Raw genomic sequence first — 257,627 nt, 5'->3', positions numbered from 1 at the left:
TACTGTATTCTGTTATAGTTTATTAAATAGTTTAGTAAACCATTTGATTCAGAATATTTTTTTCTTGTTTTCCTCCTCTAAAAACTAGGTGCGTCTTATGGTCTGGTGCGTCTTATAGAGCGAAAAATACGGTAGGTTCTGAATTTTGTATTTGATTGCACTAAAAATCAGAACATTTTGTTTTACGCTCTGTAATCTGTCTCCTTTTACATTCACATTAATTTTTATTCTTTCCTGATGAGTAATTATTTGGGTTAAAAAGAGCACCCTTCTTTATGCATTCTGCCAGAAATAGGGATGGATGAGAAATTTGCAAAACTGAGCATTTTTAATGGATTTTCCTAATTTGCACATCCTGAGCTTTTCAGCATGTTGAGAAAGTTAAATTCTGAAAATTGCATTTTTTTAATCTTTCCAGTGCAGCTTATCTTGGGGAAAATGTACAAACACACACACACTAGATATTAGAGAAAAGCAATTGCAAAATACATACATTTGAGAAAAGTGCACACAGTTTGCCAGCAGTGTAATATTCATAGGGTAATGTATACATTCTGAAAACTTGCACAAAACACAGGGATTTCCATGTGGGTTAAAGGACTATTGCACAGTTGTGCGGAAATGAGGTAGAATGAGCTTAATCTCAGAAAAGTGACAATCTGGTCCAGATTGAAATTTGCAGATCTTTCAGTCTCTACTCAAGTCTTAACATTTATTGTTAGAGCAAAGAATAGTGAAAGTGAGAAGTAGAAGGGCAGCAGTAGTGGTACAGCCTACCTTGTTGAAAATAGATATGCCATTTGTAATAGCACTTCTAGTAACTGAATCTCTCCATAGCTATCAAAAAGCTCATCTGTTGTAAATACAAAAATGGGTAGATTTATTCCATGGATCATACATCGTTGTTTTAGAAAAGGGTTTTTTCCTCGTATTCTCAGCAATACTATGATAAATGACTACATAATATGGAAATTAAGAGCTTTGTGTAACATGAAATGCATGCTTATCTGTCCTTTTGGTGCTGCTAATGTCAACATAAAGGACAATAATAGCTCTTGTACATGCTGGGTGTCTGTAATATACAGGTCTGTTCCCACTACATCTGAAATGTGTGAAGTGCTCCTAACTTGCCTGAAGCAGATACAGGGCCAATTTCCACTTTTCTTTGTGTGATACAAGTAGAGCTGTGTGCAAAATGCCCTCAACCCTATTTGTAGGAAAAGAGTGTATGTGGGGTGGGGCAGGTTGTCATTTCCCCCAACAGATTTCCCCCAACAGCTATGAGAAGTGGTAGTCCTCCTTCCTTTATTCTTAAACTGCCCCATTCTTTGTAAATGGCATGGACTTTTTCATCAGCCAGGTCACCTTTTTGTATCTTGTACAAAGTTGCAGACTTCGTGCTGTTCCAAGGCTTTGTGCATGTATGTCTGTTGGGGAGCAGGAAACAGAACAGCCAGACCAAAATTAGTGGAGAATATTCAGTCATTCTGCAGTGGACTTCTTTTTGTAGAGAAGGGAGAAAAAGCAAAGCATCAAAAGTTTTTTAGAAAAATGTTTTCCAATAAATTTTGGCTTGCTCCAGATTTAGCAACACTCAATTCAAACCTGAAATTAGGGATGTTGGTCTTTCAGTCATGATGCTTTTCTGCCTTGAATAAGGGAGTTTGGTCAGGTAGGCCTTTCTTGACATTTGAAAACTGTGATATCAAGTCCCATATGTCAACTTCCCATCATTTGTACAATGTGTGAAAGTTGACGCACTCCCTTTACATGCTAATGTCTTGTCTCATCTGGGTCTGGTGATTGGTAACTCACATCCAGGGTAGAGTTATTTTACTAAAGCCACTGCAGGTCTGGCAAAATAGGAACAAGGATGCTAAGAAGAAATCTGCTGTTCCGCTAGTAACTGTTGATGTCGGCTGCTTAACAAGGAGTACAATAATCAAAGAACTTCCAGTCTGAAGGAAGAATGCAGAAGAAACTACAGTGCAAATTTCAGAATTAGGAAGTTTTAACTCTTGACTAATATTACTGTGTAAACCACTTTGAGAACATTTTGAAGGATTCTAAATAAATAACAATATGCTACCTAATTAATGCTACCGAAAGCTTAATGATGACGCTTCGGTGATGAAACTGCATATGTGAGAATCACTGTTCTGCAATTACCTACTACTTTTAGTAAGTTCTGTCTATCAATTGCAGCAGTAATTCCAGAACCTTGATTTGGGGGTCCTGACCTCAGAGGCCTGAGATGTTTTGACAACTCATACAATAGAAATGTTTGCTGTAAGGTTGCTTAAGGATTCAACAGTCTTGGCTGGCATTGGTAGCCAAGCTCCAGAGTCCTCATCTTGGCTGTGGGAGGAGGTCCTGAAATGAACTGGGACCGTCCAACTACACATTAAAGTTTAAAAAGGAAAAAACAAACTTCAGCCTCATGCTATATAAATAGTGTGATATATAGTTTTAGCTCTAGGTTGAATGTGAGTGATCTTGCTTGAGTAAATGTAGCTATTACTTTACTTTTCAAAAATGATGAAGTATTACTTCACCCTAAAGTTCACAAAGTACAAGTATAGTATTAGGGACATGCAGTACAGGTATGGGATTTTAGAACAAATCATGCCTCGCAACCTGCCCAGTGTATTATTATTGAGCCCATTAAAATGAAGAATTATGAATAATCTCTAGAAAGTCTGATGATACTAATTAAGATTAGGCAAAACGTTAGGTAAATAAATCAGTTGCTTGGCACCTCAGCTATAAAATAGTATCCATAGACATCCCTTTTACAACATAAAAATTGAGAGTAGCATCTTCCATGGCAGATCAGCCTTTGCCTTTCTGTCTTATCCATTATACCTGGAAAGTCCTGGCTTCGTGGAATGAACAGTATTGATAGCTAAGCACCATCTTGTGATTAAACACATTACACAATTCAGTATAAATATTTACAAAATGAAAAGGAAAGGAAGCCCTTTCTTTCATTTTCAGTGAGAAAGTTAAGCAATAGGGTTCAGCAAAAATATACGCACTGTTTCCGTAAAGCTATGATATTTACAGTACTTGAGCTGCACTGGGTGAAGGCAGCTATTGAATAAGATGCTGCGCTTCAACAGTCACCTTGTAGGACAGCTTCATCTTGTTGGACTGCAAGTCCCATTATTCTCAGCCAGCATGGTCAGTGGCATTGTAGCCACTGGAGACATGGGAAATTTTCCTGTTTCTGTGTACCATACTGGGAAGAAACAATGATGAAGAAAAGTTGTTTAATTTACATCATCTCTGTTGATGAGTTATGTGTTTAAACAGTTTGGTTCTTGAGTAAACTTACATATATTTGCATATGGGTATAAAGACATACTTCTGATGAAAAGGAATATTCTCTAACTTTTAGAACATGCCTGCTGAGACAAGTGTACACTTAACCTTATGTGTGTGTGTGTGTGTGTGTGTGTGTGTGTGTGTGAGAGAGAGAGAGAGAGAGAGAGAGAGAGAGAGAGAGAGAGAGAGAGAGAGGAGCAGAGAAGTAGGAAAGCCTCTTCCAAGGTGAGGATTCAGCCTTCAGTTTTTATACACACTTGCATCAAGAACTTTGACTTTAAAAAAAACCTGCTGCCTGGTTGAGCGTACTTGTTTTAGTCAATTAAAAGACGTTCAGGTTCCAATCCTATTCCCAGGTTCTGGGGGTACTGTAATGTAATGGTACTTACAAATTTAGACCCTGGTTGACAAGGCTTAATCTATTCTCTTTAGTACAGACACTCCTGATCCAGACTTTGAGCTATGTAGAGCTTACATAGAATTACTTGATTTCCCTAAGTGGCTATACATTAACGTATCAAGGCCTAGTTCCACTTGTACTGTGCCAATTTTTTGGGAGGTTTAAGTTGTGCTTCAAAATTTGCCACTACCATGGTTTTAAAGAAGAACCTCCCAATCTTCCATTTACTTGATTGTGTTTTTTGCAACTGTTATTCACCTGATCCAGCAGTGGTGATTTCATGACACAGCTCTGTCCATCGCTTGGGCAACCGGACTAATATACCCATCACACAGGGATGAGCATCCAAAAGTACATCCTGTTGAAACTAAGACAACCAAAAGAAGGACATTGGATGTGCTTGGAAGGCCCTGTTACCGGAACTGCTGTTCTTTGGATTGATGTGCAAAGAATGGACCTTTGCATGTATGAGAGAGAATCAGTCTAGATACTGTAGCCCAGTAGTAGGGTTGCATTCATTTCCCCCTGAAACTTGCTTCATTGCAGCCTTCCACTGCCTTTTACACATTCCATAGGACAGACTAAGTCTCCTCATTCATTCCCATATTAAGACAGTGATCAAAGTTTCCTTGATCACTGGAACTTTCCTTAGTCGCCAGACTGATGAAGAGTTTGGAAAACTCTTACGCTTGCTTGCTATTTTGGTTTGTCCTAAGAAAAGTATTCCCCTACTCTAGACATTTTTCTTAAGGAGCGACATGACTGCATTTTGTTTTTGTCAGTCCTAAGAAGGCCTTCAAACTTGTTGCTTCCAGCAGCTGCCAGTAACGAAGTTCCCCCACCCTGGCTCCACAAGCCTTCTGATTGCTCCTATACTATTCATTTTCTCCTGAGTTGACAAAGGAGGCTGAAACAATGAAGCTGACAGTCACAATTGGTTTTAAAGTTACAAAAGCTGCCAAAATTTAAGATCTATCCAGGGATCTAAACATTTTGGTACATGCTTAGTAATATTAACTACTATAACATACTCTATGTGGCTGGTCTTGGAGGTAGTTCAGACACTTCAGAATGCATTTAAAAAAAATTCAGGAGTTGCGACCTTTCAAATGAGCTGTAAAGACCTTTTGTTTTCTGACAGACAAGAGGCCTATTATCTTTAGACAATACTCTATTTCTATCTCGTTTATAATATATTTGTTGCTACTGTTATGATTCTCTGGGCTTTTAATTTTTGACTCACTTCGAGAAGAATGGTTGAAAAGTACACTATAAAGTGCCAAACAAATTTGGGGTCAAGCAGCTCTTTAGGAACAGAGGAAAAAAACGCTCATTCGTTCTCAGCAGTACATCCTCAACACCAGGTTCATGGGAAACCTGAAAGCATTATTTTTTACACCAGTAACAAGTAACTATGTGCCTGTAAGGAAAACGTGACTAAGTTTGCATCCTTCCAAGCTGGCTTGCTGGATCATCCCAGTAAACAAGCTGGACAGAACCATACAAATCCAGTTATTTGGGAAGGCCCTGAAGGTTCCATGTTGCACAGAATGGTCTGAATATTTTTTCCTGCATCTACTTAACTTGGTCACATGGCAACTATGGTAACAATTAAGTAAGAGATTGCATCTTTCCAAGTATACGAATGCTACTTTAACTTTCATATTCTACCTCTATATGCATTTGACAATCTTAACCTTGGTTGGGTTTGGGTGGGATATAATTTGATAGTGTAAGAAGGCACAATCGCCCTGTAACTATGACAGTAGAATAGATTAACTTGGATCGGAGCTGCTGGTCCATTCCTAAAACTGATGTACAGTCAGCAGTTGCACATTCCAGCACCCCTTCTGTGCAGGACCACAAAAGGTCATTTGTTGACCCATAATCCTGATCTATAGTTTCTTAATCCTGATCCAAGAAATTGTAGTAAAGATGCTGAATCAGTTAAATGATCTAAATTTGCATAAATATTTTCATTTGACGTTGTAACCCTTAATAAACTTGCTAAGGAGTATGCCTGCTTGCATGCAGTGGAACTCACTTCTAAATAAACATGGACAATATTGAACTGTAAATATCATTTTGAAGAAAAACGTACTTTTAAATAGTTTAGAAAAGTGACTTGGAAATAATATTGAAAAGTTTTTAGTAAAAACAAAACCCCTCAATTAGATGCCTACTAGTTCCTATTGGATTTTAACCCAAGGGTTCTGTTTGTTATAACAGTTTGTTACCATAATAGTACAAACTGAAAGGTAGCAATGATGAGTTAGGGCAATATATTACATTAAATAAACTTGTCCTGCTAGCACCGCATGCAAGGCTTTATTTACATTACAGTAAGCTGTTTTCTGCTGAATTATAATTCTGCTGTACAAATGAATTAAAGGAACTTGTAACAGCTTGATTTACTTTCTTGTCAAAAATGGAAAGGCATGTACATATATTTGCATCTTTCCTTCTAGGTAGGTGGATTTTCTTTTCTTTTTTCTCTCTTCTCTTCTCTTCTCTTCTCTTCTCTTCTCTTCTCTTTTCTGTTGTGTGAGCATCATTAGTCATACTGCCTGAAAAGAAAACAGATAAAAGCCTGCCTTATCTGTTTTCTGCCATGCTGAAAAGAAGAACAAATATCAAGCATTATATTTAGAATTCAAAGGTATAGCAAACAGTACTGAATCACCTTTTGTAAAGAAAGATGTCATATTCATAGGAGATATGTTTCCGCTGCATGGGATCTTTCTTTTTTGAAATTTATGGAATCTTAGGGCAACCCATCATTGGGGTATGTGGGTAAGAAATTTGCCTCAATTGAAAGGGGGTGCTATTAGATAGATTAAAGCTCCTCCCAGACCTATATCTATTGAAGAAATTAGTCATTTGCATAAAATAACCTTTAAACTCTAGTCATTTTTTCACTTTGACAAATTTATTTTATTTATTTATTAAAACGTTTTTATGCCGCCCCATTCGCCGAAGCCTCGGGGCAGCTTACAACAATAAATAAAACCACATAAATTAAAATATACATATAGAATAGTAATAATAATTTAAAATACAATATACACACAAATGTCAGCTCCAAATGCCTTAGATTGTCATCATAAATAAAGTGCTCTGATGTCTGATAGTGCAATTCTGTGCATGTCTGAACAGAAGCTAGTTCCACAAATTTCCCTGGCAAGTGCAAAGGGGGATTGCAGTTTTACACTTTTTAAGCTGCGGGGATACAAGATTTGCCTGGAGTATGTTTCACTGAACTCAGTTGGACTAACAGGTATGTCAGTTGGACTGCCATGGATCTCATTTTGAAAATTGGGATTGCATTAACAACCTTTAAAGCAGCAGACCTGAAGGAGGATGATTACAGCAACAAATTATGTATATTTCTGGTGTAGGAGTTCAGCAATTTCTCACTTGGAGTTCTTGTTTGGGGAGATGCTCACAGTCCAGGCGAGTTGTCATTTTTTCAAAAAAACTGAAGAATCTGTAGAACTTAAACTAGTGTTGGTTCACTTTGACTCAGTTTTTCAGAAGTTCTCCCTTCCCCCATTTAGGTGAGCGTATGTGCCCACTATCTGATGGAAGGAATTTCTTGCATATACCAATTGCTGCGCTTCTGGGGCAGTTGGAGGTTTGCTTCGTCCTGCTTGAGGGATCCTGTAGGCATCTGGTTTGCCCTTGTGGGTACGGAGTGCTGGACTAGACTGACGTTTGGTCTAATCCAGCATGGTTTTTCTTACATTTTTATATATTCTCTTAGCTTGTATGCTTGTCTTCAGTAATCCCTTCATTTTGTTGTCTGAAGGTCTCCCTGGTTTGCTTCATGCTTCCAGTAAGTTTGCCTGGCTTGAGAGAGCCCTGGCAAAGAATGCTCTGGTTGGTGCCTTTTATATCAATGATTCTAGCGTGTTTACAAGGTGGTGTCAGCAGCACTCCATTTTAATTTTCCATGATGCCCTAGAGCAGTTTAGCTACAGTTATTCCTAAGCACTGAAGGTAATAAAATAGGACCCCTCGGGTCTAGTCACTAGGCTCAGGACAAGTGGTGGTGGAGGCGGCAGCTCCTGTTGAGACACCAGCTTCCCCATAGGGCCAGGTGCTCAGAAGCTGTCTGTTTCCGATGTACTCCAGGGATTTGCTCATATTGTTTAGTGCCTTAATGTTTTTAGAAATGCACCCCTCCCTCTCCTGGTGAGGAAGATGTGGAGTATAAAAACGTTTTAACCAGAACAAGTATCTTCTAAAAATAAGCTCTTCTTTAAGTAGAAATTGTAATTATGCAAATTAAAAGGGAGGTTCCTCATTTTTAAAAAAACCTCGGTGGGATGCACCATTTCTTGAGGTTGTACAACATTTCTACTGGCCACTGCTTGACTTCAGTGCTGATCTTAACCATATTCTAGGCGCCTCTTGGGATTAACTTAAGAGTTGCCTCCATTAATTTCCTTGAATAACTCTTCCAAGGCCAGTAATTTGTTATGTTCAGAAACTTTGCTGCTACCTAAAGGTACATTTACCTAGAGGCTCTTACATTTTCCTGCCAATTGGAATGCTGCCAATCCTAGTTTTGTGATTTGAAACGTAAACTTCATCTTTCTACAGCAAGGCCCACAAGGTGGCTTACAACTATTCTAAACACAGTGAAATCATTGCAGAGCAAAATATAGTTTTAAAATAGAGTTAGAAGAAACAGATTGATTTAATTTAGTTAACTGAAATAAAACTATTGAATTAGATAAATTTGTTAATGTAACCCTGTAGAAACTGTTCCCATGTCTTCATTGGATTGTAAAAGCATCAGAAATATTTCCTTCAGCCTAGCCAGCAGCAGCAGAAGCTCCTTGTTAACAAGGCATGTGTTCTGGGGTGTGCTGATTTAGCAGAGTTACACAATGTAAAACTTTACATTTATTTGCATCTAATATTTGAGCAATCCCTTCCCCTCCTCACCTGTCAGTATTTCAGTCCAGCAATGTCTATGGATTTGAGGGGAGGAGCTCTCCTTCAATATTTGTGTAGCACATATAATTTGCATGAGATACTTTTCTCTTGTTTGTTTTACTGCATGTAAGTCAAACATATTAAATCATGTTAACAAGTTCATTGATCTTCCCCCCAGAAAGCCAACATCGTATGTTCTAAGTCACATTGATGTGCCCTGCCAAATAGGCTGGGAATAGACATTGTGACCTCTCTAATACAGGAAGGCAGCAGAAGGTGAGGGCAGCAGGTAGACGATGCCATTCCTGCCTTGTAGTCAGCTTCCTTGTTACTCAGAACTGGCACATTTATGGAAACAGCGTATTTGAGGGGAAGCAGGTCTCCCCCCTCCCACAGCCCTATAGTGAACAGGGTGTCTTGCCTGTACCAAGGGAAGAAAAAGACAGTGACTTTCCCACACTACTTCTACATGTAGAGTATATGAACTTACATTAAGTGCTATGTAAACATCAAGGTAACATAAAAATTAGTAAGGGCATCAAAACTAAATACTTGGCATACTCTTGTTGCTTCTTAAGGGAAAAAATGATGTTAAGAATACAGTAAGCAAAGGGATGCCAAAAAATATAAAACAAACAAAATAGTTTGTGGTACAACTGAGAAACTAAACTGATAGAGAGCTCGTTTTTTCAAAACCAAACCCAAACCCATACTTAAACTTGTATCACAACAGCAGCAATACAAAAGAGTAGGTCTAAAAACAGAGTAAGAGCACATTACAATGCTGTCAAGTATTTAGGATGAGTGGTGCTGAGAACATTATGCATAACTTGCTTATTGATCAGTGGAATTGAGCTAGTGGTCTGTATAATGTGTACTGCATAATAAACTTTATTTTTGTAAACTTATAATATGCTTGATGAACACACAAGAAATCTTCCTGAATGAGAGGCTGAGTCATTTTAAAGAAAAAAGATGGTATAAGACCTAAAAAGCATACTTCCACTGTTTCCCAGAAATAGTGTAAAATTAAGGGTAGTGGTACTTTTATTTTCAAATGTGAAATAAGCAAATGGCAAAACAAATATCCCAAACACTTGCAGTTTTTCAAAGTCTCTGTGGCTGATGAATCCGGGTTGGAGCCAAATACGTTGACTGTCAGAAGACTGTGCTGCAGACAGTCATTTCTGCAGCAGTCCAACATTGTCACATCTCTTCAAAGCTCACTCTTTCCGAGTAAATTTCTTGAAACATGCTTAGCTTGTACTATGTTAAAAACAAAAAACAAAGTAGCCACAGGAAACTCTTCTTTGATCTTTTCTATGATTCTTGGAGACTTGAGGAAATTTGTCGCTCAAAAGCCAAGTCAGCAAGAAATGCCACTGCAGTGATTTTTCATCATTGTCTCATGCTCTTTTGAGAGATCTTCAGGAATATCATGGTCCAAAGCTTAGCTTTGCCTGTACCCACAGTTCTTCTTCATCTGTGCTCTGTCCCTGTGTTCTGTTTCTTCATGACCTGATTTAATTTTGTACTGGCTTGACTTGGATGTTGGATTAAAAAGTACAATCCAGTAGCTCCCTGGCCCATAAAGCAAACTTGTCCATACTACACATTTAAGAATGGGCAAAGAGAAAATAAATTCTCAAGAATGCATTTGCTAACCCCTTCCTTGGAGGTCCCTCTTTAAAGAGTTGTTCCTGACCTTTAATTTTCCCTTCCTGTTGGACAGTCAAGGGAACACTTCTTAACCGGTTGCTATATAAAGCACCAAGGGCTTGGAAACTAACATTGGAAAGTTTTTTTAACTGGTTGCTGGGTTGATTGTTCTGCCCAGAAACCCTAAACTTGCTGCTTACTGAGCTGTGGGCATTGGGAAACTCAGAAACTAGACCTAAGTTACACCAAATGCAACAGCAAGCTAAATGTAGCATGCAGATTAGTGTTTCTATTGCATTAGGGCTGTTTTAATTCTTGGCCATCAACTGCTTGAGATAGCCACTATGACTTAAAGTACAGCAAGTGTTTTAAGAGTAAAGGGTAACTTAGAGTCCGTGTTTTTTAGATCACTTTAATTTATTGCTTTATTTCACCCTTTTAGTGAAAAAAATACCCAATCCTGCTCTACTCATCATAACAACAGCTGAATAAACACACTTACTTCTTGCAGTAGACCCACAAACTTGCTTCTTTTCCTGGCTGGAGAAGGAACATAACTAAAACTGAAAAGCAGAGCAAAGGGGAGTCGAAGGGGTGTTTTAACCCTAGCAGTTAATACTGAATTTTAGCATTTAGACTCTTCAGGTTACTATACTGTATGTATTTTCAGTATCAAGTTATAGCATGATTGTGAGCATGAAAAATCTACCCTTTGTCAGGGAAAATCTTGAGTGCGCAGACTTTCTAGGGCTCTTCCAGAGGTTTTTGTGGTGCACGGGCCCTGCCTTAGTCACTGATTTTTTACATGGTTCTATTCTTAAATGTTCTCAAAAATAAGCTATCATTCTTTAAATGGAAGCTGTTGTCATCTGTCTCATCACAAATTAAATGGACAACTCCCTTGACATCCTGTGTGTGTGTGTCTATCTGTCTTTTCAAAGCACAGTTCTAGTGGGGGGGAGGGTGTTCCAAATTGCCCCACTCTGGTTGCAGGTCTGCTTGATTTTTCCTAGAACAAATTAGGAGAACCAACAGGTTTGCAGTGCAATCTCATGCAAGTCTGCTCATAAGTAAGTTCCAGTGAATTTTGCATTCCACCAAAGGCTGAAATCATATCAACACTTGTCTGGTATTAGAAATGCATGATATTAGATTTCAGCCTTTCCTTAACTAAGGCTGCAGTTCAGTCAGTCCCATTGTGTTCTGTGGGACATAAAACTAAGTAGACCTGTGTATGACTGCACTAAGACTCCAATCATAGGCACATTTATTGGGATTACTGTAAATTCCATAACGTAGAAGACTGGACTGGATCTAGTTATGTTGCATGGACACCATTTTAGTAGTTGGCTTCTTTGGAAATTGGCAGAGATGTCATCAACTGCAACCACTTAGCAAATCTTAAGGGAAACTAAATTCTTTCACTGTTCCCTTAGCAATTAAAGTCTCTGTGTGTCAGTGAAGGTGAGAATTTCAGCAGGGGTTCTTGCATTTTCTCAGGTGGACTTGATTTGTATCTATGCCTAAACCCATCCTTCCTGGCCTCCCCCGTCCCTCAAATGACTTTTGAGGAGTGGGAGCTGGCACAGGCAAAGATCAGTGTATGTGAGTTCTTCTCCCTGACATTTTTGGGCCCATGAAGCAGTAGGAACAGTGGGAGAAGCTTTAGCTGGAACTGAAATGCCTTGATGCCTTCAACAGGAGTGATCTCCCATGGCGATAATGAAGACTTCTGTGATGTTTCTCAACTTGCTGAAGCATGGATCATCCCACAAATGTCCTTGCTTTCTAAAGAGCCCCTTCTCTGCCTCTTTTTGTCAGGATCATGCAAACCACAATCTTTATCCATCAAGGCCAGAGCAGAAGCGCACAAATAATATAGCATGCAGCAGTTGGGAAGATAAAGTAATTTAGATTCAGGTGATTCAGATACTAAAGGACACTTTCCAAAGCAGCATCTGATCTTGTCTAAATTTCTCAAAACAATTGCATTACATTGCTGCTAATGTGGAATAATCCATCCTTTCATAGGTTGGTTTGGTGTATTTCGTAACAGTGTTATGAATTATGAAGGTGTTGTATTGTAAAGATTCCAAAATGCAGAGACAACAAATACTTGAAGAGTCTGTATTTCAGGCACTCACTAAACTGAAATTAAAACCAGTCAGTCACTCTGCAATCACCTTGGCACTGCCCTCTACTTTTTCTTTCTCCTGGCTCTGTTTTGTTGTTGTTAAGTACAAGTCCCAGCATGGAGTTCACCTACTAAAATGTCATGTATCTCATTGAAGCACAGTATCTTATCTCCATCCAGCCAGTAACTAATATATGTTGTTTACAGACATATATTTAGCATTTATATATCTTATTCGAGAATTAGCCATTTTTTTTAACCCCAGGTGATAATGAGACAGTTACAGAACATTGTCTTTAACCCACGAAGAGGTTGAAACTTCTGCTGAGAACACTGATCAGGTAGAGGTCATGGTAGCCAATTTTGTGTTACAGGTAACACAGTACTAACTGGGTGGCCAGAAGGATGGTTACTGGATCATGCAGAATTGTGGCTAGCATCCCATATCTGGCCAGGTGTAGCTGAGTCATAATGAGTGAAAAGCAAATGGTGGATATGCCATATCTTGCCATCTGACAGTTTATGAATGGGCTGCCCTACCCTCTCAAGTACTATGATAGTCTGTTTCAGCAAAAACAGCATAGGACATTCCTTGAAATGGAGAACAAGTTTTACTTTATCCATCAAAAACAACTGAGAATTTTGCAGCACCTTAAAGATGAACAAATTTATTCTGGCATAAGCTTTCATGAACACTGCATCAAAATGAGGCAGACGATACCCACAAAAGCTTATACCAAGATAAATCATATTGCATTTATGGTTGTATTGCTCCATAATGCTGATCTGTAAAACTTCTAAACTTTCACAACTGACTGTAAATAAGTATCTGGTATAAGTGGTTATTGTTCAGCAACAGTTAGGTTTGTGCACGTATCTTCTATGTATTAATTCACTTGGTGATTTTTGTGCCATGCTTTGTAATTCTATAAAGAAATTCTGTTTCTTGTCAGAAATATCTCTGATGCAGGCTCTCTGTCCCTTACCTTCCATACCAGCTATCTAATGATGTTCCTTTGCACTGCTATTGAAATCCACTTTCTGTCCATTCATGCATACATAGTAAACTGATGAGCATCTGTGTCTGATGTTGCTTTCTGATAGGAAAATTTCAAGGCCATAATCAGAGGCTGCCATGGTCAAAATGTAAATTCATAACAGTCCTAGTCTATGTACAATTGATGATTTCACTTTCTCAGAGCTAGTTTTTTTGTTGCTGTATATATCCAGGCTGTATATACAGAAAGGTACAGATATTGAAGTTTTACTACAGATACATGATCTGGCATTAACTCTGTGACCCATGGTGTAAGGCCTAAGAAAGAGACTAGTATTATTACATTAGATAATAGGGCTTTTGTAGCTACCTGGACATGGTCTTACTCAAGTTTAATTTATTTCTTGGTGAGGTTTGTGCTCGAGAGCGACTTCTCCCTCTGTAAGGGTGCAGACCCGATTGTGTGGGTCCGCCCCCGGAGCCGGATGGATCCGGAAGGATTCCTGAAGGCCCTGGGGGAGTTTCCGGCTGACAAGACGGGTGCTCCTGTCGAGGCTCTGGTCGAACTGTGGAATGGGGAGATGACCAGGGCTGTAGACACGATCGCTCCTAAGCGCCCTCTCCCACCGGGCAGAGCCCGCTCTTCCCCTTGGTATACCCCTGAATTGAGGGCGATGAAGCAGGTTGGGAGACGGCTAGAGCGTAGGTGGAGGAAATCACGTGATGAATCTGACCGAACACACTTGAGAGCCCACTATCGGGCCTATGCTGTGGCGGTGAGGGCGGCGAAAAAGAGATATTTTTCCGCTTCCATTGCCTCCTTACAATGCCGTCCGGCGGAGCTTTTTCGAGTGGTGCATGGCCTGGTTTGTCCAGGTCCGAAAGAAGACCTGATTCCACCCTCAAAGGCCCGCTGTGACGACTTTGCCAGGCATTTCAGGGAGAAAATCGCTCAGATTCGTCACGAGCTGGATTCCACTATTGATACAGAGACTTTAAGGGAGACGCCAATGCCGCCGTCTGGTCCAGAATTATTGGATGAATTTCAGTTATTGCGGCCCGATGATGTGGACAAGGTGCTTGGACGAGTACGTCCCACCACTTGCTTATTGGACCCTTGCCCGTCTTGGTTAATAAATAATTCCAAGCACGGGATTGGGACCTGGATTTTGGAAGTGATTAACGCCTCTCTGAGGGAGGGTCGGGTGCCTGCCCCTTTAAAGGAGGCAGTAGTCCGACCGGTCCTGAAGAAGGCGTCACTGGATCCAGAGATGGCCACTAATTATAGACCAGTGGCCAACATCCCGTTTCTGGGCAAGGTGTTAGAGCGAGTGGTGGCGGGACAACTCCAAGCACTCTTGGATGAAACTGATTATCTGGACCCATTTCAGTCCGGCTTCAGACCCGGGTACGGTACTGAATCTGCCTTGGTCGCCCTGTACGATGACCTGTGCAGGGAGAAAGACAGGGGGAGTGCGTCCCTGTTGGTTCTCCTGGACCTCTCAGCGGCTTTCGATACCATCGACCATGGTATCCTTCTGGACAGGCTTGCGGGATTGGGGGTTGGAGGCACTGCTTTGCAGTGGTTCCGCTCCTATCTCGATGGCCGGTGCCAGAAGGTGGTGCTGGGGGACTATGGCTCTGCGCCATGGCAGCTATGCCATGGAGTGCCGCAGGGGTCCATTCTGTCCCCATTGCTGTTCAACATTTACATGAAACCGCTGGGAGAGGTCATCAGGAGGTGTGGGCTGCGGAACCATCAGTACGCTGATGATACCCAGCTCTACCTCTCGTTTTCCACCAATCCAGGTGAGGCAGTGGCTGTACTGAACCGGTGCCTGGCCGAGGTAATGGGCTGGATGAGGGCCAATAAACTGAAGCTCAGTCCAGACAAGACGGAGGTCCTGTTGGTTGGTGGTCCTGGCTTTGGAGAGGGTGAACTGAACCTTGTTCTGAATGGGGTTGCACTCCCTCTTAGGGACAAGGTTCGCAGCTTGGGAGTGCTCCTCGACCCGGAGCTTTCACTAGAAGCTCAGGTGACCGCAGTGGCGAGGAGCGCTTTCCTCCAGCTTCGGCTGATCCACCAGCTGCGCCCCTATCTGGAGTATGACTGCCTCGCGACAGTGACACATGCATTGGTGACTTCCCGTCTCGACTTCTGTAACGCGCTCTACGTGGGGCTACCCCTGAAGACGGTCCGGATACTTCAACTGGTTCAAAACAGAGCTGCCAGGCTGCTGACGGGGACTGGGCGTTATGTTCACATGACTCCAGTTCTCCGTCAGCTTCACTGGCTTCCCATTGAAGTCTGGGCCCAATTCAAGGTGTTGGTGATGACCTATAAAGCCCTAAACGGCTTGGGTCCTGGTTACCTGAAGGAGCGCTTGCATCCATATATGCCCAGCCGCCCCTTGAGATCGGCGGGGGAGGCCCTTCTCCGGGAACCCTCCATGAAAGAAATTAGGAGGGTGGGTACTCGGAGGAGGGCTTTCTCCGCGGTGGCGCCTAAGTTATGGAACGCGCTCCCCAGAGAGGTCCGCCTGGTGCCGTCGTTATTTGTTTTTCGGCGCCAGGCGAAGACCTTTTTATTCAAGCGGCATTTTAACTGTTAACATTATTGGTTTTATCTGGCCAGGGCGGCTTATTTTATACTGTACCGTTGTATTTTAATTTTATATTTATATTTTAATTTATATTATAATTATTTTAATTTATTGATGTGAGTCGCCCCGAGGCTTCGGCGAATGGGGCGGCATAAAAATGTTTTAATAAAATAATAATAAATAAATAAATTTATTATTTATTTATTTATTTATTTATTAAAACATTTCTATGCCGCCCCTTGCCAAGGCCTCGGGGCGGCTTACAACATCGAATACAAAATACATTAAAACTCAAGTCTTACTCAAGTTTAATTCCATTGAGTGATATAATATCCCCAAGAAAAAGTAATGGTAGGAACTGGGCCCATTATACAGCACTTCTCCAAGGGACATACTTCATACTCTGAATCTGAACTGCAAGAAGAGGAGGGGTCTAAATTCTTAGCTGACATGCCAAGGTTAGCAAGTTTTGAGATAAGCCAAACAGCTGGCGAAAACCAGACCACCTCTGGAACAAGGAGGACTAGATGGGGAAGGCTATAACTTAATCAGTCCCATACTTCATCACAAGAGAAGATGCCAAATGAATAACATCCAGCATCCCCATTATCTGGCCTACAAGCAGCATGAACTTCCCTGAGGGTGCAGCTTCTTCCTTCTGGTAGTGAAGCAAGGAGGAGGGTTTTTTGTGGGGTGGGGCATGACAACAACCTTTACATTACCCTCTTTGTATCACAAAGCCAGGCCTGGCTGGCCAGCTTCAACATAATAAAAGCCTGTGGTTAAAATCTAGACTTGATCTGCTGGAAGGAGCCAGGCTGCCTGCGAGAGACCAGGTCATGACAGCAACTTCATTTGAAACCACATTTGAAAATGTTCAACTTTAGTTCTGCATCTGTTATACATTGGAAAACAGCCTGCAAGCTTTTGTCATGCCCTGCTGGGATCTGGCCAAACACAAAGATATCATCCAGATAGCACTGAAGTCTTGACTGATTCTTCAGGGTTAGAGACATTATCCTCTGAAAGACATTGGAGGCTGATGTGAAAGCAAAATAAGCCTTCATGGTTGATGATTGCTGTGAACTTCCTTCATGTAAGGGAACTTGATAAGAAGCACTTTGTAAGTCAAGGGCAGAGAACAATTTGTCCTCCTGCAGTTTAAGGAAAGTTGGAGTCTCTGAGAGGGTGGGTGGCTATTGACTCTACTTGGTTCATTCAAGTCCACACAAAAATGTATATTTTCTGTCCTCTGTATCATAACAGTTGGGGGAATGCCCTCAGAAGAATTGATAGTCACAATCATATCATTCTAAGCTACTTTTAAAAAATTCTGTGGTACAGCTTCTCTCAGCAATTGGGAACCAGTGTAATTTATGTCATACTGGCCTCACATTGTGTCTACCTTTAACTTTGTAAATGAATTGCTTTGCACAACATGTTGCCTACTGTTGTGAGGTGGCATTCAAGTGATAGTGCCATTAAATATTTGCATGCATTTGTAATGCAACAGTAACAACAAAAAATATGTGCCCAGCATGGGCATTCTCTCTGATGCAACATAATACGGTCACACATGGCTTTAAATACTATACTTACTATTAGACAAGCAAGAACTGGAATTGGATTCTTTGAATAGCTTATGAGGTACCATTTGGGCTTTGTATGCAGTAAGCTATTACAGTGTTGCATATATATAGACTCAGGCAGTATGGAGACTGCAGAGCCTCTACCTAACATTTTCTTACTTCCTTTCATCATGTACAGATACTGTAACAGAAATGTGTGCCATTCTGGCCACTATAGAAACCTTCTGAAGGACTTCCACCCTTAAGACAGCAACTTCTGGTTGAAACTTGCAAGGTGCCCTTTCTGCACTGAAACCACCTTTGGAGGACATTGAGCATAATTTGCTGTGTGGTGCATTGATCTGCAGATATCAATGTAGTGTCTGTTTGCAATGCGTTGGGTTTTGGCTACTCCCAGCAGTGCCATTCCCAGAATACTGTGGGGGCCCTTGGGCAAGATCCCCTCAGAGGGCCCCTCTGCCTTATTGCTATTGTTACAATGTGTGCTCGCTTCTCATCCTCTTTCTCGTTGTTCCTGCTGCTTGCTTGAAAACAGAAACTGGTGGGTATGGACAGCTGGCAAGTCTATGTCTGCTCCTTCTCCCCACACTGTTGTCTGATTCTTGGACCCTCGGCAGCTGCCTGGCCATGCCACCCTGACTCATGACATGAAGCTCACCTACTAAAAAGCCACTGAGTTCATATTCTCAGTTTTTAAAAAGAGCTGTTGAGTATCAAAATAATACATGAGCAGAGATTTACAATATTGCTTTTGCTATTCAGAAGAAAGACTTCATCCTACAAATCACTGATGTAGTGCAGTGTGCAGGATTAAAGGTCTTAACTTAAAAGTCTCTCAGCATATATTTTCAACCTTCCTATTTAATCTTGTAGCTTCTTATTGTTTCTCACATTTCTGTTGCAGCTCTCATTTGCTGTTCTGATGACAAGAGGGTCAGGCAGACACAGACTGCTATTCAGACGTTACAGCTTTGCTTAGGAGTGTGACAGAACTACACTTAGGCCATTAGGCCACTAGCAGAGAGGTAGCTGCTGAGTCCTTGAATCAAAACACAAAGCACAGTTTCTTCTTACGAATAGATAGCTGTTGTTTGTTCTCAAAGAGTTCCAGGGGAGCCTGTATCTGTCAAATCTCAGTGTTTTAGAACTCTTAGATACGACAAGGTACAAAGCCAGGATATATGATACAATCCAGTCTGCAGAGATTTAGAATGCAGCCATTTCTTGATGTATCGACTGGCTCCTTCAGTTCAGTTCAGTTCAGTTCAGTTCAGTTCAGTTCATCAGAGGCTCAGGATGATGGGTTAACAGAAATAAATAAGTGGAATTCTAAACACATTTTTTTAAAGTGAATAAGATTGAACTTGGGGGAGATTTGGATTTGTATGCTAAAATATATGTATGTATAGTTGCAAGCACAAAGTAAAGAGTCTTAAATATTGAGGGCAACAGCTGTCACTTGGATTAATACTTCTGGCCCGTTTAAAGTACACAAGATGGTTTTTGAAGACCCTTGAATTCTGCTCTAATTTATTCAGATTTAAATGACTTCAGTAGGAAGAAGTTGTTTTTCTCTAGCTTTGGGTTGATTTTATTTTATTTTAGTTTGGTCCCCTCTGCAAAATAGTCTAGCAAGGTATTTTGAAAAACATGAGTTCAAGTCATTTTTTAATATTTTCCTGAATTAAATATTTTCTAAACTGCAGGAAGCCAGTGTTAAGCACTCTTTTAATGTCTTGATGCTTTACAGGGCTTAATGTAGCAGTGCATTAATGTATAATGCTAAGTCATAGTTTAACTATGGTTTGTTGAACAAGCCAGGATTCAGTCCACAGATGAGCCAAGAAACCATTATTGAGGAAAGCTGCTAAGAAAATTTAATTGTTTTCAACTTGTGTTCTTGGATTGATGTTAATTTTGGCCCAAATTGTAATGGTTTAGCTGGATTGGCTTTGGATATATAAACTATCTTATTAAGATAAGACTAATAAGATTTAGTACTATATTGAAATGTAATTGTAAAAGCTGTTTTAATTGGTGCTTGCTATGTGAAAATTAGAAGAGATGTTAAAATGAGATTTTATGAATAAGTTTTTGTAGCATTGCTTCCTTTGTTAATTATTTTAATGAAATAGTTTGAAATAATTCTTTATCTTATTTGATGGACTAATCTATAGAATTTGGAAGTCTCTACCTAATGAAACATACATGCCCTACAAGAAATTCAAGTATGTTTCTTGAACTCTTCCAAGAAAGTTAGAAAAGATAAAAGTTTCATAAATATAAAAATATTATTTTGGTACATTGGTTGCCATTTTCATGGCCCTACTTGTGTTCAGTATTGATGTGTTAATATGCTGTTCAAAGAACTATAGCTGAATGAGTAGACTTTGTTGAAAGAATTGTTTCACTACATATGGAATTAAAATGTTTCTTTTATTTGTATTGTGCCTTTTGTACAAGTAACTTAAGAAAACACAGTGGAAATCCTGGGCAATTTAAAATGAAATTGGATGCTTCCAAATCTTCTTTTGGCTCTGCCAAGACAAGAGAGTAATGGAGAATGCATGAGACCAAGACATGTTCACAAAGTACTAAGCTATGGTTCAGGTTTGTGTATGTACATGGTCAGTGGTCAGATGTAGTACACTGGAACAGCCTGATGCTATGCATGTCTGCTCAGAAGAAAGTCACATTGAGTCTTAGGGCATTTACTTTCCAACTTTTCTTGCAACATATGGTAATTTAGTATTTTGTATCCAGACATCATCATTTTTTTTGTGGGTGGCTGCATTTTTTTAATTACTTGGTAATTTCAGGCTTCTTTGTCCCTTCCCTGAAACATTTCTCTTCTTGCCATCCTAGTTACGAAAAAGCCCAGGTAATATGGGAAACTCTGGATTGCTACAAAACAGCATGAGAGAAACATTATGACTTCTCAGTGCTAGTTCATGTCTTGATGGCCACAAGGTTCAGATTTTATTCTATGTTTTATAAATATTTTGAATACCTGTAAGGGCCCCACACTCTCCCATGACATCACACACAATAAAACCCAATAGTATAATAAAATAAAAAATAATAAATGCAAAAACTAGCTGCTCTAATAAACATCCAGTCCGGAGAGCACTAGAATCTAAAACACACATGTAATGAAAAAATATGTTAAAAACATTTTTTGACTCTATTACCAGTGCAATTTACCTGCTGGTAATCACAATTGATGCATTAGGCATGTCATGTGATCCTGTGTCTTCACATGCATCAGCACTCAGGTGACCAGATCCTTCTGCCCTGTTGGATGTCTGAGAGAGAGCTTTTGCAAAAGCCCAGCTAAAACAATCACAGAGTATTACTTCCTTATGCTTTAAGGCAATATCTCTTAAAATTGAAGGATTAGGTTTTGCCCAAACAGTGAACAGCAAACTATACTGAGTACTGTAGTTTTCTTCTTCATTTGTTCTTCAGTCAGACATTCTAGAAATGTTTAATTCTGGTTGTATGAAGCTCTATGCAGTATATCTTGTAGAGTTTCTTGACTCATTGATTATAAGAACCTCATTACACAAATTAATTTTGTCTCAGCTGATTAAGCCATAGAGTTTTAACAATCCCTATTTTTTTAAAGTACCAAGGAAACAAAACCATGTTGCATCTGGTGGAAATATGCACAGCTCTCCAAGAAAAAAGGGCCAGTTTTTATTTTATCCTCCAGTATGCATGGTTGGTTCTAAACCAGGCATTGGCGGTATAGCATCGGAGCTAGAGATAAGCCCTTATGCATCACAGAATTGCTGCTCAAGTTTATATCAAGAAGAGAGAAAAGCATGGGTAGGAGAGGAATCCTGGACTTTGGCCTTGCCCCACCTTCTAGAGCCTAGGCAGCAGGACAAGGTGTCTGGGCTGCCTGCCTTATGCATGCTTTTCTACTCTTCTACCTAGGGTACCAGGTAGAGCTGGTGCAGACTTGTGTTGACCAAAATGGATTGAGGCAAACCTACTTCAAGGATCCCAGCTAAAACTATTATGCATGTACACTCCTGTCTGCCAAAACAATCAACAATCACATTTACTTTTTGGAAAACACCCACATGATCCAAAGATTATTTACGCTGGTGCTTGGCATTTTTGACTGCCTGAAAACCCTCGTTACAGAGTTGGAAAATACAAAAGACAAAATTAAATAGATGAATGAAGTACAGCAGCCTTCTACAATCTGATGCTGTCCAGATGTTTTAGATTACAACTCCCAAGGCTGCCTACAAACCACATCTATCTGGGGCTGATAAAGCAGGATCTGAAACCACACTGATGGTAGCTCGTAAACCACAGGTCGTATTGGGTGCCATAGAAAAGAGAGTAAATTCGTAAAGCCTAGACCTAAGCAGATGGGAAAGAAAAATGAGTAAGTAGCTCAGAATCATAATTCTGTCTGCTGTACATGCAGAAGCTCATATAAGAATATGGCATAACTGTAGTTTTTACATGCCATGATTTCATCCTTCATTGGGCTCCAGTCATTGTGAATAAATGTGAAATCAGGCACATCTTCCTTTACTCTGCTGAATAAGTGTCTGTATGATTGCACATTAACTTCTTTGGTCTTAAAATATTATTCGTATTCTTATATAATTTGTACAATCAGCTAAGAGCGCAGTTGTTGACTTCCGGTGTGATTATATAATATGCTTTGATGTTACTTTTTCTTAACTTTAAGAAATAGATTAACATTTTTAGTGTTGCTACTGATTCTGTGGCTGTTAAAATTCGTGATTACTTTCCAGTACTCAGTCTGTCTCTCTCTTTGTGGGTTGGTGGTGGTGGTTACAGTTGTGCTTTGTTCTGCTTTTTATGAGGTCCAGCTGTATTATGTGGGGACGCTGTGTGCCCTCTCTAGTACTTTCGCTGTGGCCTCGCTGTTCTGTTGTTCTTACAGAACATAAGTCCTGCACAACAGGAACAAGCAGTTGCAGCAGTAACCCTGAAATGAACAGGGACATTCATTTCTGGAATGGCCAGGTAAGCAGAACTCCGTCCTGCAAGCCCCACTGACCTGCTGTGTGCCAGAAATGAGTTGTTGCTTGTTTCCAGTCACTACGGAAGCTGCTAGTTTCCTGTTGTGCTAGTGGCAGGTGCTGCTCATGTGGAGGCCATGCTTTTGCCCTGTGTAAAAATGTTTTCCTGTCCCAGATAATCTTATCTTAACTCATAAAACTGATTTCCTCCTCTGTCCCAATGTAAGTTAGCTCAGCTGGTGAGTTATCCTGCTCTTCTTCCAAGGCCTTTTCACCTCTTGTTGCTCACTGTAATTGAGACAAGCATATCTTGTGAAGAAATCAAGGAAGAGATTGTAGTAGCCCACCAGAAGCTCAATGAACCTGTTGCGCTTCTTGCCCACAGCTTTAAAAATAGTATTGTATGGATGAGTTACTGTGAACTCATTTGGCAGAAATTTCCCTATGCCCTCTAATATCTTACTTATTTTTTCAGAATGCATTTTAAACCGTGTAATTCTTTAAAAAATGCATTTTCACATTTTAACCTATGTAAAATTAATAGCAGAAGCCAGAGTGGACTAAATGTCCAGCAGATCTTTGGCTGGAGAGGTGATGTGAATCTTAATATGAGGAAACTGCTGAATTGGAAGCACATAGAGTGTCACCACTGGTCCACTGGAACTCCGTATGAAGACAGCTGTCCCTTTCAGTTGAAAATATGGAAACTATTGGGAGAGCTCTTGTAGATGTGTGAATAACATGTGCCTTATACAAATTTGGAGTGCTGTATTTGGGACGATGTCTGAGTTAGCTTGACTTCCTTCATACAGCTGCAAAACTGTTTGAACAAGGAAAATGTTTTGGATAGACATTGTCATATTGAATTACTGACCTAACATGTTTTTATTGTTTTGATATCTCTTAAGTGATTAATTAGAAATCTGTCAAAGGCCCATTGTTCTATATTACAAAAATGGTATTTGGGAAAAAGAACTCTCAAATCTGCCACTTTGGAATGTCTTGAAGAGGCTTTGGATTGTCTCTGTGGTTGTTATTATTATTAGTTATATTTCCATGCCACATCATAGCTGAAGCTGTCTGGGTGGTTCACAACAACAAAGAGCACTAAAAACACAGTACAAAAACACTTCATAAAAATACAGTAAAACCAAATTTAAAAAGCTACAATAGTTTATCTAAATTCAGTCCCAAGACCTGTTAAGTGGTAGCAATGTCCAAATACAATATAAAACTAATGAAATTCCCTTTCATAGAGGCCTGTCTTATCTTGGTGCCAAAAAGATAACAAGATATGTGCCATGCAGGCTTCAGTGGAGAGATGGTTCCATAACTGGGGGCTGCTACTGAAAAGGCCCCTTCTTCCTGGACTGGGCGTTCTGTCAGGTATTGCAGTCCCAAGCTACTTTGCAGGAGCATCTCCATATAGAGTACACCTCAGTAATCCAGTTTAGAAATTATTGGAGCATAGATTACATGAAGCCATGTGGCACTATCCAGACAAGACTGTAGCTGAATCACCAGCCAAAACTTGTAGAAGGCACTCTGTGCCACTGGGGCTGTCTGAGTCTCAAGTAACAAGGATGACTCAAGGAGTACCCCCAAGCTATGAATCTGCTCCTTCAATGAAACCATGACCCCATCCTGAAGAGGTTGAATTCCCTCCATATATACAGAAGAATTACCCCCTAACATTTCAGTCTTGTATGGTTTGAGCTTCAGTTTGTTAGTCCTCAGCCTGTCCACTGTGACAGCCAGACACTGTTTTAGTATATTCACAGCCTCACCTGGTGAAGATGAAAAGGTGTAGTAGAGCTGTGTGTAACAAACGTATGGATGACAGTGAATCCCAAAATTCCAGATTGCTCAACTCAGCAGCTTCATGGGGATATTATATAGCATGGGGACCAGACAGAGCTTGAGGAGAGGGATACTAAAGAAGCAAGGGCCCAAGAAGTATCATCCAGGCACTACCTTCAGGAGCCTGCTGTCCAAAAAGGAACAGAAGCACTGTGATGCACTACCTCCTACTCCCAATACGGACAGCTGCTCCAGAAGGTTACCTTTGATGATGGTACTGAAAGTAGCTGAGAGCTAGCAGTCCCCACAGGGTCACAAACCCCCTTCTCTCTCCCTGCATAGGTCCTTACAGAAGGCAACAAAAGGTGTTTCTTTGCCAGAACTGACCTAGACCCTGATTGAAATGGATCTGGCAGGCCTGGAGCTGGTTGGCCACTACCTACTGAAGGACCTTCCCCAAGAAGGGAATATTTGCTACCAAAATTATCAAGAACTTCTGGCTCCAGAGAGGATTTCTTCAGAAGTGCTCTTGCCATCCCCTTTGGCACTGTACCCTTTAGAAGCATCACTAACTCCTTTGCGCCAACAGATGCAGGGCTGCCAGTCCTCAGGCCCAGGTCAGGGCTTTCCTTCTTTTGGCAGTGGCTGAAGCTTCCAGAATGTCTCTGAAGTGTTACTCCAATCCAGGCAGCAACACTGTCGGCCAGAAAGAAAAAGCCAACAGAAGGCTGCTGGGAGAAGCTATGCAGGGTGGGGGGAGGGAAAGGGGCTGGCAAGGCACCCTCATATTCCCTGAGGGTCCAGACTTATCTTTGGTTGCAGCAGTCCTCAGGTCCTCCTGTAGGATTATTAACACTCTACCATGGTACAGGAACTATAGCAATTAGCATTCATGTCGTGCTTACCCTGACTCTTTAACGCATTTCACATTTGCTGTCTTGACAGTCCTCATAACAAAGTTGAAAGATGGATCATTGTTGTTCTCTTTATGCTATGGAAGGAGGAGAGGAGAGGCTTGAAAGTAAGAGTAAGCACAGGGTAAACTTTATGGCTGTAGCAAGATGTGAATTGAGGCATTTTCAGCATATGTGTGTGCGAGCACACACAAAATACTGGTATAACTGTTTAAGGTATAACAATTTCCAGAAAGCTAGCCTGTATTAGTGTTCTGCAGCAAAAACTGCAGAGCCTTGTGGCATCAAGACTAATGAACCAATTTGTTCTGGCATAGCTTTTGTGGACACTGCCAGGTTTATCAGATCTTTGCGCCATCTCGTGATTTGCATCAGACACTTCCTGCATCTGATGAAGTGGACAGAGTCCGTGGAAGCTGATGCCAAAATAAATCTGTTCGTATTTAAGGTACCACAGGACTCTATCTTGTGTTTAAGGTGTGTACAAAATGCTATTTGAAGAACAGAAGTTCTTCATTTTGTACCTGTCTGTTCACACACTGAAGAACTTAAGTCAACCAGTACCCCTCAGTTCTGTTGCTATGGAGAGATGCACCATCTCATCCTGATGCACCATATGTGTGATGCAAGGGAAAACATTTCTACTGAACAACAACTAGGAACATTGAGGACCTATGGAAGCAACTGAAAATTGCACAGATTATTAAAGAAGCCAGTGATGTTTGGGTGTTATAAACAGATTATTTTAGTTGTATTTGTCTGGATCCTTGAAGGTTTTTGCAACAAATATTTAAAAGATGTGTAACAGATTTCTCTTCTTGTGATTGAAAGTATTGCACATGGTGTTATTGGCAATGTCTGTGAGAATCCCTAAACATAAGACTTGAGAACTGTCTTGCTGAATCAGACCAATATCCATGTAGTAAAACTTGCTGTTTCCTAACAGCCAGATGGCTCTGGGTACGCAGATACAGAGTGTGGAGATGATGGCTTGACATTTAGAATCTATTGCCGCTATGCACAGAGCCTTCATTTCACTAATAACCATTATTGACCCATTCAACATGAATTTGTCCAAACCTCTTTTAAAACCATCTAAGTTAATGACCACCACAGTCTGTGGTTCAGGGATCTGCCTTGAGCAAAACTTTGCTGAAACCTGGCAGTTGAGAATTAGTTATTCCTGATGATCTAAAGCAGGAATGGGCAACCTGCACCTGTCCAGATGTGTTGCCCTACAGTTTCAATCATCCCTCACCTTTGCCTGTGGTGGATAAGACCGATTGGAGCTGTAGGCCAAAACAACCGACAAGTCACATGCTACCCTCACTTTTGCTAAGAAAACCGAAATAGATCAAACATTTATTTTGTTTTCTTGGCAAACTTTGCTTTTTTGAGTTAAAAAAGGTAGTGAAGGAATCAGGTCCAGATTAAAGATATGAAGAAGCAATAGAAGGAAAGAACCTAAGCAGTATGTTCTAAGTATCACTCCTGCTTCTCAAATATAAAGCCATCAAACAAATTACCAATATATCAGACCTCCAAAGTCTGGTTGACTCTGGCCTGTTTTGCCTTGCTTTCCCTGATGTGAAAGGGAACTCTGAATTTCCTGCCAAATCTGATCTGGACCGAGCGTTAAGTTCCTCTGCTGCAGCCTGTTTCCTTTGAACCACAAGTTTGGTCAAAAGCCAATGTGGCGTAGCAGTGAAGAGTGCAGGTCTGCAACTTGGGAGATTTGGGTTCTAGTATCCAGCCATGGAGCCAGTTGGGTGACTTTGGGTCAGTGACAGATTCTCAGCCTAATGTAGCTCATGAAGTTGTTGTGGGAATAAGATGGAGAGAAAGAGGAGAAAAATGATGTAAGCCACTTTGGGTTCATTATAAGAAAAAAGCGGGATATAAATCTAATAAATAAAAAATAAATAAAAAACAGACATGCATGTTTAATTTTTAAAAAGATATCAATTTTTCCACAAGGACAAGGAGAGAGAATGCAGTTGCTACACTTAGCTTTTTTTCCCCCAAGATCTTCAACTCATAGTTAGCTTATACTTAACAGACCTATGCAGAAGAAAGTCCTACAACTCCTAAATAATTTTTTAAAACTCTGAATCAGTTATTGAACATTTACTGGCCTAAAGCATAAAGAAGCTGAAATAACTTCATTTGTAGCTGAAACTGACCTAGAACTGAACCCCAAGTTTTAAGTGTTTGACTCTTGAACAGCAGCTAGCCTCTTCTTTACCAGTCTTCTGATTCTGTTGGCTGCTTGTAGTCTCCCTTGGCGTCTTTGATCTTCCGACACTCTTCCCTGTTTGTTTTAGTTCTTTATTTCTTGCAGTTCCTTCTATTCCTGTGTATGGATCTTTTTTTCTCCCCGGACTCTGTACTTGAGTACAGTCATCTGGTCTCATACTCACATAATATAAAACCAAGCACAACAAAGTATCCTTAAATGTCTGTCAGGAAAACATACATTAGACAAATATTTTTAATAAGGAATGAAAGAAATAACTCTAATGGGACTCTTACAGCAAGGATTAGAAACTTTTCTCCCTATGGCTTTATTCTATCCAGAAATTTTACAATTCAGTCTTTCCATAATCGTTTGATTATTACATAGTTTTAGAAATCACTTGTGGGGGATAATGGCTGGTTAATAGTATATATAAAAACATTGCCTTAAATGCAATTCTGAAAGTATTTCCCAACTGAAAGCCAATGAGGGTTGTTTTTCCAAAAAGAAAATAGCAAAAATGGTCCATAGAAAAATGAGGTTTTATTCTGTTTTTTTGTGGGGGATGGGTGGGTTGGGCAGAGGATCTTCACATCTTTAGCGAACAACATTTAAGCAAAGTATCAAATCCTTTGCTGCTTATCCTCTGCCCAATTCTACGTCTGTAGCAGCTTCACTGATACTGCCTTCTGAATCTCTGATATTGAAATATATCTTGTATACTTCACTTTTTCAGGCTAGTTATGGAGAGCAATAAATTAATTTGGATTTGGCATTTCAAACAGAACATGTGACACTTTGCTCTCTAGAACATGCTGATACTGTAGTTTACTAGCGTAAAGATATGTGATTGCACTGCAATCTTGAACTTCTCCCTTTTTCTGTCTTTACTGTGCACTTTTCATAATTTCTACTTCTCTATGCCTGCTCCCCCTTCATGGATCACTGCCTTGTTGTGGCAAAGGGGCTTGTGTAGCGCAATGAAGCTATGAGCTATGCCATGCAGGGTAAGCCAAGACGGTCAGGTCATAGCAGAGGACTCTGATGAAATGTGATCACTGGAGAAGGAAATGGCAACCCACTCCAGTACTCTTGCCATGAAAACCCCATGAATTGTTCTGAAGGGTAAAACGATATGACGCCAAAAGATGAGCCCCTCAGGTTGGAAGGTGTCCAATGTGCTACTGAGGAAGATCTGAGGGCTAGTACTAGTAGCACCAGAAAGAATGAAGCGACGGGGTCAAAGCCAAAAGGACAGTCTGCTGCGGGTGTATCTGGTGGTGAAAGAAAAGTCCAATGCTGTAAAGAACTGTACTCAATAAGAACCTGGAATGTTAAGTTCTATGAATCAAGGTAAGCGGGACGTGGTCAAACATGAGATGAAAAGACTGAACATCGACATCTTAGGAATCAGTGAACTAAAATGGACAGGAATGGGTGAATTTAATTCAGATTACCATCAGGTATACTACTGCGGGCAAGACTCCCTCAGAAGAAATGGAGTAGCCTTCATAGTCAATAAAAGAGTAGGAAAAGCAGTACTGGGACACAATCTCCAAAATGAAAGAATGATCTCAGTTTGAATCCAAGGCAAACCATTCAACATCACAGTAGTCCAAGTCTATGCCCCAACCCCTGATGCTGAAGAGGCTGAAGTTGACCAGTTCTATGAAGGCCTACAACACCTTCTAGAAATAACACCAAAAAATGATGTCCTTATCATCATGGGGGATTGGAATATTAAAGTATTAGAGGAGATCAACCCTGACTGCTCTTTAGAAGGCTAGATACTGAAGATGAGTCTCAAATACCTTGGCCACCTAATGAGAAGGAAGGACTCACTGGAGAAAAGCCTAATGCTGGGAACAATAGATGGCAAAAGAAGAAGCGGACGGCAGAGAATGAGGTGGCTAGATGGAGTCACTGAAGCAGTCGGTGTGAGCTTGAGTGGACTCCGGGGGATGGTGGAGGACAGGAAGGCCTGGAGGAATGTTGTCCATGGGGTTACCATGGGTCGGATGTGGCTTTGCAACTAGCAACAACAAATTCCTGCTCTACTATTTTTTTTTTTTTTTTTTGTATAGTGTACTCAAAAATCCCCCTTACAAGTCTTACTCTTGACATCTGTATCCGGGTTGGTCATTTGATTTTTATCTACTCTTTCCTTGTGTCCCGACTGTCTCCATCATTGTCCCCATCTTTACTAATTTCCCCTGTTCACTGTTGCAATTTCACACTTAAAATACTTTGCTAAGCCAGGTTTTCTGTTCTTGCCTAAAGGCAATCCTGGCTATGCTTTCTTTCCTTTATTCAGTTGAAGATTGTAAGCACTCTGTTCAAGGTATCTGAAATACTGTAAGTAGTATTTGTTAATGCTGGTAGTAATTCCTAGTTAGAGTTTTATGGTGGATAAAGGAAAACTTGAATTGCAATTGTTTCTTGCGTGTATAAGGCAGAGAATATGCACCCCATTCAGCTTTGTTCATTGTTTCCATATCACTTCTTGGCTTAAACGCTATTGGTTGGATCCTGTTCAACTGTTATTTTCCAAGGGGAAGAAACAGTGTTTGGCATCTGCATGCTGCCATGATATTTCTCCTCTCCACCCTAAGGAATGTAGCACTAGGCTCTTGTATCTCAAAGTAATCCTGGTTTCTAGTCATCAGAGGGATAGAGCGTTCCTCTGGGCAGACTAGTATGGCCAAGGGGATATCTAATATGTTCCTTCCTGCCTGGGGACATGAAATCAATCCTGCACATCTCTCTCTAGTAACTAGAGAGAATTTTTCAAGACAGACTGAATGCATTGGCAAGAAGCTAACCTGGTTATATAATTACTATGTTTACTAGAATAATTATATAATGTTTAGGTTGCATAAATGTAAGATGTGAATCATTTCATTGGTTGCAAGGCCTCTAGCATGTTTATAGCTAACAGTAGCTTATCACGTGTGTACATACGCTTGATTTGGGATGGATTCTTGACCAACTATTGGAGAGAGCACTTATTTACATCTATTTGACAAATCATGTTAGGTGTCCTGCAGAGCTTTCAAAATAAACTCACTGAGGACATATACTTCATGTGTTTAAGGAAAATGTCACAAAACAGAACATTTAGAGCATGACAGAGTGCTGTGCGGAAGCTTGCATATGAGCAGAATAAGATACCAGTGTAAGGGCCAAACAAGCATGCACCAGAATCTGCTTTCTTTGGAAAATAATAAAATGCAGTACTTTAACTGATATTATCTAAACTAAGCATGCGCACTGTTAGAACTCTGCATTTAACATCTTCATCTTCGCATTTTCAATTAATGTCTATAAAAGAACTGGCAACTTTTGTGTCAATTTAGAATAATTGTTTATATAAAAGGAATGCGTGTTGATCATTTATGTTTTAGTATTCTCCACTTTAATAAGTTTGACATTTTGCTATAGGCATACCACACTTGGTTTTTTTAAATGCTTGGTTTTAGAATTGCAAACATTAACTTACCATTGGACTTACTTTGTTCCTGAATTGTCTTTATTACAATATAATCAAAAGCTACTATACAGTCCAACAATACAAAGACAGAAATTAATTTAATGATAACCTATAGTCCCCATACAGAGGAAAGAGAAGAGAAAGATTTGAAAAATCACCTGGATCCAAAATTATATTTCAAGATAGTATTCATAAAGATACACAGAAAAAACCATCAATGCAGTATTAAAATAGCAGTAAAAAATAAACATCATTATTGCAACACAATTTGAGAGACACAAACAGAACTATTCATTCAGCTAAAATGCAATCAATTTAAAACGCCTGGGCAAATAGAAACTGTTTAATCCAGTGCCAAAATGAGCACAGTCTCAGTTCCAGTTTCTCTTCCTCTGGATGGGAACTGCAGAGCCAAGGCATAGCCACAGAAAATGGTTTCCTTTTTGCAGATTTTGTTCCTAAAGATGGAACTTGGAGAACTGCCTCATTTGATAATCACAGGTAGACTGTTGCAGGGTTGATACCCCGCGTATCAATGCCGCATATCCCAAAGGCATTTGGTCTTCAAAAGTATTTCAAAGCACCTTAAATTGTGCTCAGTAGCAAAAAAACAGGCAATATAATTACTTCAGTATTATTGTCACCTGGTTCTATCTAGGATTGGATAAGTTATGGTCTTTCAGATGTTGTTCTGCCTCCCTTGCCATCAGTTATACTCACTAGGCTTTATGGAAGTTGCAATCCAACATCATCTGGAAGGCCACAAGTTTCCCACTTCAGACCTAAATATAGAAGTGAAAATTCCAGTAGTGGAATTCTATATTGAAACTTTTAGTAGTATTCAAGGACAGCCACACATACAACCCCATACAATAATCAAACCTGGAGCAAGATTATCATAGCCAGACCACCCATGTACAGGAAAATATGGAATTGGCAAACCAGTGAAAGCTTGTAAAGGTGCTCTGAACTACCCAGTGCAGTAGGGTCACTGGTGACAATGGGTATCCCAAGATGCAAACCTGATCATCCAGGAGAGTGTGACTTGTATTCAGAACAAGTTGAACTCTTTTTGGGTCGAGAACCAGCAATCCACAGTGCCTTCTTTTTGTCAGGATTCAGGTTCAGTTTGCTTGTCCCAGTCCATACCAAAGTTCAGCATCTCAACAGACTCTGATGACAAGGAGGCATATGACTGGTTGTCTTGAGCATACTGCTAGTACTTTACTCCAAATTCCATGATGTCTTTACGCAGCAGTTACATAAAGATCTTAGAAAGCATTGCGGGAATGCACAAATGAAAGGCCAGTCTCCCAGTATTACTTTCTCAAACCAACTGTGTGGTATATCCATGTCCCATCAACAGAATTTGTGTAATAAGTCACCATAATTGGCCATGTCAAAAGCTGTCAAGAGATAAACAGGGTTGTGCTTCCTTGTCTCTCTCCCACTGTGGCAACCAGGGCTCCTTCAGTGCCAAAGTCTTGCTTGGATTAGGAGTGCAGAACCAACATTGGGAGGTGGTGTCACAAAACTTAAGAAATTGGCCTTAAGAAGTTTTGTAAGAAGTGAGCCTGCCTCCCTAATCTTGTAGACAGTCCTTGGTGTGCATCAAGGAGGACCCCAAGTTTAGAACAACACGTGTAGTGAATTCAAAATGATAGCTTGCATTCCATACTCCCAGCAGTGAAAATGGACTGGCTGGAATTGTCCTGTCCCACCGTCACAGCCTGTTTCCCAGAGAGGGCATAAAGATGCCTGCCATCGCTGCACACCTTCAACACCACTTTCAACTACCCATGAAAGGACAAAACATCCAAATACTCCAATCTGCATAACACCCAGTGTGCATAGGCCTAAATCGTGAGGTCAGCCTTCCAAGGGAAAACATCTGGTTCTTGACACATAACATTAGCCTGCATGTTTTGGATTCTACACACACAGCTCATATTCAGATGTGATGTGGAACTTACATTTCATGAAGATTTAGTCTGTGACCCAGCTCAGACTGGCTGTGTCAGAAGAATAGGAAGTGCTTGTGCTCCATTTTGTGTGACAGGGAAGTACATAGGAGGAAGAATTTTCCATTATGGCCTCACTATATCCAGTCATGTAATTATTCTGCTTCTGCCTGTGTACATTTTTTTAAAATGAAGCTTGAAGTTCTAACAAGCATACATTTAGAAAACCTTTTTGGGTGTGTTTTTAGAGCTTATTGGATACTTTTGCTTTTCTTTCTCACAACACATTAACAATTTGCTTAGGAGCCACAATTTTGAGTTGGAACATTGAATATGTTTGTCTTACTGTATAATATTAGTGTTTGCTGCTGAGTTTAACTGTTCCCTCAATTACCATAACTTTTGAAAATATGAGAAACTTATAATTACCCTGGTTTTCTAATCCAATTACTTTGAATAATAAAGGATCCTAAAGTTACTTTATAAAAAAACTGACAGGCAAAAGACTAAAAGGGGAAGTGTAATTACCTGTGCTACTTAGAAATTATCTCCTTAACTGGAAATAGTTATTTTTTGTTAAAATTGATGCCAAATTGTTAGGAAAAGTTGACAGTTCTTTTATAAAATTTAATAGAAAAATAAATGGTTTTTAAAGAAAGCTATATGTGAAGATCTAACAGTGTGACCATTTAGCTTAAATAAAACAAAAATAATATTGCTTCTTGGTACCAGTGCATAGGGGTGTAATCTAGCAAACTTGCTAAAATTAATACATAGATGGGAAAACACCTGGGTACCTCATGTTTCATCCATTTTGAAGTCCATGTGAAAAAGGCAGGATGCAGATGTAAGGACTAGCATGAAAACAAATGTTTATTGAGACACCTGTTTTCCGAGTGTTGGAACCCACCATGGTGTATTAATTGTGGGAACTAGGCCAGAGTCACAGAGTTGCTGGGTGGTTCACAATCTACTGGGATTAACAGATCATTCTGCATGTGCTGTTTGTGTGCCAGGTAAATTTGCATAATTATCCTGGCAATCACACTTTCACATGTCATCTGAAACTTGTGGAGTGGCTGCAAACCACCCAGAATCCATGGACTGTTGTAGAGTTTTTAAAATGTATCATTTTATTACCACCTCCCCAAATTTCCCATATTTGGAAAACAGCAGGGAGGGAGAGGATAAGAGTGTATCCAAACATGCCTTCCCAAGAATTTGCATAAAGGCAGTAGCAAAGTTATCTGGAGAATGGATCACATCCAGGAACATGTTGGGCTTTATCTTGCTGTTCTCAACACACTCCACTATTAACTATTACTATTTTTTTTTCTGGAGAGACAAGTGTGTAAGCGGGATGAGAGGTATCGACATAGTTCTGCAAAGAAACAGCAGCAGATAAGTACAGCTAAGAATGTTTACAGCTCAGTTCCATGTGTTTTAATGAGAAGCAAGTCTCCCCAAATTCAGTGAGATTTTCTCCTAGGTAAGTGGCTATTGGAGTGCTCTTTCAGCTTAGACATGGCATTATGTCCCAGACAATGGGGATTTTAAGTCAATTTTCCAATTTAGGTCTCAGCCATTTGTATTTTAAACCACTTTTTAAATTAAGTGTGCACAAGTATAAAAATGCTTAGTTTTTATTTAAGAGGTTTTTTTAAGTTCAGTATTCCAACAGCATGTTTACAACTACAGTATTCTCAAATATACTTATTTTTGTACTACTTTTTAATGTAATTAGGTATATCTGTTTGGTGTTCTCACAGCATGAGGTATGTTAGGCTATTTTAGCAAGAGAATGCTATCTCACAGTGATACATAGCTCCATGAAAAAATGCTTCAAGATTTACAGTGAATGATTAGTGTTAATTCAGCCTTTTCTTCCCCCTTCTGTATGACATTTCACAGATGGAAATAGATGCTTGTAAAACCTCTTTTGTCATTCTAAGTATGTCCTTGACTTTCAAAACTTCCACTCCAGATACTGGCCACTATATTCTCACTGCTTAAGGTTCTAATGCAGGGTTGTACTACATGTGACCCTCTGGGTGTTTTGGCTTACAACTCCCTTCATCATCAGCTTGTTAAGGCAGCTGCAGAGCACACACATTTCCCATTTTGCCGTGCCGAATTCATTTACTTCTAGGGAACAAAGGCACAAGACTGAAATGTAAAAGTAAGTGATGGAAGAGTCGCCTAATAGCAGTAGTGGACATTTGTGGAGTCCTCCAGTACAGGCTCTTAGAGCAGAGCAGAGCAGAGCAGAGCAGAGCAGAGCAGAGCAGAGCAGAGCAGAGCAGAGCAGAGTTTTCAGAATTTATTTAGGGAGATGCTGGATCACATGGAGCTTGTTGTTGTTGTTAGTCGCGAAGTTGTGTCCGACCCATCGCGACCCCATGGACAACATTCCTCCAGGCCTTCAGTCGTCCACCATCCCCCAGAGTCCACTTAAGCTCACACCAACTGCTTCAGTGACTCCATCTAGCCACCTCATCCTCTGCCGTCCCCTTCTTCTTTTGCCATCAATTGTTCCCAGCATTAGGCTCTTCTCCAGGGAGTCCTTCCTTCTCATTTGGTGGCCAAAGTATTTGAGTGTCATCTTCAGTATCTGACCTTCTAAAGAGCAGTCAGGGTTGATTCCTCTAGGACTGAACAGTTTGATCGCCTTGTGGTCCAAGGGACTCACAGGAGTCTCCTCCAGCACCACAATTCAAAGGCCTCAATCCTTTGGTGTTCAGCCTTCCTTATGGTCCAACTTTCACAGCCGTACATTGCAACTGGGAAAACTGTAGCCTTGACTATACGCACTTTTGTTGCCAGGGTGATGTCTCTGCTTTTTAGTATGCTGTCTAGATTTGTCATAGCTTTCCTCCCTAGGAGCAAGCATCTTAATTTCTTGGCTGCAGTCCCTGTCTGTGGTGATCTTGGAGCCCAGGAAAATAAAATCTATCACTACCTCTATTTCTTCCCCATCTATTTGCCAGGAAGTGAGAAGACTGAATGCCATGATCTTAGTTTTCTTAATGTTGAGTTTCAAGCCAACTTTTGTGCTCTTCTTCTTCACCCGCATCAAGAGGCTCTTTAGTTCCTCTTCACTTTCTGCCATTAGAGTGGTATCATCTGCATATCTGAGGTTGCTGATATTTCTCCCAGCAATCTTAATTCCAACTGGTGATTCATCCAGCCCCGCCTTTATCATGATGTGCTCTGCATATTTTAATTTTTTGTTGTAAGCCGCCCCGAGGCTTCGGCGAATGGGGCGGCATAAAAATGCTTTAATAAATAAAAATAAAATAAGTTTAATAGGCAGGGCAACAGTGTACAGCCTTGCCGAACTCTTTTCTCAATTTTGAACCAATCAGTGGTTCCATGTCCAGTTCTCACTGTTGCTTCTTGACCTACATATAGGTTTCTCAAGAGTCAAATAAGAACTTGCCACAAGTTGTTGTGATCCACCCAATCAAAGAATTTATGAATGAAGCAGAAGTAGATATTTTTCCTTCTGGAACTCCCTATCTTTCTCCATGATCCAGCATTTGTTGGCAATTTGATCTCTAGTTCCTGTCCCTCTTCAAAATTCTGCCTGTACTCCTGGTAGTTCTCGGTCCACATACTGCTGGAGCCTAGCTTGTAGGATTTTGAGCATAACTTTGCTAGCATGTGAAATGAATGCAATGGTGCAGTAGTTTGAACATTCTTTGGCATTGCCCTTCTTTGGGATCGGAATGTAAACTGACCTTTTCCAATCCTGTGGCCACTGTTGAGTTTTCCAAATTTGCTGGCATATTGAGTGTAGCACTTTTACCGCATCGTCTTTTAAGATTTTGAATAGCTCAGCTGGAATACTGTCACCTCCACTAGCTTTGTTGTTGCTCAAACTTCTTAAGGCCCATTTGACTTCACATTCCAGGATGTCTGGCTCGAGGTCAGTGACCACCCTATCTCTTATTTGACCACATCTAGCTTGCCTTGATTCATGGATTCATGGATCTTACATTCCAGGTTCCTATGGAGCATAGATCTTTGCAGCATCGGACTTTACTTTCACCACCAGAAACATCTGCAACTGAGTGTCTTTTCAGCCTTGACCCAGTCACTTGATTCTTTCTGGTGCTACTAGTAGTGGTTCTCTGCTCTTCCCCAGTAGCATATTGGACACCTTCCAACCTGAGGGGCTCATCTTCCGGCGTCATATCTTCTTGCCTTATGGTACAGTCCATGGGGTTTTCATGGCAAAGATACTGGAGTGGGTTGCCATTTCCTTCTCTAGTGAATCACGTTTTGTCAGAGCTCTCTGCTATGACCTGTCCGTCTTGGGTGGCCCTGCGCGGCAGAGCTCATAGCTTCATTGAGCTACGCAAGCCCCTTCGCCATGACAAGGCAGTGATCCATGACAAATGGAGCTAGGATCTTTTAAGTATCTAGTGACTCTGGGGGTGGAGGGAGCAAATTATTTTCCCTCCAAACCTTTAAGAACTCATTTGCACAAAACTCGTGTACTTACCCTTCTCAAATTTTGCAGAAATTTAGGTACAAATACTGGCAAAAAATAATGGAAAACATTATGGGTAGTTCATGTTATTGGATGCACAGAATGCAAAGGCTACTTGCACAAACATCTCTGGAGTCATTTGTCTGCAGTTTGGTAGGCTTTATATACCCAGAAAGAACTACTGTTTCTGCAAATATCCAGTTCTGTAGAAAAGTAAAAATGTTACAGCTACTTTTTTATTTCCTCGTGTAATACAATGAGAGACATATGAAGCCATGGATTTTCCAGCACAAGAGAAACAGTACATTTTCTTGCAGTCAACTGAATCGGGGTTCTTTGCTCATTCATCATGCCAATGGCATATATACTAAACAGCAAACTGAATGCTCATTCATTCAATTGTCTGAGCTCTCCCTCCTTGGTTCATGCAGGCAGCACTTTAAAGTGCACTGTATATACATTTATTAAATATGCATTTGCCCATTTAAAAAAATGCATTTATAAAGAGTTGGCCTTAGCCTTTTTAGCACCTCAGGTAACTAAAACGTAATGCTGCATATTTATTCTTCTCATCTTTCTGTGCTGATTTGTAACTTCTATGCATCTGCCATTCATACATCTTAAGATTGGTTGCACTAGGATGCGTGTGCAATATGAGCATGCATTTTATCTCAAAGGCCTCCATCCTGCCACCATAATGGAGGGGGATTTATTAATCTAATAATTTTTCACAGCTCTATTCATTCTTTTATCCTTTACACATAAATATTTCATCTATTTTCCTTTTTAAGAGTACAAATTATATATTTTAGATCCCATTAGGGTACCATTTGCTTAGGATTCTACCTAGGATGAGAATGGAAGCGGACTTTGGGTTACTTCATGTTCCCCAAGGAAAATCTAGTAAGGGCACAATCCTATGCATACTTAGACTGTAGGAAGACCTACAATCCCAAGGTCCATGAGTCATTCTGGTCCCTTGTAGTCCCTTTTTTCTCTAAATAAGCATATGATTGCACCAGTAATATGCCTGGAGAATCTATCTTAATTTGCATGAAGGTATAGCTATTTTTTGTGGTGTCTGAGTGATCTTGAATTCTATTAAATCATCAAGAATGGGTGGCAGAGAGGATATGCACAGTACAGCCCAGCTCCTGATGTGTCCGTGCAGGTTTTCAAAAGATGGATAATGTCCAAGAGTTTGGCCCTCACAGCAGAGGATTTATTGGGAGACTGTGGTATCCGACCGTCCTAGACATTATGGACAGGGTTGCTCTTGGTCCAAAGTAGTTGGTATTTTGGCATTGGAAAAGGTTTGAAAATAATTTTTAAACATTTCATAGAAGTTTAAAGGCCAGCGCCAAGTTATTAACTCTTGATCCTGTTCGAAAATCAGGAACAATAAAATGTGAATGAATTATATGCTCATTGTGAGATACAATCATGCAAGTTTCTATTCTAATTCCCCTTTTAGGGAGCATAAGGGAATTGTAAGTAGTCAAATGATCTTTCCACAGCCATCTGTGATCAGCAAACATAGTCATTTCATGAGAACAATAAACATGCTGAAATACTGCTGAAATCAAAAAAGGAAATAGGCTTTGTATGGTATTTAGACCACATTTGTCAGGCAGGCTTTTTAATGTGAATTAATAATACAAAATAGGTAATGGATGTTTATGATTTCCTGCTTTTTCAAATTCCCAAATGGCACAGTCAAGATTTCTCTCAAAGCAACCATACAAGTATGCAAGTATCATTTTAAAACATAGGGCTCTAATTAGAATAATTTCAATCCTGTAGAAGTTGCATTCCATAATAGTAGTATCTTCATAATACTCATACCTGAAGAAAGTTCACAGAAACTATAGTGGTTCTAGCTTTTGAATTAGAGATGGGAAATGTGGTTCTCCAGATACTATGGCCTGCCATTCCCATCAGTTCTAGCCAGCACAGTCATAGTGAAGGCTAATGGGAATTGTAGGCCAAAGCATCTGCAGTTCACCACTTCTTAGTTAAAAAAACTCTCTATATGTCTAGTTAATTTATAGCATTGTGGTAACTATTTTCTTTTCTGTATGAATAAAAGATTTTTTAAAATATTGTATTGATTGTTAACATCCATATATGGTGCTACAACATTTCTAGTTCCAGGATTCAGATATGCTGATGATAGCATTGCTACTTGTCTGGATTGCTAAACATTTCACAGATGAGGATAACATTTTCAACATCCTGATTGACACTTCCAGAGTTACCAATGTCACCTTCCACAGTTCATCAAAAGATCCCTTCTCTCCAACCTGGATTCATAGCTTTTGTGCAGTTACCCGCCATTCTAAACATGGAAATGCTTCTTAAGGTTTAGTTACTAGCAGTAAGGAAGCTGGCACTGGGCAGAGGATCTGCTCTGCCCCTTCAGCTCCATTGATTACTGGAAGGTAGCTACAGAGAGCTTTTGAAAAATTGAATTCAGCTCTGGGGCTGAAAGAGGTTCTACACTCCTCATCTAATTCCTGTACCTGGGCTCATGGCCACATTTTTCCATGTGTGTATGCTAGAGTCCCACAAGGCTGAAATCCCAAATCTGCATACTAGAGAATCATACATTTGATTCTCTCCCATACTAATCCAGAATCACTGCATCTCAGCATTCCTATCAGTTCTTGTCCACCCTTTCCTTCTGCATAAAATAGTTTTTGTTGACCTTTGTTGGATGTTTATGGTGCTGTACCTGGATATTTTTTGTTGAAAGTGTTGTGTTGATCCACAGGACAAAATCTTGCAAGGATGCAATTGTCTCAGAGGAGGAAATCCCGGTCCATACTACAGATGCTATAAGATATAGAGTGACAGATTCTGGCACTGTTGTGGTAGAAGCAAGGCACCGTGTCAAACTGTATAACTATGATTGATAACAGTTATATTCTACTGAGTCCAAGTTTTTCTTTGAGTGGTGCTTTGGACTCTTTTCTCAGGAAGCAGTTTGCATTATCTTCTAGCAGTGCAGTACCTAAGCTTGGATACATCTATTTGATGATTTAGATATTTCTGTGTTTTCCAGTGCTCATAAAATATGAAAGTTTAAAGATTCCACTTTCTTACATTTAATCTTACTGATGTTAGTGCTGAAAGACAAGTAGTGCCAAGATGACTAACATATTGTTAGTTTACCCATTAAGTAGGAACATTTGTCCTCTGGACTGGAGAACACTAGAAAGAGAATGTGGGAGGAGATTAAACAAATTGTGAATCTATCGCTTTTGCTCAGTGGTTTGGGCCATGTTAGGATATATTGATTAAGCTTAAACCTGTCAAACTATACTCAGCAGAGAGAAATAAGAATAAAATAACTAGCCAACAAAAATAGTATTTCTTAGAAAGGAATAAATAAGGCATGCATGGCTTTAGTCTTGATGATAACATTTGTTGTCATAGGGCTTTATTCAGCATTAGTTCTGTTCATATAACAGGACTTCCATTTCCTTCCCTTTGCACCATTTCATGAATCCAACAGATCTGCTCTAGCGGGTCCACCAAATGTGATCAGACCAGATTTGGGAGGGAGTTCCAAGGGGCAGGAGAATATGTTCTGCCAGTTATGTCTGGTCGACTGATAGAAAGACACCATAGGAATGCTCCTGGAAGAAGGTTTCAGGGGCCGAAGAATTGACATATCCATCTTCATAAGGGGAGATTTGACCTCCATATGGCATCCTGGCCTCTGTAGAGATGTTCGCATCACTAGTTCCTTAGTACCTAGTTTCAACATTGGGAGAGTGGATTAGGAATTGATGTAGGCAGACATGATGGCTTTGGATCCACAGATTCCAAAGCCCTCCCAGTCTTAAACGTGCCCCTAACATAGGACAAAAGCCACAGCAGCCGAAAAACTGACATAGAAACTTAGAACAGGAAGAAAGAAAATAAAATACTACTATTTCCTTAGTTTTCCCCTGCCAACATGAACTTGGCAGAAGTTGAATGCTGTGGACACTCTAGTGTCAGACTCCTTTATATAGGGTCTCACAAAGGAATAGGATGAACCCTGTCAGAAACCGTCCCTCCAAGCTACCAGTTGAGGAGGGGAGCTTTACTGGTGGGCACCCTTGGACTAAGTGCCCTGTGACCAGCCACTGCTGTTTGACCAGCTGCTCCTGGCGCATGAGGAACAACTGCTCAGGCATGGGGCTTATTTCCTACCTAGTGCCCCATAAATGCTGGTCACTCTTGCCAGGAACTCAGACTCTGGGCCTTTGAAAAGCAGACTGGAGTCTGGGGAACCAAGCCCAGAGAACTGTTGGATTCCCAACCCCAGGTGTATTCCTCACATATCCCAAGTATCACAATTAGTCAACCAAAAATAGCATGTGGTTTGCTAGAATGGTCTGACTTCAATTATATATGCTAGAGAGTAATATGGAGAGAGAAAAGATTATGAACTAGACTGTAAGGAGGTCAGTATTATACCTGCAGCCTTCAGCCTTGTTTTGTTTTGTGTCCTTGTTTTGTGTCCATATAAGCATCTTTGAGACTATGGAGGAGACATAAAGGATATCACATTTCAACCCAAAGGAACTTAAATACTGATGTAGACTTACAGAATAACAGAGTTGGAAAGGGCCAAGAAGGCCATCAAGGTTCCACAGATTGCTACTCTGAATGGTCAAAAAGATGCAAGTAATTCAATTTTTGAGGAGAAATTGTATACCAGAAGGTTGCTTCCAGATGTGCTATCAGATGGTTAATGAGAAACACAATGTAGTCTACAGATGAATATTAACTTGTTTAACTGAGATTCTCCAATAATCATGGCTGCTACTAAAGACAGTAAAACTGCCCAACATTGACATTTATTGCATCTCTTTCGAAATGAAAATCGTATAGCCTACCCAGTTCAAATTTCTCTGTTTCTTTTTTGTAGGTCTATGGAAGCAATGATTTATTACAGAAATAACAGAAAACAGCCTCTTCTGTGGCCCTGATGAATCCATTGTTTGTTTGTACATCAGCAGTTTTAAACATTTGGAGAGTCTCTTGCAAAATTGGTGTTGCTGACTTCCTTGGTGAACTTCCGCAGTTTAGATGGTTTCTTCTGCAAGAAATGGCTATTCCACATTCATTGGGCTTTTTTGTCTGTGATGGTAAGTTACTTTATTAAACTATTGGTAATGTGCAGTTCTTTATTGGTAATGTACAGTTCCTGGGAATATTTCCAGAGGAAACAAAAGAATTTGCTGTCATTCTGTTTGTACATATGAAACCAAGACATTGTTGACTACACTATCATTTAAGCATGTTTTCTCAACTTACCTAAACTACAAGCATAATAATATTTATTAAGACAAATTCCTCTGAGTTCCATATCTTAGGAGAAGTAAAACATGATAATGGGCTTGCTCATCTAAGTTGGCTTAAATAACCTTCAGATATCCTTTTCATAACCACATTTTGGACATATATGTCTGTGACATTTTTTTTATGTATGTATGCATGTATGTATGTATTTAAACAACTTATATGCCGCCCCATCGCATGAGCCTCGGGGTGGCTTACAATCATAAAATCCTGCGTAAAATACAAAAAAAATAATCAAATAATTAAAATACATAAAATAAAATAGTGGACACAGCCTGGTCAATTTAAAATAAGCCATTAACAGTTAAAATAGCATTTAAATAAAAAGGTCTTGGCCTGGCGCCAAAAAACAAATAAGGACGGCGCCAGGCATATTCTGCCCAGGAAGGTACGGGTAGGAATGAGAGAGGACTCTTTCAAAATCCCAGAGTATTGCAGTATCTTTATGGTGACAAATTTAATAGCGGCTGTGGTGCAAACACACATTGCATTTAGCTTATACTTACTAGACATCATTTTATTTTATTTTATTTTATTATTTTATTTTATCTTATCTATGAGAAGACTATTTCAGCAGTACTTTACTGGAAAGTGAACAGCCAGCTTTCATCTGTGACATACTCTGCTGCTAGAATAGTGTTAGTCTTTCAGAAGAAAAAACAGAGCAATCTCAGCTATATTAACTTGAAGCTGCAGAAATTGGAACAATAGCTGTCATATCTGACAATCTTACTGAATTAGAGCTTTGATACAAGAAGGCACTACATGTTTAGGTTGGTTCATTATCTGAATTGCTGACAGAATATACCACACTTCTGCTAGTTTGTCCCTTTTCCATTGCTTGCTAGTTTTCGAAAACTAGCAAATGCAAAAACAAGTGGTTGAAGTGCATAACTAAAAAGTGCACAATTATTGGTGTGTGTGTGTGAAGAAAGTAGTACAAGGATACTATTGAGATGTGAGTAATTTATACTTACAATTTTATTTCATTTCAACATTTTAGAAGATGCATTTTATTTTTTAATAGAGGTAAACATCTTTGGTGCAATGCGGCCGTGTTTGTTCTTATTAACTATTAATTAATCTTTATAGACTGTCCAGGTCCCAACTCTTCAATCACATGCTCTGGCATTCTAACAACTATTGGACAGTATAGAACTGAAAATAAACAACTAAATCAAGAATGCAGTTTTGATAATATTCACTGCTTCAAGATATGCATTAGACTTTGATACCACAGCACCATCTTTGTACCTTTTTTCTGACTACCACGTCAGCATATGTCTAGTTCTTCTATATTCAAGATCTTTCTGTGACCTTCCATAGGCATGTTTTATTTTCCAGTAGAGTGCCTATATATGGGGCAATGCTTTGGATCCAATGAGCAAGTTACCAGAATATAAAGTTTGCTTTTTGCTTGTGGAAGACAACCTTGATCTCTCTGGGCAAAGTAGATAATAAAATAGTGTAAATGATGGGAAAGAAGTCCTGGAAACATGGGCTGGGCAGCAGAGTAGAGTTGGGCTAGTGATCGGACAAGAAACAGTGTTGGAAATCAAGTGAATCCCAAATGATCTTAGAACTTTACTAAGGATATTCAGAGTGCCCCCCCTAGAAGAAAGCACAAGATTGAAATAACAATCCATAGTTTAGTGAACATGCTAGCATACAGAGACATTGATACTGAAACATATGTTAAAAGCCATTCTTGATTTAAGAGCTTCATCTCGACCAACTAGATGCAGCATGAAGCTGTTTTTGTCTTTCCTGCAAATTTTGCTTTCCTTAAAAAGGTGACTGCAAGTTTGAGTGGTGAAATTGTGGGATGGAAGGGAGGTTTCTTAAAATTTTCCCTCCAGCCAATTTATGCTCAGATTTTGTTTATGTACCCCTAAAACTTCATATCATATACTTGCCCTGTTGTAATAATCCACATGATTTTTTTCCATCAGTAAAACAAAAGGTGCTTTAAAGTAACGAGGTGTAGACATAGACTGGAAAAATAAATCTTGTTCTCTTTGTTCTGTTTAGTATGGAATGATGTGGCTCAGTTCCTGTCATTTGGAAGTTGTTTTTAGGATCATATTTATAGTTTATTTCTAGGTTTAAAAATAGTATAAACTAACATTTTACTATAAGATAGCATCTGTACAGCAAGATAAATATCTTGAATAATAAGCGCACAGAGGATAAAGTTCTGACTACACAAAGCATTATGTTTCAGCCAAGTCATCTTTCTTTGTTGTTGCAGGATTTATTCATTATTGTTGTTTTATAAGGGGATTCAAAAGTGGGTTCCCAACATATGGAGAAGGATGCGCAATGTGACGTTTACTGGAACAGAATTTGCAGATTGAGGTGTGTGCATCTCTCTGTACCAACTGTTGGGGAATGTGAGCAGGAGGTGCACTTGCCCTTGGGTCCCACAGGTGGGTTTTTCACAGGTAGCTGTTTGGCTCTTGTGAAAAGAATGCTCAACCTTGATTTGAAGCAGCAGGTCACTTTTTATTCGTTCCTAGGTAATAAATAACTAAATAAATCTATGATGGTGTTGCGTACTTCTAAGTGGTGACTAGAATACGCTATCCATAATCCTGTCTTAAACCATTTTTCCAGGTTATGGTGTCTCCAGAAAGTTATCACTGCATGGTGTTTTCTGAATAGGCAGTTCCTCTGCTACAACATTTCTGTAAATTTGAAAACTATGACATTGTACATGTTCCCACAAAATGACATTCATTTCATTTTGGAGAAGTGCTTTGTTCTAAGCCAAGTTTCTAATGTCTGGAAAGTTGAAAAGACACTGTGGCATTCCGTGGCCTCTGGGATTTAAAAGTTATTTGGTGTGAAAATGATAATACTTGAACGTGTTGGATTTTTTTTTTTTAACTTGAAATACCAAGAGTGTTCCAGAATAATTCAGCAAAGTTACTATTGCTAGAATATATTTTTCATGATGCCTTCTGTGCCAGCTAAAAAGTTTTCTAAGGCTTGTTTTCAAGTATCCATTTCCTCCTGGGCTAGTAATCATAACTGTACTCAAGATAAGCATCCATCAAGTCAAGTAGCCGTATTCTGCTAGGGCAATCTTACACTTAATTAATCTTGTTTGTATTGTGAGTTCCATGCCATATATAGTATATAATTTTTCATTGTTTGGAAGCTTCTGTCATTTAACTGTCCAGCATTGAGGTCAGAGCTTTTACATGTTCTAACCCCCGACATAATTGTGTGAGTGTAATGTAATTATTCTCATAATTATTACGGATTAAAATTGCATCTTGGCAGTGCATCCAACAGACTCAAATTTTATTTTTCTTTTCTTGGTGGGAAAAAGTGCTATGTCTAGCTGCTCTCTGAACTAGGGCATTTCTAGTACCTGGACATTATGAATGGGGTTCGGCTTGTTACAATTTACAATTTAACTTTGCCAGAATTCCATTTCACACAAGTAGTGCTGAGTCCCTACACACAGGGGAGGATAGGTAAATTTTTCAAAATGGCAGGACACAAATAAAAGGAAGGTGGGAGTGTGGATGTGTGAGGGATCTCTTAGAACATTTGCACAGTTCAGTCCTTTCCCCATATTCCTTAACCCTGCGCTGATACAACTTGCTGTAGTATGAAGTAGAGCCAGCTGGTAGAATTCTGTCTGGTTCCATGGTTCATGCATTTTTAACCACTAGTGAACTTTGCATAAATAAGCACCATGAAAAAATCACGTGGCTCTGGCAAAATTTGTGCAAAATTGGCTGAGCTTGCAGATTGTACTAGAACCACATTGAATTCAGAGAGCTTATTTGTGCAATTGTCATGAATAGTTAAAACTGTGCAAACCGCAGCCCATCTTAGAGAGAGAAGTCTGCCCCCCTCCCAAAATAAGGCTCAACCTACAGCCCAGTTCTTATCTGATTTGCAAATTAGAAGTGAGCAGGAAATCCATCAAGCTCAATTGAACCAGATTTCCCTGTTTTGGTACATCAGTAGCAGTATGAGGAAGAATCCTTTTAGGCTGACCTGAAACAATGGGGTATGAAAATGTAATGTATAAAATGATGCATTTGTTACTGTACATTTTCTGTGCAATATGCAACTCTAGAAAAACTCAGTCATACTAAGCATATTTCTATGAAAATATGTCTTTATTTTTTTGGAGTGCAACATTCTGTTTTCTCATCATTTTGCATCCTAATCCAGGATGCTGCTTCCAATACATATTCAGGCAGCCAAACAGAAATAAGTTGCTGAATTTCACAGCCAGGATTCCTTTCAATGTCCCAAAAATACTGGAAATAATGTACACAAGGGCCAGCTGGCTCCTTTTCTCTGGCAATTTCTCTCTTCTGTGTGCCATGACATGAATCCCTAATTTTTTCTCCCAGACTATTTTTTGTTTCCAAACTGTCAGCACTGTCAACCACTTAGGTTTCATGTGTGACATTGTTCAATATTTATTTATTGAAAACATTTATTTAGTACCTTTTATCAATTAAAGTAGTTAATCAAGTAGTTTACAGAAATTAAAACAACATGACAAACATATGTGACCATTTTAGCTTGCCCAGTTGTTAGGTTACCCAGTAAATGGGATAGAGTTGAGGTTTGATTAGACTTGAATAAAAGGTGGTAACAATAACTAGAAACTACTGTGGACATGGATATTATATAGAGAGAGTTCTTATTCAGAAATCATAATAGAATTTGTAATATGCTTAATTTACAGACTCCCAGAACATGGCCAGTGCAGTTCTGGCTGAGAAAGTTCATCAGTGCTATTCATTAATCAGCTGATTGACCAATGTAGTGAAGTGTGGCATTCTAGCGCCCACAGGAAGAGATCATTCTGTACCACCTTTTTTGCTGGTGAGCAGAGCAGGGTATAAAGTCCAGGAAACACATTTCATTCTTCTGTTGGAAAGCAAGAGAATGAACAGGATGGAAGCTCATTTCGTGCTGCTCTTAACTGTGTTATCAGATTTGTAGATATACATGCAACTGGTCTCTTGTTGTACAAGTTGCACAATATTTTTGTACTATTCTGAATGTGATAAATAAATGCACCAATTGACCTTGTCCCACACAAATCCTGCCACTTGCACAAAAACTGAACACTTTCAGTTGTGATAATTCTAATGAGACATTTTCCGTATTGGCTTCTCTACTACAGCTTGAAGTGCAGTTGTTTATATGTTTATGATGTTGCCTGTTTGCAGTAGTTTGAGGAAGTGTTAAAGATAATGAAAGGAAAGCTTAGCTAGTGGAAGTAGCCAAAATATCAAAACTGAAAGCATGATATTCATCTGAGTCTTTAGACAGATAAAGTGTAACTACAGTCTGATAGGCAGATCAAGCCACATAGAAGACATTGAATAATTTCAGTTCATTGAGGTGCAAAACAAAGTGCTTAGTTTACCTTTTATGGTGATAATTTAGCAAGTAACACAAACATTTTCTAAGCTGCTAGTTTTTCTTCATCTTCCTCCTTTTCAGAATCCCAGCCACTTTCCAGATTCCTAATTCCAACCAATGTCTACAGTGAACATTTCTGCACAAATTTAGATGTCCTGCATAGTCAGGAGGAGGTGATGTGGCCAGAGTTTGAAAGAGAATCTGAGTCATCTTTGCACTTTTCAGTCCAAATGCTCTTAGAGGAATCTGACATGAATTAACAAGAAGTTACCACGAAGAGCTTGATCATTTGAGTACTACTTATTCAAGAAAATACTCTGTCACAATATAATTTAATACCAAATTATTAACGCTATCCATTTACCAATCCCCCAACAACATTTTCTTCTCTATCTTATGTATTGTAGGTAACATTATTACATTGCATTTTTATCCCACATTTTCCTCTTGTAAGGAATTCAAGGGTGCTTACATAGCTCCATTTTATCTTCACAACAACTACCTGTGAGGTAGGTTAGTCTGAATCCATGACCGAACTAAAGTTACCAGTAAGCTTCATGGCAAAGTGGGGACTAGAACCCAGTTATTTCAGAACTCTAGAACTAGAACTCTAACCACCACATCACACTGGCACCCTAGTAGGAAGCACTGACAACTTCTTACTTTATATGCAGAGATACAGTGGTTAGAGTATTAGTAAGTACTGGAAAAACCTGGATTAAAATACTTAGTCAGCCATGAAACTCACTGGGTTACCTGTCAGTCTAACTTAATCCATACAGTTAGGTTGATTGGGAAAAGTACAAGAAAGTTGACACATGCATATAATCAGTAACATGGATTCTTACAGAAAGACTGATCATAGTATCATTTCATCTTCCTTGATTCTTTCATATTGTGGTTTGAAACTGTATTTACACAATATTTATTTACACAATAGTATCACTATCAGTATCCTGTTGTAGCTGTCTGTATTGTTCTACTTTTGTTTTATGCCCCTATCTTCCATGATGCTCAGCTAGAAATTTGGTGTCAAAATCATGCCTTGTAGTCACTTATTCTAGGGTGACGTAACTGAGAACTTGCCTCTTACATTTATTAGCAATGAGAGTGTAGGTAGACATGATTAAAGGTAAAGGTAAAAGTTTCCCCTTGACGTTACATCCAGTCATGCCTGACTCTAGGGGGCAGTGCTCATCTCCGTTTCCTAGCTGAGGTAGCCAGCGTTTGTCCACAGACAGTCTCCGTGGTCATGTGGCCGGCATGACTAAACACCGAAGTGCACGGAACGCTGTTACCTGCCCACCAAAGTGGTACCTTTTTATCTACTTGCATTTGCATGCTTTCGAACTGCAAGGTTGGCAGGAGCTGGGACGGAGCAACGGGAACTCACTCCATTGTGCAGATTTGAACCGGTGACCTTTCGATCAACCAGAGCAGCAGCACAGCGGTTTAAACCGTCCCATGATTACAAGAGTTCTAAAACTAGTATCTATTAAAATACCACATGCTCTGTCATCAACCTCACACAAGGCTATTCCAAATGTTATAGGTAAGTCAGGTTGGAAGGAAGTTCTTTGGAATTCTTGGAGTTGTTTTTTGCAGAAATATGAAGAGCAGTCAACGTGAAGATGACTACCTCTGGGGGGAAAAATAGACATAGGCTCTTTTCATTTATTCATTAGTCCCCAGGTTAGGCCTCTGAATGTTCAGGGAAATGTGTTTATTTTTATCACTTTATCTGTATTATGAGAAAATGTGACATAAGCTGCAGGGCAGGTGTCAGAAAAAGGTGTGTCAGTAAAATGTATTTAAAAGACATTGGTCTTCTCCTCCAAGGAGGTGAAGGAATTAGCAAATAAACATTTAATTGTTAAATAAAAAGCTATTCTGTGTCCATTTTAATAACCAGAATTTGTCATTTTGGTTATTTTCTATATGTATTTAACAGTGGATGTAAAAAAAGCATGCAATCTTTGAAAGTTGTACTTATTCTTGGGAAAAAAAAATACCTGTAGAAGTTTAAATTTCATGGCATTTTCCCTTGCTGCAGCCATGCAGATAATTTGCTGCAGAGGACCCTAACCCTAAACTGTGTCATTTATATTTAAGCAAAGGTTCACATTTTAAAATTAGTTTTAATAGCTAGCCATTACTTGGGGTAGTGACCAAGCATCTATTTCTCCAAGATTTGTCTGTGGACCTGAAGAATTCAGAAAGGAGATGGGCTTGTTTCACCTGCTGAAGTGTGCTGAGAATTCAAAAAACCTATATCTTGTCCTTTCCATGGTACCTCTGGAGAAGCCAGAGAAGGGGAGACTTGCACAAGGGAATTGCACCAGGGTCTTTGCATCTTCAAAACTTTTTAAGAGGTTCAACAAGGCTGTATTTACTGTAATGGTCCTCACACTGCTTTTCCTTTCTGCCGAGCCAATATTTAGGTACCCATCTTCTTCCGCACATTCTCTGCAATTCACAGAAAACTTGGGGGAGGATTATTAGCAAATGTGGAACCAGGAAGAAGATTTGTGGATTAATCTTGTGATGCTACAGGAAAGGGGCCTTTAACTAGTTCATCCTGATTAAGCAGTAATGTTTAATTCCTTGTGCTCTGTAGGCAGCTATCACATGAGCCTATCACAGTCCACATATATACACAGATAGCATATTTACAGGTCAGGTTTACATCTTGCTGTTCTCAGTTTTCTTTTCCATTTCTCCTAAGGTATGGAAACACAAATTAGACATTTTAAAGAGGTTCATCAGCTTTAAAAAAAATCAGCTTAAAAGCTGTACAGGCTTAATATTCAGATTTGAATCACAAATTTAACAGTTTTACCCATGAAAAAATTGCTTGCATAAACCAAACCTGGTGCAGCATAACTAGCGTCTACTAGCACAACTAGCACCTACTAGGGCAATGGGAAAATGATATGCTGATGAATTTCAGAGGTGCAATTAAACTTAGATATAGGGAAGCATTGGGGAGCAGTTTGATCTTGGCGTTTACTTTCTGGTTTTCCTATCACCAGCAACCAATGCCAGCCAACTGATTTTTCTTATGGGACATTTTAGAATCTTAGAATGTTTCTTTATGCTATCAATTATGTAATTTTATATATGTTTTATGTAATATTTAAGTTAAATAAAGATTCAGTGCTTGCTCTAATAAATACTTCTGCATATGGAAGAATCCTACAGAGTTCTGCTTAGTTTTTTCCTCTCCCACTACACTGAAGTACACTGAAGTATTCATAGGCAGCGCAAAAGGACACCATGGGAAGTTTGTGCATGCTTCCGATATGCATGCCCAGATCTCAGTGCAAGTATCTTGGTCCAGACCGTAGCTTAATTGCATGGTGAAGAAACAAAGGACTAGATCAAGTTTTGGAAGTAGCTCCTGGGCTTCTAATGCACTGAAATGCCTTCTTGTGTTCTCTGCCTGAGGCTCAGGCAGGGAACGGGATGCATGGCACTGTGGAGCAATACAGTGGACTTCTAGTATGCAATTGATAAATATCCATAAAGATGTGCTAACTTGCAGCTTACAAAAATAAGCAAGATGGAAACACCCACTTGAAACCATCATATCACATGATGGAGTGTTATTTGAATGTGTGTAACCCCATTTCATTTCAAAATTGTGTTCACTGGACAGAAGCTCCCCCCTCCCCATCCTACTTCTGAATCATGTCTGATTAAGAGATCTGTAGAACTTTTGGTTGGCCTAATAATAATATTACACTAATATGGAGTTTGGAACTCCTAATTAAACTAGTGGTGACAGTTTAATGTCACAGGAGAAACTTATTTCTTGTGGAGACCATTATGATCTTAGGACTGTATGTTCATGTTTTTAGATATCAATCCAAATGGCTCATGATCTATACAATCAAAGACTGATTAGTTAGAGGAGGAATCCCAAGCCCATTTGAGCCAGAAGTTACATTTGGAATCTGGAAACAATATCGTAGATCATCCCCCTAAAAACAAAACAGCTAAGATGGTTGAACTGCCCAGAGAGTTTTGGCTGTTGAGCGGGATAGAACTGACATAAGTGTAGAATACGGCACAGACAGAGCCCGAAACAAGGAAACTGCCCGTCACACCCCTAGTTATCTCATAATTCTCTTTTCTAGGAATGCTTCTGGGACTAAGGTGGGGACCAGAGACATTCTTGAAAATAGAGATGATACTGGAGAACAGAGCCTCACATTACAGCACGCCTCCAACGTCTTTAAAAATATCAATTTAACGAGTATTGTTTTAAAAATATCAGGAGGGTCAGAGAGTCTGGCAGGTGTCAAGAGAGGCATCTGCCAGCAGCATGACACAGATCCCTGACTTAACATACTGGGCCTGTTTCTAGTGAACCTTTTCTTTTGCAGTCTCCTTGCCTAGTTGATGGAATTTTATGAGAAGGCCAGATTATGCCTTTAGTTGGTATTTTGAAGATGACACTATCCTGCGTTTTCCTTCTTTTTCTTTTAAGAATAAAAAAGGAGGCTAGAATGTGGAGGAATATTTTAAAATGTTTGTGTGTGCATTTTTTCTCAGACTTTATTGTAATCTTGAAAGTAGTAAAACCAAAATTCTTTGCACATATTAAAAGGGAATTCATTGCACATACTCAGCATGCATTTTGGGTTACAGAAAAAGGTGGAATAAATTGGCTGCTCCTTTCACAGCATTTATACAGGGAAGATAAAATAAATAATGGTGACTTATTGAATGATACTATCGTTATTCATTACAGATAACTGATTATGCATAAAGCAGAATAACACAATAGGTTGTTTTATAGGTTAATGGAGTCTTAATCATCCAAGCTTACTGAGGTTATCAGTAGTTTATAGGAAGTGCATGGTGGTTGATAATCACTGTTATTTTATAGTTATGAATGAAGTTATCCTGGCATTTATTATGATATACTGTGCCAGGAACAAAATGTTTCTCTTATGCAATTACTTGGCTCAAATCTTTTTCTTTTTCCTTTTTTATTTTGCAATTGCTTCTGAACATTTGTGCAACTGGATAGCACATTTTCATGCACTAACTTGCATAGTCAATCACAAAAATAAAAACGAACATTCTTTCATTTACTAGCTCAGAATTAATGAATAAATTCATTAGAGAGGTGAGAACGTCCTGTCTTTTGCATTAAGGGAAATAGATTTTTTTGCCATATTAGAAAGTGACTGCCTTCTTTCCTACCATTGCCAGGAAAGTTCTTACTGAAGAAAGAGCTGGTCCATTGTTAGTTTTTGTTAGTTCATTGGGCTGTCTGGTACATTCCATCCTGAGGCAACACCATTTGCTTTTTCTTGATAAGCTCATCCTGCCTAGTTCTCAGGATTCCATGTGGGTGACAATAGAGATATGTAGACCCTTCTGAGCTGTGTTGCTGTCGTTGTCGAACAATACCATCTCTGCCACTGAACTATTATGTAGTGTTTTCATTCCCTTTGTTGAAGAAAGGAATGAATATTAACTATAGCAAGCACAATAATATTCCCTGCATTGTTTCAAGCACCCAGAATATCTATGTCAAGCAATTTGCAGGAAACTATACTTACTTTTATGACGTCTGAAGGCACATTATACAGCAACTGCCTTGCTGAAGCTAAGCAACTCTGGATCTGTCCAATGCCTACTTTGAAGCTGCATGGGAATGCTACAGTCCTGAGCACAATAGAAAAAGTTGCCATACATAACCCAAATTTCCTTCTGGCACATTGGCAATCATGAGTATATCAGGCAGCAGGCACATGCCCAACGTTCAACGACATGGTCTGTGCCTTGACCCCTCTCGACCCCCCAAAATAAAAAGAAAAATCAGTAGAACTAGTACATTTGTTGTTACCTTCTTCCCCTCCCCCCTGAATACTGCCAGCCTATTGGTAAGCAGGCATTATTAGGAGGTAGATGAGTGAAAACCAGGAACAGTCTATGCATCCCTCAAAAGGTTGAAAAGTCCTGTCTAGGAAGAGGTGAAATCTGTGGTGGTGTTTTTAAGCCAGGTGACACAAGGTCAGTTTGCTACTGTCAAATTATCCTTTGATGCAGACATGTTGCACCAAATGCAGCCCCAAAGGTGTAGTTCTTTGCTTCGTGCCGGAGCGGCAATGGCTATGACACATTTCACAATGCACAAGCTACGCTGCACTACGCACACCATCCCACTCTGGAAAGAAGCCCTGCAGAGGTTGCTTATCTTGCAGTGGCACTGAGGTATAGTTCAGTCCTGGCATAGTTTGGCTTTGCTTAAAGAAGTTTTCTGCAAGAACGTCTGAGGGAGCACGGATGGAAAGAATATATCTCGGGGTTAAATTCACTTTTATAGAAAGTTTATCTGTGTTTGTCAAAAAGCAAATGTAATTCTTCAGTGAAGGCCAGATTTTTTTGCATCAGCATTTTGTGTACCTCAGTGGCTGAGGGGGAAAAAATGATTCAACATTTTCATAGTTACACCAGATTTTCTCATGCTCATTCCTGGCCCCCCTTCCCACAGGATGGGGATAATAAGAATTGTAGTACAACACATCTGCAGGACACTGGCTTGTGGAAAGTTGTTACGCACAATTCACCTGACACTTTAAATTCATTACGTTTGATTATCTGCAAGCGATGTGCTGGGTTGTATCTTTGAATGGCCTCTAGTACTTGAGCCACTGGGCTGCACTGCTTCTCAGTCACATAATCTGTTTCCAAATTACTTAACTATCTGCATTTTTCTCTGAGGGGGCTTTGCTCCTTATGGCACAGCTGGGGAACATGCAATGCATTTTAATAGTGGGCTATTCGAGATGAACAAGGAGAAGCATGTCTTCACACAGGACAGAGTTCCTATGGAATCTCTAGGTGAGATGTAGGGATGGCTGCCTACTTGGCTTTCAAGTGGGTTAAGTCATAAAGGATAAGGCTACCAAACCACTAGTCACTATGCTTATATGCCTCTCCCAGTTGTAGAGACAGCATGCCTCTCAATACCAGTCACTGGAGAACACTGGTAGGAGAAAACTCTTGCCCTCTTCTTGTGAGCTTCTGCAAGTTTCCTGGTTGGTTAATGTGATTAACAGGGTGGTGAACTATGCAAGGCATTGGTTTGATCCAGCAGGGCATCAGAAGTACCTTCTTGGGTGGGTTAAACAGCATAGTGGGACATGTGCAGAAGAATTGCTACCACCTGATTCAACTGTGCAGTTCCTTCTCAGTTGGCTGAATTTGTTCTTTAAACTGAACAATTTTTTTGTTTTTTTATTGACCGTGTTAGGCTGTGCCTCCTCCTTTCCTTTGCTCTTTTCCTTATCAGAAAATGTGCAGTGCATTTTAGAATGTGTTTTTACATAGTTAATGTGCTTTGGCTTATCAAAAAGTGGAAAGCCTAAAGACACTAGTCAAATGCCCTGAAATGTAAAAATGCTTATTCCAGAACAGCTGATAGTGAAGGGTCTCAGCTCATTAAAGGTCTTTTACCTTTCTTTAGCTGTCTTGCATTTTAACAAATTAATTAGGGGAAAATAAATATTGCCCTGCTTCTTAACTAACTGGAACAGATTATTCTTTACTTTATTAACTTAATTTAAACATCCATTTCATCCATTCACCCATCCATTCACCGTGTTGTTTAAAACAAAAACACACATTTATTTCAGTGGAAATGTGATGGTCGTGTCACAAGTTGCCTGTGATACAATTTTTAAGGGAAGATTTTCAGTTGTCCACATGATGGACTCCCCCGTCTTGGGTGGGTGAGGTGTTAATGTATAAAAATGTAGACAGCTTGATGTAGCAGGAATTGAGTTGAATAATCAGCATGTGGCAACGGGTAATCTGTGCGTGGAAACTGGTAGTTCTACTTTCTCCTCTGCACTTAGCCAAATGTACAGAGGAGAGCAGTAGAAGGCTGAATGCTTGCGTTGCCTACAAAGCCCCTCCTTGGTTAAGATCTCATCTCCTCCTGCCCCCAACTCATGATTGAGGCTGGGGAGGTGGACTTCTACAGGTGCAACACCGGATGAGCCACTCTCTGCTTGGGATTCCTTAGATGCTTTGTTCAAACAGAATTCTCCTACACAAGGGGACAGCTGTCCTGGAGTCATGTAGATCTCTGCTGAAAATATGGCAGCAGTTCCAAGGTCTAAAAAAAGAAAACACATTCAGCATTATCTTGTAAGCTCAATTTCAGCCCAGTTGCAGAGTTTATCAAAATCATTAGGACAACTAAAAAAGGGAGAAAGCGCACACGTGTGTGCACACACGCGCGCGCACACACACACAGAGGGAGAAACTATCATATGTCAGCATCCCATGCCCTTGCTAATACAAATGGAAAAGATGATGATTTGCCATTAAAATTGGCACAATTTTAATAAACAATTGGCACTGGCACCAAGTTCAATAGCAACATGCTGCCTTTTCCCTTTGCAGTAGAAAGTGCAAATAAGATATCACTAGCATTTGTTTAATGCTAGTGCAACATCCTTAGTGCTAAGACCACACTATCAATGGATACTAATCTGCACTTTTCTGAACTTGGCAATGTCAGGGGAAAAACATGACAAACATACCTATCATTGAAATATGTATATTTGGGGTGGGGAAATAAGTGGAAAATAGCATGAGCTAATTTATTCACAGTACTTCCATACCTTTCCACATCCAAACACATTCTGGAGCAGTGAATGGCATTGCCATTTCCATTATTACTTTGCATTATGGTCCTTGTTTCTTCCTCTTGCAAGACACCCAAGTCAGCTCATGATAAAGTTTTCTTCCTCTATGTTCTGCTCGCAACAACAACCCAGTGAGGTGAGTTAGGCTGAGTAAGTGACTGGACCCAAGTCTCACAATTAGCTTTATGGCTTAGTGGGGACTAAAGCCCAGCTCTTCTGAGTCCCGCACTCAACCCACCACACTTACCCTGGTTCAGTGTGATAGTAAAACAAATAAAAGAATAAAAACAATACAACACACCTTTCAGAACAAAAGAAACTATGAGGTTATGCCTGAAAATCTGACAGTCTCCGTGAAAATGAAATGTGAAAGTCTGTCCATTGTGAAACATGAACATTAGGCCAAGTGCAGTTCTGAATACAATTGCATATTAGTATGTTATTAAACCGTTTCATGCTCATTCAGTAAAGCAGGACTCTTCAGAGTTTTCCTGTTGTCAACATGTGGCTGGGAAGCAGGCCTGGCCAAGAGGTGTGCATTTTGATTGTACACAATTCACTTAATTACTTTAGAACATGTTTCAGTGTGGAACATGTGGTTGAATAGCAACTATACCAAAGCTGTAAACAACAGTGAATCAAAGGCCATAAGGAGCAGATGACACATGCTCTTCCAGAGGTATTTAAGGTAATTAAAAAGCAAATATATAAAACAGTTAAAAGGTCAGTCAGGCTGCAAACCAGATGTATTGTTGGTACCATATGTTAAAATGGGAAGAGGTAAGAGTAAACAGGATATTCATGGAATAGCTCAAAAACACCTTGACAACAGACATGCCTGACATAGTTGGGTGAACCTATCTTCTGTAAAAGCTTTACCTGTTTTTGCTTGGGGGCAGTGAAAGAGCAAATATCATGCATGGTCTTACTGCGCTGCTTGCATGGTTAGTGAGAGAAAAATCTTAATCTCCCAAGCTCCCCTCCCCTGCCCCCACCACAATACTTCAAGATGATATGAAACCTGCTATGGCTTTTGGTCCTTGTTATTTGAAAAGAAAGTGTGTTAAGCTTCCCATTTTGATCTAATACAAGGCATCTGGGACTGTGGGCAAATAAACACATTAGGATATATTGGTTTTATGGCATAGTATTATATTACATATGGAAACTGGAACTGAATCACCATAATGTTGAATTGACTTCCATGTATTTTCTTTATTGCCTATATTTTAAGCTATTAAGAAACAATTTCATTTTGAAAACTGCAAAGTAAAAGAATAAACAAGCAAAACACATGGAATGATAGATATTCTCCCTTGTATACTAAATTTGCTGCAGTTCTTCTTTATAGGCTTTTTTCTTTTTGTTCTGTTTTTGGCTTCTAGCAGCTAGATAAGGTCCTGCTTTGAAGATCCAGTCTAGGTTGCAAGTCTTTATGTGTTGCATTGGCATGGGACAGATGAATGATACCTCTTCTGTTTCACTACAGCTGTAGGACTGGCAAACATATGGAAGGCAATAGTAAGCTTAATGAAGCTCTTCAAATGACTCATGCTTTGCCAATGTTCTGCTGTAGAACTTTTCTGTGTGCTAGCAGGCTGAAAAAATTGTGCCCATTTACAAAAGGCACTCCACAAATTAAATGTGATAATTCTGGCAGATTTATGGTTGGGCTGAAAATTTACTGTAATCTGAAGTAGTCCCTCAGAGACCTTGAAAGACCTTTAGCTAAGAGGCAGAGCCCTTCCGTCACAGGCAGAAGGTCTGAAAATAATCCTGGCATCTCCTGGTACAGCTGGGGAAGAATCTTGCCCACCGCTCTGGAAAGCTGATGTCTTCAGCATCGGCAATACTGGTCCAGATGGAGCAATTTCCTTCATTAATTTGGTTACATAGATCTTACAACCTGGGGAAGCACATGGCACACTATTCTTATCAAGGGAATATAACTTTTGAAAGGGCTGCATATCAAGCATTGTATTTTGTATAGGACTTTTTTTTTCCAAAGAAAGACCTCTGCATTAGACAACAAACTTTCCTTAAAGAATTTCAGTAAAACTTTCAGTTTCACACCTTTGGTTTTCCAGCTTGATTATTTATGCTCCTCTTTCAATGATCTCTTTTACTTAAAGAATGGTAATCTTCCATGTAGGGAAGGGCCACTCTGCATTTGCCTTATAATTTTTCCTGGTTGTACAACAGTGCTAATCAATGGAACATAGTTATTTATGAATACAAGTTTCTGCAAGAACTCACAGAATTCTTGATAGTTGAAGAATTCTGAATCCGAGCCCTTTTTTCCCTAAAAAGATCAGTTATGGGGTGTAGTGAGGATTCAGGATGCAGCTGCTGGCCCTGACCATGTGATGCTGTTCATAGGTGAAAATGTATTGATGTTTCTGTCTCAGTTGTTACTAGAAATCATACCTGTAGTTTCTGCATGTGAGTTGGCAGTAGCATTCAGAAGCCCCACAGATTAGAGTCTTACTACCCTAGGTACATCCATGTTCAAATGTTTGCAAACATAAAGGGAGAGTAAACTTGTTGGCAGAGTGTGGCATCAAATAGATTCAGCATGACACTAGAATAATATGTTTGGAAGTTCTTTCTCTGTATGCTTTGTAATTTGTTCCCATTTATCGAAGTGAAACTGAGCAGAATGAAGGCATAGGACCTGACCTTTTAAAAATAGACATTTGCTCTGTGTAATATAAAATAAAAAACTGTTGAAGCAGAAACTTGAGAAGCATTTCAAGAACTGGGGGAATCACAAATTAGTTTGTTTTGTGATCTGTGAAAGGTATTTCTTTAGGTTTCGTAATGTAGATTAGAATAAGATGTTTAAGGTGGTAATACAATTCCAGTAGGTGGAGCTAGCAATCAGGGGAAAGTAATATCCTTGTAGTATAGTTTGAAATAAAACAAGCTGTACTCTAAGTACTAAGGAATTTGCTATAATGCCAGTGTTGGGTTTTGTTTTGAAGGATTCCATTGAGTATTTAAAAGTTAAGATAACTCTTTAGAAATGTGCGTATCATAATATACTTAAAACCCCTTCTAAGAAAATGAAAAGCAGAACATGGATCCTTGGTAGAATTTCTCTTGTCATCCTCTGTCTGTACATAACAATAGACACAAGTGGTACATTTCCTTTTCCTATTATAGAAATAAAATACCTGGAGGAATATGCAATATGATTATTTTCTGAATATGCTGTCTGAGACTAGACGGTGTATTGCCACTGAATGTTGATTGATTGCCTATTTCCATAGGTAGATTTCTGGTTAATAGCCCAGAATGGGTGCCTAATGTCTTTTCATGGAAACTAATTGACAGGAGATACTGTCGTGATACCTGGAGTGTTTTCAATATTATTTTTCCATTGCATTTTCCATTGCATTTATATTCCACCATTTTTCCAAGGAACAAGGAACCTTGGAAAAAGAACTCAGGGCAGTTTGCATAGTTCTTCTTCACTCCAGCATTATCCTTACTGCAACACTTGAGCGAGTTAGGTGGTGCTGAGAGTCCTTGACTGGCCCAAAGGCACCCAGTGAGTTTTGTGGTGGACTAAAACCTATATTATCCAGCTCCCCAGTCCAACAGTCAAAATACCTCTCCACATTGACAAACCAAATGAAAGAATAAAAACAGTATGTATCAGCATATGAAGAGGGGTTAGATGTATTTGGAAGACAGCAACTAAGAGAAAGAGAACATAAAGAAATTACAAATTGCAGTTGGAAATCAGAGAGAGAGAGAGAGAGCATTAGCTGAGGGTTGACTGCAGTCAAAAAGGAAACAAAAGCCAAGTAGTGCAAGCCCTGGCACTTCTCTGCTTGTGGGCGAAGCAGCAGAATCCCCACCACAAACAGCAGATTCTCTGAATAATCGACTGTGTGACTGGTTGAAAATTTAATTTCAGTCTCTTTTGTTGAGAAATTGACAGAATCAGCAAAATAGAGAGAAAAGAACCAGTGATAAAAATAATTCCAGTGTGGATGAAATGGAAACATGTATTGTTCAGGCAGGGTACTTGGAATGCTTTTCCCATCGTGCTGAATTGGTATTGTCACTTCTTTGTTATGATAGGATCTTCTTCTGAACTATATGGCAGGCGGGTGGATCGTGGCCTTCTTCAGGCTGGGGATAGCTATACCTATTCAGTTTGGCATATGGGTGAGAAATTAGTTTCAGCTTGTATTTTATACAAATTTATGAAAAATCACAAAATTCTTCAAAATGCAAATATTCAGCAAAAAAGAACTTCAAATGTGGGACAAAGTGTAAATGACAGAGTCTTCCATCCCTAGGTATGACTGAAAGCTGGTCCAAATGCTTGGGTAACTACACTATGTGTAATAGTTTTTCTTCGATTTGTGTAAGCTGCCCATGGCCTTGATTCAGATGGGGACCATCAAACTCCAGAGGCAGGGTATTAAACCTTCCCCCCACCTGTGCTGCCCCCGCAACTCTGGGTGCTAAAAGATGGGGAGTGGGAACTTTCCATTGACACCAATAGTAATTATTTCTCAGTACAAATAATTCTTAAATCTGCAACTGCACATATAAACTAATATAAATTCATTTTATACAAATCTGTTTCCTCTTTTTCCCCATTTTTATGATGCATTCATTACTTGTGTTCCTGAAATGATGTAAAACTGACTTATTTGTCACCCAGTTTGATTTGATATGTGGTTGTAGCTTTGTGTTCTTGTCATAACGCTGCTTTTAGTTTTCAAACTGGGTTTCACTGGTGAAATACTGTTATTTTTATATTTTGCATATTCATACTTTACTAGGCATCTTTTTGGGAGGGCAAAAGTGGAGAATGATTAATTTGTACGCATAAGCAAGTCATTCAGAATAAACACTAAGGCCAACTTAAACATCAGATACCTGAACAACTTGAGTCAACTACATCTCGTACAATACAGTTGTCTTCAAACTTTTCAGATTATATGCAAAGTATATTTGATCAATTCCAAGCAAAATGCATCTTGCAACTTCGACCCTTGCCATGCCGTGCTCTTTGTCCCATCAGTCAGAGTTCAGGAAGGGAACTCTGCCTTTTTGGCAGTTGTGCTGCCTCTTATAATCTCACAGTATCCCAGTACATCCTTGCTCCCCATTTCAGATGATGCCCATTGCTAATTTGCTGGGAGGGGGTGGGTTCCATTTTACATTAATGACAGGCACTGGAAATTCATCTAACATGCTTTTATAAAGGCTTGTTGTAGCCCCTCTCCTGACATCCTACACAGTGTTAGAATCACTTTGCTGAAGTTTAGAAACTGGATACAAATAATTTGAAGTTTGCAAGATCATTTTATACTGAATCCTAGCGACTGTTTTTTAGAGAAAAACGATATAAGAGCTGACTGGATGTAGGTGAACTGTGAATACATCCGTAATGATATCATCTGCTTGACAAGTGACTATTTTAATTTTAATTATTCCTCCAACATATGCATCAATTGAGGGCAGAAGGAGCATTGTCAGTTGAATAACTTTCAAAAGCAATTTTACATCTTGGCTAAGGGAGACAAGATCTATATTGTTAAAAGGTTTAATTAAGCATTTTAAAAGGAAGGGAAAGGAATTTATAATTATGCTTTGCAACTTTTTAATGCGCATGTCAGTCTGAGTACATAATTTCTATTATAACATTTTAAATGGAAAAATGAGTAAATCTATTGAAGATCTGTACATGACACGGCTTGTTCTTGCATTGTTTTTAATAAGGGTATCTAGTGATGGAAAATTAGTCATCTCAGGCCAGGCTACATGAGAAGGCTACAAACATGTGTGCATGTTCAGGAGACCTTGATTTGTTCCTTTCAGTAAACTGCAAATATGTGTTTATTGATGTTTATCTTTATAATGATCAAGATATGGTATGCCCTCTTTTCTTTGCTTGAGATCTTAAAGCCCAGCAATTAATAATTAAAAAATATATCTGACTGTGAAAACTGTTCAGCAATGGAAAAGAATGCCCATGAGATGGTGGGTTCTCTTTTGCTGAAATTAGTTAAACAGAGGCTGGAATTAAACTGAGTTTGATATTTAAGCAGAGCCACATTTAGCATGGGATTTGACAAGTAAATCTCTGAAGTACCTTGAACTCTGATTTGTATCATTCTAAGATTTGTTTCAGTTTGTAGCAAAGTATATGCCAAGCATAAAGTTACAAAATAGAACTTAATTAGGCCAAGATTTAACACTTGACCTCATAGTTTAAAAAATTAATTATATGCTAGCATTACGTTAATTTTTCTCCATATAACCACATTTGTGACATAATCTTCATCTGCCTGTCTGAACCATTTCTTTATTTTGCTTTTGTCAGTTGTATAGAGTTGTATATTCAAGAATATGTGTTCTGCAAAATTATGTGGTAAACATTCCCTTAGGACTATACCATTTCAGACAACTGATATGCTTTCTTGATGCTGACTTCTTTCCTACATGGTAGAAATCATGGGTGAAAATCCCTTTAGTTTCAAAAGTAGAATATTGGGCACAGGCCTAGAGAAGAATTGTAATTTTCCAAGCAGATAAGCAGAACTCCACTGCTAATTCCAGTTTCATTAGGGGTCTGCTCTGCTAACCTGGGCATGGAATAGGATATTAGTCTTTGGGCTAGGGTCAGATACATCTCATGTTGAATCTACTGTTTAATCTATATTTAGAGTGGGGAAGTGTTGCTCATCCAGACCTTGTCCTGCTCAGAATCTGGCTCTACTTTTTCTGGTTTGTAAACTTACAGTTTCAAGCTAGAAGTTGAAGCAAAAGATTAGCAGTGGGCCTTTATCCTTATCCGTTATAGAGTGAGTGCCAAGATTTGCCTTTCATGAGAGGAAACGCTGTGCTCAGAGAGAGTTATTTCACTTTAATCTGGGTGATCCATTTCCAGCTGCAGGTCTGGTGGTTCTTTGTGAAACATTTTCAGGGAACTGGAAGGGCTTCTATTCACTTTTATGAGTATAACTGTTTCAGGATAGAGCCAACCCTAGGCTGTTTAAGTTATTCCCCCGAGTTACTTTTATACCTGTGTTGTTGCTGTTATTAGTCGTGAAGTCGTGTCCGACCAATCGCGACCCCATGGACAACATTCCTCCAGGCCTTCCTGTCTTCCACTATCCCCCGGAGTCCACCCAAGCTCACACCAACTGCTTCAGTGACTCCATCTAGCCACCTCATCCTCTGCCGTCCCCTTCTTCTTTTGCCATCTGTTGTTCCCAGCATTAGACTCTTCTCCAGGGAATCCTTCCTTCTCATTAGGTGGCCAAAGTATTTGAGTTTCATCTTCAGTATCTGGCCTTCTAAAGAGTAGTCAGGGTTGATCTCCTCTAGGACTGACCAGTTTGATTGCCTTGCAGTCCAAGGGACTCACAGGAGTCTCCTCCAGCACCACAATTCAAAGGCCTCAATCCTTTTGCCACAATCCTTTTATACCTGTGGTACGAAGTATTTGGGTAAAAGTAGAAAGGGAAGGTTTCCGCATGTGTTGCTCTAATAATTCAGAGTCAAAAGCTGCATGGTTCAAGATGTGTGTATTTGCCCAGTGCACAGGTGTACATCCCTCCTTTTCTTAACTGTGACACTGTGGAAGTGAGCTGTAGCCTGCATCTGTCCATGCAGTTATGTTATAACATATGCATGTAAGGTGTGTGGGGTTAGAGATTCCAATGAAACTTGTACCAGGTTGGAGGGTTGAGGTATAGTACGTACATTTTGGATACTCATATTTGTCTCAGAAAGGGGGGTGGTGGTAACTTCAGTAGCTTGAATTAAAATCTGAGTGAAAAAATTCCATCTTAGTCCACTCCAGCCCTGTGATGTCATTAGATGTCATTAGAAAACCACACTTTCAGACTGGGTAAGGTTTCATAAAAGCCAAGCCAGTTTTTTGATTCATTGGGAAATGGTGTAGTAAATGCATGGTGTGGCTGATTCATCTTTCTCTGCTATGAGCAAAGTTTTGGATTTTTCATAGATTCTATGTTTGCTTTGAAGATTAAACTAAAAATAACAATCGTAAATGAAAAGATAAGCAGGGAAAATCAATAAGTAAACCCACAGCTACAGACTAAAACAATAAGGCAGTGGCAATCAAATTGTCTTATTTATATAGGGCAGCTACAGCAAAGCCTTGATTAGGGAAAAAAGTCATACTAATGAGTTCAGTGTTACACAGGAGGCCCTCTGGTTGAACAGCAAGAGTTTCCCTATCTCCTTCTTTGTCCTGGGTCCTTGTTGAGGGGCTTGTTGGGGGGCTGCAGGCAGGAGGGGGGATTTGAAGTGCCTGTGGTGTTCATTCTGCTTCTAGAACAAGCCTATACAGGCATCTCCCAAATATTTCTGGATCACATTGCACTGTGCCAAACCCAGGCTAGAATCTTATAATGCCTGCCTTCATTTCCCTTTAACATTTGATATAGACAAAGTGTTGAACAAGTGCTTCGAATTAGTTATGGCTCTAGATAATGTTTATGTTCTATTGTATTTCAATGTATCTTATTGTGTTGTAAGCTGCCCCGAGGCTTCAGCAAGGGGCGGCATAGAAATGTTATAATAATAATAATAATAATAATAATAATAATAATAATAATAATAATAATTCAACAGTATGTAGAATTGTGCACCAAACCACTGAAATACCTCTTTAGATTTATATTTAAAATCTATTTGGTTTTAGGAGAGAATTATTAGGAGAGCTCTGACTGTTAGGTAGAATAATAATAATGGAGCAAAAAACCTTCCCTTTGGGTGACAACATTCTGTCACAACAGGTAATTATGTATAAGTAAGGTTTTGAGGGGCCATCATTACTGAGTGTATTATTTACTTGTACAGTTTATTTCACTTGAGTAAACTATTAAATAGAAATGCATTTTCTCCTAATTTTTGCATTTTCCTTCTGCTGTTTCAGACAAGGCTTGCTATGCCAAGCTGTGCCTTTATCAGTGACCCTTGCAGCTGATAAAGACAAATAGAAAATCCAATGAGCAGTGACAGACAAGTAATCTGGTGTCTGATAGCTTTTACATGTGTCTCTGGTGAAATAATCTTCCGTGTCCTTTTGTCTGAGTGCAAAGTCAGCCTTTGTAAAGCAGTGCCTACTTAGAGAATGTTAGAAGATGAAAAGGATATCAAGGAATAACGGGTGGCATAGCTCAGTTCTGAGGGCACGTGCTAGCTTGAAAGATATAGGCAGTAACTATGTCATTTGCCTTTTTTTCTCTCTAGAATAAGTTTGGGGATCCCAATCCAGATCAAGACCATGATATTTGTTCCTATATTTTTGCATTTATACACTGGTCCCTACTCCTAATGGAGACTATGTTGCATAGCAGCGCCTTAAGCAGTCTCCCCCTGTTGCAGTCCTGATCCAGAACAAGGGAACCTGTGTTTGCCATCTTGGTTGCCAGATGGTTACTTGTTCATGGTAATTCACTCTTGTTTCATGGTATAAAATGCAGGTGCCTTCCTGCTCTAGTTGAGATCAGGACTATAGCAGGGAAAAGGATTCAAATGCAGGCTTGTATCCCATATCAGGACTGCGCTTACCCAGAATTTCCATGCCTTTAAAGTAACAGGTCTTAGAGTCTGCAGGCCAAAAGGGCAGATGATGAGAGCTGTGATTGAACTATCATGATTCTTAGCTGGAAAGGGGTCAGCTTGGAATTGAATAATTCATTTGCTAGAAATGGATGTGCATTACCGACTACAGCGGCAACAAATATCCAGGATTTGCAGTTTCCAAGCTGCTTAACCTAACCACACATTGAGGACACTGACAAAAAGCAGAAAAGTGTATTACTGTTTTTTCTCAAGCATTGTCAAAGCAGCTAAAAGTTCTAAGAGTTCCAGAATAGGTTATATCACTTAAATATATATTTTAAATGGGCAGAAAGATCTGGCTTTAATCTAGTTGGCATTGGTGCAAATGTACGTATCTGAACATGTGCACATTAATAATTTTGTTCTGTACAGAAATAATTTTACCCAGTTATATGGATATTAGCATGTTGGAAGACAGAGATATCCCGAGAAATACAAAGAGAAAGATTTAGCACATTCCTGTTACTGTTTTGCTTCCTTACTGAGGTTTGTTTACTGACTAGTCAGATTGAATTCTCATATTTAATATGCAGCTAAACTGAAAGTCAGTTTCAGGAGTTCCTACTGATTGATAATATCCAGATGTTTATATTTTACCATTAAAAAGTCATTACAATATAATTTATACATTTGTAGATTCCTTGGCAACCAGCAAATAAATGATATATTAATTCTATTAAATGGTTCAGGCTGTGCACTTTTTTAAAGGCTCAGGTTCCTGACTGCTTTTGAATGTTGCTGGAAGCTGGGGTGTTGTGCTGCAGGAAACTACTATTGATTCAGATGACAATACCACAATGATCTCTGTGATATGAAGATTGAATTCATGGCAAGGTCAAGAAGTCACAGGGCTTTCTCACACTACCCAAGGCTCAAATCAGCTCTCACAATTTCTTGCCTTGGTCTGCGCATTGCTTATGCAGAAGGAGATCTGATGTGGGTAGACGTAGGTATGCGTAAAATACCGTATTTTTCGCTCTATAAGATGCACTTTTTTCCCCCTCAAAAGTAAGGGGAAATGTCTGTACGTCTTATAAAGTGGATGTGTGTGTGCCCGACGCCCAGGATGCTGCCGGCCCGCCTGCATCACGTGGCGCCACCTGGCCGGCACGCGCTCAGCGTGCGCTGCTCCACCCCCCCCCCGGCACAGGTGAGAGCTGTGCCTCTCAGGGGGAGCGGTGCGGAGGAGGAGGAGCCGCGGGCTTTAACCCGCCGACCGCACGGAGAGACGGACCGCTCACCCCCACCACCCGGGAAGACCTGCCGCGGAGGAGGAGGAGCCGCAGGCTTTAATCCGCCGGCCACACGGAGAGACGGACCGCTCACCCCCACTGCCCGGGAAGACCTGCCGCGAAGGAGGAGGAGACGGGGCTTTAACCCGCCAGCCGCATGGAGAGACGGACCGCTCACCCCCACCACCCGGGAAGACCTGCCGCGGAGGAGGAGGAGCCGTGGGCTTTAACCCGCCGGCCGCACGGAGAGACGGACCGCTCCCCCTCACCGTCCGGGAAGACCTGCCGCTGCTGCCGCCTCCCGGAAGTCCACTGCCGGCACGCTGCCGGCCTGGCAGCACCACACCTAGCCGGCACGCGCTCGGCGTGCCCTGCTCCGCCCCCCTCATCTGGCGCAGATGAGAGCTGTTAATCACAGGTCGGTGTGTGTTTTCAAATGGCAACCCGTCTTTAATGAAGCCCATGGGGAAGTGATGGGGAATGTGCCTGTGATTATCAGGAAGCTTTCCATGGATCCCTCCTCTAAAAACTAGGTGCGTCTTATGGTCAAGTGTGTCTTATAGAGCGAAAAATACGGTACATAATCACTGCTTTAGCAAGCACCTGTTACTTCCTGTTGCTTTAGCAACCACCTGTTCTTCCTGTTAACCAAAAATGGAAAAATAATGCATCCTTTATTCCTTATGCAATTACCAGATCCACAATATCTAGAAACAGGAGGTGAAGGAACTGATCTCTCATTATACTAAAAGTTCTTAGATTCCACAGTTGCTAAATTAGTATCTTCCCTGGTTTCTCAGACAAAGCACCAGTAAGCCTCTGGGTTCGGTAGAAATGATAACAAGGAATTTGAGGACTGGTTTGTGCTTTATCACTTTGCTGGATTGCTGACTGTGTTCTGTACTTTCTAGATTCTTAACAGTTACAAATGAAGGTAAGGACGGGTTATTTTTCCCCTTGGTGAAAAAGGAGTTTAAAACAGGCAGTTAAACAGTCTGGCATTGCTAGAAGAATGCCCTACACCACTGGGTTAACCACCTTTTTCATTTGATTCCTTATCACATCACACTTCATTACTTATTACCTTGTCAATGAATTCACAAAATACATACATCCAATTTCTTACTTTATTATTTGAACAAATCAATCTTCATTGCTGCTGATTCTCCAAGTGGGAGCACTCAGCCAGAATGGTAAGCATTTTTATCTTGCTCTTCCTTCTAACGTAAAGAATCTGTTAGTAAGAGCAAAAATGCAGTTACTGAAAAGTTGATGCTCTTAGGAGATTTGGAAAGTGATGCTTGAGCTAAATTGTGCTTAATTAGTGATCATGCATTATCACTTTCTTCCCTATAGAGAACATTTGACTCAGTTCCTAATCTTTAGGAACTGGTGAATGCCTAGGAATTATAGCACCTGTCGTCTAAGCAAGCACTTTCCTTGGAACATAGTTCAGTTACTAACCTAATTAATATCAGTTTTTATTTATATCAATTATTTAGATTTATATTCTGTCCAATCAGAAAATCTTGGTTAAATAACAGAATACTGGCACATGCTCTTTGAGACTTTACCTACACAATCCATTTGCATGCATGGAAAGGGAGTTTGATACGGGGAAGTAACTGTAATCCTACACAGACTTTAACTAAGTGTGTAGAATCCTGAGTGTGCTGCCTGCAGTAGTGAGATAACTTGCACTCACTACTGTTATGTACTTTGTGGAATTTCAATTCTTATTTAATTACCCTTTAGTGCAATTAGAAGAATTTAAGTTTTTATGGGTATACTGTAGACTGTGCAGACATCAAACATCAATTCAAATGGAGCCTGAAGCCAAGAAATTAGAAGACTGAGACCAATGAAGGGACTAGAAAATACTATCAGGATGTTTTGCTGTAGACTGGGGCCAAGATCATCTACACTATGTATAGGTATGACTGCTAGACGGTGAAGAAAGCTGTCAGGAAGAAATTTGATGTGGCATCTCTTTTTTAGATTGCAGAAAGTCTGGTATGATATATGAATGGCACCATGAAACACTCATATATTTGCTCAGTTCTGTTATTCCATCCCCATCTAGTGATTCTGTAATAGAATATATATATGGGAAAAGAAAGAAGCCACCTGGAAAGAAAAAAGCAGGTAATAGAGCTGATCTCTATCCAAGAAATCGTGACATAGAAGCCTCCATAAAGTGGCAGGTTAAAAGCCTCATGTATAAAAACCCTTTGTGACAGGTTTGTTGATTTCATTGAAGGAGAAGCTGCTTCTCCATGCTGGAACACTTTTGCACTGGAGGTAAATATAAACAAAGAGTAAAAGAAATGTCATGCTAATTTACAACCTTGCTTGCTAACTTCTTTAAAATGTTTGTCATGTAATGTTATGTTTAGTACTTGCAAACATAGGCTCCATTAAATAGATAAATATAATGGTCATGGGATACAGAAATTTGACACAAACAAGTGAACTTGTTAAAACAATAAGCATGAAATTTTCAGATCACTGTTTGTTTTAAGAATATATTTTCTTCTCTTTCACAAAGAATATGATTGAGCAACCCACAGAGTACTGATTTCAAAAGATAGTTATGTTTATACTTGGCTTATTTCTGTCGGTTTGTTTCTGTACTTAAATTCTTAGAAAGTACTGTTGAATGTTCTGGTGTGATATTTTGTTCTTTTAAAACATACATCTATGTTTCTGCTGTCAAAGCCCAAAGAGCATTTGGCTAATGTATCTCCTTGGTGTATCAAGCCTCAAAAAAGCATAATAAAGTCTATGTAAGTAGCATTGCATCTCTCATCTTGTCCAGTAGCTTTGGTGTTCAGCATCACAAGCCAACAAGTATTTGAAGGACACCACCAGAACCAATTTTTTTCCGGGAGATTCTGGTGGTGGTATCCCAACTCCCATGCAGTGCGGTTGGCCTGGTCTAACTTGGTACCCACCACTCCAAGGTCAGTTCAGGAAGGGGAAGAGGGGTGTGAGTAGATTGAGAGAAATGTGGTGTGGTGGTGAAAGAGTTGGAATGTGGATCTTGGAGATCCAAGCTCTAGTTCCTATTTATCCCTGAAGCTCATTAGGTGACTTTGCGCCAGTCACACACTCAGTCTAATTTGCCTCATGGCGTTGTTGTTCTGAGGAAAACATGGAGCTATGTAAGCCAACTTGAGTTTCTCACAAGAGAAAAAAGGTGGTGGTGATGAAGATATAATTTGTTTGCAAGGGCCTTTCAGGTATTTCATGAGCATTTGGACTGAATGCTTACACCCCAGTCTGAATGCTGGCAAAGGCCCAAGCCAATTTCAAGGTCAATTAGATTTATTTATTACATGTTTATACTGCCTGATAGTCAGAGTTCTCCAGGTGGCTCACAACAATTCAAAACATAAAATACAGTATAAAGTTTCAAAGAAAAGAGTATAAAAGTGAAAACTAGAGCAAAACCTCACAGCATTTTAAATTAGAAAGATTTAAAATACAAAACAGAAATTAAAATAGCCTGAGAATCACCAGTATGAAAGGTAAGGAACAGGAGTTAGACCCAGTACTTACTCCCACCACAACCCCTGAGATGTGTAACATATTGCCTTGAGGAATTCAAATGTTACTGAGGGATCCTGGTCAGTGAAAGCATTTAAACAAAATGGAATTCACTACCACAAGATGTGACAGTGGCCATCACCTGTGATGGCTTTAAAAGTGGATGAAATCCATTCATGCAGACCGTGCAGAGCTACTGGTCACGACAGTGGTAACTAAGCTCCAGGATCAGAGCCACTCTGGCACCATATTGCAGGTGCACACGGGCAGATGATGCAGTCATGTCCTACTGATGGACTGCCTGTAGGCGGATGTTTTGCCACTATTGACACAAATGAGGGACTGCATAGAAATTGATAATACTGGCAATGATAAGTAATTATAATAATTAGATTATTAATTATTATTATATCACAACTTTCTTTTCAACTTTAGTTTCAAGGGAAAAAGGGGACTGAACCCTAGAGGAACCTCAGCATGCAAATGGGTTAATCCAGTCCCTTCTTCTCAACCCTGCCACCAAGTGGATCTCTTTAGTTCCCCAGCTGCTGCATGAAACAGCTCTTTAAGATGTGGAGCTTAATTGCCGGCCTAGGCAACTCTTTGTACTGCATAGTGTGGCATGGAAGTTAGGCATGGGGTAAACAAACTTTGCTTTTACTTAAACATTTAGTAAGACAGCATTAAACAGCTTTTGATAAAATACTTTTAGGGGGAAAAACAGTTTGAATAGTTAACCATAAGAGGAAGTAAAAGCTAAGTGGAGATAAACACATCCAGCTAACCCTATTCTAGCCTAGCCAATACCTTTCAGTCCTCCATCCTGGCTTCTTTCTGCAGCCGTGTTCTAATTTCAGTTCTGGCATTCTCAGATACTGTTGGGAGTGAGAAGGAAGGTGGTCTTGGGCAATCATTCTCAGGTACTCCTGGCTCCATCCACAATGATTCTGAAATGGAATGTGAAATGGAATGTGAAGCAAATTACAGTGAGATTGGGGAGGATGGACTAGGATAAGATTCTGAGATGAAGGAGGTGGAGCTGATTATTTCAAGATCAGGCGCTTCATTGAGCCAGGCAGTTTCTGGGAACTACCAGGATGTACAGCCAGTGTGAGGGGCCTCTGAGGAAAAGGAATTTCCAGGCACAACCCAGTGTCCACTGCTCTCGACCCCATGGTGATGCATCAGTAGACGCAGGAGGCCCAGTTGAATGAGCAGCATGCAGAGAGGAGACACGAGGGGGGGATGGTGCCCAGGCATGTTCATAAGGAGAGTTCCTGGAGGTAAACAATAGATTGCATTCAGCAAACTGCCCTATATGTCAGTTACAGACTCAGCCCAGCTATGCAATTAATGTAACATGTAGTCTGACTGTTAGACATAGGTTTCTGAGGGTGACCTGAAGATTTTAGGAGATGGCAAGGACTAATTTAGAAAAGGGAGGTAGAGTGGAATTGCTGTTTGGCCTCTGAGAAGAGATAAATATTCCAGAAAAGAGTTATGGCTAAAAATGTGGGTTTTACTTATGCATGGGACTTCAGAATGAGAGAATTTTGCTAGAAATGGTAGCGGAGGAGAGGGGATTCAACTTGGATGATCGTGCAGCACACCAGAGCTTTGGGAAAAGAAAGGGTATGAAGGAAGCTGGGAGAACCTCTATGCAAGGGGGAAGCTTTCAGCACAACTAGTCAACTTTTAAGCTTCCTCCTGGGTCTGGGTGAGCTCACTTGCCACCTGAAGGAAAAGAGCTCTGTTGCCATTAGCCGAGCCGCACCTCCCTGCTGCCGCCTTTGCAGCGTGATTGTTCCAGCCTCCCTGCCATCGTGGCTGAGCTGCTGCTTCCCTGCTGTTGCAAGTCTGCTGCATTTCCTTTGCTGCAAGGGAGGGACTCTCCAGGCTGATGGTGGTTGTGGGTAGGGAGATGGTATGGTGTGGACAGGGATGGAGGGTTTTTCAGTGCTGGCAGCAAGAAGCTCCCATCTCCTGGCTCTGGCTTCTCAGGAGATCTCTGCCCATGGCTGAGACAGTGTCTGGTGTTGGCCATATGCCAAGATCTCCGGAGAATCCCCCAGCAAGACCTCTGTGCAGGAAAGGGGGTAGTGGGGCTCTCTGTAGCACTGAGTAGCTGGGGCTCTTTGGGCTGGGGGAGTGGTGCCTTTCCCTGCTCCTCCCGCTCTGCCACTTGACGTGTTCCTCTCCCTGCTCTGTGGGAGGGCTAGCCCTGCCTTCTCTCATCTAGTTTCTTGGAATCGCTTCTTTGCAGGAGTGCAGGAGGAAGGCCTCCTTTGCAGGCGATGTGTGCTTTCGAGGAATCGTGTCCCTCTTCTTTGTCAAAGCAGCAGGCAGAGGATTAAGTGAGGCATTCAGTTACTGTTAGGAGCCTAACCTGATAATGGGTATAAAAAGATTATAGAGCTACAAACAGACTTGTCTCAGCTCTGGCCTGAATGGATCTTCACATGGAGCTTAAATTCACTGTTCTGTGTGCTCATTTAATGAATGTTTATGCTCTTAGATTTTGTACCTATTCAAAAATCTTTCATCTGAGAAAGAAGTAGATGCAGAATCCTTTAATGGTGTCCCTTTAGGAGAGGTATTCATATTGCTGTATTTTCAGAGAACACAAGAAGGAAAGCAGTTTTGAGATGTATCTTTTAACTTTAATTTGGAAACCACAAGATGTTTTCAAGTGTATCATTCTTTAAGTTTCTTCCACTTTCTTTTGAGTCTCCCATCTTGACATAAGTCACAGTTGATTTCAAATTTGGCATCATTTATTGTTGCAGCTTTGCTTTTTATTGGGTATGCCTACACATAATGGGAGCTACAGATTATTTCTGACCGAGACATTACACATATGGTGGTTAATTTCTTCATGTATAAATGACTCCAGACCTGCTGAAATGCTTTCTTTAAATCCCTACCTCCACTTCTTTTTCATGAGTACAACTATTTGGCACCTTTTATTCCTGGATGAATCACTTGTAAATGTATCTATTAAGCAGTGTTCTAGTAATAACTTTGAAAGTGTCTCTCTCCAATCCTGAATTTGAAAAGCATACAAACTTGCAAAAAAAAAAAAAATTCAAGCAAATAATACAGTTGTACAGTTTGGAGGTGGCAGGACGAGAAATACTAATTGTGTACTTTGTGACCTAAAACTACAGAGCTTTGCCACTGATTGTGTATCCATGCTGCTCTGGAATTACTGTGAGCTTCAGTGGCATAGCAACATCACAAGACATGCAGGTGGTTTATAAGCTACAATGACTTTTTAACCATGCCTGCATGTGCCGACCATTCTCTAGAACATTTCCTGAATTACTCTTGCCAGGGATCAGTTGCCATGACGTGACAGCCTGAAGACCGTGGGTGACAGACTCCTTGAAAAACCATGCGGCAACTCTGCAGCAGAGCATGGATCCTGGATGGTTTGCTAACCTGCCCTTGTCTGGTTTGTACATCACAACAACTTGTATCTGGCAGGGGTGATAGGGAGATGACTGCTGTGCCAGCTCATTGTGTACTGCTGTGTCATGTGGCCTGGACACACCATTCTTCACGTACTTGCTGGCAGGGCATGGGATATTCAAAGGGTTCTGCCCTGGTATGAATTTAAGAAGAACCATACAGGACCAGAACAAAGGTTCATCTGGTTCAACATGCTGTGTGTACAATGGTGAACCCGATGTTACGAATAGGAATGCAGACAGTGAGTGCCTCCTTGGAGCCAAATCTGTGGCGGCAGTCGTGACAGGAAAGGAGAAAATGACTCAAACTTTGTGCGTGTGTGTTTCTAGCTGAAGCTTTTCCGGGCTTTCAGAGCAAGAGAAGCCATGTAGGCATGGAGGGAAGCCGCACCAGAAAACTCAAGGAAAGGGTTAACCAGGACATTCAGCACATGTGTAGATATGGTCCTCTGTCAATTGGGAGCAATATGCAGAGGTCTGCATTCTAAAGCTTGCATTTTTTCATTCTTTTTTCATTTTTCTGCCCTGCTTCACTAAAGCGGAATTAATTTTAGAGCTCAAAGGGCCAGAGTGATTGGCTAATTCTTTTTCTCTTTTCAGCAATATGTATTCTATGTTGATACATTTTCTCTATATTGTAGGATCTGTAAGTGACCAAATTATAGCTGACATTTTCTAAATAAACACACATATTAGCCAGACTGTGTGTGAAACACTGCCAAATGTAACAACTGAGACCTATCATTCTGGGCAAACAGTCATTCTTACTATGGAACCAGAAGTGTGTCAATGCTTGCACCACAAAATTTACCCAAGAACACCTCTGGTCTGTACTCACAGCCAGACTCTTCTACTGTGCATTTACAGGACTAGTATGAGATTCGGGTAAACCTTTTATGATAAAGGGTTCTGGGAATGCAAGGCAGATACTTAGCCAAATATATGCATTTCCAGGCAAATAATATTAACAGAGTTAGGAAAAAAAGACTTTGTTGTTTAGACACAAATTCGTGCCTAACCCATCATGACCCCATGAGCAACATTCCTCCAGGCTCTCCTGTCCCTCACCATCCCTTGGAGTCCACCCAAGCTCACACCCACTTCTCCAGTGACTCCATCAAGCCACCTCATCCTCTGCCATCCCTTCTCCTTTTGCAGTCAATTGTTCCCAGCATCACAGTCTTCTCCAGTGAGTTGTTCTTTCTTACTAGGTGGCCAAAGTATTTTAGTTTCATCTTCAGTATCTGGCCTTCTAAAGACCAGTCAGAGTTGATTTCCTTTAACATTGACCGGTTTGCAAGAAAGGACTACTATATATCTAAATAAAATATGGTTGGAGAATAGATACTAATACTATGAAATCATGGTGCCTCCAAATAGTAAGGTGAGGGTTAGAGTGTACAGATTACATATGTGTAACAAGCAAGCTTTTAAAATTGAAATCTCCTGCTAGTTAGAGACGACTTATGGTTTAAGTAACAACTCTAGGCTCAGTTTACTGGGGATGAAAAGCAACTAAACGCAGTGGAATTTCCTTTTGAGTAGATTTGCCTGGGATGGTACTGAGCCATGGTTGCAGAGATTTGCGCTCATAGAACTCCAGCTCTCTGGAAACAGGCCCATATAGATAAGATAGAAATTCTCAGAATGGCATTGGAAAAGGAATTCTGATTGGATGGATGGATAGACTGGTTATATGTATATCCCAAGGCAATTACATAATCCTCCTGTTCTCCACTTTATTCCCCCAAGAAAACCAAAAAGTACATTTGTCTGAGAGTCTACAACTGCGCAAAAGTTACCCAGTAACTTTCATGGTCAAGTGGGAACTAGCCCCTGGACCTCCCACTCCAACACTTTAATCGCTGTACCACATTGTGATTCTGACACAGAAAACATCTTCTAATATTAGAAGCAAAACCTGTGAGAAAGTTATCCTGCCCTGATCCCATGGAGGCTCCAGATATATATTCGATAAAAGGAAATTCACTCAATGCAGTGGTGCATCAGCTTGAAAAATCCTTTTAACTCACGTTGAACAATGCTTGAGAATCCACTCAAGTCACTGCAGAATTCCCACAGATAATTTCTTCACACGAGCAAGAAGGTGTTCCCTGGACTTGCCTTCTTACGCAAAATGTGCTCACTGCCTGTGCTGTGTATTTGTATCAGTAACATTCACCCTTAGTTAAGAAGCCAGCCAGGTCATTCATCTGACTTCTATGTATCTTTTCTTCTTGCGAACCAGGACAAGCAGATGATGGCACAGTCAGCTAAATTTTAGCAGCAACAATTAAAATCAGGTCAAGAATGATTTTAAAAATTGTATTTTTTACAGACTTAGTTGTTTAAATGTTGGCATTGGTATGTATATATCTCTCTGATGTATATGCATTTTTATTTTACTGCACTGATTTCATGTTTTGTAATATTTAGGCAAAGGCATATGGCTAATGAGAAAGAAATTTCATTCATAAAGGAATGAAAAAGAGGATTCACTCAAAAGGCTGAATGTGCATGATGACAATTTTAATTGTTTGTTGCTACTGGAATTAACAGAAGAGGCTTCTGTTCAATAGTTTGACAATAGTTAAGATGCCTGCAGGGCTCCTTCATTTAGTTTTATTGAAGCCAAACTATTTGTACTTTACTTTGGCTGGTCTTTCATTATCAGATGGGTGCCCCTGAAACAATGGAATAGTCTCTGCATCAGAGAGTTTGCATGTATAAGTGATATAGCTGAAATAAACATGTTATGAGAAACAAATATGAATGGAATACAGTTAAATGCATTCTTACTAGATTCTACAGACCATTCCTGTCAATGAGATGCCCATCTGAACTCTGGTTTTCTGGAACAATAATAAAATAAACTTCATTAAGATCTCATCAGTACATCTGTTAGCAGTGTTCTATCTTTCTTTCGATGGTCTTATATTCTTTCTTTTACCCCACCATAGCACTACCTGCTTCGTATGCTCGCGTGTGGTCATTTTGACTCGTCAACAACATGTCATGTCATAAACATCTGGGCAGCAGGGATTGTAAGAGAATTAAACTACTCCTGTAGAACTGAACAACAGACTGTGGGTTATGCTAGTGTTGGTCAACCTCTGCACGACCTGGCTTTGCATGATGTGACAAGCTGTAGCTAGCGCTGAATATTCAAATACTTTCCAGCTTGTGGTGCAGCCCAGCATGGCTGAAACGTGCCACAGTAGCTGTCCTCCTTTTACGAACCCAGTCACTGCCTTCTTGAACTCTGTCTCTCTCTGTGTGTTCTGCTTTAATTGCCCGATTTGATTTGATATGACAGTGGTGGATCTGTCACTTTTTTACAAGGGAATCCCAGGTGCCTTGGTGTAGGTTTTCCATCTCCTCTGTGGCGTTGCATGGCTGGAAGCAAGCCTGAGGTGTTACGTCCCCTCTGGCTACCATTGACTTAACTGCTCTGCTGGAAGAACTTTCAAGGTAATGGGGGAACTGCTGAATTCCAAACATGAAGACCACCAGCAGCCCACACTATTTAAATCAGGATTAAAAAGTAAAAAAGTAACATTTGAAAGAAAGAGATGACATTCTGCTGAACACTTTAATGAGGAAAATGTGGAATTACGGAAAATTGACAATTTGTACAGTTCAGGCAAAGCATTATCAGCCCCGGGGGAGCAAAAGTTCAGTACTTTTGCAATTTAACATATCTTTTGATCTTTCTCTTTCTCTCTTTCTGAGTTTGTGTATACATGTGTATAATTTCCATCAGTTCCTCAATTAATTCTCACCAACGTGCTACCATTAGCTTGGGCTTTAAGTAAACATTTAATTAGCAGCATGTTAAATAGATTAACCACACTGGGTTAATCCATACCACCTGAAATTCCGAAGTGGTCTGTGTAGAGAGCAAAGCAGCAACTAGCAGTTGAAATTAAGTGGTTCAGCACAAGTGAGTGAGAGTTTGCACTGGAAGGGATGTCTGCTGTGTCTATAATAGCCTGCTTTTGTCCTTGCAATGCAATCTTAAGTATGTCTCCTCAGAAAATACTAGCATTGACCCAGTTCCCACTACTTAAGAAGCAAGCATGGACCGCTGTCATGTTTCAGCTGTTGTAGCAATCCCAGCCTGAGTTATTCACAATGAGGCTTTACCCCCACCCCCCAAACGACCAGCCCTGAGAACCCATGGACTGTGCTAGGACCTGTATTATCTATAGTGGGTTGTCATGTCATCTGAACCCAGCCAACTGATCCAGGGTTGTGACAATCTTAAATCAGAATTCCTCTTGTATGTAGCCCTGCCATATAAAGCAAGCCAAGCCAAGAGGAAGTCCACAAATGCTTACAGAAATCTGGCTGTGCAACCAACATTATTCTGTAACAGATGTAGCAGAAACAAAGGCCCCAAGTTGTGTGCGGAAGAGGGACACTGTTTGCACAGTGTTCACGTGGGGGGTCAGTTTTGATGAGGGCCATGTGAATGACTGATAGACTCACCAGGAAGTCAGATTCACAGACATGAGAAAGCAGGCCTGACCCAGGGAGCCAAGCCCAGAAAATCTGACAGATCCTAATCCCCAAAATGTATTCCTCACCCATCCCTAAACTGATTCCACCATGGGTAAATACCTACAGCCAGCAACTCACTCAGCACTTGGATCTGGCTTGGACTGACTTTCCCCTTTTTCCACTGTGACACTGAGGTTTTTTAAATTGTTTTTTCACTTTATTTGTGTGCCTGTGCTTTTTGCTGTTTTGGAGGACAAGAAAGCTGGCTAGACAGCTGGCTTTCCCAAGTACCATGTCCAACTCAAGGAACTCTTTTTAAAGAGAACTTGGGTTTTGTCATCTACCTGTCTTTCTTTACAACTGTGGCTCAGAAGCATTTTCACATTACCTTTCAAGTCCTTAGAAAGTAAGGCCAAATTGCCACAGTGGTTTCTTTCATGGAGACTAAAGGCTGAAAGATGAGGATCACATTGAAGAGGGTTTGTGAATTTCCCAAAGCTGCATTTTTGCACCGTAATGATCTTCTGGTGGGAAAAATTAGGCTTGCGAGAACTTATATCCTACTCAAAGTAAGATCCTTATTTTTTTTTTTCAGTCCCAATGAAGGTAGCACATTTTGCTATCCTAAACATGTACAAGCTCAAAGATGGCTAAAATTAGTCCTCCTTTTTTTAAAGGATTGGGGTTAGGGTTGGGGTTTGTTTGACAGGTAGCTATCAAATGATAGTGTCTCTTTGAAATGAGGAGAATTGAGTGGAATAGGGAAAATTTGGAATGGGACATACTCAGAGTTATCTGCCGTACAAATTTGGCCAGTTTTCTCCTCAAAATGGCCTTGAAGTGAACCCACCTACTTAGTTCAACAGGCCTTATTTCCAGTTAAATGAGTATAGGGCTGTACCCTTATTAAGAAAGAGGACTGTTTCACCTGAACTTATCCCTCTAAAATGAAGCATGTAAACTGCCTTTATCTATAGAAGAGTCATTCTCTAAGTCATATCTCATATCTCTCATGTCAACTAGGGTAATCCAAAATATCACTACAGGGAAAATGTAGATTTGTCTCTAATAATTTTCATATTTCTTTCCTATTCACTCTGAATTTCATTTTGTTGGTCTTGGGAAATATGTGGGACAGGGGAAATGTACTCCTATTAGGAATATTTTAGCACGCTCCCATACATCAATCCTAATTTGGTGACTTAGCCTCCTAAAAAGAATGTGAATGATAGCTTAGTCATTTGGGCGCAACCCTGTGCAGATTTAAACAGAAATCAGTTGACAACTTCCAGCTTTCTCAGCCAGCCATGATAGTTGGGGAATCTTGGGAGTTGCAGGATTTTTTCTGCCTAAGGAAGCAGAGGATCACATCCTTAGCAGATGATCTTACCAAATATGGTTGTTTGATTTATTCGAGGTATTTTAGTTGAGTTCTAGTCCATTTATATGTAGCTAGTAGTAAACAGCTCTGTACATTTAAAACCTGAAATTTGAACAGGTTTAAGAACATCTTCATGCTTTATGCAAATTGAAGTTTTACTAAAAACTTCTGAATAGCTGTCGTTCTGTTTTGTCCAGATGCACAGCACAAATGAAAACAAACTATACTTGGTACAATTTCACTCTATTTTGTTTTTTACTTTTGCTAATAGCACAATAACTCTTATTTTTATTGAACATTTCTGCCAATCTTCTAGAAAGCTGTCCGTTTCAGTTAATAGCTCTGATATTCCACTTGGGTAATAAACTGGGTTTCAGCTCTGATTAGAATCAGTCTTCCAGGGAGGGTAGAATGAATTTGATTTACTCAACAGTCCTTAAGATGTTCAAGAAGGTCAGATGAAATGAATAATGAAATGAAAACCAATAATGTCCTTGCTTGATCAGCATAGCTAATGATTATTGGGCACACGTACATGGAGAGAAGCACATGTGGATTTTTGTGTATTCCATCTTCTATGCTCAGACTGGAGATGCGACCAATTTTAAAGCCTTCAGCAATGGAACGTCAGAAAGAACTGCCGATCTCAAATGTGAATTATCCCCTGTCCCAAAAGCGTGCATATGGATTTCTAAAATTATAAGCAGTTTAAAGAAAATATGCATACCTTTAATTGTTTGATTAAGTGACTTGTGGGTTGGTGATGTTATTCAGAGTGACTTGGAAAGGACAAAGGGTATCTGAAGTGGAAATACAGTGCCTTGCAGAAGTAGTCACACATGCCCCATTTGATTCTTCCACCTTTTGTTGCTTTACAATCTGGAATTGAAGTAGATTCAATTGGCATTGTTGCAACTTGATATACACAGGATACTGAGGGTGCAGAAGATTTTTACTGCAGGATCCAGATGCGATGGCTGATAGAGACTTACACAAGGAGACTCTCAGCAGCAATTGCTGCTAAAGTTGCTTCTACCAAGCACTGCTTCAGGGGTGGATGGGAGGGAGAAAGAGGTATATCATGCCATCAACAATTGCCAGCTTCTTTTTCTTTACTCTGTGCCACAATAAATAATATTGTGAACCTTCACAGTGTTGGTCATCTTGTATGTATACATCATGCAGCAACAATGCCTGTTGCATCCATCTCAGTTCCAGGTTGGAACACAAATGTGGAAAAGTCAAAGGGAGTAAATACTTCTGCAAGGGTTACCCTGGCAAGTGTATACTGTACACTGGGAAGTGAGATATATGGGCCTGTATCAGGAAGGAGCTAGACTGGTTAAGGATTGTCCCACTCTTTGGAGCATGTACTATGAGAGAACCCTGGAAATAAGATCTGCAGCCAAGGACAGCTGTAAAAATGAAGATGAACTGCTTAGGGCAAGCAGGGAAGGGATGGTTTGCAGTGATTCATTTGAACGGGATCTCAATTACCACATGTCCACTTAGGGAGATGCACAACACTGAATGATTGTGTCATGATGCCAGACTCCGGTAGCATATGAATCACCATGCTGCCTCTGATGTGGGTTCCTTGAAAAAATAAAAATAAAAAAATTATCTAGATTTTTTCCTTAGCACTAAATCGCTCCATGGATTTTCATGTAGTTCACATTTAATAAACAAAACTAGAACAAGTATCCCAAGTGAAACAAACCAACAAATAGATGACTGTATAAATAGCTCAGGCTTCTTTTGCCCAATAGCCAGTAGTCCTTTAAATAAAAATTGATTGGGACAAAGGACCTATAATTAAAGCAAAATTAACATGATTTTAAATACTGTATTCAGACAAAATCAAAACATTACTTGAAAGGGTTTTTTTAAAAAAATAGTATATTTGAAAATACACTATGTAATGAGAGTATATCTTTCTCCTACATTATTTACGTGCTGAGAGGAAAAGTAGAGGCACTCAGCCTGGTTAAATGCAATGCTGATGTTAGCATGGCTCTGCAGTTATGCATGTGCACGATGTATGTGCATCTTGGGGGAGGATTAGTCACCTGGAGTGGGGTTTGCATGGGGAGATGGGAGCGCAGCTTTAATACTTGACTGGCATTCTAGCTAGTCTAATGATTTTGTTTGGTTGGCATGTTCATTATGTTATGCATTAATTTTATGAAACAAAATAATTCTAAAAGCAGGGAAGAAACTTCCATGGAAAAGAAAGCAGTAAGACATTTTTTCAGAAACATTTTCATATCTCTCTGTAGTAACTTCCATTCACTGAAACAGGAATTGACTTGGGCATGTGCCACAATATTCCCAAATATTGCAGAACTCATATTGCCCCTACTGTTCCAAAGAACTGTAGCTAAGGAAGGAGCCAGGATGATACCCTGAGTGAAGTAGCACATGACCTGAAAGAAGGCAAGCTGAACCTGAAGACAATTTCAAGGCCTGGTGGCTGTGAACAAAAACGCATCGTTCCAGTGGACTTCCTGTGATACGGCCAAATGCAAGAAAAAATCCTAGTCCAACATAGTGACCTGTGACCTGTTTTCTGTGAAAAATGCCTGACTTGGAATATATGTCATATTTATTATGCAGTGTGCAGCTTTCCCTCCCTTTTTATTTACTTTGAGAAACTGTATGGGGTGCGGATCTGGACTGGAATCATTGCACATGGAGAGGGGAGATGTGATCATTTCCTGCCTAAGCACTTTCCTTTCCCCTGCCACCCCAGTAACTGAAAAAAACCAACTAACTAAATAAAGAAAAAAGAAAAATACTGATAAGAGATAGATAAATGTATCAGTTCTGGTTGCTCTTAGTTCTTCATTTTCCATTCTGATATTTGACTGAATTCACCCTATCATCAAAATGCATGGAGCTATGTGCACATCTTTGTGCATATTTCTTCTAATACATACATTTCGTATGCATTTCTTGCAAGCAGTTTTCCTGCAAGTGCATTTTAAACTTTTTTTACAATATACTCACTTTTGTATTCATTTTCCCTAATATACAGATTTTTGTATGCATTTTTAAGCGGAAAATGTCATTGCCAAATTCAGAGGGGTGTGAATTTCAAAGAATAACTGAAATTTAACTTTGTATGTGGATGTAAAATTGTGAAATGAAACAAGTTTGCATTAAAATGTGACATGAATAATTCACACAAACAGGCAACCCTAGTGAATATAGTTTTAAGGAGAAATCTGGATAAAAACCAGAGTAGAGAAACAGAAACAGTGATGACTGAAGTCTACTATAGACCATCATGTGAAGCAGAGGATGTGTTTAATGCTTTCTTGAAATACATTACAAGGAGGCAAGAATTAGTAGTAACCTACTACAAATACCTTGATATCTCTTCAGAAAGAAACTCTGCTAAGAAAGGAATTTCCATCATATTTATGGCATGCCTTGCTGACAAGGCAATATTTGAATGTAGACGAAGGAATGCGATTAATACTGAGGTTAATGTCATGGGAACTTTGTGGAAAGTGATGATGAAATGGTGGGATTCTTCATATGGTGTACATTTAGCCTGGAGCACAGATGACTGAGAAGATAATGGGCTGAAGTGATGGAAGGGTAGGCATTAGGCAGGCATTCATATGAAAATCTTAATGGTGAAACCAGTGTGGAAGTATTACATGCAAGCAGGCCACTGGTGCGTTTACTGGGGAAATAAAATGGCTGCTGTGGATTTTTAATACATTATACTTAATAGATTAGAGTTTTGTGATATGTTTTGTAAGCGACTTTTAAAACCATGTTTGGAGGGGCATTGATTTCAAAAGGTCTAAACTTCTAAAAACACTATGACTTCATTTGATGTAGGAAGTGCAATCTGAGAACAATGCATTATAGTGAAAGAGGAAGAGTTTGTGTTTATCTAAAACCAGTGTTAAAAGAGCAGATCCATGATAAGGGAGAAGGAAGAAAAGTGTAATATTTGAAAACTTGAAAACTTAGGACAGCTTTAAAATGAATGTTTAGCTGTGAAAAATGAAGTAGACTGACCTGCTTGTGAATAATTAGAATAATGACCCTTTTAAGGTATTATGCTTATTTTTCATTGATTTGGATCCTGAGAAACATATATGGAAGAAAGTTCATGAAAGGGGAATTTTTATAAGGGGAGCCAAACAAACTGATGGATAGTAGAGAGTAAAGTTGATATCATATTTAGCCTGAAGCATCTTAGACAAATGTACCATCCATGGTGATATTGATGGAGTTCATATAGGTTTGATTTTTTTTCCAGGAAAGAAACTTTGCATAACTCCAAAAGATCTTGCTGTTTATTCTAGCTATCACTAAGGATCTGATTATTGTTCTTTCATATATAATGATAGTGCCATTCATTTTTTTCTCTCTCAGAATTCTTACAGAACAAAAGGAAAGAAAGCAAAGTAAAACAATTACTGGAAGTTATTTTTAAGTTTCTCTTTGTTTTCCTCCTGCTTATTCAGGATTTATGGAAAAATAAATGTTGCTGGTACCAAAATATATTTTTCATATTTTGGTTCAGTTAGTTGGATGCAATTGCAATTGCTCCGATACTAATTTTCATTGTTTCTGAAATATGCAAATAAAACTATTCTATCCCTGTGCTCATTAGTAACTTCTATATGCACTGCTCATCTTTCTTTTGTTCATCTGATGATTATTTCAGCTGAGATGCTAGCCAGACAAGGATATGTTTTATATAGTACATATAATATACTTTCATGGCATATTTTCAGAAAAAGGTTACAGCTCTTTGACTATGATCTACAAATCATTTTGGTTTAAAGACAGAATTTAGGAAAGAAAACTCATTTGCACATACAGAATTCCTTCTCTCTGTCTCAGACATATTTAATCAGACATCCTAAATTATGCCTGTTCTCTCTGCTATAGTGTTGAAGGTGTACATATCAGTACCTAGTTTCAGAATGTTTAATCTGATAGGTATGCTCTGCATATGAAGTCCAAAGTAAGAGAACATAATATGTAGGAGATGGACAAATCAATGTATTTCAAGTTCATATTTGTTTCGCAGTCTTCCCATTTTCTTCACCGCTCTACAATATATACACACACTTATTGTTTACACAGAATCCCTCCTAACATATACATATTTGTATGGAATATTCTCCGACTACATATGTAGTTGTTGAGCCAAGAATGCCATCACTTTTTGCCAGTGTGGTATAGTGGTTAGAATGCTTGACTAGGGACCTGGGAGAACCAGGTTCTAGCCCACTCGGCTATGAAGCTCACTGGGTAACTTTGGACCAGTCACAGAATCTCAGCCCAACCTACCTCCTAAGACTGCTGTTGTGGGGATAAAATGGAAGTATGCAAGCTATGTGGATTCATCACAAGAAATAAAAATGCCAGGATATAAATGTAATGCAATAATGGTAATAATAATCACATGGACAGCAATCCATAATCCAAAGGATAATTGAGTTCTGAATTATTGCCAAGAATTATTATAATGTGAAAATTGGATTAAAAATGCTTAAAAGGGATGAAAGTTCTCACAGCTCCCTAGTGGTGTACTGTGTGAACTTATTTCCAAATTCCAATGATACCTGGAAAACAGATGTAAACGCAAGTAAAATGATTTCCTAGATTATGTTAAGTTTATGAGAAATATTAATAATAGACTAACTTGATTAAATTCAGGGGCTTGTAATTCCTGCCTTTCATTTTGAGGAAGACTGCACATTTTCTGAAGTACATTCCTGGAAAATATATTCACTAAGACTGGAAATATTGGCCCAGTTGAGCCTAGGGATACTTTGAATCCCCGTGGCAAAATTCATTCTTTTAGAAAGGGCATTCAGTAAGAAGAAATTTTGGAATTGAAAGGGAAAAGGCACATGAGCAAATTAAATTCTCACTAATTCTAACTGATAGTTCAGAAGATGAAGTCCAAAAAGACTGAATGAGTTATGTGCAGGGCTCCATCCTTACATGGAAAAAGAACTTTTTGAGCCAATACAGCTAGGCTGGGGCATTTAGGTATCCCTAGAGATGAAGAAAAATGTCATTTGGTTCATATTGCAATAAGAACAAATCATGTTTACCGTTCCCAATGCAAAATCCACAATGAAGCACATTTCATGATATAGTTTTCCAAATAAAAATGCATATTAAAATATATATTATGAAAGAAAGTACTGTACGCAAGTGCATGACACTTAAGCGTGCATAACAACGTGTATATTAGCAAAACAATAAAACCAAAAAGGAAAGTGCATACAGAAATGGCCACGTGAACTTTTTTTTTTAATGCAGAAACTGGGTGGAACAAACTTAAGAGGAAAAAAAAAAAAACAGAGAGAAAATGAAATTGACAGATTGGCCTATCTCTAGTTTGCCCATCCAGCAGGAGTTTAAATTAAAATGTAGATAAACTCAACAGCAAGCATCAACAAGCCTGTTGTATAATTGCAATCTGTTCTTGTCTCCAGGGGATACTTTCATGCTTGGTAGACAGAATCAAGAGAATTTGATCAAAGAAAAGTGACAGAATGGTTGTTAGATAGTTTGAAACTATCGTTGTCTATTTGTCTAGAACCCATCATCTTGGAACTTAGTGCAAATACAGTGTAGAAAATCATAACCAATGGTCCCAGTTTGCCTAATACAACAAAGTGTATTTCTTCTTCTTTCCTCCCTTTTTAATAGAAGTAATCCAAATGCGGCATGATAATTAAGGAACTTTATAATCTGTGAATAGGTAGCAGATGACTTCTAGTTATATTTCCCTGGCTTTTCTTAGTGGGTGTTGGAAATGATGTTGGATGCCATAGTAATAGATTGGTAATCTGTGGATTTTCAGATAATGGTGCTGTGAATTTTAAAAAACCTAATATATTCCTATTGTGTCGTATTATGGAATATAGATCTGAAAGATAGAGGAAAAGCCCTGAACAATTTAAAAATGCTGATCAGTTTAACTGAATATTTTGAAACAGTTATATCCAAGATTTAGTATCTATCCTAACTATCCTAAATATGTTTAATTGAAATATATTCCATTGAATTTAATCACCTTGCCTCCCAAGTAAAGGTTCCTTGAATTTTGATAGGTAACACAATCATACGCATATTTACATAGAAGTGAATTCAGTAGTACTTACTGTCTAGAAAGGAGAAAGGTAATTTGATACCACCTAATGCTAATCCCAAAAGTCCATTCTTTCAACTCTGAAGATACCCGTACAGTTGCTGTGCAAAACCATCTAATAGCTACACAGTTGAATAAAATAAAATCTTGATTTTTAGTTTGTTTTAAAAATGTTAAAATGAACTATCTTGATTATGAGAAGAATTGCTAATAATACACATCTGTGTGGTATTGAAATTTGCTTTTTCTTTTCAAAAAGGAAAAAAAGAATTCTAGTAGTCATTCTCTCTGGAGAGGAAAAGTTGACTTTGATGTTCTGTTGTTTATTTCCATTTTCCTTTGTGCTGATTTATCAAAGCGTAAAGTGGAAGTTATTGCTCTGACCAGGAAGACACAGAGGGCTTGGGAAAGATATTTCCAAATTAAAATGGATATATGAAAGTGCATTAAGAAAGCTAAAAAAAAAAAAACCTTTTAGAAGTAGGATAGGGCATTCTCAAAACATTCCTTGTTCTTAGATGCACATCAAAACTGCTGTTGTCCTGGGATGTCAATGTAGTGGAAAGTTCTATTGAGAAAGAATATATTTATCTTTTTGCCAAGAGAAAACCTAGCAGTATATGCATACCGGTTGTACTACTTCCTCAGCTGAAAAGAGATTTTGCTAATTTCCCTGAGAGACTGGCCCCCTGCACCTTGCTGTGCCACTGTGTTGAGCACAGCGTGGGGACAGAGTCGCCGCTGCTGTCACCTGTGCCGCGGAAGGGACTCCACACTCTCGCCCTCACTCCCTTCGCCTCAGCAGGCACGGGTGAGAGCTGTGCCGTGCTGGGGGCGGACGGAGCTCTTTTCCTGCCGGGCTTGCCCAGGGACCAACAGGAGACTCACACAGGACATCGCACTGGCGACCGAACGGCAATGTCCAAAGGGCAGTGTGCTGCCGTTTGGGGCCGCAAGGGACTGGGCTGGGCCAGAGACTCTGCTGTGTTTTGTTTGTTTGAGCAACGATGATTTATTTGGTTTTAACTTGGGATGGTTTTACCTGGGGAGTATGAGGGTGCCACCATTGGGGTCGTGCTGGGCAGGGGGAGGTATGGCACTGGGGGTCTAACTGGCCAGCATAGGAGAAGGAGAGACCAATGTTTGATACCAGTCCCCTCTTCTGGTTACTCCCCAACCAGAAGGATCCTGTCAGCAATGTTAGCCACCCCCTGGGCCTGACGGCATTGCTGTTGAATGCCAGGTCAGTCCATAACAAGACATCCCTCATTCATGACTTGGTCTTGGATGAGGGGGCTGACCTGGCATGTATTACCTAGACCTGGGTGGGTGAAGAGGGAGATGTCTCCCTCACGCAATTATGCTGGCCCAGATACTTGGTACAACACCGATCACGCCCAGAGGGTAGGGGCGGGGGGTTGCATTAATTCACCAAGCTGAAATTCCCCTCACGGGGCTTCCTGTCCTTTCGAGGCCAGGTCTTGAATGTTTGTACCTGATATTGGGCAATTGAGACAGATTAGGGACTCTGATGGTGTACCGTGCACCCTGCTGCCCAGCAGACTCCCTGCCTGAGCTGATGGAGACCATCTTGGATTTGGTGGTGGGGACCCCGAGGATGTTGGTCTTGGGGGACTTCAACTTCCACGCCAAGACAGTTCTATCTGGGGCAGCTCAGGACTTCATGGCCTCCATGACAGCCATGGGGCTGTCTCAACATATCACTGGCCCAACCCATGAGAGAGGTCACACGCTTGACCTGGTTTTCTCAATGAGGTGGGAAGAGGATGGCCTGGTAGTGAGAAACTTGACCTTAACTACTTTGTCATGGTCAGACCACTTTCTTGTGAGGTTTGTGCTCGGGGATGATTCCTTCCTCCGGAAGGGTGCGGGTCCTATTAAGATAGTTCGCCCTCAGAGCAAGATGGATCCAGATGGATTCTTGATGGCTCTGGGGGATTTTCTGGCTGATAAAGCTGGTGCTCCTGTTGATGCCCTGGTTGTTTCATGGAATAGGGAGATGACCAGGGCAATCGACATGATCGCTCCTAAGTGTCCTCTCCCACCTAGCAGAGCCCGCTCGGCACCATGGTATGTGCCTGAGTTGTGGGCGATGAAGCAGGCTTGGAGACAATTAGAGCGCAGGTGGAGGAAATCTCGGGGCGAATCTGACCGGACATGGTTACATGCTCACTATCGAGACTATGCTGTGGGGGTGGGGGCGGCAAAGAGGCAGTTCTTCTTCGCTTCCATTGCTTTCTCACAGTGCTGTCCAGCGGAGCTTCTCCAGATAGTGTGAGGCCTAACACATGCTGGCCGGGAAAATGACGTGGTCGCACCTTTGGCAGCCTGCTGTGACGACTTTGCCCAGCACTGTAAGGAAAAAATCGCTCAGATTCGCCGTGATCTGGACTCCACAGTTGATACTGTTCCAGTACGGGAAGTGTCCAGAGCTCCGTCTGGTCCACCTTTAGTGGATGAGTTTCAGTTATTGCGGCCTGGTGATGTGGACAAGGTGCTTGGGATGGTACGTCCTACCACCTGTCTTCTTGACCCTTGCCCTTCCTGACTACTTAAGGAGGCCAGTTATGGGATTGGTCCATGCCAAGACATGTGGTGATGGCATATAAAGTTTTAAATAAATAAATAAAATAAATAATTGGCTGTGCTTGTCTCCCATAAGATGATACCCTGGGAAATGGTCTTTGGGACAAGCACCTCAATTTGGATGTGATTTTTCAAATGTGTTATAGTTATCTTTGAAGAAAGTTTATCACGTGTAGAAATGCAATATCTATCAGAGAAGTTTTCTTGGCAAGCACATGCAAAATTGCATGGTGCTCAGGCCACAAAAAGCTCGTGAAATTCAGATTAATTCACAGTAACTGGTTTTATTATTGTGTGTGTGGAGGTGGGGAGATCATACATATGTGAGTGCAATTTCTCACCCACTAGAGGGATTCCTGTGGCAACCACACTCTGCTAGAGGTGTGTGTGTGTGAGTGGTGCCCCGTAATATACCATCAGTGCTAATCATTAACCCAGCAAATGCTATAAGAATGTTTCAAACATGGAATGAAAACACATTCATACCAGCTTGGTGTGTGTGTTGTATAGAGCCTAAAAGCATATATCTCTTGGCGTAGTTGTGTTGTGTGTTTTACATCCCATATTAATAATAGAAAAAGTGAAGAAAGAAGTGTGAGCCACTTGCACACTGCACCTCATTTCTTCCTAATGCATGAACCAGCTCAAAAGCTCAGAGAAACATTTCCAGTGCGCACCCTTGATTTGAGTAAGTGCTTGCTAAGTAAAGGCTGACTTTTTTGGACAAGTTGTCCTAAGAGAGCTCAGGAAGGAGTGAGTGCTGTATGAAGCCCAAGTGAGTGAAAATATTCAATATATGTTGTGATGGGAGAAAACTTGAAAGGAATGCAAAATGGGCCTGCTGCTGACCAGTGTGGTATGCAACTTAACAATGCCATTTTTGTTGCTTTGGCGCATTATCACTGGAATGGCATGAGAAACCGACTGCTGTTGGGCTTTGCTTCTCTTTTGATAATAAGATGGGGAGTCATGGGGCCAAAGTACTCATTGGCTATTCATGTAGGGCTGGCTCAGTCTGATATTTTTATTTATTCCTGTATGACTGCATACACTCCTGGGATAGATTGGGACCGGCATGCTCAAGGAAAAAGAATTAAAGTGTAACCACCCATTCCCTGCCCCCCCCCCCCCCCCCCCCACACACACACATGCACACGATCATTTGAGAGAGGTTAAAAAAGAAAAGACTTTCAAGTCTTCCACCAGTGTGGTGAGATGAAATTTTGGAGCGAGATGGATGAAATTGAGCTTTGATTCTTCCCTCCCTGAGTGGGATGGTTGTGATTCAAATCAGAACTGCACCCAGTTACATTGGAATAATGAAAAATGAGGCTTGGGTATCTGTATGCAATTAGCAGAGTATGTCATTTGCCCCTTAGCATTTACATTTCCCTCAGGAATGAGCTTTGCTTCTGGAAGTCCAGGTGACAGCAGGTAGCTCTTAACATTTAGGCTTTGCTTTACCAGTTGCAACTTCTTTGTAAAAATGAGTGCCTGGCAGCCATTATTCATGCTTTGGTATCTTCAAGCCTGGACTACTGAAATGAATTTTAAGTAGGCACTTTTCAAATGATGCTGCTGGCACAGACTCCTGTACCTGCTTCCTGAGAAGAACTGGGAAATGAGAGCATTGGCTGCCATATCTGGCTAAGTGCAGCTAATTCAAGGAGTTCCTGCTGCTGCTTTCCTATAACAGATTTCTGCACAGTTTTAAAGAGTTAATTGAGACATAATTGTAGTATAATTTTGCCAGTATATTTTCATTTAACTGTTATAAATGGATATGACTTTGCATGTATAAATACAAAAATGCAGAATATAATTTCTTTTAAGTAAAATAGCTCTCTTCTGATTTAGTGCATAATGGGGTAAGTGTCAGTGATCCTCTGCCTTCCAGATGTTTTAGGCTACAGTCCCCTTAATTCTTGGCCATTGGTCATTCTCACTGGGACTGATGTGAAGTATAGTGCAAAACGTCCGGAGCACACCAGGTTGCCAAACTTGATAAAGGGCAGTACATAGAGCTATCTGGCCACTTCAAAAACATGGCATGTGAGGGTAGAAAAACACTCGCAGCTCAGAATTAAGTTTACATCTCAAGTCTCTAGCTAGGAAGGTGCACATGTGAAGTTCCGCAGAGGAAGTAGTACTGTGGTGAAAGGAAACGTGAGAATGTGAAAGAAAGAATGGGTGGATGAGGGATGGGTGAGAAAGCATGCTTGGTTAAGTAAGGAGGACGGAGACGTATTTGACAAGACACGTAAATTAAGGAGCACGACTTCTGAAACAGTGAAGCAGGTAGAAACCAGGAGATCTTTTAAAACAAGAAAGACTGTCAGAGAAAAAGAGCAATAGAGCACTGAAGAGATGGAGGAGAGAGGTTAAAGGCAGCAATGTGCTTTGGTCACAGAGGGATTGAGTCGTAGCTTTTCATATTTAGCATAGCATGTGTAATGTAAAGCTTTAATATTCAGCTAGCAGAGGAATGTAACACAATGCTCAAAGCATGTATATGATCTTTGCCACCTGTTACATTTCCATTATATTCTTGGGCTAATCTGGGAGGAACACAACTGTTTCTGAGTGGAAATGGGGTTGCTGCCATAATTGCTGCAATTACATACACAGGAATAAGAATTTTTACTCTATTGCAGTTTTCCAGCAGTTATATAACTTTAAGTTTTTCTAGAAACGGCCTAGACAAATGCCACTTTGACTTAAAGGCTTGTGTCATCATCATCAAGCTACTCCAGGAACTGCCAAAACTCAAGACATTGCACTGACCACAAGATTTGACCTGAACCCCGATTTGGTGCCTGAGAAAATGGTAGCATTTGGCTTGGATGAATTCAGAGGCTGGTAACTTGGGTGAGCTGAGATGCAGAAATCTGAAACTGAGTGTCTCCCATGGATTATCATGGGAAATCAAGGAACAGCTTTACCTTTTTTTCTCTTCATCAAAATTAGATGAAATTTACAGACATAGTAGCAAGGGCTTAGATTGCTGCATTTCAGACAAATAAGGTGTGACAAGTTTTGTGTCATGTAATTGTATAGCTTTCTTTTCTTTTTAGGGAACTGCCAATAACATTGTTATTTCATGCTGATATATTTATTCATATTGCCATTTGTGTCAGCTCACAGGGGCAGAATAGTGGTGTTTCTCCTGTTTCGACAGAGTTGCCCAGGGTATGCTTCTTGAGCTATAATTATCATTAGAGGTACAAGTTTTCTGAACAGGGATTTCAGGTTTTTCTGTTCACAGCTTTGGTTGGTTTGGCAACTCTATCTCTGTCTCTGTCTCTCTCTGTCTCCCCCCCGCCATGCAAGTGATTACTTTTATGGGGCTCAGACTCCATGCTTGTCCTTAATGTTGGTTATTTTTTATTCTACCGATGTATGCATGTATAACATGTAAAATAGGAATAGGATAGAGTTGTAAGGTATGAATTTATTTCTAAGAACTGTACCTTTAAAAGCTGAAGAAGTCATCTAGCCATCACATTGGGATTGATGTGATCACATAGAAAGCCAAAGCTAGAGAACCTAAATTTTGAACAAGCAGTCCATTAACCCCCTTTGTGTCAAAATGCATGTCAACACTCTCATCCAGCATGTCCAGATTCAGTTTTAATTAGCACGTCTGTATCAAGTTCCCTTCCAAAGCCAAGCTATAAAGAGACATCTGTGTAAGTTGCTCTCAGAACCTGTTGTTGAAAAGCAGGATTGACACAGAGATGCTGAGACAAGCACATTTATTTACTTGCTCCTTTATTTATTTAATTTATGTATCACCCGCTTGCCCAAGCTGTCAGGGTGGTGTCTGAGCACATAAAGGTCTGTGTTGTTAGGACAACCCTCCCTTTTCCCTTTCCAAGAGATCAAAACAAAAAGCTTCTAACATGCAACCCTTTATTGAGCTTGGGAGGCCGATCAGGGCTGGTGTTGCAATATGCAGTGAGTAATAATACAGCAGGTCTCAATATGTTTATTGTTGTATAGAAGTGCCATCAAATGCCATAAAATAGTAATAATAAAAGAGTGAGGTAGTAAGATTGTAAAATAAAATAATAAAAGTTGTAAATAAAAGGTCACAACAAAAATAGGGCCAATGCTACAACTAAGAACTTAAAATTTTCTTTCTGCGTTTAAATGAGAGCAAGGCAAAGATGGCACCTTGATTGCTGACTGCTGGGAACCCATCTGCAAGAAGGTAGATTAGTTTTTCGAGATGTGAGCCATTAAGTGCTTCTACCTTTAATAATTTGATTCTAATCTCATGGTAAATGGGGCAGTGGAGGATGTAATAAATAATGTCCTCCACTTGACCAACACCACAAGGGCAGAGGGATACTCAACAGGGAGCACACAAGATCTCCCTTCAAGATCTGCAGAGGCCATTGGCTGCAGGTGCAAAGATGTGAAAGCCTTTCTCAATGAGGTTGTGTTAGCCAGGAAAAACCTCTTTGTTTTTTATACTGATGGTGCCAAAGCGAAAATTTGGATGATTGGACTACAGCGGCATCTGTGTGGGCATCCTTTGCAGAAAGCCAATCTCTAATATTTTCTCTGTCTCAGGATCTGAGTTTATCCAAGAATGACAGGAAATATATCTGTAGGATTGGATACAGGCATTTAGTCCATTGATTCCTGGCTGTGTAATGGAGAAAACAGTCTGGCAAGGTGGGATTATTGAAGGGTTTCTAATTTCTTATAATGCCTCAGCAGTGCCAGGTGTACTCTAGCAGTGATGGAAGGTATGTTTGTGAGCCGCCCCGAGGCTTCGGTGAATGGGGCGGCATAGAAGTTTCCTAAATAAATAAATAAAATATCCCTACTTCCATCATTAAATAGGCAGCAGGAGTGTCCTGGAGGAGGCATCTTCCTTATGAAGTTGTTTTGGACTACTTCTAGTTGGGCAATGGCCTTTTCATCCCACCCCCTAAACTCAGCCCCATACAACATCCGGGCAATCAACTTGCCCTGAAATATTTTAAGTGCAGGGGCAACTAATAGCCCTCCTTTAGAATAAAAGAATGCCAAAATAGCACCTACTGTACACTGGGCAGTTATCAAAACAGCAAATAGGTGTGCTTTCCATGAAAGGGGCTTGTGGAAAATAATACTCAAGTACTTAAAAGAGGGGCATTGCTGTATTTGTAGAGCATTAATTGACCATTTATGTTTGGTATTACTTTTAACAAAGAGCACTATATTTGTTTTACTGTAATTAATCTTTAGTTTTTCCTTTTCACAGTAAGCATCTAATCTGGCCAGAAATCTTCTAAGTCCAATTCTCAATATAAAAGCCGTATCATCAGCATACATTATCACAGAGGTTTTCCGTCCATTGAGTGAGGGGGAGAAAAAGGTTTGTGACTTCATGGCCACTACAAGATCATTAATATAAAAATTAAATAAAAGGGCGCAAGTAGACAGCCCTGCTAATTTTCCCAATAAGGTAGGATCTGAGAGAGACACTTGTGGACCCATCTAACTCTGGCTGTAATATCAGTACAGTGGTACCTTGGCTCACGAACTTAATCTGTTCCACAACTCTGGTCGTGACCCAAATTGGTTGTGACCCAAGTCAAATTTCCGCATAAGATTCAATGTAAATAAGGTTAATCCATTCTGGCCCCTCCGAATGTGGTTGTGAGCCAGTTTTTGGTTGCAAGCCAAGTCAAGTTTCCCCATATGGTTCAATGTAAATAAGGTTAATCCATTCGGTAACTTTTTTTTAATCAGAAATTTTGAAACAAAGTGACAAAGAACAACAAAGTAACAAAGTACTGTACAGTACAGTGGAGAGCACTAATCTAGGTGGGGGGGAGGAGATTGTTTTGAGGGAGAGTCCTCCTCCATAAGGACATGGGGGAGATTTCCTTCAGGGGTTTCCTCTCTTCTTTGTCTCAGGGTCTCAGGCTGCAGGGTCTATTCTGGTGAAAATCTGTCTATAGTCACTTGTTTTTTCCTGCACTTCACAACCCTCCAGAAATGAGAGACCAAATTATTGTTCATCAGATTCAACACTGTTTGTTGCATGTATGTTGGGGTGGTGCTTCTCAAAGAAACCCTGGCATGAGTGCACTCCTGCAGAAAAGATGGGCGCAATCTCGGCCATCTCCCCCCGCAGCCAGCACAATGGGGGGCCATCTCCCCCGAGAGGGGAGATGGCCAGGATTGCAGTTGCGTTCATGCAGGGAAGATGTGCGTGATCACGGGCACATTCCTGCAGGAAAGACGGGCACAGCACAGCACAGCTGTGATCACGCACTTGTTCCCTACACAAACACAACTGCGATCATGGCCGTCTCCCCACTCGGGGCATGGGGGGAGATGGCTGTGATCTTGGTTGCCACCCAAAGCAGAGTTTGTGACCCAAGTCAAAATTTTCATGAAATTTTTGTTCGTAACCCAAGGTGTTCATGACCCAAGGCATTCATGAGCCAAGGTACCTCTGTATATAGTTCAATTATTAGTTTAAGAAGGCACTTGTCAATATTGGACCTGGCTAATTTCTCCCATAATCAAGACCTGTCAATGGAGTCAAAGGCTGAGATAAGGTCGATAAAAGCAACATATAGTTCTTCTGGATGCCTGTTGGTATATTTTTGAATAAGGGCCTTCAAAGTTGCACAGTGATCTACTGTTCTTCATCCCTTATGAAACCCTGCCTGTTCTGGATGAAAGAAATTTATTTCCTCCTCCCAGTCTTCTAATTTATACAGAAGATGCCTAGCATAAAGCTTAGAAGAAATGTTCAGAAGGCTAACTGGGTGATACTTGATGGGGTCCTGTTGATTGCCCTTTTTAAAGATATGATGAACATACTTAGTTTCCTGTTAGAGGGTACAATGCATGTTTTATCTATTTCTGAAAATTTTTGAAAAAAGGCAAATTAGGGGCCCACCAGGAACCATTAATCTAGGGGAATCATATACTCACTAGGAGCTTTTCCAGGGGCCAAAGTTGATATCAACCAGGTTTTGAGACACCTGGACACTCTGGTAGCACCCTTAGTTCAGTGGAAACTCGGCCTTTTGGCTAAGATCAAGTGTGTAATAGCACAATAGTCAACAAGTAGCAGTGATCAAAGTAGGGAGCCCTCTGTGCAGTGGAGTTAGCTGTTGCTCATGTGAGAAGCTGTTTCCAAACTGAACTCCACTCGTCTCTTCTCTTCCAAAAGGGCTGGTTCCAGACTCAGGAAGGTTTGTGCTTCTTATGGGTCAAACAGCAGGAATACAAATACTGAACATTACTTAATTAATTTGCTTATTTGTCTGGGCAAAAAAACCTGCTGGGTTGGTAGAACCACACCCTTCTCCCAGTGACCCTCTCTGTTCTACAGTGTTTCTTTCCAAACAAGTGTGGAAACCAGACTTCTGGTTTTCAGAACTAGTTTGTGGCTATTATATTAATGCAGCCTCTGCATTAGTCCAGCTCAGTAGAGGCTTTGTAAAATTTAATTCATGCCTTCTTAAAATGCTACCACTTATCTATACAGACTAGGCATGCCCACACTTATTAAAATCAGGATATTTTAACTACCCCCAAAGTTAGCATTTTATTTCAATCAACTAAGAAGCTTTTTCTAAATATGATTGGATAGTGCTGCTTCTACAGAAGGACCTGTACTACTTAGAAATAAGGAAGTGAGGAAGAAATTAGAGAGAAATGCTAAACCAATTACTCGTCTGGAATACTGACCCTTTGACATCAGCTAATGATGCCAAAAATTTAAAAAGGCAAACTGTACTATTGCCAGGCTAGTAACATGTCATTCTAAAGTACCAGAGAAGATGCTTGACTTTTGAAAAGGCTCTTAATCCTGAATCTTGTTTCTTTGCCAAATGTCAGACTAGGTTAGTGTGATTCAATTAATTACCAGCAGAGCTATGATCTGTGGTCCATTAGATCACCTAGTACAGGCATTTTAATTTGTTTTTAATATGAAACGAGCAAAAGGGATAGGGAGAGGAGTCATAAATTCTTGTATCTTGGTTTTATTTCTCAGACCTGCTCCTTTCATATCCTGCTATTGTGTCCTAAAACAAAACCAAACCAAACTGAACAAACCATTGTGAAGGTTACAACATTCAATCTCTTCAGCTGTTTAGAATGTGAAGATACTGCTAGATTCTGAATGATTATTCCCAGGAAATGACACTGCCTTGGATTTGTTTGTTTGTATGGCTTGAAGTAGTTTTAATCTATCTTCAACTATAAAGCACAGAGCATAAATTTATCCTACCATGCAGGTTAGAATAGTGTTCAAAGTTCTCCAGAGGTAAAGCGATTTGGAAAGAAATGCTATTAATTTTGAAATAATGAGGTCAGTTTGAAGGACTTTGGTTTTCCTGTGGTATGTTGATCATAGTTCTCATCTGCATGCCTTGATTTAGGAAAATAAGGCTCATAGCATAACAATAACATCCTACACTTCAAATGTTCCAGTGTAGTTGGATGCTACAGAACCCCATAGGAACAGGTGCCACAAAATTACCAAAGCTGATTAAAGACTCAGTTTTCACTTTCTTTTTGTCATATCACCTCATGCCAGCAACAGTAGAACCTTGTCTTCCAGCACCAATATCAATGTAGTCTAGTCTCTCTATTTCATCCCATTCCAGGTTCACAACAGAATAATCAAAAGTGTGGGTGAAACGCTTTAGCAGCAGACTTCTGAGTTCCTGCAATAGAGCTGGAGTCTCAGTCCTACAGAATCTAGTGAAACTGGCTGTGATCTGCCATCACTGGTTCTGGGGACACTCAAATGAGGCTCTTCTTCTGTGATCAAAACCATAGATCATGATCTTAGAGCATTTCTTCTTCACCCTTTTCCATTTTTGCAGTGGCCACTGGTCCTGGGGGGTTGAGGGAAGGCATGAGATTGGGCTGCAGGATCTCTGGATCATCTGTGAACTGCCTGTGAGTTAAACTTACTGCATCCCTGCTGTATGGTGATGCTGAACATCCTAACTGTTGAAAACTCACAAGTTCTTCCTGAGCCAAGCATAAGACTCAGGAATGGATTGACAGATACTTCAGGGCCAAACCCTCTTTTTCACCACCAATTAAAACTGAGGGAAATGGAGAATGATAGATAATGACTAGCTAATGGTTAGATTAAGCTTGTCTTGTCCGCAGCTGAGCTTTGCAAGTGGATTTTGGTTAAATATGACCATCATAATATAAAAAATGATATAAGATCAGATCAAGGGTCGAGGCCTATGTAATCAAACAGCCAGTTTTTCACAGTGGTCTACTAGATAATTCTGGGAAGCATATTAACTAGGGCTTGAAGGTTTTATCTCAAAATAGAGATATCTGAATGTATTTTTCTCCAAATGTGCATATTTAGACATGCACTTATTCTTTTTTTCAGGGGACAACTTGATCACAATATTTTGAAAGGGTAAGCTAGGGACAGTTTCAGCCAGTTGTCAATGTATCTTTATTAAGACTGATTTTCCTCCTTATTAGAGAAAAACAGCAAAGAAATTAACAGGTCATCAAATACTCATCTGGCAGATCAAGCACTCACACTAATTAAACAATTAAGAGAAATTACAGTTTAGCCTAGTGGAACAAATACCTGTTAAAAGTCTTTAAAAAGTGAAACTTGTGTTTTACATTTTATGGTGTTTATTTGTTGAATTAAGTGCCTTGCAGAATGAAAAGGATATTTTATTTTAAAAGTTCATTTCTTTGTGGCTGAAATAACTAAAAAGAAAGTACAACTTAATATAAATAAACTGGATAAACTGTGTTCATTGAAATCTTCTCTGAATGACCTCTGCTTAAAGAGGCACTAACGACCAGTAATTGCTCTACTTGGTTGCATTTCAGAATCATTATACAGTAGTGTCATGGTAATAGAAAGAGATACAAAAGAGGTGCAAAAATTCTTTATGCCATGTGCAGAAGCATATGTGCATAGTACTGTGCAACAGTAGCTCCATCTGCATACCATTTCTGTGTGAAACACATACTGTGATAACAGCTGGTAGGGAGTGTTGCTCACATGTGTCTCTAAATGGGTGTGAGCACTGCAAGAATGTGCTCCTAAAGTTGTCCTAAAGATAGGTCTATCTAACCTTAGAAATGTTCAGTACCTTACAGATGGGTCATTGCCAAATGCTTTGTTAGCCTTGCATCAGCTCCTATCCCATTCTTTAAAGCAATGCTTTGAGAGGCATGGATCAAGCTTTTCTTAGCAAGGCTGTGCACTGTGAGCAGTTGGATGCCAGTATATGATGCTTCATGACAGATCATGTGGGTTGAATTCTGTTCTTCAGCTGAAAATCCTTTTGGTAGGGGGATCATAGTGAAAAATGATCAGAAACCACCTATTAAATGTTATTTACATTTTGGCAGGGATCCTAAGGCAGTTTACATAGTTCTCCTCTACTCCACTGTTATCTTCAGAGCAGCGACCCTGTGAAATGGGTTAGGATGCATGTCCATGGCTGGCCCAAAGTCATCATGCAGCAGGTTTCACGCCTGAGTGGGGACAACAGTCCCGGTCTTCCAGGCTGCCAGTCCAAGACTCCCAACACAAACTGAGATATAAGTATGTAAACAGACAGCACACATATGCACAATTTTAAACAGAAAAGTCTAAGACCTATTAAAACCTCATCTTATGCTGTGCAATGCATGAGAGAAGAGGAAGGTCATAACTGGCCTGGCACTGAAAAAATAACAGTGTTGGTGCCAGATGGCTCTTGTGGGGGATACTGTCCTGTAGTGGAGAAGGGTTGCCACCAAGAAGGGCTTCTCTCTTGGTGCCACCTTTCGAGCCTACCTTGGAGGAGGCACCTGACAGGTTAGATGGTGCAATGTATGGGTAGGTTTACTGCAAGAAGGACTTTCTGCCAGATATTTTACTCTGAGCCTTGTGTGACTATAAAGGTCAAAACAAGCCTCTTGAATTGGGATCTGAACTCTGCAGGCAGGTAGAGACTGCAAGTGGTTCAGAATGCTTGGATCCTTTTTATCAAAATGCTCAGCAGAAGTTCCCATGATCTGCAGTTTCTGATGTTTTATTAGACTAGTATTTTATAAGGATCTCTTTGACATCTGGGCAGCCATATACCATTAAGAACAAGCAGAGTACTTGATGAATGCAGTTTTAAAATGTGTGTGTGACTGTCTGATTGCATTGTTCATGTGCCAGGTTTGGACACTGAGGGCCACTCCCAGCCGTTGCTCCACCATTGTGAAACTTCCTTTACCTAGAGATCATTCAAAGGCTGAAGATACTTTCTGAAAGACCTGCAAAACTTCCCTCTATAAGCTGCTATTCAGTGGTAAGGATTAATCAGTTGTGTGGGTGATTTTATTTATCTGGGTGTTTCATTTTATAATGTGTGCGGTGTGTTTTGAACTCTTCAGATAGGGTAGGAAATTGGGGTAGATAAATGGATATACACCTGCTAGTTGTAAGCAGGGACATAACAAATGATTTGGGGTTTCCTTCTCCCTTGAAGGGATTGTTTGAGGCCATTTCACATTATCTTTTTGAGTGGTATTAGAAATTTCAGGATACTGGGCCAGTTTTGCATTAATAACTCGGTCCTTGAAACCATTTCCTTAGCAGTGACACACCCTGAGAACAACCATGATTTCCAGTTTACCAGGATCTCGTATCCTGTAAACATGCTTTTCCTAAAACAAATAGCTAACAGATTTGGCAAAACTTGGTTCACTGAATAACTGAATCTCTTATACTCCTGGCTACCTTTACCTACAGATGTGAATCTTTGTGTTGATGAATTTCTTAATGGATTTGTTTACTAGATAATTCTATGAAACAGTAACTTAGAATTCTTTTAAATAGCCAACCTGCCCCACCAGTGCTTTCAAGCTGGCTTCAGATCAGATATCTCTCTCCTTGTTTGAAGACTGGTTTATATAGTGCCTCATTTCCTTGTTTGAAGACTGTTTTATATATTGTCTCATTGGGTATGGCTTCCAGTGTTTGTGATCTTGTTTAGTTTTGAGTTTGGATTCAGTCAAATACGCCATTTGCTGAGCCTTTCGAAGAACCATGCTGGAAGTATAACACGAGGTTATAAAGACTGTTGTATAAAGAGGTTGTAAATATTAAAGATGGTATTACCCTAGTTTTTATCCTGATGAAAGCTAAATTATAGCTCCAGTAGGAAATTAAATGTGTGCAGGTATATACTGGTTGGATCCGGGTATCAGAATCTGGCAGGAAGCAGACAGAATCTGGGTTTCCTGTCCTGTCCTCTTTTCAAAGAGATAGAGCTAACCCAAAAAATTTCTCAAAAGATCATAGGACTTTGCTTGAATAGGTGGACTCTGCTTAGGCAAAATGAGGTGGGAGTGTGTAGGAATTGGGCAAAGATACTTCCTGTGGATGGCCCAGAAAATGTCCTTGCCTACTTTTCTGTGAACTTCTTGTTGTCCCCCCATATTCTCGTGCAAAAGCTCTCCCTTCACAGGAAAGATTTTGCGTAGATCTAGGGATAGGAATGGCAAGGAAAATGAGTGAAATATGCCCACTTTCCTTTTCTCTTTCTATGAGCAGATACGTAGAACCTACCTGAAATATGTTACAATGCATTTAAATATGTTAAAGACCTCAGGAAAGTGGACTGAAGATTAAATGTGAGTCATGAGCATCATTTTTGGCAAATGATTATACCTAAGTAAATATGTATTCATAACTATGCAATGCTTGTAAATTCCAAATATTGAACTACATGTATATTCTGAACATAGCAGACACCAGTGCTTATCTGAAAGAGTTGAAGAGTGAGGCAGTGGGCTAGATCCCGACCAGGTTTGTCATCCTGAAGTTCCATTCAAATCCATGGCACAAGTCATGGCTAACTTAAATTCTACTAATTTTGATTTATCATGGATTTAACTCAAAATATGATTACCCCTAATTCAGATGGGAACAGGGCTGAGAAACAATCTATTCCAAAGGCAGTTTCACTGTCTGTCTTCCCAACCTTGCCACTTTCCCAAACCCCTTTAATAGCTGGTGATGCACACAACATGGTCAAATGTAGGGCAAAAAAAGGAGTCAAATGAAGAAGCTGTTTGGAAGTGGATTATGGTAAGAATAGAAGTGCAAGGTCACAAAGATTTCCTTGCATGTCAGGAAGCTTTCTGGATTGCAGCCTTGATAAGCAGAATGAAATGTGGGAAAGAACTAAAATAGGCTATGCAGATACAGAGCTATGTTTTCAGTTACTCCTTGTAGACCATATCCACGGAATGCAATGTTCTTGGCTATGATATGTGAGGCTTTCAAGTTCTCCATCTCCATGCTCAACTAGATGGAGACCCATTGACTTCAGCCACAACAGTACTTGATCCACTATCAGCATCCCCTGTGGTATGAAATAGCCAAAGCTGAAATTCAGAAGCTTTGCATGACCTGAATGTATCTGTGAGTGACAACTAAGCAGAAATATTCTCCATATTTGGAAATGGAGAGTAGCTCAAAAGAAAAAAAAAAAGGAGGGGGAGCATATGAAGATTGTAATTTCTCTTTATGCTTCATGTCTCTATACCAACAAACTTGCTTAAAATCCTGGCATCAAGCAAGTAATAATCCTTAAGAAACACAAACTGATGTTTTCTACAGGGTGAAATTACAAAACTAAAGTATTGGTTTATGTTTCATCTTGCTGATTAGTCATGCAGATGCATTGTGCATTTCTTTCAGACACAGAGCAGTTGCTACTTTCATCCAGCAGAAATTAATATGCAATTTGATAATGGTCAAAGAGCTCTAAAATAAGAAAGGTAGAAGTTTAGGGTAATTTATTTCCTTGTTTTATTTGTAGTAACAATCAGATTTTTAAAAAATTTCCCAAATGTTTTAACCTTCTGACAAGTGACATAATTATTAAGTAACCTTCTGGCAATTAACACTAGCACTAAAGGTATGAACAAAATTTGTTTGCAGAAGGGGTGACTGTGATTCTTTGAATATTAGGTTAGGATTGTAGAAAGTATTTTAAATATGCTTGGTTCTTCATGGTCTTTGTGCATCACGCATATGGGCTCCACACCTACTAAGAGCCCTGTTTGGAAGACGCCCATAACCCGGAATTTTTGTGGGAATCCTCGTGCACCATCCCAGTTCAGAGGTTCCCTCTATTCCTTCAGTACTCTTGTGACCACTGTAGTGGTGGCATCAAAGGCACTTTTCCCATGCACCAGATGTGGTCCTGTGCAATGGTCTTCCTCTACTTGCAGCTCCTGCTGCTACTTCTAGGAGAATTCAGATGTCTCAAGGACCACCTGTAGCCAGGCATAAAACAGCAATCTAAAGGGCGTAAAGTACAACTTGGTTTGCTCATAAGTTTACCATCTTTGGTATATTAAATGTGCAAGTAGTTTATTCAGGAATTAATTCCAAATTACTAAGTTTACTTTTTTAATGTTTTTGTTTTGAATCTCATAATTTTATGAGTAAATGGAGTTACACAGCGTAGCTTTTATATCTATATCTCTAAAGAATGCTAAAACAAGTATTATATACTTTGTAATTACTTCCTTCTTTCACAACAAAAATTCTGCTTTTCCACATGGCTTTAGTATTCCCAGAAAATCTACATCTACATATAATATGTTTGGATTTGCCTGTCTTGCTTACCAGAGGGACTTCAAAATTGTGAATGTGTTTCTTGTGACATTAGGTACACATGTGGTTGAAACACTCTTGGATACAGGATGGGATAAAAACATTTGGTACGGCAGCCAAGGATCTGAGTCTAGAATCTGATGTCTCCATTCAGTTGTTAAGTTGATGCCAGAGCTGCATACAGTATGCAACTTGTAAATTCTTTCCAAAAACCAAAGGAGGCCATTCGCTGTTCTCGAGATTGATGTCCTGGTGGTAAGCATCTACACACAAGCAGTAGTACAGATAGGCATTGCAGTAAGGATATGATTTCACCATATCAGCAGCCATCAGTACGATGCATGCCAGGGACTACAGTTAGAAGCAGAAGGACCTCTAAATGCAAGGAAACTATCCCCCCGCCCCCCATGAACATGGATAAAACATTAATTATAATGCTTTTGAAGGGGAAAAGAAACAAATCTCTTGTAAATCACCCAGAGTCTATGGGAAAGGGGAAGTATATAAAACTCAAAATAAATAAACATGCTAAGACTGAAATGAAATAATCCATGACTAGAAATAATGCATTTTCCCCTTGTTCCAAGTAACATGCCAATCTTCTTTCTCTACCCCTTCCCCAAAACTGTGCAGTGTCAGGCTAGTATTTTGCTAATCTCAGAAGCAGAATAGAAAATATACAGGGAATTTATTTTTGTGAATACAGGTATAACTTTTTGGAATTAGTTCAGGCAATACTATGGAATTCACAAATTTAAAATAATTGTATGCCTTTGAAATAGAGCTTTAGGACGATTTTTGAAGGCAACCTCATTTTTGTCACTATATGTCCAACTGAACAGGCATGGATGCTTGCTTTTAAAAATACCAATGTAGATACAATTTTAAAGAATAGCATGCATGGCCTAATATTAAAGGTATAGCTATATCTCATATTTACAGTCATGATTTTGTAAAACAAACAAACCACTTTGACATTATGTGCATCTAATTACAGGAAGTGAGTTCAGTAATACAGATGTATAGAAATGAAATAGCTGGGTAGGATAGCTGAAATATCACAGCAGACCAAAGCAACATTTTTGCTTCAGGTCTTGTAGCACTTCAGTCAAAGGCAGAATTCTGCTACTCGTATGTTGCTTACCTTCATTTTGGTGTATAGTAGCTCCAATTCATTCCTTATTTTAGGCACTGGTATAATTTTCTTGAAGGTAGCCTGAGCCATGCCATGCCATGATATGTGACCTTGAAATTACCTTCAAAGCTCCTGACTGATTTACATCATTTCTGTGCTGCTCAGTCACCAAAGCGCTGTGAGCAATTCACAACAGTTCATAAAAAACACAAAACACAATACAATTGAAATGGCATTGAGGGGTTTTTTTTTTGAATATGCAGCATTTAAAAAAAAAAAACATTTTTAGTTTTTTTTAGTTAAGACATTTTTAGTACAAAAGCAGATCCGAGGGACAGTCTGACCTAAGCGGCGAGGACCTTCCATAGCTGGGAGCCTCCACTAGGCACAGCTCCTTCCTTGTTGCCACCCCCTGGCCTTGCCTCAGAAGGTTTTAGGATGGCCCACCCAAAGCCTTTTTGGCAGCCTGTCCACACTTGTTCTGGTATGGTCGCCTTTTGTTCTTTTCTAACATGCCTGGTGGTGTCTTAATTCAAGCTGCTGGACAGAGTTCTGAAAGAAAGATGCAGAAGGTGATGGCTTCCATACAGAAGTCCCATACCTTTGGAAGAAGTGCAGTCTTGTTTCAAAGCTACTATGGAAATCAGTACCCTATTGCGAAGGCTCTTTCAAATTGTATCCTTACTCTATTTTTATCATATTCCTATCATATTGGTATTTTTATTGTTATGATGTGCACTGGAATTTCTGAAAGGTTGCATTTTTGCTATGATTTCTCATCCTCTTGCACATGCAATCACTTTTATAGATAAATAGCTATGTAATAGATACTGGCCCAGCCCAAAATCTGGCACAACTGTACCTTTTTCAGAAATGTGGCCCTAGGCCTACACCAAAATCAACAAACTTGTACTTTGTTACTTTGGTGTAGGCCATTAAAATGGCTTCTTGCCATCTTTTAAGCTATCGATTGGTGAGAAGATTGAAAATATTGTGGGTTTATAAACACAGAAATTATGTGGAAATAGTTGGCTGATAACAGAGTTAAGGGAACATATACAACTTTAAAAGGGGTGCTGGAAATATTACTGAAAGATTAATGGCATCCTTTGTTCAATTGCTTTCAACCGGTTCAGTTTCTTGGTTCAAAGCATCTGCATTGCACTGATAGAGCACAGGTGGCATGTTCTTGAGGACACCTAAGTTGTCTGTTGAATGATATTCTCTGAGTACAGGATTTAAAAACAGTTTTAATGCTAAGTGCCTTTACTATAACATCTTAAGGCAAGACCTTACCGAGCCAGTGCTTTCAACACTTCCGTTTTGTACCTCTCCTTTCTTCTTTGTTGTAACTGAAAGAACATGTGAAAATGTAAGGACTAAACACTTCTCATACATTCTGGTCCAGCTGTGTGGTTTTAATGTTTAATATAATGATATTGTTCGAATTGTTTTCTGGGTTCAATGACAGGACTGTTTAAGCTTCATGTATACATTACTCTATCAAGAGCTTTTTCTTTACCTGGAAGAGAATAATATTTAATTTGTATTGGACACCTTCTTGCTTCCACTTTACTGTTTTCTTTTTAAGCTTTGGATAGGAGGTTTTTAGGATCTGAAAATACATGATAGAGTACTATTAAGAGAATATAACAAAAATACACACATTCCAAAAGTAAGGGCATAACATTTAGAAACAGAAAGGCTCCATTTAGTACAGGCATAAGGCATCTCTGGCCGAGGATCCTAACCAGGCCTTCTTCCTGCTCTGGCCTTCCAGGATTCCCCAGGTAGCCATACCTTCTTCCTTTCCTCGCAGTCACTGATATAGCCTTTGTTTCCTGGCTTTTGTGCAGTGTTTCCCCATTGAAAAAGCTTGGCATGCTTCTTCAAAGGCTTAGTTCCTGTCAGTAAGAGCTTTAAGCTCCAATATGCATGCACGTTTTCTGATTCTGTCCGCACCCCTTTTTTTGATACCGGTTCTGTGTTCTCTGTCTTCAACAAATGTCCAACACGTGGCGCCCAGGAAATTCTGTTAAGTAAAGCCCCCAGGTAGGATTGGGACAAGCCCTTTTTGTTTCTGTTCCTCTTGCATCCACAGATTCCTCCCCTGCTCAGCTCAGTCTGCAGACTGAGCAGAGTAAAGAGGAAGTCTGCAGGCACTCACAGATCCTCAGCTACACAACCAGCAGCCTTCCCCATCAGGTGCAGCCACTTAAGAGCAACTGCGGGAGGCAGAAGTAGTGTGCTGTGAGAATTCCTGGCAAGCCACCTTCTTCTCTGCTCCCTGTGCAGCGGGCAGCAGCAGTGCCAAGCATGGAAGAGGGATTCTGTGAGTGGTCACACCAGGCACCATTCCCAGTGATCCCAGTAACCAGCTTTCTTTCTTACCTGGTGCAGCCAGCAGCATGTGGGCTCGGTTCCTGGCAAGTGTCTCATGGATGCTGGGTGTGATCACCAGGAACTTAGCCTCAGGGCCACTACAAAGTGAAAGAGTCACAACCTCCTGTCTGTATGAGTTCAGATAAGATAACTTGGAGCTAATTTCTCTATTCAGAATAATGGATTGTTTATGCTGATAGGAGGAGTCCTGCTGCAGGTATGGGGCTGGGGCTGGGGCTAGGGCTAGGGAGAATTTTTTTTTTTTTTTTAGGTTGAACATTTTTATTTAAGTAAAAACATACTACAAAAGTTACAAAACTTGCAGCATTACAAAAATCAGAAAAATTCAAAAATTACAAATTACAAATGTACAGAATTACAAGATTACAAGATTTCCAAAATTTACAAATCAAATTTACAGAGTTCTCCTGGATATGTTCATGCCATGTGTCTTACAGAAATTTTGTATGCAAGAGTGTTATACAGGCATTACATAATTGGGGAGCTAGGGCTAGGTGGGGTATGCATATATGTTCTACGAAAGAGGGAAAACTCCATTTATCCTGAAAAATAACGTGAGAGAGATGATACCATCTGAATCTTTTGAATGTATCAAGCACCTTGCTGCGCTATAATGTAATACCTGGATTTTTCTTATCTGTTGTTATTTGGTTTCAAGCAGTATCCAACTTCTGGAAACCCTGTGAATGAAATTTCTACAAAATGCTCATATCTTGTAATCTTCCTTTAGGGACCTGTCACCACTTGTTGCTTCTCACGTGCCCCGTTTCTTCATCTGCAACACCCATTCTTGTTGTATAGACCTGGATTATGGTTCTTTTGATAGATTTTTGGAAAACTATGATACATATGATTTGCATTGTACCTTCTTACTGCCTGTGCTACATCCTACCTCAGTATTAGGGCCACTAATATGCAGATTCATCTTATGCCTCAGTTTTGACCATTCCATTTGAGGTGATCATGCTAGAGACCAGACTAGTGAGAGAGTTTGGCTTCCTGGCAGTGCCGCTTTTGGCTTCTTGGAGATTCTCAAACTTCCACACTACATTAAAGTGTAGTTTAATGTCTACATTAAAGAGGGGGTTTCCTTATTTAAACCTCCAAAATGTGATTAAGGACTAGAGGTTTCTGTGGACCAGACTTGGCCTTAGAAATTGTTCTGTAACTTCAGTGCATGACTCTTTTATATTTAAAGACACCAGTAATTCCTTCTGAAAACCTCAGAAAACGTTTTATCTGCTACTCAGTGAGCATGTGATACACCTTCAATGATCTAAGACTTTCAGTGCACTTCATAGACACAACCCCATCAATCCTAACAATAACCCTCTAAGATACCCAGTATTATTTTTCCATATTGCAGGTGTGTGTGTCTCTCTCTGTGTTAGTTTATTATATGTCTACACTGCCTATTAGCTGAAGCTATCTGGATGGTTTACAAGTCATACCTTAAAACCATAAAATGCAATAACATAGTTAAATTTAATATAAACAGAAAGTGAATGAAACCAATGTAGTAACCAAGATAAAAGCCAGCAGTCATATAAAGATCTGAAAGCACAATATTTAAAATAGAAAGGCTTAAAAGCCTGGGAAAATGAAAGGGCATTCAGCTGGCGCTGAAAAGACAATATAGATGCCAAGAGATCCTCTCTTGGAGGTCATTCCAGAGCTGCTACTGAAAGGAACTCCGCCTTTCTCTCAGGGCTTGGAGAGGGCTATGTGGAAGGAGACAATCCACCTGGCTCCAAAGCATTTGTGACTTTATAAGGTAATACCAGCACTAGGAATTTGGCCTGGAAAGGAACTTTAAAATATTCAAATTATTTAAAATATGTAAATTCTTCACATGCATTTTATAGATATAATCAGTAGGTCCTTTGAGGTGCTATTCTTTACATTCTTTTACTTATAATATCCTGAACTTAGATAAATGACTTTGGAAATGTCTCTTTGCTACAGCCCAATGATAATTTGTCAGAAGGTGTATTACCATTTTCTAAGTCACACACACACACAGACACAGAGAGAGAGAGCATACTTTATACCATAATAATACACTAAAAATATTTTCATGATTTAAAAAATGGGGCAATTAAATTTATGCAGTCAACTCTGGTTTTCAATTTCTCTAATTTTTAATTTAAAAATGTGAATGTGATATAATTCATTTTTGAAGGAGCAAAATAATTATGAAAATATTTGAATTTCACAAATAAAAGGTTAATGTTTTAATACAGCACTAATTGATTGATGAATGGTTTGCTAGATTCTTCCTGTCTCTGTCCAGCATACTTCCATTATTAGCATTCTTGAGTTTTTAAAGAGTTTAATTGGTATGCATTTTTCAGGTTTTCCAATTGTGCTAAAATGGCTTATCTAAACTAGCTTTCTTGCAAGTTAAACCTTTTATGTCATACTTCATTATTGCTGCTGTCAGTGTGTACTGTATTGTCCTGCAGCACCTGAATGTTTAATAAATGATAAGGAGGCTTATATTCCACGAACATTTTCACCATAGTAACACTGATGTTTAAAGTACAAAGGACATGGTTTATTTGTTTTTTTCTTGCTAAAACAGATTAAATATGACCATCCTTCATAACTTGGCCCTTCATTACAGCAAAACCAGATACTAGTCCTCTCAATGTTTTAAACTTTTGTCTTGTTATACATGGGTTCTAGCACCATGCAGCTAGCTCTGCGGGGCCACAGGAGCTATGGATTTCAAGCTCTTGAACTTCAGTTCCCCAAATCAGTTTTGAAACCATGCGAATTCAGTAAAGCAGCTTGTGACACAGCATGGGGGAGTCTGCTGTGGGTTAGAGTGGCAAGGGGGGCAGGTCAAAATTTGAAAGCAGTTGCTTGGTTTCCAGTCTTCACAAAGCATACTCTGAAACTGCTCCACTGTGTCTCCAATGCAGAGCATAAAGGCATATTCCTTTAAATAAAATGCAATTCCTTTAAATTAAATGCAATTCATTTCCTTTAAGATGCTGAGGTTGCACAGATAATTCAATCCTGAATTATCTTCACAACCACTCTTTGTGGTAGCTATAGATATAATTGCTGGCCCAAGTCACCCACTGAGTTTCATAGCCCAGTGAGGATTTGAATCTGGGTGATGCCAGTTCTAGTTCCCGTGTAAAATCACAACAGATACTGACTTTCTGTATTGGAGAATCATCAGTGAACCCAGGAACTCAAATGCTGACAGGATTAGAGCTGGAACTCTGAACAGCAGCACTCAGATTAGGAAGTTAAGAGATACATCAACATGGTGCTAGAAGTTCTTATTAGAAAGCTATCCTACTTTCGGCTAGAGAGTACAACACTAATCCATCCAAGCTGTTGACCCAGACTAATGACTGGTGTTCTCCTGGAATACAGTATAAGCTTGATGGTCTTTCATTCATTACATATTCTGATGGCATTTCAAGGAAAGCGAAACTCTTGCTATTTGCATTCAGCCTCTCTCAAGTATTCAATTCATAATTATTTAGCCAGTCTTCAGTCTTCCCTGAGTTTAGCAGTCCCTCTTGCTTCCCAGCTATTTAAATTTTTGTGTACATGGTGAATTTCTTACTTGCCAGCAATCATTTGTTCTCATTTATTTTTAGACTGTAATTTTGAAAAACCAAACTCAATGGTCTAAATCCAGATTTGATCTAAGGGTCATTCTTCTGACACAACACAAAGAAAAAGGGTGATGGTTTTTGCCAGTTCTTCCTGTTGCAGCCTTCTGTATCCTCTGCAAAACGGCTGCAGAGACCAGAGTCTTGGGACCAGACGAAGCAGAATGGGAAATGGCACTGGCATAATAAAAATAACTGCCCCAGTCCCCATTTAAGTGGGAAGCCTCCACCGGATGCCAGTTCCCTTTGGAGGTTCTTACTTTGCATGGAGATGCATGCCTGGATCTACTCTATTTTGCACATATGGCCTCCTTGAGGCCTTCCCATGGGCACTTGGTTGGTCACTGTAGGCATAGAATACTGTCCTGAACTGGTCAATGGTCTGATACAGCAAAGCTGCTCTTATGGTCTGCATTTTTATTTTTGTACCAGCCATACTGATATATCTCAGTGAAGTGAGACATAAGACCAATACTTTTCCTTTCCTTAATATTAATTTCACACATTGCTGTAGAAAATACATGTTACTAATTCCATCCTCTATAAATGTTAAATGGTACAGGAGACAGTCAGTGCCCTTGATTGGTTCCTTTTACTTTTTTTTTTTTTTTTGCTTTTGATTCAGTATCATTTACTCTAATTGTAAGCTTACTGAGTTTTGTATACATTCCATATGATTATTTTGTCCTCATCATCTATTCCTGTCTCCTGCAGCATAGTGAACTCTTTGTTCCAGCCAAGGCTGTCAAAGCTTTTTCTAGGTCAGCAAAAGCATTTTTCCAGTTTCTAGTCTTTTATCTATATTTGGATTGCAAGAATATTTCTATTTTCCTCTTTGTTACTTAATACCAAATTGAACTTCAATTAATTGTTCATTTAGTTTTATTCCAGTCTTTTATTTCTAGACTTTTTAAAGCATGGTTTAATAATGTGTATGTAGTTCTGCACTGTCACCATTTCTCTTTACTTGCCAGTATGGGAGATAGAATCTATCTACTTCAAATCAGTTAGTATGGAATAACAATTTGATCTCAGTGCAACAATATGAAAGCCCATTGGAAACTACTGTAGAAAATATTCTGACACCTACAAGAATTTCCAAACATAGAAAGATTTCAGCTTTTTGGAAATGGAGTTACATTTTGAAATGCAGGTATAAGTCAATTGTTCCATGGAATGTTTAGAACAACAAGGTATTTGAGATTATTAGAGTACATCAACAGGGAATGAACATGTAAATGTTGATAGTCCAGGATATCCATTTGAATTGATGACTGAGCCTAAGTATGTAAAATATTGCACAATTTCAATTGCTTTAGTTTTGACTTTAAAGTCATGTAATTCTGTAGTCATGATGTTTGTTTTCTTGATATTTAGGTGCAATCCTGCTTTGGCACTTGCTTCTTTCACTTCTATTGCTTTCAGCCAGTAAGAGGGCATCAGCAGCAAATCTTAAATTGCTGATGAATCTACCAGCTTTCATTAATTCCTCTGATTTTAATCCAGCTTACTTTATGATATGTTCTGTATACAGATTGAACAGATAGGGAGATAAAATGCACCCTTGTCTGATGCCTTTGCCTACAAGAAACCATTCTGTTTCTTCCTATTCTGTCCTAACAGTATCATTTTTTCTATAGTACAGGTTACACATCAGGACAATCAAGTGCTGAGGCACACTCATTTCTTTCAGAACCATCCATGGCTTCTCATAAATAAGGTTGAGAATTCATTCCTCTTAGCATTTCTGGACTTCCTCCAGTGCATGGCCCTGCCCTAGAAAGCAAGCCGGGCTGAAAGAAGGTTTGTAAGAGGAAATTGCACAACTGGCAACCTTAGTCTGCATCAGGTGCAAGAGTACAGAGGCTGCTGCTGAAGATAAATGCGGCTGTGCAGCACATGCTGCTCAATGCCTGGTGAGCAGACTGGAGTTGCGGCAGCTGAGCTGAGCAGATTCCCACCCCAAAACTGATTCCTCACGTATCCGTGGTACTGTATTCCTTCCAAGGGCTTTCAGGGAAGCTTTCACTTTGCTTTCTACTATTGTAGGCAGCTTTCACTTCACTTTCTAATACTGCATTCCTTGTAGGATTCCTCTTTGAAGGAAACTGTCATCTTTCTATCTCTACCATGCAGTACATCCATACATTCTTTCTATCTTATATTTACTTTATCCTGGAGATGTTTCCCTGTTGGTCTTTCAGCATTCCTGGTCTAGGTTTGAATTATTTATGCTCCAGGAACTACCTTTTTGTATTCCTCCCTAAGAAAGTTTCTGATTTCAACCTACAGCTCTTCTGATTCATGATCATTTGAGTTCAGTAATGTAAATCTGTTCTTTATGTGAACTTCAAATTCCTCAGGCATGTTAAGTGAAGTTGTATTTTTGCAGTGTATGACTGTTTGTAATTTTTTTCAGTCTTACTCTAATTTTTATATTAATAGTTCATGGTTGCCACCACAATCTGCTCCTAGTCTTGTTGGGCAGCAATACTATAGCTTCCCTGTCTCCTGCTTCCAGGTACTAATCTATTCGATTTTTATAATGGCTGTCTGGTGATATCCTTGTATATAGTGGTTTGATCAATCACCTGAAGTATGCATACATAATAGATTGTTGAATTCGCAGTTTTTTATGAGGTTTATTTATTTTATTTTTTTGCTTTGTTTCTGAACCCCATGCCAAATTCTTCACAACAATGGATTCTGCTTTGTTTCCTACATTCACATTACAGTCACATGTGATTATCAACATGTCTTACTTTGTTGTTATCAATTTCCTGGTAGATACTTGCATAATATCTATTCATTCATTCATTCATTCAATTTCAGCATCTGTTGTTAGGTGGTCTTGAATAATTATCATGTTGATAGGTTTTCTGAGAATTCTGATGATTTGGTCAGATACTGCACTGTAGCTGCTTCCTGCCTGAGCCTGTATCTTCCCTCAGAATTGCAGCTTCTCGATTTCTTCTGAGTTTGCCATTTCCAGAGTAAAAGCCTTTGTTTAACCATCCCATTTCTTGCTTTATGGTTTCCAGTTTGTCTTGATTCATATTTCTTGATTCAGGTTCCATATTCAGATTGTATCTGTTGTTCTTTCACCTCTGTTTGTGTCTTCCTTTTGGCTTTGATCTAGTTTTAAGTGCTTTCAAACTAGGAGTCTTATCTTCCGGTACTACCACTTGCTTTGTTTTGGATTGTTTCATTATAGGATTTACCATTGCCTTTTTTAGAGTTAGTTTGCACATCACTGCAGTTGGTTTGAAAGATCCTTTGCCAATGCCGCTTCAAATACAGCAGCTGCCTAGTAGCTGCCCTTCAAGAGTTACTATGGCCAGTAGATATAGCCATTATCCTCTTACTGTGACTGTTACTCCATAAGAGAGTCAGTGCAGCTAACTTTGGTGTCTAAGCTTTGACCATTCTACCTTGGATGACCCTGCTAGGAGACCAGACTACTGAGATAGTCTGAACTCCTGGAGACATTTGTCTTGGCTTCTCTGATGCTCTCAAACCTGCTTACCACATTAAGGTATGCATCCAAGAGGGGATTAAAGTCATACTTCTGTGAAAAGGCTGGATGAATGGAAAATCTGTGCCAGCGATATTTTCTAATATATGTAGAAATGATTGTGGTTCTTCTCTTTTTCTTTTAAATGCACATAAAAAATGGAAAGTGGCAGCCAGTTGATATTCCCTCTGCTGCTTCTCATTAACTTCATGCTTTGTTTCTGCCAGTTTTGTTTTATGGGTTATATAGCAGAATGTTTTCTCTGCTTTTTACCTTACAAGTACAGCATGACTAAATGGAATATTATTGTGTTTCAAAGGTATTGTTTTTCATCAGCTTTCCTGTGTATAATCTGCCCTTTCTCATCCAACTTTTCTAACAGTTCAAGAATAAGCATGATTTATAGGGATGGGCAAAACTTTGGTTTTAAATCAGTTTTGAGATTTGTTGTTAATGTGTAAATTTCTTCACATTTGGGATGAAAAGATTTTTAGATCAAATATGAGAGAAACACAGAGATTTTTCCAACTAGGGTGAGGACTAACCTAACTTACATGGGACCAGCTGGAGTTGCAACTCTTCTGTTGTTGTTGTTGTTGTTGTTGTTGTTACGTGGTGTTAGGTCGTCTCTGACTTTCAGTGTTTCCATGAATGAAAGCCCTCTAAAGTCCTCACAGCCCTGCTCAGCTCTTGTAAACTCAAGGGCATGGCTTCCTTTATGGGCTTAATCCATCTCATTCCTCTTCTTTCACCTTTGAGAATCCCTCAAAATATTATTGTCTTTGCCAGTAATTCTAGCATTTCCATGATATTCCTGAAGTACAGCAGTTTCAGTGTCGTCCGTGTATCCTTCCATGCCTTCTCGTTCAGGTATTCTTACTGCTATACTCACCAGTTGTGAAGGATTATTTCTCACAACTAGGCAGTCTCTGCCATCACTTCTGTTGCCGCCATAAATCGAGCCCCTGCCTTTTAATACACACTTTTTTAAAACTAAGGTCATTAGGGGTGAGGTAAACAGATCAGAGTTATAAGGAAAGCTAGTAAATGTATTTATTATTTCATTATTTAAAAAATAAAACAAGACCACTTACTATTTAAGATTACTGTTACTTTACCAGCAAGGTTCCTCTACAGTTCCTTGAACAACAGGGCCTCTGTACCATTAGTTTTACCACCAACAAAGCTCAATTTCCTAACTGTAACCAAGCATATCAAGCTCTACTTAATTCACAGGCCTAGCAATGAAGGCTTGAAAGCTAGTCTTCTGTTTGGTCCTGCTTGACTTCCTCCTGAAACATAAAAGCTGTTCACAAACTTAACTTTAGTCTAGCAGCTTCTCTGTCCTCAGATCACTGCCACCAGCTTGATATTCAGGCTTCAGCTCATTCCTCTAAAGGCAGTTCACACAGTCTCCCTCTCCTCTCTTACAGACCTTCTTCAGCTTCTGCCTCATGTGCTCTCAGCAATCAGCTTGGCTTCCTTGACTAATACTTTCCTCAGCCTCCCATGTTCTCAGAAAGACACCTGAGCAAATCCCCCTCAGGCAAATGCAACATCTCCTTATAGTTGCTCTAGTCAGAACCCTCCAGCCAATCAGGTTTGCTGTGGCCAACATCCTACACCATCACTGTTTAAAGGTGAGGTTAATGGGCATCTTCAGAATTCGGCAGTGATACCCATTTGATCCAACCTTCCTGTATAGAAAAGCAGCAGCCGGACCTCATGCTGTCACCATCAACAGGAATTACCATTCCACAAGCACACCATATTTACAACATACCTCTTCTCAGACTCTAGCTTCAAGTAAAACACATCCGGTTTTGTCTTATTCTGTTAATCTCTAACCTTTGAAACAAAACCTAACAGATATACTGTTACCTCACAAAAAGCCAATTTCTTTGTGCAGGTCATGCTAAAATCAGTTGTGGTGTTGTACTGAGTGTTAGTTAACTACTTTGACTTCATATGTGGCTTGAAATCCAAAGAGTTGATGACTGGTGAGTCCTCTTCTGATTTTCTCAGCCCCTATTGTATGCTGCATATATTCATCAATTTCTTTTTGTTTTCAGTTTTCGTGCAAATGCAGTTCATATGTGCAAAAGGGAAGAATCACAGTATTTGTAGCACTTGATGCATTTCCTTTCAGTGTTATCAACGACCACATAAGCAAAATGAGCTTTATTTATATCTGCACATGTAGTATGACACATAAAATTTTATTCCAACCAGAAAAGTCATTTGATCTGGCTGAATATCATGGGGTCTTATTAGGAGTGGAGATAATGCACCAAGTTCGAAGTGAAGGTATAACACTTTATTACTAGACTAAAGCAGAGTGAGGATGCAGAAAGCAATGAACGGAAAGAAGTTTTGCCACTAGAGAGTCTCACTACCTCTAGGGCTACGCGCTGGCTTGCAAAGGTACATAGAAATCATAAACAATTGCAAACAACTTTCTTATACAGAGTTCTTCTGGGCCAGCAGACAAAGCACAAACCCAAAACAATCTCAGATATTCCCAAAAACAGCAGTGCTAAATGCAATATTAAAAACTTGATTTACCCAGCAGAGCTTCAGACAAACAAACATAAGGGGAAAGGGAAAAGAACACACAGAGCCCAGATTTCCATCAAGCGACATGCAATTGAGACACCCTTGGTGATTGGGTTCCTTGGACCTGGCTTAAATCCTATGCCTGGTCAGTGACTCATTAAACAAGCAACAACCTCAGATGTTCTTGGCCAGAAGAATAGCGTGTCTTGGTATACTTTGCACAAATAAGCTCCTCACTCCTTAAAACTTTGGAAACCCAGGGGAATTGTCTCATTTCTTAGGGTTGGAATCTAAAGGTAAATTCAGGGGAGAATGCTCCCTCTAACTTTGCTGTAGCAAACATCCTATATGGTGCTAGTGCCCACAATTCCTTTAAGAGAAATCATGCCACAGTCTTACAGTCTTCCAAGGAAAAGACATAAACTCAAAGCCCTTTGGACCTGGGGAAAAGATCTCTACGCCTATCCTCCCTGTTTCCCCATTCCGCCTCCTAGAAAGGAAGCGCAAGCATATTCATACTTATATATGCACAGCTTAAATCCTCCAGGTAAGAGCCTAACATGAACATGGATCAGGCAGAAGCATGGTATGCATGATGTTCTGCTGACACCTTAGAAACGCCTCCTGGGATGGCACAAATTTCATACTTTCTTGGTGGGAGTGGATCTGAGGTAGAGGTCTTCGGAATTCTTTAGCACTGATGGTTGCAAAGGCACAATGGTCCAAACTGAATCTGGCTGCAGGGAAAGAGTGTTCTTCAAATTATGTCTCCAACACTGGGCTCCTTAATCCATATTTCCCAAGGTCTCCCTCACAAAAAAGTCATGCTTCTAATCGCTTCCTTCATCTTTTTTTCTGGCATCTGTGGAATAGTCAACCCTTCCTTTTTAGAACTGTTCATTGTTTTCTTCATCAGACTCATTGCCTTCAGCATATCTTTCCACTGGCCTTACCTGCCAAGAAAAAGACATTCATCCTCCCTTCACACCTTCTGGGGCACGTGCAACTCGTGGAGGAGCAGGCGCAACTGACAACATAGCTCTGTTAATTGCAACAGTTACATGACGTGCTAGGAATGATATTTTGCTGGGTCTTTACAGCAAGTTTATGAGACAAAGAAAGAGTTCAGCAAACTGTCCTACAGTAAAACAATACAACTCAACACACACACCAACCCAAAGCATTATGGGGCAGACACAAAGTTTCAATTACAAACAATATTGTTATGTCCAATCAGTTGGACTAACTTAACATTAGAATGATTGAATAAGGCAGAGTTGGCTGGAGCTGGGTCAGACTAGATGTCCCAGGAGGTCTCTTCTGACTTTCTGTGTTTCTAATTCAGAAAATCCTGTTTTCTATACAGAATCCAAGTTGAACTATGTCAGTAGTTTTCTTCTGCAAAATAAAATGACATGCTTCTGCTCTGGATTCCCTATTGCTGAATTCATAATACAACTGTGTCGTAGTATACTCTAGAGTAAACTCTGTGAGCTCCAAGCCCTCAAACAACTTCATCAGTTTGAGCTCAAACATGACAATGTGAAAAAGCAAGGAAGACAGGATCTCTCTGCAGCACTGCAGGAGAGTTCCCACAAGGAAGGTGTCACTGAATTTCATGATTCCCTTGTTTGGAATCAACTTTGGTGAGCTGTTTTCCAAATCAGGGAATTGCAGTTTGAGGTGACTGTTATGACCAAAAACTTACTCCCAAGCCTAGAGAGTAAGCAATGCAAGAGAGAATCTCCCCACGAGTCAGGCACTTGCTGTAAAAATGGGGACAGCAACACATGAGGGAAGGGTTCCTCTCTCTATCCCTTTCGCCTTAAACAGTGCTGTCTACTTTCTCCCATGTCACCTGATATCCTTTGTAATTGAATTTACCTAGGCAATTTCCAAGTCAGATGTGTGAGTGTTTCGTTTCTGTTTTCTCAGCACAAATGTTAAGGCAGGAACAGAGCCACTTTATTATGGCTCCCTTACTCCCTGTCCAGAGACAAAGAAGCATCCTATGGTCAATGGCCTTGAAAGCCATTGAGAGATTCAGAATCTCTCCGTGGCTTTGGAACTGCACCGTACTAAGTGTCTGGAAATTCCATAATTATTTTTGTGGCTTATATGTGCCCCCATGTGGTGACACAAGTATTTTCAGGCCTTGATTGTGGCCAGTATCTTAAATTAGTACATATTTTATGTGAAAAGTAAGTGTATCTTTCCTACCCCCTCTGGTGAAAACAGAAGCTTTAGAAAGGGGCCAAATAAGGGTACTGCCAATGAACTTTTACTGTGCAACTGACTTGACTCACTGACAGAATTTTCCAGAAGTCTTCATCCTCCACTTTTAACTGTCCTGCATTTTCCTTAACCTCTTTCTTTTTTCTTTCAACAACACAACACAAAGATCCATAAAGCAGGAAAAGACAGAAGAGCTGCACAAGGCCCTTTGGCTGGTAGCTCCAGGAGCCAATATGTGTGTGTACCGCATGACTCTGGATTGATTAAGGGCTATTCCTGGATAATACAATTGAAGAAAGGGATGGAATCTGCTGAATAATCTGCACTGATATTTGTCTGTGTTGGTTGATTGATTGCTTTGTAGAGACTTCTTTTCTTACACTCCTGACATCACCATATGGTACACATACAATTATGCCACAGAACACTTAAGAATCTAAGTGCATCTGTACAGCTTGGAGAAAATGGTGTTCTTTATTTGCGCTTACAATGCATGAGAACCTTGGAAGCATCTTCTTGCGCAGACTGTGCAATGTGTTTTGAGGAAGTAACTGCAAATAAATTAACAAAGCATTAGAGCAAACCTACACATGACGCATGTTTTGTTAGCACATGAATTAAACCTCATGCTTCCGACACCATTGCTAAGCTGCTCAGATGAATCCTGGCTCAAGGCCTTGCCCCTGCTTCCATATACTGGAACTAGGCCACGGAAGTGTTCATTGAGAAGCACAGCTGGCATCCCTGAATTACTGTTGTTTTAAGATAGTAGCTATAGTAGCGGTGTATCTGCCACACCACTTGGATTACTTTTCAGTTCCGGTTTTCATAGCAAAGGCATTGCCTGTGTTCTCAAGCCCTCATATCCACCAAGTTGCATAGACAGATGTGTGCACACACCCGTTTCAAGTAAATATGTATAGTTATATCTTAGACCTTCCTTTCTCTTTCTCTCACTCCACCCCAGTTAGACAGGCAGATCCTTCCCCAGGAAATATTTTATGTTGTTTTAAGAGAAATAGAAAAGACTTCAGGTTCTTTGGGTTTCAGTACATGCATTATACACCATTTTGGTTTGTTGTATTTCTTCCCCAGCAATTTGAGGGCTGTAAATATGTGAAGTCAGGAAATAGCATTTGGTTTAATCCCTTCTTCTTAGCAAACACAAGTTATTTCCTGATTTCATTTATCTGCAGTCCTCAAATTGCTGGGGAAGAAATACAACAAACCCAACAGTGCATAAGGTTTGTGTTGAAATCTAAAGAGATGGAAGGCTTTTCTCAAGGGGACCAACTTAGATAAATAACTCATCCTGAAGGTTGCTCATTACATTTTAAATTCTAGCCCTGGGGTTCCTTATTAGGATTGGGAACAGGGCTCATCAGAAAGACGGTTAACCCTTCCTCCCATACTGCAGTCCCAATGAAAATCACCCCAGCCCAAGCTAAAGTTATGTAAATCTCTCTGTAGAACCGAGGGGCCAAAATTCCACCCTCCATTCATATGGCAACCATTCATCCCCCACAGAAGTGCTGTGGCACAATTGGGCGGCATACAAATGTAATAAATAAATGCAGGATAGGATTGTTAGCTGCTTTTCTTGGTCTTGGTGAGCTTCACTCAGTGTTTCAGTGGGGTGCCCAACTTTGGAGAATAAGAGGGGCAGGAGGGGTCCTTTTTCAAATAAACAAAGCCTTGCTCTGCCCTCTCATGCAGTGTTACTAAGGCTTTCCCACCTTCAGCCTCCAGCTTTATGTATGTTCCCCCTTATGAATGTTCATGACACCCTGCTGTGGGCTGTTGAAAAGACAGACTTATCACAGTGGCTGTACAACCCTGTACAACCGGAGTCACACCATCAGGAACTTCTGCTCCTAACGTGAGGTGAGAAATTGAATTCCACACTTACAAAATGAAACAGGAAATTTATCCGCCTGCCTCAGAACTCTCCCTCCTCAGGGATGACATTTTTCACAAATCTGTGCATGTGTGTTGTTTGGCCCTTTGGTTCTTGTCTGGATGGCAGAGCACAAAGCAAGCTCTGTCCAGCTCTGACCCTTTACGAATTCCAGGGGTGCAACAGAGTGTAGCATCCAAGTCAGGAGGTCAGAGCTGCTTCTGCCATGTAGCTCTTCCTCCCCACCTGGCTGGACAGCAACTGAAAGGGACTTGATGGTGTTGGCCCACCATATTTGCTGTCTTGGGCCCAGTGGTAGGGAAAATGCAGACTCTTCCCAGAACAACCCTAAATGGACTTAAATATTCTGAATTGCTGGTACACATGTCATGAGTAGATTAAGCTGGTATTGCAGCAAAGCAGTATGTAGAGTGGTAGCAGATAGGCAATCAGAAAAGGAAGGACCGGGATACTCCTGCATGCCTCCACGACTGGATTTCTTTTCAGAATCTGCTTTCCCCACAAATGTGACAACTTTTTGACCATCTTTGGAAGTCTGGATGAGGCTGTGTGTTTCAGTATGCAAGCGTGAGGTGTGTAAGGTTTATTACTCTGTCAATATATTGCTGATGAGCAGTTCACCCTTCCCTTTTATGCAGCTTGCTCTTTAAATGTTCTGTTAATGGGATCACATGGTTAGGATTTCTCTGGCTGGAGACATACCTGTTGAAAATGCAAGCTTCCATCAACCAAGCAGATCATCTGGTCACACAGAGTGCTTCCTTCTCAGACTAGCTGAATTGTTTGCGCTGATGGTTGATGTGTGATAGTCTGTACTTGTTCTTTCACTACACTATCTCTGATGCAGTGAGATGCTTGTCTGCCATAAAAGTCTACCACAATTCAAAACAGCGCCAGCTGCCTCAGCAGTTCTGTGGCGCTCACTGACACAACTGCGGTTGCCTCAGGAGATGGCAAGTTGCATAACACACCCGTGCAAACACAACTAAACACAGCAACGATTGCCTTTGCACCCAAAATGCTAATGCCATGTCTTGTATTTAATGTAATGCACAATGCAGTATAAACTGTATCATTCAAGACATTTGTTTTGTGTTACTTTGCATCTGGAGTCACATCATACCCTGTGTACAAAATCTTGAAATAGTTGACTTGTACTTTTAAGATTCAATGTACTGCATCCATAAAGCCTCATTGACTCCAATTAATTTGATATGTACTAATTATATAGCCAATGTTAACATTTGAATGCACGTGATTTAAAATTCTGCCACATTTTATTCCTGAAGAGAGCATTTTCTACCTGACATCAAGATGCTGATTTGGCAGTACATGTTAAATTTGCCTTTATACAACATTATGTCAATTTTATCGCAAATCTTCCAGGGAACAGTACTTCTGAGAAGTTTCAGCTCAGGTATACCCCAAACACATTAGGCAGTATCCAAGCTTGTCTGCATACCAGCAGGACCACTGCTAATGCAGCAGGGAGAGAGCGCTTCTCAGAGCATCACAAACAAGTGCAGACACTTGTTTCCGGAATAGGGCAGGTCAGCAGAACATGAAGAAGGATCTTCCACAAATTTCTTCTGATCTGAAAACAAGTGTTTCAGCTTTTTTCCAGGGTTGCAGTTTGATCCCTGTTTTCTGTTGCGCAAGTAGTGGATGCTGCCTTCATAATGGAGCACAGCAGTCCTGAACACCACCCATTTATGTGTACTTTCTATCAAAGCCAGTGCCTTTTTGCCAAGTAATGATCACATTATGACTTACGTCTAGGGCACTGCTGGATAAATGAAGTATCTCGTATGCACATGCGGTCCATGCATGCTACTTGTCACATGGATTGCTCCAGGACAAAGTTTCCATAGCAGTGCTACACACAGGTAGGAATGTGTGGACCTTAATGAACTCAGCATGGAAACTGGAGAGAATATATTTCAGACCTTGCATCGCTACCTTAAGGAACAGAAAATATTCAGTAGTCTTATTAAGAAATACCACATTCATATTGTTCTTTTAAACATCAACTGAATGTTATATAAAACCATATTTATTATATGCACGCTGTTGAAATATTTGCATAGACATATATAATGCAATATGCTTCATTTCTTGTTCCTGATACATCATGTATGGTTCACAAATTTGCCTGCTTATCAGCTCACATTGCACAACATAAGAGATAGGAAGAATTCTTTTGACATGTCAGCCTCCTTCAGCTGCACTTGCTTGAGTGTCTGAAAATCAGTGTCACAGTCAAGTACTTATGTAACATTTTAGTCTTTGGTTTTTTTTCTAAATAAGCTTGATATAGATATGTAGTTTATATCAATGGAAAGAGCTGTTGAGCCCTTTGCATATGAATTGATTGCCCAAAGTAATCATAGAATAATTAGAATGCTGAAATATTATTTTTACACATAGAACATCTAGAAGCTTGATTTTTCTAGTATATGTGTGCCAGTTTCCAACTTGTTCAAAATCTATTCCACACATATTTATTCATACCATTTTAAAGTAGAATTAAGAATAGTTTTAATGTCAGTACAAAACAGTAGATACTATATTGGTAAATAAATAATACACACCATTATTTTCATCTGAATAACTTGATGTGGAATATTTGTATTAAAGAGAATACATTCTGTAGTGTTTTATATACAGCAGGGGCCCCATATTTGCAGAGGAGAGGTTCCAAGACCACCAATACATGCCTGAACCTGTGGTTAGTAGGAAACACTACATTTGTGGGGGCTAGGGGTACAAGACTCCTGCAAAAGTGGAAAAATCACAAATACCTCTTATGAAAAACCATGAATATCTCTAGAGCGTTCATGCCCACCGAGAGACAAAATGCGTGAGTGAAGCTGGCTAGTACTGAGAAAAAGAGAGTGGTATCCCAACCAGAGTGTGTAGTTCCCTAAAGATATTTACAGTTTTCCCACTTTTGTGGAGATCGTGTGCCCCTAACTCCTGTAAATGTGGAGGGCCAGTAGTCAACTTCAGTTAAGTGAAACCATGGTAAATCATTCATTCATTCATTTCAGACATTTATATCCTGTCCTTCCAACAAGCGCTCAGGGCAGCTTACACAGTATAAAATTGCAATAATACTATAATAAAACCTCAATTATTAAAACAATATAAAACAATACATCATAAACTTAGAAAAAGAAAAGGGAGGAAAAGGATAGAAAATGCGATTGTGGCAAAGAAAAGAACATCTAAAACCCTTGATTATTAAAATGATGGTTAAATAAAAAGGTCTTTACTTGGCACTAGAAAGAGTATAACATCTGTGCCAGAGGGACCGCTCTGGGGAGCAGATTCCATAGTCTGGGCGCCAATGCAGAGAAGGTCCTCCTCCTGGTAGACACCCTCTGTACTTCCTTCAAAGAGGGTTCCCGAAGCAAGGATTCCCTCGTTGATCTTAACAGGCGTGAGAGCATATAGGGAAGGAAGAGATCCTTCAGCTATTCTGGACCTAAGCCATTTAGGGCTTTATAGGTTAATACCAGCACCTTGAATTGGGCCCGGACTTCAAGTGGGAGCCAGTGTAGCTGATAGAGGACCGGTGCCATATGACAATAACGACCACCCCCCATTAGCAACCTGGCAGCATTATTTTGTACCAATTGAAGTGTCTGGACCATTTTCAAGGGCAGCCACACATAGAGCACGTTACAATAATCCAACTGGGAAGTTACCAGGGCATGTATCACCATTGCTAGCCAGTGCTTGTCCAGGTAAAGACGCACCTGATGGACCAGCCAAAGCTGGAGGAAGGTGCTTCTCTCAACTGCTGTCATCTGGAGTTCCAGGGATAGCTCTGGGTCAAGGAGCACTCCCAACCTGCGGACCCTGTACTTCAGGGGGAGTGCTACCCCGTCCAGGACAGGACCAAAATCACTTACCTGGAAACCCGAACGGTCCACCAAAAGGACCTCTGTCTTATCTGGACTGAGTCTCAGTTTATTGGCCCTCATCCAGCCTAATACCTCAGCTAGGCACCGGTTCAGGACAGCCACTGCCTCACCTGGGTTAGATGTAAATGAGAGGCAGAGCTGGGTGTCATCAGCATACTGATGACTCCACAGCCCAAACCTCCTGATGACCTCTCCCAGCCATTTCAGGTAGATGTTGAAGTGCCTGGGGGACAAGATAGAGCCCTGTGGTACTCCATGGCATAGCCATGGCACAGAGCTATAGTTCCCAAGCACCACCTTCTGGAATCTACCGCCAGATAGGAGCAGAACCACTGCCAAGCAGAGCCTCCAACTCCTAGCCCAGCCAACTTATCCAGAAGGATACCATGTTCGATGGCATCGAAAGCCACTGAGAGGTCCAGGAAAACCAACAGGGACACACTCCCCCTGTCCCTCTCCCTGCATAGGTTATCATACAAGTCGACCAAAACAGATTCAGTACCATAGCCAGGTCTGAACCCAGACTGAAATGGGTCCAGATAATCTGTTTCATCCAAGAGTACCTGGAGTTGTTCCTCCACCACCCACTCCAACACCTTGCCCAAAAACGGGATGTTGGCCACCAGTCTATAATTGGCGGCCACCTCCGGGTCCAAGGACGCTTTCTTCAGGATGGATCTGATCACAGCCTCCTTTAAAGGGGCAGGAACATGCCCCTCCTTCAGTGAGGCATTGATGACCTCCTGGACCCAGGGACCAATCATGTGACTGGTTCTTGTAAGTAGCCAAGAAGGGCAAGGGTCGAGTAAACAGGTGGTTGGGCGTACCATCCCAAGCACCTTGTCCACTTCCTCAGGCCACAATAACTGAAACTCACCCATCAGTGATGGACCAGACAGTTCTCTGGATACCTCCCATTCTGGAATCATATCAGTGGTGGAGTCCAGCTTGTGGTGAATCTGAGCAACTTTCTCCTTAAAGTGCTGGGCAAAGTCATCACAACGGGCAGTTGAGGGTGGCACTGCATCTTTGTTTTGGCCGGCATGTGTTAGGCCACGCACCACTCAAAAAAGCTGTGCTGGACCGCATTGTGTGGAGGCAATGGAAGCAGAGAGGAACTGCCTCTTCACCACCCTCACCACCACAGTATAGGCTCAATAATGAGCACGTAAGTGTGTTCGGTCAGACTCATCCCGTGATTTTCTCCACCTGTGCTCTGATCGTCTCCCAGTCGGCTTCATCGCCCGCAACTCAGGCATATACCATGGTTCCAAGCGGGCTCTGCTAGCCAGGGGAGGATGCTTAGGAGCGATTGTGTTGATTGCCCTGCTCATTTCCCCATTCCAGTGGATACGAGAGTCCTGCTGTACTTAAAATAGTATAGTGCCTACCTACTTTCTTTTTCATAGGCTGCTCAGGCAGAATGAAATGCCAGTTCAACATATTTAATTATTTTTTTATGCAGCATCAGTTTTAAACCTGTAATTACTTTGGGTTGTTTTTTTTGGGGGGGGGGTTGCTCAGGTAAGGGAAATGCTGCATATGAAAGGCTTTTGTTTTACTGAAGGTTTCCCCCCAGGAGGGGTGAAACAGTATGAGAATGGTTTCAGGTTTTAACTAGTAAAGGTAATTTAAGACTGAATCTTTCCTGTAGCAATCCATAAGAATAAAATGTGCACAATAATGCTTGGCCCACTGGCTTTCAATCTGCATGACAAAGTTTGAACCACAAAATTCAGATGAGTATAAAAAACTTTCTCTTAATGAATTTTAATTCTGTTTGTTGGTGTTTTAACCCCAGCTCTTGGTTTTCAAAAGAGACTAAGATGGCCTATAATTAAATACCTGTTATGCCTTTGTTTGGGGTCCAAAAGTAGCCCACATATCTACTCTTAAGTAAATTTAGGGGCCTTTTGGTTTGTTTCATAGAAAGGGTTAGGATTAGGGTTTCAGTTACTATATTGAGTATTTTAATTTTGATTTTACAGTTGCCCTTATCCAGGCTTTCCAATCAGAATGTGTAAGGAATCTGTCCAGAGTTGGGAATCTATGGATATTAGTCTGTCAGGATATTTTTGTTACCATCCAGACATGATTCCTCTAAATGAATGATTAAACTAGGTCCTTTTTGTATGTGTCTTCCAATCCTTACAGGAAAAAAATAAATGCTCCCCCATTACATGGTGGAAATACTAGTAGTATCTCACTTTGTTCAGAAGCGATGGTGTAATCCTATATATGACCACTCAAAGAAAGTTACCATTGAGTTATGTGATACTTTCTTTTTTTAATAATATTTAATAACAGTAAATATTGTTATTTTTCTACTAACCAACAAAAATAAACTAAAAATCATCAATCATCAAAAGCATCAGACCTACTGGGTCAGCCCCCTGTACTTTTTTTTTATAGTAATCCATAAACATATTTAAGTCTATGCATAGTCCTGTTTCTCTACCCAATAATAAAAGGAGAGTTATGTGATACTTTCAACCAGGTAAGCATGCTGAGTACTCTAGCTTAAGTGATTTTATAAATAAAAAATAATATTACATGCACACCACTGAATCTATGACTAAAGCAGAATTAATGTTGCTGAAATACATTTTCTATTTATATAAACTTAATGAATTTAAGAGTCATATAAAATAACTGACTAAAAGAAACATAAGATTAAAAATACACTTCCAATATATAGTTCAAAGCTTTCACAAATCTTTATATTATCCAATTGCATACCATAAAATACTTCTATTTTTCTCATTTTAAAGTGATCTTTAAAAAGTTTCCCTCTGTGTAAGATTCATGATTGGCTAATTTTGCATATTTAAATACAAGCATGGTACAATAGGAAATGTATTTTGTTCTGGTCGATTAATAACATATTTTGTTTCTTTTTAATTATTTCCAGATTTTAATTGGGCAACATATTTTCCTGTTTCTTTTTTCTGTTTCTCTAGTGTATCATCATTTCACAAAATATAAGGTGCCTTTTCCTATACGGATTAAACTAGGTGTTTGAAATTATGTTTGGTTGAAATGGCACTATGGGATATTGTTGCATATCCTGCAGATCCATGGTTTGCCGTGACATGCAGAAAGAGGCACAGACTGCAAAGAGGAACAGGCAGTGGGGAAGTAGAACATGTGAGACTGAAGTTCGCTTCATTTCATTTCTCCTTTTGCCATTCACGCTAAACAATTTTTTATCATCGTGTGCAAATATCCCATTGCCTTTATATGCCATGCGTAAGTTCACCAGGCTTACCTGTGATAAGTTCCCATTACCTGTGACTTTACTGCGGGAAAGCTAATTCTATGGCAATATGGTTGCCATGTAGTTTTGTTTTCTTCGAGGGAAATATTCCTAAATAACTTACATGTTTTGGAACCAGCGCAGAGATGCTCGAGGGATGACAGCTCATAATAGGAGGCCTCATTTGGACCTACCAGTGCCAGCCACATTCCTGATCACATGGCAGTTATGCTATTGTGTGGCGCTGTTATGACACTTCAGGGGAGGAAGCCAACTGGTGATGCAGGGATTAGAGGCAAGCCCCTGGCAATTCCATACAATCCTTTGAAATCAGCTGGACTAATTGCAAGTGGGTTATTTTAGAACTGCATCTTTTATCTTCTCCTAGGCTCGTATAGTTGCAGGGAAGGACAAAGATTGGAAGTAGTCAATTGCATTATTGTGGGTACAATTTAGAGTGATGCTACATGTTGCTTTCTCACCTAGTGCCAAAGACCTGAACTTGACTAGTCAGGGAAGATTGCTGACTTACTCTTAGCAAGAATAGCATCTTGAAGCAGAAACGGCACAGAGAAAGAATACTTTATCCTGCCATTATGAAGAAATGGCAGGGGGAAGGGAGTAAATAGGGCTAGTTTTAGAATAATAAACCGATTAGGAAAATGGACTCTATATATCAGTGTGGCCTTTCACAGTTTATATGAAAATACTTTAACTGGCTGTATTGGGATGATACGGTAAGGCTGTGGTCCACACTGAACACTGTTATGTATAGATTCAGGTTATTAATAACTTCAGAGGAGTAGCTTAGAGATGGCTTTTCCCTGACTATCTACAAAAGAGTAAACATTTCTCTTAAGGAGATTGTTACTAAAAAGGAACCTTTTTTCCTTATCCTAGTTGAGGAAACAGTCTGTTGTTATGGTTAGTGGACAGCTTAATAAAATTGGATAGGGATTATGTCCCCCCCATCCCATCTTCCTTTTGGCAAATTAAGCATAGGCCATTTTGGTCTGATGATAGGTACTTCTTCCAGTCTGACAAAATCACTCTGAATGTCTTGCATGTTTCATTCTGTAATATTTGAAAGGATCTGGATTAAACTATATGGAACAATGAATGAAAGGAACATGGTGGTTAGAATCTACTACCAACCACTGAGTCAAGGAAAAGATGAGGATGAAACTTTTGAAAAGCTAATTGCCATTGTTTCAAGGAGGAATGATACAGTATGTTGGAATATTTGTTGGAAGACAAATTCTGCCAAGCATGAGTACTCCAAGAAAATCTTCCAAGAAAATCCTGACTTTGTTGATGATTTCCTCCAACAAAAAGTAGAGAAGGAACTAGAGGAATGGTTAGCTTTGAGTTGACTCTAACCAACTTTATTCACTAGGAAGGCTAAAGGTGAGAATAAGTTGAGGTTAGAGAGGGTTGCTTTCTTGTTACATACCATCAAGTCATCACTGACATGGGCAACCCTATGACCAATTTCCTTTAAAATGCCCTGTCTTTGACAAATCTGCTCAGCTTGGTAAACCCAATCAATCTTATATTTTGACTTCTTCCTCTTCTTCTGTCCTTGACTTTCCCTAGCACTATTGTCTTCTCCAGAGAGCCTTGCTTTCTCATGATATTCTCATGATATCCTTATGAAGAATGGCAGCCTCAGTTTTGTCATTTTTGCTTCCAGGGTAAGTTCTGGATTGATTTGATCTAGGACCCACTTGTCTATCATTCTTTCAGCCCAGGGTATTCCCAGAGGTCTCCTCCAGCTCCATGTTCCAGAAGCATCTGGAACCCAGCTAGATGACTGAGCAGGAAGAACAACCCAGGGATAAGCCCAATTGATCGTTGGGAATACTGTGGGTTGTTCTTTCATGGCTTATTTGCAGGTGGCTTAGCATAACACGTTTAATAGCTTTTGTACGTTTGTATAGCACTTTATCTGTAGCAGCATTTAAATACAATCTGGAAAGAATTTCTGTTAAAGAAACTGATGTTACCAAAGGAAGGAAAATAAGTTAAGAGTAAATACAAGTCATAGACTTGGTATTGCTTAATTGGAAGCAACCCTAAGTTAATATAAAGGCTAGCTTAGCTTTTCTCAAACTTATCTCTTCTTAAATGCTTTCCTGAATGTTAAGAAACTGACTAAAATACTTCAGCAGAGTAACAGGGGTGTTACACATCCTGATATTACTTAACAGGGTATAAGATGTTGAAGAAATGCATTCAAGTGTTTCCTGTGTATTTAGCAGCTAGTAACCACACTGATGGGTATCTAAAGCAAAGTTGTTTCTTCAGTGGAATGAGATCAAAACTCTCTGATCTGTTCATGATACATGTGAATTACAGTGGTTTTATTCTTAAAAATGGCAATAAAATAGTAGATCCCTGCGGAAACCTCTCCTACATGGATGAATGACCTACAGTGAGTGCTAAAACTGTGATACTTCATGCAGGATTTAGAAATGAGGCATGTCCAGAAAATGCTGTTACCTATAGATGCTAGTCACTAGCAGCATTAAATATACTGTGTCTGCGTAAAGAGTCTCCACAAATAACAGTACAAAACCACAAGGAGTAATTTTTCCTACTATATCGATGGCACATGACATATAGTTCTAGTTTTTACAAGGTTTGATCTCTGCAGGTAGGTCAGGAAAAAGCACCTGTCTTAAAGCCAGGTGCTCCACTGCTGTTTAATGTTGACAGTCTAGGATAGACAGACTAATGGTCCAACTCTATATGGGACAGTTTCCTATAGCAATTACATGGTACAATTCTTTCAGCTATCAGTATGATACACAGGAACAAATTTTATGTTGCTGGGGTTTTCAGTAAATAGCAGATCCTGTAGTATGTTCTGGTGGGAGATGAAGTAATACAGATAGAACAAATATTATAGTGAAAAGGAACTTGTGAGACTGCCTTGAGGCTCAAGTTAATGGTAGAATGAAGATTATAGAATGTCCTGTTTGAATGTGAATACTCCCTCACACAGATGATAAAATGGTAATCTGTGTATCTCGTATATAAAAGGAAAGTTCTAATCTATCTGAGGAAATACTGCACATTTACAAAAGAACACCATCATCATGACATTGAAATACCTTTTCAACTTCAGACATTTAGAAGCAGTGGCGATAAAATATTTTCAAACTACAGCACATTAAAATTAGCCAAGCACAGAGTGAAATAAAAATCTCTCTGAGGACATCTTGAAGACTATCAACAATGACACTATTATATTTTCCTAGAAAGGATGTTCCAAAGGGATGGTTTATGAGGAAGCATTGCTTGGAATCAATCATGAATATGGTAGTATACTCCAGGGACATACCAAGTGCAGATAAACTATAGAAACTGCTACTACAAGGTGTAGTGATGACTTGGATGACTTGGAATCAGAGAAATTCATGGAGAATACGGCTCTTTTTGGCTATATATTCCACTTTCAGGGCCAATATTCATCTCAGCATCTATTCTAGGAAAGTGTTACTGCATTCAGGTCTTCCTTGTGTGACTGCCAGTGGCATCTAGTTACCCATGGGGTAAACATAATACTGGATTAGATAGGCCTTTTGTCTGATCGAGCTTGGCAACCCTTATATGCTCATACACACACACATATGCACTCGCACACATGCTCAAAGACTACTAGAGCGACACCTACCTATGAACAGATGAATAAATCATATTGTTTGCCTTGTGGTACCCAAGACATTGTAACAATCTACATTTAAATTAATAAGAACAGGGAAGTACGGTAAATATAACAGTTAACACACCACACTCCCCCGTGGCTGTATATTGCAGAGAAAGGTCATGGACAATTTGCATTTCATGGAAGCGTGCCCATTGTCAATATTTCTACTGAGCTTTTTGTAAACTTCTGAAGGACTCGAGGGTTCCCATACCACATATGCCACATATACCAATGGGAATAAGGAAGATTAGAGCAGGATAGACAGACAAGGCGCAGGTCTAAATAGACATAAGAAAACTAAACAGCATAAAATAAAAATGTGAACCCCATGTTGTGGGTTGGTTTAAAGTTAGTCCTAACTCTGAAAAATCATTTCATAACCAGGAATAACCAGACAATAGTGGGTGAAAAGTACAATAAACGGGATTGTTTCTTCTGCATTTGTTGAACAGTGCAGAAGAAAACAACCAGTTATGATAGAGGAGGTATGCATTTGTCAACTTCATGCTGCATTGTTTCTTTAATTCTGGTTTCCACTAACTCAGCCAGCAGCAACTAGGTCAAATGGAGGTTACAAATAATGTTTGAAAGGCTTTATGTTGCCAAGGACTGGGAAATATGTACTGTTACATAGCCCAAAGTTCCAATACTACCTACTCATCATCTAGTAGACATGCAGTGTTCCTGTAATGATTCATTTAAGGCTCATAATGTGGAAAGACAAATAAGTGATGCTTGAGTTTGTGGGGTTAGAAGTTGTGAAGCTCTTCCACTTCCCCTCATAACAAAGAAACAACTGCTTTTCTAGCCTAAAGCAAATTCATAACCCAAGCCCTGAAAACTTTTCTATAATATTGATCCAGAAGCCTGGAAGCACTAATATATCCAGTAAGGAAACTTTCAGTGTCCCCTGCCCAATACACTGGGGTTATCTGGTCTAGGAAGTAATCACACATGCACTGGTATTAAAGGAGCATATTTTGAACTTGCTACAACGTTTTGTAACATCTGTAACAGGGACCCAAGGTTCCTAGAGGATTTGTTCCTGGATCCTTTTTTTAAATCCGTACACCACAGGGACAGATCAAGAGACATGAGACTTTCATAGGGAGAAAGCAAGACTCGCCAAAATAATATTGTAACAAGAAGCATTAAAATGAATGCATATATATGCCAGTCATGACCTCAGGTTTGAGAAAAATATGACTGACTCTGTATGAGAACTCACAATACTAACCTACGGGGAGCTTTATTTACCTCACTGTGATGAAAACATTCACTGGTGATTTCAGTTTTTAAGTCTGTGCTTCCACAAAGTCTAGTACTCCAGATCTTATCATTACATCTAAAACCTTGCCCCTCTTATTTTTAAGTTTTTCTGGTTATTGCTTTAAAGAACTCTTGATCTACTGACTGCACACATACAAATATATTTTCCAGGAGCTAAAGAACTAATTGCAGGCTATTTTCTAAAGAATTCAAGCCATTCCTGATTTGCTGCTATTTGGTCGTTTTAGACTCAAAAGAACTTTTGAAGTAAAAAAAAAAAGCAGAGTTTTCCATTTCAAATGTATAAAATATTTGTATCTGTATCCAGTTCTTTGTTGGATTAGCCTGGAGTCTCTCAGATATGATCTTGGACAATTAATTAGACATTCCTAGTTATTTTTAATCCTCTGCTTATTCACAATGTATTTAAAATAACTGCAATCCTGCAGGTGAATATTTGGCTAGTGAGTTTTGCACAGTGCATGAAAATCATTCCTTTCTGTACCCTGGCATGCAGTTCCAGGCTCAGATTTTTCCATATGTGTCCACTTGACACAGCAGTGAACTGCTTGTCTGCTTTGGTGCTGTGTGAGCTTTTCTTCAGCCCGGCTTCCATGCTTATGTTTTAGCACTCCTCCTTTCAAGACACTCACTTAAATCTGTATTGTGTGGGATGTTGAGGAACTTAGGGATATCCTCCTTGGAAAGTGGATGCGACTTACTGGTGAGGAATTAGAACTCTTCTGATTCTTGTCACACATAGAGGGAGCAGCTGGCTCCTTGCCACTGGCAGAGCAGAAGGGAGAGACAGAGAGAGAGCAGGGGAATTGTAGGTTTTGGTCCACCTTCATAAAGTGTGCACTCTTGTGTCATTGTCCTAGACTTGTCCTCTAGGACAAAGCAGCCTACCTTGTCCTCATTTAAAAAGTACTCAGAAGAAAGAAAAACAGTCCAAGGAAGGAGAGGTGGGCTCAGTCCTCTGGAAACAAGTCTAGGCAAGGGACAGTGGTGTGAAGACAACACTTTATTTTCTCACCTTGAGCCCTATCTGGTCACTTATGTCTTTCTATGTCTTTCTATGCTTGCTTATCTCTGCTCATCAGTGGTGCTGTTGCAAAGAGGGAAGGGTTAGGGTGCTTCGCCGTAATCTAACTTGGAGTTTACCAGAGCAGAGGCTACTGAAGCCAGGCGATTCCTGTCCAGAGGGTTGCCTAGCTGGGACATTAGCCATGCCACTCTGGCCACCTGAGCCTGACCAGGATAGCTCTAGGAGAGCCTGCAAGCTGTGAACTGGAATTAATACTGAACAGAATCTCTTAAGGTCAGGGAGCTAAAGCCAGAACCTTGCACTCTGCACTTTTGTACTTATCTCCATATTGTTAGCATACTAGAATCCCGGACCCCCTTTTAATCTTTGGGAACACACTTCCCAAGGGGTTTTAAAGGGTTTTTAAAGATTTTTTTTTCAGGTGAAAGTTCAGTTTATGCTGTCCCCACAAAAGAATTGATTCAGCATCCCCTTTCCATCCTCCCTTATACTCATTTTAGTTTTTCTTCCTTTCTTCCTTATTATTTTGCATTTCAAAAGTGTCTGAAGTGTTTTTGTTATTACTCTTGGAAAACATTAGTAGTGTTCAGTAGGGAGACAATAACTCCTTTGCAGATATGTCATAGCCTTTATCTACTTGGTAATACTTCTAGATAACAGTGTATTTTCTCAATTTGGGGAAAAGCTGCTCCATGTGTTTCCATTCCTGCTTCCTCTAACTTTGTGCCAAATATACTTCAGTTAGAGGAAGATTGCTAATGCTGGCCCAACATAGCTGATATGAAATTAAGGCATAAATATTTGGCAGTTATATTGCATGGTGGTTGTGTTCTAATTTCATTTATGCTTTAAGAGTTTCCCGGTCCACACATATGACTGTTTCTGAATGTTGAAGAATGGAACATTGTTATTAACTTGATGGTGGGAAATGATAATTGAAAATTATATTCAGGCTGAAATTCTGTGCCAATTTACCTGGGAGTATGCCTTATGAAACAGATATTTATGGGATTGTGTTGTTAAATGAGATCTAATGCTCCAATTTTATAGCAATGCCAGGTTTATTTTTACGGACACTGTTGCTGGGTGCTGCACACTGATCTTCACATTTGATATTTCATTCCTATAACTCTAGAAGAGCTCAATATAGTCATTTTACCTGCTTTTCATCCCCCATAAGTTTATTTCACAGCCCATTTGTGCAGACTTATTCCTGGTAAATTCATGACTGATCATAGTCCAAAACTCCAAGATCAGATGAAGCAATTTTGGAAGAAGGTTCAACATCTGGAGAATGATGAAGACAGATCCATGTATTTATATTTGAAGCTTGATCTTGACCTCACTACAGAAACATTTTGCTCTGTGCACAACACTTCTGTGACAGATTAGAGATTGTGTTTATAAGAAGGTAAGCTAGTTAATGAAACTCAGCTTGCCTTTCTGTCTCCCATTTTCTGAAAAATTAAATCATGGGCCAAGGGCAGATTTTATTTAAGAAAATATGCAGCATGCATATCACAAATTTTTCCTTTGGTGTAATAATATTCCAAGACATCTCAAGACCACTTTTACAAGACTACAGTCATGTGGCAGGAAGTTCCAGAAAGTTTTCACAGATAAGTCTAATGTGGATGGATAGCCCACAGTTAGAGGTCATTTTTTTTTTTTTTGGTCTGGCAAGCAGGACAGTTAGAGCAGTAGATTTTGCCCAGTTGAACATACCTCTGCATACCACAAGGGTTGCTGTTGTGATCTACACAACAGCTATGCTGGCATTGGAGTCAGGAGTCTACTGACTTTTGGATTTTTTTTCTTCACTTCTCTTGGCTTTCTCGAAACACTATAATGAAGAGAAGGGTCAACTTTAGGGTAAAAGCCCATCTTGTTATATATTTATGCTAAAGATTGTTTTAATTGTGTTTTGTTTTCCTATTAGCTACTGAAGGCAAACTTCAGAATTTAAATTGTGGTTGTAAATTATTTATTACTGTGTTGCAACTATCAGCAAACCTGGTGCATTTTCAGACAAATATTGATAACATTACCTGTTCTTTTGCAAGTCTTCCTAGAGGTCCAACATTCCTATTTAAGTCTCAGATTTTGAGTGGCAGAGAGTTCACTTTTACATCTTAAGCATCTTAAACTGAAACGTGAACACATATCCTAGAGTCGGTCTACAGCCCTTGTACATTTCAAAACACAAGATATGTATTTATATTTATTTATTTAAAACATTTCTATGCCTCCCCCATCGCAACAAAGCCTCGGGACAGCTCACAAAGAATACATAAAAACATATGTAAATAATAGTAATGTAACATTTTAAAAGAAAAAACATTTAAAAAACCCCCGGTGCATTCTCAGCTAATTTTAAAATCATAATTAATTCAATAATTTAGCAAGTAAAATAAGTTTTAAATAAAAAGGTCTTAGCCTGGCGCCGAAAAACAAATAACGAAAGATATGAACACGTGGCCCATCCTTTCTCTGGAGGCCTTTTATATCATACCTTTCCCATTCACTGTAGTGATACATCTTTTAGAATTGCACTTACACATCCCAAAATGCATTCTTATTGAACACTCAGGTGCACACTCAGACTGAAAGTGTGAAAAGAAAGAGAACATTCACCAAAATCTTAACTTACAGAGAATAAAGAAGTTAAGCTATCCTGTACATGCCCTTTATTCCTTCTGAATAAAGCAAAAGACCAACACATATTAATATTGTAATATACAGGAGAAACTGGATACGTATGAAGTGTTTTAGAAGTTCCTTCATGTCAGTAAGATGCCAGTAAGATCAAAAACTACTAAAGGAGATCTTTTCTGCAATTATATGATTCTTCCACTTCATTGAACTTATTTAATAGAAATGATAATGGTGTTAGATGATAGAACATAGCTTTAATTAGTAGTATTCATTAAAGGTATATACCCCCCTCAATGTTTTTACAGAAATCAAATTAATGATTAGAGTATTCTAGAAACAGACAAGATCCTTCCCCTCCCACACACCCCACACTTCTTCCACTTCTCTCAGAAGGGGGTACATAGAGAAGCACCTTTGAAGCTGACCTCAGGAACTGCATGGGTTTGTTTGGGCAAAGGATGTCGTTACTGGGGTCTCAAGCCATGCTAAACTTCTTAAGCCAAAAGAAGCACTTTGAATTTGCCTGGAAAATAAATTGGCAGTCAGTGCAAGTTAAATATTCACATTGCCTCGTCCCAGTCAACAAGCCAGCTGGCAAATACTGAATCAGCTGCAGTCTGAACCATCCTCAGTGTGCAGTGCATATCAAAGCATTACAAAATCATTTAAGCTAGAGGTTGCCTTAGCAAAGATAACTTATCCAGACAGGGTCACAACTGGGGTTACTGCTGAAGCTGGTAGGAGGCACTCTGTGCTGTGGAAGCCACCTGAACCTCCAGTGATTGTGATGGATCCAGGTGTGCTCAAAGCATCCTAGCCCCATCCAGAGCTGTTACTCTTCTAGTAAAATAGCACCAATACTCTCCCGTACTGTAATATTGTAAACAAGATGATGGAAGGTAATTTCACATATTTCTCACCTATTTGCAATTCACACATGCTTCTGAAGACCACTGGGTACTCTCATGAGGAAGAGCACTCTGATTCTCCTCCGCCCCCCACCATACAGCCAGCATAGAAGAACCCTCCCCATGGGGTTTTCTTAGCTTCTCTGTTTTCTAAAGTGATGGAAAAGAAATCCCTGAATCCTGGATGTTTTGGCACATCCCGATACACAAGCACAGCTAACATCAGCTGGGCAGAACAGTGAAGGCAGATGACTCCTGACAATCTTTGTTATTTAAAATTATGGTACATAAATGATGAAGTGCAAAAGAATTGAAAGGAGGGTGTGGTACTTGGAGAGAATCAGGGAGCTAGGCAAGATTTCACCCAGGGTGCATCGTAGTGGCAGTGGGTACCGTGCACATGTGACATAAAGAATGCCATTTCCCATTGAATGACATGGTTACTAAAAACAGCATAAAATATGGTGCAGCAGTTAGTGTATCTGACCCACCCAGCTTTTAAGCTCACTGGGTGATTTGGCCAGTCAATGATATTCAACCACCGTGTCAGCCACCTTCTAATAATAAGAAATATTGGAAGTTTAAAAAAACCCCTCTATGAAATACACAGTTCTTAAAAAAACATCCACTTCTATGCTGTCGTGAAAACAACAAAAACTTTTGGAGTATAGGAACCAGGAAAGATAAACTTTCTTTTACAAGTATATTTGCTGCTGTTTGACCTCTGTTTTCCCATTTCTCCAACACATGGGAGATCCAGTGCCTAGGAGATCACCCAGGGAATCCTCCACACTGAGTGTCGTCATTATGGAGCAAAGCATCTTGGTTTTTATTGGAAGTAGAATTGTATAAAGTAAATAAATAGAGAGCTTCTGAAGACGTTTTATAGCTCTTACTTGCATACAGGAAGCAGTGGGCTAGATAAAAATCTTGCTACAATCCTCACTGTTCAAGGACTAATGTGATTTATCATTCAAATTAGTCTACTAACTTTTAGGCTTCCTCATCTGGAGCCATTACACAAGTCTGATTCATTTAAGCCTGCTGATTTTGAAATGCTTAATGATTAGGCTACTTATGTGCTTTTAAAAGCCTGTTTTTATACTTTGAGTAATTCTTCCTGTTGATGGATTTTTTTCATACTATGTCCACAACTTTTCTGCACCAAATAAGATCTATATTTAGCAGGCTTTTCTTACAGCATTTTCCAAAATGATAAACTTATCTTTAGTGTTGTTGATACTTTGAATAATGAAATATAACTTATTTTCATATGATGTAAGTAATTGTTCTTTCCTGAAATGTGGCTTTAAAAGAACTCTGAAATATCTAGGCTATAAGAGAGGCATCATAGCTAGAAACATGTTGCTGAGGTGTACATAAAGAACCATCAATGTGCATTTTAAATAATTGCTCTGAGATATCCCTTTGAACTGAAAATCGTTATTTCAAACAAAAAGGCTTATTTATTTTTATATGGTCTTTTAATAGCACATTATTGTTAATAAAGTTTGTTCCAAACTTACATTTAATAACTGCAGTACAGTTCCATGGTATTATTAAATTTACTTGTATTCCCAGGTGTGCAGAAAAACATATATTTTACCCAATATCACTAGTCCTTCTTTGATACCCTTCCTCTTTGTCATGTCTTTTTTATTTATTTATTTGGTTGGTTGGTTGGTTGAAGGGGAGTAAATAAGACTTGTTCAAGAAAATAGTGAATTTTTGCCTTCATTTCCCTGTGGCATAAAAACTAGAACTGAAAGCATGTAAAACCTGAAATCTGCCAGAACTTGAAACTACAGATTTCCCTACTTACAGGCCAACTTTGATGATGGAAATAAACTATTGCTTTTAAAAAATGTTTTTCACAGATTTAGGTGAATGAAAAAAACCCAGAGCACTGCAACCTGTTGTTAAAGGTGCTTTGCAGCCTACTTTCTACTGCCACGCAAAATCTCCCTGAAGGCTGGAGGACAATGGTCTACGGGATAGACCAAAGAAGAGGACCCAAACAGCAGAACTAGATTTCAGAGAAGCTGCAGTGGGTTGTGCTCCAATGGTAGGCAGGGCTGAAAGAAAAAGGCATGATCCAAAAATGAATGAATGTTGTAACATACAATTCTTTAAGGTGTCGGAACTTGTAGAATGTGAAAACGAGGACTCCACCAAATGACTGGTGGTCAGGGCATAGTTCCGTATGAACTATGGGCCAGAGAAAGAAGCTCCATCTGAAAACCCCCAGAATTTGTCCCTGGGTCTGATAAAAATCAGACTTCCCCAGCATCAATGAGCAGAAGAGGCATATGCCTATGATAGTCGATGCCAGCGTTTTTATTCCTTTCTTGTCAGTATCAGATGATGGAAGTCAGTCCACTCGCATAGAAAGTCACCTAGTTAATAGCCACCCAAAGGCATGGTAGCTGTTCCACATGAAAGCCCTGTCATACTGAACGGCTGCTTTGTCATTGTATTTCAAATGAATACCTTCTTGCCACTTGTCTCAAAAGGGCTTTACTTTTTTTTTCCTGCTTGTTGGCCTAAATTCTGAGTCACTTGCGTATTTCTCTGTAACAAAGCAGATTTCAAACTAATGTTGGAATTGACTGGTTTGATAATCTTTCTGTATTGCATCATTAGTGTGTTTTCCATGCAGTTTTGTCATACATTGCGTACTTAGGCCGATCTGATCCCAAGGGCCACTGGGGCTCAGGAGCCTAAATCCAAGATACCCATTTCCCCCTCTTTCTCTCCAGGGCTGCATAGTTCCTGTCTCTCCTGCACTTGAAAAGTGATGACTGGAGGATTCAGCAGTAATTGGGGTGGCCAGCAACTGTCTTGACTGTATCCTTTCAGCCATGACATCTTGAAGAGGCTACAGACTAGTCATTCAGTGAACCAGTATAGCTTAGCATAGCTTAAATTTGAAAGTCATACCGGCTCAGTGATTGTACAGTTTGGAATCAGAGTTTAAGCAGTTACTTAAAGCTGGTCATTTGGGACGATAGATTTTTGTACACTAATTTCAGTAGTTGAAATCATATTATACATTGTCTTGCAAAACTTTCTGAAGGTTAGATAATTATGTATTTCCTGAGGCCATTATTTCCTAAAGTGGTGGTCATATTTAAGCTTTAATGATACAAAGTGAAACATTAGTGCCAGGATTTGGCTTTTGAATTCTTGTCCAAGCCATTCCTATGCTATTTGGAATGCTTTTAATCTTTCAATCTTTTGGTTCCCCCTGGAAACTAAACTCACATATATGATGTCTGTGGGGGAAAAAATTATCTTCATTTTTAATTCAATAAAGCTTTCAATACCAAATCAACATGTCATTGGCACCTTCCTTTAAAAATATTAATATTTCAGTATGCCTAGAGATATTCATAAGTGCATTTTTCCTGGATTTCTTGGCATGAACGATGGGTTTTTTCTTTATGCATACTATTTCCCCACCAGGAATATTTGTTCAGTGTTTACAAATGAATAATTTGGTTTACAAAAAATAATTTCTATACTTATCAAGGTGTGGCTAGGGTTTGGAAGAAGAAACTATGTTAATGTAGGAAGGGGGCCCACGTCTCATTCATCGGGCTGCTCAGATAAATTTTTTATTCTGAAGAGAAGGAGGAGGAGGAGTTGGAGTTGTTGATGTAGTCCTTGTAGCCTAAGAATGAAGGGACACGGTATCTTGGAAAACAGCAAGAGGAGGAGGGTATCAGTGGCTTCTAGCCTTGCTGGTTGTGTGCTGCCTCCTTTACCCGAGGTGGCATTCCTGCATACACCAGCTGCTGAGGAGCTTGGACAATGGAGGTCTTGTACCCATCCAGCTTGAGAGATCCTGTGGGCGGCTTGTTGCCACCATGTGTATGGAGTGCTGGACTGGATGGAACTTGGTTTTGATCCAGCATGGCTTTTATGTTCCATTAGGAAGAATAGCTATTTTTCCCTAGTTCTTTGTTTTGTAAGAGCTGGTATTGTACTAGAAAAGAAAATTGATTGTTTCCTTTTCCTGCATATTTTGTCACACCTGTTTGTAGCTGTTCTTTACCAAATCATTTCCTGCTTTAGAGTTTCTTCTCTTGAATGGGTTGCTTTACTGAGTGATCATGAGCAATCCGATCCATCAGGGAATATGTAATAAATATGATGATGTCTCAAGCATCACCACTTTGCCCATGTGATGACATAACAGAAGGCAAATGAAACCCTCTCATTGCCTTTGCTCTGAATGATGGCGTGGGGAGAAGGAGCAAAGATCCCTTTACTCACTGGGTGAGGCTCGTAGTCCTGCCATGCTGTTTGGGACATATTGCAAGAGTTTAGCATAACTTGATTCTACAATCATGCGTACGTATACTGTGATTTGGGAAGCAATGTGGACAGGGGAATGTATCTAGTGCACATCATTTTAATAATAATAATTAGTTTACCTGGCTTACTGCTTGAGGATTTTGCATAGATCAAATTCTTTCTCAGCCACTAACTTGACTTGCATGTACAGATACTGAGGATCTATGCAAAATCCAAAACAAAGTACCCAGATCAGAATCTCATCAAGAAAAGGAGGGATTAGAATGGCCTTTGCACTTTTGAAAATTCCAGTGAGGTTCTTGGAAACTTTCCACCTTTTAGGATTTTTCTCATTTTAGTTCTGTTTTTAAAATGTAATTCTTCCGAATTTTCTATGCTGCTGTAGCATCTCACCTGATTTTTTTTAAAAAATCAAGTGTAGTAAATGCAGCTACCTTCTACATAAAACAACCCGTCTTCATGATATGTGAAAGGAATACCATGTTTGATCAGGCTAGCACAGTTTTAGCTGGATGAAAAGTAGCATAGCTTTCAGTTGCCTTGCCTTCTTTCTCTACTCTGAAGTGCATTCCAGGTACACAGGGGACCCATAGACTCATAGATTCATAGAATATTAGCATTCAAATGGACCTGTAAGGTCATTGAGTCCAGCTCCAGCTTAATGCCCCAGCCTCAAGTTAAAGCATTCCCAACCAATGCTTTGATGCCTCCGTTGTGGAGGATCCCACAACTTCCCTAGGTAATTGGTTCCATTGCCATACTGCTATAACAGTGAGGATTTTTTTTTTCCTGATGTCTGTTCAGAATCTGGTTTCAAGTTACTTAAGCCCATTTTTCTGGGTCTTGCACTCTTGGCATGAATGAGAAGAGCTCCTGTGTGACAGCCTTTCAAGCATTTGAAAAGTGCCATCATATCTCCTGTTAGTCTTCTCTTTTTAGGCTAAATGTACCCAGCTCTTTCAATCTCCCCTCACAGATCTTTGTTTCTAGATCCCCGATCATCTTTGTCACTCTTCTCTGCACCTTTTCTAGCACGTCTACATCCTTTTACAAAGAGTGGTGTCTAATGACTGCCAATACCTCATGGGATATCTAAGAAATCCTTCTAATATTGCAGTTCAAAATAGCATTTGCTTCCTTGCAGCCACATCTCATTGTTAGCTAATATTCAGCTTGTGATCCACAGCAATTCCAAGATCTTTTTTGCCTGTAGTACTTTTTAGCCAAGTATCCCCAAATTGTAACTATATACTTGGGGTTTCTTCCTTTTTCTGCAGAACTTGGTATTTGACCCTGTTCTCTTTCATTCTGTTGTTTTAAGGGGAATTAGCTATCCCATCCAGTTTTGAGTCTTCTGCAAATTTGATAGCATTCCCTGCACCTCATCGCCCAAATTATTAATAAAAACATTGAAAAAAACTGGGCCCAAGACTTAACCCTGCAGTCCCCCCTAGTTTCTACCCCTAAGTTTGAGAACATGCCAATGATAAGTGCATTTTGAGTCTAATTCTGTAGCCAACTGTGGATCCATCTTATAACTGTTCCATCTAGCCCATTTTTAGCTAGTTTGCTAATCAGGATATCATGGGACTCTTTGTCAAAAACTTTGCTGAAGTCAAGAAGGTTTATGTCCACAGCATTTTCACAGTCCATCAGGGAACTTACCCAATGAAAATATTAGATCAGTTCAGTGAGATGTGCTCTTGATAAATCTGTTCTGGCTTCTACTAATTACTGCTTCAAGGTGCTTACAGATTGACTTCTTTATTATCTGTGCCAGAATTTTCCCAGGGATTGATTCCAGACTAACTAGTCTGTAGTTTCCAGGATGCTCCTTTTTCCCTTCCTATCATATGGCACCTCAGACATCCTAATAATTTCTCAAATAGACAGTGGTTCTGATAATTATTCTGCCAGTTTGTTTATTACTCTAGTACCAGGATCATTCTAGGCAAGCAGAAGGCAAAGAATGGAACCCCTGGAACTCTTCTGTTTTCCAGACACCCAAGGGAAATGATCTTCAGAAAAAATGGTTTTTAAAAAAGAAATGGCATGCATAAATCTGATGGGGCAGGGCCAAGGGAAGCATCCATAGTGGTCCTGGCTTTTACTATGGCAGCTTTTATATTCTTATTCTTAATGAAAGGGTCCAGAGATTGATCCATGGAAGGACACTGGGGAAGCTGAATTTTTCACTTGCTCCTCTTGCCAGTATCCAGAGGAAATGCTTAGTCACGGATCCTTTTGAGTAGTGTGGGCAAGGGGATTGCAGCTGACAAGGAAGGAGGAGCTCATAGCCAGGGAGAAGAATCTTCTGGGAATGGAGCAGAAGGTGCCTGTCCCTAATTTTCTGCCTTTTCCCCTTTCCCTGCCAGCTGTCCGCACCCAACTTGGCCGAGTCCTGCAGTGCTCAGGAGAACTTTAGTGAGGAAGACATGTTGAGGCTGGTGGGGAGAAAAAAGTGCCAGAAAGCCCGTTTCCAGTCACCCCTTTCATAGGCTGCTCTGGAGAAGCAGCTGTTGCTGCTCTTGTTGCTTCTGCTGCTGCTTCTTCCTTCTACCATTTCCTTTATCATCCTGGAATGTTTCCATTTTTCAGCCAAAACATTATCAGAATAAAATTGGTGTCGGGTTCAGATTAATGCAAATGATGGACATGTCTATGCAGGGTATGATTTACACTCTTGTAGTGGACAGATTTGGGAGAAATATTAAATATATTGTAAGTCAAGCGAAAAGAGGCTGGAATAATACTGTATATGTATCTATAAAGAAATGAGCCTTGGGAAATCTTGCAAAGCTCCTGAAGTTACTTAAACTACATTAGATTGTTTGAAGCTTCTGCCACTCCCTACAACTTCTTAACTCTAGCATTGCACTGCCATTGTCTTCCCTTTTTAATAACAGTAATAGCATTAATAAGTATTTCCTGTTTGTAGATTGTGGCTCACAGCAATTCTTTCTACTTCTTGTTCTGCAATATTTGCGCTTTGGGTAATGCAGAGCGATCTGCACACTGTTGCCAGATTAGACGAAGTAAGCTGATTTTTATCAAGCCACTGGGTAATTCTGACCCAGTGACAATTTTAGTACTGTTCTGTGGCAGCTGACCTGTGTCAGCGAAGGATTTTTGTAGCATCATTATCCTGAGAAATGTCTGTAAATGTGAGTGTTCTTTCAGCATGTGTCCATTAAAGGTAAGAGAAATATCCATAGTGTTTGTATTATATGCCAAGATCTGTTGGTCTTTTACAATTTTATTTTCCTAGATTATGCTGGAACAAAGAGGCTGTGAGAAGCAGTGGGTGTTGCATTTTGCTGTTTCTGATTTACCAAAGTTGTTGCTGTAGTATCCTTTGCATTGACTATTAAAATGGTGAGATTCTTCTGAAAATGGTGTTTTTTTTCTGAAAATGCAATAGCACTGCTATCGAAACATTAAACGTTTGTGTTAAAATGCTTAATATGTATGATAATTTCTTTCAGTTTTGCTTTACAACTGCAGCCCTTTTAACATATTGATGAAGCAAGGCAGTGTGTTTTCCTTAGAATAGTTAGGTTGGATTAGGAAGAACTAATCCTCCATACGACTCAATAGGCACGAGAGGGATTTCAGCAGCTTGTTATTCACCAGAAATGCTGTCTTTGTCCAGTTTTCTTCTATATCTTGGGTTTTTCTTCCACACTTCTCCTAGTCACAAAGGGTTTACATTTCAATAAACAAAAGTTCTGCTTTGTTTGAAATGTTGTTCTTATTGGTCAACCAGTTCATTTTGTTAGACATGGTAACATAGCAGAGATAAAAGGAAATTTTTCAGTCATTCTCTGGATGAATATTTTCATGAGCAAAAGAAAGGGATGCCTGAGCATATTTGAGTATGTGCAGGCAGAGACAGGTCGTTTTGCAGCCTCAAATCTCTTGATAGTTTTTAAATTATTATTAACAGCAGTCCATTTTTAAAAATAACCACTGTGGAGGGGAATTGTGCTCCTTGGGTTCTTGTTAGTCCCTGTGGTAACTTCATTGGGGTACAGACAAAATATTTACCAAAACACATGTTTTATTTTTAAAATGCTTTTGTTTGCTTTTTCAAACACAAAGATTTTCAACTTCATTTCATGATGTTTAAAGGGCTGACCCAAATGTTTGTTGAATATTTGCCATTTGGAGTTAACAGGCTCAGTTAGTACTCTGTACTGATGTGGAAAAGATTGTACAGAATACCTGTTGAAAATGAATAGACTCACATGCATTTATTGTAGCATTTCTGGGCTTCATGGTTTACAAGGGTGGGTCAAAATGCCTTTTGCTCCGTGTGTCCAGAATTATTTCATGGTAAAAGGGAAAAAAAGCTTTTCTGACTTTTTGTGTAAGCGAACTCTGTGGTTTACTAATCAAAATATATACAGCCCCCTCATATGTGAAAACAACCATTATTTTAATTTCTAAACATGTTTGTTCTGGTATATTTTTTAATAGATACAACTAGTATTTTCAAAATGTAAGCAGTCAAGCTTTACAGCCTTACTTAGTACATTATTAAAATGCGGTATTAGTCATGCTGGAGCGGGATCTCTCCAAACTAATACAATTCAATAAAGCAAATGCAGTTTAATTAAGACAACATGCTTCTGGGATTGCATGTGATTAAAGTATCATTTTCATCCTGTGAAATTATTGTCTTTCATTGAATATCATTCCATAAACAAAACCAGACTGAATATTACTGATCAAGACAGAGCATATGGTCTTAGCTGGCATAATTTGAACCGCTAGGCCATAGAATCCTTTCTATTTACAGGCTACAGTTGGAGCTAACTAGTTGACCTCTCAGTTTACCCATTGTTCTGTCATTTCTCCCGAGTGGTCTTATTCGGTCCATTCTGAAAGATTCCCAGGGTTTATTCAAAGGAAGATATTTCTCATAGCTACCTTCCCAGACAAATGCATGCACACCATGTTGGCATGATGACATGTGTTGACAGTTTTTACCAAACCATTTAGGAAATATCCTGCTATGTTTTGATAGTTTAGATTTTCCAGTATTTCAGTCTGATTGCAATCAGAGCAAACAAATTATCAAGGGGCTGCAGTCTCCTCTGTGAAGACTCTTAAGTGTTGTTTGCTTGTTTGTTTTTCTGCATAGACAAATATGTGAAAAAAGGAGATAGGCATTTTTCTTCCTTTCATAATACCAGGACTCAGGCTGGTTGCATCAATGTAAGAGATTGAGGTCAAATAGAAGGAAGTGCTTCTTCAAAGAGACAAGTTAAGCAAGACGTATTGATTTGGATGTGTTTAAAAAGGGACCAGATAAGTTAGTGGTGGGTAAGATTATTGATGGCAACTTGGTCTCCTGGCTAAATGCTATCTCCACTATCAGAGGCAATATACCTTTGTTTTCCAGCTGCTGGGGAACTTGAGTGGGAGGTACTGTTGCACCAGTGTCCTGATTTTGGACTTCCAACAGGCAGCTGTGGCCAGGATGCTAAACTAGATAAGCACTTGCTGTGATTCTGCATGGCTCCTCTTATTTTAGGGTATTTCTAAATAGTGTTGTGTGGGCTGGAAGGTTTTTTGCATCAATCTATTTGGTCTCATTATCCAAAGCTGTGTATGTTCATTCCTGCTGAGAGGAGAAAATGTGGTGGCTGCAGAATCCAGCGTCTTCATTATATCAACTTCACTGAAACCTTGAGGTTATGAAGGAAAGCTTGGAAGGGTTTTTGGTAAAACTTGCAAAATACTGAGTGCTGAAATGAGTCACTGGGCGAGTGTTTAGCACCCTGCATAACACTTTCCTATCTTCCCAAGATTAGTCGAACTTTGTAAAATTTGAACAAGCATTTTCTTCCGGTACACAGTATATCCATTTATATATGCATTGAACTTTTTAGACTAATGACAAAATATCCTCCTTTTCAATTTTCCCTGCATTTTATACATTTTCCACTTGGTGAGAGGCAGTATGACAGCTCAACTTTGCAGCAGGGATTTCTGACTCCATTGACTCACAGATTTTCTGTAGCTGTGTATTCTTTGCTTTGTTTTATCTTAGTTTTTGGAGTAGCAGTTAAAGTTTATTTGAACTTAGTCTTATAGCTCGAATATTTCCTTACTCATGAATATCAAAGTCTGATTCTTAAACAGTATTTGGCTTCTGAATAAATGCTAGGAAACCCTTTCGCACTCTTTTGTTTTTAAGAACGTTTCATGCCACACCTTTTGGGGGTACTGGGGTAGAGTCCAAGAGTCACCATTTTCCTCCTTTTTGTCACCTTTTGTTAAAGCAGAGGCAACAGGTTCCACCGGTCGCTGCCCCAGAACGGGTGTGGGATTATCAGCATGATGCAGTGCATTACATAATGCAGTTTGTACTGAAATGATTTTGTGAAATGAGTAAAAGTTACAGAAAAGGAACTCAGGTTGATTCTGGATAACAGCTGAGGGGAGCTCTCATTTTTCAAGTTAATTCTGGTAGCATTGTGCATTCGGATGCATTATGTGATTTTGGTTTACTCACAAATCTGAATGCTTCAATAGCAACTGGAATAGTAGAAAATGTATCTATTATTGTAGTGGAAATGAAATGCATTCATTTGGAGATGTTCCTAAATATCTAGGGTGTGGTCATCTAATTTATTAAACAGACGTACAGAATTGTCTGTTGTATATAACTGTGGTATTTTCTACAGAAGTAAAAAAAGGAAAACGGCTGTGATATAGCCTTTTTTAATATACTATATCAGGTTTCATATTTTATTTGGATCAAATATAGTGTGAAAGTCTGCACTGTATCAAGAAGTGAATGTTTAAATTGTTATTAAACTTGATCAATTTTAAATTTTCATGTATGCTATCCTCTCCAGTATTTCCTTAGAATTGTTCATAATTATGGTGCTGGTGTACATTAAACTGAACAAGTGGAGGCATTCTATCCCCCCCCCCACCCACACACACACATTTAGTGTGAAGTGTAACATGTGCCAGTCTTTATTTTAGACAAATGACAATATGCAGTCTAGTCAATACGGTTTGGAGAATCTGGAATGAACAGTAACAGAGACACAGACTCATCCCTCAGTTTCAAGATGGAGACAAAGCACAGTTTTGCATTATTTCTCAAGGTAATTCCCCAAGTGGAATTATCATTTCCTCAACCCACTATTTACCTGCAAACTAGGAACAGACCATGGGGATTCCTGATTTGGATATTGTCTGACTTTTCTTTCTCCATCAATTCCTCCAGTGCTTTCAATTTCACTTCATAATATTTTATAGTGATTTTAAAAAATTGAGCCCTGAACCTCGCCTTTAAAATGATTGAGCTGTGTGACCCTGGAGATACCACTTCTGCCTTAGGACTCTCTCGTGGCCTTAGGCGAGCCATTATTTTTCATCCTCATCTGTAACTCAGGAGCCCTTTTCATACAGTCTGTCTAGGGATTCCCTGACTGCTTGTACTCATTAGAAGATCAGAAGAGAATTCATCTCTCTCTCCATGCAGTTGGTATCCTTGCAAAGCATTCCTTACTTCCTTACAGATATAGGTTAACCTAGCCCCATCAGTTTCAAAAACCTACTGTTAGCATAGATAATTGTTTGATATTATGATAATTAGGAATACTTTAAAAATTCTGCCCATCTCAGCTTCTTCCCATCTAAAATATACATTTTGTTGCCACTTTAAGTTTACTTTCATTTTCCTTCTGGTCTGTATTCTAGTATATAAACACATTCACATCAAAGTGGAATGATTTAAGTCATTTTGAAAATCAGCCATTCCATTGATATTTCAAATACTTTTCTTTAATTTTTTTCTTTAATTTTCTTTATTTTTCTTTAAAAGTGGTACAAATCTGACCATTCAACTATACCAGTTTATAACCAAATGGAGTTTTAGTTACATTGCTACAGTTTAATAACAGATCTTTTAACTTTTTGTTGCATTGCACATATTTTTCATGCTTTCTCTTTTTACCTATAGAGGGAATTATCAGAGCTCATTGTGAGCGCTGACCCTGAGAGGTGAGTGAAGTTCCATACATCATCATCATCATCATCACTACATTACATTTCTATACTGCCTGTAGCCAAAGCTGTCTGTATGGTTCACAACATTTTAAGTCACCCATCCAGATTTCAACCAGGCCCAACCTTCTTAGCTTCCAAGATGTGCAGGATCTGGCACTTCAGGCTGTACAGAGGCTACGGGCTCTAACCTTTAGAGATTTCTGCCACCACCCTATCTGTAAGTTCCTTGGCTGGTGGATTGCAGATTAGTAGTGAGCAATGTATGGTGTAAAACTCCCCTCATCCCTTTCCATTGGCTATGCTGATGAAGGTTGAGAGGAGCTGTAGGCAAAAAGTCCAGAGGGCCACAAGTTTCCCACTGTAGCGTTAAGACTGATTCTGAAAACTGAGAAGGTTTCTCGGCATCAGACTTGGCACATGCATCCAACATTGCAAGGCTCAGTGGAAATAAACCATAGGGTATTCTAAAGTAATGAGGCAACTTCCAATAGTTCAATATTAAAATATTTATTTAAAAAGATATGGTTAAAATAGTAAGAGGAAGGTAAACAAAGTACAAAGAAAAATAAATCAGCCGGTTAGTGCTGAACCTGAGCAAACTAAAAGCTTTACACCTGCATGCTAGAACATAAGGGAAGAAGAACACAGGAACTAGCAATGGTCTTCTCACCTATACTGAAGGTATCTGGAGAGTGAATGGGGAAGCCCATGCATTGGGAAGGTGTCCTTGAAAGGCACATCTGCACGAAAACTTTTGCAGATGGGTGCTTTGGCCAATGATCCTTTTAGGTGAGAAATGAGGCTATTTCCTTCTGGGGCGTTGTTTCACCATTCACTGTTCTCCTTTTGGATGCCAGATGTGTTGAACTACACATCCCACTGATCCCAGTCAGCATTAGCACTGGGAAAGGAAAAGGCAGTGTTTATATGAACAGGAATGCATTTATAATTTTCCCCCATAGTGTCAGTTTATGAGGTTAAGTATATGAATATAGGGATTCCTGGAATCAACAATTTTGTCATCTCCTCCTCTTTCTCCCCCTTCGAGTTGCTCTCTTCTGATTCATTCTGCCATGGGTAATTCCCAGGCAAAAAAATGAAATGCCTGAGACTCTTATGCCAAAGGAAAGTGTGATAGTTACTGGACGGACTAGAGCAATTTCATCGGATAAAAATGATGATGTGGTTGTTAATGTTATAGAAATAAAACAGCATGAGCAACTTGCCTTCTGTGTTCAGCAGATGATTCCGGGACTACTACTTCTACCTTTTGCTGGTTGGCAAGGACGAAGAAAGGGGATCATAGTAGCAATTTTGCTTTGTATGCCAGACTGATAACACTGATTGCTATCAATCCATGCTTGAGCCTTCATGGTTGAATGAGGTGATAGTTGGAATAAACATACACTACCTGCCCAGCCTTAGTATCTGGTTGCACTAGACATGTCTGCATCTATTAAACAGTAGATATGTGGCTAGATAAGCACCTGGGAATGTGATATGTTATGTCCTCAGAAGCGATGTTAGTGTTACCTTTTGCTTTTAAATAGACACATTCCGTCCTGGAGAAGCAATATCCTAGTAGTACATCAGACATGGCTATAAAGAAATGCCAAGCTGGTATTTTGAATACAAGTGCCTTTACATAAAATCTCCCAGCAAATATACAATGCCACATAAGTACCTGCACAAAGAAGTGCTAGGAGTACAAAGAGGGGGCTGTTTCCTTCCTTGCACTGGCTTTTCTAGCCTGTGAATTGTATGGATTTGTGCCAGCTCATGTCAACACTTAGCGAGAGTCAGGAATTTCAGTAGTTCATGATGGGCTACTGCAGCTCTTGCCGAACTATCAACCCAGGATCATAAACATGTGTGTGTGTACGTAAGTATATGCCCTGGATGACCAAATTATGGAATATATATTACAACAGGCCCTGGAAGCAGTGGTTTGTAGCACTGTATGCAACCAGGAAGTGTCATTCACCTGGTATCACTTACATTAAAGCCTCTCTCTTACCTGCCTATCCCTTGTCAACTCCCTGGTTCACCCATGCCAAAGTAGAATCCCATCAAAGCACCAAAGATCCTGGACGGAGATGCAGATTCACTTTACTGGGCATTCGAGCAGTCTCATTTCGTACTTCTCGACTTGGCCAGTACACAGTCATTTGTCAGAAGCACTCCGACACTCCAACTGTACTTGTTTTCATAATTAAAGATCAAAATAATTCTATTGGATTACATTAATACATTCTTTTGATCTAAAAAAGGTTCTGTCATGTCCTCAATAAAGTAAACCAAGATCCCACCCCTATATGATTGCACAGATACTATTTCACATTCTGAAAACATTTAATTAACTTTGCAAGAGCATGTCAGATATGAAAACAATCATTTATTACTGTTGTTTGTTTGTCTTGGCTGCAATTACACTGTTGTTTAAGATGAAAAAAGAGGTAAAATTACATGCCTTTCCATGATTAACTAGTAGTTTCAAAATAACCAAATGACCCTTCAAGGTTGTTTATTTTTTCTATACTAACTACTTAAAATAAAGAAACAATCAGGCTAGGATGTATCAACTCGACATACGGAATGGATCTGTTTAGAAGGAGGACAACTGAAGTGGGTACAAAGAAAAATAAAGGAAATTGGGATCATTTTGTTTTTGAAGAGCAACATAGGGCTGGTCTTCCTTTTTCTTTCACCTGAAGCACACGCTGGATCTAATCTCCCTCTACCCTCAGCTGCCCACTGAGTATTTGGGGACACTCATGTCCCCATAATAATTGTCTATGTAGCTGTTCAAATATTGTGACAATCCGAGCTCCTCCACCCTCTGAAACAAGGCCTTCACTCCTGTTCATCATAAGGGCCAAATGGTTGCCCTCTTGCAGACCTGGAAGTGAACTCGGAATGGCCGTTTGGAATGGACCCAGGAGACCAGTCATTTCAGGACAGGTCCGAAGCCAGTTTGGGCTGGTCTCTAGTGGGACCAGCTTGCAGTCTGGTCTCTCCTGCCAGTTTTGCTTCCAACCCATCATCTTTGTGCATAGGAGTAACCAGTGATGAGAAGTAGTGACGCTGTGTCGCACACAGGAGAAACCTTGTGAGGAATGTGCTTGAAGGGGGAAGGAAGCTGATGAACATGCGAAGTACTGTCATTTCCTACTAGAGACTACTGGATTTCCAGTTGCTCTACATCCTGCGTTGAGAGTGCGGGTCTGGCAGAAAGGGTAACCTGCCCGTTTGGGTTTGTCACGTGTTGCTGTGGAATGCTTAAACCTGATGCCACTCTGAGGCTTTTCAAGCAGTCAGCAGGAATCCAAATGAATTTTGAAGGGAGCACGGGCTACTCCTTCAGGTTTGCAATGGGATAGTTTAAAAGTGCTTTCTGGCATATCAGCTAAGTAACTTCCTTACTCAGAGGAAAGCATGATTCTGTTCTTTGCAAACTGTAGGTAGGGGATTGTTTCAAATAATGAGACTCAGCAATCTTAAAAAACAAAGCAAAACAAAACAAAAAACCTTTTGTCGTGGTAGAAGAAATCTGCTAAAAATTTCATTGGCCAAGGCAGCTGGTCTCTCCCCAGTCAGGATGAAGGGCAACATTGCCACAATCTATTTCTGGGTCCCAGCTCATCCCATTAAGGTCTCCTGCCCACCATGCAGAAGCTGGCCATTGGTGTTGTACACAATCTGTCTTCTGCCTGAAGAAGATACAATCCCTTCCAGAAGCAATGAACTTTGGATGCATAAAATACCATGCACTGTCAGTGGACACTCTTAGCACTCGGGTGTTTGAAAATCCCACTATGTGCTTCTTGGAAAGAGAGAGATCCAATAGACACAGCACTCTTAAGGTAACATCTCAATAATGCCCTGTCAAATCTTGCCTCTTGACACTTTTATCCTAGCAGGCAATCCATGCCATCTCAAAAAAGAATAGAAGATCGATCATTCTTAATGTGATAAACTGATTTTGAAACTTTTCTCTGTGGCACAAAGTTTCTGTTTGCTTAGTGGTAGGATGTACACATAGCATTTTCCATCACTGAAACAACTGTCCTGTAATTTTGAACTGACAGGCAGAAATTCAGTACACCTTAAACTACAATGGTTAATTACTTAACTGGTGATCAGATTTGACATTTCCATTTCTAGGCTGACCTAATAAAAATGGTAATTTCCTCCTTGTTGCAAAAATCAGGTTCCGAATAAAAATATTATTTTAACATTACAACAAAATTAGTCAGCAGTCATTAAGGTGTAATGCAAAATCAGCTGAGATTAATTTATTTTCATAAAAATAAATTTCTTTCTCAATAGCCCAGGGCACACTGAAATTCTCTTTCACTTCAGTAGATCTGAGACATTAACAGCATTTGTCTCATTTCTGAAATAATGTATGAAGAAATACATAGCATCTTCATAAAATAAAATTCCAGAAAACCATTCCATACCAATTAAGTTGTTTAATTCATGTACTCATGATGACCTTTTTTGGTATCGCTGCATGTTTCAACATTTTTAAGGGCTTTTTTGCTTTTCTTTACTACTTGAAATGGACTTTGAACTAAGTATACGGAGTATTGAAAGGTATGTGCTTTTAAAATGAAATTGAGTTAATCTTCGGCTCCATCTCTATGGATCAGTGAGTGTCAAAACAACATGTTCTGCCAACTGAAGTGAAGAGGCAAACACAAGACACTAGGATGTTTAAAGGCCACAGTTATTGAGGAACTTGAGTATCCGGCATCTAAGTCAATCTGACCAGCAGGGAGAGGGATCTGTCTCACCCAGCAATTCCTTTCAGGCCCTAGGGAAGAGTCTCGAAGTGGCTCTGCAGCTGCATGGTGCTTTCTTAAGCCTAGCAAGCAAAGTATAGTCCTGGTTCCCCTATTCTCTTAGATGAAAGAGGGGTAAGAGACAGGTTCTTGTTAAGACTATGCCAAGTCATTTTCAAGCTTCCCTTTCATACGTAGAAATAGAAAGGCAGAGATCATGAGCTTGGCCCCTGCTATGTCCTCTCCTTCTTCCTGAAGCCACATTTGTGATGTCGCTAATAGTAAGGGCCAGACAATATTTCTTGTTTTTTTCAAGTCTAGCAATATTAGCACTGGAAGTCTTCTCTTGTAGTAGTGCAGGCGCAGGTTTGCTTCCACCAGCAGAAGCATTCTCTGAGCAGAGTTCCAGTCAAAATCTTGCCGGCAGAAAGGGTGTGAGTTTTTCTCCATTTCTTCTTGGCCACCTGCCAAGCACTGCTTCCTCCACTTTTTTTTAGAGAACCCACTTGTCATCTAGAACAGGCTTCCTGGGACAAAGCAGAAAGCAGAATCAGCCAAAAAGGTTTCCTTCCCCATTCCACAAGCAGGGTTCAATTGATGACTCAGCCTTCCATGAAAGAGGAGTCCTCTTGTTTACCGGAAGAAACACTTGGATTCATGCCAATATATTTTGTTATTTGCTATTCTGCTGCTTTGTATGATCTTGTCATTCAGAGTGACATTTTATAGATGGACTTCTGGAACTGAAAAAGAGAAAAAGGCTTTGAAGTCTTTTGATTGAATTCATAGGATTTGAGCCCAAGTTTCCTAGGTTCTTACCATATGATCCATGGATTTTCTTTGAACCCAAGTAAACTCTTTTGTTTATTCAGTACTGTTCAGCCTTTAGGTACAGAGGTACATTCACCACTGTCCTTGTTGGAAGGAAGCCAAAGCAATATATAATTATCTCTCCTTTGATTTTTAAATGAGTGGCAAGAAATAACTTAAACTTGAGGAAAGTAGAGAAAATCCTGTTGCTGTGATGATCTCAAAAGCAAATACTTCAGCAGTAGGAATAAAGATGCATCCAAGCTCCTATTCCTTCTTTTTTAAATTCTTACTTTGGTCAAAGTGTCTTAATACTTCCACTGTTGTAAATTCACTAAGAGATTATTAAATGTGACTCTTTCTGTGGGATGCACTGTCATTGGTTAAGCATTTGATAAGCAGCCTTTCTACATTAAATGTTTTATCATGCTTTGTATAACTTAAAAAAACAAACAATATTCAGTACTTCAGCACTATGTGCAGAATAATGAATAGAAGTAACTTGATACACTTAACTTCCCTCTCTTGCTCAAGAATAAATATCCAGTATTATACAGGTAAGAGGTAACTCATATAAAACAAGTTTCCCTTGCTTTTGTAACCTCTCATGCCCCCTAAAAGCCTATCATCATCATCATTACAAGACTGCATTTATATCACACCTTTTTCCCTCTTGTGATAACCCAAGGTAGCTTACATAGTTATCCATTCCATTTTATTCTCACAACAACCCTGTGAGGTAGGTTCACCTGAGAGGCCATGACTGGTCCAAAGTCACTCAATGACCTGGTGATCCCACACCTGAATAACCAGAAAAGCCATGGTGAAGGGTGGATAGCTTAGCACAGACCATTTATTCTCTCTGTGCTTTCAGAAAACTAATCCTACTATGCAGGAATATTGAAACTGGGTCTGGACACTGTAACACATAGTAGTAAGCTTTTACCATGGCATCTTGTATCATGCAAGAGAGTGAATAGTGTAAATTGTTAGGTGAATAGATTAACTTTCAGAAAGCTTGAGTTTTTTCAGTGCAAAATTGGATTTCCTCTTGGATTTCCAGCTCCCATTAAAATATGTCCAGACTATATACAATGTTGTTGTTTCCACACACTACACCTCCTCTGCAGTGCAGTGGATATCGCTATATGCTGCTGGATGATACATAATATAGTGGTAATCAGATCACAATGGGTATTATAAAAATGGAGAAAATGGTCATCAGACCTACTACAGATTAAAATGTTACATATATATTTAGAGATGGATAAGAGGTTCATTCCATCCAATTTTTTATACAGAAATACGAACTTGCTGAACCAGAAGTGAGTGGACCAGAAGAGACCTGTGCACCAAAATCCACACTTTCCCAAATTTAGCACTGTAGTTCATCTGTCAAACTAATGTGTACAGGAATGCACACATCAGAGGAAAGTGTGTACTCAAACCCATATGCTTTTTGTGTTAGGGCAAGTGCACATGAAAAAGTGTACAGATATTAATGTGGACTTTAAAAACTCAAATTCATACATTGATTTGGTGTTGGATGGAATCACACTTAAGATTGGAAATGTTAAAAATGAAACAAAACTGAAACTGACAGATTTGCTCATCACTATATATGACTTAAAATTATATTTTGAAACACAGCACAAGCAAATATTTCACATTTTCACAGTCTTGTGACCAGCTCCACCAGCTTTCTTGGAATATATACAGAGATTTATTTTCGGTGAGATCTAATTTCATGCCAAATGCAAACTTCCTATCCATTGTTCTGGTGTGACAGTTATCCACAAAGTTTTCATAAAAGTGCTGTGTGAAAAGTTGTCGGTGTGTTTTTAACACTCCATTTTTTCAGAATGGCTGAGTGCAGCTTATACCACAGAAATTGGTCTTCTGTGTCCTAAAAATTGCTGGAATATATCCACAAAGATCAATTATGGAAATGCTAGAGAAGTTTGCCAATGGTACAATTGTAAGGGGAGTGACTGTTAATGTAAATTATGAGAGGCGAGGGTGATTTTGCACATATTTATCTTTTTTCCCTGATCGAAGCCATTGTTCTGCTAAGGAAGTATGCCAAACTGAAATGAAAGCCCAATATTGTGCAGAGTGATAATTCAGAACATAATATATAGTTCCACCCTGGAACTGTATGTATGCCTACTAGTATATATTTATACACTGAAATTTCCTTGATTATTTTTCCAAGATAAATTGTTGATTATATCCCAGCCCTGTTTCTAGAACAGTTAGTGCCAGTAAACCCTGTGCTCCATTATACTACAGAAGTATTAATGTAACATTACTGATATTTTTGTTTTTGTTTGTATCTCAAATCTATTAAGGCACAATAAAAACCATAGGCTGAGTGGGGAAGACAGAATGGTTAAAACCTGAATGTCACAGTCAATATTAACAGGTTTTGAATCAGAAAGATTGGGAATGATTATGCTGAAAAAAGCAAATCCTAGAAAACAAGATCTTACAGTTTGCTAGCACAGCTGGAATTGTCTTTTCATCCTCCCTGTGTCCATTAAATCTACTCTAGAAGGTCACTCATCTTTAGAAGAATATATAAAAAGCTCTGGCAGGAGAGGAAACTAAGCTACCAGTGGTGTCTATTCTGCTGATGAAAAGGTGCCACAGGTACAACCCAGAGAAACTCAGTTATAAATGATTTGACTGAACAGAACATGGATTGTGTTTTCAGAAGAACAGCACCTCTCAGAAAAATCAGCCATTGCAACTTCATTAATAGTAATTGCTAACAAGTGCTTTAAATGATCACCGTATGTCATGAAAAATAGGTCCATGCTGGAACTTGTTATGTTTTATGCTATTTCATGACTGAAATCCAAAAGAAACTGATACACACTGGAAGTTCATGCCAGTAATCATGTCTGTAACTCCAAGTATTCAAAATCTTTTTTAAAAAGCCAAAATTAACTTTTCTAGATGCTGGAAAGGAGCAATTTAACATGTTCTGCTTAATCTAAAAAAAAGGGAATTTATACCTACAGTATGTACAGGTGGAGCCTGACTACTGGATTCTGCTAGGAAGACTGATAATTGCCTGCAATGGGGGTAAATTGTCTGTCTAGTATAGAAGTCTCCTTGGGAAGCTTGTGCTTCTAGGTCTATTGCACAGCTTGGATCTTTGAGCCTCACATTGTATGGTCTTACAAACTGTCTTTGAGAAATGGATTTTTCTCTATTTGAAAGAAGCAGTTCTGAACATAACAAACAACACTAGCATCAATGTAAAACTAATACAAAGTTCAGAACCTTCTACTTTAGAAGTTTGAGAGGTCTCATTAGCTGACTGATTAAAGCACCTTAGGGGCTTTTCTATATTTCAGGCTTGTTATTCTCATTGTTTACAGGTTCGTTGGATGACATTGTGACCTTCTGCTTTTATTTTTTGTGTCTAACCAGCACTGTTGGCAAGTTTAGGAGCAAAAAAGTCTTAGAATTGGGCATAAGCAAATGCCCTAGCAATTAGGGATAAATAAATCTTCCCATTTTACTTTCTCTCCTTTTATTTAAAATCTCAAGTTCTTCCTCTCCTGTTCATGAAGCCATTTGCAAATACTGAGCCAGTGTGGTGTAATGGGTAAGACTGCAGGAATGGGACTCAGGAGATCTGGCTTCCAGTCCACCCTTAGCCATGAAGCCCACTGGGTGACTTTGGGCCTGTCACTGCCTCTCAGCCTAAGCTACTTCACGGTGTGGTCATTGTGAGGATAAAATGGAGATGAGCAAATCTTTGTAAGCCACTTTCAGTTCCTTGCATAGGAAGGAAAGGCAGAATATAATACAATGCAATAATGATAACGACAATAATAATGGTCCTGCACAGAAATGAACCAAATGAAATTCTCACCCCTCTCCTCCAGCCAATTTTGTTGGCTACAGTTATTTCCAGCATTGAAGAAGATCATGTTCAGCTCTGTGCCATGCAGCTATTAAAAATGGGAAACCAATCAGAAAAAAAGAGATGGTGACCCAAGTTCACTACTATAAAAATGGTTGAATATGTAGGGACCCAAAAAGCTAAGGACTGAAAGCCCTCTGCCAGGATAGATGAATCAGTTGATTTTGCATTCTCCAACTCCTTCTTATTGTTATTGTTATTATTCTAATCTCAAGTTCTTATTACTTAAGTGAGAAGGTTTGGATTGTTTTTTTCTTAAAAGACTTTCTACGGAGCATTATATTCATTTTGTAGGATTGCACCTGACCTTAAAATTGAGTAAGGATGCTACCCTGCAACCCTGTTGTTATCAGGGTGGAGGGCATAGCACGGAAAGAAATATGTCAGGTGCCTCTCGGAAGACACAACTGGGCCATGGAGAAGGGAAAAGGGGTTCATGGGGGGAGGAGGCACAAGGAAGGGAGGAGGCTGGGATGGACCACTCATGCCACATCTCCTTCCCTCTTCCCCCTGACACTTGATCAAGATGGCTGAAAATGGCTGTCTAGCGAAAAGACATAGAGTGCTATTGCTGCAGGTCACTTTGTGCATTGGATGAACAGAATCCTCTTGGTCATCTGAGTCAGAGGCACTGGCCCACACGCCACGTTAGTCCATTGATTCCGTTGACTAAAGCAGTTGAGGAGATACCTGAGCTGCACTGGACTTTTGTGTGAATAGATATCCAAGTGATTATACAGCTTACACTTTCTCTAAAGTACCATTTAAATTGTGTTGCTCTTCACGGTTCTCATTCCTGGGGGAAAAAAAACATTTTTGTTTGCATTCTTTTCTCCAGATCCTCCACATGATCCATGGGCTGGAAGAAAATGTTTGGGACCATCTCCAGTTGCTCCAGTCTCCTGTTTATTGCACTCCGTTGAACTCTTCTAAATTTGTGCCATGTTCTATGGTACATCTTCATAATATACAATGTGCCATGAGCTGTTCTTGACTTGGATAATTCGCCACACTTCTCACTCCATCAAAGAGAAGCGCAGTGGTCTATGGTGGATTCAGCACGCTTGAGCAACCAAATACAGCACCCTGGGCTTATTCTCAAAGGTAGGATCATTGAAGGCAACTGAAAAGAATGGATATGAATTTATTAGAAGTTTGAAGGATTATTAACATTATGTATCCCAAAACTGAAGAATTTCCAGAGCTAAAATATATATTTAAGTTTTTCAGTAAATATGGAGGATTGTTCATTCTGCTGCAGAATTGCCTTTAAGTGTGCTTCCCTTAGAACATCACACTGTATTATAGATCAGTTATGATAATCCAGTGTAATGATACTTAACGTTCATTTATACTGCATAATTTCAGGGCTACAGCTCCACCTGAACTCTAGCTATTTTCCCACTTGCTTCATTGTAATTGGCTCAGATGTATTCCAGGCTGCTGGCCAGACCCTGCAAGGGGGAAGAGGGTGCTTGGGGGTGATTGTGTCAACCACCTGGGCCATCTCTGTATTCCACAAGAAACTGGGCTACAACAGGAGTGCCAGTCATGGCAACCAGAAATTCCCCCACAGGCCTCTGGAATCCATCAAGATCCATTCATCTCTGGGGGCAGACCAACTTAATGGGGTCCTCACTCTTGTGAAGGTGAAAAGGGATCAAGAGTCCAAAGCTCAAGAGGAAGTGATCTAAACATGACAAGGAGGTTGTTGTCAGACCCCCTACTACCAGATCACCATCTTCCTGCCTAGTCAAGAAAACCACATCCAGAGTGTGTCCTTCTTCATGTGTTGGGTTGGTGACATGTTGAGACAGTCCCATGGTTGTCATGGCTGCCATGATGTCTTGACCTGCCCCAAGTTTATTAAGCTTGTCTTTCCTAAAAGTTGGGCTTTAACAAACCCCAACCACTTTTTTCTAACACGTTCTTAGGAAAACTTTTCTGTCATCTCCAAGCACTATTGCCAATATCTTTAAAAGAACCATTAATGTAGCAATCATTTATCCTCAAGTATCCAATCAGTTTTTAGCTTAGACCACCTTTACAATTTGTTTAGATTAGACAGATAACTATAGAACATTCTTTGACACTTGCTTTTTAACACATCCAAGCAGATCAAGAACAGGTTGTAAACTAGGAATACATACTTCAGCAGTCAACATTTTAATTGTAACGTAGTAAACATATGCATTTCCATATGTGAGAAATTGATAAGGGAATTTGGTGTGATCCTACATCATAAGATAGCACCTGGAAAACACATTAATTAGCAAACATGTTGTAAACAGCACTAACTCATATCTTCTTCAAGTACTGTTTTATGCAAAAGAAACACTATAATTTCCCCCATACACACACACACAAAGCAGCATAACCCCCCCCCAGAACAAAACTCATGACTTTGAGCCTTTAAGAGCACTTTACGAAAGTTATTCTTAGAAGCTGAATATTCAGAAAAAGATTAAATTAATAACTTTTTCACACAATGTATTGTTAAATTTTAGGATTCCTCACTGATGCAGTGAGGGCCACCAGCCTGAATGGCTTTAAAATGAGGCAAATTCATTACGACCATCTATAGCTGCTAGACATGGAAATGATATCTCATCTCCAGTATCACATGCAGTATACCTCTGCATGCCAGATGCTGGGGAGCATAGACTGTAGAGTGCCATTGCCATCAAATCTACTCCCCCCCCCCCCCGCAAGTATCCGGCTGAGCACTGTGTAAACAGCTTGGGTGGCAGTGGGGGCTACAGAAGTCTTGTGTTTGCTTTAGTGCAGCTCTCCTAATGTTCTTATTCCTTGGAACAGCACATTCTGGTTATGTCACCTTATAATCTGAAGGGTGAGGTTATTCAGTTTGAATATATAAAGCTGCCACATTCAACATCACATCACTTGTCAATCTAGCCCAATGGCCAGCAGTTCTGAAAGGACATTCCCAGCCCAGTTCTCCAGTCTTTTCAAAAGGAGATTTAGCCAAGGCTTGAACCAGGAATGATCTGCCTGTAAAGCTGTCCTTGAAACTGTGGCTCCTCTCCTGCAGTACTTTATATAATTGAATGTGTAGTGCCATGCTTCAGATTCATAAGCACCTTACTCGACATCATCCAGAGTCTTTGGTTTGACTTCATTTCTTTTTCTTTTTTTAAGCCTTGGTACTGCTTGGTACATGCTGTAGGCTTTGTTCAGTAGAAAGCAAAGTGGCCATTAAAACTAATGACCATGTGTTTGTCTCTCCTTATTTATGTTTACAGTTATGGATTTGGAAACAAATCTTAGCTGACTTTTCCAAAGCTAAAAAAGCACTGCTTGTGAATAGTTGATTTAGGAAATGGCCTGGGTTTCCACACTTACACCTTTAATCGTAGTGTCATTACTGCTTCTGCAAATGTTGCAGTTGTCTGGAAAGGTCAATAAACTCTGAAAAATAAACAATACATGGCACGGTAGATGCTCAAAAGTAATTGTATAGAAGATTTTGGCGTTACCTACTTGTTTAGCCACATAATTACTATGCTGCATAGATCATCCAAGTAATTGACTTGACTTCAGGCCAATAATTAATAATCCATGTCCACATCTTTTAATTTCCTTCTGAAGCTGAACCCTTTCATCGGGTATGTTACCTATTCATTTCCTGCAGCAACATTTCTCTAGGGTCCAGTTAGCAGTCCTTGAGAGCATCAAGATGAGAGCAGGGCACTGCTTGCCAAAACTTTCATTTGCCCAGTTGGTACATTGAGGAGCTATCAGATGGCTAGGCAAGGTGCCTGCCTCATTGATTTCAGCAGGAGTAATGCAATACTGTGCTTAACTCAGCCATTAATCCATGTCTTTAAAGGTGGTTAACTTTGCATGGATTGTATTCTTCATTTGCAATCATTTAGGTGAGATGTGAATTCTGCTGATATTTACTATTAGGCTAAAGGAGTGTGTCACGTACAAGTTACAGAATTGATTTTTGAAAGCAGTTATATTCAAATTATGTGAGTTCATTAGCAGGAGTCTAGGCTTTATTATTAAAGATAAGAGAAAGGTAATTGGTTTGCATGCAGAGTGAGCTGACAAAACCTTTGTTTGAAGCCCTAAAATCAATGTAGACAACATGGGCCTGGCTCTGTGTCTGAGTGAGGACCAGAACCTGGAGCTCCCAGATTCCCAGTCCTGCGCTCTTAACCACCACACCACACCACTGGTATGTAGTCCCAAAAATTGACAGTTACACTTTGACTGGTTTATGATGTAGCTAAACATTCTTTAAAAATAGCCACTAAGATGGGAACTTTAAACTGTTCATATAATACACTGGTACCTTGTCTCACGAACGCCTTGGTTCACGACTAAATCGGGTTGCGAACAAAAATGTCATGAAAATTTTGATGTGGGTCGTGAACTCCACATTGGATGGCGTCCAAGATCGCAGCCATCTCCCCCACTCCTGAGTGGGGAGATGGCCACGATCACAGTTGCGTTCGTGCAGGGAAGATGTGTATGACCATGGGTGCACTCTTGCAGGAAAGACGGGCACAATCTCAACCATCCCCTCCCCCGCAACCAGCACGATCGCAGCCATCTCCCCACCCCACCCCCGAGTGGGGACATGACCGCGATCGTGCTGGGGACGGAGGTGGGGAGAGGGCTGAAATCGCACCCATCTTCCCTCCCGTTCACTCCTTTCTCTCCCTCCCCCAGCACGCCCCGTTCGTGCCCGTCTCTCCCTTCCCCAGCGCACCTGCGATCACACCTGTCTCTCCCTCCCCCAGCGCACCAGAATAATGGGGGCATGCAGGGATGATGGGCACATGTAGGGATGACAGGCGCAATCTCGGGCGTGCTGTGGGGGTGGGGGGATGGCCATGCTGTGCTTTGGGGGGTGGGGGAGATGGCCACGGTCTTTGTTGTTCTTTGTCACTTTGCTTCACAGTTTTATGATTTTAAAAAAATGGTTACAGAATGGATTAATCTTATTTACACTGAACCTTATGGGGAAATTTTATTTGGCTCATGACCAATTTGGGTCACGACTAAAATCTTGGAATGGATTAAGTTCGTGAACCAAGGTACCACTGTACATAGATCACATGTAAAAGTGTCGTGTGGCTATTATTTTTCCTTTCTGGAATTTATGTCCCCACTAGAAGTACTAAGTTTTGAACCAACAATAGGTTCAAATACCCTAAATGATGCTGTTGCTGTGAAGATAAGCAAATGTACCAGTCTTACCTTTACCTTCTTTAAAGCCTCTTCTCCCTAAAAAGAGAAAATGACATAAGAAACTTGCAGGAAGGATTTCTCTATTATTTGTCGCTGCCTGTGGCTAAAATTCCAAATGGCAATTTGTACATGTCTGAAAATGAGTCTGTTCAATTGTATCTACTGTGTTAACTTTTAAAGTTAAATGATACCCAATTATTATGTGCCTTTCTTTGCAATTCACATGCAAAGCAATTGCCCTATGCTTGCAACTCATGACAACTGGCAAACCAATGCACTGTGTCAGTTCTATGAAATTTGAACATATTAATTCCCTTAGAAGGTAGAAGGAGAGAGAGAGAAGAGCAAATAGGAACCATTAAAAATCTGATTTGCTATCTAGTCTGAACAACACTGAATTTATTTGCCCAGGAGGAGTTTATTTTAATGTGTTTGGCCTGAAGTTACTTGCAACTGTGGTGGGATGGAAATGAGAAAAAAAAAACTTTCATGCTAATTTTCCATTACCCTAATGGTGAAAATATTAAATTGGTTATTATGGAATGGCTCTGGAATGAAAAACGTTGTGTGCTGAAATCTAGGGACCTATATCTGTTCATTCCTGCCTGCGAATGTCATTAAGATCTCTGGTGAGGTAAACAGACTGGCAAACATTTCTTCAATAATAGCAGGCTGGCAGCTGTGGGAGAACAAGATTATGGAGGGTCACAGACATTGTTATATAGTACACATTAGTTTTAACAGATTGCACCCCATGACATATGTATTGTTTTTGTAGTGCTTGGCAGTGCTTAAACTCTTCGGGATACTATGAGACATGCTAATTGCAGTATTAAGAGATCTCTTGCTGGTCACATTTAGTCATTTTAGGTCACGTTGTGTTGTCAATGAAAGGATTAAGGAAGCATGCCCGAGCACACTGCAATGTTTTGCAATTACTTAAAGAGCTGGTATGTATTTAAGATATACTTTTTCCTTATGTGAGATTTGTTTTCAGATCATGCTTTTCTGATATGTGCAATGTTCACACAGATGCTGCACATTCAAATCTCAACCCTCCACTAGCGCAATAAGAAAAATAATATTTTTGTAAATGGCCACTTCTTGTTTCCCAAAATACATACCTGAGCATTGAGAGGTAGATTTCAGAAGGGCTAAAGTATAGCTGGAGAAATTAACTTAAATTACCTCAATTTGAATCCCTCAGATCAAGATTTTGCATAGTATTAATTTCCCCACTCTGCCAATGTATGGGTAACAATGTCAGCCGAAGGGAGTAAGGCAGCCCTGGGATTCCCTGACACTTATGTACTGAAGCTCACAGGTAAAGAAAGCAAAAGCACGTGGACATGTGAAACAAGAAGATATTTGTAAAAAGTAAACTGTGAATCCTTTGAGGAGGAATTGAGTTGGTAAGCCATCTTCTAGTACACCTATAAACAAGGCTATTTATCCTAAAGTTCTGGTCTTCAGTAAGTTTTACTTTATTGGAATAGAACTGTATTTGGATGGTTTTATTAGGCAGACATCACATAGTAAGTTGGGTCAGACTTGGGCACATAAGATGATCAAAGTGTTACTTTGAATGCTGGGAAAATATGATGGGGCACAGAGTTCCCCATCTCTAACTCTGAAAAACACCTAGTAGACATGTTGATGTTCTTGCTTCTATAGATTTACCCACATCATCATGCTTTCTCTAAAGTGAACATTTCTTGGTGTTATCCTCTTTGGTTCTTTTTACTTCACGATTATTTTGCAAGTCTTTGCTCAGTTGTGCCACAAAAGGAATATGTTAAATTTGGTATCTGAATATGACAACATTTTCTTAAAATATGAATGAATTGTTTGATTACATGAATGATCTCAGTTTAGACATTTCCAAAGCAGTTTCTTATCAATAGTGGAATCTTGATGGAATCACCAAGTCAGGTTGGTTAAGTTAAAAATGTGGACTAAATGAAATTCTTGACTACCCTTGCATCTAAGTAGACACATGTAGGATTGTGGTGTTTTTGTTTTTATTCATTCGAGCTTTTTCTGATCCTGCTTTTCCCATGAATTGCTTTCTGATTACTTTGCTCTAACACATTTTGTATCATTTCAATAAAGAAGCAGGAGTTAAAGTCAAGGATGGATATTTTTAAAATCCTTTTAGAAAAATAGAAACAGAGCGAGTCAGAAGGGGCCTCCCGGGCCATCTAGTCTAACCGCCGGCACCAGCCGGCTCCGCTCACGACATGCCCACCATGTGCATGTCCAGCCTATCCTTGAACAAAGCTCATGGATGAAGCTGTCATTTACAATGCTTTATGTATTCCATGAAAAATAAATAGTAAAAAAAATCTAATAGGTTCTTATATTTTTCTCTTTGCAGCAACACCGCTGCATGTTGGCAAGACTCTGACCACTTGTTTAACTCAAGAATTTCCTCTACTGGGCAGCTCACTCATTTCTTTTGACTAATAGCTAGAATAGCTACTACCAAGAGATTCCAATTATGGAAGAGAAGCTTCATTTTACATGTCTTAAAATCTTTCTGGTCGAATGGCATGGAAATCTATACTTACAGAGTAATTTTTCCTGTTTATTCTTACTGAATGTTTTCTTCTCCCACATCTTAATGCTGCACACCAAAGGTAGCAGGTGTTGTCACTGAATAATGTAGTTTCTGTACTTACTATAGAAAAACGTCTGTGCTTGATTAATTATTATGTAATGTAAACTTCATTTAACAAGCTGAAAGTTTAAAAAATCAGCTTTTAAAAGATTGCTTAGACTAAAAAAATCTAGTTTTACTCTTCTTTGCATCTAATTAACACTTGAACTTGAGTAAATCCTTGATTTTTAGTCATTTTGAAAGCAGAAAGAGGCACTGATTTCTTGTAGTAAATGATTCATAGTATTTCCCTAAAGAGTTTGAGTGTCTGCCTGTGATCTTCTGCCCTGTCAAGAAGGCATAAAATAAGTCTTTTTGAAGAAGGTCTTGTGAAGTTGTGTAATCATCAGTCCAGTTCATCAGCACTCCATAATTCAGTAGTGCTAATACCTAGAATCCAGATAATTAAACTTTTGATGGGGGCGGGGAGAGAGAACCACTATAGCCAACATCAGGAGTCCTAGAACTTACCTACACTAATATGCAAGGGTGGAACACAGGGGCTGAATATACTAGCTTACTGATATTCAGGCTAAATATCTAAAGTGGGGAGGCTGCATAGACACAAATGGCTTTGCAATTCAGAAATTTGCCCAGAACACAAGAAACACGATGAAGAATGCAACTGCAAGAGACCTGCAACAGCTGGCATGCTCATTCTTGTTGTACTGCTTTGCATTTCAGCACAAGTAAGATTTAGAATGCCTGCATAAAGCTTATGTAGTTCTAGATTTTATTTTCATAGTATTTTCATGGGGGAATCCTTTGTCAATCTGCTGACAACTACAGTTTAATCAGATTCCCTTAGTAGCAGAGAGTAACTCCTAATCTCCTAACTCAAATAACCTCGAACTATTGTAAGAGCCAGGTAATGTCAGGACTGACAACCGTAGGCCTGAAAACTGTCTGGAATCTAGGCTGAGGTTGTGGCAACATTTCTAATTTGCAAGTCATGGATCTGACCTCATTTTGCTTTATCTCTTTCTTTCCACTAGACAACTTCTACTGCATGATCCATGTGCTGCATTACTGTTCCTATATGATATTTTCTTAATTCTCTGTCGCTCATGTTCAAGTATGTCACATTCTTGCTTGCTTTTGTGATTTCTGCATCATATCCTTTCTGGGAAGCATACAGGATCTCCTTGTCATCATGACAGCCTGTGAGGTAAACTAGACTTGAGAGATGTGGACTGGACCGAGGTTCCCCCTGTATTTGAACCCAGGTCTCCTTGGTCTGGAATACCCTAACCCGCTGATATTGGGAAAACTGATGCTGGACAATCTTGCTCACTTGAGCTTGAGGGATATCCTGTGCATTTCCAATCCAGTGATTGGAGGTGGTCCAAGAGGAGGGTTGTTGCTGCTGCTGACATAAGACAGGCTGTGATCTAGACATTTTTAAAGCTAAGGAAATGTGTGCAAATCATGCAGTCATAAATCATGACCATCTTAGAGATGGAAGTCATTGAGCTGCCTTGATTCATATCACCAAGAATTCACAGGGCTGGTGAACAAAATCCATCGTATTTTCCCTTCCCTATCAGATTCCTCACATACCCCTGCTCTGACCACTACACCAAACTGTTAGACCTACTTCATCTGTCTTATTTCCCACCCATACTTTAACTCTTTCTGTTTCCGAGCTCTCCCATCCTCTTCTTTCTAATTGTTTGGACTACTGTCATAGAATCAAAGAACTTCAGCAGGTCTACTGCAAACTCATTTATTATTTCAGTAAGAAGTCTTTGGTTAGCCTCCTTTTTTCCTTACTTCTTGATACCCAAGGGTCAACCTAATAAGAACTTACATTTCTCCTTAAAAGGTCTGACCCCGTAGGAAAGTACCAAATCAATGCAATATGTTTTGGATCAGAGAGGAATAGATGATTTTTTTTCTCCCCAAGCTAATTTAATGTGTTGAGAAAACAAATGTAATAATATAAAAGAAAAATTATTTCTTTTGTTAAATCAATGACTTTATAGTGCTATAGAAATTTACTAATGCACCTGCAACCAAATACTATTGGAGCTTATGTTGAAAATGTTTTTGTGCTTTCAGTACCAGTACGTAAAGCATCTCAACCAGACTAAATCTAGATCCAATCTGCAATATTTAGCTACATTTCATCTGCTTGCCCATTGGGCCAAGTTCACATGTTTGCTCATACGTATAAAAGCTTCAAAGATTGTGGTCTTTATGTCACCTTCTTGCCTTTTCCTCAGCTATAGAATCAGCATCCAGAGAGTCTAGTATTCCAAACATTCTCATAGTGGCGTATCCATTTTGAATCACGTGATCTGGTTCTGCTGCTGACTGCTCTGTCTTACCAGATTAAAACATAGCATGTCATATACTATATGATCATTAAACTTATGGCAGATGGATGGACATATGCTGGCTATAATGCTATGATATAGCCAGAGAAAGGATGCTCTCATAGCTGCTGTTATATCTATTCTGACGCTCAGCACAGAGAAGTCAAAGATGCTATTATTGTCAGTGGTCAGTTTTCCCCTTTGCTATTCTGGATGGTGACCCTGGTCATAGTTTCCCCCCTGTCCTTGTCCTGATATATTCTTTAATACAGTACTTGCAAATTCTCCTCTAGAGGCAGCCTCTTGTGGTGGTGTTGTCGTTTTATAAAGAAACATAATTTAACGAAAAGCACATACAGGACAGAAAACAATCTGCAGTACCAACCTTCTCTCCCTTTATTTGCTGTGTGTCAATTTTTGATGTTTCGTTATTGAAAAGAGATGAATGCAGGGAACTTTCCCACTTCACTTCCCCATCACTTCTCCAGTAGCATTACAGAGGCTGCTCTCCCAAGGTCACTACAGCAATCTCGGAAGAACTTGGAAAAGTCAAGAGGGTGAGACGGGATAGCGGGAGGTGTGAGGAGAGAGGGGAGTAGAATCCTAGTCTCAATCCCCAGTCCCATCTACAACAACGGAAGTCAGTTAGATGGGTTCAGAAGCCGGTCTAGCTGATTTTTATTTTTACAGCAGAACATGAAATGAAATCACCTCCATCCACCATGCCTGGCCCATGCCAACACGGCATAAGACAGACAGGGGGCTCTGGGATTGCTTTCTAAAATAATTTCCAAAATTGAATTGAATATGAAGACCAACAAACTGGGAGTGTGTACTGTTTACTGTCTGCAACAACAGCCTATGAGCCCCCCTTACTTTGCATGTTGTCTAAACCAAACACGTTGCATTATTGGTAACTCAGTTTGTGGGTTAACTTTGGTTTGTTTAACTACAATTAATGATGCATTCATAGGTTGTTGCTGTAAAACTGTTCATGTGTGTCATTCATGCCTGCAGCGGATGGATTAATTAACCCAAGGCATGCTGCCAAATGCTGCTGTTGCAGCCCATTCCTTAATTGTTGATTTATTGTGCTCGTGGCTGGGATATTCATAGCTATGATATTAATGATGCTTCAATTGTTTTTAAAGTGGAAATTTTGTGACACTTCTTGGTTATCATATCAATTTAATACATCCAGTTAGTGACACTCTATGATGCGCTGATGGTACGCCTCCAGCAATGAAACTTACAGTAGGCCTATTCATTGCAGTGGACGAGTGCCTCAGAAACAAGGGCAGGCTTTAGTTCAGCAGACAAACAGCCTGAGTCCTGGTTCTTAAAACAAAGAAGAGCTGCTTTCCATTTTGTTTGCTGGGTCGAATGCTAGAGGATAAAGTATTTGCCAAGGCTGGCAAAGTGGCTCGCTGAACGAAGCAGAGATCTTTGTCTGTCTGATCCAGGTGTCTGGACTGCCCTGGCTCTCTGAAAACTGTCTCCTGCATCCTGCAGGGAGAGGCTAGGAAGATGGCCAGTCTGGTGGATTGGCAGAGGAGCGCGAAGTGACCCATTAATCTTGTTTTGTCTGCCTCACTTTCCACAATAAGCCCTTTCCTCTTCCTCTGCTTGCATTGTGTGTTGCATAAGCAATCATTTCCTGCATCTGAGATATGCTGAGAACAGGGTACTACCATACCACGTACAAAGGCAAACATTTAGTTTGGGAATACTGGATATACTTTATGCGTCTGAAATGGAGTTCAAATGGTGATGATGATTCAAAAATAACAAGGTAACATCTACACTGCAGTGAATGATTTGGACAACTTACTAGTTCCTTTGCGTAATTTTGGTACCAGATACTTCTTATCAAGTGAATAAGGGCCGCATAACATACTAGATGTGTTATATCCAATTTGGAAATGCTGCAGAAAGGGCTTTCCCATGGCAAGTGATAACTTCCCGGGCTGTGTTGTATAGACCAACTTAGCAACTGGCTTCATATGATCATGGTGGGGAAAATAAGTCATGGTGACTTATTTCCTCCTCCATGACCATGCAACCTGGCCCATTGTGTGATTTTCTGTCATCACATTGTATGTTTCTGCTTCCCTGCCTGCAATATTTTCCAGGGGAAAGGTGGGATGTTAAATATTGGGCAAACGCTTGCAGTGACGGACACAGAAGACTCCAAATGGGTTCATCCTAATTCTGCTCTTAGATAGGGAATCCCATTCTGTATTAAAAGATACTCAAGCTCCTCTGTAAATCCTCTAACCTGCCCCCCTCCCCAACCCAGGGCCGCTTTCTTAGGCAATCTGCTGCTTTCCTGAACTGGTCAGCAAAGGATGCTCTTTAAGGAAGAAGTTCTTTATAATGTTAAACCCTAAAAAGGGTTTAATAGTATAATCTTTTAAAAGTTGTTTCTTCAGTTTTCCTCATCCTTCTCTTAAATAAGCTACATTCATTTTTTTAAGGAAATTGAATATTTACTTTCAACAACTGCCAGTTTGCAGGAATAAAAGCTATGCTTACCTGTCTTTCGAGGACCATTCACATGTTGGAATATTCCACAATTTATAGCATTGAATTTATGTTTTGAAATATGAAATTTTAGATTCTGAAATCATGAAGTATCCTGTAAAATCTAATTACTTACAGGATAATCTAATTACTTTGGGCATATTTTGTTGTGCGGTTTGCCAACTACTTTTCCTAAATCAATTACATAACAGTATTGGGAATAGTTTCAGTATAATATTATTTCCTTCCTACTCAAAAAGATCCCTCCACACGAGGGGATTGGAGAATTCTGCTGGTGGATCCACCAGCTAAGTTAGCTGGGGAAATCTGCAATGGATTCAAATGAGCTTGTATTTCTAGGAAACATAGCAGCAGATTCTGCAGCGGACTAACTTTACCTGAATTGCAGACTTTTTTTTTTTTTTTGCTATTTTAACATTATGCAACAGTAGTTGTAGAAACAAATGAAAAATTAAAACATAGTGAAAATGCGCATCTTCCCTTATAACCTGTTGGTATAAGTGTGAAAATGTACATGGGGGATTTGCACAGAAGTGCATCAGTGCAAGAAGTAGTACAGATTTGCACAAATATGTATTAGCACATTTGTACAAAGTTTGATTACATCAATGAGTAGATGAAGGGATGAATGATACCTAGTAATCCAGGTAACTCAAGCAGAATGGATTTAAAAGAGTTGGTGGACCCTACGACCAGCTGGGTATTCAGCCATATTCTCAGGCAAACCAGTAAATATGGGTTAAGGCAGTTGCCTTCAGTTCTCAGCAAAGCTGCCACCTCAGTCACCTCGTCTCAAAACATTAAGCCAGCCATGCATCACCAGCATGACTTCAGATCTTTGGTATGAAAAGCACGCAGCTGAAGTCTGATCTGGAATCCAAAGGACTGTGTTTCAAAGAAAGGGATGGTAAATAGGGGACTTATGACAGTTTCTGGTATCAAAGTGCACTTCTGCAGACAATTCTGAGGAAGAGATCGGTGTAGTTCAAGAGCTTAACAGGCTAACACACTTGCTACAGTGTTGGTAAAGGCACTGTCGTGTGTGCTCTGCAAAGATACTCGTGTGGTTTACTGGCAATCTTAAAACGAGCCATTTTCAGACATTTCTGTGCATTTTCAACATTGAATCCTGATCCAGGTTAGAGGTAGGAGGTCATTAACCTTTTAAAGCAATCCCAGTTGGAAGCCAGCACTCCATGTGGCAGTGAATTCCATAGTTTTATTATATGCTCTTCACAGTGCTTCATTTTGTCTGTCCTGAATCTCCCATCAATCAGCTGCATGGAATGACCCCAGGTTCTAGTATTATGGGACAAGGAGAAAAATCTCTCCCATTCCCCTTTCTCTTCATCATGCATGGTTTTAAACTCCTCGATCATATCACTGCTTACTCATCCCTTTTGTAAGCTGAACAATCTCAGTTGTTATAATTCCTCATAAAGGAGTTGCTCCAACTCCCATATCATTTTGTTTGCCCTTCTCTTCCCCCTTTTCCTGCTCAATAATGTCCTTTTCCAGGTGATCAGAACTGAACACAGTTCTTTAAAGAATTTTAATCATGTAATGGAGAAAAAGAAATGTGTATTTTGGCACTTTGGGAGAATAACTATATAGAAGCTTTTAATTACAATATTCCATTATGTCATTTGTAATCAAAGACTTTTAAAATCCAGCCCCCCTCCCTTTTTGGGAGGTGTTGACAGAAGCAGGGCAATTTCTTCTATGGAAAGGTATGATTTCTAGAGGCATTTGATTTGGACATTGCTGGCAAGGCTTTGGGACTAAATCACCCTGCAATCTCCTAAGATGGTTTTAGCGGAATGGTTTCATTCTTCTCTCCCCCCTCCCCCCTCTTCATTGTTTTCTGCCATGGCATCTGTTTAGATGTGGACTGGCTATTACAAAAGTCCAGTTTGTAGTGATTATATTTACATTATAGCATTGCATAATCATTCAAACCTTTCCACTCCTCCTCTGATTCTTAAGAAGCAAGCAACCTAGTGTTGATGCTGGCAATCTAATATTGCTTGTTCGTTAGGGATACAGGAATCTGTTTTATTCCAAGTCCACCATCACTTGGAGGGTGTCTAGTTCCAAGGTTTTGGACAGGAGTGTTACTCAACCCTATCTAGGGATATCCGAGACTGAAACGAGGATATTTTGCATGAGATATAGGTATTTTGCAGTTGGCCTAATTTTTCCCCACCTGCCAAAAACACAGATGGAATACTTCACAGAAGTTACCTTCAGACAGATTATTTCTGATGGCAGCTATAAAATACTGCCATAAATAAAAATATAAAATAAAATGTGGCATGTTATAGTGGTTTCTTTATCCTGCTTTTTAAAAATCCTTTCTAATTTCCTTTATACTGAAATTTCATTTATAACTTCATTTATAATGGCCATTTGGGAACCATGATTTTCTTGTGGGATATACTCCAAATCTGAACTTTCAGAAGAACTGATAATGGTAAAAGTTTATTCTAAGTAGGGAAAAAATACTCCCAAGCTCTATATACAAAACTACTGTCAAACCTATTTTGCTATGATTTTGGGGTTAATAAAGGTCTTTAAACTAGATTAAAATCATGGTAAATATGCTGGGTGAAAACAAAAAAAAATTCTGCAAATGTTCTTGATAGATGAAATGAGCAATAGACAATAGTCCAAAATCACTTGGACATTCTATATTTTACTGAGGACAGAATCTTGTAATTCCATCTTTACATCCACAATTAAAGGCAATGCTAGTAGCCATTAACTTCAGTCTTTTTGTCCAATTCATCTTTCACTACATTGTAAACACTAGTCAGTACCATAAAAGGGATTAAACTAAAACAAAATTTCTGTCTGGCATTGGCTTGGTTGTTTTAATAGCTTGGGTAACGTGGACTAAGCTACGTGGGGGCACTGGGTATCCACCCTTTGACCAGCCTTATTTAGATAATTATTCACATTTATTTCTTCTTCAAGAGGCTGAATTCTACAAAGTCTCATTTGACCATCTTAATAGAACCCACATTTGAAAGTGTGGTTTGGCATTCTGATTACATCACATTAGAGTGGTCATTGATTTGTTTGCTGAATTGGCAATTATGTATTTGTCAACCACAGAGGAACTCTGAAAGCCCTACTGATTGTATCATTTGTTATTCTTGGCCACTCTCTGAGAACAAAAGAGAGCAAAGGAGGCATGATCTATGATGCTTTAAACTAAACACTCTTTTCCTGTGCCCCACCCGATAAAATCACACAATCAAACTCCAGTGTCTCCTGATCGTTTAAAATGCAAATAAATCCCTGGCTAAATTTGGGAACTGCATGAAACATAAGTGAACTTTTTAATGTGAATTTAATGACAAAATAATAGACTCTAATGTAACTTCAGAGGTTTATTTTCACATTTTATAAAGAGCTTCATCATGCTATTTAAGGTCTTGCTGTAAACTTTTTCTCTAAAATATGAAAAAAAATCCTAAGTTGACAGAGATGTGGGAATCTGATTGCTAGTGTTGACTTAGAAAAGACGTTATTTTTATACTCAGTGGGTAGAAACTGAATCTCAGAAATATATTTTGGAATCTGCCAATTTAGTGCAGATCTTTAGCTGCAAAAATTGGGTTTGGGGATTAGCACCCCATTCTCATCTCCCATTCCTCCTTTTATTCCTCATTAAGCAGCCACTTTTGTATTTTCCCCTCACCAAACAGGAGCTTAGAAAATTAAAAAGTGACTCCCCTTCTTTTTTCAGGATACTCAAGAGTTTGATGTGGCAGTCAGAGTTTGTATTTATGTAAAAAGGTGGTTTTGAGCCATCTCTGAGATTTGGACTGCAACATACTCAAGTGATGTCCCAGTACAGATCCGTCCAATTCCAGCTCCCATCCCCATTTTCAGGGGAAAACCAGTTTTGACAATCGTCTGTCAAGCTCCATTTCTCTTGACAAAAGGGAAAGACTCAAATGGACAGCTGCATTAAAAAAAAGGACATGACTCAAAATCTTTCACTTTTCTGAGCATGTAGAATCTTAAGAATGGATCAAAGAGTGAGCGCATCCTCAGGGGAGCCCCCCCACCCCCAAAATTCCTTGGGATCCCATTCCCAAAGAAATGAACTAGTAGCCACCCTGTTTTTGTGATTCCCTTCACAGGGAAATTTAAAACCCCTCTTTTAAGTAAAGCTTTTATGATATAACAGTTGCTTTTTGGGATGCGTAGATTTTATACCTGGAAAGCAGCTTAGTGAAACAATATTCCTAAATAAAGCAACATTTTATTGCAACTCAGAATATTAGCTAGTAGCACCTGATTGAGAAATAGGAATTTCCCTTACATATAATGCAAGTCCCAATGTGAAATTATGGCTGCATTCCTAAGAGTTCTTCTCTGGCTGAGATATTCATCCATGTCTGGCCTCCTTTTTCTTCCTTCTACCCTCCAACATGTACCTTCTTGTTGATATGATAATGGGAGGAAGCGGAAGAAATTCTCTCACACACCTTCCTCTGAAACTGGATTTGGTTCTATAGCTATGAGCCGCCCCCTGGGATACACAACTGTCTACTTTTGGTAAAATCAGGTTTCCCAGTGCTCCTGACTCACAGGGGTAGCAGCATGCTAGGTGCTAGAGGGGGATGCCTGGAAATTCCCTCCCTCCATCATCTTCCATCTGTCCATCTAGTCAAGTGGGGAAGTGATAAGTTAAGGGTACTGGGAAGAGAATGTGGGAGAAATGATTGATCCCGTACCCTTTGAAGCACAATGGGGACTGACTCAGTGCAGCTTGGGCTTAGAATGCACAGCCATTTTGTGAGTTTGAATGTATACATTTTGCTTTTCCAACTCAACCTGCAAACCTGATTTTGGGGGTGGGACAGTTTTGAAAATATCTGAGACTCAGCTCTTGTCAGCTAAATAACATTGATGCAATATATGGCATCTGTATTAATATTGCTAGAAGAATGTCAACCTATTTGAGTTTGAAATTACAATGTTATCTTAAGATGACAAATGGAGAATGAATAAAGCTTTCAGTCTGTCAAGAGAAAGCACATACAGACAATATCCCACTGGGTTTGCTTTTCATGTTGTTCTACTGCATAGCTATCCCATACCAGGTGATTTGGGAGCATTAACTGCTTATTTCTAAGTCCTACAGGATCAGCATTGAACCTTTATCTTCACCAGGGAATAAAAGTTGAACAATTTATATGAACACCAGAAGGCAATTTCAGAAGGTTTATTAAAAGTGGTGGTATAAATAGCATACTTGAAGCAATCTCAAGATTTTTGAAAGGACTTCAAACTAAATCAGTTCAAAGATTTTCCTTCTTTCAGAAACAGGAGGCAACCAGCCCTCATTTTGAGTGTGTTCAGTAAAATGCATTACTGAGAAGTTGTTTTGAATATCTGTGCCTTGGTTGGATTATAGCATCAGTGGGCACCCTCTGCTACCAAATATCTGAGAGAAGGACGAAAGTCATAACATGTGGCTTCCACACTGGCTCGACTCCTGAAACTGCTTTGCTGCTCCAAATTGAAGGAACAAATGGCCCCAACCCTGGGAATAAAGGTGGCAAAGGCATTTCGCACTGTGAGGATGCAGAATTATGCCTTGCCTCCAAATGATGTAGAGAGTGGCTTGTCTCACTCATTGCAGACTGGTTCATTGTTGGATTCTGAGGAGGAGGTGGAGGAATGAGGCAGGGAGAGGACCAAGGATACCTAGTGTAGTTTCTCAGGAAAAGAGCAAATACCAGTCAGCTTTGGAAAGGGCAGAGGGATTTCAGGAGGAGAGGGGAACATTTGTGAGACCCAGTCCTTGGGGTGCCAGAGAAACGAACTTCTTAGTTGGAGGGGCTTTGCCGTTCTTGTTGTCTCAAGTGCAAGAGCCATCCTTGTGAGAAGCTTTACTAAGGCAAAGAGTGGAAGGTTTTAGTTTGGATTCAAGTATTTACATGAGCAGACACTTCTCCCTTAACTTTGTAGAAGGCTGTTTGCAGGTCATGCTGATCTGTGCTATGTGGAGTTTCAATAAAAGAACTGCACTTCAAGGGATTGTCTTGAGTTTGATAACCTGAAGGAAAGAGGAAGGGACAAGCTCACAACAAATGAGTAACTTTCTTGACATTATTTGATTGTGTATATGTTCATGAAGCAGATTGTTTGAAACACTAATATTAGGCTAGAATATATTGTAGACAGAGACCATAGAGGGTTCACATTAGAAATAAACAGGAAAAGCAGGGCTTCTAGGGAGAGGACTGTGAGAACACCCAATTGCCTGGAAGGTAGGGCCAGCCTACAGTTTTTCTCCATACTGCTGCCACCAGTTCTCACGTCACCCTAGCGGTAATGTGCTCTATATGCGGTTGCCAGTAAAAACACCTCTTAGGGATGACCATATAGACAAAACTCGACCTTGCTGAAGCTCTCCAGCTTCCTCTTCAAAGCGTCTCGCTTCTCGTGACTGTATGAGATTGTGATCTTTGTATTTTTTCCTTTTCAAATGAACATTTTTGCATGTTTTCATCTGTACTTTTCAAATGCGTGTACCAGTTTTTTGCATCTCTGAAATGCATCGTCATCGTCATCATCTTAGGTTTCTATACCACCCAGAGCCGAAGCTCTCTGGATGGTTCACAACATTTAAGGCATTGGGGAGGTGGGAAATGGCATTTAAAAGTTAATTAATGTTAACTGAGGATGTTTTCCTCTTAAAAATTCATATACCATATTAAAAGTTTAGTAAAGAAGAATTTAAATATGTAGCTGTTCAAGAGCCTTTCAAAAGGAATCACAATTTTGGTTTGGCATGCTGAAAAATAAGCTGGGGGAAGATTCACATAGTGAGATTTGCTCACCCCCCTTTGTAACAACCTGTGGCCCTGCAGCTGCTGTGAATTGTTCAGGCTGCAGTATACATCTCTTGTATTTATGCGATGCCAGTTTCTCTCTCTCTGTTTTCCAAGTGGATGCTTGCATGGCACGTGTTTTTTCTTATTCATGCATGCATGTGCTCTCTTGTTCACACACATACAAAGAAAGCAAAGCAAAACATATACACCCTCTTCCTGGGAGGTAACAAAGAAATCTGCACAGTGTTTGCATGTTTTCTACAGTTGTGCACCATGCCCCCTCCTTGGCTGCTAACCACTGTGTTTAATTTCTCAGGATATAGATGCTTCACCCAACTCAGACATGCAATCTGGTACTGCATAAAAATTGTGTCAGGATTGCTAGCACTGTAGGATTACCATTTCTGAGAACAGTTTTCTTCTGGATTCTTTAGAATTACGTTCAGATTTAGGACATTTCTTTTAGACTTTTGCAGGTATCCTCTGCTTGCTATTCTGCTGCTTTTGTTCGCAATAGATTGGTTAGACAGTTATTCTCTCATGTTATTTGCCTGACATTTCAGATATTTGTACCCTACCCCTGCCTCTTTTAAGCTAAGCATTGCCCTATTCCTTCAGGGTGTTTTTTTTTTCTTTTTTTGACTTGTAACATGCTTTCTATGCAGTTAATAATCTTTCATCTTGTTTCATCCTTGCAAGTTTGTAGCATGGAATATTGGAATTTAATGAACAACTTGAGTCTATAAAAAGCAGTTCAGTGCAAGAGTTATATAGAAAAATATATCAAATATCCATGTAGTATAGCCTCATACTACTGACCTAGTTCTTCATACCCATTTAGAAACGTCCTGAAATCAGCAATGATGTGTTCGGTAAAGCCAAGGATTAGCAAAGCCGAAAGGTTCAATTGTAAGGATATGGATGCATGGCTAGAGTTATTTGGGGAAATCTGTATGGTGCCTTTTGCACTATGCTTGGCTCCAGCAAAAGCTTTTAATCCCCCATTTGTATTAGCACCAGACTTGCACACAGTTGGAGAAATTCACATGATATAAAAAAGACCTTTCAAGTGAAAACTATTCTAAATATTCTTATGTGAAATGTTTAGGAAGCATCTGGCAAGGCCTGCTCTTCATTTAATGAACACGACCCACTGGACACAAGGCAGAGCGAAATTCTAAAAGGGGAAAAAGAAGGGCATGTGTGTATATAGATGTGAATTGTAACTTGATCAAAGTGCTTCATAGGTCTAGTTCATACAACATACTTTTTTATTTAGCATGAGCAGTCTCAGTCAACTGACGCTCAAATTGACAGGCATATTGCCAGTATTTGAAATAATATTTGTCTTGGGTTATTTGCAGCTTTATCCTGATCAGAAAATTCTGGTGACCACTGCAAATATCCTCCATTCTTTTCATGAATCTGATGATGGGACATAGGTATATGAATTTGTATTGTGAACTCTCAGAACATCTGCATTCTTATTGAATCTCCACTTTTACGTGCCACATCATCTTTAGCCACAAAGCATGTGCATGGGACCCGGACCATCTGTATTATCACATTTTAACCTTTGTAGCATCAATCTAAATGCACCATTTTTAATCCAACCTTGCCAAATTTGGTGCCCTCCAGAAGTTTGACCACAACTCCCAGTATTCCTAACTAACTACTGGCTATGCTGATTTATTCTGTAGGAATTGACGTTCACAACCTTTGCAGGGCACTAGGTTATGGATGGTAGATTCAATCTATTTTAAGGCTATGAAACATGATATAGTGAGACCACATATACATAACAGCATGTGAGAACTGCTATGTGAAATAGAAATTCAAAGAGAATGGCACCTGTCCATTTTGCACACACTGAGTTGTTGATAATTATGCCATATAAAACCAACAATTGTGGATATAGTTCTCATAAAAGTAAAAGTTTAAAATTGCTGCTGATCATTTGCATACCAGCCTCTTTTATTCAGTATATTTCCCTGAATGAACATAAACTGTAGATTTGGTGAACTTCTTCACAGGCAACTGTATTTGCACAAAGCACATCTCAGTAATCAGAAAGCTGTCCCTGCAAATATACATAGAAATGGACACACATATATAAATTTTGTTTGATAATGAAAATATTTGAGAGACTGGAGAATGGGTGAAGATGTACAAGCAAAAGAACCACTGAAACATTAACTTAGTCTTTTGGGCATTGTGATGTAATTCGTGTTCTTTCTTCATGGTAGGCACCAAGAACATAGCAATTTTTAATAATCCCTTATGAAGGGTGAGGGATTGCATGATTGAATATAGTTGCACAAACTTGTACATTGAGCATGTTTTTCACTAGGAAGTATTTATAATATGGACCAGTGTGCAGCGATTTTCAACCCAGATTTTCTTCAAGGTGGGTTCCACGCTCAGGGAATTAAATGGACTGTTAACTGAAGGGGCAGAGTTTAAAGCAAGAGCAATGTATCTCAGACTGTGGCATACTTTGATGAAACCCATTGCATGGAGCTGCCAGTTTTAGAGCATTCTGGAAAACAGTGGCACCTTCCCTCACAAAATCAATCTCCAAGAAAAGAGAGACTCCAATTCTATACAACGGCATCATATCATACTAATGAAAGGGTTGATACGTGGTTGATTATTAAAGCTACAGGGTGAAAAGCACGAAGGCAGTGTTAAAATAAAATGGTAACAGCTGAGTTACTTTCTAAATCTGTTTCTATCCTATTTAGCTTTCATCTGATGGAAGACTGGCCATCTTTGAAAAGAAATAGGTCACATATAAGGGGAAATCCCTTTGAACCTTTCTTTGAGGATTTGCTTTGAAGCAAATGTTAAATGAAAACTGCTAGATATCATTGCCTGTTTTCAAAATTAGAATATTTAGGTCTAAAACCATGGTGTACACAAATAGATTTAGAACTACAGAGATTCCTGAGTATCATGCAGTGGATAATCTGTGAAAATATTTGGTGTTTTCCATTTGTATGTGATTATAAACTTGCTTTTTATCATTCTGAAACTATAACAACCCAGGAAATGTTTAGAGCCTGAATGTGTACGAAGCTTTCCTAGACAGTCTGAGCAATTGCTAGGAGGGAAGCCTGAGTCCCTATTGGCTTACCCCAAAAAATAAGTTCTTGGTATTGCAGTCAAATGCTTGGACATGTTAAGGTGCCTTCCATGTATTCCCCAAGGCAAAATGGCCTTGTCTAAGAGAAAAGAAGGCGGTATCAGGTGGCAGAAGACTTCTTCCTAGGGAAGAAAGATCCCACAGCGATCCTTAGCTGTAAATGTAAGCATGACTCATAGCTAGAAATGGATGAATCAGTCTGTATCTGGTCTGCATTGGGTCCACATTTATTCACCCATCCAGTCTGTATCATTTCTTCATATATTCATTTATAAGTTCATGCCATCCATTTTGCACATTAGTCTGTGATTTTTTTAAAGCCCAAATGAAAAATTGCATGGATATTTGTGTACTTTTTAAATGTGCACGTATTTGTGTGCAACCTTCCTTACCGTGTACCTTTTCTATTTTTTGCAATTTCCTACTCATCACACCATAGTAGGAAAACATGCTTCACATTTCACTTCCAGCCAAGGAGAGGTCTCGGAAGACTTTAATGTTTGGAAGCAATCTGCTACCTGTTACCTTTTCTCCAAGAACTTGGATTTTTTCTGCAAGAGGCTATTAATCTGCTGTATTTTCTTTCTTTCATTTTTATACTGCCCTATATCCAAAGGTTCTCTGGGTGGTTAAAACTTTCAGTTTTGTTGCACTGAGAATAAAGAGTATTTTCTTATTCTCTGGGGCTCACATGCAAAGGTTAGGGACCTGTGCAAAATAGTCATTCAGAAGATTACAGAGTTAAAGCCATAGGTGGGAGTTTTGCTGTCCTCCACTGTGCAGTCCAAGCATTAGGAGCACTAACTCAGCAGGAATCATGCATTCTTCCAGCCATATAGGACTTCCTCTTCTTATTAACTAGGTACTCAGTTCCATCTGCCTTTACAGTATACCTAGAAGCAATCTCAGTGAACTGTTACAACACTGAATGGTCTTTGATTTTCTTGCATCCCTATATAAAATGGTTTCTCAAGGATCTCACCAGCCTGTACCTGTCAGTCCTTTCTTGGATCTTGTTTATAGTACTAACTCAACTAGTGCCTAAGCCATTTGTACCTCTCACCACATTGCCAGTCTTTCTTTCCCATCCTGCTTCTGCCATGGAAGTAAAGCTTCACTCGTTGGACATCCACAATCCAGCCTAGCATTCTATGTCTCTAGGATGCCACCCTTCAGAAAACCCACTTACCATCTGTCACTGCTTTCCAAAGAGACTTCATGTTGCCTTGCCCAATGTAAGTTGAACACCTTATCTTCCAATTTGCAGCCTCCTGGCTCTTGTGTGAAAGAGAAGCTGCTCAAATACTGGTTGGGCGGGGGCAGCTTTCCTGGTGAGCACCCTGCAACCAAGCACTCACCAGGAAAGCAACCCCCCCCCCCCGCAACCACTGTGCAGGAAGCATCTCTCTTCCACAGCAGCTATAGCCAGCCTGCTGCTGACACAGGAGAAGGTTGCTGGCTGCATAATCAGGGCTTGGCCGGAGGTACAATGAGAAGGCACATTCATCGCCATTCGCAGCGGCCCTGGTCACTGCCTCCAGTGGTGGTGGTCATGGAAAAGGGAGGTGGTGAGCAGGGGCATCAGCTCCCATACCTGTTAGCCAACCACCAACATGATTCCTGGCAAGCACCCCACAAATCCTGGACACGCTCACCAGGAACGTGGCCTCTGGGTCTCTTTCTCAGCCGTCTCACTGGCATGGGAACTAGAGACACTGCCTTAACAAACAAATTGAAGCTTCATCCAATTAGAACAGAGGTTTTCCTGGTCACTTGGAACTTGAAATGAAATTAAAGGGGGTGTTTGTAGAAGCAGCAAGCCCTGCAATTCTTTCCAGCTGCATGAGTGGCCCCCTTGCTTCGCAGCCACAGAGGCCAAGAGGCCAAGAGACTAATACTGCCCCAGCTCCCCATTGCCCTCTGTCCTACAAAGATGCGCAACATATGCCGGTCCTCTCAGCCACGTGCAAATTTCTCCCTGCTAGCTGCACAAAAGGGAAAAGGTTAACTGATAAAATAGTTATAGATAGCAGGATGGCATATTTTATAGGTGTAACATTTGAGCATCTTGTATATAGAACCCAAGAATCAAGAATGCTATTTGAATTTCCATGGTGTGCTGTCATCTTTCAACATCTTTTAACCTTTAGGCAATAAGATTCATCATCATTACCCTTGAAAATGTCTACAGCTTTATTATTGGTTTACAAAGGGATTGATGACTCCAATTCCTTGACATTTCATTACAAATAATTGCATTTCTGATCACAGAATATTGAAAGCTGTTTTGGATAGATCATGAGATAACAAGTCAGAGGAAGTAACAATGCAGATAATGTCAGTTACAAGGATTCCTGTAATGTTGCCAGTATGGAATGCTCCCCAGGGACCTCTCTCAGCACCGAAAGTGACTTATTAACCTTCATTCATACAGAATGCCTTGTACACGTTAGAGCCCCTGCATGTCTGCCTTGACCGCTGGATGGGATCTTGTACCCAGCATGATATGTACACTTGCACTTTTGCCATTCCCACAAGTAATTCTTCTTCCTCCTGTCCCTGCAATAGTTCTTGACAGTGGAGAAGCAGATTGATTGTAAGTGCAAAACACTGAATGTCTTTCTACCTAGTAGGGTCTAAGAAGCATATGGCAATACAAAGAAAAGTGGCAGTCCAATCCTGTGCTTTTGTGCTGGTGTTAGGTGCCTACTGCTCCTTAGAGATACAAAATTCCACGGGAGGGTGCATTACCCGGTGTTCTATTAGGAAATAGCTTTCTTAATTCTCACTCCTGTCATTCTGTTCCTATGTGGTCCATCCAACTGAAATGCTCAAAGAATGGCAGTAGTGTAGGTGGGCTCTTTTTGGATAGGAAGGTTCTGTAAATAGAACCTTGTGTGGTCTCAGTGCTGTTTTGCCAATGTTTGTCCATGGAACTTGCCAGGACAACACAGTTCTTGAAGGAAATACTTAAGCATTCAACATGCTTTTGGTCTCTGTCCAGTCATACATTTTTCCCCACTCCACCTCACTTCCTGATATATATGTATATATCATATACATACAATAAATGAATGATTTATTTATTTGGCTTGGTAGCTTTGCTTTGCTGGACTGCGTTGCGCTACTACCTGGTGTTCTCACATTCTCCCTTACAAACTTGTAATTAGCTTCTATGATGATAAAGTAGCTCAGGGCATAAGGATATGTTGAGATGGTTTGCTGACTCATGCTTGAAGTCAGACTGGACAAATTTTATTTGTTCCAACTAAGGAATATTGGAAAAAAAGCCTATGCGTTTCTTGGAGGCAAAAGGTAGTAAGATTCTGCATAGTGGTGAATAGTGGGAGATGGAGATATTACATTTAATTGTGTTAGAAATAGGGTTACTTTCAGTGGGACCCTCATGGGAAAGTATAGATTGATTAGGGTCAAGTTAGAGATTCTGCTTTTTTATGTAAGACGTATTTATATTATCGACTGCATAATAGCCACAGATACAGAAAGAGTAATAGAAATTGAAAATACAAGTGACTTTGCGAAAGATTTTTTCTAAAAAATTCGGGAATGGAGGGTTAAGTTAAAAACATGGAACCATACTGTTTTTCCTTTGAAATTTATATTTTACATTGACCTTTTTGTCCCTTGTCTTGCATGTTACTAAGTGTCCACCCATGTTTCTATCCACAACACATTGCATAGAGCAGTTCCTCATATTCTCAGGCTAAATACTTTTTATTTAAGCAACATTTTAAATGTTAATACTACTGAATTTTATCTGGCCAGGGCGGCTTATTTTATATTGTGTGTATATTGTATTTTAAATTATTATTAGTATTCTAATATGTATATTTTAATTTATATGGTTTTATTTATTGTTGTAAGCTGCCCCGAGGCTTCGGCGAATGGGGCGGCATAAAAATGTTTTAATAAATAAATAAATACATACATACATACATACTTTATCAGAATAAGCTTTATCGAATTGGTTGGTTATGGTGTCCCAAACTACTTGCCTGTGAATATATATATAATTGCTTATTCTTTGTTATCACCATCACAGCATTTTATTTAGCAGCTTGAGCAAAAGAGAGGTCCTTTGTGACCCATAGAACATGGATGATAGGGAAAGTGACCACCAAGGAAGAAGGCAGGAAGAGACAGAATGAATAAGGAACAAATATGAGAGCAGGTGCAGGTCCACATGCCTTAGCACTCGGGATAGCCTTTATGGGTTTATGACCTACAAGAGTCAGGTATATATTTTACTCCAAGACAAAACTGCGTACTGCAGGAAGATTTATATCTAGGCCTCTTGAGCTTAAAGAAAAATAAAATACAGCTACCAGTGCAGGCTATGAATATGCTTGTAACTATAATCTTATGAAAGGGACCTCGGGGTACTGCTTGACTGCAGGCTAGACATGAGTCAGCAGTGTGACGTGGCGGTCAAGAGGGCAAATGCCCCCTTGGTTGCATAGCCAGAAATGTGGCTTCTAGATTGAGAGAGGTATTACTGTCACTCTATACAACTCTGGTGCTCCCGCAACTGGAGTTTTGTATTCAGTTCTGGGCTCCACATTACAAGACGGATATAGCCAGGTTAGATTCGTGCAGCACAGGGCCACAAGGATGGTGGCTGGATTGCAGGGGAAGCTGTATGAGGTGAGTCTGAGGGAACTGGACCTTTTCAACCTAGAGGAGACTCAGAGGGGATCTGAAGGCGACATATATGTATGTGAGGGGGTGTCAGACGGGGGTTGGTAGAGACCTGTTCTCCCCTGCAGAAGAGGGCAGAATGTGCTCCAATGGAGCCAAGCTCAAGGAATCAAGATTCAATTTGGATGCCAGGAAGTACTTCCTGACAGTTAGGTCCCCAAAGTTACGGAATGGGCTTTCATGGGAGGTGGTTGAGGCCCCATCAGTGAGGGTGTTCAAGGATAGGCTAGACATGCACATGGTGGGCATGTCATGAGCAGAGCTGCCTAGAGCTGGAGGTCAGACTAGATGGCCTGGGAGACCCCTTCTGACTCGCTCTGTTTCTATAATCAAATTCACAGCCCCTCGTGACTGCATTTTAGGATTGGCTGGCTTGCTTGCTTGCTTTCTAGCTTAGGAGCTTCATTCATCTAACTCCACAAAAAATGTGAAATTTGGCCCCAAGTTTCTGCTTGGATGCCCAACAACCTTGTGGTAGTTTGACCTAAAAATACAAATACTACCTCTATTCTATAAAGTTTGCTACAGAGAAAAGTCATCTATATTGCACAATTCTTTTAACACTTCTTGTTTTGATTTTGTAGTCCAGGAAAAACACAGGGACATAAGATTTTCACCACAGAAGGACTGCTATGAGTAATAGTTTCTGTTTTTAGTGTTTCCCTCTGTTTGAGGCAGGCAGGTATGGTGCTAGGTATGTGGTAATTGTAACCTGAAAAGGAAACTCTCTGCAGTGAAATACAGTTTGAAGAGAATGCTAAAAGACTGAAAGCATCTCCTGCTCCACTAGGGGAATAACGGGAAAAGGCACACCAGTACAGCAAAACAGGCTGCACTTTCCAGTATTTTGGTGGGATAAATGTGGAATATGGTGATGTTGTATTTGGATTTCACTTCTGCCAGTGGGGTATCCACTGGGTGGTGATCTATTCAGGGAGTCCTGAAGATGGAAGGCAGGTGAATTTTGCTGATTCTTCTGCAGCTACTCATACTCTCTGAACATCTTTTCAGAGCTGAAGGACCCTAAAGTATGGATTTTCTGAGATTGCAGCTGGATGTAGGGGGAAGGAGGCATCATTAAAAGCAGCCTCTCCACTCTGTCCACACAAAAATAACTTTTCTATTTATGAATGTAAGGTCCAGGTCCAATGCATTAATAGTTACACCTTGGTTTGTGTGCATAATGTACCATTGGGATTCTAGTGATTTGACCTTTAACTACTTTATGGCCAGAAACACAAAATGAGGCAGATCACCATATGAAGCTAAAGAACGAACCATATTCCACATTTCCCACTGGAAAGTACAGCATTGTTATCAGTAGATCTATCTATACTCAGATAGATCCTTCACTCTTTTAACAATTTAAAACTTTCATTCCAAGAATGATTATCTATTGGAGTCAAGACTTTTGCAAAGGTGACAATAGTGTTGGGGATTTTCAAGCGTGTGTAAGGGGGTAAACATTGCTTTGAGAGGGGGATGCTTATCTACAAGGTAGCAGGGTGGTTATTGTTCCTTCATTTTTGTTCTTTCCTTGAACTACTTCAAGCAGCAGGTTGGTTAAGATTGGCAGCCATTTCAACTGCTGAGAGGAAAGGGGAGGGAACTGTCCTGTGTAATTTATATAACTTCATTCTAAGAACCAAACTATTAGCTTAACAATCCCAATTGAGACATTTTCCTTTTTTAATTAACATATGTTGGGAGTAGGGCAGATTTCAGGGGTAAAACTTCCTTCTCCCAAAGTGTCATAATCCCACAGACTATGCTATGTAACCGCACAGCGTAATTAGCTTCCCATTTCGCCTCAACCAACCTGCTGCATAGAGTGGCTTCGTTTGGCTTTTTAGGTTTAGAAATTCCACTGAAAAAAGGCACAGAAACTACTGTCATGACCTCATAAAACTGTAAGTAGAGCCCTATCCAGACTGAATATTTGCCTTTCCTAAACTTTGGAGAGATTACCCTCACATGCACATAGGACCCAGAATGGGCCCAGTAACTTGGCCTGGCCCAAGCACATGCTTTAAAAGCACCCCGTTGCACTTCAGTTGTACACACTGAAAAAAAATACACATTTTAAAAAAGTGGCCACAGGAGGGAATGGTATTGCTCAGGACATGGAGCTCCAAGAGGGAATGCGTTCATGTTCCCCACTCTGTATCTTCAGCCAGCCAACGGCAAGAGAAGTCATGACAGAATAACACTTTGTCGTTCCTTGCCTAGGACAAAATACTTCAGGACTAGAACAGACAGGTATTTACAGAGGAGGTAGGAGGCTTATGGTTTGTGTGCCTTTGTATAAGCAGGATCATGGCTTCTTAAAGAAATTGTGGTAAAAAGCAAATTATAGCTTAGCTTGATGTTCAAATGTGGGCTGTGACAGTATTCAAAAGTCTAATAGTCTGGTTTATACATCACAAGAAGCCAAGATTCCAAAGAATGCTGCCTTATCATGTATGAGCAACTGTGCTGATGTATTTCTATACTATTTAAAACAACTTTCCCCAGCCCTGTGACTACCTAATGTCATTGAGCTGCTATGGCCTCTCCATTTCAGGTTTGTTCACTGTGACATCTTAATCAAGGATTCTGGTTTTTTTTCTTCCCAAATAAGTCAGGGTTATAAGCCATCATTTATTGTTGGCTTATGACTCTCACCTCTTTGGAAAGAGACAAGACAATACATTACCAGTACAAACATCACAGTGAACAAATGATTGACAAGAGGTCCAGCTTGTACAAGGAGTGGACAGTGTGGAATAGTATGCTGTTCATAAATGATAACTTAGAATTCCTGTGGAATTTTGAAGTAATCTTCCGTTGGACATAAGTGCTAATGTAAATAATGTTGTGATGGCACAAGAAAACTCTGACACAATACCAATAATATTAGCTAGTTCAATGTGTTTTCTGGGAAATCTCACTGCACCAGCTGCTGCTACAGGAATTGTGCTAGAGGTCCCTTTTGCTAGCACAACATAATTTATGTTAGCACTAGTGTCAGATTAGGTACTGTCCAAAGCTTATGATAATGTGTGAAATGTCCCACTATCCCTTAGCTTTGGCTTCCCATCTGGAATATCAGTTAATTATTCAGCTGTAGTAAGAAAATATGCTTTGAGAATACCCTGCACTGACAGAAAGATGAAAAAATCAGTCCAAGATCAAATCAAGACAGAACTTTCCCTAGAAGCAAAAATGGCAATACTGAAGCTGTCATGCTTCAGCACATCATGAGAAGGCAAGACTCGCTGGTGAAAGTTGAAGGCAGAAGAAGAAAAGGAGGACCAAATATGAGATGGATTAGCTCCATAAAAGAAGCCATAGCCTTGAATTTGCAGGAGCTGAGCAGGCCTGTTATGGATGGGACATTCTGGAGCCCTTTTCTTTCATAAGGTCACCACAGATCAGAGATAACTTGGTGGCACCTAACAACACCAGTGAAGGAGAAGGTAATGCACATGATTGGAATGCTGTAATGGAGCTTTCCCCAGCCTGCTGCCATCCAGATCTTTTAGAATGCATTTCTGATCAGCTGCAGCCAGTATAGCCAATGATCAGGTCTGCTGGAGCTCTAGTGCAAAACATCTGGAGAACATCAGGCTGAGGAAGGCTGTTCTGAAGTTTTATATAACTGCTAAGTATCTCTCTATTTGTCACATCAGTCATCCTTATGCAAGGGGAAGAAGGACAGAGGATGGCCATAGGGCAACTCCAGAAGGAAACATTGTCTAAGTAGAAGACAGTGAAGGAAGAGTAGAGTAGAAGGACAGCAAGCCTGTACTATGTGCTACCTTGTGAGCAATGGATTCTGCAGCCGCACTGTGGTCCCTGCTTGAAGTCATCCCTTCTAAACTTTTTCCCCCACTGATAGTATTCTTTGTGTGCTTTACTTTATATATTAAAATACATTTTTATATCTAAAATATAATACATTTTAATAGCACCTTACTTGAGTTTTCATTTTTGAGCTAAACTCAGTAAGGCTTCAGTTGGTATATTACTGTGAATGCTAACATACAATATTAACAAAACAGGAGCCAAAGTAATGGTTTTGTCACCTGATAGTACCATTCATTGTTGCATCAAAAGGACGGTTGTGTTATCACACCAAGTTAACTCAAGATGTGTAACTTAAGCAAGGCAATATTGACTTGCACATTTTGTTTATTTACTTAAAATATTTCTGGGCCACTCTTTAGGGCAGAACTTGGATGTTAAATCCGGGTGGCATTTCATGTTTGAACCCACTTGTCTAAATCCAAGTCTATCCTATCCTATCCTAGCCTATCTATTTATTTACTTCTAAAATGTATTATCATTAACAACACTCAGGGCAATATACAATCAAAACTGAAATAAAATTCAAATCTGTATAAATAAAAAAGTAGCTGAACTTTCTGTACGTGGAGCCACTGTGGTCTATCTGGTAATTAATGTATTTTATATAATTAATGAGAAAGGCCCGATTACATAGAAACATAGAAACAGAGCGAGTCAGAAGGGGCCTCCCGGGCCATCTAGTCTGATCTCTGGCACCAGCCGGCTCCACTCATGACATGCCCACCATGTGGACGTCCAGCCTATCCTTGAACACCCGCACTGATGGGGCCTCAACAACCTCTCGTGGAAGCCCATTCTACACCCTCGGGGTCCTGACTGTCAGGAAGTGCTTTCTGGCATCCAAATGGAACCTTGGCTCCCTAAGCTTTGCTCCATTGGAGCGTGTCCTGCCTTCCTCTGCAGGGGAGAACAGGTCTCTACCCACCTCCATGTGACATCCCCTCACATACCTGTATGTCGCCAACATATCCCCTCTGAGTCTCCTCTTCTCCAGGCTGAAGAGACCCAGTTCCCTCAGTCTCGCCTCATACGGCATCCCCTGCAAACCAGCCACCAACCTTGTGGCCCTACGCTGCACTGACTCCAACCTGGTTATATCCTTTCTGTAATGAGGGGCCCAAAACTGAACACAATACTCCAGTTGCAGGCGCACCAGAGTCATGTAGAGTGGTAGTAATACCTCTCTTGATCTAGAAGCCACACTTCTGGCTATGCAACCAAGGGTGGCGTTTGCCCTCTTGACCACCGCATCACACTGCTGACTCATGTTTAGCCTGCAGTCAACCAGTACCCCAAGGTCCCTTTCACAAGTGCTGCTCTCCAGCCACTTGTCACCTAACCTGTACTTATGACAGCTATTCCTATGCCCCAAGTGCAACACCTTGCACTTATCCACATTGAACGCCATTCTGTTGTCTCCTGCCCACTTCCATAGTCTGTGCAGATCCTTTTGGATCTGGAGTACCTGCTCCTCAGTTGTGGCCACTGCTCCAGTTTTAGTATCATCTGCGAATTTGATCGGCAGACTGTTTACCCCTTCTTCCATGTCATTTATGAAAAGATTAAACAGGATCGGCCCAAAGACAGAGCCCTGGGGGACCCCACTTGTCACTGGCCGCCATCCCGATGATTCCCCGCTAATGGTTACGTTCTACTTTCAGTCAGTCAACCATGCCCTAATCCATCGGACAGTGCTTGGTGTATCCCAAAACTCCTCAGTTTCTCAACCAGGATATCATGGGGCACTTTGTCAAAGGCCTTGCTGAAATGCAGGTAAACCACATCCACTGCATCCCCTCCATCTAGCCATCTCGAAACCTTGTCGTAGAATTCCACAAGGTTTGTCTGGCAGGACCTGTTTTTGATGCTTACATTCACTTGATTAACATAGGAAATGGACAATTGAAATTTGTAGAAGAAATTACAAAATTTAATGATGACGAATGATAACCACAAGGCACTGTCCTCCCACTGCAAGAATTCCAAGAAACGGGGAGCCTTTAAGATGCTTACAGGCTAGTTAATGTGTTTGTTGCTTATTATGGAATTTCCTGCCAGGCTGCATTATCAATACATCTTTCATGCTGTAATTTCTTTTCCTGCTCCTAATTCACCCTTCAAAAAAGGATCTGTTTTTCTTTGTCATGTAAACAATTATATTGTACTTGCCTGTATGGACAAAAGCTTGACGATGATTGAAGCTGATTTGTATTTTTTGCCAGGAGAATACAACCCACAATATATTTTCTTTCCAGGGTGCAACTACAATTGAAGAATTTTATTCACTTTCAGATTATCCATCTGAATCCCACAGATGCACTTTTGTAAAATCAATATAGCCAAATGTCAAAATTGAAGGATTTCTAAATATCACTATTGCCTTACACAGAACAATATTCCTGGCATGTTAAAAGTGCCACTGTTTAAAAAGTGCTGCTTCTTATTCTCAATTCCTATGAGACAGTATTCCTAAAGGCCTAGGTTTTTGTTTGGTTGCTTTTAGACAACCCAAAAAAGTCTGTAAACGTGAGAGAGGGTCATAATGGAGGCCTGCAAAGCCCAGAATCACTTTACCATCCTATATTGCTACTGGCCTTAGTACCCCTTGTGCAGCAAATACGTCTTACCTGACACCTTATGAGCAATGGATTCTGCAGGCATGTCTTAGTCCCTCCTCTGCCTCACCTTCTTCTAAGCTTCTTTCCCACGGATAGCATTATTTGCATACCCATTTTAGATATGTGTTTGCTTTAAATTTTAATGGGCCCTTACCTGATTTTGCATATTCAAGCCAATGTACTGACTGAAACTCAGTAAGCCTACAAAGTATCCACTTCTCAGAATTTTGCAATTTTCTCAAACCAAAATATGCATGCATATAGTATAAATACAGTAGGACCCCCATATCCACTGTCTCAGTTACCGTGGCATCACTTAACTGCGGTTGACTGCAGCCCTCCTCATCTGCAGGGTTTAGGGGCCTAGGACCCCCGCAAAAGTGGAAAACCAGAAAATATCTTTAGGGGAAAACTGGGAAGATCTAAAAAAAGAACCCCACAGATATCTCTAGCAAAGAAAAAAAAAAGCAAATATCTCTAGAGTATTCATGCCCACTGAAAGATAAAACATGTGAGTGACGCTGACTAGTGCCAAGACAAAGGGTGGTGTCCCCAAATAATGTCCCTAGAGCTATTTGCACTAGAGAGATTCATGAGGGTCCTGCTGTATATTGGGATAAAGTGCATGCATTAGGGCAAATAACATGAACATGAATTATATGGTTCCACTATAAATGCTAATATACAATATTAACAGAACAAGTATTTGACCTATAAAGCCCTAAACGGCTTGGGACCTGGTTACCTGAAGGAGCGCTTACATCCATATATGCTCAACCGCCCCCTGAGATCTGTGGGAGAGGCCCTTCTCCGAGAACCCTCCATGAAAGAAATTAGGAGGGTAGGTACTCGGAGGAGGGCTTTCTCTGCGGTGGCGCCCAATCTATGGAATGCGCTCCCCAGAGAGGTCCGCCTGGCGCTGTCATTATTTGTTTTTCGGCGCCAGGTGAAGACCTTTTTATTTAAACGTCATTTTAATTGTTAACAATATTTACTTATTTATCTGGCCAGGGTGACTTCTTTTCTTTTCTTTTCTTTTATAACTTTTCTTTTATAATCTTTTATATCATTTATATTTCTTATTTATTTTATATTATTAATTTTAATTTTATATTGTTATTTTTGTATTGTATTTTATTGTGTTGTAAGCCGCCCTGAGGCTTCGGCAAGGGGTGGCATAGAAATGTTCTAATAATAATAATAATAATTGTACCAGTATCTTCACGTTTATGCAAGTCAGTGTGGCCGGCTTTGGGATGGGCACATATTTTCAACCCCTGAGCATCATCCACATAGTCTGTCAAGTGTTGCAGAATGATTTTTAAATGTTTTTTGAAGGAAAAATATTATGACTACAGCAATATAGATTGCCAAAAAGATCAAAGCTGAATTTGATCATTTTGATAATCTACAGGGCTATGATTGCCATTATTTTCCCAAAGGACAGAGAGAGAGAGAGGGAGAGGGAGAGGGAGAGGGAGAGGGAGAGGGAGGGAGGGACCAGTTATATGGAGGTGGCAGATGCTATTTGCATCCCATGTGTTCTCTGCCCCGGTGTAAATGTTCACTTTTGTAATTTTGTATAAACTTGAAAACTGAAAGTGCATTATATTTGGCAAATAGTGTGTAAAACGTTGCTTACAAAATCAACATTGCTTGCAAGAAGTAAATATTAGGACAAATATATCCTGAATATATACAAAAATACATTCAAGTATTTATAAAAACTTTTAAAAATATTACTGTGTGAAACAAACCGGACTTATGATTGGTGAAATTAGAAGTTGAAAGAAGAAACATGAATTGACTTATTTATCCATCCTTGACTGATTTTAGTGGGAAATGAAAGAATAGGTGAAGACCTCATGCTCACAGATATTATTCACCCTGCCCTCACTAGTGACAGACTTCTGACCTTCTCTGCTCTAGGTGATTCTATGCTGCCAACATACTTTACAGAGTTCCAAGTGTCATTTTATTCAAATTATAGCATTCAAGGTTTTGGGGTGCCAGAGAATACATTTTCGCTTTCCACATATAAATATCAAAAGTGTCAAAATTTAGTTCAACAAGAAGCAAGACCTATATTAAATGGGCCAAATCTGTCTTTAGCATTACTTCTTATTAATGACAGAATTTTTATGGGAAAATATTAATCTGCAGCCATATGGCACCCTGGAAGCTAATGGATCAAGGGTCTTATAAATGCCAATGTAGAAATTAACTTTCTGTAGGCACATATATTGTGTATTTCTTTGCTTTGGTTAATCTGTCAGCAAATTATTTTTTTAAAAAATCTCCCAGATTAAAAGAAAAGATACTGCCTTCTCAAAGTTACAGGGCATCGGACATATAAATGTACATTATATAAGACATAGTAATTAAATAAAATGATGCATAAAACTTTGTCATTTAATGGCGACATTATATTGTTTTCTGCGTTTCTGCTATACTTCCCAACAAATTTCTTGAAAATTTAGTCACCTATTGCAGTGTTCATGTGCTAACTGCAATCATTCCTTGAAAACTACGAGAGAAAAGTAGAATTCCTGTTGCCTTGTCTGTTTAATTGAAAGGGAAAATTGAGACACTGATGGCAGTGAAGCAATTCTAGGTGAATGACAGAGCTGTCTAATTAGTTTCCCTCCATTTTTACATCTGTTTAATGAGAACAGAGTCTGCAATGGTGTTGATGGCTACTATTGTTGACCAGTGACCAAATACAGTGGTGGTATTTGGTTCTGCACCCTTCCAAGAGGGTAAGAACAAAAGGCTTTTAACTGAAGTCTTTATTGTGTTAAAACTGGCCAGCTAGTCTGACTTTCTGATACAAAAGAAAAGAATTAAGTAAGTCATTAACAGAAGACACCAGCTATGTATCCCAACCAGCTCCACCTGTTCAAGACACATGGTATGGTTCTCACCAGCCTCTTGGCTTATTTATGGACCTGCTGCTGCTGTCATTTCAGCTTAGAATTCCAGTCCCAACTTATCTTCCTTATCTGATTCTTAATGTGAGGCAATAACTTTGAAAGGCTAAATTTTCAGAGATGTGGGTCCCTACCAAAGAGAAGGCTTCCATGGTAACTGGGAAGATGAATAGGGGTCAAGAGAGACCTTCAGTTCTGTCTACAGGCACAGAAGGAGATTTATTTATTTATTTATTTATTTATTTATTTATTTATTTATTTATTTAGAGTATTTGTGTGCCATTCCATCGCATAGCCTCAGGACGGCTTACATAAAATAAAATAAAACACAATACAAATAAAATCCAGATCCACCCTGGCTGCAGATTAAAACCTATAAGCTGATGTTAAAAGTTATTAAAATATTGTTGAAATAAGAAAGTCTTAGCCTGGCGCCGAAAAACAAATAACAACAGCGCCAGCGACCTCTATGGGGAGTGTGTTCCATAGGCAGGGCGCCACCGCAGAGAAAGCCCTCCTCCAGGTACTTTGCCTCCTAATGTCTTTCACGGAGGGTTCCCAGAGGAGGGCCTTTGCCACCGATCTCAGGGGGCGGGGGGGGGGCAAATACGGAAGGTGTTCCTTTAGGTATCCAGGTCCCAAGCCATTAAGGGCTTTATAGGTAATACCCAGCACCTTGAATTGAGCCCGGACTTCGATCGGAAGCCAGTGAAGCTGGTAGAGGACTGGGGTTGTATGAGAGTAACGCCCAGTCCCCGTCAGCAACCTGGCTGCTCTGTTTTGCACCACCTGAAGTATCCGGACTGTCTTCAAGGGCAGCCCCACATAGAGCGCATTGCAGAAATCCAACCGGGAAGTAACCAATGCACGTGTCATGCAGCATCCTGTAGTGCCTTAAGTACTTTCTAGGGGCACTGAATTGTTCTGATCATCATCCTATTTCTATGCTACTTTTTGATCAAATGGCCCTCAAAGCAACTCAAGGTACAATCCAAGGTCTTCCTCCCCTGATGCAGTGAACCTCTGAACATGCGTATCCAAAACAGGGTGGTCTCTCCTGACTTGTGCCTATATTTCGTCTAGATATCCATTTGCAGGGGTCTGTATGAAGTGCCATGGAGAGTGAGGGGAGGCTGGGACAGCCTTTGGATATCACATAAGCCTATCCCCTCCCAGATACTGCTTTCAGTGGTCAATTTCTGACTTCTGACAAGTTGCTGGTGTGGTTCTTCTTCTGCTAGCTGCAAGGGGCATGGGACCAAGGCTGCATATGCAGAGTCCAATTTGTGGAACCTCAGAGATAAAACTCCATATAATCCTATGCTCCCTCCTCCACCCAGGCAATTTTGGGATGCCATCAGATAGTGCCCTAAAAGCAGTTGAAATAAAACACTGATAATACAGCAAAAACAATAATTATGATCACCAATTATAAGCAAGCCTATGCAAGGTGAGTCCTGTGATGCACTGTCCTGAGACATGACAGCTCAACACTGCTCAGTCTTGTGTGGGGGAAAATAAGTCACGCAGGAGGATTTCGTCCATCATACAACAGCTGTCATTCCCACTAAATGGGGCCTCACCCTTGGGGTAGAGGGCAGATGAAATGTCAGCAGTGATCACTGTGGTTCAGTTTGGTCTTGTTTTTGAAAAAGCATTTCTTCAGCAATCACTATGGTATGGCAGAAAACACGCCTATCGATTGAAGGGATATTTATAATACAGACAGTTTTGTGTAAAGGGTGTCTTGGTGAATATCTTTTCAGTCGCCCTTCCCCCTTTGTTAGAAACTTAGACAAACAATCCATTTTTCATCTCTGTATTAGGAGATGACGGTCTGTGGCCACAAACGCAATATTCTGACAGATCGGTTCATTGTCAATAGCAGGGGAGGCTGGGGCTGGATGCAGTGAAGGCTGGATTTGCTTCTGCTTTCTTTTTTCCTTTTGAGCAGCCATTAAACACACACCAGGCAGGCTGAAGCTGGCTTCCCAGAATACTCCATTGCTGGAGGCATCAAAGCTGACATTAGTATTCTCTGTAAGATGGATTATTCTTTGCCGCTTTTATATTTAATGGAAGGCCATTACATAGATGTCTGGGCTGTCATATTCAATTTTGCACACAACTTTTATGTAAATAGGGTGGGGAATCAATAACTTTCACTCTGATCATGGGAAGAATGCATAAGTTGAAGTGGGCAAGAAAAATAATATTTGAGACAGCATTGTTGCAGGGAGAATGGGTCTCCCTTTAGCACCAGTCTACCGTGCATCCCTCCCGTGTAATTACTGTCTATCGTAGTCCTGTGAACTAGCTTGCCAGACTTAAAGAAAGCTGTCATACCTGGCAACAGAAGGACCTTGCTGCCCATAAAAACTTTGGGAATTAGTTGGCACATTCCCTTTTGTTTTGAGCTATCAATTTTCTTCCTCAGTAGATGAACAAACAAGGCTTTGGGATAATAATTGTTTATGTCAATAGCAATGTAAAAGAGCTGTGCTCCAGAGAATGGCATTCACATCCTTATTGCTCTGTGTCCATCTGTATTGAATATACTCACTGCACTTTACATCACATTGTGTGTGCTAAATATAGTTGAAACTTGGTGTGGGTATTTCCTCTTCTGACTATTGCTAGCACCTTTGGGAAAACTTCATTCTCACTAAGCAGTCCCACCCATAGGATTTTATATTTATTTCATTTCTTTGTAATTTCTGGGCCTAATGAATTCCCCACCACTATAATTCAGAGCTTTCCTACTTCCAGCAGTTCTGTTAGAATGCCTTAACCCTTCCTAGTGGCTGGTATAAGCTTACACATGAGATAAACATTAACAGTAGATAAGTTGAATCATTGGACAACTAATTTAGTAGAACAATATTTCATACATAAAGGATTGCAGATATTTTCTTGGGGTTATTCAGAAGACAAGTTAGTAACAGGACTGAAGAGATACTGCTGCCATTACAAACCACTAAAAATTTCTTTTTCTCCAGACCAAATGTTCTAAACTTTCAACCCAGTCAAGCATCTTTACGAGCAGTCGCAACTTTGGGGTATAAGGTCCCTCAGACCCTCAGCCTCCTTGCTTTGTATAACTGGATGTGGGACAGTTTATCAGAGTTTGCATAACCTTCCTCATGCAAGATCTTAGGGCAGCCTCTTGGCAGAAAACAGCCACCATCTTACTACTGATCTGAAAAAGAAAAAATAGATAGTAACTGTCTCCTTAGTCTTTTTTCTAGTCCTTTTCAAACATCACACTACTGGCAGACCTTTCCCTCTCTATCACAGACTCCCTTTGACTCTACTCCTGTCAAATGTCAAATTTTAACTGTCATTTCCCAATCACTGTTTTCACTGACACCATCAGAATTGAATTCTACCCTTTCCAGGCCTCATCCTACAATATTCAAAGTGATGGTTTAACTCTCCACCTTCAGAATGTCACTAACTAACTGCTACACAGTTCTTTGACAGCAACACAACCATATTTTATATCTACTTTGACACACTGTCATTGCACTGAAAACACAAAAGTATATACTACAGAACAACAGTAGGTATAATCAGGAGACTTCTCCACACTTAGCCTTCATTCTGCTGGAGAAAAGGATCTTATGCCACTGGACCTTTGCAATGGCCAGCAAATGTTATGCTCACTCAGCCCAGAATAGGAAGGGCTGAGCAAGGGGGGAGCAACATTGATGGCTATGCCCTCAGCATCCAGAGTTAAACTTCCAGAGCCTAAAATGTATAGGCTCAGTTCCTTGAATCAATGACACCTCCATGCTACACAGACATGGATGGAGCCAATGCACTGGAGCACTGAAACCAGCAGAACCTAGTACCCAAGTAGCCTTTGGCAGGAGTCCTGCTGAAATAACAAACAGCCCTTCTTGGGACAAATGAGAGAGGAGAAGAGTTCAAGCAGGCGGTGGTAGTGGTGGTGGGGCCCCAGCGTGAAGCCGTGGTCACATATGGATAGCAGTCACCTTTGATACCGCATTGTATAGGGTGTGATGTGAGACTGCCAGGCAGAAAACATGTGCTGCAAGCCCCATCAAGGGGAATGAGAGTGAATGGCCCAACTCACCTTTGCATGTATCGTGTTGGAAGCCAAAGTGAAGGAGTGGCCAGTACTTGAACCTGTGCTCCAAACACTGCTTTGAACAGCTCAGCCAGAGCAGCAGAGACTTGACAAGGCATTTGTCTGAACTTAGACTCCAGCCTCAAGGCACTGTTCGGTTTGCTGGGATCACGTGAACTGCAGAAAGAGGCTTAGCCTGGTGGAACCAGCTTCTAAGCCTCATATGTAAAAATGCCTTGACTTGGAGTTGCAAAACTAGCAAGTTCATGAAATGAAATTAAAAGAAGAAGCAAAACCTTCTCATTTGTCTTTACCTTCAAGTATCTAATCATTTTAGCATCAGAGTATGTTAAGCTAATATTGCAGACGGTGAGGTTTGATGTGCTCTATGCACAGAGACTACAGCTGACATTTCGGTTCTCCCCTCTTTTTTGTGCTTTAAAGGACAATTCAAAGAATGGCAAACTTAACTGGAAATGAGTACATTTGCTAATGTGGAATTAACTGCTGAGTTCAACTATCTGTAACTCTGAGTAAAAGCTCGATGATCATTGTGTGAACACCTAGAAAATTAGATTAACACAGGCAACCACTTCAAAATGCAGAATTAAATAATGAATATCAGTGATTTTTAATTCCTGGTAGATAGCATTCACCCTTTTGAAATTTTGTCAGATTTTAAAACATGTAGTAAAAACATGTTTTCTCCTTAAAGTATCATATCAAAATATTGAAAATGTTGAGATTGTATAAAATATAAAAAGCTATTTCATCAGCACTTTCCAGACCAAGAAAATGGAGAAGCAGCAGATTCCCGCCCACTGCTTCTACTGCTCCTCAACATAGAGTGTGATGTCTCATACTGTCTTCTATTCCAAGACAGAGTTACAGCACAATCCTCTTTATGTCTACTCAGAAGTAAATTCCATTGCATTCAAGGGGGCTTACTCCTAGGTAAGGGTGCATATGACTGCCACCTTTGGGCCACTTAATATGCTCAACATTTGCATGAGGTGCCAGTGACATCATGCACTGAACCTTCTGTGATGATGCTAATGGGCTGGAAGGGCTTGCATAAGCCAGGTTGCTACCCAAGATATCCTGGGGCTAGGCCACTTAATTTTTTTAAATGGGCTGGGGAAGAAAAAAATACGTTGCAATCATTTAGCATAAGGTTAGTTCTCCTAGATTTTATGAGGAAGGGAAAGATGAACTAGTTGAATGGCAGCCATTTTCACGAGCACTTGTGTATTTTCTTCCACATTGTGTTTGGCCTTTAGTTGCTTAATCATGTGTCTTCAGGATTAACAAACAGTAGAAATATTCACAGAGAAAATGAGAGTTTGGTTTGTGTATTTGAAGGACTGATGTAACTCTGATAACCATTCTGGTCTGTGAAGAAAATGGGGAAGTACAACTTGTCATTTATCTGCAGTGCAGGCCACTGAAATAAACCAAAGCTGTGATACTGTATTGCTCATGGTAAACACTTCATTTAGATACTTCATAAGCAATTTGCATGGATCACATCTCTACAATAAGCTCTTCTCATTTATGTATTCTGTTCCCTGTGGGCACAATACAGTCAGAATTTAAGTAGTTTCATTCCTTTTGCAGGCATGTGAGTCAATGCACAGTGGGGGATTGGGGGAGATCCAGTGGTGACTTTCTGCTAGAGGAAAGTGTTTGCATGTGTGAGCCCAAGTTTTGCCGCTTCCTTCCTACCCACCCTTCTCCGGACAGTCAGGGCTGTTTGGAACAGTGTGGGAAATGATACAGAAGGCAGAGGGCATTGAGGAGGCTGGCAAGAATCAGACAACTGCCTTGTGTTCACCCTATTTTTCCCACCTGTACATGCTGCAAATTACGTTTGCATCAGCGTTGCCCACAGAGTCATCAGTGCATGAACTGCATAACTTCGGTTTGTTTGTGCTCTTGGCCAGACCCTAAAAATACTCTGCATTTTTGCCTTCACCATATTCTCATCTCCATATTTCTTAAATCATATGTACCATGTGCCCATGTTAGCACTGAATGATCACGTGAGTTGAAAATGTTAAATTTGGAGCTGGGTCAATTCTATCCTACTTTATTTTTATGCTTGATTTTCCTTTCCATGTGATAAAAAGTAAGCACTCATGTAATATGGATCAATTTTCAACATATGGTACAGACATAGTATGGTGTGTAAAAAAACACAATGTTTGTTCAGATTTGGTTCAAGTATTTTTATGTTGTCTAAACTATGCCTTTGAGAAAAAAAGTAGCAAGACTTTTCAAAATAAATCGCATAAAGGGAACACTACAAAAGCAAATTTTCAGAGTGTAGTCTCTTGCAAAGCTTTCTTTAAGGAAATCAGGCAGTGGAAATGCTGCCAAATTTTAAGTCTTCATGAGTTGTTTAGAGCAAAGTATCTTCCCTTTTACTTGTGGATTGTTGTATGCAGGAGATGTCACAGAAAAAGACGAATCTTTCAGGAACACCTGTGATGGTTTGTCTGCTTTCAGAATGCTAATTTCTCAAATAGGTATTTGATCTTCAGAACAATTCCTTTTCACTTCCTAATTTTACTGGGGCAGTTTCTGAGACTACTGGATTAAGAATGCATCCTGGTAAGAAAGATTTAGTTTATGATGCACAACACATTCTCATTATTTCTATGGAAATAACTCTCTTTAATTGATTCAGCAACTAATGGTGTTTTTCAAAACAGGATATGTAAAGTAATGTGCAAGATGTGTTCATGAGAAATAGCTTGAACCTACGGTGGGTCATGTCAGCCCACAATTTAGTGTGGGAATATTCCTGTATGGGATTTTAGGAAAGTTTTAATATAAGCCTGAGAGGACTTGTGGGTAACCTGGGAATGGTGGAGGGTGCCTTTCTTGGAGTATTCACAGACTGAGTGAGCTATGGCACTAGGGGGTTAATATGCCAACTCAGGAGAAGAGGGAATTGTTATTGTTCCTGCTAGGGAAAGTTGAAAGGCAAAGGCAGAAGAAAGGAATACCAAGTAAGAGATGGATCGACAGCCTTGAATTTAGAACAACTAAGCAGGGATGTCACTCAGAAGACGTTTTGGAAGGCTTTCATTCATTGGATCACCATAAATTGGAGATGACTTGACAACACGTAGTAACAACATTATCGTTATATTATTAATATCAGTATTGCATTTGTATCCCACTGTTTTTTTCTTGTGGGGAAGCCATGGTGGCTTACATAGCTCCATTTAGGCTGAGAAGGAGTGACTGGCCCAAAGTCATCCAGTGAGTTTCATGGCCAATTGGGGACTAGAACCCTGATCTCCCACACCCCCTAATCTCAGATCAAATTAGAGATCTAATGCCTGCTCAGTCTTTTGGTTTTCCTTTCAACTGGGTGAACTTTTATTTCTCTGCCAATTTTCCCTTGAGTGCTGCTGCTAAATCCTAGGTTGATCCAGAATGAAATTTCACTCATCTATGATTTATTTGGCGATGGGAACGAGCAACAGTCTTGCACACATAATTGAGAACTGGCTGGGTAAACAAGAGGGGATTATAGTCAAATTTTAGATTATGCTAATCATGCAGCATGTAGCTGAAGTCTCTGTTTTATTTCACCCCAATCTAGCTGTGCATATCCTGATTTGGAGGGGAGCAGCAGTCTCCAGGAGGGGTGGGTAAAAAGATGCCCCCACCTATTGACCCCCATTTTTTAAAAACACTTTTCTTTTGGAGTAAATTGAGACTTTTTTAAACATCTTCCAGCACTTGTAGAATTGTGATTACGCCAACACTGTTTTGTAGGGAATATGGTTAACATTTCAGGAGGAAAGCAGGTGCATTCAATCAGTGTAACATGTAATTAGACACCTCGGGCACAATGGCATGCATGTTTAGGCAGAAAGAAGCCCTACAACTTCCAGAATGTCAGTGTTGGGGTGCTAGGGCTTGTAGGACTTCTGTCTAAAGTGGAATAGGATTGTGCCCTTAGTCTCATCCAACAATGCCAACCTGGGTACTTGGCTTTGCCTGAGGGCTGTGAACAGTGGGCTGCTAAGTGTGGTTCATAGGGATTCCATCTCCCCCTCCAGCCTTCCTATCCATGCGAGTGTCAGCTCTAGGTGTTCTGGGCATTGCGCAATGAATCCCAGAACAAGCACATAAGGGATCGTGGCATGGATGTTAGAGATACACAGTTTGGTGTGCCTAGAAACTTTATAGACACTATGACAAACATGGGGCTGACCCGACATGTAAAGGACTCAGCAGATATAGTAGATACAGTCTTGATTAGGTGGAGGAGTTGACATCTACCATTTGTACTCACAATACTACCTGTTGAAGTTTCATTTTCCAGCAGCTTGTCCTCTCTGTAAGCATATGGGGAGAGCTGTTAGGATGGTCCACCCCACAGGTTAATGGATACTAATAGTTTCTGGAGAGTGCAAGGGAATTTTCTGGGTTCTATGGCTGATACTACTGTCATATCCTCAGATACTCTGTGGGATGTGGAGTTAACCCAGACATATAACACAATCTCCCCCAAACACTGTTCCCCCCCCCCCTTGGGAGTATCAAACTAACCCTTGCATATACCTTGGAGCAGAGAGCAATGAAACAAGAAGAACAAAAGCTAGAACACAAAAATGATTTGGGTTGGATCCAACTGAACATAGGCCATTATATGGAGTTCTTTTCTAACTCTTTTCCATCTTCAGAAAATAGACTATATTGAACATATTTCCAATATATGCAAATCACACTGAAAGGACATCCATAGACTTGGATTCCAGATTGTGTCAAAACCCATGTTTGATCCTGATGGGTGAATCCAAATTGGAAATAAGCAGAAATATCTTCTCAAATAACGCTAAAATACTAGCAAGTCATGCCTTATCTTTGGAGAAGCCATGTTGATTCTTTTTATTCTTCTTTAGGCTTCTTGATTTTATCCTTTCAACCAATTTTACCTGGAACAGACATTAAACTTAAGGCCTGAAATTTCCTAAATCCCCACAGATACCTTTTTAAAAGTTGATACTTAGATTGCCTATTCTGCAATCCTGTATTCCAAAGAGTAATCTTAGGGACCTGTTACACATTTTTGTTAGAAGGTCAGCAGTTTCATATTTGACGTCTTTAAGAATGCTAGGTTGGATAGCATCTGGCCCCAGTGATTTATAAGCTTTTACATTGTCAGAAAGGTCAAGAACATCATCTTATGTCACCACCAACTGCTGTTCCTTGGGCTCCCTTCCTGAAAACATCAGCTCAGGCAGGGCTCTCTGCATCAAAGATAAATGAAAACAATTTCTTTCAGCTAACCCATAATTGCCTTATTGTCACTTAGAATTCCTTTAACCCCATTGTCATCCAGTAGTCCAACCATTTCCCTCGCTATTTCCCTGCTTTGGATATATTTAAAGAATTTTGTCTCATTTGATGTATTAGCAATATGCTCTTGAAGATCTTGTCCCTAATTGTCTGTTTACATCTACTTTGTGCAAGCTCCTTCTCTCATTTACTTTCCTCATGTGGGCAAGATTTCTGAAGGAAACATTCTTACCTGTAAATCTAGAACCACCTTTTCTCTTGTTGGTTTCATACCTGAGTTCTAGGGCACAGTCATAGAACATCAAGAAATTTGTCTAGAACATGCATTTGCCAGTCAAAGTAGAGGTGATTGAAGCTACGTATCATCACGGTACTTCCTCTTTCAAGTGTCCACAATTTCTTTACAGCCTGAGTGTGCTCTGCTTGGGACATTCTGTCCCTAGCGCCACTCTGTTCCAGCCTTCCAGCTGCATATTTTTCACATCCTAGACACTTCCTCCAGCATTGTGTTCTGTTGCCATATTCAGCATTGCACAAGCATGCGGTGAAGGAAGTTCCCCAAGTCCTATCGTCCCTCAGCTGACAGATCTGCTCTATAGGATAGTGCTATAAAAGGCTTTCAGAACATAGCTCTGAAATCCATAATGATATTTTTTTGTGCTCCAGGCTTGAACTTTGCAAACCATTTCCCCCCTCTTCAGAAGGATTAGGATTCTACATAGAGCTAGTTCTAGACAACTGGGGCCCTTTTCAAAAATTCACAGCACATTTCAAGCCCCACAGCAACTGGTAACCCAGTGACTGGTAAGAGCTTTTGTCTTCATGAACTCCAAAGAGAAGATTGTGCTCCCATTGATAAGCAGCCATTGATGGAGAGTAGGAATGTGGAGAGCCCCACTTGGGAAAGGAGTTACAACTTGATGAATTTACGCTGTTGTGAAATCCTTTGATTTTTTTTACAGCCTTCCCCAACCTTGTGCCTTCCAGACATGTTTGGACTGCAACATCCGGTCAATGGCCCTGCTGGATGGGAATTCTGGGAGTTGCAGTCCAAATGCCTCTGCAGGTTGGAGAAGGTTGATTTTATACTCGGTTTTCACAATTGATTCTGCTACAGAGAAAGGACCACTGATTCGGAAGCACTCTAGTAATTCTAAACGCTGGACTTAATTATCATGTGGGGCCTCACTTTAGATGGATGCACAACTAAGAGTTCTCTTGTCCCTGCACAGTTTCCATCAGATGCTTTGCACCCACCATTTCTAGAAAACTGGAGCAACAACACCAGCAATCCTGATTTTAATAGTTATAATAATCTGAGCATCCATAGATCTGCATGCTAAACTCTCTTCAATCATAGCAACACCAACCTGCTGCAAGAAAGCAGAGCTTGCTTCTGCAGCCCTCATCTGCTGCTGCTCTCACGATGGAGAGTCATGGGAGGCCTTGCTGTGGGGTCGTGGACTTGGGTCCCAGGGTCCAGCCCTAGCCACACCAAGCCGCTGCTATGCCCTGCTATATTTATTGTCTTGATTACTTGTAAGATTTTATACCATAAAGTATTAACAATTCCATAAGTGGTTTACATATAAATATTAGTATCACATTTAAAATGCAATTTTAAAAACAATTCCAAGTATAGTAATAATAATATGGAGCCGTAAAATGGAGCAGCATGGTTAATTTAATTTGGAGCTAGGGAAAGCTTGCGTGAACAAGTGCATTTTTAGGAGCTGTTGAAAGATGCCATATTTTCTGCCTCCCAAAGGGAAAAGAGGAGTTTTCCACAGGATGGGTGGCTCTACCAAGTCCTCCCATTGAGGTAATTTTGGAATTTCAGTAGTTTTTGAATGACCATCAAGGCACCTTCTGATGATCATAAGGATATATATATATATATATATATATATATGTGTGTGTGTGTGTGTGTGTGTGTGTGTGTGTGTGTGTGTATGTATATATAAGGGAAGGTGGACTGCCAGATAAGCTTGGTCCAAAGTTACTGAGGACTTCATATGTCAACAACATCATCTTGAAAATGGTTAGTGGCTAATAGACAGCCAGACTAAATGAAATACCATATAGGCAGTCAAATGCTATGAAGTTGGAATTACATTTCTTTTTATCACTTCATATTTTCAACTCCTCATCTACCATCCTTTTCAAAGCTGTCATAAAGAGAGAGATCTCTGGATCTTTGCCCATGCACATTCAAAACATTGTGTTCCTTTTGTATGAGCAGAAAAACGGGTTACCCTGGAGTTTTGATTAGAGAAGTAAAATTCATTTATCACAATAAACTATATTATTAGATTCCAACCCTGATGTCGTTTTTTTAATTTCAGTAATCCATTTTGTCTCTTGTTTTTTCTCTTTATTTACATACCACAGCCCAAGTCTGGAAAACTTTGTGCTTCATTTTATCAGTGATTTAAAAAAAAATCAGTAAAATGAAGACACTATTTAACCTGTTCAGAATTTTGCAAACAATGGAAATCTAATATCTTATGGAATGCATGCCTCATGATCTTAATAAAGAATTTTTAAAAATAAAATAAAGACTGATGACATCAGTACTGTATAAAATTATTGTTTTAAGGCTTTCTATATCTGCTGTTTTTTAAAAGTGCATCCATAGAATGTCTACTCAAACACCTGGATATTCCTGTGTTGGGGAGGGGAAAATAACCATATATATGTCAACCAAATATATGCAACAAGTCAACCAAAATAGCCCTTCGAACTTGATGAGCACATACTTAATTTTCAATGGTGCTAAAAGGTAATTAACTTTGGTATGTTAACTTGATAGAGTAGAAATGCATGTTTTGATTTACAGGAATATATTACAGAATAGAAAATCATCAGGAATGTTAAATCCAAAAAAGGCTATATTTGTTAGGACAAAAATAAAAACTTTCTGAACATTAATGTCTTTTGCTGGGCTGAGAATTGTCCTAACTTGACCACACATTTTGAGAATAAAATAAGATTGTAAAAGCTTTGTGGATTTTCTTATTTTGTCTTTAGGTATCCTTGGTACAAAAATAATCTGAGAGGCGAGCAGAAGATAGGTTGGACATTTTTTTAAAGTATGTTGTTGTTGTTAGTCGCGAAGTTGTGTCCGACCCATCGCGACCTCATGGACAACATCCCTCCAGGCCTTCCTGTCCTCCACCATCCCCCGGAGTCCACTCAAGCTCACACCAACTGCTTCAGTGACTCCATCTAGCCACCTCATCCTCTGCCATCCCCTTCTTCTTTTGCCATCTATTGCTCCCAGCATTAGGCTCTTTTAAAGGGAGTCCTTCCTTCTCATTAGGTGACCAAAGTATTTGAGCTTCATCTTTCGTATCTGGCCTTCTAAAGAGCAGTCAGGGTTGATCTCCTCTAGGACTGACCGGTTTGATTGCCTTGCAGTCCAAGGGACTCACAGGAGTCTCCTCCAGCACCACAATGCAAAGGCCTCAATTCTTTGGCACTCAGCCTTCTGCCACAATTTGTTGTGATCACACAATCAAAGGCTTTAGCATAGTCAATGAAGCAGAAGTAGGTGTTTTTCTGGAACTCCCTAGCTTTCTCCATGATCCAGCATATGTTGGCAATTTGATTTCTAGTTCCTCTCCCTCTTTGAAATCCTGCCTGTACTTCTGGTAGTTCTCGGTTCACATACTGCTGGAGCCTAGCTTGCAGGATTTTGAGCATAACTTTGCTAGCATGTGAAATGAGTGCAATGGTGCGGTAGTTTGAACATTCTTTGGCGTTGCCCGTCTTTGGGATCAGAATGTAAACTGACATTTTCCAATCCTGTGGCCACTGCTGAGTTTTCCACGTTTGCTGGCATATTGAGTATAGCACTTTTACTGCATTGTCTTTTAAGAGAGCCAGTGTGGTGTAGTGGTTAAGAGCATGGGACTGGGACTCAGGCGATCTGGGTTCTAGTCCCCGCTCAGCCATGGAGCCAACTGGGTGACTTTGGGCCTGTCACAAACTCTCAGCCCAACCTACCTCACAGGGTTGTTGTTGTGGGGATAAGATGGAGGAGGAGAATGATGTAAGCTGCCTTGAGCCCTTTGTAGGAAAAAGGCAGGATATAAATTGAAAAATTGAAAATTGAAAAAAGATTTTGAATAGTTCAGCTGGAATACTGTCACCTCCACTAACTTGGTTGTTGCTCAGACTTCCTAAGGCCCATTTGACTTCACATTCCAGGATGTCTGGCTCGAGGTCAGTGACCACCCCATTGTGCTTATCAGGGACGTTAAGCTCTTTCTTGTATAGTTCCTCTGGGTAATCTTGCCACCTCTTCTTAATCTTTTCTGCCTCTGTTAGGTCCCTGCCATTTTGGTCCATTATCTTGCCCATCTTTGCATGAAAGGTTCCCTTCTTATCTCCAATTTTCTTGAAGAGATCTCTGGTCCTCCCTATTCTATTGTTATCTTCTATTTCTTTGCACTGTTCATTTAAGAAGGCATTCTTATCTCTTCTAGCTGTTCTCTGGAATTCTGCATTCAATTGGGTGTATCTTTTTCTTTCTCCACTGCCTTTCACTTCCCTTCCTTCCTCAGCTATTTGTAAAGCTTCCTCAGACAGTCATTTTGCTGTCTTGCATTTCTTTTTCTTTGGGATGGTTTTAGTTGCTACCTCTTGTACAATGTTGCGAACCTCCGTCCAAAGTTCTTCTAATTCTAATTCCTTAAATCTATTTGTCACCTCTACTGTATATTCATCAGGGATATGATTTAGGTCATACCTGAGTGGCCTAGTGCTTTCCCCTACTTTCTTCAATTTAAGCCAAAATTTTGCAACAGGAAGCTCATGATCTGAGCCACAGTCAGCTCCTGGTCTAGTTTTTACTGACTGTATAGAGCTTCTCCATCTTTGGCTGTTGAGTCATCTCTTGGGTTTTTGGAAAAGAGTGTTTGCTATGACCATCATATTCTCTTGACAAAATTCTACCAGCCTGTGCCCTGCTTCATTTTGTACTCCAAGGCCAAACTTGCCTGTTATTCCGGTTATCTTTTGGCTTCCTACTTTAGCATCCCAATCCCCCATGATGATAAGGACATCCTTTTTGGTGTTAATTCTAGAAGGTGTTGTAGGCCTTCATAGAACCGGTCAACTTCAGCCTCTTCAGCACCAGTGGTTGGGGCATAGACTTGAACTACTGTGATGTTGAATGGTTTGCCTTGGATTCAAACTGAGATCATTCTGTCATTTTGGAGATTGTATCCCAGTACTGCTTTTCCTACACTTTTATTGACTATGAAGGCTACTCCATTTCTTCTGAGGGATTCTTGCCCGCAGTAGTGTACTTGATGGTCATCTGAATTAAATTCACCCATTCCTGTCCATTTTAGTTCACTGACTCCTAAGATGTCAATGTAGAATATTGCCATTCAGCAATGTTAATTTATGAGAGCAGAAACTGCAATATATTCTACCGGGGGGGAGGGGATTTGTTTTGTGATTGGAGAAGCCAATTTCTCCATGATTAATGGACCTGAAGCTCATCATCAGACAGTAGATCCAGACAAAAGAAGAAAGATGGCATATACTTCCTGTTTTTTGCACTGGTCCTATAATGTTCAAAAAGTCGTTGGAGGGCATGGGACATGTGCAAGTTCTACATATGGAATATCTTGTGTATCTCACCATGAAAGTTCTTTTCTGAACATTACATTGAGCATATCTAACTCGCTCGTGCTTTCTGCTTTTCTGCAAATAAGGTGTAGAACTGTCCTCAGTCCTTAGCATGTGTGTTGACACCGTGTGGGAATGATCTGTACAACAGGAAGGGACTAAAATAAGAGCATCTTAATAGATATTTACTCGATCAATCCTTTGATGCGCTTTCTAAACCCAAGAATTAAAAGAAGGGTATCAGTAAAATGGACAATGGAGACATCCCATTTTGTTTAAAGCTTTGTACTGTAATCTGTCAACCTACTTGTAGACCAATCCATGCTAGATGCTGGTTGTGCAGCACAAAGTAACCACAGCTTGACTCAGAGTCCCAGAGCTGTTTTGAACACTGTCCTCCCAGTTACAACTTCAAAGAAACAGTAGAAAGGAATCCAGAGAACATCATTGCAGGCTGGGAAGTTCAACTGATTCCCAAGTGACTTCTAAACCAGATCTTCTATCTGAGTCTTCAAGACTAGATTGAGCTGCAGAAATGTCTCTTCATTTCTAGGGAATCTTATTATTTATAATAACACGATGTTGTTTCTCTAACTTTGTTGCAGGCCTGTATTCTACCAAATATGGTGACTATCCCAATTCTTAGGCAAATTCCTGACCCTTTATGTCCACTTACTCATCTGCCTTCCCAGGCTTTTGAAACGACATGGGAGAAGGAAATGACATGTGCCAAAGATACCTCTGGCCCGCTTGAATGACTCGGTTTTATTCATTTATTTGATGTATGACTTCCTTCTTATTCTGGAACATAATACAGCAAACTTAGGCAGTCTCAGTTTACTGCTGTGACATACGTATCTCAATTGCCTATTCGCTACTGAAGGCCTTGTGTTTAAATTTAGAAATTTTTGCCCCCCATTGAGAAAGCAACGGGATAGATTTCATGTGTACAAGTACAAGGAATCCTTGTACAGTATTATGTTCCTTTAAAGTAAAGGCAAATAAAAAGAAAGAATTATATAAGATCCATCACCACAAATAGGTAAGCTGAGTTTAGATAATTATTTAGCGATTTTCTGAAGACAGTTGCTCACTATGATTATCCTGTCTATTTTGTATAACAATGGCATGCTATTAATAATAGCTGAAACTGCAAAGAAATAAATGTAGCAGGAACACCCCACAGGCCCAAGCCTATGGTACAAACATTGGTAGAAACAGAGGCAGGCATGCTGTATGCCTCCTATATATAATGTCACAATTGTTTGCAAAGACACCAGTTTCCTTTTTGCCTCCAGTTGTGCTTTAAATCGGCTCTGTGACATACTGTTGCAAAGGGTATCTAGCTGCATGGACATATATTGCTTGGAAATGAAGGCATGAAAATAGCAATACTGAGACTCTTTCTTTCTTTATCACTTCTGAATGTGGCTGTTTCTCCAGTGGTTCCGGTCATCTTATATGTTTCCCATCACTTTATCCTCATGACAGCTATAAAGTAGACTGGGCCAAGGGATAATGACTGACCCAATGCTACACAGTCTAATTCATGATGGGTAGAAATTTGTAGCTGGTCTCTCTAGTCTAACTTGAACACTATCCATTAGGCAACACTGTCAGTATGGATATTTGACAAATGGGTCATATTGACTGTGAATCGGTTTTTGTTGTGTAAATAACCAGTCAGATTTGCCTGATGGGTGTTTTTAAGGATAAAAGAAATCAATAATATTTTTCTTTCTTTTAGAAATATTAGAAGCCATTTGATGACCATTAAAAAACATGAAGTCACTTCATAATTCCTTCAAACACATAGGAAGTTTAGGTACTGTGGGTAAGGAAAATCAAGTAGATAGCATGTAGTCCCTTCTTCTGAACATAACTTCTTGGGTTGTGCCAAAGGATGTTCGGAACTCAACTTTTGAGACTTCTGATACAAACTGGCTTAATCTGTTATTCCCAAACTAATGTGTGGCTCTAACTTCATTTTTTAGACTTTTTAAACACAGGTTTTATACTTTCTAAATTTTCTCAACCATTCTTACAGGGGAAAGGTTCCAAATCTCCAAATTCATGCTTGTATGTTTAGGAGCATTTATTTTATAATAAATTTTCATGGGCAGAGCAGCCCATGTGTAAAAGTAATATGGGATCAGAAATAACCCAGTTTGCCCATTTCTAACAGTGGTTTGCTTCATTCTGTTCCTTTGGTTTGCACCACCACCTTATGTTTTCCCAGTTGAGTTCTACCTGGCAGTTGTTTGTAAAAGCACGCAGAGAATAAACACTCTTCTGTTAATTCCCTAGTAATAATCAAGTGCGAACTGTCCTTGAAAACAATGGACAAGATTCAGAACTCACCATAATAGCTGACAAAATCTCACCCTACTTCAACAGATCCTTTCTGATACAGCTTAGGACACATAGGGCAACTTGTGGTTCATGGGCTGCATACAGCCCAAGGTCTGCTTGTTCTATTCCAGATAAAAGGGAAAGATGAACCAGCTCCATAAATTACCCCAGCCATGCTCAGTACTGACATGTGAACTCTGAGCTCCTGCTTCCACTGCATGCAGTTTTCAAAAATTGTCCACCCCTGACTTGCAGCTTCCTACATGGAATGGGTGATATGATCCTCTAGAACATTAATTGGGTCTCCAGATGTTGTTGGACTACAGCTTACATCGTGCTAAGACAGCATGTGTAGCGGTTAAGAATAAGGGTGATTTTTAGCCGTGTATCATCTTGGGTGCCAAAGTTAGGAACCACCTATGTGGACTGCCAGAACAAGACAGTTAATTTGCTTAGATGCTAGCATTTGTGTGCTTCCATTTATGGAAAGTTTGGAACAGGGTTTTTCTTGCTAATATTTCCTCACTGTTGAAATTGAAATTGACTTCCCAGAAGAGTAATAACTTTCCTTATTATGGATAAAAAAGTTTGTTTCCACTTGACTTGTTATTGACCTCTTCCTGAAGGCTACATACCAAGAATGTGTAATGATAATCTAACAAAAGATTCACCGCTGCTTCAGAACATAAGAACATGAGATGTGTCAAGGATCCATCTAGACCAACATTCTTTTCACACAGTGGCCACCTCGCTGCCAATGGAGAAGCACAAATGGGATGTACCCTAGAATTGCAGGGATTGTTTTGTTTCATATCCGGAAGTACATGCTGCTTGAGATTGTTCTGCATGTGCCTCATCCTCCTGGCTAGCCACCCGGATGAGATTCTGCATGATTGTATTCAGATTGTACTGAAAAGAACATGTGCCCCTTATATATCTGCTGTACGTTTTCAACAATGTCTGTGGGGGGAATGGGCCATGCATGTCATATATGTTTGATAAATAGGCTTGGGGCCTTTTTTAGATAAAATCAAATTGTCTGAGGGAGATCAGTGTGACCCATTAATGAACATTGCTATGGCCTTAGTGATGTGTTTATATTTCTTAAGAAATGATGATTTCAAAAGTCTTGAAAACCACAAGTATCAGAGCTCATCAAAATGTTTTACTATTCTCTAAATTCACCAGATTTACCCACAGATATGAAGGAATGGCAATGCCAAGATTCATTATGGCTGTAACACATAGCAGTAGACTATATTTAGTGCAAGGCCTAAATGTGATTTTTTCCAGTTATGCAATTGCGAAGTAATGAAATTTCGAGAAAACAGAAAAGATGCTTCTAAAAATGCAAATCAGTAACTTGAACACTGATTTAGCATCAAAACCAAAAATCATGAAGCTGTATTTGAGACATTCTGAGGAAAAGTGTAAACACACAATATACAGGCACATCTGGAAGGGTTTTAGTATGCCTGCTGCAGTATATTAGCATATGCAAAACTCCATTAGATTACTTGACAGCAATTAAGTATACCTCTGATACAGACATTAAAATTTGATGTGAAATTATCATAAACCTGAGGCGGCTTGTTGGAAGTGCAATGGGTAGGCTTCAGAATGGAAGGAGCTTATAGTTATTAATCAAGTCTATTGATCAAATGCCAAACATCAAATCTTTAACAGACAGAGAGGGGAATATGTCTGAAAGCATTGTGATATCCACTTTTACCATCCAGAAAAACTGACCTGATTTGACTTAATTTCCATGGGATCTTACAAAGGTGGATTTAAGGAAAACAGCTAGTCTGAAAGAAAGTAAAAGATGTATTGACGAAACTTAAGTTCTCGATTCCTTGCCAACAAGACCTAATTCATTTTTTTAAACGAAAAATACATGTGTAACAGAAACAGAAACCCTTCTCCAGTGGAGTGAGACACAACAAAACCTCCATGTTAAGCAAGTAAGGTAATAGACACCCAGAGCCTCAACAGAATCAGGGTGAAATGCACCTGTTCCTTACCAGTGTATGCAATGAAAATAGACCTCCTTCCCCTGGGAAGCTCAAACTTACAAACACACAGCTTAGGCAGCTCAGATGCTAAGTCTATCATATGATAATGGATCAGTTTGGGAAGATATTTTCTTGGCTTGTGGAATGTAAGCAGTTTTATACTCAAAAATATTGACCTTAATAATTGTTGAAGATCCAACCACTGATGGGGTAGTTTAGGGACTTGACAAGCCACCAAGTGTTCCCTTGAAATGAATTCTATGCTACATGACTGTGAATGTGTACATGTGTGTACACTATTAGTTAATGAAAAGCTTACATAATTAAATATACATGCATTTTCTTAGGCAGTTACAGACAAGGGAACACACTGCTCTGCAGGCATTATGAGCACAACACCAGCAACTGACCTGTTAAGTATTCTAGTTACATTCACCTTAATAAAATGGGCAGAAAAATTATATGGGACTGCTGAATATGGAGAATTCCTCTTTCCAGAGCCTTGGGAGTAGAAATCTGAGACTGGAAACTTCCTCCTCATGCCCTTGGAGTTGCCACGGAAAGCACGTGCCAGCTAAGTTCCAAGATTGCAGCAATGCCCTCTACAAGATCATGGGGGGCGGGCGCATTCTGGGGGGACAGAAGAGCTGGGGTCTGCAGGATCCAGTGGGCTTTCCATCTCTACCCCATCTAAGAAGGTTGGTCCACTATTAATGCCTCAGGGGACTTTCTAGCTGAAACCTTTAATTTTAAAGACAGACAAGAGACAAAATCAACTCCATCCTTCTGCCACTGTGGCTGATTTTTATTGGCAAGGCATAGGATAGACAGAGGACTCTAATCTTGGAGCTTTCTCAATTGGCTTAATTTAGGGGCTGCCTTAAAACTGGTTTTGGTTTCATGCCAGTACCTTCTGTGTATTGTTATTGTTCATGTATGATGAAATACATTAATTCCAGTTTGAAGCATAACTTAAAATTTAATCCACAGTCAGTTAAAGAGACCAAAGAGAACAAATAACTAAGTTTCTCAGCTTTTCCTTTCATTTGTGATGAAACAGTGCAGAATCCAGCTCAAACAGAAAATACTCATAATACACTTTACATTTACTAACAGTGCCTTAATGTATCGCATCTGAGATACCACTGGAAGTTAGCACAGATAATGCTATTGCACCTGATTTTTATGCAGAAAAGTGCACAAGACTTGGCATGAAGGCTCCATTGGAATTAGTTGAGCAGAAACTATGGATCATGAATTCCTACTCTTAGCAGGCAAATAGTGGAATTCAGAATACTGGAAGTGTGTAAATATACAGTGGTACCTTGGCTCATGAACTTAGTCCGTTCCAGGACTCTGGTTGTGACCCAAATTGGTCGTAGCCAAGTTAAATTTCCCCATAAGGTTCAATGTAAATAAGGTTAATCCACCATTGTGAAGCAAAATGACAAAGAACAACAAAGATCGTGGCCATCTCCCTCCCCCAACCTGGAGCACAAGTGCAAACATCTCCCCGCCCCTCCAGCATGGCCGTGATCGCACCCGTCATCCCTGCATGCGCCCTTCATCCCAGCGCGCTGGGGGCGGGGGACAGGTGCAATTGAGGGTACGCTAGGGGGGGGAAAGGTACAAATGCAGGCATACTTGTGGGGGAGAGACGGGTGCAATTGTGCTGGGGGGAGGAGATGGCCGAGATCGCGGTTGCACTCCTGCAGGAAAGATGGGCACGATCTCAGCCATCTCCACCCCGCCTCCAGCATGATCACAGCCATCTCCCCACTCGGGGTGGGGTGGGGAGATGGCCGCAGTCATGGTCACCAACCAGTGTGGAGTTCGCGACCTGACTCAAAATCTTTATGAAATTTTTGTTCGCGACCCAATTTGGTTGTGAACTGAGGCATTCGTGAGCTGAAGTACCACCATATTCATCTTATGAATACATGCCTAGATTCTTGTAGGTAAAGGATAAAGGATAATAATTAATATTATGGATTATTATATGTCTGCTGCTCAACTTTGAGTATCTTGTGGTACAAAAATTGATTGAAGAGATGTAATGTGTGCAATTCCATCAGAGTACGGCATGGGCTGAGATGAACTGGCTATGAAAGAGAATATCAGTGATGCAGTTGCACAGAGCTGCAAAAACAATGAGAGTCCATGTGAAGAATACAGGGAGGCCCAGATTTCTGAGCCAGATCCACAACATGTGATATTTATCTTGCCAGCTGTTCCTTATGACACAGTTTGGTTAGCATTCGTTTTAAGTGATCTGTATCTTGAGCATGTTCCTTCCTTGCCTCTCAGTTTCTACCTAGAAAGAACTTTTAAGGCTTAGGCTGCTTTTTGCCTGATTGCTTCCAACCAGTTTTTAAACAAACTGAATCTGAGCTTAATCAGATCAGGGTTTTAAAAAAAGTCTGGCTGGTTAAGTGAATTTGGAGAAGCCGTATCAGACATCTGACTTACGGAACTGAATAAATGCAAAGACTTTTCCATGTTTCCTTTTGCCCCTCTTTAGACTACACACAGAAATTTTTCAGCTAGTTCACATTGTAGCCGAGGTGTAGACTTTGCTGTTTCACACTAAGGTAAGTGCAGAAACGAGCCTTAGACATGCTCCACAGTATTTTCTGTTCATGAAGCAACGGAGCCAATGCTCAGAGCACCTGCTTTGCATACAGAAGATCCCAGGCTGAGTTCCTGGGACCTCCAGGTAGAACTAGGGAAGGCTTCTGAGCAGCATCTCTGAGAGATTTCTCGTCGGTTCATGCAGTGCTGGGCTAGGTAGACCAATGGTGTGATTTAGCGTGAGGCAGCTTCCAAAAATTCAGCATGCCACTGCACAAATTGTGCCTGTGAAAGATGTTCATCACCATGGCTGCTCATTCCTTCAAACCCTTTAATTCATATGGTCTGGTTGTTTTGGGTTTTGTTGTTTTTGCAAAATACTGGACTGGACTGAAAACTTGTGGATGGCATGAAAATAGCAGTTAGCAGCAGTTTGCACGGTTCTGCTTGTCAAGAACTTGGGCAAGTGCATGCTTTTCAGGCAGCATTCTAGCACAAGGTGCAAATCTGCCCTTTTTGAGAGCAGAAGAAATCTTCCAGATGCAAAAGTGCACCTTCGAAGCCAAGCCATTCCGATCAGTAATGCATCTCACATGGTGTGTTTTTTTAATATTAAACAAGGTTTGATTTGTAGGAGAGTTATATACCTTCTCTTTCTGTTCTTTGTGCATTACATTTTCCATTGGATTTATAATTTGATAATGAGTATTTCCTACTTGATGGGCATGATTACTATTTTTTCATCCTCTTTTTGAACGTTTTGCATCAACCAACACACAAGTGCATTGTGAGGAAAGCCCTGCTGCTGCAATCAAGTGGGAAAAGGGGGAATAATCAGATTGTATCTGCATATGTTCTTACCTATTGGGTCCCTCGAAACATGTACGGCAGAGAAGCAGAATTGATAGTCGCTATCAACATTCTAACCAAGAATACTTTTAGTTAGCTTAAATGCACCGTATTTCTTGTTTGCATTACTTATCCTTCTTAACTTTGCTATCTCTGAAAGGCAAGCCACCAGTTATCTTGCCCCATGGATTGTTTCCATGATCCAGAGATGGTGCAAGTGGGGGCAAGGTGTGTGTGTGTGTGTGTGTGTGGGAGGGAGGGAGGGAGGGAGGGAGAAACAAGAAACTGCTTTTCTCAACATGTAGCCGAAGCTCATTCAAAAATAATTTTGTGACAATGGATGAAGACAAGTTACAAATTAGCTGTGTCGCACACCTTATGCCCATCCTGCATGTGGTCACTTTTTCTTGCAAAAGGTGAAGATACCTGCTCTTGATTAATAAATATTTTTCAGGAGAATTTCTTTGGATTGCATATGCACTGATTTCACATCAAGGAAGTATGCTTCCTTACCTCAAGGAATTTGGGACTGTAATGTAACTTCTTCAATTGAATAAACATGCCATATCTTACTTTATATTTTGTTGATGGACACTTTACCATTAATACTTGGCTTTTCAATGCCGGAAAGTGATATGCTTCTCTCATGCTTAGAGAGCAACAACAATATTAGAAAAAAGAAACTCTGTAAATAATAAAATCATGACTGAATTCAGAACTTTAATAAAGGAGGATGTCTTATTATTCCGATCCAGCAATAATTTTTACATTTGAAATCAGAAGTTCACCAGTTTTGTATTTAGGACAATACATCTCTCTGCATCTGGATTTCCTAGTCCCTCCAAGGGTTTTGCAAAGGCTACCATATTTGGAAATGATGGTTCTGTTGACTGAATGGAGTGAGAGTGAAAGACATACAAATGCCATATTTTATTTCCTGTGAGTCACAGTTAATATCTCTCTTCTATGATAAATTCTTTTTTAAACTTTAGAAAGACACTGATTGCAAACACTACCAGGTGGGCTTTTGTAGACTTCAACTTATATTTAAGTCTCTCTCTCTCTCACTTCCTAATATAATGCAGTTAATTCTTTTAGAAACCTACATAAGAAAATACCAGTTGATAACACCATATAAAAAAATGAATTGCAGTGGAAGCGTAAGTAGAGAAGGTGATGTTTCGATGTGCTGTTTCCTCTTCTGGACCATTCTTCAGTCTTGGAAACTCTGTAGATCATATCAGAATCTCATCAGCTCTTCAAATGTTGCTGCTGAACACCTGTGTTTTGATTCACAATGCCACAACTGCCTTGTTGTGCATGCTCCTACCTGATAGGAATCCCCCTGGGCATAGGGACCCCCGTTCTATGAGCGAGCTTTGCGTGTATGGTGACAAACTGTGTGTCCAGCTGAGACCCCCTGTCACTATGGGTCTGCTTTCCTTTTGCTTCCCTCTGGTGAAAATAGATAAATGCAGCTAGGTAGACCTGCTTGGATAGGAATGCCTCTCTTGGGATTATGCTCAAACTTCAGATCCAAACTGAAGATCTAAACAATGTAAAGGTGCTACTCAGCTCTACCTTGCTTTTTCATCAAACCCAGGTGAGACAGTGGCTGCTCTGAATCAGTGGCTGTGCATGGTAATGGACTGGGTGGGGGCCAACCAAGTGAGACTCAGGCTGGGCAAGACAGAGGGGTTGGTGGTGGGTGGGTCATCTGTCCAGTCAGGTGATATTCAACCTGTTCTGGATGGGGTTGCACACCCCCTAAAGGTTCGTGGTTTGGGGGTGCTCCTGGACCCAGAGTTGACCCACTTGAGGCACAAGTAGACTCAGTGGCATGCAGGAACTTTTGTCAGCTTCAGCGGATACACTGACTCCAGTCCTACCTGGACAGGGAGAGCCAAGCTACAACTATCCGCACTCTGGTAACCTCTCACTTGGATTACTGCAATGCGCTGTGAGGCTGCCTTTGAAAACAGTCCAGAAACTTCAGCTGATCCAAGACAGGGCAGCAGGACTGTTAACGGGGACTGGCGCAGGAGAACACTTTACACCAGTCCAGCTACCCTGGCTGCCAGATGAAGTCCAGGCCCAATTCAAAGTGCTCGTACCAACATCCAAAGCCCTAAATGGCTTGGGTCAGGTTGGGCGAAGGTTAGCCTCATCCCGTAAGTGCCTATGCAACCCCGGAGCTCATCCTTCCCCAGGAGCCCTTCTAAGAGAAGTGAGCCAGGTGGCTACCAGGAGGAGAGCCTTTTTGGTTGTGATACCCCAATCTTCCAATGAGCTCCCCAAAGTGCTGTTCTTGGCAGCTATTTTGTATTCTTTTCAGTGCTGGGTACAGACCTTTTTATTCTTCCAGTATTTTAATGGCTTAACATTTAGATTTTGTTTTTGTATATTCTATTTTATTCTGTACCACTGCTGTGCTTCTATGCTGAATCACAGCAACTGCAGTTGCTATTTGGTTTTGTTCTTTTAAATTAACTCATGTGTGCTTGCATCTTTTTAAATTTTGCTTAATTTTAACTTTTGTTAACTACTCAGAGTGCCTCAGCTATTGGGCAGTATAATAATGAAACAAACTGAAATATGATATGTTTTAAAGGACTATCACAGGAGACAAAAGCAAAGTGCGTATTTGAGAAGAATAAAATACTTGCTAACCTAAGGCAAGGATCACTTGCAGCATGTACGACAGAGGCCTGCTCTGCTTTGCCTTGCCCTGACCTGCCCTGTCACTGCCAACCTAATCGGGGGGGGGGGGATGTTTCTGCCCAGCCAGTGCAAATCAGGCTCCCCACCAGCACCCTAAAGAGAAGGGACTCCAGTGGTAAAGAAGGGAGCTGCAGGAAGCACCGTGCCTGACCAATGTGCTGGCATCCGCTTGGCCGCAGATGGCTCCCAGCAATGCTTCTCGGGACACAGGGACAATGTGCTGGATTCTCCATAGGAGCAGACAAGAAAAACCGTGGGGACTTCTGACTGCACTGGGACTGCACTAGCTGCAAACCATTACAGTGTGGAGAAACTGGTAGTTTCAAAATCTATAGTAATGTGTAAGGAAAGGGTTTTTAAAAAATTGACTGCACATGTGCATTTTAGCATGCTTTGCTTTGGTCAAAAAAGTGCCTGTGAACTGTGTGACCTGAATTATGAGCCACATGGTAGAAATAGATTCATCTCAGGTGGCCTGGAAGCTGGCCAAGGGCCTAATGCCAGCCAAGAACCAGAGAGACAAGGAAGATAAAAGATCGGAGAAATTTGCAGGGGATCCCCATGAAACCATGAAAGGAGTTCCAAGTCCAAAAGAAAGATCACAGTTATCAAGCATTAAGTGACCCATTCTTTTTTTCATTTGGGGACATTTGATTTCCTGCACTTGGTCAAAACCTGAGGAGACACCACAGACAATACTATTTCAGTTAAATTTGTGCAGCCAGCCTTATTCCATCAAAGGCAATTTCTCTATTTCTTGTTGTCTGAGTAGCAGCTCTTGATCTTTGCACCGCTATTTCAGTGGAAGGAGAAAAAAGGTCACAAATGCCATTGATTTCCTCTGACAGGTGCAGAACTGCAGTGCTTAAGAAACTGCTTTTACCAATAAGGATCTGTAGTGGCCTCTGCTAGAGAATTCTGATTTAAGAAAGCAACAAAGATGATGAGTGATAAAAGGACAGAGGAGCAGGAAGAGACGGAAGGCATCTTTAACCATCCATTTTCCTTTTTTGGTTCCTTCTTTTGGTTTCATTCAAGGCCCCAGCCACATCCCTGTGCTCCTCATGAGTCAGTTTCAATCCACAGTGATAGACTGATTGTGAGGAATTTCTCTTGCATGTGAGTTCCCCACAGTAATATTTTCAAAGCAAGCAAGTTGTGCCCATCAGTAGAAAGGCTGACAGAAGAGGAACGGATTGCTAGATGGCTGCTACATCAAAATCCTTCTTAATTCAGCACTGTATAAGTATAAAGGCCTAGTTTTCTCCCCACATCCCATAGAGGTGTGCTGCTCCTGTCCAGTATCACCCCTTATATCTAGGATTGTTATTCACCTTTAATTAGACTGAGTTCTGTGAGAGGAGTGCCTCTCTTACTCTTGAGTCCCTGTTCCCCATTGTCCATGGGTCCTCCAATCTGTTTAGGCAAGCAGTAGGACTGAAGAATAAGTCAGCAAGAGTTGCTTCTGCCCTCTCCATGTCTCTGCTAGATCCATATCCCTTTCAGAAATGGAAGGACCTTTTCCATGCATGGAAAGGCACCATTGCATCTAGCACGGTGTCCTTGAAAATATGTGCGATCTCTGTAAACTATTTCCAATGGAATTGCAACAACTATAGAAGAAGAGCTAGTGAGTGATAAAATATTTCAAGTATGGGACAGGGATTCTGCATGGTGAAAAATACACTGCATTTTAATTCACCAAAGCCTGAATAGAGCTTTCTGCTGGTGTCTACATGCCATTATTTTGACAGGCAACAAAAGCACCAGAAAGGTAGCCAACCACCAAATGAATGTTCTTAAAAGTACATTCTTAAAAGAATGTCTTAATTATCCTTTGTAATTTGGAACTTGATTTAGAAGAGAATAATTCTTTAACAGTCTAGTGAGTGCAGTCACCAAGATGAGCTCCTTTCTGTGTGCAGCACCAATAATGAATGAAAGCCACACACGATCATGTGCATTCGAATGACTTTTGTCCATCTTGTTGTTGCTTCTGGATACTGTCGAATGGCCAACAGCACACACATCGGGCCTCCCTCAGGTGTGCCTGGAAGATCCCTCATTGCAGAATGTGGAACGTAGAAGAGAATGAGGCAGTCACTGCAAATGCAGAGAGTCCCACGGCCACTGGAAGTACAAAAGAAAGCATAGCTGATTTTCCACCGATATCTTTAGAAACAAGAGAATGTTTTTTGTATATGGCACTATTTCAGGAAGCCACCCTAGTTAAGAATTATGGCTTACATTCTGTTTTTAACATTTGCCATCGTATTACATGAAAGAGTGATTACAGCCTCCCTAAAATGGAATGAGGGTTGTTAGCAAAAGTGAGTTTTCAAGGAGAAATGCATTCACCCATTTCTCATGACGGAGTGGTGATTCTCCAGAAAGGGTAGCCATAACTTTTAATATTCCCTTTCTGCTTGCTCTGTTCTCATAAGGTCACTGAAGTCTGAAACCGAACCTGATGCTTTCTGCTGACACTTTACATTGGCAAAGTTGTTTCCTCTGTTTCATTAATGAAGCTCTTTTTGTTCCTTCTGTCTGATGCAATTTGCCTCCACCTTGGCAGTGAAAGATGCTACCTCCCATGTGCAAATGCATGATAAAGGGCAGATGAAAGGACAGGGATATAGAGGAGTCATCAAAAGGATCCTCCTTGAGCTATTTGAGCTTTGATATTTCACAGCTGCAGCAGCAGAATATTTCTCTACGGGATACTTAGCAGCATAATGTGGCTGTTTATATAAATGTTTTAGCATTGCAGTTTATTATTTGCAGGTACACAGTGTGGCAGCGCATCCCCAGCCCCATGGGACCGGCCCCTGGGCCAGTGCCCCGCCAGTGCTCTGCAAAGGGCTGTCTGGGGGCTGAGGAGAAGCGGTGCCCTTCACGGCTTTCTTCTGCTGCACATTTCATAGCTCTTCTGTATAATAATTCTGGAGGATAAGCAAAGGGGAACGTGTCCTTTTTGCTTCCTTTCGCAGCATCATTTTATAGCGTAGAGGGGAGGTCTTTAACACCATAGTGTGCATCCTCTCAAACCCTCCCTTTCCTCGCAAAATTTAGCATAAACCAGTAATAGTGAAATTATTAAGAATCCTAAGTTCAAAAAATACCTGCTAATGATTTTTTCAAAGCATTGTCATTTTAAAGTCATGCCAGATCAGCACCAAGGATGAGGAGAGAAGCTAAATTCCTGCTTTGCTTTTTATAGAATGTACGATCCAGAGGGCCCTATCTCTGTGTGTGCTTAGTCGAGTTCCACTAGTGCTGGAGGAAGTGGGTGGTTCAGTCATTAAACGGATGGCCCACATTTTCTTGCAGCCGCCAGCGGGACCTCCAACACTGTTCAAGGAAGTCATGGGAACTGATGCTGGCCAGATTCCAGGAGGAGGAGGAAGGGGACAGAATTGCCACTCCAGCACTTCCTCCAGCAGGAAGCCTTTATAGGATCTTGGTACCCTCTATGGAAAGAAGAAGCACTTCTTTGCACAGCTGCATTCGGCCTATAGTACTCTGCTAGGGATGTTTTCTTAGAAGAAAGTTTCAGTATATTCAGTGGGCTTTTATCCCTCTTAGGTCTATTTAGGGATGCACTCTCAGGCACAGTTACTTGCATTGGCAAACATCACTGGGCAGACATGCAGGATTTAAACATGTAAATTCACAGTTCAGTGAAACTGAGAGAATTGAGTTGAAAGGGGTCGTAGCATTGCAATTGGCATTAGTCGTGGCACTTAATTGATGTGAGAGTTGATCCACAGTTAATATTCCCATAGCTGATCATACATCCTTGGATTTTTATTTTTCCGTTTAGAACTTGTTGTTAAGGGAAGGGTGATCAGCTCCCTTCTAATTTGCATTATTGCTTCCTTGTCCAGAACATCCAGCAAGACAATTGTATAATCAAAGTGCAGCAAACCCAGTAGGCTTCTTCAGATGCTCTCCTGTGGCCTCCTGCCGTTGACGGGGCGGCGGGCAAGAGTGCTAGGAGTGCGACTTCCAAGGTCCTCAGCCTTGGGCCTCTGCCCTCCTCACAGCTGCCACAGAACAAACTGTGCTGGCCGTGCCTCCAACGGCAAAAATTGGCCTCAGGTTGGGTTAATGGTGTGTGCCATTTTTATTCTCATAAATGGCTGCATTGATTATGTTCTTCAGTCAAAAAGTAACACAAATCTAAAAGACAATATTTTTAATAAGACTGTCATAATTTCTACCCTGCCCTGCTCAGCTCTTTTAAATCCAGGGCTGTGGCTTCCTTTATGGAGTCCATCCATCTTGTACCTGGCCTTCCTGCGGCACATTACTTGGTCCTTTCATGAGAACTGAAAGAGCTTTAAAAGGAGTGCACTGTAAGAGATCCTGGGTTGGATGCAAGCTTGCACTTGGAAACTGGAGCAGGGATTGCCCTCCTTCCTCTACCAACCCCAGCACAACTTCCCCCGTTGGTCCAGTGTGGGAGGTTGCACTGAGTGTTGTAGGGGGAGCTGGGGAAATAGCCACCCCCTCCTCCAGTGAGAAACCCCTGGATCCTTTCCCTTTGCAGAGGGACACATTTGGACCAACTCAACAAGCTTAGTGACAGGCAGATTTACCCTGAGCAAGTTCATTATTTTCTCAGAAAGTAATCCGAAATAACAGTTCTTTAAGAACTCATTTAATGTAAGTGAGATTTTGCACATGCTACTTCCAACTGCATTTTGGGAATTGTAGTTTGGACTTCCATAATGCAGCAAGCATCCCCATGTTATGTTTCCCCTCCTGATTGTTTCATGCGGATGATCAAGTATAACCATTTTTTTTATCATCAGAAGGGAAATGCATGGGGGTTGCCAGCTTGCCTTACCTGTTGCCACGCCTTCTGTGTCACTGCTCCTCTCCCAGATAGTTTTGGGAAGACCAAAGCCCTGCATGCCTTCCTGCCAGCCAGCTACACCAGGGCGACCCCACTGCCCAGAGACATCCTCCCACTTGGATTCCTTCCCTAGCTTTCCTAGGGCCACCCACCAGGGCTCCCTAAAAGTGCACTTTTACTTACCAGTGATTTCCTTAAGAAGAACATGGTTTAGCCCAACCAACCCAGACATGCACAGTTTAGATGCAGACCCCTCACGTACTGAAGGTCCACATTGCTTCAGAAATTACCAATGAATATGTATGACAGCCATTCAGGGTCACTACAATGGCGAGCATTAAAAATGGAAATTTTGACCAATAGGCAAACTGTTGAACATCCTTACAGATTGAATGGCACCACCCAGCGCTATTCTTGCCATGAGCTGTATTGCTTCCTTTTTCTGCAGAAGTTTCATGACAGACAAAAAAGTTTCATGCAAGGGTGGAGAAATTTAGGAAGAAAGGAAGTACAAGAAGAAATAAATTTCCAAGAAATGAGTTCTGTTTTTCATCTACTGGAACACTGTACATAAGTATACTCCATCTTTTAATGGTTTGTTGTCTAAGCTTTTGTTATTATATAGATCATAATTACAATTAGATCTCCATAAAAATAAACAGGAATGTTTGGACAGGTTATGTCACCTTGTAGATGAAAGGGTCAGAGTTTTACTGGCAAGTTGCTCTTTTTTTATTCCTTTTCAGCCACTACTCTTAAAAAACAATCCACAGGAGCTATTTCATCCACTTATAGGCATCAGTATTGTTGCTGCTATGTCCTTATCCTATCACTTCTAGCTACCCCAAATAGTTTGCAGTGTCCTTGTTCTGCAGTGGCTGTAAGCCAAGAGGAAAGAAACGGGAGAGTTATTGCTGCTTTAAGCTAATGGAAATTCTCCGTTAGCCTGATGGTATTGCTGCAGCTCTTGCATCCAAGAAGCCTTGTTTGGTCCCAGCAGAGAGACATTCCTTACATATTCTCCTCCCTTTCACTGCCGAATGTTCCGATGGTTGTACAGTTGCCATGTTGCTTTTTGCTTTCTCTCTTTGTGTGCATTTTAAGTCTGTTGAGTCCCTTAAACTTCACATAGACAATCCCTTCCAGGGAACTCAACATGTTATCTTTTATCTGTATACCTGCTGCTCCTGGTGACTTCTGTATTTAGAGATAGTTTGAGAGCTTCATGTTGTTTCCCAGAGCTTCAAAAAAACTGTTTTTGCCTCTTGGCATATTCATGTCTGCTTCTTAGATTGAGTGCTGGTCCACCCAAGAATTAAAGAGTTGATAAAAGTGGGATAGAGGCCTGTGCTAGACTTCCTATGATAGTGTTCAGATTATGAATCTCCTGTTCCTGGGCCACCAGGAGACAGCAAAAATGGAGCTAGAAGATGCTGGTCAGAAACCACCTTGGTCAACAGGGGCTATAAGAAAGGCAGAAAGAGTTTGAGCTCCTCAATTTCAGGGAAAGGGATGGAGACAACTTGCCCCAGAGTGCCACTCTTCTAAACCACAACAAGAATTCACCCTGTGATTTCACAGCAAATGTGGTGTTCCAAAACCGAAATACTCCATAGCATGTCACAATGAACTGACTGATCAGTAACTCCAGTTCTGGCTTGGCTCCTGAAATTGAACAAGTACCTTGGAATACAAGGCTGGGGTCTAGACCATCGAGTTTACCAGGACTAGGTGGTCAAATCTCAGCATAAGCAAGGAATTAGTGGTACGGCATCAGCCCCTGCCTTTGATAAGTCAGACCAGGCTTCTTTGTCTACCAGGCATTGCATTGTGTAAATACTGAAAGCATCATTTTCTGCCTGCTTAACTTCATGGTACCATCTGCATGCTACCAAATAATAATAATAACAATAGCAGCTCAGCTAAAATCACTGCTTGTGGCATCGAATTTCAGGCACCTCTTAATATTTGTTTATTTTTAAATATATGTGTGGTATAATCATCACAAAACTTGCTTCATGCTTCATTTTGTTAATATCAGAGGCATTCTTTTTAATTCAGTGCTTAAATGGAGATGAAATGAGAGCATAGCCTTCCACCCCACCTCATACCAATGTAGTAAGGGTGTCTTTTCTTTCCTCATAGCATTTTAGGATAAATGGCTGTGGGGAAAATGATAGAGCCATCCACTCCATTTCTCTAATTGGAATAATTCAGAACTAGCACCTATCCATTGAAAAATAATGGGAGACATCAAACAGAAGGATATAGCAAATAATAAAATTTTAAAAGCATGTATACTGTAAGAAGCTTAAGATGTATACTTTACTTGTGTAAAGAAATTCAAATTGGTGCTACTGATTTGGGATTATAACTCTAAATTAAAGCCTCGGTTTATCCTTGATCGTGAAACAGTCCTTCTAACAGGAAAGGACCCTTTTCATTTAAAAAAAAAATCATTAACAAACCTCAGTAAGCTTGTTCCCAGAGCACAAGGCCACAGGTTCTGGCTTTGATAAATAGCATACCCAAAGATCCATTTGCTTGCTGTTTTTTCTGCTATTCTCGCAAGTTCATTATTAAGGTTAGGGTTAGGGTTCATCTCATAACAAAGTCATTTTTTAACTTATCTCTCCATCTCTGCCATTCCAAAATTATTGTGCTTTCTCCATTATTGACATGTAGTTAGTTTATCTTTTAAAGCTGTCACTGATTTTGCCTAGTTTTTCTAGCTAGTTATCAGGTACTTGCAGTGAATTGTGAATTTACCTGTAATATTCCAGTTCATTTATGACAGTACTAGCAGCTACGTATCAGGATTAGGCAACTGGGTGCTTTCCCAACGTTTTGGTCTGCTATTCCTATACTCCCTGATCATTTGGCAGTTTGGTTGGGGCTTATGGGAGTTGTAATTCAAAAAGGTGGAAGACACCCAGTTGCTATATTGTTAGAGCATAAGATATGTCAGTTAGAAGGAAGAAAATCAGTAGAAACATCCTCTGTATCTTTCTAGCAACCAGATTCACTAATTAGCAAAATATTGCAAGATTTTTTCACATCTTGAAAATAAGATTTTGCTCTTTATACAAAGCTCCATAATATTCACAAATTTATCAGACTTAATATTGAGCTGATTAAGTTAACTTTTAAAAGCATCATTCTGAAAAATCCTGTATTTTGTTTATGTTCTATACACAAAAAAATCACTGATACTGTTAATGTCACTTAATTAGCTAGTATTTCTGGTGTATGACTGTAATGATACAGTATCACTTGCTTAAGCTAATACTAATGTATTGTGAACACAAGTTGCAACTTGTGTGTTTACTGCACCACCTAGTGGGTACTTTTCAGTATTCATGTAATTTTAAAGTGAAGAAATGGAAGTATTGCTTTGGTAAAACATTATAACCTAATGCTTTTAAATCACCCTGAGTGCATTTTCAGTTCTCTCTTTCTCAAGCACAAACATCCCTCCTTCCCTGTGTGTGTGTGTGTGTGTGTGTGTGTGTGTGTGTGTGTGAGAGAGAGAGAGAGAGAGAGAGAGAGAGAGAGAGAGAGAGAGAGAGAGAACACGAGATATCTTGGTTCATAATTTTGAATCAGTGTGGCTATCTGGTTAATCAGCAGATAGTGTTATCAGCTTGATTGACCAACATTAAATAGAAATTGAATTCGCCATGAGACGTTTGGCACTGAAACAATTGGGTGATATGTGCATTTCCTGGAATAGGGTGACCTTACTACAGCGTAAGTGAGCACAGATGTCTTGTGACCCAAATATTTTTGAAGGCTTTAAGTAAACATAAGTACAGGTACTACGCTTGATTCTCTTGCTCTGTTAATTTGCAATGTAATTTATTCTTAGCAATTTCCAAAAGTGGATTGTCATAATCTCTGACAAGTATGTAAAACAATTTTATTCCTGCTCACAAATCATGCAAATATCTCCTATTTCACAACCATAAATTTTCAGAGTATCCTGAACTTGCATTCTTGTTCAAATGTGTGCATACGCACAGATGCACACTTCCGATTACTCCAAATGCAACATTTTATACTTTAGTCTATGGAGGAAAGAAATTTTTCTGATGAGGAAAAATAAAGAAGACACTTGCATTCAGAAACACAAATGAGGTAATCCTTCAGGAGGAGCAGCTCAGCAAGCCCAAACATCACATTGCTTTGAAGGTGGAGCAGAAATGAGGCTGAAGTTTAAATCTGAACATCTTCTAAATAAATTGACATAAGTATTAGCATCAGATTTGAGGACTGCATGCTGTTTTGCTCTTGATCTGCAGCAGAACCACATGTAGATCTAAGTTTCTTTGTGCAGATCATGATACAGTTACATAGAAACAGAGCGAGTCAGAAGGGGTCTCCCGGGCCATCTAGTCTGACCCCTGGCTCCAGCCGGCTCTGCTCATGACATGCCCACCATGTGCATGTCTAGCCTATTCTTGAACACCCTCACCAATGGGGCCTCAACCACCTCCCGTGGAAGCCCATTCCATACCCTTGGGGTCCTAACTGTCAGGAAGTACTTCCTGGCATCTAAATTGAACTTTGGTTCCCTGAGCTTCGCTCCGTTGATAATCTTACCAGTTATGTTAGTAATCTTCATCATGCAGAACACATAGGTTAGGGAAGAACTTAGTAGCTTTGAAAGCATCCCTTTCCTTCACCTGCTTTGTGCTGCCTTGTCTGGGAACTGCTTGTCATTCTCTCTTGAAATGGGAGTTTTCCCTTGTGGCAGACATCCTTCTGGCATCCCCATATGGTGGCAGACTGCCACAAAGCATCTGAAACTTATTCATAGATCCTGGATGCCAGTGAAAATCATTTTAAAGAGCAGTTTGGGAAGAAAAACATTTTAGTGATTGAACAGGTTATGAATTGATTCTAACATTATCACAAATATTGAGAGTTAAAACTTAACAAAATTCAGGAAAAAGATAAAGTATTTCATATAATTCTTGACATTCCTCTGCACCAAGCCTGCATATCTTGCACCCCATGAACCCACAGATGGGCCACAAACCCTGTGTTATGGTGTGGCATCTGCTTCTTAATCCCCTGTTGACAAAAGCAGGTAAAAAATGGGAAATTTGCCCAAGTATCTAGCAGTGGGCTTGGTGGTTACAAGTTATTTAGTCCTCATCTGAACTAGATGGGCTCAGCTAAGCTGTTCATATAGTATGAAGGCAGAGAGGTGTTAGTGCAGCCGGGGGATTGCCGCCTACTGACCTTCTGCTTTCACTGCCCCCACTTACCCTTTAGATGGGCATGTGCAGAACTTCAGCTTGTGGGAAGCCATCTTAGCCCTGCTTGAGGATATGGCTGCTCGTGCTGAAAAGTGGGGCCCCAGCCAGTGGCAAGAGCAACTTGTGTAAAATGAGCTGGGGAAGATGGGAAAGATGACTGGATTGGGCCCTATCCATAGTGTAAACATGCTTTGTAAGCATTCAGTGATGTTTAGAACCCAGCATATGCTCTGGAACAGACAGAAAACAACTTTTCTTATAATATCACAGTTCATTTTAGGACAAGTTGCTAAAGCAAAACTCAAAATGACACAGTTAACTTCATTTCTGGAAGGCCTTCCTGAAATATGTTTCAATCATTTAGGAGTGGCTGCAAAGTAGCTCAAAAAATTATGAGGTGCATGAGTCACAGAGCTTCTGGAATATAAAATGTGATGCGATGCTGCAGTTTGGTACAAGATGTGCCAATATCTTTTTAATCCAAAGTCTTAACTTGATGGTGGTTTATGGCTTAGATTTCTTATTAATAGAACTTATTTGAAAGATGTAGGTGGCAGTATCACACAGTTCATAATTTTTATTAATACTGACACAGTAATGCCAAACCATTAATGAACAAATAGTCATCATTAGTTGTATAATGATAACTAATAAAGTTTAAAACCACTTTTTTAAGGTTTTGCCTATAAAATTAATAAGATTTACAGATTTTTACAATTCAGTTTGACAAAAAATGTATACAATAGATTAGTTATAGTTATGTATCAATTTGTCTGTTCATTCATGCATTTATAGCAAATATAACTAAAAAGGGCTTTCAGAGTCCATGCTTTGGTTGCTTTTTTGCAGTGCATAATGTTTGGAGTACTAAATGTATTTGTTCTGAAGAGCAGCACAAATGGGAGACTTTGATCCCACGTTTTTGTTCCATGAATGGAAGTCTCTTTCATTTTGTCTGGAACTCTGTGAATGGAACCTCTTTCTATTCATGTAGCATAGACTTGGGATCCAAGCCAGAAAGAATGAGACCTCTTGGCAAATTGCCTTTTGTTAGGAAGTATGTACAGAGTTTTCCATGCATGCCAAAATATCTGTAAATTTTTGAATGGTAGAATTGCAGATGATCTGCAATTCAGGCTAGAGTAAGTGCATAAGAAGAGCCATGCTGGATCGGGCCAAGTGTTTTGTTCATACAGTGCCCAACCATCTTCAGCTAAGGAAAGCATGAACGGCATATGAATGCTTAGCACCCTGTTGCTCATGTCCGCTAATGACTGGTGTACGCCAGCATAGTGCCTCTTCTTTTTCCTCTCTCAGGATGCTCTTCAGGGCTAACACATATGCTGCTGCCTGAACCTCACAGCTCTCTGAACTAGAGACTGTGCCATCAAGAGATGGAGGGTCTGACAGGGGTGGCTGGATCAAGTTAGTCATTAAGGCTTCTCATTACCATTCTGGCTGCCTGCCTGCCTGGAGCCACCACAGGAACCATAAGCCAGTGAGGCAGCTACTTAGGAACCTTGTCATGGCTACTCAGCATGGAAAGGCTCTACGGATACCAAATCAGGGTAGGCAGCTTGAACTTCTCATGCAGAATGTGTCCACCACCAGTCAAGGCCACTTCCAGGTCTGTTTCTGCTCTAACACGCGTTTATCACCAGGTTATCCCTTCTTTCAGCCTTAAGGGCCAATGCATTTTGAGTTTCTTTCTTTTTAAGCCTTACTGTCCTCCCCCTCTCTATGTGGGGAGTGGGGAAGGAGAGATGAAGAAGGTGCAGCTGTACCAGCTGGTAGGCCAACCATAGGTAAGACTTTCCTACAGGAAGAAGGCCATTCATCTTAGTAAAAATTTGAACTCTTCTTTCTCTCCTATGTGTCCTTCATATCTGCTAAAGATGGTTGTAACCTGTAATCAGGGACCCTGACCTGCAGAAAAGATGCATCACCAAACTGTGTCCATACTAGCTCTCTGAGTTTGGCTAGTGGCCTTCTGTCTGCAGTGATCAGTTTTGAAAGTCTGGCTATTCTTGCAGCTTTGCTTCCCCTTCTCCTCACTTATTTAACTTCAGCTGAGAACATTCTTAGGACAGGCATGCCTGTGCTTGCCTTGAGCCAAAAGGTTAAGAATCTCGGCAGCACCAACTGCATATTGAACAAAGACACGGTCTTCAAATACATGTGGGTCAAGCATACAGTCTCTCAGAACAGGCAAGGGAAAGTCCAAATTGGAACAAAGAGGTAAATACATTCCAAGTGTAATAATGAATTATTTCTAAATGGTGCAGATCTGAAACAGGAATAATTAGTTCAGTATGACCATTTTTCTAGAGTCATGGGGATGGTATACCAAACAAATCAGAGAATATTATCACGCCTGTGATGTAAAGGTACCAATGCAATTTACAATGCTTTCCCTAGCTTGCATTCAAATCCTGCAATCTTTAAACTGCTTCATTTAGATAGCGATGTAATCAAAGCAGAACTGTAAGCTTGCCAATATTCTTGGTTGAACGGGAAGATCAGCTTTTGAATACTAAGTCTGTCATTACCAATTTTTTGTCCAGAAGGCTTGTATCCAAAAGCATCTGCACAATAGCTGCAGCTTCATGGGCAAAGTACAAGTATCCCAGAGACTGTTGAGAGTTGCTTTAAATAGGACATGTGGATTTATAAAGGAAGGAAGAAATGTGGCTTTGCATCATGACAATCACCTCTGCACAGGATAAGATTTCCGAGGCTATTTAGGAGAGCCTCCTGCCCCAAAGCACCCTTTAAATGTTTCCAAAGCGTGGCAATCTTGCTTTTGTTGTGGCAGGTCAATCACTACAACTACTGCCAATCTATTCTTTCTCCTTCTCCAGGTCTTGCAGAGCTCCGCCTGTGACTTCCCTTTACTATATCTTCCTTCCTTCCATTGCTTCTAAGTCTTGCTTTTAATATCTATTTTAATTCACTTAAGTGATGGCGCATTGTTTACACAAGCATAGGATTTTCCCTTACCTGAATTAGACTGCTGGCCCATCTAACCCAGTCCTGCAAACACAGAGACATGGTTCTCACTGCTCAACAACTCACCATAGGGTATTATCCATGGTGGCTTGTTGTGACTTCCACAAACAAGCCACCTGAGAAGCCACGGAGTGTTGCTGGGCTGCTCAGGGTGGCTTGGCATGCCGTCTGAACTTAGCAGAGTGACTTCTGCATGGTTTCTTTGAGAGCCCACCAGCCGCTCCTCCGGCTCCTCAAGCTTAGTATTTCCTTTACCGGGCATGGGCCTTATTCATTGGGAGCTGCATTAGCACAGCTGTATAGTTATGCCTGATTGACTTACCTCTGGGTAAGTGTGCACACACTTGGATTAGGACCAGGGCAATTCAGAAGGGAGGGTTTTACCCCACCCCACCCCCCTGTTTTCATGTCATCATCCCTCTTCCCCCAGTCTGAAAGGTTGAAAAAGGAAAAAGTCTCATTTAACCTTTTTTATCTATTCTCCATTGGGGAGAGGAGTTTAGCATGCAAACAGGAGAGCTACATAACCCTTCCCAAAGCGCTGGTTCCTGAACTGGGGGCAAACACACTTGTGCAGAGGTAAATCAGTTGTGAACACATGCATAGCTGTGCTAAGAAGAAGAGCTGGCTGCCAAGAATAAGGAGCTTTTGGGGGGGCGTTAAAGAAGAAAGAATTAAAAATTAAGAAGTGACCATATTTTCCTATGTGAGCCTGAATGAGCTCTAAGATCTCCTGGGGAGGCCCCTCTCTTGGTCCCACCTCCCTCACAGACATGACTGTGGAGGACTGGAGGGCCTTCCCTGCCTGCCCCAGACTCTGGAATTCCCTGTAAGGTTTCTGTAAGCAGGCAAAATCTTTTTATTCCAGCAAACAATTGGGAGCAGCCCGTGAGTTTGCACTAGGCTGGTTTTAGTGTTTATAATTCTAGTGTTTTTGGTTTTGGCAGTGGTTTAATTTTCATATGTAATTGACTGAATTGTATTTTTAACTTGTGTATAGTTTTGAATGTTTTAACTGTGTGGATTTAAATGTTGTGGGTTGCCAAGAGTCCCAATAACTTGGAACAGGTGGGATATGAAAATGTATAATAATTAATAGTGATACCTTCAGCCGCCTTACCTAAAAGTAAGGTCCTCACCCCCCCTCAAAATATGACCTATGTATGTTAAGGTAAGAAAGGGGGGAACCACAGGAATTTTGCTGGGCGGGCCTTGGGATGCATGCAGAGAGTTGGCTGAAGAGCAGGTAAGAAGCAAGCCTCAGCGATGCTGATTGCAGGGTGGCTCTTGAATTACCAGCCTGCAGTGACTTGTTACAAGGTGGCTTATCAGGATGTGCAAATCAGCCCAGAAAGTCCTTCCCATGTCCTGCAGTGATATCTCCTTTTTAACCAGAAGTGCCAGGCACTGACCCTGGAGCTTGCAAAGCGAGTGCTCCACCACTGACTTGCAGCTGTGCTAGATCATTTGATGAAATTATTCGGCCACTGGGCAGGTTCTGTGAAAATGGGAAAAACTATGCAGGGGATCATTAGCAAACAAATTGACTATAGTATGGATAATTTGAGCAATGTTTAGATTTATTATACCATCTACTAATTACCGTGTATAACAATTTCCCTTTTAATTAGTAATTAGTAATCAGTAATCAGTGTGTGGAGTGGCTCAAGTGTTACGCCTGATGAATCATGGAGTGATTTACCTGTTTAGTTTCATGATATGCAAATGTACTTTTAGACAAGCTGTTTGTTGTCTTTTTCTACTTCTCCCATTTATGTCAAATCTCTGGGCTGAAACGCACCCTCTAACCAATTACCATCTTACTTTGACTTAATATATCCACACGTAAGTGATGCCTTTGTTAGGTCACCTTTTCTAGGGCCTTTGGGCCCAGGTCCAGATGGGGAGGATGGGGTGCAGGACGAGGACAGCGAGCAGCACTTTTGCTCGCTCACGCCCTCCCTCCTCTCCATCTGGCTTCGGGCCTGAGGGGAAAGGTGTAGGTGCAAGCAGGATGAGCCGCCAGCAAGCACAGCTTGTGACATTGCGCAGCATCCTCACTGATCATCCAACATGCCAGGTCAAGCATCAGCCTTCACCAATTTCCTGGCTTTGTGGAGCTTAGGCCAGGGTTAGGCTTAAGGATTAACTCTGGCCTTAAGCCAGCAGGGTGTGGTGGTTGCTGTTGTTCACTAAATTAGAGTTCATTTGTGATTGTATCAGTGACTGCTGCCAAGGAGTAGGCAACCTGGCTGTTTTACTCTATAACTCCTATAATTCCTGACTATTGGCAGTGCTGGCTGCAGCTTATGCGAGCTGTAGTCCAAAACATCTAGGGAAGACTGCCCAGCAGCATATTACACTAATTATATCTGCTACATTTTTGGACTACAACTCCATCCAAAGTGTGGAAAGCACTAGATTGAGGAAGGCCACTGTTGTCATGCGCAAGCACAGGGACAAGCTGCCAGAACATGCCGGCCAGTTTGTAGCTTCGATGGGAATTTGAGTTCAGACAGTGAAGATGAAGGGGTTGTGGGATGTCAGCAAGCTCCAGAATCAGATCAAGGCCAGGGGACAGCTGGGGAACAAGGAGGGGGCTCGTTAGTCCAGGGGGGTGGAGGTGATAGCCAGCCAGCCCATGGGAATGGGGAGATAGCCCAGCAGAAGGAGGAGTTGACAGTCAGGGCTGACAAGAGCTCTGATGTTCTAATGAGAGATCGGGGGAAGAACTGGGAACTGGTCAGGGTGCACTCCAGGAGTTGAGCAGTCTTTCAGATAGAGTGGTCCCTTGCCTTGAAGAGATGATGCCGGTTGCTAGAAGACAGCACAGGCGGGAGTTCTGGTTGACAGAGAAATGGGAGGAGCTATGACATGTGAAGTTGCACAGTGCCCGGCCCGTGGGATTGCACAGGTGAAATGGGTATAAGGGGACTGGAGACTGAGAGGTGTTAGAGAGGACTGAGCCCTTCACTCTGGGTGAATCAAGAGATGTGCAACAACAGAGATGTGTGACAATGAAGCCTTGTGAAAAGAAACTCTGGAGCAGCAAGTTTCCTTGGGTAGAGGACCATACCTAATGACAGCTGTTGTGGCTTCAGAAAAATCAATTAGGAGAAAGAAGATTGCTGCAAGGAGTTCCTTGTATATTTCTAGCTACCAAACCCACTTCCTAGTAATGCAATGCAAGGATTTCTTAGCATCTTGAAGACAATTCTTGATCATTGTATTAATCCTCAAAATTGTATCAATATCTGGTAAACCGGGTTGACATTTAAAAGAACCCTTTAAAAATATTTGTCGTACATGGAGATATTTTCCATTATTTTATTTATTTATCCTATTTCTATACATATATACATACATACATACATACATCCCTAAGCGGTTGGGAGGGGAGGAACTTAATTAGCCAGACTTTTTCTGCATCTTGGCCAAAACATCTGCATCACAGCTGAGCTAACCTTTCTGTTTGCAGAAATGAGAGTCACTCATTGCATCCATATCTCAGAAGGCTGGGTATGTTTTGGTACTGCAGTTTGTTCAGGGATTCATCTAATCTACAGTCACCATTTTGAAATGTAGTCTTTACTGCAGGCCCCATGACTGCAAAATCTGGCCTCATTTGTGTCTTTCTTCTCCCATCTCTTATCTTTGATTCCACCTAGCACATCCTTTACTAGGCTGGTGTCTTCCAGATGTGTTGGATGACAGTGCTGGCTGGGAAACGTTTGAAGTTGTCTTCAGACACATCAGGAGGAGACCAGATTGGGAAGGACTGACCCAGTCCAAGAAAGAGGTCTGGTAAACTCAGAAGTTTGTCAATCATTTGTAAAAGTAATGCTGAGCTGTGGTTCTTGAATCTTATTATTCATGGACCAGTGCAGTTATCTTCATTTTTAAAACCTGCAGGCACTCAACCAATGGTATAATGATGCATTACAACAGAAATTGTGCTAGAAAGGTTGCTGGGATAGACACGACTAACACTTGCATCTTTTTTCCACAAAATTAAGTGCTAGTAACTCAGTCCAGTTCAAGATATTAGCATTAGGGCAGGGAACTGAAGCTTCTGTCCATTGCCCAGCACTGTGGTCCCAGCCACCCTGGGCTCTCATGCTGCAATTTACATCCCCAAAAAGTGTTCCACGAAAACAATTGGATTGCTCTTCACAATGTAACTTGCATGCCCAGGGCACCCATCTGGAGCAAAGGACTAATCCTCCCAACCCCCTCTTCCCCATGATATGGGGCCAGTCCAGGTCTGGCCCTTGTAGGGAGGAATCGTAGCTTCTAACTAGACCTTTCCGATAAAGTAGTTGACACTAGCAGAAAACTGAGCCTGGGATAACAGCAAAGAACTGACCAACCTTAATTTACTCTTTCCTTTCTCTCTTCTGTTCCTGACCCTCCTGCAGAATATGTCAGAGCGTCACAATGACCCTGTCTAGCAACACTACAGTCTCCTCCCTGGTTCCAAACGTGAGCTCCTGGATTCGAGATGCCCAAGGCAATGCCTTGCCGTTCACCAGCAGCTATGGCCTCTCCCAAACGAATGAGAGCTTTTCCCTCACCACCATGGAAATGAGCAATGGGTCCACAGGTCATCCTGATCCCCTGGGTGGGCACAACGCCTGGCAAGTCATCCTGATCGCTCTCCTCACTGGCCTCCTGGCCCTGTTGACCATCATCGGAAACATCCTGGTGATTGTGGCATTTAAAGTCAACAAACAGCTGAAAACGGTCAACAATTACTTCTTGCTGAGTCTTGCTTGTGCAGACCTGATCATTGGCATTATTTCCATGAACCTTTTCACTACCTATATAATCATGGACCGCTGGGCCTTGGGAAACTTGGCCTGTGACCTGTGGCTCTCCATCGACTATGTCGCCAGCAATGCCTCTGTCATGAATCTTCTTGTCATCAGCTTTGACAGATATTTCTCCATCACCAGGCCCCTCACCTACAGAGCTAAACGAACAACCAAAAGGGCTGGGGTGATGATTGGGTTGGCTTGGGTTGTTTCCTTTATCCTTTGGGCCCCGGCTATCCTGTTCTGGCAGTATTTCGTTGGGGAGCGAACGGTCAACGAAGGTGAATGCTACATCCAGTTCCTAAGCGAACCGATTATCACCTTCGGCACTGCCATAGCTGCCTTCTATTTGCCAGTCACCATTATGAGTATTTTGTACTGGAGGATATACAAGGAGACGGAGAAGCGTACCAAAGAGTTAGCAGGACTTCAGGCCTCTGGCAGCGAAGCGGAGGCAGTCCGCTTTGTCAACCAGACGGGCAGCTCAAGAAGCTGCAGCAGCTACGAGCTGCAGCAGCAGAACCGGCGCTCCAGCCGAAGGAAGTACGGAGGCTGCCACTTCTGGACGACATCAAAGAGTTGGAAACCGAGCTCAGATCAGGTCGACCAGGAGCACAGCAGCAGCGACAGCTGGAACAACAACGATGGCAACGCGTCTCTGGAGAACTCCGCCTCTTCAGATGAAGATGACCTTGCCTCTGAGACCAGAGCCATCTATTCCATTGTCCTGAAGCTTCCAGGGCACAGCACTATCCTCAACTCTACAAAGCTACCTTCATCAGAAGACCTGCCTGGGTCTGAGGATGAACTGCAGAAGATGGACACAGATTCAAAGGAGAGGAAGCCCAAAAGGGCTCATCCGCAAAAGAGTGTGGAGGATGGAAACTTACAGGCTGTGCAGAAGTGCTTTCCCAAACTTCCAATTCAACCAGGATCAGCAACGCATCCAGGGAAGGCTTCCGATTGCATTTCAACAGGGTCTAAGGCGGCTGCTGCCCTACCTTTGTCCTTCAAAGAAGCTACCCTGGCTAAGAAATTTGCCTTGAAGACAAGAAGTCAGATCACCAAGCGGAAACGAATGTCCCTCATCAAAGAAAAGAAAGCTGCACAGACACTCAGTGCCATTTTGTTTGCCTTCATTATCACCTGGACCCCGTACAACATCATGGTCCTGGTAAACACTTTTTGCGATAAATGTATTCCCAAGACATTTTGGAACCTGGGGTACTGGCTTTGCTACATCAATAGCACCGTGAACCCAATGTGCTACGCACTGTGCAATAAAACATTCCGAACCACTTTCAAGATGTTGCTGCTCTGTCAGTGTGACAAGCGTAAGCGGCGTAAACAACAGTATCAGCAGAGACAGTCAGTCATTTTTCATAAGCGGATTCCTCGGGAAGCTTCATAGAATAGTATTTTTAACCACAGAAAGGAATATTAAAGGGAACGCAAATATGGGAGGGAGGGAGGGAGGGAGGGGGTTTCTGGAGCCAAGTACAAATAGCTCATCTTCAAGATGTGAATGGAACAGCCTGGCTGTATGTATTCATCCTTTTACTACTTCCTGTTCAATGTAACCATTTAAGCAAAAACAACTAATTTCAGAGTTTTTACTAAGACATCTGAAAGTTTTCCTACAACATCCCAAGAAGCTGCATATGACAGCGGTCGTCTACCCCGTAGTCGGGTGTGACTCTATTCTGGGATCTCAGGTGAGCACATGTAGGCTAGCCCCCTCACAGCACTTTCCCAGGGCGTCCAGGATGTTCCAAAGCAGTCACAAATTGGGCAGGCGTGGCCAAACAAATAGGGCATGTGTGTATTTGCCGCACTGCACTGGTTGCCCCAGGCGCCTTAGAGCTTCCCATTCTCTCCTAATTAGGCGATAGTGTCAGTTCATTAGCCCAAGTTGTTCCTGAACCTGCGCAAGAATACCCCATGACCTCAGAGCTTGCCAATGTTTGCCAAGCAAGATGGTGTCTGCCTTTCTAGGCACTATTGATTACGCTTGTGAGATGCGAGTAGCTTAAGGAGCCTTGAAAATAGCTATTTGAAAATCTGGCTTCTCCCTTAAGAGGCGAAACCATACTCTAAATCTGTACAGCCGGGGGAAGTACCAGAAAGGCACAGACCATATCCACACATTTTTACAGAGGAATGATTGTGCATGTTTTTCATACAAAGATGTACCTTGAAGAGCTCAAAATCTCTCTGTGCTGGAGACACGAGACCACATGCAGATGACAGAATCCTCCTTATGTATTTAGCAGAGAGCACGGGGCACTGGGAATTGCAGTCTCCACAGGCTGTATTTCTGCCTTAAATGTGAATGTCACAGACAGGCTTGCAGCCTGGTGCTTGGATTTGGATTGTGCCAATACAAGAGGGGAGTGCTCCTTGCATGTTGGAAGGGGATCCCGTGCAGATGCGGAAATCCCACCCATTCTGTTTAGGAGGCAAGGGAGCTTTGAGGGTAGCACCAGCAAGAAGTCATGTAGGGAATCAGCAGATCGCTTGTCTCCAGTGGGCTGTGTCAGGCAGGGTTCTGATCAGACTGCACCGGAAGGTTCGCTGAACCACTCTGTGTCTCTATTTTCTGCACATTTTGGAAGCATTTTTAGATACGGGGAATTCATTGTGTATTTAAAAAAAACCTGACCTGGCAGTTTCCAAAGTGCTTGTCAATTTTGAAAGCTTCTGTTGTTGTTTGTATCGTTGTTGCAACCAGTAGTGGAAACTTCAAGTTCGTGCAGTACAATGTCCCAAATTAATGTAAATGGTTTGCTATTTTAAATAGCTAAGCACCTTCTCAGAAAGGCAAAAAAGGGCTTCAGTATTTATTGTTGAGATGTGAGCAGTGATTCTGGGTATTTTCCATGCAGTTAGTACCTGAGATCTTGGGCACAACCACCATGCGCTTATGCAACTTCCGGCTGCTCAGTGACGCATGCCCAGGAGATGTTTAAAGTGGATCGTGCCTCTAATGTACTTTCGACAAGTCAGGAGTTCCCCATGGAAAGGACTGTACTTAAAGCTTTGTTTCAGATCAGATTTATTTACATTTTGGAAAATGATTTGTATATTACGCTTTCAACTGACCAAGCATCTTCTAGGGATATTTCCCTCTCTCTCTTTCTTTTTGACCTAACACTCAGATCTGACAAAATGAAACAAAATGCAACTTCCTTTATGAAAAGGGGAATCAGTGTTGTGAACACAAAACTGGTATAAAAGCTGCTTTTGTATTCAGTGTGAGACGGTGTTTACAGATGATTTTGACAACCGTGGAAGTATATTAAATAGTGTCTGTGTATCTGAGCTATTTAATTTTGTGTTATGTTACTATGAAAAAATATTTATACATAAATGCCACCAAAATGTTTTATTTAAATGTTGATAAATATTGCTCTTTGGTCTTCAATTGTAATGTCCTTTAAAAGCAAATCATGAAGGTGTTCTTGAGAAATGAACAAAACTTTCAGGTCAACACTTCATTGATTGCATCTAAAAGATCTCAATGGACAACTCACCCTTCCATACTGTTCTTTAAGAGAGGTTTCCTGATAAAGGGAACGATTAAGGAATAAAAGGCTCAGAAATAGGCAGGGATGATACACAAGTAGATGGCTGATTGGAAAATGGTTCAGGATTGCCACATATTCTCTCTGGCAAAGATCTCAGATGTCTTGGGCAGTGTGACACCAGTACATGCAACAAGGCAAGCTTTTCCCAGCAAAACAAGAAGCCCTAGGAAAGGAACTGTATTAATTCCTTGCTTGAGGCACTCTGTGGGCACTGGAGACCATGTGGCGGGGTGGGAGACAACCAAACCCCAAGGTGCAAGCCCATGCATGTTTCCACAGAAAGGATTCCTACAACTCTCGGCTTGCTCCCGAAAGGAAGGGCAGAGGTATTTCCCCACCAAGGAACCAAGAATTTAAGGCTTCTGGCATACTCGTGTTGCAGATACACATTGCATTGGAAATGAGGTCCACAGGCAGCATTGCAGCAAGAGGGGACTATAAATCGGAATAGTGCAAAACAAAATATGAAATGGACATGCTGTTGTAAGCTTGAGCAAAAGTCAGAGTTGCATTTCAAAGAATACACATCCTACACTGAATGACAGATCTGCTTTTATTTTGCTTCCCTTTTTTAAATCCACATGCTGGCCAAGATAGAGGAAACCACCACATCTAAGGTTCTGAAAACTAATTATGCTGATCTACAAGGGCAACTACACATTTGGCACAGACATATGTCACAGAGCCATTAAACTATTTTCAGAAAAGAAAGCAGCTTTGGGAAGGGGGAATTCAGAGAAGAGAAATGTTGTATACACGTGAGTGGACACAAACCACCTCCAAAGCAATGCATCCCTCGAGGATGTCCAAATTTGTTCGTGGCTTGGGCATCAATTGGAAGTGTCGGAGATTTTGATCCCTGTAGGACTGCAGTGTGGTTCAAAGCCCCTGAAGATGGAACACCAAAAAAGCAAGCACTCCACAAGATACACTGTTTTTTGCACATGGGTGAGCACATGGCCCCTTGACTGGGAGGACAGGCGCAAGTACGTTTCCTCCTGGCCCGATCAATGTAACACGTCACTGGGGAAACGAAGTGCTTGCAGAATTCTTAAGTTAATTTTGAAGAACTGAAAGACACTTCATTGCTCAAGGTCACCTTACAACTAATGTTTGAACATTTATATATATACATAAATAAATATATATGTATATTGCCATATTATTATCTTTTGCTATTTAGGATAAATGCAATTCCCTCTAATAAGTAAGAGGAAGCCAGACTGCAGCTAAGACACTGTCTTGCGTATTGTTGATTTCATGAAGAGAGTATTTTTTAAAATCAAAATTTACAGTTTTGCAAAAGCAAATTGTCACCGTTGTTTACACAAAAGAGGTAAACATGCAGGGATTATTTTCAAAGAAAATAAAGAAATCTGGTGTTTGACGTGAGACGATGTTTGCAAATGTCATTTATAAGTGCAGTGAAGCTACATGTTCAAAGACTTATTGATGGAACAATCCAACTCCAAAACAAGGTTTGTGGTTGACTTTTTTTCTCACACATAAGAAGCAAACAGCCCAATCCATAGAAAGACCAGGTAGGCTTAGTTTCATTATTAGTCCCTATGGGACAGAGTACCCATAATCCCCATCAGGCATATAGTTCCAGGAGTGCCTTAGCAACAGGATCCACTTCCAAACAAGTTGCTGTAAGCAAAATAAGATCTGCATCCTGCTGTTAATAGAATTTGGAAATGTTCTTTCAAGCCAGGAGCAGCATGAAAGGGGCATCCTATGATGGGGACACTTTCCTTCTCTCTAGGCCTTCTCGAGCTCTACTGTAGTGATGGTGCTGGTGCAAAATGACCCCCAAATTCTTAGGAGATACTTGCGCAAAACCCACACTGATATTTGCACATCATCTGCTTGCAAAAGTCGCCCTGGCATGCCTGACACTTGCACTGTCAGAGGGCCAAGAGCCACATGCCACATCTCCACCTCCCTGTGTGTTCGTACCGCAAGCACATCTGTAGGAGTGCGTTTTCAGTTGTGCAGCTCAAAGAGGCATTATTGAGATTGCTTTGTTAAATGCATAAAAGTTATGCTTCTGTCCCTCCTTGATCACACAGGGATGTTTCCACTCTTGCAAAGGCGAAGGGGAACAGCAGCCCTCTAGGCCAGAGGCTGCATTCACTCCATGCATTGTTGGGGCTGAGCTGCCATCCACTGCCAGAACCACAGGAAAAGCAGCACAGAGGCATCCTGCAGCTTTTCTCGCTGCATATGCTCAGGCTGAGTGAGTCCACTGAATGGATACAGCCTTAGCCTCTTAACCTCCATTGGCTCTTTCCTAACCTTCATGCTTTGAGGCCAAAGAGGATTCTTCCTGCAATCACTTGATTGCATTACCAATCATGCTGCCCATGTGGGACTCCTCAATGTGGGATGATTATAAGTGTATTCAGCTGAATGGGTGAAGAATTTGCATTTTTGGAAGCTGCACACACAGGAGCACAAGGCAGGACTAGTGCACACAGCTTCCCCTTCCACATCTGTGTTGACTGAACACATCAAATGAAAACTTATAAATGGCACTTTCCGTCCTAAGCAGACAGCACAATAAGATGGTGTGTGAAGTTTCTGATGGGCCACCATGCACCAAGGAAAGACCCAGTACAGTTTATAGTGTTTGCATTTTGCTTTGCTTACATTATAAAGATGCACATATTCTAGGAGGAAGAGAGATTCACACCATGCTTTGGAAGGCTTTCTTCAAAACAAAGTCACTTTAGGCATTAGCATGCAGTTAATAAGGTGGTGGGGGTGAAGCAGATGTTCTCCATGAGCTCATCCCAATGCCACTACATATATTTTCGAAATAAACTTGGCAGTAGTATAAAAAATGGGATTTCTGCTTTCTAGATCAAGCTCCATCAGTATGCAAGTGTGCTGCCCAATTAGAGGAAGGACAACTCTCCAAGTGGGGTCATTTGGTGGAATTTGTTTCACCCCCAGCTCATCACCTGAGAGCCAAGCCCCTTACAAATATCCTCACGGCTTTCATTTTCCACAATGGCACATGAGTTTTGTTATTAAAGTGGAACCTCCCTACCTCAGCCCTGGAAGAGTTCTTCTAATACCCTTTGATGTGCTTAAATTCTCCAGATCATACACTGAAGGGAAATGTTTGATGAGAGCCAGAACATGGCTCAGCTACTGCAACTATACCAGGAATGTGACCTATTCTCAAGCTTAGTTCAATGTCTAGTCTAAAGGTAGAGTTTAGCCAAAGATACAAGCAGATTTAAAGTCTAGAGGGTACCATGAATTAGCACTTTTCAGCTCTTCAATCTATAATACATTCCGAATGATTTAACCCAGTAACAGGTAAGAACTATAGAAGGCAACTTTTTAAAAACTCTTGATGTAAGATGCCTTCTACATTCAGATTCACACAGACTTTCCACCTTGTATTAGCAGCATTAGTATTTTATTTTAGAATCTTTGAGTTGGCTTAATATTTTACTAATAATTCAATTTCCAGGACTGTCAAAGAGATGAAAAGCTATATTAATAATGATTTAAATAGCCTTCAATTATATATGCTCATGTATATGTAATGCCTGAGCTGAGCTGATAGTTTGACAGTTGAACAGAGGTGTCCCACGGGCTAGGACAGAGTCTGTGTGGGGATGGAAAGGAGGACGACTAAGTTGGGTCAAATGAGCATCCTTGATCTCTGTTGGGATCTGTCCAGCTGTCAGCAGATCCTTTGTTAGAAGGCCTTTGAGATTTCTTGTGTGCAATCCTGCACATCCAGCGGCTGGACAAAAATGAGCATTTCAAAACATGAAAAACAAATTGTTTTTTCAGCATCAATGAAAGCAAAACAGAATGTCTAATTTCAGTTCAGCTTCATACCATATACTTGGCTTTTAGGTCCCATTTTTTATTTTGTTAAAGATGCAAAGATGTAGAGCTGTTAAGGCTACTGCAGTTCTTTCTGTGAATGTTTCATAGCTATAGGGGTGTTAGGCTGAAACAAAACATGTAAGGGAAAAACAAGTTATGTTGGCTTCTTTGTATTATGCAGTGATTTCATAGGAGAAATGTCTTTGAAACATTTAGCCAACAGAATCATGCTAAAAAAATCAATCTCCATATTTTCCCTTTATGAATGTTAGTAGGTATTTGCCTATTGCAAGTAGCATTATTCATCTTTCCATCCTAGTTCCATATGACATTCCCCCAACTGCTTCAATGGATTTGAACTTTCTGACACATAACTTTCTGACGTATAAACTCACCATGAGTTATTTCTTTCTCTTTGGTTATCATGCATTACGTGTTCCTTGTAAATAACAACAGCTGATAATTCATTATGCCAGGAAAACAGCAAACACGCAATGAAAAAATAATGCGTAAATAGTCCTTAAATTTGACACTTGCTAGATGAGGAGTTGAAATAATTTCTTATTATTGAATGCTAAAATAACAGCATTAAAATTTCAGGTTCTAAGTAAAAAATTGGCTCTCCATACAAGAATTCTCTTGCCAGATTGTGTCTTTTTTTCCCACTTATCAGGAGGGTTAATGGGAAAAAAATACACCTTGAAATTTGATTTGGTGGAAACTTTTCTTGTTGGATTTTGACAGCAGAAGTTCTATTGTAAATCTACAAGCTGCCTTTGCCCTGTATAACCTTGATAACAGCTGCACTAATGGAAGCTAAGATTTTTTTCTTTAGTTACTGTTCATAGTCCTGCTTGCTTGATAAGATAAAATGAATACAGATCTAAAATAAAAAGTATATCTGATTGTACTAGACAATGCATACCAGCAGTGATGATGTAAGGCTTATGTAAGCATAATGTGTTGCTTGAATATTTGAAATCTATTTCCAGATTCTCTTTTTCCTTCTGTAAATCTCGGTTCCCTGGAAGAAAACTACTCCTACAATAAGAAGAAGAGTTTTGAAAAATTAGTATAATTGGGTGTAAGAGTTGGAAAATGGATGAGGAAATTTAGAATACTGACAGCAGATACACAGCCAGTAGTGATGGCACAAGTAATCCACATGCAACCGCCTCGCAACACCAACATCCAGGAAATCAGCATGGGAATAGCACCACCATATTGCACTGATCCTTGTTATTCTACTGTCAACGCCCCAGGTTTTCTGATAACTGACTCAAGGGTGCTCAGGAGTTTCTATACTCACATTGCCTTCAAGTGCCCATAACCTCTCCCTCCATTTCGGATTCCTTTGCAATGGTGCCAAACTGCATTATACCAGCGGGCTCTCTTTGCTGGACCGGGCTCTGTGATTCATCTCTTGCTCTCTTTCACCCTACATGATGGGAAAACACAATTATCGATGCAAGAGCGAGACACAGCATTCCTCGGGCTGGCACCCTTCTCTAGGCCCCCACAAAGAGACCCAAAGTTTCTGTTTTCATATATAAATAATGGCAGTTCCTTGAGGGAGCCATACTTGAGAAAATGTAGCTTCCCCGAGTTCCACTTACTGAAAACAAGCCGGAACCAAATCTGAGTTTCAGAGTTGAGCTTATTCTTGAGCCCATATTTCAAACCATGGGGGAATCTTTTACATTTTAATTTTGCAAGTTACTGGGATACGTTTAAAATAAAATATATTCCCTCACAGGCACAAAAGAGGAGGACAAGAAGGGTACAAGATGGAGGAAGGCCTTGTGTCTTGTTCTCGGAGTGGGAACTGAGCCATTGTTTGAGAGCCTGGATTGTCGCTCCTGCCCTCCCAGCCTGCCAGGTAATGCTTTAAAAAATAGGGCTTGGATGTCCCCTGCTTCCTGTAACCATGCATAGAAGTAGCTGCCTGAGAATAAAGTTTAGGACAAATGCAGAGGGATCTTCAGCAAATGTTGCCTTCAGTGTTTTATGCAGTTCATGTCGAGAGCTATAATACTGCAGCCTGCAAGAGCAGAAGAAGGGTTGACTCCTCTGGTCCATCCTGATGCTCAGCTCACAGGTAGCATAGCCAGGCAAGTCCCCTTGAAGGACCTCCTTCTCTAAGCATCTCTCAGCTGCCACCACCAGACACAGCTCGCCTCTCACCTGTCCTGCGAGTACCCTGAATGTGGCCGGCCTGGGGAAGAGCGAGATGCTGAATGGGCCTTGATCCCTGTAGGAGAGCCCTTCGTGGATGCAAACGGCATGGCTGCTGTCATGGCCACCACAGCATCTTCCTACGCAGCGGCTCATTCCAGGAAGGAAGGGCTAGATGCCAACAGCAGCTGCCCCAAGCCCTGCTCTCCACAAAGATGGGGACTGTGGCTAAAACATACAGATAGCAAAATCTGAATGTACTGAGTGCCATCCCCTGTCACTCCTTGCCAACAGGATTTTTTGATTGTGAATTTCAGTTATGAAGAGATCTGTGTAAATCAACGTTTAACATTTATGTCTCCACACCCTGGCTGTTACTCCTCTTCCTTTCCATTGCTCTGGGAAGGTCAAACCAGTAACCAGTTAGCCAAGGTAACCAATTAGAACTTCTTGCTTAGGCCGTGCTTGGTGGCTTTTGGTGTGTCGGAATTTGTGCCCTCCAGCATCACAGCTATCCTGGTCCTCCCTGCAGCTCTCCTACACAACAATAAGCCAGGTTTGCCTCTGTGTGCATCTTCCACAGGGAGCTGCAGCCAAAGCAGTTCTCCAAGGAGTGTGTCCACTTGTTGATCACATTCACAACTTACATAGTGATGTGTACCCTAAAACTTCTATGCGAAGGGCCCATGGTCTGCCTCTTTGACTGGGGAATCGGCCAAGGGAACCCCAGCAATAAGGATGAGGTTGGGAAGGCGTGCAGTGAGGAGCTGGCGGTCAGCCTCTCTTCCTGCCAATGGGTGCACCAAAGTCCTGGTTGGAATCGTTCAGGGTCTGCTACAAACACAGTTGCCCTACAAAATATTCAAAGTGTTGAATATTTCCAGGTAGGCTTTTTACATACCTGACAAAACAATTTCTGAAGATACTTTACTGAGCAAAGTACCCCAGTTAAACCAGTGATGGAATAATGGGATAATTTATACAAGTATTTCTGCCATTCCACATTCAGATCATCAAATAATATTTGTGGCTATGTTGGCAATACTGGTTAAACTGGGCAATTTTTGTACAATGAGAATAAACATCATTTTACAAACGCAACAAGTTACATTAAAAGTTAGTCCTCATAACCTGTTCTGTGCCTTCAGAGATTCCCATTTGGTACTCAAATGCAGTATTACAGACTAGACTTCACTCAGACTATTTTAAGTAACGATGTAACAGAGTAAACAATGACAAAATTGTAAATGATGAATTGTATGCATATTTTTCAAGTCTTCAGGATAGTTGAAGTTTTAACTTACTTGAGTCTCTTCATATTTTGAAATTTTGTACACCTTGTAAAGTTAAATATTGTATCACTTGTAACTTATTTTTGTTGCCATGTACTGACACATGCTCATTTCTATATGAAGTGTACTGTTTATTAATTGCTTCTGAGGCAGCAATAAAAACATGAAATTGTTCTCATGTTCCAGTTAACCTCAATGCATGTGTGTAGGATGTGGACCTTCTTGTCTTAATGTCCTTTTTTTCAAAAAGGAAACAAAATTATTCTAAAGTACTGTTGTTGCTAAATTAAGAGAAAAAATTATTAGCCATCACAGACATCTTTGTGGATGCTTTGCTGTAGACTTCTGGCAGGAAAGTGGGTTTCAATGTAACTTGAAAGTTTTGTTTTCAAATCCAGTAATTTGGAAGGCAAGGCTCTGGTATGTAGCATGGAATTTTTCTCCTACATTCTCATACAGGAGCTCCATGCATGCTTCGGAGCACAAATGATGCTGTAAAGCAGAGGCATTTTCTGAACTTACTCTAGGATTATTCTCTATTTCCTATACTGGTCATTACTCTGCCTGCAGAGTTTTCTAATAGCACAAAACACATCAGCACCTAATAAAAATCAGCATGGAGCTAATGAGAAGTGTCTCCATTTATGATAAACTGGTTTTCTTTTTTTTACTTCCTAACTGGGATAATTCCAAATTATATCACAATCTTACAGTAATGTTTCCATTTCTAAACACGCCAGCTGTTCTAAACCGATCCAGCTGCCCAGGGAAATGAGCCTTTAGTAATGGGAAATGCAGGGAACCTCTTTGCAAGGACTGAGTATTTCCACTCTGCCAAAGATTTTTGGGGAGTGAGATGGGCCTCTGTGCTCCTCTACAATCTCAGGGAGATGTATGATGCGTCTTTCAACTGCAAGAGTCTGGGGACCAGAAGATGCCCCACTGGGGACCAATAACCCCCTGCTGATGGCTTTCTTATATTTTTTGCCTATTACCAGATGCCTTTGTGGCCAAAACCCTGTCAAATAATCCTATGTAATCTGGATGAACAAATTTCCAGATTATATAGGATTATGTAATCGATGAACTCCATCCCATGACATATGGATGAAAGTGAGAGCACTGTCTATGGGAAGGCTGTTGAAAATTCCCTTAGTGTTCATTCAGTGTTGGGGAAGGGGGATGGCTGTGATTCCTCTACACCAAGCACCTCTTTCACCTGATCTTCCGCACATGGAGACTCTCCTGGGTTGAGGGGCCACCTATCCCTTCCTAGAGTGATAAGCCACCAAGTTCACCTTTTTGACCTGAGCCTATGAAGCTCATATCTGGGTACAAGTCTGATGAGGTCCACCATGATCCCTACGACGGAGACTTTGTGCAATATGCCCATTGATCTCTCATGCCCGTCTCGTCAAACCAAGCAGTGAGAAGAAATATGATTTGAAATAGCAAAACAAGGCACCTTAAAAAAATAAACAGAAGCACAAGCTGGGTAAACAGCAGATATTCACCATGGATAGGTTTTCCCAACACAAAAATGTAGTCATGGGAAAAATCTGTACTTACTGATTTTTTAATCAGGAAAGTTGGCAATCGTACTTCAAAAACACAGCCATCACAATGGGATGCATACTTAGCAAAGTACAGAAAATGCTAAAATAATGTTGACAAAATAAAGAATGAAGGACCATTGTAAAAGCACCCATGTACAAAAAGAGGTCATAAGCGGTGGCAAAGTTGTTCTCACTTCTTTGAGTTTCCTATTCTGCTGCATTTTCTCCATCATCACAGGTCTGAGATTAATGTGGATCTGAGAGAAACCTTCATGCAAGTTGAGGGGATCACTGATGCTACAGTGTCTGCATTATATGACGCCCTTCTGGCTTCTTCCAGTGACATGGGAGCTGGGGGCTGGGGCGGGCAGAGAAGCTGCAAGGGTTAGCTGTGGGGAAGGGGTTAGGAAGGGGTCTGGTTCAGGGCAAAATGAGTCAGGAGTCACAGCTGACTTCTGACTCGCTCTGTTTCTGTATTTCTGTTCCTGTATGGTCCGTACCTGAAGCTCTCTGGGTGGTTTACAACATTTTAAGTCACCCATCCATATTTCAACCAGGCCCGATCCTGCTTCGCTCCCAAGACCTTCCAAGGCAGGACCAGGCACTTCAGGCTACACTGAACACACAAAAAACAGCAAGAATGAACAGGGATAGAAAGACCCATTGGATGCAGGTGTACAGGATCAGCATTAGGTGAAGGTCCAGGAACTTCGATTTGACAAGGGTTTCAGCCACTGCAAGGGAAGTCCTATGCAGAGAGAAGCCACACCATCAGGACCACATGCAGCACCAAGGGGTCGGGGCGTTCTTTTCATGGCTCTCGGATCTATGGGTCCTGAATACTCAGCAGATTATACAAGGAAGGTGGGGCTGCAGGATTTGCTTAGAGCAGGGTGGGCAACCTTGGCAGCTCCAGAAGCCACTTGCGGCCACTCAGGTTTCCGGCAGACCACACTCCTACCACCTCTGCGCCTCTGAATTTGGCACCTGGTGACAGTGACACCACCCTACACACAGGCCTAAAGGAAGAACGCAGCAGGCCACTTTTTCCCATACGGGCTGGCAACGCAATGTTCTCTGAGGACACCCACTGGGTTGTGCGGTTCACCCCTGGTCTGAAGTCAACTTTCCAAGTTCTGTAGTCTTTGCTATGAAAATGGATTTAAATATGAACCTGACATGGAGTGGGTGCTTTTCTGAATATGACTAATCATGCTAACAAAGTTCTAAATATCACTGACATCTCTAACCTTCCTATGGCCAAAGTATATTTAATAGCTGTTACTTGCATTGTTAGATATATTGCTAACGTTGGTAGTAAATGGTTCTAACACCCTTGAAGTTATAAATATTTCTAATATTTTATGCCTCTATTCTCTCTCATGTTCTTATTATATCTTGGGGTGTTATGCTTTATATACCCAGCAATATACCCCACCAAAAAAAGCTAATGGGAAGCTAATGAAACTATTAGAGAAGACACAAACAGTTAAGTGTAGCTTCTCCAGTGTTACCAGGCAGTGGGATTCTGCATGAAAAAGAAAACATGATTTTCACAGGACAGTGCTACAAACCCTTCATAGTTTGTTCACCACCATCTGTTTCAATAAATTCCCAAGCAAGCTATGATTCAACACACATAAAGAGAAAAATGGAAAATCAGGAAAGCAAGGTAAGGTGAGCCATAGGTCTAAATACAGAATGTACGCGTGAGAGAATCCAAAGAATTCATACCACATATCAGAATGTACTGCAAATTTCCCATTTCTTAACACCAGCCAGTTCTTAATGGCCAGAACTTCAAGTTCTCTGCCCAAAGTTTCCACATGTGGAAGAGACACTGATCTCCATAGCTGTGTGATATCTTTTAGCTGCTGGACTTTGCAGTTATGTAAATGCAACTGTAGGAAAAAAGGTAATACGGTGGTACCTTGGCTCACAAACTTAATCCATTACAGGATTAAATTGGTCATGACCCAAGTCAAATTTCCCCATAAGGTTAAATGTAAATAAGGTTAATCCTTTCTGTAAATATTTTTTTAATCACAAAAATTTTAAACAAAGTAACAAAGAACAACAAAGTAACAAAGTACAGTAGAGTAGAGAACACTAATCTAGGTGGTGTGGGGGGGAGGTTATTGTTTGGAGGGAGAGCCCAAACCATAATTGTGCGATAGCGATCGTGCTTGGGGTGGGGGGAGACAGACGCAATCATGGGCACACTTGGGGGGGGGGGAAGACGGGTGCAATCGCGATCGCGTTCATGGCAACATGGCCGTGATCGTGGTCATCACCCAATGTTGAGTTTGCAAACTGAGGCAATTTTTCTCTGAAATTTCTGTTTGCGACACAATTTGGTCGTGAACTGAGGCATTTGTGAGCCGATGTACCACTGTATAGAAAACTACTTTTCTGGTCCCTGGTGATACTTAACAGCAGGAACAGAGTTTTGCATCATGCAGAAATGTTAACAGTGTACATGTGTCACACTTAGGTGATGGACGTGACTTCCACACAGTCCTAAAACACATCACAATTAATTTTAATTCCCAATGTAAGCAAAGCAGTTCTGTAAACAGTTACCTGGGACTAAACATGCATAAGATCACAGTACACATGGATGAATGGTACCTGGAAGCAGGTAAGTCAAATGACAGGTGAAGACAAAATCCTCTTCTCCATTTCAGCATCCCATTCACAGGAATGAAAAGTGTCAGGAATGAAAATCTTCATCATTTTTCAGTAGGGAATCCATTTGCAGGAAGGAAGGAAATTCCCCCCCAGTATTGTTGTGATCCTCTTGGCAGTTGCTAGTTTGTTGGCAAAATGCCCCAAAATTTCAGGACATCCCCGGAGAAGAGCAGCACTGTTGTGATGGCTGCCATTTTGTCCCAAAACAACACTACATTTGTGACAGTCTGGGAGAAGTGGTAGCCCACGCTTTCCTGGATGCTGCTCATGCTGAACACATTTTAAAGGGGAGTAAAATAAAAAACAAGAGAAATGACCCACTGTCTCTTATTCCCATCCCGGTCCCAATCAAAGTCAGCTCTGCATATTTTCTTATTTGGAGCAAACATTTGGTACACTTGGTACTTCTGCTTTGCAGTAATAAAGTATAAACACTAGAGGGCAGCATGAGAACATTGCGGATACTCCCATGCACTTTCCTTGAAATAATATACATCATCAAGGAAATGATCAGGAAAGAACCAGGTCTATATTTCAAATCCACCACTAGATGGTGGCAGCTGAATGCAATGATTACTTTCACATTTTCATTATACTGAAACACTGCTCACATAAATTTCTATTATAGAAAAGGAAGGAAAAGAATGTAACTAAATAGATCTGATGAGATCTGTTTCAGTGCATAAATCTGAAATGTGTTTCTCTGTATAGCTTTTTATGAATTATAAACTTCAGCAAAGGCAAACCATATGCACATTCTTTTGTAAGTGGCATCCACAAACACCCATTCAAATTTAGAAGACAGCATCCATTTCTTTATAGAAGGTAAGTGTTTACCATTACATTGGTACAATTTCAGTCTTTG

The 257,627-nt window shown here is 40.4% G+C and overlaps 1 protein-coding gene across 1 annotated transcript; it reads left to right on the top strand.

The window, feature by feature from the left end:
- The first annotated feature begins 146,711 nt into the window (after positions 1–146,711).
- CHRM3 (cholinergic receptor muscarinic 3) lies at positions 146,712–243,066 on the top strand. The gene is made up of 3 exons (XM_044419763.1): positions 146,712–146,852; positions 162,066–162,331; positions 241,211–243,066. Exon 3 carries the CDS (start codon positions 241,230–241,232, stop codon positions 243,015–243,017), a length of 1,788 nt encoding a protein of 595 aa, XP_044275698.1. The 5' UTR covers positions 146,712–146,852; positions 162,066–162,331; positions 241,211–241,229; the 3' UTR covers positions 243,018–243,066.
- The last annotated feature ends 14,561 nt before the right edge of the window (positions 243,067–257,627 follow it).

Source organism: Varanus komodoensis, unplaced genomic scaffold (assembly GCF_004798865.1).
Source record: "Varanus komodoensis strain SLA01 unplaced genomic scaffold, ASM479886v1 scaffold1, whole genome shotgun sequence".
Taxonomy (NCBI): domain Eukaryota; kingdom Metazoa; phylum Chordata; class Lepidosauria; order Squamata; family Varanidae; genus Varanus; species Varanus komodoensis.
The sequence above is the reverse complement of the archived record's forward strand: the minus strand, read 5'-3'. Positions and strand labels throughout refer to the sequence as shown.

What these genes read in the sequence shown, in the direction of transcription:
- CHRM3 (XM_044419763.1), top strand. Translation starts at nt 241,230, where the DNA reads ATGACCCTGTCTAGCAACACTACAGTCTCCTCCCTGGTTCCAAACGTG.